This window comes from Adiantum capillus-veneris, chromosome 19 (assembly GCF_014529385.1).
Source record: "Adiantum capillus-veneris isolate H3 chromosome 19, ASM1452938v2, whole genome shotgun sequence".
NCBI lineage: Eukaryota > Viridiplantae > Streptophyta > Polypodiopsida > Polypodiales > Pteridaceae > Adiantum > Adiantum capillus-veneris.
The window spans coordinates 103,803,630-104,091,987 of record NC_140949.1 but is presented as its reverse complement, the minus strand read 5'-3'; the positions used below and the strand labels follow the sequence as shown (position 1 = coordinate 104,091,987).

At 43.2% G+C, this 288,358-nt stretch overlaps 3 protein-coding genes across 9 annotated transcripts; 2 read left to right on the top strand and 1 right to left on the bottom strand.

Moving 5' to 3' along the window:
• The first annotated feature begins 15,256 nt into the window (after window positions 1-15,256).
• LOC147434581 (pentatricopeptide repeat-containing protein At2g33680-like) lies at window positions 15,257-18,837 on the top strand. The gene has a single exon (XM_086491049.1). It carries the CDS (start codon window positions 15,386-15,388, stop codon window positions 17,993-17,995), a length of 2,610 nt encoding a protein of 869 aa, XP_086347175.1. The 5' UTR covers window positions 15,257-15,385; the 3' UTR covers window positions 17,996-18,837.
• Window positions 18,838-133,180: 114,343 nt separating this feature from the next.
• Window positions 133,181-248,951, top strand: LOC147434580 (UDP-Glycosyltransferase superfamily protein). Of its 4 annotated transcripts, none has more exons than XM_086491045.1 (15): window positions 133,181-133,339; window positions 169,838-169,909; window positions 170,047-170,191; window positions 170,276-170,406; window positions 170,494-170,564; window positions 193,915-193,996; window positions 194,093-194,191; window positions 222,970-223,025; window positions 223,146-223,180; window positions 223,267-223,423; window positions 247,652-247,906; window positions 247,991-248,050; window positions 248,128-248,167; window positions 248,261-248,476; window positions 248,568-248,951. In XM_086491045.1, exons 1-15 carry the CDS (start codon window positions 133,268-133,270, stop codon window positions 248,616-248,618), a joined length of 1,542 nt encoding a protein of 513 aa, XP_086347171.1. In that variant the 5' UTR covers window positions 133,181-133,267; the 3' UTR covers window positions 248,619-248,951. The 4 variants fall into 4 exon arrangements, with proteins under 4 accessions (XP_086347171.1, XP_086347172.1, XP_086347170.1 ...); XM_086491046.1 differs by having other exon boundaries at window positions 133,183-133,339; window positions 170,285-170,406; XM_086491044.1 differs by having other exon boundaries at window positions 133,183-133,339; window positions 170,270-170,406.
• A 4,108-nt stretch (window positions 248,952-253,059) lies between these two features.
• On the bottom strand, window positions 253,060-256,597 carry LOC147434579 (uncharacterized). 4 transcript variants are annotated; one of them, XM_086491043.1, is made up of 11 exons: window positions 256,459-256,597; window positions 255,537-255,637; window positions 255,391-255,461; window positions 255,097-255,146; window positions 254,935-255,008; window positions 254,244-254,306; window positions 253,861-253,945; window positions 253,725-253,790; window positions 253,574-253,653; window positions 253,425-253,507; window positions 253,060-253,344 (listed from the first exon to the last, which is right to left on the bottom strand). In XM_086491043.1, the coding sequence occupies exons 2-10, from the start codon at window positions 255,566-255,568 to the stop codon at window positions 253,459-253,461; spliced, it is 570 nt and encodes a 189-aa protein (XP_086347169.1). In that variant the 5' UTR covers window positions 255,569-255,637; window positions 256,459-256,597; the 3' UTR covers window positions 253,060-253,344; window positions 253,425-253,458. The 4 variants fall into 4 exon arrangements, with proteins under 4 accessions (XP_086347169.1, XP_086347166.1, XP_086347167.1 ...); XM_086491040.1 differs by having other exon boundaries at window positions 253,425-253,496; XM_086491041.1 differs by lacking the exon at window positions 256,459-256,597 and adding an exon at window positions 256,342-256,385 and having other exon boundaries at window positions 253,425-253,496.
• Window positions 256,598-288,358: the final 31,761 nt, after the last annotated feature.

Here is a 288,358-nt window from a genome sequence, read left to right as displayed (position 1 = left end):
CCAGAAAGTCCTCCACATCTTCATCACTTCTTCCATGAAACTCCGGATAAGAGAAATCCATGGCTAGAGAACCCCTTCAAACACACGTGCAAGAACCCAAAACTTTTCACTACCCAATCCCCAGAAACTTCAATGGAGCTCAGCTTTAGATGAGAACAAACACATGCACATCAAATGAGTTTTCATAGTTGATCATCGGAATTACAACAGGCAAAGGACATTCCAGGATCTCTCTCAATCTTCTTGGCCCAAACATAAAGACTATGCGCTGCTGGAAAAAGATCTTCCTGGACACATGAACATTAATCTGAATTCTTTGAGTTAAATGAAAAGGAGTGAACTGAGGGCCATTTTGATCATCCATTAAAGCCAACCATGAAGCTCCCAAGAAGGCACACCTGACTCAACCTCTGATTTTGCCAAAATTTCAGCAGCATAACAGCATAAATGGCTCAAAATACCAAAAAACCAGCCATCATAACTTGGGAAAATTTCGACAGAGTTTCCCCAGAAGTAGAGCAGTAGGAACCCAAAATATAGACTGTATCTGTATGCATAAACTGCCAACAATAGAACCCGAGCATCAAATAGGACTCACTAGTACATAGCCTATGGCGAGGTCACGAAAAGGGTGCTCCAGCTACCTGTATCACCGAAAGGATCTCCACATTTGAGAATCCCCCAGCTCAATAAAAACCTCACGCTATGGACCCTCACACGAAGGCTAATGCAAATCGCATATAGTCAAGTCTCAGAAATGACTATCTTCCAGACCAAGTCTCAGAAATGGCTGGGACTGCCAAATACAACCTAGTATGGCTCCACAAATGCGTACAATGGCAGTTTCCACAAGTAACGTACAATCCAACAGACAATGCGCTCAAATAGGCGCCAAGTGATGCATTCCCACAACAACTGCAAGTGACATCACTGCTAGTATATCACTGTACTCTAGCTACCTGTACCTGTGTGAATCACCTATACCTGTACCTGTCCCTGTAACCTGTAACCTAGAACCTGTAATCTGCAACCTGCAACCTGTAATCCTGAAGCTCAAAGCTCGAAGCTCGAAGCTGAAGGTACTCGAAGAAGATCCTCAGTGGGGGCACCAAAAGAATGTGAGCGGGATGAAAACACACACAACGCCTCTATAACGACCCGACACACACTCTTGGAATGATACACACACACACTATGGGGCACCACTCGGCTTACACAACACACCTGGCCGAGACAGGGAACACACCTCTGGAGTGAGAGGAGAGAGACTATCCACTTGCCCACTCCACACAGACACACACACACACACACACACACCCAAAAAACTCAGCTCAAAAGAGGAGAATTTCTGATGTTTAGATACAAATGAGCTTGGGCCAACACCAATGGGGCAAATAGCTCACACAATATGGGTAAAATAAGCCAGATACAATCACAAACTAGAGCAGAAACTTCGCTCATAGGAGAAACTTACACAGAAAAATAGCAGGAAAAGAGTGAGGAATTTGGCAAAATGGACAGCGCCATCGCGTCCGGAACGGCCCAAAATCCTAGTCTACAATGTCAAAGTGCTCAAATCCGACCTCGGATGAGCAGTTTACGGTCAAAACAGGCTCCAAAATGAGCAAAAACACACCTGCGACTGTTCCTCCTCTCTTCTCCATGTTTTTTCTGGTCTTCTCTCTCTTTTTTCAGTTCCCACACTTAGCTTTATTACTTGGGCACCCTTGGCCTTTTAGATGACCTCAAACGGACCCCGAACAGGCCAAAAACTGACCTCGCAGTGCATAGTTGTCACCTTTTTGCATCATTCGCACACCTGGCACTCAGCTTTTTTCCAATAATGCATCTCGCCACCACGTGAAGTGGCCCCAAAAAAAGGTCCTCATGATGACCTTTCGACATAATTCTCACAAGCAAACACCCACGTCGTGTCCGTCCTCATCCGCGTGCAAATATTGACCTCGTTCACCCTCCTGACGCCACTAGATGCCATCTGACGCACCTGCTAACCTCACGTCGTCGGCCCGTGGATAGCTTCCTCGAGAAGTTTTACACGCTACCAACTTCACTTTATTGTAGAAAAAACACACTAGTACTGATAATAGTGAAAATCGCTGCACTATGTACATGCTGTCCTACCTGTACACATGTGGGCCCCACGTAACCACCTGGCTATGGAAATTGGGTAATCCTTTATTCGATGCACCATGCATGTGTATGTACATATGCGCAATCCCTTGCTCAAAAAAACTCCTGACAGTGTAACAATAGATCCATTAGCCATTTTTACCACTACGCTTGTGGCTTCAAGGTGAGGTCACCCCATAGACTCCCAACAACTCTTTGTCACCATGCTGACTCCCGCACCACCGTCAAGGACCCCCTTTACAGTTAATCCTTTAGTAGTGATTGGTAGAGTAGCATTAGATTCATCACCTTCAAAGTATTGCCCCAACTTGTTAACGAGTACTTCAATTACAGATTCATGTCCCGCTAGGTCAGATGGTGGTGCTAAATGTTCCTCATCATTCATTACCGAGTCAGGTTTGTTCATATGTGCAAACTGTGGTAATCCGGCCTGTAATTCTCCATTGACATTAAGAGAAATATGAACCTTGCATGGGCCTTGTAAGGAATCCTAATTTTTAGGGATTAAGGCTAATGTTGTGTAGGGTTAAGGGGACAAGGGCATTCAAGAAGCTAGTTTTGAGTAGACTTTTCTAGCCTTTTTTTAGACACATGTAGGATGTGGACCTAAAAGGTCACTTTCTCTCTCTAGCTTTTGGAAAGTGAAGGGAGTAAAGGGGTGTGGCAACATCAGCAAAAACGTGGGTCACTAAGAGCCAAAATTTGACTTTTTTTCAAAAAAGTTATTTTTACTTATTTTTGACTTAAAATTCCCTCCCAACATATATACACATCAAAAAATCATTTTTTGACATTTTTTTAAACCTACAAACACTAAAAGTCCACTTTTTCAAAAAAAAAATCCCCCAAAAAAAAAAAAATCTTTGTTCTCTCCTCCTCCTTCCTCCTCTCTCCCTCCCTACCCCCTTCTCTCCTCCTCCTCCCCTCTCTCTCCCTCTCCCCCCTCTGCCCCCTTCTCTCCTCCCATGTTCCTCTCCTCTCCCTCCCTACCCCCTTTTCTCCTCCTCCTCCCCTCTCTCTCCCTCTCCCCCTCTGCCCCCTTCTCTCCTCCCATGTTCCTCCCTCTCCCTCCCCCCTCTTTCTTTTCATTCTTTGCTTCCTCACGCAACAACTGCCATGGTGCTCACGGATATCACAAATCGTATCCCTCCACCACCATGTACTCCGCACAACAAAAGTGTACATATTGCTTGTCCGCGGTGTTTGCACCGAAGGCCGCACGTGAGGGTGAGCAGAGGTCATCCCAAGATCGTCATACTGTCAGTGAGACGAATGTGTATGGTTCTTCAATATCTTGGGAGAGGAGAAGTAGGCTTGTTAGGCTATTGCAATTGGTTGTGTATGGGTGCAGGTGCTTCTTTGCATTCGTGGATGCACGAATGTCAAGCTCTTCAGCTCAAAACAGTGGCATTACAAGAAACAGTGGGTGCAGGTTAGAGAGGTCAAGTGTCACCACTTTTCCTCTAAAACAGCCTTCTTTGTTACATCTTGCAGGTAGGTGCTTCAAATCCATCCTTATTAGAGGTGGGTAATCTCATCCTAATGCAAGAATGGCTCAAGGAACTAGCATAACATGAAGCTTTTACGGTGGCACAAAGCTCTCCTCAAGCAATGTGGCTCCCACTACACCAAAAATCACTATGCTAACATGGAGAGATCCCTAGTAGGACAATACAACAACTTTTCATCAGCAGCACACCCTTTCCTAACATGAGGGCACCCCCACCAGAGATATTTTTATATGATAGGTCACCCCATGAGCATACCATGTCATGGAATGGATGTAAGAACTATGATTGCACTACCCCTTGGAAGTTGTTCACGAATGTATGTTTATCAAAGTTAATGAGAAGAAGTTTGGACTTTTCTGTTTGTTGATGTGTAAGAGCACTCTTGGTCTACCATATTTTAGATTGTTTGATAAGTTAAATAAGATTTGTAGTCATTTAAAGTATCATTTTTTTTTGTAAGATTGTACATGAGAAGACATGATAAAGTACAAGAGATCTTGACGGAATAAACCTCGATGAGATTCCCACCATGCACTTGTGACACCATACCTCTCCTTGAACCCTTTGACTTCTATCGTTGTGGGGAGTCCAATAGGGGGCTATTTTCAAATTTTTAGCATAACTTTTTTTTAAAGGAAATTTTGGTTATTCTAAAGTTTATACACAGTTTAGGAGTTCATTCTGATTGTTTTTCTTCAGTTTCAAATTTTGACCGAGTACACTCCTTGGAAGCCACTTTTGAAGGTGTTAGGGCGAGATTTTGGGAAAGTTTTATATGTAGGAAATACAGTCCTTAACACAATAAAAAACAATGGTTCTTTGAGTATTTTCAGATTCCATGGTTCTAATGCTCGTTGGAGCCCGTAGATTAAGAAAAAAGTAAAAAATGTATGTTTTACATCATTTTTAAATAAATTGTCAACTTGCACATTGATTTTTGGAGAATGCGAGCAAGATATGATTTTTTCTCATCACATGATGGTCGAAGAACGTGATGAGATGAACAAATTCATGTGAGACAAGCCCAGACAGATTCGGAGCCGATTGAAATCTAGAAGCTGTTGAAAACAACCGAAAAGTTCAACACTTGAATCATGGCCATGCATCAAAAATATGCTCACATGGTGAAGGAGGTGCTTCAAAGCTATGGAAATCAGTATAAAATGCAAGCAATAGCGTTGGAGGCTATTCAAGAAGTTGTAGAGGCTCACATCATTTCAGATGACTTTGCAATGACAAAATGATTAAGAGTTGTGTCTACTGTCTCCATAGTGATTTGGCTTTTCGGTTTATCCATGTGTTTTAAGTTAAGTGGTTTTGGCCATGAAGAGTTAAATTTAAATCAAATATTAACATTTTTGCCATCCTAAGGGGCAAACAAAGCTAGAAAATGCAAAAAAAAGGGTGGCCACAAGGGCGCGCAGATGGCCCATCCAGCAGTTTTGGATGGCTCATCTGCGCGCCCTTGTGGCCACCCTTTTTTTTTGCATTTTCTAGCTTTGTTTGCCCCTTAGGATAGCAAAAATGTTAATAGCTGATGAAACTAGATGTTTATGTAGCATGAGACTAGATTTTTATATTGTCCAATGTGATTTGGCCTTTTGGTGCAAGGAACTAGTAAGTTGAGTTGAAGGAAGGCATAATGTGCTTGAAAAGATAAATTTTACATTCATCTCACCTTTTCCAAGGTCCTGGAGTGTAACAATAGCCTAATTATGCAAAAAAAAAGGGTGGCCACAAGGGCGCGCAGATGGCCCATCCAACAGTTTTGGATGGCTCACCTGCGCGCCCTTGTGGCCACCCTTTTTTTTGCATTATATGGCCTTGTCTGCCCCTTATAATAGCAAGAATGTTAATATTTGATGAAACCAGATGTTTATGCAGCATGAGACTAGATTTTTATACTGTCCAATGTGATTTGCCCTTTTGGTGCAGGGAACTAGTAAGTTGAGTTGAAGGAAAGCATAATGTGCTTGAAAAGTTCAATTTTAGGTTCATCTCATCTTTTCCATGGTTCTGGAGTGCAGCAATAGACTAATTATGCAAAAAAAGGGTGGCCACAAGGGCCCACATATGGCCCATCCAGTAGTTTTGGATGGCTCACTACGCGCGCTTGTGGCCACCCCTTTTTTGCATTATATGGCCTTGTCTGCACCCCAGGATACCAATTTTTTTTTAGATTAAGTGAAAGCAAATCTTTATGCAACATGACAGTACAAATTCCACTTCTTTTCACTCAGATGTAATTAGAGCCCCCCCCCCCCCCCCCCCCCCCCCCCCCTTTCTTTGTGTTCAAAGGTCCAGAGCATTCACTATGTAAAATTTTCCTATATCACGTGCGTTCACTAGAATGGATTAAAAGTACCCCTTATAGTCCTTATCTACACATGTTTCTGCAACTTTACAAGAATATAAAATCCCTTCTGTTGAACACATGTGCTATGTTACATATACTTTAGTGAACTCCCCATGTCAACGGCCTCACAAATCCTGTGCACTAAACATTAAACACTAGAAATCGACCAAACAAGGAGCCAATTTTTACTTCCTTGTGTCCACCTAGTGTTCTTGTGAAACATTGCTAATGATATATATTCAACATCCCCAAATGAGGACATCTTGACAAATTTTATGATCCACTTTAATAAGAATAACCATTTATGATTAAACTGAAATCAAAATATTGCTTGAATTTCTTCAAGGTGGAGTGATTAAGACTTGCGACTTGAATCATCGTACAGGCAAATCAAAATATCCATAAAAGTAAACAATATTTCTCAGATTTGTATGAAACTTCAGTAATCTAAATTAAATACTCTCACTCAATGCGACACCATTTAACAAAAAAATGTATTTATATTGCATTTATAGAGGAATCTAGCCTCATGAAAAATAATTACAAATGGAGACAATGTTGTTGCTGTTAGGCTTATCTTACAAGTATTCGTCTTCCTCATCTAGAGATTCATATACACTTGAGTATTTGTGTGTCTATGACACTAGGGAAGATAGTACTATATGGATGGCTTCTATGAGAGCTCCTAGAGAGTCCCTATTGGTTCAAGATTCTAAAAAACACCTACTATTCTTATCAAAATCTTTTAACATGGTAGTGAAAGGTTCCTCAAGGAACAAAAATAGAGTGATTTCCATCTCTGCACATGGTTGCTTGCTCATGTCCTCTTAAAACAAGTTGAATCTGTAAGTAAACAAAAGATTATGTGAGCACAAAGTTATAAAGTACAAAATGATATCATTCCAATTATCTAATGACAATTATACGAAGAATAAATTACAAGAAAAATCTTTGACGACTCTCCATGGATAACACAACTTACTTACATTGTGAGACTCAAATCACATGCTACACAACTATAGATGGCGCACCAAAGTCATCAACAAAATAGCACCACCCAGTGTTATGAGGTGTGAAGCCTAAACACTGAAATCCATAAAGAGGTTAATTCTCTCCAGCATGATAAACTTAAAGATGGAGATGATGTTAAGCTCTGAATGTAAGCTACAAGGGTAGTTTTCTTACCATTCTATCTTTATGTCGGAGATGAACCCTTGCAATGCCCACACGATATTCACACCTCCTATTGTTGTGGTATGTAACTCATGTGAGCTCATACTTTTGCCACCTTTAGGAGTAGAGGTTTCCATGTAGTATGAGTGAATGAAAGTAGAAGGAGTAGAATCTTGTTTCATGTTGTAATGGAGATGAGAGAAGGGAGAGGAGCTAGCTTGGTGTGAAACTATGTGGTGGGTAAGGGGAAGAGATGGAGGAGGAGCTTGCTTGGTGCTACAATGGAGGTGGGAGAAAGCTAGCAGAGAGATAATGATGGACTATAGGGAGTGCATGTGGTTGTTGCAGCAATGGAGAGCTTGGAAAAAGGTTTGTAGAGAGAGAAAAACACTTTTTAGCTATAGAATAGGTTTGGAAAGACTTTGGAGGGTGAAAATGATGTTTTGATTTGTTTTTTAAAAAAATCAATTTTTTGGATTTTTTAGTGTACGTTTTTAACTTTTGAAGGTCAAAAATACTTTTTTGACCATGAAATAGGTTTGAGGACCTTTTAAGGAGGGAAAACTTGAAATTTGAATTTTTTTGAAAATTTGAAATTTTTAGTGTATTTTTAAATCCGGGCCAAAAAGTGGGGGAAAAGAGATCAAAGTGGTCCCCCCCCCCCCCCCCCTCCCCCTTCTTTCCCCTAGCCACCTCCCTTACCTTCTCACTAGGTAAGAGACAATTAAGAGGTATAAGGCTACCTTGTCCCCCTACTTTTTTAAGGGTATAGAGTGTGTCCACCACCCTCTTCCTATTGGCTGACCTCTAATTAACCTTAATCCCAAAGGGCCCCTAGAGGGTTCATATTTTTCCTAATGAGGAAGGCTCGAAGAGCTGAGACTAGCTCGGGGTCTTTATATAGTTTGGACATGATGGTGATTCTAACTTCTGAAGACATGAAATCCATCAATTTGGCAACATTTAATGGCATCTTGTGGGACGTAGGACCCTGACAAGAGAATGGTGAAGATGGAATCTCCACTTCCTCAAGGGGGTCGGGCATTCCCTTACCAAACATTCTCTCTAGTAGGAAAGGTGTGTGTCCACTTTCAGATGTCCTACCCTCACTCTCTTCCCGAATGATACTGGGTATAGCTAACGGCCTGTAGTTCTTGTGAGGTTGAACTTGTGTGGGAAACACTGTGTCCGACATCTGGATATGTTTGGGTTCAGGTTCTAATGTTCGTTGAGTTTCTTCCACCAAACCCCTCAGTTGTTGGACTCGTTCAATTTCCACTGTTGGGTTTGGATAGGTTCCAATCTTTCTCTTGCAATCCTCATTTTTTGTCTCTCGTGGCTTATCTTGGGGGTTAGCAACTGGGTGGTTTAACTTTGAATACTCTTTTGGTGTTCGTCGTAATTCTCTCTCGTGATCCTCCTCACTGGCTTTTTCCTTTGTAGTAACAGTTTTGGTCTCCGTGGTCTCTATCGAATCTGAGTTATCCTCAGGGTTATTCATATACATGGGATCCTCTCCTGTCCCTATGTTAGTCTTTGAACTAGGTTTTGAGCTAGAAGCATTAAGGTATTTCTTTCTTCGTGTTTTCTTCTTTCTCGCTCGGCCAATGGATGCAGCATCTCTCTCTTCGAGGATGTAATTTTGCTTTTGGAGCATCGACCGTGTGAGTGCATTCACTGGTGCTATGTTTATAGTTGGTGGTGTCCTATCAACAATCTCTATTATGTTCAATGGTGTGATTTTCGGTGCGTTTGGATTGTTAGGACACTGTGCGATCAAATGATCTATGCCACAACGATTACAAGTGAGTATTGGCATTGCCAATGCATTCCCTTGACTTGTTTGCATTAGTGCAACATTCTTTTGCATTCTAATGGGGCACTCAGCTACTCGATGTGGTCCACCACATTCGTAGCACTGAAGAGGTGGTCTCCTGGAAAAACTATTAATGTTTTGGCCTCTTGCTACTAGCGCAGTAGCTTGATATACCGGTTTGATTTGTCCCCAATGGTCTTCCATATAGTACATGGGACACTCCTCAAGCATGTCGACTCCATAGGTGATACTAGAGTCTATGTCCTCTTCGCAATCTACATAAGTACTAGATGACTCGCAACCTATTTGGTTCATATGTGTAACTCTTGGATGAGGGGGTTGCGGTCCTAGCACTGGAGGTGGCAACGGTGTGGTTTGGACCACATTTTGGGTTCTAGGGACCATGTGCTGTAATGGCAATTGTTGCTCCATGGGTGGGGTAGGTATCAATGCAGGAACTCGAGATGAGTCTGCCCAAGCTATAGGCGGTCTATTTTCCATGATGCGTTTAAGCATTAGGCAATCCTTCGCTTGATGGCCATACCTACCACACGCGTTACAAGTCCCGTTAAACTTTACTCTGAAAGTAGGGCATTCACTCGTAGTATGTGGGCCCAAGCAGATTGAGCACCATTGCTACTCCCTTCTTGGATACATATGAGTGTTTTGTGGAGCACGATTACCCCTAAGGCTTTCTTGGATGGCCTTGGTGAGATCTGCCAAAGTCATCTCAGATATCGTTTGCTCTTTCATGATTGGCTTTATCTTCATTGGCTCATGCCCTGATGCTTGCGAGCTACTAGACTTCGGCTCAGCATACACTCTTTCTCCTGCAATCATTAAATTATCCTCCAATTGGATTGCATTCATGGTGACTGCTTCCCAAGTAGTGATACGTCTAATGACTATGCCATTATAAATACTTTCATGTCGTAGTCCCCTAATGAATCTATCGAGCAATTGGTTGTTGTTGAATCGCTCGTTTGGATTGCATCGAGAATTCAAATTCTTTAGGCGACTAATGAAGTCTCTCACGGATTCACCTTCTTCTCGTTGGGCTTTCTGGAGCTGAGAGGCTACACCCCAAAGTACTCCCTCTCGTATGTATTCTTTTAAGAACAGTCTCCTAAGAGTAGAGTAGATCGTTTTCTCTTCTACTCTTAAGGTTCTATACCAATCTCCAGCCTTTTCGCTTAGGGTCAAACTCAAAGCCTTACACTTATGTAGCTCATTGTGCTCTTCCAAGGAATCGCACACATGTTCAAAGACTTCCATATGCTTTCTAGCATCTCCGTCTCCACTGAATTTCTGTGTGAGCTTAGCTACTTGAAATGCCTTGCTCCTAGGCTCTCTATCAGGTGCACTACGCATGTTTTCCGCAATAGAGCGACCGATAGTTTGAGCAAATGCTGCCAAATCTCCTATTTGAGCAGGTATAATGGGTGTATGTGCTCCTGGAACCACATGTGAGATGGGAGTTGGCCTTGGCCTTGGCATACGCGCGGCTCTTGGGTCCCAAATTTCGTATGGTGGTGTACCAGACGGTGGTCCAAAGTTTACAGGTGCGGCCCTAGGCATAGGGGGTGCTTGATATGGCATGTTATTATTAAATGGCATGGCTCCACTTGTATAAGAGCTTGGCTAATTCCATTGTGGATTGTAAGCTCTTGGAATAATCGGAGGTGTAGGAGCTACATGAGGCTGAGGTACGACAGGTGCACATGATTGATACATACATGTAGGTATAGTTGGGGGCACTGTGCTACTAGGCATCGGCGCAGTGTTAACAAATGAACTCCATGGTGTACTTCTTGTCATGCTCACCATTGGGATATGCATGGTAGCCGTAGTGTCATTAAGAGAAAGATGAGCTAGATCTGGGAAGGTAAAGCTGCCACTTGTGGGCTCAGATTGTACTGAGGCTCCTGGCGAAACAACATATGGAGGATCAATGGGGCTCACTGAGGGAGTCTCCATTTGTGACAGGGTTGGTTGGTTGGCCTTTCTCGTATCCAAGAATCTCATTAGGCCTGTTGAAGGCATATTGATCCCTGTGTTCTGTCTTTCTAACTCGACAATCCTATGGAGGACATCACAGACTTTCTGTTGTTGCTCATCTATGCTAGTAGCACCCGATGTGGATTGTAGAACATCTAACCAACCCACATGATAGGTGTGTCCTGTGTACCGATCATTTAAAGCTTCTACTTGTAGGTCATACTCCCACATGATAGGTGTGTCCTGTGTACCGATCAGTTAAAGCTTCTGCTTGTAGGTCATACTCCCAATTTTCGTTTAGGAATATCCCATCTAGGCCTGGCGTGCTGGAGGTTTCCCTCGAAGTGGAAGCATTATTGCTCCCCATCGCTTGCCCCTCCGTGACTGCTACCTTGGGAGAACTCGGTTGCTCGGCTGGCATGATTGTTGTCATAGGAGCCTTTGCTTTCAGGGCTCGACTTTGTTCTAGCCTTCGTAGGTTCTCAATTTCCCTCTCCCTTGTTGCTTGCATATAGCGTTCGATCTCTTGTACTTTGGCAAGACTCCTACCATCAGGTAGTAAACCCTCAGAGGGAGATAGTCCTAAAGGATCAGGAGGTGCAGTGGATGGAAAATTCACATGCACACTCTCAAGAAGCATAGGGTCTATTTTAGGCATGAATGACGAATTTACCTCCCCACTCCCTTCATTTATTTCATTAACCGCATGTTCGGAGCGAGTAGCTCTACTAAGGGTCTCTTTTAAGCGGCTAAACACGCTGGACCCGAGCCGTGGGCCCATGGCATGCATGTTTTGACTTGAACTATCAGGGTTTGGTGTAGGATACCCCTCCATGACTTCGTAGTCAGAGGAAGAATCACTAGACGTGATATGAGGATCTTGGGTCGCGCTACCTTGAGTCCCGGCCGAAGATCCAAAACCTAGGGTGGAGGAATAATGGGTGCCCGCGTAAATGGAGGCACTACCAATATGCTCGTGCTCTAACACTCGTCCAGAGCGTAGGTTCATATGACTTGGATCCCCTAGAAGTGTCAGTGAGTGCCCGTGAAGTCTGCTCACCTAGTATTTTTGGGTGTTTTGCAACCCAAGTCTTTTCTTAAATTTTTTTTTATTTTTTAATTTTTTGGTCCTTTTTTTTCTGACCCAGCTATAGAATAGAACGTATGATAGCTCAAAACGAGCGTCTTGGTCAGAGGGACGTGCCGTGCTTTACAGCCCTCCGTTTGGTCACTTTATGCTCTTGGAATCCCTAAAACCGTCAATTTCTAGTAGGGAACTAGGCCCAAATTAGAAAGTCTAAGGGTGCAAGTGGGAAGAGAAGGGAGGAGAGTGGAGGACTTGCCCCACATGCTCTCATTCCCTCTTGAGGGGGTAGGGTATATATATAAGAGTGAGTCTAGTATATATCATAAGACTGAGGACTGAGGCCTGGGCCTAGGCCTGGGCAAATGATCCCGATCCCGATCAAAATTTTAGTGTAGCCCCCCAGTCACTCACGCTCACAGCTCACAGCTCACTACCTTATCTACTTACTAACAGTGCTGCTAACCACTAACTAATCTACTAACTATCTGTTAACTGCTTACTGACAGTGAGCTAACTGTCCACCTACTTCCTCTCTCACTACCTTACTGTGCAAAGACTGTGTGCAGGCAAACCTTGACAGAAAACTGTGTACAGACTGTGTGCAAACAGAAATTGCTAACTGCCTTCCTACTTATTCATTCACTGCAAACAAGCTAACGACTACTAATTGTGCAAAGACTGTGTGCAAACAGAAAACACAACATTATGCAGAAATCACAGAATTTGCAGACAATACAGAAATTAACAACTTGCAAAAAAACAACTGATTCCTCTTCCTCTTCCTCTTCTTTCCTACTACAAACAACTCATAGGAGAAGCACAAAGTGCCTCTTGGGCTTAGTGCAGGGCGATTCCCCGGCAACGGCGCCAAAAATGTGCGCTCCTTGCCGCACTGTCGAAGCAAGGGCCTTGCCTAACACTGTGTGCGAGCCATAGACGGCTCCAAGCACACAACTAGCTTAACTAGTAAGCTCAAAAGAGGGCAATGGTGTGTCACTCACCGCTCTATGCTCCTGCCGTGGAGGATTCCTCGCCGCGAAGAAGAAGGAGATGCCGCTACGTCGCGCTCAACCGCTTCACAGCCGTCGTGCCACCGCAATGCTCGATCGCACTCTCTCTCTCTCTCTCTCTCTCACACACACACACACACACACACACACACACACACACACACACACACACACACACACACACACACACACACACACACATACACACACACACAAGGAGGTGAAGAAGAAGAAGATGGAGATGGAAATGGAGCAAGAGCACTCTTCTATTGCACAAATGAGAGAATGAGTGAATTTGAGGTTTAGTTGGCTTTTATATGAGCTCACCTCATTCACACTTGGGCGCCCATGCTTAGCCAACTAATCCCTTGAATGTCCCAGTTAGAGTGCGCCTCTCATCGGCGATCACTCTTACCCTTTTCCTATTGGACCGACAAGCCCGGTACCTGACTCTACCAAATAAATAATACAATGTCCACCGTAGGTTACAACGTCTGTCTCGTAGGTGATAGGGTGTCCGTGAGCCGTGAGGGTTAACAGGAAGCTCAAATGTTGTTCTAGAAACGTGCTGGTGGAAAATTCATTGTCGTAAGACCTGCAAGTTAAAGATGTAAGGCTTTCTAAATCGCCCTCTGATGTATTCTTTCTTGGTTATCCCTGTGCAAAGGATATGCCATGGATCTTTGTGATTTTTTGAGTTTTAAGCAATTCAAGCTCAACTGAGCACTTTTTTTAAAAAAGTGCAATAAGAGGAGGGAGGAGTAAATTTGCAAAGGCGAAGGTACAAGAAGGAGTGCGGATGTTTTAAATGTGGGGAATCATGCCACACTTACCATGTCCTAGAAAGATTTCCCACAAGCATTTCATGTTTTCACACTTGATACTTCAACCCTACATGGAGCACCATTATGCTATGCATGGAGAAAGGTTCACGATCTTGATGCTTTTATTCTATTTGATCTTGCCTCTACCCGTATAAGCTTTATTTCTCGTGATTTACCTACAACGTTGAATATCTAATAGTTAAAAATTGGTCCTTCGGGGGATGCAAGTGGGGCAAGAAGTTCCAATTACTCCTTTACTTGGAAAGCCCCGAGTTCATGTTCATGGGTATACAAAAATCTAAATTTTCATATATTCTTGACGTTAATAAAACTTGTAATTTAAACATGGTGTGTGTGTGTGTGTGTGTGTGTGAGAGAGAGAGAGAGAGAGAGAGAGAGAGAGAGAGAGAGAGAGAGAAGGCCCTTGTCAATCTTGGATGCCTACATCAATCACATGGATCTTGTCGAGAAAAGTAATCTTGGGTACTTGAGGTTATTTTTATTGACAAAGTAAGTACCCAAGATTACTTTATCTCCGCGACATGTTTTCACATTAAAAGTAAATGTGGACATCTATACTTCATGGAGGCGTACGTGGGCAATGTGGTTAAGGGATGTGCCTCTCACAACCTGGGTGGTGAGCGCAATCCTTGGAGGGGGCCGTGGTCGAAATCCCGAACACCCACGATTACATTTTGTAATCTCCAGTATCCAAGATTCTTGTGGGGGCCACCACCATGACGCACAACCCTCAATTCATCTCACCACCATGATGCACAACCCTCGATTCATCTCACTTATGCACAACCCTCATTGATCTCAGGAGTGATGGAATAGGGGACCATGGGTGGAATCTTGGGCATGGAGGCGTACATGGGCAATGTGGTTAAGGGATGTGCCTCTGACAACCTGGGTGGTGAGCGCAATCCTTGGAGGGGGCCGTGGTCGAAATCCCGAACACCCAAGATTACATTTTGTAATCTCTAGTATCCAAGATTCTTGTGGGGGCCACCACCATGACGCACAACCCTCAATTCATCTCACCACCATGATGCACAACCCTCGATTCATCTCACTCATGCACAACCCTCATTCATCTAAGGAGTAGTGGAATAGGGGACCATGGGTGGAATCTTGAGCACTTGCAATTACATTTTGTAATATCGGGTTAATTGTGCGGGCCACCACCATAATGCACAGCCCTCATTCATCTCACCAACATGATGCACAACCCTTATTGCTCTCACCCTTGATCCCATCCTCGCATGACCATGTGAGTTAGTGCTAGCTCATTTTGGCCATGAGGGATGCACAAAGAATTGTACTGGTACAAGAGAAGTGGTCATTGCTCATGCCAACTCTTTTGGGCCCTCGCCCTCTCAAGCGCATCGCAAGTTATGGCATGTGAGGGGCGCGCTGTAAGCGATGGCGAGCTCACATTCATCATGTTTCACATGCCATGCGTGAATTGCCATCGCTGGACAGTATCATCCTGCTTTTGCAGAAGTGCAGAAAAGAAAGAATTTTGTGTAATGCCAAGCATGTATATACCCTGCTATGCGAGCATGGTCTCGAATCACAGCAGGCAGTCGGTAACCATGTCATTCCAATGCTTGTGGATTGTGGTGGCCTTCTGCATGCAGAAAGGGCTTTCCAAAAATTGGTTTACCAGAATGCACATGCATGGACCTCACTCATTTCGGGACAAGTTGAATGCAGGCAATGTACTCAGGCTTTCAAGCATTATGAAAAGATGCGGGATTCTGGTGTGCATCCAAGCAGCCATACATTTGTTGCTCTGCTCAAAGCCTGTACCATGCAACGAGATGTCGAAAAAGGGAGAGAAGTTCATTCTCAAAGTGCGGAGAGAGGTTTCAAGCATGATGTGTTTGTGGGCAGCTCTTTAATTGACATGTATTTCAAATGTGGAGTGCCCTCAGAGGCGCATGATGTTTTCAACAATTTGCCTGTTCAAGATGTGATTGTATGGAATACTCTCATTTCAGGCTATGTAGAGAATGGATCTTTTGAAGAAGGGCTGATGTGCTTTGACCGAATCAGAGGGAAAAATTGTTCTCCCAATGTAGTCACCTTTGGTTGTAGCTTGAAAGCTTGTGGACTTCTAGCAAACATGGAGAAGGGTCAAGAATTGCACTGCGAAATCGTTCAAAGAGCTTATGAAACAGAGTACTTGCTGGCGAATATGTTGATTGACTTGTATGCCAAGTGCAACTCTCTGGAGGAGGTACAATCAGTTTTCTGCAATATATCCAAAAAAGATGTTGTGACTTGGAATGCTCTAATCACAGGGTATGTGGAGCATGGGTGCTATCGAGAAGCACTAAAGTCTTTTCATCAGATGCATAATGAGGGTGTTTTCCCAGATGCGGTAACTTTTGTTTGCATTTTGAGAGTATGTGCTGGCATGGGTGAAATAGGAGAAGGTATAGTGACAGGTGTACGAATCTCCCATTCAGAATCCAAAGGAGATAACTTTGTTGGAAACACTTTGGTGGACATGTATGCCAAGTGTGGTTTTCTTCCACATGCTCAGAAAGCTTTTGATGAATTATCATGCCAAGACATGGTGTCTTGGAATGCACTCATTGCAGGCTATACTGAACATGGATATTTTGAACAAGCCCTTCAGTGTTTTGCCCAAATGGGATCACAGAAAGTTGGTCAAAATGTCGCAACCTATGTGTGTGTTTTGAAAGCTTGCAGCAAAGTACAAAACTTAGAAATTGGGCTGGAGTTGCACGTGGAGATTGCAAAAAAGGGCCTTGGAATGCATCTTTTTGTGGGCAGCTCTTTGGTTGAGTTGTATTCGAGGTGTGGTGCACTTCAAGAGGCTGAGGACACTTTGAACAGATTTCCAGTTCACGATGTGACAACTTGGACTTCAATGATTACTGGTTATGTCGAGAAGCAGTATTATGGAAAGGTATGGATCTGTTTGGAACGAATGCAAGCAGCCCACATCTTTCCAGATCCTGCAACATTTTCTTCGTGCTTTAAGGCTTGTGGCAGCAGAGAAAATATCACAAAGGGCAGAGAATTACACAACAAAGCCGCACAATTTGGAGTCGAGGATGATCTTTTTGTCGGTAGTGCCTTAGTAGACATGTATGCCAAGTGTGGCCTTCTTGCTGATGCTCAAAGTTGTTTTGACAAGCTTGCTGTGCAAGATGTTGCAGCATGGAATGCCCTTGTTGCAGGTTATGTAGCATGCGAAGCCAGTCAAGAAGCACTTGAATCATACGAGCGGATGTGTGCGGCAGGTGTATCTCCAAATGAGGTTACATTTGTCTGTGCTTTGAAAGCATGTTGCAGCATAGGAGCTGTAAAGATTGGTCAGTCCGTTCACATAGAGATGTTGAAAAGAGGGTTTGCATGCAATCCACAAGTAGGCAATGCCCTGGTCGACATGTATGCCAAGTGCGGTTCACTTAAAGAAGCATATGGAGTTTTTCTTCAGCTAAATGTCAAAGATCTCATTGCATGGAACACTATAATCAAAGGATGTGGTCTAAACCATGATGGCAACATGGCTCTGTGGGTTTTCGAGGACATGTGCAAGCATGGGATGGAGCCAGATGCTATTACCTTCACCTGTCTTCTCACCGCATGCAGTCGCTCTAGTCTAATAAGCAAGGGCCAGGAATTGTTTAGAGTGATGAGTGAAGAGTTTGATATCGTACCTTCAAACTTTCATTACAACTGCATAATTGATTTGCATGCTAGGTCGGGTTGTTTACATGATGCAGATAAGTTTTGGCAAATAATCCCTTGTTCTCCTTCTGAGGTTCTATGGACAGTTCTGCTAGATGCTTGCAAAAATTTTGTGAAAGTTGAGGTGGGTGTCAAATGCTTTAATGAGCTTGTCCAAACCCATTCCAAATGTGCTGCATCATACATGTCAATGGCAAGTATTTGTGTGAGTGCTGACAGTAGAAATCATGCTCATGAAACATTGGCGGAGACCAGAGTCGAGGACAAAGAAGTGATAAACATGAATGTAATCGATGTTTGCTGTTCCTCCTTAGTGAATACACCGATATTGATCTAACTGGTGCTGCCGGTTGTTCACACCTCCTTCAAACAGGGTGCAGACAAAAGGTAAAAGGAATGCCAACACAGCTTGAGGAATGAGAAGATTTCGGGCCAGGAAAAGCCAAACAACTGAAAGACAGGAAGGAAACTATGAAGCTTGATTGAATGTGCAGACATGCAGAGAAATTAGCTCTAGATGTATGTATGTCTGGAAGCCTAGAGTTAGGGACAGAATGAGAGAGAGATAGATAGATACGTTTTATTATCGTCATCGGGAGGTCAAATATGGCCTATGGGACCAAAGTTACATGTGATGTAGTATGTGTATGGCGGATGAGTGACTCTCGGTGCTCCAAAATTGTGGTGATGAGTGTTGCAATGGAGAGCTCACACTCTGGCTGAGAGAGGAAAGTGTAGCTCTAAGTCATGGCTTAAAATGTGATAGAAGCAAGTTCGGATGTGACCAAAAGCTGAGCACTTTAGTAGTTTGTGGTACTTAGACTCTGAAACTTGTAGTGAGCATAATGTGCACAATTGATTTGACTCTTCTCCATTGTCCTAACACCCTTTCTTACATCGAAGGGAGTAAGAGCTATAAGCCGAATGGTTGCGATAGTGCGTATCGTTGACAAGGGAATAGGCTCAAGCATGTAAGTGTGAATACGGTTTTCTCTTTCAGCGAAGAACATGGTTTTGTAGGTGGGGGCAATATGGGTGGTGTAATGTATAAAGCATGACCCACCGGATTTCTCCTATGCCGCAATACATTGGCATTGTAGAAAAGCCTCATTCACTTGGGAGTCGATTGAAGCATCGTGTAGCAAATGTAATACATCCATCTCTTGAACCAGTTCTTTATGTCTTGCATCTATCTTGTGCTCAAGATCTTGCTTTTATGCGTCTTTTGAACTTTTTTGCTTTCTTCCATGCAATTATAGGAAGTCGGTGTGAGTGGTTTTGATGCATCTGTATCATGTACTCCACAACCCTTTCTATGCCCAAGAGCTCTCGACTCAAGAAGTAGAGCATATATGATGTTTGTGTCTTAACTTGAGAAAAGTTTGTAAGAAAACACTTTTAAATATCATGTTCTTAAATACATAATATGCTCTCTTTCCCGCTTCCAAACGACGCATAGCACATTCACATCACTTGTGATTGAACGGAACCTCAAGGCCAAGGTACTCAAACTCTCAACAAGTTCAAGTGTCTCATTGTTGTACACAATGCATGGCTTCTCCTTATGGTTGGTTTTCACAAGCATACTTCTGTCTTGGATTCATTCACAATCAACTCATTATGCAAGCAAAAGTTCTCAAGAAGAACCATAAGCTTTTGTGCATCTTCTAAAGTGTGTGCTAGAAGCACTATATCATTCGTATACAACAAAAGCATTATTACTGCATTGCCAAGTGACCATTTTAATGCCTTCTTGCATAAAAGTCAAGTATCATTTGTTCCAATTAATCGATGCATAGATCAAAGAGAGTAGGTGATAACGGACATCCTTGTTTAATCCCAATAGTGCTTACAATTTTTTTTTAAATTCCTTTTCCCATGCGCAATTGACACATTACCTTCTCATAAATTCAAGAAACCATAAACATAAACTCACTTTGCACTTTGAGTTCTTCCATCTTTCTCCACAAATTGTTACGTGGAATCATATCAAAGGCTTTCTCAAAGTCCACAAAGCAACAATACAATTGCTTGCCTTTCAATCGAATTACCTCCATGAGAACAAGAAGAGTGACAGGATGATCAATGGTGCTATGATATAGACGAAAACTCGCTTGTCCTTTTGTACGCTTTTCATTCTCTTCAACCCAATCACTCAATTTTATCTCCATTATGTACCCAAACAACTTTTCCATGAGAGACCCAATCATTATAGCCTGGTAGTTATTTATATTCTTTACATTTCCTCCTTTATGCAAAGGTTTGATCCAATTAGTACTCCAATCATAAAGCATACCATATTGAAGTGCAAGGTTGAACATATCATACATCCACTCGTGTAAAATCTCCCATCTATTTAATCATTTATAGCTTCATACCTTGAAGATATCCCGCTTTGCGAGTGGCCAACTTTTCGAGCCCACCACATATATCCTCACTAGTAAAAAAAAAAAGAGGACATACATAGAAGTGAACCATGAAATGGTATTTTTTCAGCATTTGATTGCTCATATAGTTGCCTGCAATGTGTGTATATATCCGTAAGGCTTAAGTTACCAAAACTCTCAACTCGCTTGCTCCTAAGTTTCTTCAAAATCTTCCACATGCATGTTTCTTGGATTTGAAACAATTGTTGCTTTACTTTCCATTTTCTTTTCTTCTTTTGAGTCAATGCCTTGTATGTATGCAAATACATTTGATATTTTTTTAAAAAAATAGTTGCATCAAGCTTTATTAAGGACTTTCAAGCATCTTTGCATTCTTTATCAAACCAACTTTTGCGTGATCTATCTTTGTTGATACCATGGATATGCTTTATGGCAAAGCATTCTTTGGCACAAAAACAAATAACGTTCTTGAAAGCTTCCCATTTAATTTTCAATGGTGCGTCATATTGAAGCTTTGTCATCTATAACTTTTGTTCAACCATTTCAATGTACATAGGTGCCTGTTTAAAATCCATACAGGTGATATATTCTCTTTCCTTTGGATGAGGTTATCATGCTTAGGTGCTTCTCTACATGCAAGGTCAATACATAAGGTCCAATGGTCTGATTTCGGGGTCTATTGACCAAGCGTAAAACTCTTTATGCGATATATGATGACTTCGGAGAGTAGCATGCAATCAATCATACTATCCCCATTAGGTTTTCTACAGGCAAATCCATTGATTCCACTCCACAAAGATACACCATTGGCAATGAGCATACCCATGCTATTATACATGTGTAAAAGTACTTTTCATACTGATCCGAGTGTTTCTCACCCATTGAAGTACGATTATACAAGTGAACTTCTTCCAACTCCTTTGAAATGTATGGCATAACAAATTGTTGAGTATCATGTTGAAGTATTCATATCCCCAAAGATAATAACATACCTTCATCTTTAAAATAAGCAATATCCTCCTCTAAATAAAAAAATGAATGATCTCTATCCATGCAAGCATAAAAGAGGGAATCATGATGAAGAATGAACAACCTATACATAACGTTTGTGATTGTCATCTTTCACAATTCATACAGAATCTTCTAATACTTTCTTAAACATACCATGCTACTCTTCATTGTCCTCTTTGTTGCTTGATATTCTTTGACCACATCATTGAATGTACATTATAATCCTCCAACTCGTTAATCCTTTGTGTATCATGCTCCTAAGTTTCAACAAGAAGTACAATGGCTTTGCTTGTTAGTTCATCAATGCAAACACCCACATTCCTTGGGTATCCATTGCAATTTCAAAGCATACGTTCAATTGTAACTCGACATCATATGTCATGCATTCATATTTGTCAGAGAGATTTGCATCCTCCTTGGTCACATTTTCTTCATGAGAGATCTCATTGTTTTTCTTATTCCTCTGATCACATGCCTTGTGACACATATTTTGTTGCTTAATAGTGAGATCTTCACATACAAAATATTTTGTATCCCTCAAATAGATCCAACTATAAGAATAATCTTTTGTTTGGTCTCATCCGACATAGTGCTTACAATTGGCCGTTCTTCCGAGCAAGGAGCCCCTTGCTTACCTACTCTATGTGCTCCATAAATCGTAACTCCCAACATGCCAAAGTAGGTTTTGAAGAAGTCTTCAATAAAAATCGCAAGAGAAGAAGTGACTCTATTTTCTCTTTAGGAATTCCACAAATAAGAATGTTCTTGGAGCGTCGCACTCATTCCCTCAACTTTTCTATATCCACATTCTCAACATTCTTTGTTTGAGCCATAGCTTACATGAGATAGGAACTAGGAACTACATTGCTATCACATACATCAGCCCAAGACTTGTATGTGCATGCATTTTTCATGTCTCATACATCTCGACTCATTGTATCAAATTTCTCCTCTTTCATTGAGAGAGAGAGAGAGAGAGAGAGAGAGATTTCTCAAAACCAACCAACTTGGCAATGGATTAGATAATTATACAATGGAGCAAAGCAGTCTTATCTCGGGGGATTCACCATGGTAAACTTACCGCACCACGTAAGTGCAAGGCTAGGGGTTTTTTTTTACAAGTTACATAAGCATATAAGTTAGGGTCAGGACCCCAATAATTTATCTCCCAAGCTTGGAAATAAGGAAGAGGGGTATCATATTTATGGAAGGGAGGGGGAACCTAACCGGGGTTGATTACTTGTAACAATTTGTCACCGTGATGTGCACTAGAACTCGAATGAATTTTGGGAAAGTTTTATTAGGTAACACATCAAATTTTGCATCAATCCGGTCATAGATAAGGGCTGATTTGGAGTAGGTCAAGGGTTGATTTACACCAGCTTTGGATGGGTCAGAATTGGGGGATGAGTAGCCGGAGTGCAAGTTGATCGAGCACATAGTTTGAAAGTCAAAATAAGACACATTGAGTGTACATTGTAGTTATCAACCAAAGTGGTTCCTTAGTACATTGCCAGCCAGTATGCTACACACTCTTTAACTAGTTTTACTTAGTTAGATCATATAAAACCTAAATTTTATATGTAAGATAGGGGTATGATAGTTTTCTTCGTTGATTGTTGTATAAGCGTAGAAAGGGGGGTCATATTTCCTAAAATGAGTCATATATAGGGGTTTTATCAAAGTTGTCCGCTCACAGGTGGCGTCTCGTTTTATATATAGAGTGAATCCCCCGGGATTCTTATATGCTACCTTGAAGGACCTTAAGTACTTCGACACAGTTGCATGTCAAATAAAGAAAATAAATACCTAAAGAACAACATAAATAAATAGGATAGCATTGGGCATCCACTTGAGATACATACATGTTAATGATACTTTCGGTATGTGCTATTTTGTATGCACTAGATTTTCATCAAGTCATGATTAGTTTTCTTCCCATGGAGTAAGGAATCTGAGGGATTGTAGTTTTGGAGAAGATTTGGGTCGCTCGAGCACTAGGGCTTATGCTAATGAACCTTATGCTAATGAACCTTTCAAAGAGATTTAGAAATGGGCGCAAGGGATTCTCGAGTAGTAATAGGGAGATGCCACCTACTTGCTCCAAAATTCTTATTTATCCCTATATACAATTCCCTCCTTTGTAAAATCTATCCTTTGTGCCTTAGAAAACCCCACATTGTACACTCATGTGCGACCATACAATAGCCTTTAGTGAATATTCTGAGGAAATGGATTACGAATTTGAGATAAGATTAGCTTTATATAAGTGTCCCTCAAGTAAATGCAAAGTTTGACCAAGGTTAATTTTAGGTGATCAGTTTTTAGTGAGCATTCTTTTTAGTCCAAACCTAGCTACTTTATTGAATTTAAATTAAATAATAATTTCTTTTAAAGCTAAAAAACACAAAAAATACAAGAGAAAGATCAATGCAAAGATAGTAATGATCATATGAAAGAATCATCTATAACCCATTTTGATTTTGAAAGAGACACAAAGCTCCCATGAGCCCCTTTTCAATATGTCCTAAAAAAATTATATTCTATCGGCTTGCACTCTCTTGCATGGAAACTCTAAGGAAAAGAAAGGCTAGAAAAGCTAGAAAGGAACTACAAGGAGAATAAATAAAGAATGATTGTAGCAAATATATACTATATATAATTGAGCTTAAAATTTTCAAGGAAGTAGAGGGCATCCATGTGTCACTCTCTCCTTCATTTCAGGAAATGTAAAAGTGAAGGGTAAGTGAGAAGTCATTTGGTTTGAAATCTAAAAGTGAAGGGTAAGTAGCTGTGTTTGGGAAAAATCATTTTCACAAATCTATACTATATATAATTGAGCTTAAAATTTTGAAAAGAAAGGCTAGAAAAGCTAGAAAGGAACTACAAGGAGAATAAATAAAGAATTGAGCTTAAAATTTTCAAGGAAGTAGAGGGCATCCATGTGTCACTCTCTCCTTCATTTCAGGAAATGTAAAAGTGAAGGGTAAGTGAGAAGTCATTTGGTTTGAAATCTAAAAGTGAAGGGTAAGTAGCAGTGTTCGGGAAAAATCATTTTCACAAATCTATACTATATATAATTGAGCTTAAAATTTTCAAGGAAGTAGAGGGCATCCATGTGTCACTCTCTCCTTCATTTCAGGAAATGTAAAAGTGAAGGGTAAGTGAGAAGTCATTTGGTTTGAAATCTAAAAGTGAAGGGTAAGTAGCAGTGTTCGGGAAAAATCATTTTCACAAACATACAAAAATTCTTGCAAGACAAATTTGAGCGGAAAATTTTGCAATAATATCCAATAATTTTGCAAAATTACACTATTTTTCATGTATTTTAAGCAGAATTTTCTCCTTCTTGCCCTCCCCTCAACCGGCTACTTTGATTTTGCAACCGGCTCAAGGCTAAGCTGAGGCACACTTTTCCCGAACACTGGTAAGTAGCAAGGACTATGATGGTAGAATGGTAGAAAATGAAAAGACTTGGTTTTGACTTCTGAGTTCTGGCAAAAAGTCACAATACTTAGTAGTATATATATATTTATATTATTTAAACTCTTTAGCAAGGACATGGAATTTCACTCCAGCCTTCAATTTTGAAGGGTGATTACTTTTGTGTTTGTAAAGGGTGGCTCTACTTCGTAGCTTGGGAAAATAACGAGCAATAAGATGTGTCACACGTTGATAAGTCGGTTCGCCTCAAATGTGCATGCATGTGTATGTGTGTGTATGTGTGTGTGTGTGTGAGAGAGAGAGAGAGAGAGAGAGTGTGAGAGAGATGCAGCACATTGCACCTCTAAGAGAGAGAGATCAAGTTTCATTTTCTATGGCACCGCCGTGTGTGTTGCAGATCAGATCACACACACACACACACACATGGCCAATCCCATTCAGTCCTGCTGAGAGTGTGTGTCTATTTTTGTTCGAAAGATAGAGAGAGTGCCATTGATTGGCCTTGAAGCTTGACAGAGAATCCCCCCCCCCCCCAAAAAAAAAAAAAAAAAAAAAAACTTGATCATGAACACAACCCACAACTTACTTCATGTACAACTTCTCAAATGTTTCTGCAACATGCCTCATGTAGTCTCCTCTATCAACACCGCTGGCTACCAACAACTGATCTGCCATGAGCCCCACACCCTTATACAATCTCAATCCTCTACTCTCCAAGATGTCCAGACTCTAAATCCAATACATGTCCCACTTACCACAAGCGCTTACTAAGCCACCTACTCCTCTACCGCTGCTTGTCCGCCACCCTTGATCCCGACGAGCTCCATTTTTTGCTAGCTACGGCCCTCCACACAAAGAGAGAGAGCCACATCTGTCTCCACACTTTTTTCATCTTTTTTCGGCCAGTCAGTGGATGCTACAATGTTGAGAGCTCCAACGTGATCATCTAAGATTTTTAGCTTTCCCAAGTTTTCACATCTCGAACTCCTGACATAGGCAAGAAAAAAGGGGTTCTGCAAGGGGACAGGTAGCATTGCCTGCTGCTAAACTGCTCATGCGGAAGGCGGGTCTCTGATTCAGTGTTTAGTAAAAATGTGTCTCAGCTTAATATCATGCCGGTTTCAATTTTAAAAATGTCGGTTGAGGGCAAGGGGAAAAGGAGAAATTCCGCCTTAAAATAGAGAAAAACAGTGTAAAAACGTGCATAATAAACCTAATTTTCTAAATTTCTTCTTGAAAAATTACAGGAAGCAATTTTGTATGTTTGAAAAAATGATATTTCCAGAACACTAATGTGATTGCATTGGAGGATGATCATTGCTAGTCGAGGGTATTGGCCTTGATCTTGGAGTTAGCAATCCTTTGCTCATTTGGATCCTCCTTGGTGTTGCATACCTAATGTGGGCCCTTTGCCTCCCCCTAGAAATGATGACTCTGGTCTCTTATAATAGGGTTGTCTCCATGCATGTGCCTCCATTGCAGGACTGCCTCCATGTCATTTCGCTTCCATTTAGATCCTATTTACTTTGGAACGGCTAAATAGCCTTCCAGCTTTGTTTGCAAGTCAAGAAAATTAGTGGCTTCAAAGATAAATGCTTGATTTGAGAGAGTGATGAGACAGATCTTGAGCACGTTCTTGCTAACCGAGAGTGCCTCAAAAGTCAACCATGTGAAATGCTATGCCCATTTCGAGGCTCTTAACTACCACGATTAGATAGGTAGAGAGAGAAGAGTCGGCTCATGATCGGGCAGAAAGCAGGCTTGCTGGTAATGCGACAGGCTCTAAGCCTCTCACATGCTTCATTTTAATACTACAAACTAGACATGCAACTAGAGAGAGAGAGAGAGAGAGAGAGAGAGAGAGAGAGAGAGAGAGATTTTTCTTCCTACTGACGTGGTTTGAAACCCATTATACCAACTAATCTCGACTCTCAGCTATTAAGTTTAGGCAAATCTTATCCAATCTAATCATTGTTGGCAACAAGTCGTCATGTTGCATAGCAAGTTAGTAGAGAGAGAGAGAGAGAGAGAGAGAGAGAGAGAGAGAGAGAGAGAGAGAGAGAGACAGAGAGAGAGATTTTTCTTCCTCCTAATGTGGTTTGAGACCCGTTAAACCGACTAATCTTGACTCTCAGCTATTAAGTTTAGACAAACCTTATCCAATCCAATCATTGTTGGCAACAAGTCGTCATGTTGCATAGCAAGTTAGTAGAGAGAGAGAGAGAGAGGAAGAAGAACAAGAAGATCACAAGAGACCTAAAAACTTTAACCCCCACTGAACGTTGATTCTTGAACTCAAGGGCTTGCATGCTCACATACTTATACAAGGAGAGGGGGACATAACTTTTAATATCATAGAAACAATCACAGTGATCTCAAAGGTTAACGGGAGCGGGAGAGAGAGAGAGAGAGAGAGAGAGAGAGAGAGAGAGAGAGAGAGAGAGAGAGAGAGAGAGAGAGAGAGAGAGAGAGAGATCATGCTTAAAGGTCAGATTGACCTATGGGACCGAGAAAAACATGTAACATGCTTGAAGACTATGGATATAAGGGTAGCCACTGACAAGTTGAATCCATGAGGTGGCTAGGAGAGAAAGGTATGTAAGCAATGGTATGGGCTAAAATGAGGGTAAAGCAAGTTCGTGAAGGAGTACGAGTGGAAGTGCGACGCGAGAGAGAGTGCGAGAAGAAGAGCACGACGATATGGTGAACTCGCTCTTCTGTAATGTGTAGAGTATAGTGATTTCTTATTAGGTTTTTACAAAAGAATATGTGTACATACCTGGCGGCCCACCCACTTACCTGGGCGACCACATTGGGCTTTATATCCCAACAACCTCCCACTTAAAGTCCAATGTGGTACTTTAAGTGTGAGAGAAGCTACTATACAAGCTAATATACAAGAGATGTAGAGAAGTGATGTACTACCCTACACCTAACTGCTTGCGAAAATGCGCAAAGCTCTCTGAGGGAAGTCCTTTTGTAAGTAGATCAGCAGGATTTTCTGTGGTGTGAACTTTGACAAGCTGAAGCTGCTTATCCTCGAGCATTTCCCTGATGAAATGATACTTCACATCCACATGCTTTGTCTTTGAGTGATAAACTGGATTGCGAGCCAATTGTATAGCACTTTGACTATCACAATATAACACATGCATCTCTTCTTTGATTCCCAAATCTGCTACTAGTCGATTAAGCCAAATTGATTCTTTGCATGCCTCTGATGCTGCAATATATTCAGCCTCTGTAGTAGACTGAGTAACACAATCTTGTAATCTAGAACGCCATGATACTGCTCCACCAGCCAATGTAAAGACATACCCTGAAGTAGACCTTCGGTTGTCTAAGTCACCTGCATAATCTGAGTCTGTAAAACCCTTTACACTTAGCTTCTGACTCCCATAGCATATACGCATACTCTTTGTAGCTTTCAGGTATCTCAATATTCCTTTCACTGCCTCCCAATGTTTCTTGCCTGGGTTTGACATGTATCGACATACTACTCCCACTGCAAATGCAATGTCTGGGCGAGTAGCAATCATTGCATACATTAAACTACCCACTGCAGACGCATATGGAATCTTATCCATTTCAGCCTGTTCTTCCTCAGACACAGGACAATCTTGTTTGCTAAGTTTCACATATGGTGGCAATGGAACACTCATTGCCTTTCCCTTCTCCATATTGAAACGTTGCAAAACCTTGTCAATATACTCTGTTTGAGATGACCAAATCAACTTCTTTGATCTGTCTCTCTCAATGCGCATACCAAGTATATGACTTGCCTCACCCATGTCTTTCATGTCAAACGATTTTGCCATCTTTGACTTCAAAGCTGAAATTTCTTCCCTCTGCAACATTGTTTGTCACATTTATTTCTTGAATCTTCACTGAGGACTTGTTCTTCTCACCATGGTCTTCAGCTTTCTCTTTGCCTTTTTCTGCTTTCCATTCTCTGCAGTCTCTTTTCATGTGACCCTTCTTGCCACAATGGTATCATTCTATGTCACTCTTGCCTTTAGCACTGCGGGACTTGCTACGAGACTGATTCCTCTTTCCACCTTTGTAATTTTCTTTGGTCCTTCCCCTGACAACTAAGGCTGTTCCTTTGCCTTTGTCCATTGTCTTTCTATTGGTTTCTTCAGTAAGCAGACTTCCTTCTACACATGCTATGTTCAAACCATCTGGAGGTGCAGAATTACTCAAAGCTGTGCGAAAAGTGTCCCAACTTTCCGGCAATGTGATCAACAGGAACATAGCTCTAACAGGTTCATCAAACTTGACACCTTGAGCTGACAACTGACTGTAGATTGTGTTGAATTCATTCAGATGATTGGACATAGGTGTCCCTTCTTTCATCTTCAAGTCAACAAGCTTCTTAAGCCAGTATACCTGTGAAGCTGCACTCTGCTTCTCATAAAGATCACTCAGCTTTAACCATGCTTGATAAGCCGACATCTCGTCTGCTACATTGAAGTAAACGCTTTCTGCCAAAGTCAGCATAATGGTAGAAAGTGCCAATTCATCCATTTCGCTCCATTCATCTTCGTCCATATCTTCTGGTTTTATCCCCTTGAGCTTTATAGGTTTTATCTGCTTCTTTTGTACCAACACGTGCCAAATCTGCTTCTTCCACAATGGGAAATTGGTTCCATCTAGCTTCTTGATATTGTAAAGAGCAGTGTCCTGTGATCCCGCCATAGCTACGCTTCACAGTAGTTTACTTTCCTGGGAAAAATTCGGCAGAGTTTCCCCTGTAAACTGACCTCTGAACCAATATCAACCTGTCAAATGAACCAAGAAAGCTTCAGATTCTGCAGAAATTTTGGCAGAGTCTCCTTTGTAAAATGGCTCTGGTGTACTAAAAAAAAAACCAAAAAACAGGTCAAAAAACACTGTCTCTTTGACACTGTAAGCTGTGGGTAAACCTGTCTTGCACCTGTACTGTCCTGTCACTGTCCTGTAAGCATAGACTGCGACAATGCCTCAACGGCAGTAAAGCAAAGATGCAATCCCAACTGTCTAACTCACAGTCAATACATCCTAGCTGCCTATTTAAGGGTGCTCGAGGGATCGCTCCAAGACCTGTATCACCGAAAGGATCTCAACATTCGAGAATCCCCCAGCTCAATAAAACCTCACTCGACCCTCAACAAAGGCTGCAGTAAATCTGACAGTACATAGACTTCCCACAAAGTCATACATCCACAAATTTCCCACTGTATGCTGTAACCGCTGCGGCGGTTGTTTGCTGCGTGACTCACAGCCAGCAAACCCTCAACAAACATACATCATCTCTGACAATACATCCCATGTGGAAGTACCTGTAATGTCAGGATGAAATCTGGAATATCAAGCAGCAAACACAAGCTACCTGATGAACTAGTGGATGTCGCCTACAGTCTGTGTAGATGCGCCCGTGTCGTATGTGACACGCCTCCAAGAACTGTGAGCCGTCCTTCGATGTGTAGACAGCCACAAATCAACACTCTGGGAGTGTCGATATCCTCAGCACCTGCAGTCGTAGGCCGAAAACCCCAAATTTGTAGAGTCGGATCTGCACCCGTCGAGACCACGTAGTCAAAAATGGCCTGCGCAGACCTTTGTCGAAGCCGAACGGTGGCCGAGATGACTTCAGAATGAGATTCTGAGCACACCGAGTCCTACGGTGCACCCACAAGATTTGGGGCCGTGTCTTTGCCTGTCGAATTTCACTCCAATCTGAGCTGGTGACTCTAGCCTCTTGCAATGCTGCCCCGAGCCTCGATCTAAGCTTTGATACCAGTTGAAGGAGTACGAGCGGAAGTGCGACGCGAGAGAGAGTGCGAGAAGAAGAGCACCACGATATGGTGAACTCGCTTTACTGTAATGTGTAGAGTATAGTGAGTTCTTATTAGGTTTTTACAAAAGAATATGTGTACATACCTGGCGGCCCGCCCACTTACCTGGGCAACCACATTGGGCTTTATATCCCAACAGTTTGATGTGATCAAAAGCTGAGCACTCATGTAGGGTATGATGATTGCACTCTCAAATTGTTAAGGGATATAATTTGCGCACAAAAAGAGACTCTCCTGCATGTAGTGCCTCAATGCTCTGTCTCACATTTAACAGAATGGCCCAAATGGCTGCTATGGTATAAAATATGGGTAAGGGCAAGCATGTGAATGGTTGAATATAGTCTTCTCTCTCAAAGAAGAACATGCATGTGTGTATGTGTGTGTGTGTGTGTGTGTTTTGCAGCACGCTCTTTCTTTTAGCATGATGCCCAAAACTCTTGCAAAGAGAAACGATTGAGTGAACTTTTTGGCTTTCATTGCCCTCAAGGTGCCAATGGTACCCAAATGTACACAAACAAACAACATGTGCCTTATATTACTAACCTGCTTATGGTCAATTGGAAGAGACCTCAACATCCATGCGACGAGTCTTGGTAGATGCACGTGTACATGCTAGCTACATTGAGTGCAATCCAACCTGTAAATTTTGAAATTTATCCACATATAGAGACAAAGCTGCTATAGCCATGCAATCACCCCCAGGTCACACACCCATCATGAATATTGCCTTTGAGAAGCAAACGACACATTGATCACCAAATCACTTGTGCATATCAATGTAAAATTTTCTTCTACTACTATGTGGCATAATGTTGGCATGTTAGGTCATGGCTGGTACATGCATCCTAAGTGCCAACAAATAGCAGCTGATGACTTACTTGACTGTGATGCCCCAAATGCAAGACCAAAACTACACGAGAGAAGCATGGGAGAGTTGCTATCATGACCAATGCCTTGATTGGTAAGGATGGTGAGAGGGGATGCTAATGCATCTAAAGAATTCGTGGTTCAATGCAAACACTATATCCAAAGAAGGATACGAGCTCTCTATTAGTATATTTAGAGGACCACTACCACTCACCAGGGTCTCATATCAATTGTGTGAGGGAGACATCTCTAGCCTAATTGCAAATTTGCTGCCTCCTTAGAGAGAAACAAAGGATGTTAAGACAAGACATCATGCGTAGGGAGCCCATTACTTAATTCATTCCCAAGAGACCTCAAATTGACCTGATAATTCTTGAACTCAACACACACACATACACTAATAGAGAGAAGGGCGGGGGATCATAGGCATTTGCCCACATTTGCCCTCCTTGTGATGGGAAGGAGAACAATGGTTGCTTCAATTGACGCACATGTAACCGCAGCAACACGCGGGTCACATACTAGTGTGTTTATATAGAGAAAATAAAGTCTTTTGACTTTCCAATACCTCAAGGCTTTTCATCTCCTACACCATTACCCTTCACTTTTGAGTTTTAAGTGCTTTGCAAGGTTTTTGGTTTTTTTAAAGAAATGGTGGGGACCTAATAGCCCCTTTTCATTTTGAATACTTTTACTACTCTTATGGCTTTGGAACCTCAAGGAAGACACTGCTTTCCCATCTTCCATCTTCCAAGGCACCTTTTAAACCCACTTGTAGTGGATGTACCGAGCTTGTTTACGTATTGGCGCTTTTGTTGGAGGTTGCATATACCTCCTCTCCCACAATCCTATTCGTGCCACCACTCACCAATAGCCTCATTTATGGTAGACGATGAGTAAGTTAAATGAAAAAAAAGGAGTAGATCCAACGTTGGTAGCACACAGAGCAAGGCGATTACTCTGTAGCACAAAAGTACAAACTTGAAGCACATTAACGTATGATTTGTGTGAAGGTGACCTACAAAATTTGTGGCGTTAGTGCTTATGTGATTTGCTCCATGTTATTCACCCCAAACCTACCAATATAATCGTGCACTAAATGAGATAACAATAACCTACAGTTGGTAAGATGCCATGGAAAACTAGGAGGAGACTAATGTAAGCTATTTCTTATGTATTCAAAACAAGTGAAAGGGTCATGACAGCTTTCAAAAACAATAAGAAAGTGAAACGATAGGTTGAATTAAACTAGTATCAGTGTTTGGGAAAGGCTTGCCTCAGCTTTAGTCTTGAGCCGATTGAAAATCGAGACTAGCTAGCTGCAAACCATGGTAAACGAAAGAAAAACCGATGAAATATGTGAGAAAGTCGTCCAAAAATCCTGCAAATCTCAAAAAATTTGCTAGTATTTCCTGTTTTTTTCTTTGTAAGGAGGAAACTCGACAAGCAGCTGCTTAATAAGAGACTTTCTTGAACGTTAACACTGACTAGAATCAAGCTATAAAATGCAAGACATGTAAAGCCATGTGAAGTTGTGAAATGAAAGGTGAAATAAAAAGAACTAATTAATATATGTGTGTGTGTGTGTGTGTGTAGAATTTATCTATACTATTCATAATGCAGCTTAATTTTTTTGAGGAAGGAGAGAGCATCCACGTGTCGACTCCTCCAAGCTTTGCATTGACAACTTCACTTGCACGCAGAGAGAGAGAGAGAGAGAGAGAGAGAGAGAGAGAGAGAGAGAGAGAGAGAGAGAGAGAGAGAGAGAGAGAGAGAGAGAGAGAGATAGTAACCTTCCACGGATAGCAACCTTCTTGCCTCTTTCAAGGCGTGTTAGAGTGTGTGCGAAGTGGGATAGAGGTCTAGAGTCTAGAGAAGAAAAGACACAAATGACTGTACCTACAGTACATACTACAGAGCCTGTGTTTGTGTGTGTGTGTGTGTGAGTGAGAGAGAGAGAGAGAGAGTGAGAGAGAAGAACGGTTAATAGCATTACACAACATGTGTGTGTTAGTGTGTGTGTGAGAGAGTGAGAGAAGAATGACAGGTAGCAGGCGCTCATGTGTGCACAGCCTATGTGTGTGTGAGTCCCTTCATCTCCCTCTTCTGTGTTTCTAGGCTTAGGGTTAGTGGCAACGTTCAAGCTAGAGATCGCATGGCCATCTCTCTCTCTCTCTCTCTCTCTCTCTCTCTCTCTCTCTACAATTGGATGGAGGATTTAGATGGTGCAGAAGCACATGGAGACACAGGGGGAGAGGCTGAAGTTGCTGCTGTCGTGGAGGGACCGAGGGCGAGTACATTCGTTGATTTCTCTCTCTCTCTCTCTCTCTCTCTCTCTCTCTCTCTCTCTCTCTCTCTCTCTCTCTCCGTCCGCTGAGCAAGTCACTCTCCACTGCTGCAAAAAAGAATGACGATGGCTGTAGTGTGCCATCCTCTCACCCCCCGTCCACTACCGCTGTGACTTGCCATCTCCCCATTCGTTCACACCTCCAGTTGATTGGTTGCCCACAACAAATATACAATATAAAACATCGATTTAAAAAGGAGGACACAATCATGGCCGAGCCTCGACACTCAATTTGCAGGTGCTATCGTTGACGGACCCCAAGGCAACATGCATGTTCATTTGTTTTATCGGCAGCTATGGTCTCTCTCTCTCTCTCTCTCTCTCTCTCTCTCTCTCTCTCTCTCTCTCTCTCTCTATCTATCTCTATGGATGCTCTTCTGGCAACTAGGAGATCCGAGAGGATTCAGACGGTGATGGCGGACATGGCGACGCAGGGGAGAGACTGCAGGCGTTGCTATCATGGAGGGACTCGAGGACGACATGCATGCTCATTTTGTTTTACTTTTACTGGCAGTCAGTATGGCCATGGCGCAAAGCAGGGATTTGCTTAGATATCGGGGTGCTTGCCTTTGTGGCAAACACCTCCTTTCCGGTTCCCAGTCACATCAAGTGGGCCACGGGCTGTCGACAAAAAAGTGCAGGCAGTGCAGAGCACACACGAAGTCGAACTCTTCACTTGCTGCCCAGGAGGTGTGTCTCAAACGCTAGTGTTTACCAAAAACGTTTTTAGGAACCAATGGAAAAAAGGAGAGATTTGAAAATCTACCGGCTTTTAGAGAAATTTAGCCAGTTTTTATGTGTTTTTACACTGAAATCCTCAAAATTCAATCGGTTTCCTTCAAGGCGGCCCTCAAAACTAACCAAGAATTTTTAGTTTTTGTCCTTTAAAAATACATTAAAGGCCACTTTTCTGTGAACGCTGTCAACCCCGCTTGTGCATGTAAGAGGCGACTGTTGTCCTATGTGTTTGTTTGCCTTTCTCCTCACCAAAAAACTGTGTGACCGGCCTCCACCTACACGGGGGCAAGCACCCCGAAACTTACCCATTGCCCGCAGAGCAGGCGGTACGAGCTACAAGTTTCAAGCACATAGAATCGCTACATGGGATGGCTCTGCTAGCAAGGGGGTTGGAGCAGTGAACGATCATGTAGGGAACATGAGTTTTATGCAGAGCAGCCAGTATGGCCATGGCGCAAAGCTACAGGTGATAAAAGCAAGTTTCAAGCACATAGAATCTCTGCTAGGCATATACCATTGATCGTGTTTGCCATGTGCACATGTGGTTGATCCTATGGAAGCCATGGAAGCACGAACGATTTAACAACAATCAATGCATACCAAATTTGTCTCTCAGATGCACCTGACTTCTCAAAACTAGTTAGCCAGAAGAGTCTTCACGAGGGTGGGCTTACAAGCTGCATAAGAGGGTTAATATGGCATCCCGAAATCACCATCAACATGGTCATAAAATGTATAGCCAGGCCCTTGCTATGCTTTCGCTCAGAGACGGGAGATGAGCGTGAGCTGAAATGAGGTCGGCCATGTACCAGCCCTAAGATGAAAAAACAAATTAGGAAAAAGCCTCCACCATTGTATCTTTTCCCTTGCTAATTTTCCTAGAGCCACATCATGTACGAGAGGAAGAATTGGGTCCGAGAGCTCATTATACTCTCATATGACAGAGACTTGCAAAGTACTCTCAGAGATGCACGAAGTAGAGTGACTATCTAGATGTTCCAAGTATTATTGTTATATGGATACATTTAATTAAGCCAGACTGTCATATCCTTTTGATCATTTTGACGAGACATGATGGACGCAATTGAGGTCACGAATGGAAAAGATTTGGATAGACAAAGCATCACTGAGAACCACGCCCAAAGCCTTAGTGGAGGGAGGTGGATATCAAGGATTCGTAGGTGGGGGTGGAGGCTATAGCAGTGGATGTTCACACTATTCTGATAGCGTGGGAAGGTGGGTATGGAGGAAGGTCAAATGGAGGAGGCTATGATGGTGGGCCATAGTGCAACAGTTATGGTGGAGGAGGTGGTGGATACTATGAAGGGGGAAGAAATGGCTATGGTGGGGTTGTGGGTAACTATTGGCTTGGTTGCCAACCTCTGCGTGGACATGATCGATGCAGCAGGTCACTTCACTTTTGGGGGTGCAGCAGGTAGTGTGGTGCTATCAACAACTCGCTCCAATTTACTCGCAAGCACACGCAGGTAGCATGATGGTAAGGCAAGCGCACCTAAATGTTGAGGTCTGGAGCTCAAAGCGTGTGAGTGGAAAACATGTTGACTTTTTCATTCCATTGTTTCCAACCAAATGTAGTTGACTGTCAACTGGCTCAGGCTGCTTTTGCATGAGTGCAAGCTAGCCGATATATAGTGAAAGCCCTATGGTGGAGGAAGCAGGTATGGCAGTGGCGAGGGTCCAGAATTTGGTAGCTGGAGGAAGAATTAACAAGCAATTTTGGTCGATTAACAATTTTTACTTTGTATTAGTCAAATGCAGGGTGTAATGTATTCCTAATTTGCTAGATAGCTTGGTCATTTGAACATGGATGATGAGAGGTCACCACTCACTTCGCTTACTCCATGCTGACAGGACTCATTCCGCAAGCTGTGACATTTTGTGTGTGTATGGGTGTGCACTGTGCGTTGAAAACCTTGCGTCGTCACTTTAGAGACTTCTCTTTTGATGTAAGCACTCAAACTAGAGAGAGAGAGAGAGAGAGAGAGAGAGAGAGAGAGAGAGAGAGAGAGAGAGAGAGAGAGAGAGAGAGAGAGAGAGAGAGAGAGAGAGAGAGAGAGAGAGAGAGAGAGAGAGAGAGAGAAAGAGAGAGAGAGACTAAGAGTCGGTGCTCGAAATTGTTTTTGCCCAAAATATGAGAATTTTTATAGGTAAGTTGACTATATTGAAAGGTTTTCACACAAAATTTCTCTAAATTTTGTAAATTTTCTCACCTTCAAGTGTAAAGAATTGGGTCCGAGAGCTCAGTATACTCTCATATGACAGAGACTTGCAAAGTACTCTCAGAGATGCACAAAGTAGAGTGACTATCTAGATGTTCCAAGTATTATTGTTATATGGATACATTTAATTAAGCCAGACTATCATATCCTTTTGATCGTTTTGACGAGACATGATGGACGCAATTGAGGTCACGAATGGAAAAGATTTGGATAGACAAAGCACCACTGAGAACCACGCCCAAAGCCTTAGTGGAGGGAGGTGGATATCAAGGATCCGGAGGTGGGGGTGGAGGCTATAGCAATGGACGTTCACACTATTTTGATAGCCTAGGAAGGTGGGTATGGAGGAAGGTCAAATGGAGGAGGCTATGATGGTGGGCCATAGTGCAACAATTATGGTGGAGGAGGTGGTGGATACTACGAAGGGGGAAGAAATGGCTACGGTGGGGTTGTGGGTAACTATTGGCTTTGTTGCCAACCTGTGCGTGGACGCGATCGATGCAGCAGGACACTTCACTTTTGGGGGCGTAGCAGGTACTGTGGTACTATCAACAACAGGCTCCAATTTACTCGCAAGCACACGCAGGTAGCATGGTGGTAAGGCAAGCGCACCTAAATGTTGAGGTCAAGAGCTCGAAGCGTGTGAGTGGAAAACATGTTGACTTTTTCATTCCATTGTTTCCAGCCAAATGCAATTGACTGTCAACTGGCTCAGGCTGCTTTTCCACGAGTACAAGCTAGCTGATATATAGTGAAAGCCCTGTGGTGGAGGAAGTAGGTATGGTAGTGGCGGGGGTCCAGACTTTGGTAGCTGGAGGAAGAATTAATAATCAATTTTGGTCGATTAACGATTTTTACTTTGTATTAGTCAAATGCAGGGTGTAATGTATTCCTAATTTTCTAGATAGCTTGGTCATTTGAACATGGATGATGAGAGGTCATCACTCACTTCACTTACTCCGTGCTGACAGGACTCATTCCACAAGCTGTGACATTTTGTGTGTGTATGGGTGTGCACTATGTCTTGAAAACCTTGCGTCATCACTTTAGAGACTTCTCTTTTGATGTAAGCACTCAAACTGGAGAGAGAGAGAGAGAGAGAGAGAGAGAGAGAGAGAGAGAGAGAGAGAGAGAGAGAGAGAGAGAGAGAGACTCAGAGTTGGTGCTTGAAATTGTTTTTCCCAAAATATGAGAATTTTTATAGGTCAGTTGGGTGTGCACTATGTGTTGAAAACCTTGTGTCATCACTTTAGAGACTTCTCTTTTGATGTAAGCACTCAATCTGGAGAGAGAGAGAGAGAGAGAGAGAGAGAGAGAGAGAGAGAGAGAGAGAGAGAGAGAGAGAGAGAGAGAGAGAGAGAGACTCAGAGTCGGTGCTTGAAATTGTTTTTCCCAAAATATGAGAATTTTTATAGGTCAGTTGACTATATTGAAAGGTTTTCACACAAAATTTCTCTAAATTTTATAAATTTTCTCACCTTCAAGTGTAAAATTTAATGGTAAACATAAAATTTTATAGGGGAGATTACACTAAACCTACAACTTTTCAAGCATTGTTGGAAGTACTCAATAGAGAAAGAGAGAGCCATAGCACTTATGTTGCCGGTGCATGGAGATAGAGATAGTGAGAGAGGCAAAGAAAAGCTAAGATGTAGTGCTCTCGCCAATCTATCTATATATATATATATATATATATATATATAGAGAGAGAGAGAGAGAGAGAGAGAGAGGAGGGCAAAAATCTCCTACCAAGGTCATGTCGCATAGACAATAGAGAGAAAGGTTCGAAGTCGCATTCGATGATAGCCGATGGTTCACAACGGTCGATCGGGAAGGAATGACTCGCATGGGACATTGAGACGATTAGCACAAGCATCAGGGAAATAGTTAAATTGCCTATATTGAACATTTTTACACTAAATTTCTTTGAATTTTGTAGGTGTTCTCACCTTCAAATTCAGAATTCGATAGTATCTAGACGGTTAGTACAAGCATCAGGGCAATAGTTAAATTGACTATATTGAAAGGTTTTTACACTAAATTTCTCTAAATTTTATAGGTTTTATCACGTTCAAATTTAAAATTTAGTGGCATTAGGGCGATTAGCACAAGCATTGAGGCAATAGTCAAATTGACTATATTGGAATGTTTTAACACCAGATTTCTCTAAACTTTTTGGGTTTCTCACTTCAAATTTGAAATTTAGCAATAAATGCCAAAATTTGTAGGTGGGATTACACTAAACCTAGGGTTTTTTTTAACACTATTGGAAGTACTAAGTGAGAAAGAGCTGTCACTATTGATAGTTAATGGAAAACCTTAAATTTACCACTTAAATGACACATATAAGATATAGGTGTCACTACCTTGAATTGGATGCATAGAGAATATTTGCACATGTTGTCACCTTTTCTAGGTAGGGATGCCAAAATTGGGCCTTAGACTGGATTCAAATTGCACGACGGCGTCGCGAGTCATCTTGGATATCCAATGAGAGCGCAATAGCTAGACTTTATAGGTATTCAGACTATGACGATAAGTGATGCAACCAGTGTTGATGCAAGGCACAAAAAGGGTTCTTCCTCTCTCTCTCTCTCTCTCTCTCTCTCTCTCTATTTTGGGCTAACAAAAACCACCCTTCAATTGCAATTTGTTGAGTTCTATGGTCCTCTACTAAGGTTTTGCAATGGTGCAGTTACACACTTCGGTTGCCTTAGTGTGAACCTTTAGGCAGTGTGGCAGAAGTGTAGTCTAAGTACTTTTCCACCCTTTAGTGTGAGCTGAGGGGCAACAAAAGAGGCTCCTTTTTAGCTCTACTTCGGTGTTCCATTGTGCCCCCAACCTTACTTTTTCTTAAACGCAACAACGCGCGGGTCACATACTAGTTATTAGTATTATGCAAGGTGAAGCTTCACTTTAGCATTCTAACAAAAAAAAAACATATGTGTGTGCGTGTGTAAAATTTACTAAAATTATGCAAGGTGAAGCTTCACTTTAGCATTCTAAAACAATAGAATGCAAGAAAAGTAAAGACATTTAGGATGTGAAATGAAAGGTAAGTATGTGAAATGAAAGGTAAGTCTCCATTCTGGAAACGATGAAAGTCTCCCCAACCCAACAAAACACTAAGGGTTTCTTTTAGAAATCCAAAAAAAGGAACCTACAAAGGTTAGAGAACAAAAAAGTAATGTTTAGAGAATCTACAAAGTGCAGAGAAGTTTAGTGCAAAAACCTTCAAATATAGTAAATTTGCCTCTAAAATGTTTGAAACAAGTGAAAGGGTCACGATGGCTTTCAAAAACAATAAGAAAGTGATAAAATTGTCTAAATTGTATCAATGTGGAAAAAAATTTCATCAGCTTAGTCTTGAGCCGATTGAAAATCGAGACTAGCTAGCTGCAAACCATGGTAAACGAAAGAAAAACGGATGAAATATGTGAGAAAGTCATCCAAACATTTTGCAAATCTCAAAATTTTTGCTAGTATTTTCGGTTTTTTTCTTTGTGAGGAGGAAACTCGATCAACAGCTGCTTAATAAAAGAGACTTTTTTGAATGTTAACACTAATTGGAATCAAGCTATAAAATGCAAGAATATAAAGCCATGTGAAGTTGTGAAATGAAAGGTGAAATAAAAAGAACTAATTAATATATGTGTGTGTGTGTATAATTTATTAGAATTATGCAAAGGTGAAACTTCACTTTAGCATTCTATTGTTTAAAGACAAGTCTCTATCATACACTGAAAACTATGAAGTCCCCCTAACCAAGCCCAACACTAAGGGTTTCTTTTAGAAAGCCAAAAAAAAAAAGCACTACCTACATAGTGCAAGGACACTTTAAAGAGAAGAAATGTAAAAAGGAACATAAAGGAAAAGAAAAACACAAATGTACCAATGTGAAGTCGACCACCTTTTTATATGGACACAAAAAGTATTTTGACTTTTTACCTTAATAGGTCTTTTCATTTCCTAAACTCACCGTTCACTTACGCACTGAAGATGTTTCTAAATGATTTTTATTTTTGCAAGATTTGGGAGATCTAATCCATATATTTATTACCACAATGTTCACGTGTCCTTGTAAATGTAGTTAAGCTCCAATGTTGATAGACTTTATAGCAATAGTTTCCGCTTACAAAATAGAATGCACAGTTTACAAATAAAGAGTAAACATGACTTTTTTTTGTCGTGTAAAAGGACAATCATCCACCTCAAGATTTGTATCCAATTCAAAAAAGGTACATCCATCCAACTCACAAAATTCTAGTTCTTTGAATGTGACATCTTCCGCTAGCTCTTTGTTGTCTTCACTGTTATCCACAGTCCATTGTAGTCTATCTTTTTTATATTCTTCTAATTGAATCATGTTGAGGAGTCTATGATTGCAATACAAGTATACCAATTTTTTGACACTACTGGCTAGAAGGCGATTACGAATAGTCGAGTGCACATAATTGTAGGTACTCAAATTTTGCTCAAAGTTAAAGTTGGTAGCACAATGTGCAAGCACTCTAACAATCAATTTTTGTAGCGTAGGTATTGAAGCACCAGTCATGAGCCACCACCACAAATAATTTTCTATCTATCCAAGTCCTCCTCCTCCTCGTCCACATGCACGTACTTTTGATCGCTTTGACTCTACAATAACCAAAACCAAATTAAACAAATTAACAACTGAAAACAATCAATATAATATGATTTGTCTAGACTTACTGTCTGTAGAGATCGGATCCCTGAGTCAAATTGCTCGCAAGAGATGTGATGGTTCTCCAACAACCATTGCCAAGTTTTGAATTATGTGTGCCTCTATCAAAACTTGACCATCTCTTTGGTTGGTCAACCCATAGTAATATTTTCCTAAGTTAGCAATATCAAAAGAAACTCATTACCTAAAACCTTTTTTGAACCGGTTTAAGTTCCAATTTAACCGCACTTACATATTTGTCCTTCCAAGCTGCTTTGCCTCCCGAACCATAGTATATGGGAGTTTGTTTGGCCCGAGCTTCATGCTATGTCAAATGGAAAAGGTATGTTCACTTATGGTATCTCTTATTGTTTTAATCTTTATTCACGTGCACGTGTGTGTGTGTGTGTGTGTGTGTGTGTGTGTGTGTGTGTGTGTGTGTGTGTGTGTGTGTGTGTGTGTGTGTGTGTAGTAGTAGTAGTAGTAGAATACAATAAGGAAAGGAATTGGAAGGAATAGGTTTTTACCTTGTGTTGTAGAGACAGTTGATGATTAAGTTGAGCGTCCAAAGTAGATAGCAAAAACCCCCCTCTCCAAAAACGCTTTGCAGACATCCCAGAATAGAGAGAGAGAGAGAGAGAGACTAGGGAAGAAGGAGGGAACTGCAGGTGTGATGGCGAGGAAGTTTTTGAGCAGAGTATGTTGCAAATACGTGGCATACTCTGCTCCTTTCTTTTTTAGGCGCCAGGTAGTAATACCATGTATATTGCCGCTACTATTATCGCATTTATTATCGCTCCATCTTTTTATGATCTCCTTTCCATAGCCTTTTATTTCTTTTATTAATACTTTTTTTTACATAATTGATAGTTTAATGTATTTTGTAATAATATATTATTAAAAAATAAGCTATCTACTCTAACCACTATTTATTGTAAAGAGCACATGTTTATTTCTACTAATGTTTTTTAAGCTTTTTTATTCATTTTGTACCATTTACTATTGGAAATTTAGCCCTCTACTCTAGGTGCTATTAGTGTAGAGAGCACATTATTTGTTTATTTTTTAGGGCACACATGATTAATAATAAATCTTTTGAATTAAAAAGTCTCTCTTTCATGTGTGTGCAGGACAAATGGAATGATTGTGGCCCTCCAAACGGTCGTGAACACGATCGTTGGCTCAAGGACACTCCCTTGCCCTTGCGTCAAGTGCAAAAGGGCAATCCCTCACTTGAGGTGCATTGCTTTGGAGCACGTGTGGAACAAAGGGCTTTGGCATCCTCAAAAAAGCGCTCGCGTAGATAAGAGTGCTATCCACCCTTGCTAGAGGAGGTCCCCCATTGGTCTGTGTTCAGTGGTGGTGTTGTAGCATGCAAGGCTAAAAGACAAAGGGCGAAGGCGTGGCGCATGGTGACCCTCCCACTACCTCTGCTTAAATAGCTCCTCCTAATGTATCTTAGGGACACTTTGAGCTTGAATATAAGCACGTGTTTGACATGGTTGATGAGTTATTGGCTCACGAAGGCAACATGTGCGAGGAGGATTGTCAGCCATGCACTCGACGAGCAGTAGCAATGGAGGACAGATTTTTGGCGAGTGTCCAAACACCTCTTTACGATGGTGCACAATACTTGGTGCTCCGAGCATCATTGGAAGTCCTCAACTTGTAAGCCAAATTTGGTTGGAGCAATGCAAGTGTGGATGCACTCCTTGGATAAGTTCTTTCCATGCCTTTTTATACATGGCACTCACTTCATGGTGTGGGCTTGCATATGTATTAATTATCTTTTTTTGTTGTAGTTTGGTGGGCAAAATGCTTCCTAAAGGTCACCACATGCCTTCGAATTTCCAAAGAGCTAGATCGTATGTGAATGCACTTGGAATGGAGTATGAGCGTATCCACGCATGCGTTAACGATTGCATACTATACCGCAATGAGCACGCACATGCTACCTCATGTCCCGTGTACGGAGAAGCATACTACAAGATTGGAGTGAGGGGGATGCACCTACCTCGTAAGGTATTGAGACATTTTCAACTAATCCCTCACATTCAACACATGTTTAAAATCAGGTCTATTGTGGAGCTCTCACATGACACACCAACCACCGTTCAAATGATGGAATGATGCATGTCCCTGGCAATTCACCTACATGGAGGCACATAGAGACAGAACGGCCAGAGTTTGGAGACACTTGAGGCTTGGACTGGCAAGTGATGGTGTCAATCCCTTTTGCACCAAGTCCACTTCATGGAGCACTTGGCATGTGGTGATCATCAACTACAACATTCCACATGGAAAACAAACAAGAAGGGAAACATACTTCTTTCCTTGCTTGTGCCTAGGAAGTACAAGGTGGAAAATATTGATGTCTACCTCGAGACTCTCATCAAGGAGTTGGAGGAGTTTTCGAAAGGGATCCCTATTGTAGATGTATCACTTCCAAAGGAGAGGAGAGAAGCCAATGTGAGGGGAGTCCTTATGTGGACTATGCAGAACTATCCTGGGCTCAGAGAGATTTTTTGGTATGTTATTTTCATTCTCCTCTCTCAAGTTCCCATTTGAAGTCTGAAGATTCTCTCTAACGATGTGATATGTGTGTAGGGTTGTCCACATCAGGCCACAATGCGTGTCCTAGTTGTGGGCCATCATTGGTGACAGAGAGACCAGATGCCTTGTGCAAGGTAATCTATCCAAACAACCATCATTTCTTACCCCAAGGTTATAGTAAATACAAGGCTCCAACAAATGGAAAGAGGCCTCTAAAGCGCACGATAGCAGATTGGGAAACTACTTGGGAAGATCACTACAACAATGATATGGCCCTGACTATTCCACCAAAAGGCATGTCAAGGTAATCCATATTTCTAAGGCTTCCATAGTGGAAGGACTTAAAAATGCAACACCTCTTGGATCCCATGCACATATTCAAGAATGTAGCTCACACCCTTTGGGGCCACATTATTGGCAAAAAGGACTCATTGGGGCCGAGGGAGGATTTGAGGGTCTTGAAACATCTCCACGCCTTCGTCATTCTATGCCAAGCACCCAATGGAAAGATTGTGATTTCTAAAGTACCATGGATGCTAGTCAAAGAAGAGCTAGATCAAGTGAAGGGTACCATTGTGTCTATTCACACACCAATAGAATACATGAGGTCACTAAAGGGAGATTTCGCAAAAGCAAAGAAAGGTGGAAGCGTTCAATTGTATGGGTTGAACTCCCATGATTGGCACAAGATGCTGTAGGTAACTCTTTTGCTCTATTCTCTCTATTTGTGTATATGACTTTATCTCACATTCTCGTTTACTATTTTGACATTGTATTTTATTTGCTGATGAGTATGTGCATATGCCAGGACAAGAAAGTGAGGGGAGCCATTTTCAAACCTGGAGATTTAGTAAGGTACACCACAAGAATCCATTCAGCTAGAACTTTTTAAGTACACAATACCCTCAACTAGCACTTAGTGTATTCTTGTGTATTTTATTGTAGATTTGTGAGCTGCAAGGAAATTGAAATAGATGCCATCCCTACTACTCAAACACTTGCAATGGAAACCATGTGTGCCATTGAGGATGCATTTCCTCGATCGGTTCTTCTTAGCCAAATCCACCTTTGGTTCACGTAGTTGAGGAGATTGCTATATGTGGAGTAGTGCATACACGATGGATGTTTTCTTTAGAGAGGTTTTTAAATACTCTCAAATATTTTATGTGTCTACGGTCTGAGCCAAAGGCATGTATGGCCAAAGGGTGGATTGTACAAGAGGCATTTGTTTACATCTCAGAGTATTTGGCACTATTTGGCACAAGTGGATCCCTCAATGCCTCGCATGTGTCAAACGAGGAGGATGCAAGGATGACGTCACACTTGCCAAGTGGAAAGGGAAAGTTATTTAACGTAAATATGAATCTTTCATGAGTGGTCAATAACTTTTGTATCCTCAATGCAAAGGTTATGAACAAGTGGGTGGACTTGTGGACAATGGCAAAGGCAAGGCGTTTATAGGAAAGGGAAGCATGGAAGCAAGCACATGGAGGAATGACGGTACCATCACCGCCTAGACACCTTGCATGTTTTCCAGATCTCATTAGTGCCAAGTGGATTCATGAGAGAATGACCAAAGCAAAAGCACGCGGAGAAGACATCATCGACAAAGAATGGGAGTATGCATGAGGTTGTGTACCAAAGGTAGAGTACTCATATACTTAAACCATATTGTATTGTTTTTTCTTGATTTCATCTTTATAATTGACAAAAAATATTTTCTTATTTTGTAGTGCTTTTCCTTTAACTCTATGTGGTCAAAGGGTCAACACTTTTGTACACGCCACATTGATGAGTGTAGGACCACCATGGACTGTGGCATCATGGGCAACTTTGACACAGATGATGACGAAGCTAGGTATTGTGGGACTATTGAAAGGATACTAAAGGCTATATTTAGAACCTTTCATACCTTCATCTTTGGGTTCAAGTGGTTTGCAAATGTGTCTAGACGGCATGAGAATGGCATTTACATGGTGGACTCTAGTGTGCATCACACCGGGAGGTATGACAATTTAGTTTTTCCATGCAATTGTTAGCAGGTGAGTGACTACCTTCTTTATCCTTATTTTATTCTCTCATTAATTATATTGATGTTACTCACTTTGAGATTCTCTTCTCTAGGTCATCTATATCCCAGCAATCCACCAATCAAAACTTTGGTTTGTAGTTCTTGTAACACCTCGGGGGAAAACCGTTTTTGCCACTAATGAAGTGGAGACCATCTTCGACCCTCTTCCATGTCCTACTTTGGATGAGGGATAGATAGAGGAGAGTGTTAGGAAATATGACGTAGCTAAATAGATATTTGAGTAGATTACTTAATGGAGAGAGATAGATTTCACACACAAGAGATTATAGAGTAGAGAGAGAGAGAGAGAGAGAGAGAGAGAGAGAGAGTGCACATGATATAGTGGTTCACCCAATGTGGGCTACGTCCACGGGAAAGCAACCACTCAATGGCTTTAGTACTTCAAAACAAGAAGTAGTTTACAAAGGGATTATACCCTTAATAGAGATCCCACCTTGCTTCACTCTCACCACTTCACACCCACCTTGCTGCATCAACTTCACACTCCCAAATGTGTGTAGAAATGGCCTCCTTTAATAGGCCAAAAGGGTTGCCCTCTCTCATGAGAGGCAGCCATGTGTAGCCGCCCTTGTGTAAATAAGTCCAAATCGGACCCTCCAATCCACCCATGTGTGGCCGCCCTTGAGAAGACAAGTCCGCTTTTGAATTCACCCACCGGCCGTTGATACCAGCCATCGGCCAACCGGCCAACCGACCGGTCGTTTTTCGACCACTTTCCGGCCACCATCTGGCCACAATATTCCGACGAAAAGGAATATTCCAAAAAAATTGGTTTCCAGTGAGTGATTTTTATTTCCGACGAGTGATTTTCCTTCACGCACGATGGCTTCTCCTCATAATGGGGGCCTTACAAATGTGCGTTTTTACCACAGAAAATTACAAGGGGTAAATCAGGCTCCATACTTAACAATCTCCCACTTGGAGACTGATCTCCAAACCAAACCTGTGAACTGCTTTCCATCCTCGCTTCTTATCCTTGAATGCCGATTGAATATGAGAAAAAGCTCAACTTCTCCTTGTTGACCACCTTTGTAAACATGTTGTAGGATTTTCACTTGTATGCACCTTTCTTAGCTTTAGATGTCCCTCTTCCAAAAGAGTGCGTATGAAGTGATATCTCACCTCAATGTGCTTTTTCCTTGAATGAAAGGCCAAGTTCTTCGCAAGATGGATAGCGCTTTGGCTATCACTGTACAAGACACAATTGTCTTGTTTGAATCCAAGCTCTTCTAAGAATCTGTGAAGCCACATAATTTCTTTGCTTGCCTCCGTCATTGCTACATACTCTACTTCCGTGGTAGAAAGTGAAACCACTTTCTGCAGCTTTGAAGCCCACCTTACTGCTGTGCCTCCAACCGTGAACACATAGCCAGTAGTGCTCCTTCGAGTATCTTTGTCACCTGCCATATCTGCATCAGCATACCCTTCTAGAAAAATATCAGTTCCTCCAAAATACAAAGCATTTGTTGTTGTCCCTTTTAGATACCTAAGTATCCACTTCACAGCTTGCGAATGCTCTTTACCTGGGTTGTCCATGAACCTACTCACAACTCCCACTGCATGTGCAATGTCTGGCCTTGTCCAGACCATAGCATACATTAGAGAACCTACCACTGCAGCATATGGAACTTTAGACATATAGGCTATCTCCGCTTGTGTCTTTGGACACATATCCTTCGTTAGTTTAAAATGACCAGCCAAAGGTATAGAAACTAGTTTTGCATTTTGCATTGCAAACCTTTCTAGTACCTTCTTGATGTAATCTTCTTGAGATAGCTTTATTGTCTTCTTCGTCCTGTCCCTTGATATTTTCATACCAAGTATCCTCTTTGCAGCACCTAAATCTTTCATTGAAAAAGATTTGGACAGCTCCTCTTTTAGGTCTTTGATGTCCTCCATGTTAGCACTTGCAATCAGCATGTCATCAACATACAACATTAGGATGATGAACTTCCCATCTCCCAAATTCTTCGTGTAGACGCATGGCGTGCAAATGAATAGGAAGGGGGGAATGTTTGGTGGATACAAGCGAGCATGCGTATGCACACAAGCCCGGTGGATACTCTATTTTTTCGGCAAAAACCCTGTAATTCTGCCTAAAATGAGTTGTAATCAGAAGAAGATTAGACCATATTCTTTTTTATGTTCTCTGAGTCTACCCCTTGTAAGAGGCCGGTTGGCCATGGGAAAGCCCCCTAACTTTTAAATTCAAAACCCTTAGTTTTGAAAGGATCAGCATCATTAGCTTGGAGAAGAAAAATGTGCACTGCTAAAGCTTCTTGTGACTACAATTTGTAATCATCATTTCTCTTGAACAGGTATCAGAATTCTATTCCGAATAGTACATTGCGTTCCTTGTCTCTTGCTCTTCGATCTAAGTGTAATCATTTCCAATTCTATTGTGGTTCGCGGTGAGTCGTTTGTGAGCTAAATGCATTGATTTGGGAGTTAAAATGGTTGTTTTTTGATGTTCTGACCTTGGACAAGTGTTTCTATGCTTGAGGTGGATCTTTCCAAGTACTTTTGTTTCGTGATTTATGTACCTTCCCAGATGGTAACAGAACTTGGTAGGATTGAGTCCATAAGTGTTGTGATACCTCTCCTTAAGTTTTGTGACATTCCGGATTTGTTTGGATACCGAAACGGCGTGATTGTGTTGAGTGTCGAGAATGGACGCATACTGATTGTCTGACTAGAAAGTGGCTGATTTGCTTTTGTTGTAAGAACGAGTAGTCTTTGAGTTCACTTTGGTGAGATTGACACTCTCATTAAGTCTCCGTGCCCCACCCCGAGTCGCTTCCTTCCATATTGACATCATTTTAGTACAAAAGAGCTATGCTGCAGACGTCCGTCCCGGCGATCCGCTAAAAGTGTGTGTGTGTGTGTGTGTGTGTGTGTGTGTGTGTGTGTGTGTGTGTGTGTGTGTGTGTGTGTGTGTGTGTGTGTGTGTGTGTGAGAGAGAGAGAGAGAGAGAGAGAGAGAGAGAGAGAGAGAATTTGACACTGCCATGTCTAGTAGATCCATATATAAGAGAACACAAATCCATCTCTATGTGTGAGCTTTCCTATTGAGAGGAGCAATCCATTCCGTGTACTATTCAACTTTTTTGAATTAGGTACTGATATCCGTTTTTTGGCTATCCGAAATTTCCATAGTGAGCTACCTCACCCTATCAAAATCACTTGAACAGAGTGGCTATCCTCACCCTTTCATTGTACATAGGCGTATGTGAGTTAGGGGACTTTCTCCATATCTCCTTAAAACCCTCAGCTAGCTAGTCATTGGGCTAGTTGAGCCAAAATAAATAAACTATGGCCCATCTGTGTGTAAATATTTCATTGTATACAGGATCTAAATATAGGGATTTTTTCTTATAATTATTTTGGTATTTATTTAAATATTTCTACCTAGGTGTGCATTATTTTCTTAAGTATGTTATACTCACATTACCATTTTTTTTCTTACCAAATGTGCATAATATTTATGCAAGGAGGGGCTCACTCTTCGAGGATTATGAAAGTTCAACAAAATGGGGGCTACTGAAGACTTTAGTAGGAAGAAAAACGGGCATTTTGGTGAGATTTTTGGCGTCCACCTTCACTACGAATTTGAGAAAGTGACCAAAAAGGAAAATTTTTCTCACAAGCTGAATAAATCACCTCATACTTTTGGAGCTGCCACCGGTTAGATATGATTTTTCAGGTAGTTTGTCCACTTTTTCTCACAAGTCACCCTAGTCTTCTCTCACCTCCACACACACACACACACACTCATTCCTCTCCATCACTCACTCAAACCTGCACCTTTCATGGTTTCTCTCACCCTCTTTACCATTAACCTCCCCTCTCACTTCATAGCTCTCATATGAATTCTACATGTACATACACCATCCCTATATCTCTCTCTATTACCTCTAAATCACAATTCCTTTTACCTCTTCTCTATATACATAAAATTCAGCATGTAAAACTTTTATTAATCTCTTAAAATTAAGGGATTATCATCAACCAACATCGTAACTTTCATCACGGTGTTTAACCTTTGCAGCGACGATGTAAGAAGAGAAGAAGAAGAAGAGGATCAGCATTCATTTTTGAGAACCTACACAAGTAAGTTCAAAACTTCTTCAAAGTTTTACCATCACAAGGATTCCCTCACTTCATTCAACCATCTTACTTCAATCATTTACCTTATTCTACCCATTGTAATTATATCATTAACTTTTTAGTGATTACTAACACTAACCACTAACATGCTAACAAAAATAACCATTGACCTAACCATAAAAGACACCTCACTTCAACACATGTGCATAGTAAGAACTCTCTCTCTCTCTCTCTCTCTCTCTCTCTCTCTCTCTCTCCTTCCTTTCTTAAAACTCTACTTTCACCTTATCTAACATCAATAATGCTCTCTTTTGAGCCCACATCCATGACTCAAGCAGACAAAGAAGACCCACAATGTATTGATATTTAAAGAAATCATAATCTTGATTTGATTAGCATGTAAATAAGATTATCAATAAGCTTAATAAGAGGTCTCCACCTATAAATATGCCCCTCTTCTTCTTGTAAATGATCTCCAAGCTCTCACATCGTAGCCCAATACTATAGGCCTGAAGAGAGACTTAGGTGTAGCAACCACTTTGTGAGATTTACACATTGTGTGAAAGAAGCTTTGATACAACACATTACAAAGTGAAAGAGTGTGAGTGTTCTATCTCAAACCACTATTGTACATGCTCTTTCTTTATCAACAATTGAGATTTGGTGCCTAAAAGATGTACTTGGCTTCAAGATCTTTGTTCTTCCACTTGTGTAAAGCTCTTTGGCAAATGCAAGGTAACTTGTGTCTTTAAGTTCTATCATTTGAGCTTGTTGAGAAATTTCTTAGTGTGTTTCACTCCCAAATTTGTGTCCATTGTAAGAGGGTATTGTGGTGAGAGGGCTCCCACACCCTAAGATAGTGTGCGTGTATGTTGGCAATGTTTACTATTCACTACGCAATGGGTTAGTTTTTTTGTACAATCAATGGTAGCATTATAATGAACCATCTCCATTTCAGAGTTATAAACGAGGTATTATGCAAGTTCCATTTCTCTCTCTCTTCCCTTGCTCTAGCTCTCTCTTGCTCCATTTGGTTTGTGTCTTGGTGTGATATTGTTTGTGTGTGTTTTGTTTGCACCTCTTTTGGTTGTGACGAAATCTCTCTTACATCCTAGTTCGCATCACATAATTAGGCGGTGCCCCTTCACTTGTTTGGTTGTGGATTTTTTGTTGCTTTTTCTTGCTTGTGGTTGCTCCAGTCCCGATTGAGTAACACGGGAGCCTTGAGGGGTGTTTAGAGATCGCCTCTCTTGTTGCCCACCCCCGACCACCTCAATTTTGGTGGCCTCACTGAGGACAGCTTGTGTATATTTTGTGTAGGTTTAACCTTTAGAATGGTCAAGTAGTTTTTATGAATCATAAGAATTTATATGATTCTTTCATTCTCATTGCAAAGCAAAAGGTACACATCATTGTTAGTACTAAGTTGCAATTTCAACGTGTAATTTGTAAAATTTTGGGCCCTCTTAGGTTGGCCGAGATAAACGCTTCAGTAAATCCTTTTATTTTGCCTCTAATTAGGTACGACATTAGTTTGGACATCTATATGTTTGTTTTGTTTTAAGAATTAGTCATGCATAGACCATGGATAATGGCACAAGAATAGAAGTTTTTCCCTTTCATTTTACTCCACACATTAGAATAAACGTTGCAATTATTAGAAAGATCCATTTTCAACGATGTATGGTGTTCATGTTTGATGCTCAAAGAGTAGGAGAAATTCTTGCGTCATAAAACCCTCTCATCCTACCTCTTGTTAACTATCATAGATCATTTGATGTGCATATTTGTATTTTGTTGTAGAATAGATTGCAATTTAGGAAACATTATTGTGTAAATCTTTTTAAGAAAGAAAAAAAGAAACATGTTGTCACTTTGAAATTGATTCAATGGAGGTCCAACGCCAAATGCTATGATATCCTCTCTTTTTTGGAGAGCCTGGTGAGGATTCTGAGCTATTTCTAGTAAATATCAAAATAGCTTGCCACATCAAAAGAGTGATAGGAGATGAGGAATGCTTAGAAATGTTTGAGGTAGTTTTGAGGAAGGATGTTAGCACTTGGTTTGACTCTCCATCTTCTTAGGAGGTTGAGAAAAACTATAAGAAAGTTGTTGATCATTTCAAGCAATACTTCTTTGACCCCCAAAACACTCAAAAGTTATGGCAAGACATCGTTTCTCACAAGCAAAAAGATTTAGACGACTACTACATGTACAAACAAGAGTTTCTATGTCTTTGGGTTGTATGGGTGAGAAATGTTGTTAACCCTCGTGATGGTGTAGAGTTCCTAAAGAAGGAGAGGTTCATAGCCGGTCTCTTTCTCACTCTCAAGATAAAAGTTGAGGCGGGTGCACCTGCTCCCTTTGATGGAGTTGAAACTAGGACTACTGAAAAGTATAGAAAACTCAAGTTCCTAAGGGGAGAGGCTCCAATAGAGAGTCCTAGACCCAAGGGAAATTTGCAAGCATCAACCTCTAGAGAGATTTCTCAGATAACAACTGAGGTGATTGAGAAGCTAAATGAGTCAGTGAGCAACTTATCAATTCACCTTGCACAAGTTGTAGGTCCCAAGGGACAAACAACGAAAGCTGAGGAGCAAGAGCCATGACCCAGAATGATATTACAATGTTGGGATTGCGGAGAGTCAGGACATGGGATGTATAATTGTCCTTGGCCCCATGGGGAGCCAGGGAGACCTAACCTGAATTACCCAATGATGAATGCAGGTGAAGGAACTAGTCAACAACCAATGCTTCTACAAAGACCAAATGGAGCAAGACCACCTCCATGAGAAGATAAAGGAGTTCCATCTTTGCTAGATCCAAATGTGCATGTGGTAGAGGTGGCAAATTCAAATAAAATTGACATGGAAGCAAATGGCATTAAGTGCGGCCGTGGAAAAGGTAAAGAGAAAGAAAGAGTCACATCACAGAGTGACCATGGACAAGGCAAGAAGGTAAAGGAGACCAAGGAAGCCAAGAGGAATCAACGGCGTATCAACCTCCTAGGACTTCCCTCTTAGACATGGTATGGCTCCATATAACCAATTAGAAGACATGAGAGGTAAGGGTCCATCTCATGGCCTCAATTTCTTGCATTGTGTCCACAAGTTAGGAGGGAGCTAACAAAGGTGGTTAGCACTAGGAGAAAGGTAAAAGAGAGTGTTCATGTTGTGAAGATTACACAAGCTGAAATGAATGAGGATATTACACATGTGCTAGATTGTTACATCAGGGGAAGATTGGTTAGGAAAGGTCTAGTGGATGTGGATGCACAAATTTGTATCATGATAGAGGGACTCATACAAAGACGAGACACCTAAAATCAAAGTGAAAATGGCAAACAATAGCAAAGCTAGGTGCGTAGGTATTTGTAAAAATGTTTTTGTGGAGGCCTTTGGCATTAAGAAGGCAGTGGATTTTTATGTTATGTCGATCAAGGAAAGTGGATATCCATTTATCCTAGGAAGACCATGGCTAATGAAAATGCGAGCTTTACAGGATTGGGAAAGTGGAAAGTTGATTTGCAGAAATGACACTCATAGGAAGGTTGTCTTTGGCATGAAGGAGCAACGTCAAGAGAAGCTCCATGAAGAATCATCTCAGAGTGAGATGAAGGAACTGGACCAATAGCACTTCAAAAGAAGAAGGAAGTGGCAGTATTACTGAAGAGGATTCTTCCATCAAAGTCATGGGGTAAGGTTTAAGCCAAGCAACCAAGAGACCTCTTGTCAAGGCTTCGAAGAGGTAGTTTCTCAAGAGAACCAAGGTGTGGAAGATGAAGGAATGTTAGAAGATATGATGTCTACAACACTTACAAAGGAAGAAAGAGAGTAGTTCAAATGTGTGCTAAGGAAGTTTCCTAGGCTCTTTGCTAAAGACTACACAGATTTGTGTGAAGTAGATGTTGTTCAACACAAGATCAGGTTAAAGCCAGAGGCCACACCTAAGGCTCAGAAGCTATGAAGGCTAGGAGTCATCAAGGAGTAGGCTTTACTCAAGGAGGTAAGAAAGCTTTCAGCATCAAGTTTCATTTATCTAGTGGAGAATGTAGAGTGGGTCTCCCCAGTTGTGGTCACTCCTAAAAATAATGGAAAGTGGAGGGTGTGTGTGGACTATAGGCCAGTCAATGAGGCAACCAAGTGAGATCACTTTCCCCTACCATTACATGATGAGATCCTAAATGAGGTAGCTGGTCATGAGAGAGAGAGGTACATTGTGTGTGATGGCTACTTGGGCTACTTTCAAATAGGTATACATTAGAGGATCAATTGAAAATAGGGTTCATCACTCCTTGGGGTTGTTATGCTTTCAAAGTCATTCCATTTGGCATGACAAATGCTCCTGCAACTTTCCAACGCTTCATGAACATGGTGTGGAAATTTCATTAGAGTATTTATAGATGATTTTTTTGCATATATAGCTCTAAATCATTGCATCTACAAAAGATAGAAGAATGTTTGAAGAAACTCTACCACATGGGAGGTCAACTCAACCCCAAAAAATGCCACTTAGGTGAGGATGAAGTGATCTTGCTTAGTCATAAGATTTCCCAGAAAGGCATTGAGGTGGATCCTTTAAAGGCAAAGGCTCTTATTGAGTTACCATCACCGAAGAGTCTTAAGCAGGTCATCTCATTCATTCAAAAGGTTAAGTATATGTCACGCTTCATTCACTTAGCCTCGGAGTTACTTCACCCCTTTCAAAAAGTGACACAACAAGTAGAGTTTGTTTGGTGTGATGAGCTTGAAGAATATTTTTGTAACATTAAAGTCATTCTGTTGAGGCGGTCTGGGGCGGGCAACAAGAAGAGTGGCCTCCAAGCACTCTTCTAGGCTCCCATGATGCTCAATTGGGTTGGGGTTGGAAAAAACAACAAACACACACACAAACCCGCAACCTAACCCTACACAAATTTGGGGCACCACCTAGTTTTGGATGCGAACTAGGACGCGTAGAGAGAGAGAGAGAGAGAGAGAGAGATAGTGCTCGGGCTGCTTTGAAACGTATCGGCAATGATCAAGCAAACACAACTATATATTTAAGAAAGAGAGAGAAAGGGGGAGGGGGTGCTTGTTGCATTAATACCTTCTTACAAATCTATCATGACAAATCAAAGTGAGATTAGTATTTGTTCAACATAGCTTGCGTAAATTTCACCACAACACATCACAAGAAAAGCCACCCCAATCACTGTCTTAAGGCCAGGGGAGTCCTCTCCACCCTGTCGCCCTCTTACAGTATGTGGGATTTATGGCTAAATTGATGACAACACTAGAGACAAGCTATCAAGAACATAACAAAAAAAACACCAAGACACTTACGCATCATTGTTGTCCATTACTTCACGTTGGAAGGGAGACAAAGTATCCAAACTTAGTCCAAATCCACCCTCCTTGATTCAGCAAATGTTGGGCTTACACTAGTAGGAGAAATGATAGATTTCCTACTCTCAATTGAATGATCACTCTCTCTCTCTTACAATGGCAAAGAGTTCCCTTGCTAATCCCCTATTACAACACATGCACATGCATAAGACAATGAGCTTCCACTCAAGAGCTCCTTCTAGAGAGTTTGAGCTTGGCTTCTCAAGCTATAGCATAGTGCTCTTGCTTATGGCTCCCCCTGTTTGTGCTAGCTACACCCTCCTTTTATAGCAATTTTGAAGGCTAGCGTTACTCCTCTAACCATGGTTGGGTTAGATTTTCAGAAATTTATCTAATTTCTTTTGCTTGGAATTATCAAGAAGTTGGTGGGGAAAGAGAGAGGAGAGAAATGGAGGTGATAGGACTTTTCATAGTGGGTTAGTGTTAGTAGAGTTAGTATTAATTTACAAATGGAATTGGATATTTACAATGGGAGTATCCATGTAGGATACAAATAAGGAAGAAAAACTCTTAAGAGGTAAGAAAAGGTGGATTTCTTACAAGGTTGATGCTCCAAGTGTCTTGAGTAGGGCCAATTTTGACGCTTGTTGACGGTCCACTAGCTTTGACGGTACATTTTTTCTCCACTCTTGACCTTCCTTGAGAGACAAGGTAATTGAAGCTGAGTAATCAACCACCATGATGCTGTCTTTTAAGAGAAGAGGCTGAATTTTGTGGTTTTTTTGATAGATATGGGTAATTTGGAGGAGGAAAAATGAGACTAGGTGGTCAATTTTGGAATGGAATTGTGTGTGGGAGGTATGAGTTCACCATGGTTTCTCTTATTCTTCAAGGTTGAGGAGAAGGTGAGTAGGGTGCAGAGAGGAGTGGTGAGAGAGGTGGGGATGATGAGTGGAGAAGTGTGTGTGAAAGAAGAAAATGATAAAGTGGAAGAGAGAGTGTGGCTGCATAACATGGGAAAACTGGGGTCCACTAATAAAATCATAGCTCACAGCTCGTAGCTCAAAAAAATATGAAAATATTTGAGGCAAAAGTTCAGCCCACGAGCTACAACTTTTGTTTGTATCACCTTTTCAAATTCGGAGAGCAAGTGAACCTTAAAAATTCAGCAAAACCGACCGTTTTTTTCCACTGCACAAGGTCCTTGTGGGGTCCTTCTTTGGATGATTCTTTTGAATACCTCCAAGAGTGAGCCCTCCATAGTGCATGTATGCATGCCACCTACCCTTGACCTTATTTGGTAGGTCTATAATTGAAGATATTGTTGAGATCATGATATAAGTGAATAGTACAACTAAGAAAATCAAATATTGAGGGGTCTAAAAAATATGTACATGTCAAATATAAATAATATAGGTGGAAAAATATAAAGGGGTCAAAATAAATCTCTCTCATTATAAGTCTACCATAAAAAGATGAATATTTTTGGTGGTCTAATTTATGAGAGTAATAGAGAATAAATGTAGGAAGGAAAAAATCACAATAGTGAAAAAAATATACACATAAATAGAACTAGTTTTTTTTTGGATTTTTGTTGGGATGGAGTTACACCAAATATAAGAGAAGCTTACATGAAAATATTTCTATATGGAATAAAGAGTATGGAAAATGGTAAGAAAAATTGTGGTAATGGTGAGGCAATGTACAGAGCATAAATAACACACACCTAGGTAGAAATATTTAAATAATTATGAAAAAATCTTTTATTTAGGCCCTATATACAAAGAAATATTTACATACGCATGGGCCATAATATACTTATATTTTTATTTTTTATTTTTTTTTGGCTCAACTAGCCCAATGACTAGCTAATTGAGGGTTTTTTATTTCAGTAAGGAGATATGGGAAAAGTCCCCTAACTCACACGCACCTATATACAGTGAAAGGGTGAGGGTAACCACAGTGTTTGAGTGATTTGATAGGGTGAGATAACTCACTATGGCAATTACAAAGAGCCGAAAAACGGCTATCACTGTCAGAACTACCAAAATGTATGCTTCCTTGTTGGGAGTACACATTCTTTGTTAGTTCTAGTGTTGGGAAGGAAACAATTGGTGTTGTTTTGTTGCAGCAAGATCCCCACAGTACCAAGATGCAACCCATCTACTTTGCTAGTAGGGTCATGAATGCTTTGGAGAGAGGCTACGCAGAAGCAGAACTCATGATGCTTGCTCTCATGTTTGCCATGAGAAAGTTTAGATCCTACTTGCTACCAAAGCCTTTTGTAATTCTCACTGCAAAAAAATTGTTTCCTTTGGTGTCATCTCAAATGAATCTTAGTACTAGGATCTCAAAGTGGGTTATGGAATTGCAAGAGTTCCAATACTCTTTCAAGGTAGAAGATAGTGTACATGCACAATTGGCAGGGATTCTCACTTACATAGTGCATAAGAAGGAAATTAAAGTACCAATTTAAAGACCCTACCATTTCCACCCCCTAAAAGTATCCCTAGTGCATTTACTTTGTTCTTTGATGGAGCTTTTTGATGAGCCACAGGTAAAGTAGGGAGAGGGCTAGTGTTGATCAACCCAAGTGGAGAGGTGGTCATGAAAGAGAAGGTCAATCTACCAGGTTCAACTAGCAACAATGAAGCAGAATATGATATACTACTCCATGTCTTGAAAATGTGTGTTGCTCAGAAGATACAACATCTCATGGTAAAAGGGGATACACTTTTTATTGTAAAGCAGATGTTAGGCATTTGGCCATGTAAAAATGAAAGATTAAGGCAAAAGGAGAATTCTATCCGCAAACTATTCAATCAGATTAAAGAAGTACAATTGTATCATGTTCCTAGAAAACAAAATGAAGATGCTAATTTGCTTGCACTTAAGGAGTTGCATGTGTTGACAAAGAAGTGCATGTGATCATGGCGGCAGCAATGGGCAACCAAGGTACCATGGGATGGAGTCCTTGGCTCCCATTGTGAGTTACATTCTAGAAGGCAAGTTTTTGCAAGGCTTTACAAAGGCTCAAAAGAGGAGGCTCATGAAGAAGGCAAGTGTCTATCTCTTCCTAGAAGGCTCCCTCTATCAAAGACGAAAGGATCAGGTGTGTAGAAGAGTATCAACAATGGAGGAAATTCCAACCATTCTAGAAGTTTTACATGAGGAAGCATGTGGTGGAAATTTGTGTAAGAATTAGTTGTGAAAAATATTTTGCTTGCGGGGTATGTTTGGTCAAGCCTGCATGCGGATGTTCAACATTGGTACAGAAGTTGTCACAATTGTCAAGTTAATGGACACAGAAGGTTGGTGCATGGTCCAAGGCAAATAGTGTTTGCAAATGGATCCTTTGAAAAGTGGGGCATTGATGCTATGGGTCCACTACCTACCTAGGACTAAAAATGGTAAGCTCTACATTCTAGTGGCCGTAGACTATATGACTAGGCGGGTGGAGGCACAAAGTGTGGCAAAAGTAAATGAGAAAATTTGTCTACACTACTCACATTTGTTGTAGATTTGGCACATCTTTGGAGATTTTTTCTGGATAATGGTCAAGGGTTTAAAAAGGGCTTGCTCACAGAAGTCTGTGAAGAACTTCACATTCTACATCATCATAGTACACCCTATTATCCCCAGTCAAATGGTTTGGTAGAAAAATTTAATGGTGTCATTGCAGGCATCATTAGAAAGATGATTCTTGTTTTTCATCAGAAAGATGATGAAAAACAAGAAAAAGTTGATGGACAACTTCTTAGATAGAGCATTGTGGGCATATCGAACCACATACAGGGAGGCCACAAAGTTCACTCTATTTCACTTGGTTTATGGTCAAGAGGCTTTGTAGCCTATCGAACTCAACATTCCAACAATGCGACTTCATGGAAAGCAACACAAGATAAGCAAGAAACATGGATGGATCGACTTCTTACCCTAGCTGAGCTTGATTGGAAGAGACAGGCGGATTATGAGTGCTACAAAAGGAAGGCTACACAAGCAAAGGAGAAGCTTGACAAGAAACTCAAGGACAAAGGCATCAGGAAAGGAGATCTTGTGCTAAGGTATGAAAATCCACTTGATAATCGGTTTGATGTCAAGTTTGAAGCTAGATGGCAAGGTCCATACATTGTGAAGAAAGCCTTCAACTCAAGCTACTATCAAATCATGGGTTTGGACAAAAGGAATACTCTAGGAAGGTGAATGGGTATCGGTTAAAACCCTACTTGAGTCACATTCTACCATAGGGTCTACAAAAGCAGGATCAAAGATCTACACCATCATGTAAGTATTGTCAATCAACGCATGTGTGCAACTCAAGCAAAGATGATGATAGGATACAAAACAAAGATCGCAATGAGCCAACAAAGATCATAGAGATATTGGAACCACTTTCATTAAAAAAGACGTCTTTTGATGGTACATGCATGTAGCATCATCTTAGAGGAGGACTAATGATAGTCGTTTTTTGGCTATCTGAAATTGCCATAGTGAGCTACTTCACCCTATCAAAATCACTCAAACATAGTGGCTATCCTCACCCTTTTACTGTACATAGGCATGTGTAAGTTAGGGGACTTTCCCATATCTCTTTAAAACCCTCAACTAGTTAGTCATTGGGCTAGTTGAGCCAAAAATTAAAAAAACAAGAAAAAAACAATTATGACCCATTTGTGTGTAAATATTTCATTCTATATAGGATCTAAATATAGGTTTCTTTATTATAATTATTTTGGTATTTATTTAACTATTTCTAACTAGGTGTGTGTTATTTGCATAAGTATCTTATACTCAAATTATCATATTTCCTCTTACCAATGTGCATACTCTTTATTATATAAGTAAATATTTCATACAAGTCTCTCCAAATCTTGGAGTGAATCCACTCCAAGAAAAAATCACAAAAATACATTTCACATAATCATTCTCTTTTACTAAATTATCATTTTCCTACATGCATTCTTCCTTACTTCTTGTAAATAGTCCTAAATTAATAAAACAAATGAGGGCCCCCTCATTTGATTCCACCTCCACTCCGAATTTAAGAAAGTGACCTAAAAGAAAAATTTAGCTCACAAGTTGAATAATCACCTCAAAAAAATTTATGATTTTTGGAGCTGCCACCGGTAGGATATGATTTTTTTGGTGGACCCGAATCTGTCCACTTTTTCTCACAAGTCACCCTAGTCTTGTCTCACCTCCATTCACATCCACATGCACACTCATTCCTCTTTATCACTCACTCAAACTAGCCCCTTCCATGGTTTCTCTCACCCTCTTCACCATTAACCTCCCCTCTCACTTCATAGTTCTCATATGAATTCTACATGTACATACACCATCCCTATGCATCTCTCTATTACCTCAAAATCATAATTCCTTTTATCTCTTTTCTACATACATAGAATTCAGCATGTAAAACCTTGATTGATTTGTGCAAACTAAGGGATTATCATCAACAAATATCGTCACTTTCATCATGGTGTTCAACCTTTGCGGTGACGACGTAAGAAGAGAAGAAGAAGAAGAGGATCAACAGTCATTTTTGAGAACCTACACAAGTAAATTAAAAACTTCTTCAAAGCTTCACCATCACAAGAATTCCCTCACTTCATTCAACCATCGTACTTCAATCATCTACCTCATTCTATTCATTGTAAATATATCATTAACTTTTTAGTGATTAGTAACACTAACCACTAACATGCTAACACAAAATAGCCATTGACCTAACCATAAAAGGCACCTCACCTCAACACATGTGCATAGTAAAAACTCTCTCTCTGTCTCTCTCTCTCTCTCTCTCTCTCTCTCTCTCTCTCTCTCTCTCTCTCTCTCTCTCTCTCTCTTAAAACTCTACTTTCACCTTATCTACCATCAATAATGCTCTCTTTTGAGTCCACATCCATAACTCAAGCAGATAAAGAAGGCCCGCAATGTTTTGATATTAAAAAGAAATCCTAATTTTGATTTGATTAGCGTATAAATAAGGTTATCAATAACCTTAATAAGGGGTCTCCAACCTATAAATAGGTCCCTCTCCTTATTATAAATGATCTCCAAACTCTCACATAGCAGCCCAATACTATAGGCGTCAAGAGAGACATAGGTGTAGCAACCACTTTGTGAGCTTCACACTTTGTGTGAGAGAAGGTTTGATGCTACACATTGCAAAGTGAGAGAGTGTGAGTGCTCTATCTCAAACCACTATTATACATGCTCTTTCTCTATCAACAATTGAGGTTTGGTGTTTCAAAGAGGTGCTTGGCTTCAAGATCTTCGTCCTTCCACTTGTGTAAAGCTCTTTGGCAAATGCAAGGTGACTTGTGCCTTTTAAGTTCTATCATTTGAGCTTGTTGAGAAATTGCTTAGTGTGTTTCATTGCCAAATTTGTGTCCATTGTAAGAGGGTATTGTGGTGAGAGGACTCCCACACCCTAAGAAGACTCTGTGTGTGTGTGTGTGTGTGTGTGTGTGTGTGTGTGTGTGTGTGTGTGTGTGTGTGTGTGTGTGTGTGTGTGCACGCGCACGCGCGTTGGCAATGTTTAGCATTTACTATGCATTGGGTTAGTTTTTTGTACAAGGTCTATGGTAGCTTGTAACGAACCATCTCCATTTGCAAGTTACGAACGAGGTATTATGCAAGTTCCATTTCTCTCTCTCTTCTCTTGCTCTAGCTCTCTCTTGCTGTGTGAGATTGATTGTCTGTGTTTTGTTTGCACCTGTTTTGGTTGTGACAAAATTTCTCTTGCGTCCTAGTTCGTATCCCATAACTAGGTGGTGCCCCTTCACTTGTTAGGTTGTGGATTTATTTTTGTTTTTTCTTGCTTGTGGTTGCCCCAACTCCAATTAAGCAGCACAGAAGCCTCAAGGGGTGTTTAGAGGTCTCATCTCTTATGCCTGTCCCAGACCACCTTAGTACGTAATTGAACTACATTTAATCTATATACTAAGTTAATGTCATAAGGAATCACCTTCCATGCGTTGACTTATCCCAATTCCGATTTCTCTATTCCCAACCTATCGATATATGCAAAGCAAGATGTCGCAAGCAAGAAATAGAGGTCGTTGGAACTATCATTTCCAAATTTGTCAAGATGGCCTTGGTGTGCACCGATGTTATCCATCCTTCTCTGATCTCCCCCTTTCCCTCTCATTTTGCCCCCTTATCCATCCTCGTGTTTCTCCCCTTGACCAATATGATCTCTACCAACTCCCTTGCATCTCTCCCTAGTCATGGCAAGGGTAAGTAGCTCAAGGTCTATCCTTCAAACAAAAATAAAACAATAATGCCTCCATAGTTGGTGTATTTGTGCATGTGTGTATGTTTGTTATTCCTATGGGTGCTCACAAGTAGTGTATATGGAGATGGTAGAACTACACTTAAAGTTGATCAAGGACTTGGCAATGAAAGGATTGTGATGAAGCAAATAAAATTGGTAACAAATGATGGCTTAATGATGTAGGAACCTAATTGTTGTTTGGAACAGTAACCCAACGATTGTGGAAAAGGATTCATTAGCTATCGAGATCTAGGCTAGGTTGCAAGCCAAATTTCTATCTTGAAGCTACTAGGTGAAATGCTTGTTGTGTTTTTTGATGGATATGCACCATACACATGAGGAGGAGAGCATACCTTTGTTGTTATTTAATGGTCTGTGCTTTTTTTTTGGACAAGAATGGAAATTCAATTAAAGCAGAAGTAAAATTAAGTACCAAGGAAGGACCCAGAAGAAGGGGGTGGGTATGCCCCATATGGTATGTGCATTTGGAGAGTAGGCTCGTGACATTTGTTAGTTTTTTTATATGACCTGAGGTTTCATGCCTTACGAGACACAAAAGGATTAAAAGTATATAAGGAAGAACATGATGTGAGAGATCTAGAACAGTCATCATGTATACATGATTTTTTATTTTGTTTTTCAAAGAAAAACTCATTTTCTTTCATTTGTTGTTAGATTTTCAAATATAACAAACTATTAAATTGACATGCTTGCAAGATTTAGATTAGCCTTTAGCAAAATGTACCGGACATGATCTACTTCACTCGTTTGTAGTGATGGCTTGCAGAGGGGCTTAGTGCAGGTTGCTCGATTACTCTGGATGCCAATGTGACTCATGTGGTGGCAATTGACAAAGGACTAGGCAAAAAAAGATGGCAAAAGAGTAGAAATTTCCGTTTAACTCATCCTAGATGGGTTGAAGCTACACTTTGTACATGAAGGCAACTCATGAAGAAGCTACTTGGTAAAGTGATGCATAGACAAAAATTGAGAGTTTTTGGTATAGTTTGTGATGCAATCACTTATGACGTATCTATCATCTGTAATTATAGCTATGGTGGCTAGGATAAGTTAATATGGTGGGGATAACAGATGGCCTTGCTATGAGGGAGTATAAGGTCACATATGCCTACTTGAGATAAGGTTTGTTCAAATGCATTGTGTTTTACAAATAGATCCACCTTGAAGTGCACTATAGTTGCAAGAGCATGTCGTTGACAAGGTTCGGGTTCAATCAATGTATAAAGTTTTGGATGAGATTCCTTTGTGATTTTCGGGTCAAGAGTTGTACAAGATGCAACCACCTATACTTACACTTTGAATGCATGTGCTATTATTCTGGAACTCGACATGGATGATGAGATTTTCACTCGAACACTGGGAAATATCACAAGAAGATTTAGAAATTTTCTCGTGTAGGAAAAGGGAGCCTTTTTCAATGTTTTTCATACAATGCATAACATCATGAACTTTTGCTCGGGAGGCACCGCATACCTAGCTAGGTACGATTGGGGGTAGGGAACCACCGGCCCCCCACCGGGCCGGCGGTCCCCTGCCCCCAATTGTACCTAGCTAGGTATGCCGTGCTTCCCTCACAGAAGCTCATGATGTTGAGGTAAGTCACAATGTAGGAATTATTGTGATAATTTGTCCAAAACTTCTTGTGCACCCAAGGGCTTTTTCCCTACACTCCTACATTCCAGATCTGCCATGGGGCTCTCACTGCCCTGTTGATGCTCCCTACACCCGCTCCTTAGCTCAATTCATTCCCCAGTCCCGACCCCCAGCTCCTTAGCTCCTCGCCTCGCCCCCTCACAGTGCACTGCAGTTGGCCTAGCCCTCCTTTGATGAAGTCAAATACATGCTTATGCGAGTAGAACTAGATATCAAACTTCCCCCTCAAAATCCATGAACCATCACCCAAAGTCCCTTGCATGCAGGGATCGTGCACGTGCGCGTGCACGTGCACACACACACACAAACACACACACACACAGATATGACCTACTGCACCACATAAATCCATCTACAGTCTCCTCTGAAGGAAGAGAAAGAGAGAAAACTGCCAAACGTGTAATAGCTACACACAAATAGAAAACTCTTGAACTTTATTCATATCAAGTCTTGAAGAAAATCTTATCATGCTCACCCTACACTTAATTAAAGTATTAATTACCTTATCTCTAAAGCTAACAATTCAAATCAGGATGCGTCATCATTTTTTATTTTATTTTTTTTGAAAATGGTAGAAATTGATGAAATAAAGGATGAAAAAAGATACAAAGTACCCATAGGAGGGGGGTGAGTAAACCTCAGTACAAAAGAGTTATAGAGACAGAGCCTCTTTCATCTTGAGTCTAGAAGGGTTGAAAAACTGAGGGACTATTTTACTCCATTGTTGCCATCTACATCCTCTTTGTAAGGAAGAGACAGTTTCATTTTGGAAAGGGACATCCATGACTTGGCCTGCAGAGTTGAATAGCTGAGTGATGAAGATCTCGCTTGAGAAGGAACAATGAAGAGGCTATAGTATGCTGAGATACAGAGGCATTTCTTCGCAGCCATGTGAACCACAAAATGTGTCCTCTCCATATATTCCATAGAGGGACATCCATCCCCTTACAGTTACCCAACAATAGGTCTTTAAAATCCAATGGTTTTAGGCTTATTTGAGAAAGGACATTGTGGATAAGCTGTATCACATCCCTGTTCTTCAAACAGTTAAACCAGATATGCATACAATTCTCTGAGGTCAAACTACATCTGCTGCATATACCACTTCCCAGACAAGCTCTGAGAGCTCTTTCTGCAGTCCAAATTCCTTGATGGATGATAAGCCACGTGAGGGTGCTTTGCTTATTAGCAGTTGGATAAGCCCATAAGCATTTGAATCTATAAGCCCATTGTTTATTGCTCCATTCCAACTTCCATCTTCTGTTGAGCTTTTGTTTAAGGGAGTTATCAGCTATTCCTTTGAATTTAAACTGTGAGTAGATCCGATTAGCTATTAATGAGATCCCACTAGTGGCTTGCATTGCTTTGGCTGGTACCTTTACCTTTTTCATACATTGCTTGGCTCTTTGGATACACCAAATGGCATCTATAGCTGAAATGAATTAAAAAGTCATTTTAGAGATTAAAAGTTTTGAGTTGCCCATTATTCACCACTTCTTGATTCCAGCCTTGTAGCATTTATGACCCTTCCTATTGATTCCTACTCTGGCCTTGCCTGCAAAATATCCAAACCAAAAAGAATCTAGCAAAACGCTTAAGTGATTAGCTAGAAAGTCTTTGGTAGGTTTCCAGTTGTGGACTTGACTGTGTGTTAGGAAATAAGACGTAGCTAAATAGATAATTGAGTAGATTACTTAATGGAGAGAGACAGATTTATATACACGAGATTATAGAGTAGAGAGAGAGAGAGAGAGAGTACACACGATATACGTGGTTCACCCAATGTGGGCTACGTCCACGGGAAAGCAGCCACTCAATGGCTTTAGTACTTCAAAACAAGAAGTAGTTTACAAAGGGATTAAACCCTTGATAGAGCTCCCGCCTTGCTTCACTCTCACCACCTCACACTCACCTTGTTGCATCAACTTCAAACTATGAAATGAGTGTAGAAATGGCCTCCATTTATAGGCCAAAAGGGTTGCCTTCTCTAATGAGAGACAGCCATGTGTAGCCGCCCTTGTGTGAATAAGTCCAAATTGGACCCTCCAATCCGCCCATGTGGCCGCCCTTGAGAAGACAAGTCCGCTTTTGAATTCGGCCACCGGCCACCGGCCAACCGACCGGTTGTTTTCCGACCACTTTCCGGCCGCCGTCCGGCCATAATATTCCGGCGAGAAAAAAAAAGTCTCGGGGGCCTCCGCCCCCGAGGCCTCTAAAGTTGCCCCTGATTCTTGTCCGTGAAAATTTTGGTTTCCGGTGAGTGATTTTCCTTCATGCACGATGGCTTCTCCTCATAATGGGGGCCTTACAAATGTGCGCTTTTACCACAGAAAATTACAAGGGTAAATCAGGCTCCATACTTAACAATCTCCCACTTGGAGACTGATCTCCAAACCAAACCTGTGGCTGCTTTCCATTCTGGCTTCTTATCCTTGAATGCCGATTGAAGATGAGCAAAAGCTCAACTTCTCCTTGTTGACCACCTTTGTAAACATGTCTGCAGGATTTTCACTTGTATGCACCTTTCCTAGCTTTAGATGTCCCTCTTCCAAAAGAGTGCGTATGAAGTGATATCTCACCTCAATGTGCTTTGTCCTTGAATGAAAGGCTAAGTTCTTCGCAAGATGGATAGCGCTTTGGCTATCACTGTACAAGACACAATTGTCTTGTTTGAATCCAAGCTCTTCTAAGAATCTGTGAAGCCACAGAATTTCTTTGCTTGCCTCCGTCATTGCTACATACTCTGCTTCCGTGGTAGAAAGTGAAACCACTTTCTGCAGCTTTGAAGCCCACCTTACTGTTGTGCCTCCAACCGTGAACACATAGCCAGTAGTGCTCCTTCGAGTATCTTTGTCACCTGCCATATCTGCATCAGCATACCCTTCTAGAAAAATATCAGTTCCTCCAAAATACAAAGCATTTGTTGTTGTCCCTTTTAGATACCTAAGTATCCACTTCACAGCTTGCGAATGCTCTTTACCTGGGTTGTCCATGAACCTACTCACAACTCCCACTGCATGTGCAATGTCTGGCCTTGTCCAGACCATAGCATACATTAGAGAACCTACCACTGCAGCATATGGAACTTTAGACATATAGGCTATCTCCGCTTGTGTCTTTGGACACATATCCTTCGTTAGTTTAAAATGACCAGCCAAAGGTGTAGAAACTAGTTTTGCATTTTGCATTGCAAACCTTTCTAGTACCTTCTTGATGTAATCTTCTTGAGATAGCTTTATTGTCTTCTTCGTCCTGTCCCTTGATATTTTCATACCAAGTATCCTCTTTGCAGCACCTAAATCTTTCATTGAAAAAGATTTGGACAGCTCCTCTTTTAGGTCTTTGATGTCCTCCATGTTAGCACTTGCAATCAGCATGTCATCAACATACAACATTAGGATGATGAACTTCCCATCTCCCAAATTCTTCGTGTAGACGCAGTGATCCGAGTTGCATCTTGCGAATCCATGATCCAACATCCATCGATCAAACTTCAAGTACCATTGTCTTGATGCTTGCTTTAGACCATACAAGCTCTTCTTTAATCTGCAAACCATTTTCTCCTTACCTTTTACTTCATACCCCTTTGGTTGAAGCATGTAGATTTCCTCCTCTAAGTCACCGTGAGGGAATGCCGTATTTACATCCATTTGCTCGAGATTTAGATCATGAGTAGCCACAAGGCTTAAGACAAGCCTAATTGAGTTCATTTTTACAACAGGAGAAAATATTTCATTGAAGTCAATACCTTTCTTTTGAGAAAAACCTTTTACCACAAGCCTAGACTTGTACCTTTTCTTCCCACCTTCTTCTTCCTTTAGCTTGTACACCCATTTGTTTTGAAGTGCCCGCTTACCTTTAGGCAACTCAACCAACTCCCATGTTTGGTTGCGATGTAGTGAGTCCATCTCCACTTGCATGCTCTTCGTCCATTCTTCTTTGGATTCATGTTGCATAGCTTCTTCGTATGATTCCGGCTCTCCAGAATCTGAGATCAAGAGATGGTTGAAGGAAGGAACAAACCTTTCTGGAGGTCTACTTGCTCTTGTAGATCTTCGGGGAATAGGTTGAGGCTCCTCATTTGGTTGACGTTGTTGCACATTGTCACCGTTTGCAGTCCTTGAGCCTTCACCGTCCTCAAGCTCCATGTACTCATCACCTGTTTCTTTTGTTTGTTTTCTTTCCAAGTAATCTTTGTACATATTTTGTTCGTTAAAAATTACATCCCTACTCCTTAATATTTTACCATCTTCAGGATTCCATAGGCGATACCCAAAGTCTCCTTCTCCATAGCCAATGAAGAAACACTTTTTGGACTTTGCATCTAACTTTGATCTTAGGCTTCTATCTATGTGCATGAAAGCCTCACACCCAAACACTTTGAGAAATGCATAATTCACCGGTTTACCTGTCCATGCCTCTTCTGGAACTCCTCCATCCAATGTCGTTGAGGGTGACCGATTGATTAAGTACACAGACGTACTTACAGCTTCCGCCCAAAGCTCAAGCGGTAGGCCTGCATGTAGCCGCATGCTTCGTGCTTGTTCCATGATTGTCCTGTTCATCCTTTCCGAAATCCCATTTTGTTGAGGTGTCCTTGAGGTTGTCCTTTGCCTCCGAATGCCATTGCTAGCACAAAAGCTTTCAAAAGCTTGGCTGCAATATTCGCCTCCATTGTCGGATCTGAGGCATTTAACCTTGGTACCTGTTTCATTCTCCACAAAGGCTTTTCGCCTTTGAAATATGGAAAATACATCGGATTTATTCTTCATGACATAAACCCATGTTTTTCTAGTCGCATCGTCTATGAATGTTACATAGTACAATGAGCCACCAAGTGATGGTGTACTTGCAATACCCCAAACATCAGAATGAACCAACTCAAGTTTTTTATTTTTTCTTTCATTTCCTGATTTTTGAAATTTTACCCTCTTTTGTTTACCATAAACACAATCTTCACAGAACTCTAAGTCCACTTCTTTCAAACCTGGTAGAAGCTTCTTTGTTTGAAGGATTTGCATTCCTTTGGCACTCATATGCCCAAGTCGGTAGTGCCACACCGCACTGTCAACTTCTGTAGTTGTTGCACAAGCTGAAGGTTGCATGCTAACAGTACACAAGTAAAGTGTACAGACTTTTTCACCCTTGGCAACCACCAAAGATCCCTTTGAGATCTTCCACCGTTTGTTTCCGAATGCAATGTTGTGACCTTCATCGTCCAATTTTCCTGTAGAGATCAAATTTTTGCGAAGAGAAGGAACATGCCTAACATCTTTAAGCTTCCATTCATTTTCGTTAGCAGTTTTGACAGAAACTGTACCTTTGCCGACAATCTCACAAGCTTCATCATCTCCCAAGTATACATACCCAAAATTACCTTTGGTGTAGTCTTGGAAATGTTGCTTGTGTGGTGTCGCATGGAATGAAGCCCCGGAATCTACTATCCAAGAATTAGACACATTGTCTAATGAGAGAATTAGAGCATCTTGCTCTACTTTACCTGCCACATTGGCCTCCGATGTTGGCTTGTTGTCTTGAGACTCTATCTCCTTCTTCTTCTTGGACCAGCAATCCTTCTTGACGTGGCCCTTCTTGCCGCAGTTCCAACATTCATTAACTGACTTTGTGCGTGACTTGCTCCGCCTTGAGCGATCACGACCCTTTTGGTTTCTGAACCTCTCCTTAAGCCTTCCTCTTGTTTCCACTGATAGTGCAGCACTTGATGATTATCCTGTGCTTCTCCTTCGCATTTCCTCGCTTAGGAGAACACCCACAACATCATCAAACTTAAGAGTATTTGTGCCAGAGATAGAATTACTTACAGCCATCACAAGGCTGTCCCAACTATCAGGTAGAGATGATAGTATAAGGAGAGCTCGCACTTCGTCATCGAAATTGATTTTCCCTGATCGAAGTTGACTTATGTTTGTGTTAAAGTCATTTAGGTGTTCTGCAACTGAACCATTCTCTGCCATCTTTAGATTGAACAAGCGCTTCATAAGAAATACCTTATTGGATGCTGATGGTTTCTCGTAGAAGTCGTCAAGTGACTTCATCAAGTCCTCCGTGTTCTTCATCTCCGAAACATTGAAGGCCACCATTGACGCCAAGCTTAACCGGATTGTTCCCAGTGCCTTTCGATCAAGGACAATCCATGCTTCATCTGCCATTGTTGCGGGCTTCTTCGCAAGACCACCTAGTGGCAAATAGAGGTCCTTCTGGTAGAGATAGTCTTCAATCTGCATCTTCCAATGTTGGTAGTTTTTGCCGTTGAACTTCTCAATCTTGAGCTTCCCTTCCTCCGCCATAACTGCCACTCAATTCAAGGAATCCTTTCCTTGAGATAATTTAGCTACGAGCAAACCTTGCTCTGATACCAGTTGTTAGGAAATAAGACGTAGCTAAATAGATAATTGAGTAGATTACTTAATGGAGAGAGACAGATTTATATACACGAGATTATAGAGTAGAGAGAGAGAGAGAGAGTACACACGATATACGTGGTTCACCCAATGTGGGCTACGTCCACGGGAAAGCAGCCACTCAATGGCTTTAGTACTTCAAAACAAGAAGTAGTTTACAAAGGGATTAAACCCTTGATAGAGCTCCCGCCTTGCTTCACTCTCACCACCTCACACTCACCTTGTTGCATCAACTTCACACTATGAAATGTGTGTAGAAATGGCCTCCTTTTATAGGCCAGAACGGTTGCCCTCTCTAATGAGAGACAGCCATGTGTAGCCGCCCTTGTGTGAATAAGTCCAAATCGGACCCTCTAATCCGCCCATGTGGATGCCCTTGAGAAGACAAGTCCGCTTTTGAATTCGGCCACCGGCCAACTGACCGGTTGTTTTCCGACCACTTTCCGGCCGCCGTCCGCCATAATATTCCAGCGAAAAAAGAATATTCCGGCGAAAAAAAAAGTCTCGGTGGCGGAGGCCCCTGAGGCCTCTAAAGTTGCCCCTGATTCTTGTCCGTGAAAATTTTGGTTTCCGGTGAGTGATTTTCCTTCACGCACGATGGCTTCTCCTCATAATGGGGGCCTTACAAATGTGCGCTTTTACCACAGAAAATTACAAGGGTAAATCAGGCTCCATACTTAACACTATGTTCCAGGAATTCCGCATTCTGCATACCAACTTGGAACCATAAGGAATGAATATGTCTAGAGATAGTAGAACATCTCTGAGATGAAGATTAGTCCAAGCTTTGTCACTTCTGCAATTTAAATTTTGCACATCCCTTTTGATGAGTAATGCCTAGTAATCGTCTGAGTCTGATGCTCTGCATATCCATTTAGCAGCCATTCTGGTTGAGATAAGAGAGATATTGAGGATGCCAAGGCCTCCTTTATCTTTGAGAAGACAATATAAATCCCATATAACCTTGGAAATCTTAGGATGATCCAAGTCTTTTCCCTACAGAAAATATGTTACTAGTGTAAAAACCTGGTTCAGCTGATATTTGGTTGGGCACCACAAAGACAAGAAAAAAATTAGGGAGGAAAGCAATTAATGATTAAGAATGAAAGCCCTTGATGAGATAGAAGACTGATGAAACTGCCATTTACTGAGTTTGAGTTTGAGCTTATCCATGACCCAGTCCCATCTCTGAGCATAGGTAATCCTGAATCCCATTGGTATTCCCAAGAGCCTTAAGACTTGTCCCTCTCTAATTTCAGGGGCAACCAGCTTCAATTATGACTTGAGGGATCTGATCCTTATGGGCCTTTTATCCAGTCTTATTGTTATTAATGACAGAACCACTGGCCAAGAAGAAGGTGTCCAAACATTTCCAGAAACTTTCTATTGTGTCAATATCATTGGACATAAGAGAGTTAGTGTCATCAGCAAATTGTTGAAGCACAAGATCTTTGGCAGCTCCTGCAACTTTTATTCCTTTTATCAATCCTTTTTCTAGAGCATCCTGTACTAGCCAGCCCAAAGAATCAGAGCATATAGCATATAAAAGAGGTGCTATAGGGAAACTTGTCTTATGGACCTCTTTAAGGGGAAGATGTCAAAAAGATCACCATTAATAGAAACTCTTGCATAAGCATTGCCAAAGAGAATCTGTATGAATTTGATAAAAGTCCTATCAAAGCCAAATTCATGCAGAGATTGAAAAATAAAATCCCATTCCATCCTGTCATATGCCTTATCAAAGTCGATTTCAAAGAAGATGAAATCCTGCTCATTGTCCTGGAGGAAATATATAGCTTCCCACAAAGCAATAATGGAATCCAAAATAAATCTTCCCTTCATGAATCCTTTCTGCTCTGGTAGAATTATCTGATTCATGAGAGGACTCAACCATTTAGTTAGAGACAAGGAGAAAACTTTATAAATAGAAGTCAGATAGGAGATTGGCCGCCAATTCCCTAGATCCTCCTTAGTCCCCCTTTTATGAATGAGCCTAATCACTCCATTATTCATAAAGGTGGACAGAACTCCTACTCAAATAGCCTCAATCCATATGCACAAGAGATGTGGGACAAGAAAATATTTATAAAGTTTAAAGAACTCATTTGGTAGACCATCAACACCAGGTGGTTTCCCATCTTTCACAGAGTCTATAACATCCTTTGACTCCCCTCTGTAAGGGGCTAATCCATCCAATGAGCTATTTGCACAAGTACTATTTTTTTCGTTATCCTGGCAATATCAGCTCTAGCTTTGGTATGGATAGCCCCTCTTTTGGGAGGGGAAGAAAAAATATCAGAGAAAAACGAGTTATCAACCTTCAAGTTCTGATCATGAGAGCTCACAGTGAGGCCTTCTTTATTTTTTAGAAAGGGAATAAAATCTTTGGCATTCTTTTTTTTAAGGAGAGTGAACATATGTTTATCAGGTTTGTCTATCTTGCCATCCCAAAAGTCTCTTGTCCATAGGATTGAGGCCTTAGCAGATAAAAGCTCTTCATCTCTAAGATTAGCTTTCAGCTCAACTAGTTGGGGACTAGGATGATTCCCAGGAGTTAGGCCTTTTTCTAATTTGTCAATTTGGCTCCTTATCATCATTCTTCTGCTACTCCTAATTTCTCTAGCCTTAGCTTTAAACTTAGTTAACATCTTTTGAGTTTTCTTGGCAGCACAATCCCAAGCTTTAAAAGTAGAGGAATTACCTAAGAAGGAGTTATCAAAGATGTCTTTTATTCTCTCTCTGACAATTGCTATGGAAAGAAGGGTTTGATCCAAGTGATTCCATCCTGCTTTATAGCTACATTCATCCTTTTACAAATCAAAGATGACAGGAGCATGATTAGCCATCATAATAGAGCTTTCCTTAGTGCAACTTACCTACCAAAATTCATTAAGCAGATCATTGCACATATATATTATGTCCAGTCTGGCTTCCCTGAAACAGGAACCATTTTGATTGTTGGTCCAAGTCATTCCAGTTTCCTCTGAGATGTCCACCAATTTCAGCTTTGAGACTGCATTCTGCCACTGAATCTATTCTCTGCCTCCTAGGGCTTGCCCAAGTTGATTCCACCTAATATCCTGGATTGTTTCTACCATATTGAAATCCCCTGCACAGATGCAAGGACTACAAAGGTTGGCCAGTTGTTCCCATATAGCAGATCTTTCTCCTATAGAGTTAGATGCATACATAGAAACCAAAGTGTATGCAAAAGGTTTTTCAAGGGTTACAGATACCCAATTACCATTACTAGAGGACTGAACTTTAATGACTAGATCGGCATACTTATCAGATATTCCCAATGCAGCACCACCCTTGGCATTACAATGAGATGTGGTATACCACTTATATCCTGCACCCAGTCTTTGTAGATTAGAGGATAATATTTGACTAGTGTCTTTAATCTCCTGATGACATATAAAATCGGGTTTGACATTAGCTTCAAACAACTAGTTCTTGATGATTTGAGCTCTGTTAGGATTTGGCATACCTTTACAGTTGAAAGAGATAGCTATGATATTAGGGCACTTCATTTTTTGCTATTCTTGGAAGGTTTGGATGGGGATACAGAGACTCTTGTAAGGTCCTTGGAGACCTCTTTTTTCCTTTTATTTGAGAAGGTGGGAGGCAATGGCAATATTTCTTCCTCAGCTTGATTCATGAAGATATCCACTAATTTTTATGAATCCATACTGAGTTGAGCTTTCACCATATTGTCTTGAGCTTGAAGTTGAGAAGCAAAACTTACCCTTGTCTTGGGTATTAGAAATAGCACAATCCTCAGAATCAGATGAGGAGTAAGATAGACTTCATGTCTCATTTATGGGGTTGTCTAGAGGGGTGGGGAGGTTCTAAACAGGATCTTGACTTGCAGCTTGAGGGGGTACATGTACCTGAGGTGTAGTCACCTTTTACTCATCTCCAATAGGGTCCTAATCCTGCATGTTATTCTCTGGTTCTTGTAAGTCACAGTTGAAGGGGTCAAAAACATCCACCAAAAGAGGGCTAAAGCTGTTATTGTTCCTAGAGGAAAAAGGTTTGTAATTTTTGTTGTTTTTGGTGTTGCTTCTCTTTGATACAAGCTAAAAGTATTTCTTTTCTTGGGAGGGGTGAGGGTCTTGTGGTGGCAAGGGTTTAATGTCAGGACAATCCTTAATGAGGTGTCCTAGTTTGAAACAATGAAAGCAAGCATTAGGCAGGTTCTTGTAGGCCACTAGTTGCATATGAAGGAGTTTATCTTATGAATCCTTAATAGGGATAAGAGATTTCAGTTCTGCATTCAAATCTACTTCTATGAGTAATTGGGGGTCCCATTTCAAATTGATGCCTCCCCTTGCTCTTTGTCCTAAAACCCTACCAATACAGGATCCTATATTCTTCAGCCATGGGTAGAATTCCACAGGAAGGTTAGGGAAGTCAACCCAAATGGGAGCCTTAGTTGGTTTAGGTCCCCTTGGGTTAAAGCCCATGTACCATTTAAAGATAGACAGAGGGGAATTCCTTATAAGCCATTGTCCCTGGCTAACAATCTGAAGGGCATCATCTGCATCTTCACAGAAAAAAAGATAATAATTATTTGGGAGGTATTGCACATGAGTTACCTTAATATTCTTGTTCTCCCAGTTCTGAGTCATCCAAGCTTTTAGAGCTTCAAGGGAAGGTCTTGCACCATGCAGTAGACCTATGATAACTTTGTCTTGTAGGTGAGAGTGCCACAATTCCAGCTCCCTGGTAGGGATAAAAATCGTGACTTCCTTCATTGAGTTCTCAGACTCATCATTCTGGTCTTCAGATGCTTTGTCCTGATCTTGAAGATCCTGGTCGATAGGAAGTGGCTCTTGACCCCCCTTATCACTTGTAATGGGTTCCATGGGACACAAACCATTACCTTTTCTCAGTTGTTTTGAAAAGACTTTAACATCAGGATGGATTAGGCTTGAGGCAAATCCAGCAATAATCTTAACGTGATCCTACTCCTGAGACAAAGGGTGTGTATTGGAGGTTCTCATATGTTCAACATCAGTAACCCCCCATTGATAGAGTTTCTAGGAGGCATACTAGCCATGGATGCATAGGAAGGTGGGGAAGCTTGAAATAACATTCCTCTGGGTCTAAACATGATTGGCCGTGCAGGTGGAAAATCTGAGGAAGAGAGTTGCATTGGTTTGCCAATGATAGAAGCTCCTTGGTACATAGGATTGAAGGTTACGATAGAAGGAGATGATGTCAGTATGACAACATTTCCTGGGTTGCTCAGCCCCGCTCGCACCAACCCATTGTGCAGTGCTTCCTAAAGCTCCATGAAGCCTCACCCCTACCCCCTAGGGGGAGGGGAGGGAAGGGGTGAAGGAACTTTTGGACAGGGGTAATGACATGAGAGAAAGGGGGAAAGATATTCGAAAGGGGCAAGGTAACATGCAAGTCATACCGAGCATTCACAGTCGGCTCTGCACCCTAGGTCCTCCCCCACTTGACAACCCTCCAAGATCTAAATTGCAGGGTATATCTTCTGTGCGTCATAATTTTCTTGACAAGTTTTTGTAACAATGAGTGCTTATTAATTTATCTACCAATCAAATTTTTTTGGTTCCGAGGAAGAGGGTTGCATTGGTTTGTCAATGATAGAACCTCCTTGGTACAGAGGATTGAAGGTTACGACAGAAGGAGATGATGTTAGGATGACAACATTTCCCGGGTTGCTTGGCCCTGCTCGCACCAGCCCATTGCGCAGTGCTTCCTGAAGCTCCATGAAGCCTCACCCCTACCTCCTAGGGGGAGGGGAGAGAAGGGGGGAAGGAACTTTTGGACAGGGGTAATGACAGGAGAGAAAGGGGGAAAGATCTTCGAAAGGGGCGAGGTAGCATGCAAGCCGTACCGATCATTCACAGTTGGCTCTGCACCCTAGGTCCTCCCCTACTCAACAACCCTCCAAGCTAAATTGTAGGGTATATCTTCTCTGCGTCATAATTTTCTTGACAAGTTTTTGTAACAATGAGTGCTTATTAATTTATCTACCAATCAAATTTTTTTTGTTCCAACAAAAAATAATCTTATTTTTAGCGAGCCAAAAAGAGAAGTCATCTCTATGACATTTCCCTTTGGGCAAGCCAAAAATACTAATGTCTTTATCCTCCCCCCCCCTTTCCTTACCCTTTTCCTCTAACCTTCCAAGAGCACCTTTCTAGATTCCCATCAATACAAACGCTAGACATACTAAGGCAATATATTATAGCCATTGGTTTTATTTCTCTTGTTTGATGAACTAAGTTCTTCTCACAGAAGCTGTTTGAATAATTTGGTTATTTTCAAATTAAACGATTCCATTTTTCACATTGTTGTATAACAATAGAAATTCACATGTACATGATTCTATCTTTTTATTGCATTGATATGTAAAAATGGATCTTTAATAGCAACAAGGTAAAATGTACCTGTCTACATTGCAACGGTCACCTCATGCTGCACTTAATAATGGTGCTCCAAGAAAGCATTTCTAGGGGGATATAATGCTATGTTTGAACTCTATGTCCTCAATCCAAGCCTCTGTAAATAATGTTTGAATCTCTACGTAAAATCATTGGGACCATTTCTTTTTTAAAGTGTAAGTTTTTTCCCTATAATCCTCTAGCTACAAGCCACCATCAAATGCGGTGAAAGATTGGGTTGATAGGCGAGTATGGAACACTAGTGAGTGTGTGTGTGTGTGTGTGTGTGTGTGTGTGTGTGTGTGTGTGTGTGTGTGTGTGTGTGTGTGTGTGTGTCGCAATACAAACTTAATAAGTATATACACAAAAGAACATAACATTCAAAAGACAACTCACTTATATAACTGCACAGAGATTTGTATAAAAACTATCAAACTTAGATTCATTTTTGTACAATATAATAAGAATGAAGCATCATTCCAATGATACAAAATCTAATGAGTTGTGGAGGTCCACCAAGTAGAGGAAGCCTAGTTCTGCTTATGAACGGTCAAACCAAAAGCCACTAACCCTAAGTAGCTAGCCCTAAGCGGATTGAAATGGCTCTAAGCCACTAACCCTAAGAGGATTGAAATGGCCCTAAGAGAACTTAAGCTAGCCCTAAGTGGCTAGACCTAATTGGATTGAAATGGCCGAACTAATGCGATCCTAAGCCGGTTTAGAGTGACCAACGCTAAGCACCTTTACATGCCAAACCAAAATCCACTAACCCTAAGCAGCTAGCCCTAAGTGGCTAGCCCTAAACAGGTTGAAATGGTCAAGCTTAACCCGATTTAGAGCAAATAAACTTAAGCGACGAAACCAAAATTTGCCAACCCTAAGCAGCTAGCCCTAAGTGCATTGAAATGGCTCTAAGTGACCCTAAGTCGCTAACCCTAAGCGGCTAGTCCGAAGCAGATTGAAAGGGCCCTAAGCTAGCCCTAAGTGCCTAGCCCTAAGCGGATTGAAATGAATGAACAAATGTGATCCTAAGCCGGTTTAGAGAGGCCAATCCCAAGCGTCTGTACATAGACAACCCTAAGCGCCTTTACAAGGCCAACTCCTAGCAGTCAAACCAAAAGTCAATAACCCTAAGCGGCTAGCCCTAAGCGGATTGAAATGGCCAAATTTAACCCAACTTTGAACTGCCAAACCAAAAACCGCTAACCCTAAGTAGCTAGTCCTAAGCTGCTCCTCATGCGGATTGAAATGGCTACCCTAACTTGATTTAGAGTGGCCAAACTTAAGCGGCTTTACACGGCCAATCCTAAGCGGCTAAATATAGACAACTCTTAAAGGCCAAACCAAAATCCACTCACCCTAAGCGGCTAGACCTTAACAGACTCAAACAGCCAAATCAATATGGCCATAAGCTGATTTGGAACGGCCAACCTTAACCGACTTTACATGGCCAACTCCTAATGATCAGACTATAAGCCACATTAGGAAAAGTTTGGACTCAAATTTGGGCCTTGTAAGAAATGCCATGTCAGCATAGAGAGAGATGATAGAAAATTCATTTTAACCCTTTTTCGTACATGTTTTCTAAAATATGGATATCTTATTCATGCAAGGTATATTTATTAAAAAACCCAAAAAGTATTCCAGTCATGATAACACTTCCTATGCGCGGTGTCTACTGAATTCAATGCCGAATATCTCAATCTTCTGCGTTTTTAAAAACTAAGCTATGTTTCCTCGCCTCCTTCTCCCCCCCATTCCCACCTGCGTTCTCTCACGTGCGCGCAATATTCAAATTTCCATTCTTCTATCGCCCCCACCTCCTTCTGCACATAGTTTTAATTAGTCATGTCTCAGTCGACACTTGTAGTTTCTCCACGAAAACCTTCTACGAGGAATAGGAGAGATGTGTGTCACATGCACATAGAGCTCTCACGAGAGTATGAACCCCTCTGCAAGAAAAACAAACAACATACGCTTTTTGAAGCTTCAAAGGAGAACTTAAGATCACAGGGCATGAAAAATGTGGACCTTTGGCTGGACGACAGAATGTATCCAAAACATCCCGTCAGAAACTCCACTCCACCTTTTAAGGATAGTACATCCTTAATGAACTATGTTGGAGATGGCCACCATGGCTTGTATCGCTACACTAAGCAGTTGACTGCAAGAAATGACGTTTCTGCAACAAGAGAGAGATATTGTATACATTGAGAATGTTCGCTTACACCAGAAAGTCATGCAATGTGCTAAATAGGTTGAAGGTAGCAAGGAGACCATCAAAGAGCTTACACAACAACTCAGAGAAAAAAAAATAGCGCTAGGTCTTTGCCAAAGAGAAAGAAAACTAAGAGACATCAAGGACTTGAGAGTTGGCTCGGGAGGAATCAATAAATGAATGCAAGCCATTAAGTGAGTGCATCTATCTTTCTTAAGTTTATATTCATAAACTCTCACATCTCTTACTGCTAACATGCTTGCACAGATCTTTGCTTTACCCTGACAAGGAAGTGGAGTGCAGCACAACCACCTCCTCAACCCATTACGGGCTCATATTGAATTGCAAAAACGTAGCTTGCCTCTTGGATGATAAGCGCTATGGTAAGATCGTTGCTAAATAGCTTGACGTCCTTTTATAGGAGAACCAACTCTCTACACAGGACGTTCAATCAATTTTGAATGAAGCTAGTATATCCAATAAGGGATATGCTGCCATTTTCAAGTATGTAGCATCATTTGCAGTGATGTTCCACTAGAAAAGGGTTTTGAGTCCTAACTCCTCTTACTCAGGTCTATGCAAAGACAAGTCAAAAAGTTTCGCATAAAGCAGACGCTACTTCCAAACCCTTTCTCTATTCAAAAAACAAGACGTGAAGTCAACAAGGCTTCAAAAGCTAGGAAGTCCTTTCCACATTGAATCGACATACAGATCGCCAAAAGGAGAAGAAATGGTCTACGACAATTATAACAATATTTTTAATGATATGATCGTGCTGCAGTCATACATTGTGCAGTTGTTCGATGTTACTTCTGAAGAGTGCAACGTCGTCCTGAAGTTTGTCATCAAGCTAGATGAGTGCGAGCTTGTAAAGGAGACAAAGGTTGAGCGAGTCACAATCACACTTATGAATAGAGCTCTAGATGCAAGCATTGGACCAGATAATCCTCAAAACTTTAGTGTGCAATCTTAGCACAACATTTTCCTTCTTGCAATGTTCAAGGTGCGTAGAAGTTATGTTTAACATAATTTATCGTTATGTTTCAGTTGAATGCTTTCAAATGTGCATTATAATAAGTTCAAAATTATCTTTTCAAGTGCCCACTGAGAACTTCAATATATTGAATTGGGTTTTTCATCAAACAAACATACCAAAAACAATAAGCAAAAAGAAAAATGAAAAGAAATTGGATGTGGAGGGCATGGTATCCTACAATGTAGAGTGGCACATGGCTGGAGACCTAAAAACCTTGAAATGCATGTACAATGTTTTCAAAGGAGCAACAAGCAAAAGCCCTTGCTTGTATTGCATGGGAGGGGTTCACATCCTTAACAAACCATTTTGGAGAAGAGCTCCGGATAGGCATCTACGCAACCCTAACTTTCGGCCCAATTTGGATATCCCACTATCTAGAGTACACATATGCACAATGCATGCACTTTGTAGAATAATAGAAAAACTAATGTTTCTCTACATCTGTTTTGCTCGGACCACTCAACCTCTCTCTGTGAAGCAAAGGGCAATCTCAGTCTTAGAGACGGCCATCTCAAAAATGGGTTTGCACGGAGGACATGTCAAGATAGAGCAGGATGAGAAGAGATCGAAAAATGGTCATGATGTTCCAAAGAAGCTGTCAATTGGTGGTGTGAAAGCCCGGCTCTTCCTTTCACTACCCACAACTGGACAACAATGCAAAAGAAAAAAATGCACAAAGAAAGACGAGCATTACGATACAATAGGTGGAAAAATCTGCACAGTGTTGTAGTTGACCATGCAGACAATGGTGTAGCAAGGACTCGCAAAGCAAAGGTATGGAAAACCTTGGATGCAATATTCAAGTTCTGCGAATTGAAATCATGGACTGATGGTGACTGTACAAATTCCAAGAAGCTGTGGAGACCTTCCACAAGACATTCATAAGTGCGTGGACAAATCAACATATTCACTCACTACATGGTACCATAATTGGTTTGATGACATGATAATCTTTTGAATTGAGAATGCTCATTCTTATAATGTCTGCATGCTTTGTGTGCATCACATTATCTATAATGATATGCCTTAGTTTGCAAGGCAATATGGCAGCTTGGGTGTTTGGTCTACACAGGGCATGGAAATAACCCACTACCAAGCTCGTACTGGTTATTTCAGTCACACTGGACATAGAGGTGGTGCGTGTTAAGTATGGAGCCTGATTTACCCTTGTAATTTTCTGTGGTAAAAGCGCACATTTGTAAGGCCCCCATTATGAGGAGAAGCCATCGTGCGTGAAGGAAAATCACTCACCGGGAATCAAAATTTTCACGAACAAGAATCAGGGGAAACTTTAGAGGCCTCGGGGGCGGAGGCCCCCGATAATTTTTTTTTCCGCCGCAATATTATGGCCGGACGGCGGCCGGAAAGTGGTCAGAAAACAACCGTTCGGTTGGCCGGTGGCCGGTAGTCAATGGCCGATGGTCGAAAGTCAATGGCCGGTGGCCGGTGGCCGAATTCAAAAGCGGACTTGTCTTCTCAAGGGTGGCCACACATGGGCGGATTGGAGGGTCCGATTTGGACTTATTCGCACAAGGGCGGCGACACATGGTTGCCTCTCATAAGAGAGGGCAGCCCTTTTGGCCTATAAAAGGAGGCCATTTCTACACACATTTTAGAGTGTGAAGTTGATGCAACAAGGTGAGTGTGAGGTGGTGAGAGTGAAGCAAGGCGGGAGCTCTATTAAGGGTTTAATCCCTTTGTAAACTACTTCTTCTTTTGAAGTGCTAAAGCCATTGAGTGGCTGCTTTCCCGTGGACGTAGCACACATTGGGTGAACCACATATATCGTGTGTACTCTCTCTCTCTCTCTCTCTCTCTCTCTCTCTCTCTCTCTCTCTCTCTCTCTCTCTCTACTCTATAATCTCGTGTATATAAATCTGTCTCTCTCCATTAAGTAATCTACTCAAAAATCTATTTAGCTACGTCTTATTTCCTAACAACTGGTATCAGAGCAAGGTTTGCTCATAGCTAAATTATCCTTGCATTGAGTGGGAGTTATGGCGGAGAAAGGGAAGCTCAAGATTGAGAAGTTCAACGGCAAAAACTACCAACATTGGAAGATGCAGATTGAAGACTATCTCTACCAGAAGGACCTCTATTTGCCACTAGGCAGTCTTGCGAAGAAGCCCGCAACAATGGCAGATGAAGCATAGATTGTCCTTGATCGAAAAGCACTGGGAACAATCCGGTTAAGCTTGGCGTCAACGGTGGCCTTCAATGTTTCGGAGATGAAAACCACGGAGGACTTGATGAAGTCACTTGACAACTTCTACGAGAAACCATCGGCATCCAATAAGGTATTTCTTATGAAGCGCTTGTTCAATCTAAAGATGGCAGAGAATGGTTCAGTTGCAGAACACCTAAATGACTTTAACACAAACATAAGTCAACTTTGATCGGTGAAAATCAATTTCGATGACGAAGTGCGAGCTCTCCTTATACTATCACCTCTACCGGATAGTTGGGACAGCCTTGTGATGGTTGTAAGTAATTCTATCTCTGGTACAAATACTCTTAAGTTTGATGATGTTGTGGGTGTTCTCCTAAGCGATGAAATACAAAGGAGAAGCACAGGAGAGTCATCAAGTGTTGCATTGTCAGTGGAAACAAGAGGAAGGCCTAAGGAGAGGTTCAAAAGCCAAAAGGGTCGTGATTGCTCAAGACGGAGCAAGTCACGCACAAAGTCATTTCTTGAATGTTGGAACTGCGGCAAGAAGGGCCACGTCAAGAAGGATTGCTGGTCCAAGAAGAAGAAGGAGACCAAGTCTCAAGACAACGAGCCAACATCGGAGGCCAATGTGGCAGGTAAAGTAGAGCAAGATGCTCTAATTCTCTCATTAGACAATGTGTCTAATTCCTGGATAGTAGATTCCGGGGCTTCATTCCATGCGACACCACACAAGCAACATTTCCAAGATTACACCAAAGGTAATTTTGGGTATGTATACTTGGGAGATGATGAAGCTTGTGAGATTGTCGGCAAAGATACAGTTTCTGTCAAAACTGCTAACGGAAATGAATGGAAGCTTAAAGATGGTAAGCATGTTCCTTCTCTTCGCAAAAATTTTATCTCTACAGGACAATTGGACGATGAAGGTCACAACATTGCATTGGGAAACAAACGGTGGAAGATCTCAAAGCGATCTTTGGTGGTTGCCAAGGGAGAAAAGGTCGGTACACTTTACTTGTGTACTGTAAGCACACAACCTTCAGCTTGTGCAGCAACTATAGAAGTTGATAGTGCGGTGTGGCACTATCGACTTGGGCATATGAGTGCCAAAGGAATGCAAATCCTTCAAACAACGAAGCTTCTACCAGGTTTGAAAGAAGTGGACTTAGAGTTCTGTGAAGATTGTGTTTATGGTAAACAAAAGAGGGTAAAATTTCAAAAATCAGGAAATAAAAGAAAAAATAAAAAACTTGAGTTGGTTCATTCTGATGTTTGGGGTCCTGCAAGTACACCATCACTTGGTGGCTCATTGTACTATGTAACATTCATAGACGATACGACTAGAAAAACATGGGTTTATGTCATGAAGAATAAATCCGATGTATTTTCCATATTTCAAAGGTGGAAAGCCTTTGTGGAGAATGAAACAGGTACCAAGGTTAAATGCCTCAGATCCGACAATGGAGGTGAATATTGCAGCCAAGCTTTTGAAATCTTTTGTGCTAGCAATGGCATTCGGAGGCAAAGGACAACCCCAAGGACACCTCAACAAAATGGGATTTCGGAAAGGATGAACAGGACAATCATGGAACAAGCACGAAGCATGCGGCTACATGCAGGCCTACCGCTTGAGCTTTGGGCGGAAGCTGTAAGTACGTCTGTGTACTTAATCAACCGGTCACCCTCAACGGCATTGAATGGGGGAGTTCCAGAAGAGGCATGGATAGGTAAACCGGTGAATTATGCATTTCTCAAAGTGTTTGGGTGTGAGGCTTTCATGCACATAGATAGAAGCCTAAGATCAAAGCTAGATGCAAAGTCCAAAAATTGTTTCTTCATTGGCTATGGAGAAGGTGACTTTGGGTATCGCCTATGGAATCCTGAAGATGGTAAAATCTTAAGGAGTAGGGATGTAAAGACACTCTCAAGATATCTAGGAGGCGTGGTCATCATATGGAACATAGACAAGGTAATGCTACTAGACAAGTAAGCAGCGGTCTCAATTTTTGGTGTAGGGCCTAGCATTTATGGCCTGCGTAGTCGCTACTTTTTGTCACATGCTGCGTATGGTCTAGCTTGTGCAATCACAGACCCATGCCAGTTGCCACAATCGGGAAAACATGATCTGCCGAAACAAAAGTAGCCAATCATTCAACTTACTAGTACGGCCGCCGCCTTCGGAGGCCTCTCTCTCTCTCCCCCTCTCTCCCTCTTTATCGCGTGCAAAGGGGCTTTTTTTAGTTTTGGACTTTAGCCTTCAGGTCGCAGATTGCGACACGTGTAAAGGGCTCCCCCTTCCACCATATTATGTTAGTAGATAGAAGAGGCCCCACAGGTTGAGGCATCTGAGGAGATCCAATTGCTCGACCTCAATGTGCTTGCAACACATGCTGATGACAAAATGCGTCATTCAAAGAGACCAAGGCACAAGGACGAGGGTCCTTTAGATAAGGACAAGAGGCCATAATATTTTGTATCATTTCCAAATATTAGAAATAAATAGAATGTATTTGTTTTATGCATTGAAGCTAGATTGATTATGTAACAGTGTCTTGCAATGTACTTTTTTTGTTGCAACCATCGTTCATTTTATGAAAAGTTGAAATGATAAGAGTATCAATGTCTTACCGCATTTTTAATTTTGTTGCAACCATCATTCACAATATGAAAAGCTGAAATTACATCGATTCTTCTAGATAGATTAAGTTTGGTGATTTGATCTTACTATGGCTAAGAGTTATGACATAACTTGCAACGGTGATGTCCAAACCCTTCCCACGCACTGTTTTTGTAGCCGCCAATCTGCATGTTATCTAGCCACATACAATAACTCCCATATCTTCTTTCTTCGCCGTTTTTTGGCTAATCTCATTGCATCGCCAATCTGACTTTGTTTGACTTGTTCCTTGCGATGTGACATGTGCATTAGTTTCCGATACATCCATTGGTGTAGCTCCTTTAAGCTATTTGATTTGTCCGCACTGTTAGGAAATAAGACGTAGCTAAATATTTTTGAGTAGATTACTTAATGGAGAGAGATAGATTTCACACACAAGAGATTATAGAATAGAGAGAGAGAGAGAGAGAGAGAGAGTACACACGATATACGTGGTTCACCCAATGTGGGCTACGTCCACGGGAAAGCAGCCACTAAATGGCTTTAGCACTTCAACAGAAGAAGTAGTTTACAAAGGGATTAAACCCTTAATAGAGCTCCCGCCTTGCTTCACTCTCACCACCTCACACTCACCTTGTTGCGTCAACTTCACACTCTAAAATGTGTGTAGAAATGGCCTCCTTTTATAGGCCAAAAGGGATGCCCTCTCTTATGAGAGGCACCCATGTGTCGCCGCCCTTGTGCGAATAAGTCCAAATCGGACCCTCCAATCCGCCCATGTGTGGCCGCCCTTGAGAAGACAAGTCCGCTTTTGAATTCGGCCACCGGCCATTGAATTCGGCCACCGGCCACCGGCCATTGACTTCCGACCACCAGCCATCGGCCATGGACTACCGACCACCGGCCAACCGACCGGTTATTTTCCGACCACTTTCCGGCCGCTGTCCGGCCATAATATTCCGGCGAAAAAAAAAAGTCTCGGGGGCCTCCGCCCCCGACGCCTCTAAAGTTACCCTTGATTCTTGTCCGTGAAAATTTTGGTTTCCAATGAGTGATTTTCCTTCACACACGATGGCTTCTCCTCATAATGGGGGCCTTACAAATGTGCGCTTTTACCACAGAAAATTACAAGGGTAAATCAAGCCTCCATACTTAACAATCTCCCACTTGGAGACTGATCTCCAAACCAAACCTGTGACTGCTTTCCATTCTGGCTTCTTATCCTTGAATGCCGATTGAAGATGAGCAAAAGCTCAACTTCTCCTTGGTGACCACCTTTGTAAACATGTCTGCAGGATTTTCACTTGTATGCACCTTTCCTAGCTTTAGTTGTCCCTCTTCCAAAAGAGTGCGTATGAAGTGATATCTCACCTCAATGTGCTTTGTCCTTGAATGAAAGGCTGAGTTCTTCGCAAAATGGATAGCGCTTTGGCTATCACTATACAAGACACAATTGTCTTGTTTGAATCCAAGCTCTTCTAAGAATCTGTGAAGCCACATAATTTCTTTGCTTGCCTCCGTCATTGCTACATACTCTGCTTCCGTGGTAGAAAGTGAAACCACTTTCTGCATCTTTGAAGCCCACCTTACTGCTGTGCCTCCAACCGTGAACACATAGCCAGTAGTGCTCCTTCGAGTATCTTTGTCACCTGCCATATCTGCATCAGCATACCCTTCTAGAAAAATATCAGTTCCTCCAAAATACAAAGCATTTGTTGTTGTCCCTTTTAGATACCTAAGTATCCACTTCACAGCTTACGAATGCTCTTTACCTGGGTTGTCCATGAACCTACTCACAACTCCCACTGCATGTGCAATGTCTGGCCTTGTCCAGACCATAGCATACATTAGAGAACCTACCACTGCAGCATATGGAACTTTAGACATATAGGCTATCTCCGCTTGTGTCTTTGGACACATATCCTTCGTTAGTTTAAAATGACCAGCCAAAGGTGTAGAAACTAGTTTTGCATTTTGCATTGCAAACCTTTCTAGTACCTTCTTGATGTAATCTTCTTGAGATAGCTTTATTGTCTTCTTCGTCCTGTCCCTTGATATTTTCATACCAAGTATCCTCTTTGCAGCACCTAAATCTTTCATTGAAAAAGATTTGGACAGCTCCTCTTTTAGGTCTTTGATGTCCTCCATGTTAGCACTTGCAATCAGCATGTCATCAACATACAACATTAGGATGATGAACTTCCCATCTCCCAAATTCTTCGTGTAGACGCAGTGATCCGAGTTGCATCTTGTGAATCCATGATCCAACATCCATCAATCAAACTTCAAGTACCATTGTCTTGATGCTTGCTTTAAACCATACAAGCTCTTCTTTAATCTGCAAACCATTTTCTCCTTACCTTTTACTTCATACCCCTTTGGTTGAAGCATGTAGATTTCCTCCTCTAAGTCACCGTGAGGGAATGCCGTATTTACATCCATTTGCTCGAGATTTAAATCATGAGCAGCCACAAGGCTTAAGACAAGCCTAATTGAGTTCATTTTTACAACAGGAGAAAATATTTCATTGAAGTCAATACCTTTCTTTTGAGAAAAACCTTTTACCACAAGCCTAGACTTGTACCTTTTCTTCCCACCTTCTTCTTCCTTTAGCTTGTACACCCATTTGTTTTGAAGTGCCCGCTTACCTTTAGGCAACTCAACCAACTCCCATGTTTGGTTGCGATGTAGTGAGTCCATCTCCACTTGCATGCTCTTCGTCCATTCTTCTTTGGATTCATGTTGCATAGCTTCTTCGTATGATTCCGGCTCTCCAGAATCTGAGATCAAGAGATGGTTGAAGGAAGGAACAAACCTTTCTGGAGATCTACTTGCTCTTGTAGATCTTCAGGGAATAGGTTGAGGCTCCTCATTTGGTTGACGTTGTTGCACATTGTCACCGTTTGCAGTCCTTGAGCCTTCACCGTCCTCAAGCTCCATGTATTCATCACCTGTTTCTTTTGTTTGTTTTCTTTCCAAGTAATCTTTGTACATATTGAGGGAATTCAACCTTGTCCTTGGAGAAGCTGGAATGGAAGTAGAGGAAGTTTGGTGCATTCAAAATCTCCAAGTACTGACCAAGGGAGGAATTCTTTCCCAAGTCTCCTTTAGCTCGTCCACGGGGACAAGGAATGAACTTATCATCATAGACTACGAGCTACGAGAAATAAAAGCCAAGTGCTGATATATACACATGAAACTCTCATACGGGGAAGCAAAAAAATATTTACACAATAGTATACCTTCTGATTTTCATCTTCTTCGAGTAATGTAGCATTCCATAAGTCAAGTGTACTCTCGTTTGTAGAGGATGAGGAAGGCGTCAATGTTGTTGATGGAGCAATTCTCCCCATCTCTATGATTCCAAGCCTTTCTTGTACCGCCCTGAACTCCGACTCCGTTGGAAGCGTCATGGCACGTGTGGCTGCATCAATGTGTATCATTGCTAGTGCCTCTATTGGTTCAATAAACTCAACCACTATTACATGAGCATCCATGACAGAATCCTTGTCATCGAGAGGGTCGATTATACTATCATCATCTTGTAGATTTTGAGCAACTATAGCAAGGCAATAGTCCTCTCTCAAGTCAAACAATTCCATGATGTCATTAAGCATTACATAATGATGATCATTGATGGGGACAATAGGGAGCACATTTGTTGGCAAAGCTCCCCTTGGTAACTAAACACCTTCAAAAACACACAAAGCATCACTGGTTGCACCAACTCGTCACCAGTGATAGAACGGTGACTGCTCTCGGCCTCCTCTGTTGTGTCTCGGTGATCGTCCAGATTAACATTCAAAAAGAGTATGAACCCAGCATAGTATTCTGCAACTTGACACTTTGGATTATGTACAGGACATAATATGTCATTCTTGCGAGACTGCAGTGGCAACTTGAGATTGCTCCTGTAGAAAATATCTTTCTTTGAATGATCAGAACTGATATCCTTCATATGAACATATCGATAACCTTCAAACTCAAATGTGCCGTTGATCATATGTTGCTCATATGTCTGATGAAACTCTGCAAGGAAATGTGACGTAGAAGCCAAAAACTCTTGCAATGAGAAGGCAGGGTTTAAAACTGGCTTGAATTCCTACTCCCACTGGTTGAAGGCCAATTCTATAGAGAAAATGGTACAGCTTGTCTTTGGGTGCCTCGTTAGAGCAAGGCAGCTCCTCCTCTATCTCGATCTAAAAGGGATCCATTTGTAGAGAGAGGTAAGAAAACTTGGGTTATTGGTTAGGGTAAAGGTAGGAAGGCACTGACTAACATTAGGGAGTCCAAAGGGGGGACTGATGGGCCTTCTATATATAGAATCCTCAGGAACTCGACCAGGTCATTACAGCCACCCTTATGATTGCATTAGAGATGGTGCAATGAATGCAGCACAAAGATCGAGACAAGCTCAACCATCCCTATGACACGTATCCCAGTTGGGTGAGTACCGTAGCTATATAAAGCACCTTGATTGTGCACTCTAGAACTCACTCACATCTACACAATGCAGGTATGGAGGACAAGAAGAGAGGAAAGGCAAAGCTTTTCCAAAAGATGATGGTGGAAATGAAGGAGGTCGAGAAAATGATAGCTGAGGCAAAAGCTCTTTGAAAGGAGTTGAAGAAGAAAAACAAAGGAAACCAGAAGGCAAAGGCTGGGGAAACCAACACTGCAAAGATCGAGGACAATAAACCAGCAATGATAAAGGAGGAAGAAGAATAATAGTAATGGATAAACAAGATAGTGCATTTATCACCTCTTAGTCTTGTGTGATGGAGTCCTTGATGATAATGCAAAAGTCCAAATATCTTATTCCTTTGTCTCTGCCTCTTTGTTACTTTTTTTGGTTATTGATTATGAAGGAAGAGTTTTTATCAAAATGTGTCGCACCACAATCCGAGTGGGAGGTTTATGTCACATAGCCATTGATATGCTCGTGCTCTGTAGCGACAAAAAATTCGCGATAGGGAGCTCTCTTCACGATATGGGTGGTCCCTATTGCGTCGTGGCGCGACAGCCAAATGTCGTGCAACAACGCGATAGGGAGGTGCATCCATGATATGGGTGGTCCCTATTGTGTTGTGATGCGACATCCAAATGTCATGCCACAACGCGATAGGAAGGCGCATCCACGATATGGATGGTCCCTATCGCGTTTTGGCATGACACTCTTTATCACGTTGTTGCGCGCCATCAAGAGTGTCGTGCCACAACACGATAAGGAGTTCTAGTTGCGGTACACTCCCCCTCCTCGCGTTGTGTCGCTACATTTTCACTTGTCGTGACACAACGCAATGAGGGGGTTTGGTTGATCAAGGCCCATCCCATATCGCGTTGTGCTGCGACAACCACACAGTCGACATGCAATATGCCATGTGTCCTCCATACGGTGACGCACCCTTCCCAATGAAGATGAGCAACTCAATTAAGTGTGGCCACCGCTACATGCATATCCCACGTTTAGTAATGATAATGATGTTCTTGGCGCTTATATAACATTTCTATTTCCGTATATCCCACTGCTGCTTGACCTCTGTCCTCACCTCTTAAGAGTCACCTCTTGCGACCTAACCTTCTCATTGCTCAATCTTCTCCTTTTTCTTCCTGGCACAACGCTTTCTAGGGCAAACACTTTTTTCCATGGCTCGCACAAAGCAGACCGCAAGGAAGGTTTACCTGCAAGACAACCAACCTTCATCCTCAAGAGTTGCAAGTAAAACCCTGCCTAATCTTTGGGCAACAATGTGTAGTAGGAGGTACGAGCAGAACCGAAGCGTTCTGCTTGAGCTGCACAAACTCCAGAGGCATATCTCTCTAGCTATTCCTAACTTACCCATCCAAAGAGTAATTCGCCAAATTTGTGAGCACAAAAATTTGGATTATCGGTGGGCCAGAAGTGCGATGAGTTGCCTCCACGAGGCAGCCGAGGACTTTCTGATCGAGTTGTTCCAAGACAGCTACGTCCTCACAGCTCATGCTCATAGAGTGACAGTGATGCCCCAAGATATCAATTCTGTTAAGCTGTTACACTTCAGGTACGACAAGACACTTGCACCAGTCCATCTATCTGATAAGAGAATGGACAACATTTTGGCAATCCCTCCACTCACTAAAGTGAAGGTATACGATGTGAGCACCACACAGCACACGTATGCCACACGTTTGAATGTGGAGTGGACCCAAGAGCTACTTGTGGAAGAGCCTTCAGCCAAGTTAAATGAACGGGAGATGTTAGCAACCATTGACCAAGCTAACACTGAGACCCTAGGTTTTTTCGGCCCAACTTTCAATGTAGCACTTTTGGTCTAGGATCAAAATTTGTATTTTCATTTCGGTCCTCACGAGATAGTTGTTTTTTGAAATAGTGAGAGGGAGCTTACAGACCAAATTATAAATTTTGGTCTCTGGTATGTTATATTATTTTTACAGAGGTATTGATTTGATTTTGGCTTATTAGAGATCCTCATCAATTAATTTTTTCAATTTGCAGCATGCTGGTTTCCAACCTTTCATGGACTCAACAATCCGAGGTAGTCATTTTGGATTCACAGCTATCAGTGCTTACCTCGCAGACCACTCCTAATAGAAGTCATTGATTGGTTTCAACCAGTCAACATGGCACGGTAAAAGTTTTACTTTTAACTTACAATAAAAAGTAACTATTTTTAATCTCGTTATTCTTAAATATTTTGTATACTATGAATAGCAAACTAATTCCTTGTTTTGTGCAATCAGTTCACATTGGAGCCTTATTGGACTAAACATTGAGTGCAAGCGTTGCTACCTTGCAAATTTTGCGCATGGTTTTCATGGAATGTTCGAAGGTACGTAGTTACTTGTTTCTTGATTCTGCAATTTCGATGCAACATGTGGTCACCATATGCTATGTCTTGCAGGTTTGTTCAGAAACTTGCGGTTGCATGGGAAGCATTGACTAAAGACAGTGTTTGGGAAGATGTGCTGATTTGAGTTGTAAGGTCCCAAAACAAGACGACGGGCATTCTTGTGGATGGAGAGTTCTTGCAAATGCGAAGCTTCTTCTGGAACGTATTTATGCTGTGAGAAGCATAGAAGTGTAAGTGCAATGTTTTTCTTTTGTAATTCTTGCACACATGATTCCTTTGAATTACATATAAAATCTAGGGAATTCATTTGCAAACAAGGGACTTGCCAGATTATTCGAACGTCCATGTGGAGGCACTCAGGACGACGATGATCCAGAATATGATCAATCTTGTGGAGACTCGTCCTCTAGGAGCCGTCGATGCATTTGTCGTGCCACCGCCACGACCACAACCTCGGCCTCCACCTCGGAGGTATGAAGCAATCATGTCTCAACCAATGATAGACCAAGCGCCTGGACCTGCCTCCCCTCGTGTTTCTCACCACTCAACCTCTAGTCTTTTTGTGATACCCGATTTTACCGAGAAATACGAGGCCGGTGCACAATCTTTTCCTCAACCCCAAACCCCTCACCCAACCCCCAGACCATCTCCAGAGCCTTTACATTTCACTCATGATAATCAAGCCCGGGAGCTCCCCTCAATTGTAAATGAGAACTACTCATCAATGGATTTAATTGGACATTATTTTGTACATTATTAAACCCAATATAAAGACAACTTGAGTCAATTTTGAAAAGATAAATGTTCTCAGACTTTATTTGCAAGAAATTCCTTAACAATTCATTTTCGCATGAATATAGATTGCAAGCTTGTTGTCAACAACTTTATTTGATATTTGCAGTTTAGAGCAATGTGATATATTGTGAGAGCCGTATTCTTAAATCAAGAGTTGCATTGTAGTAGAAACAGTCGGTCATCCTTTATCTCTGCGCACAATGCCTTCTTCTCCTTTCTCGGAGACACCTGTGCGACAATTAATCGAACAATTAGATTAGACCAATATTTGGTGATGATAACCAGCAGGGAAATAACTAACAATGTATTCATGTTTACATACAAAACATACTACCTTTCGCATGTTGCACTGGAAAAGATATTGTGGAGGCAAGCTGAGGTCAACCTCGTTCTCCAAATTCTCGCACACTTGTTGTAGTGTCACATTGCCTCGAGTTCTAAGAAGAGTTAGCAGATCAGGTCCACACCATACCTCAAGCATTCTCAAAGGATTGTTCAGGTCATCAGTTAAATTTTGGTCCAAAGCTACCAGATGACCATTCACTCGATGCCATCTTATGTAGTGGAAGGAAGCTATGAAATTTTGAGAAGCTATCATGCACTTACACACAATAGACTTCTTATTTACCTTGCATAAGATGCCATCAAAATCATGGACATCCCAAGATTCATCCAAAAAATCGAGGCATTTCTCTGTCTTACAGAGTAGCATAGTTCCAGTCTTCCTAATCTCTTCATCATGGAAAAATTCGATGAACACATGCATGGGCATGAAGATTGAAACACGTACCAGTCGACTGGAAATATTTGGTCTCAAGCACTTTTGTAATTTTTGATGGAGCTTTAGTATGAAACACTCAGTGGTTTTAGATAAAGGGACTGGCCACTTTGGACTGTCCTTTGAAGGAATCGGGAGATACTCTAGAGTGTTGAAGCCAAGCGCAGATGCGGAGCATTATAAAAGTGGTTGAAGAAGAAAACCACCCTTTCAACCAACGCTCTTTTGGCGATAGTGTTATAGAGTAGCTCTCCACAGTTGCATGAAATGCATAAAAAATACCAATGATGCAATCCACTAGCTGCCAGTCTTCTTTGTCGGAAGGATAAATATTTGCAACTGGCATGTTAAACACACAAAACACGAGTGAAGAGTAAAATCTATTGTGAATGTAAGAAAACTTACAATTTGATTGGTTTGTTGAAAATTCTGTTGGCGTTGTTCGTAGATGCAACTCTGAGTGCATATATGCATGTTCAATGAGAACCTCTTTGATTGTTTTGCCCGTTTGTGACAAGCGAAAGTTTTTCACCCCATCTTTATAATTCTTCACAAACTCGTTACCCGTGTGCTTTCTCTTCCTGGTTTGTAGGAGAACCCAGCTTTCAACTATAATGGTGGTGGTGAGGCGGTCCGGGGCGGGCAACAAGAAGAGTGGCCTCTAGACACCCTTCAAGGCTCCCGTGCTGCTCAATGGGGCTGGGGCACAACACAACACAAACCAAAACAACAAACCCACCGCCAAATCCCAACTACACAAGGGGCACCACCTAGTTTGACGCAAAAGAGGAGAATCGTTAGAGCAACCCACAAACAAGCAAGGAATTTACACTAACCCTAACACCAATGGAATACTCTCACACACTAAAACACGAGAGAGAGAGAGAGATAGAGAGAGAGAGATAGTGCTCGGGCTGCTTTGAAACGTATCGGCGATGATCAAGCAAACACGACTATATATTTAAGAAAGAGAGAGAAAGGGGGAGGGGGTGCTTGTTGCATTAATACCTTCTTACAAATCTGTCATGACAAATCAAAGTGAGATTAGTACTTGTTCAACATAGCTTGCGTAAATTTCACCACAACACATCACTAGAAAAGCCACCCCAATCACTGTCTTAAGGCCAGGGGAGTCCTCTCCACCCTGTCGCCCTCTTACAGTATGTGGGATTTATGGCTAGATTGATGACAACACCAGAGACAAGCTATCAAGAACTTTAAAAAAAAAAACACCAAGACACTTACGCATCATTGTTGTCCATTACTTCACGTTGGAAGGGAGACAAAATATCCAAGATTAGTCCAAATCCACCCTCCTTGATTCAGCGAATGTTGGGCTTACACTAGTAGGAGAAATGATAGATTTCCTACTCTCAATTGAATGATCACTCTCTCTCTTACAATGGCATAGATTTCCCTTGCTAATCCCCTATTACAACACATGCACATGCATAAGACAATGAGCTTCCACTCAAGAGCTCCTTCTAGAGAGGTTGAGCTTGGCTTCTCAAGCTATAGCATAGTGCTCTTGCTTATGGCTCCCCCCTTTTATGCTAGCTACACCCTCCTTTTATAGCAATTTTGAAGGCTAGGGTTACTCCTCTAACCATGGTTGGGTTAGATTTTCAGCAATTTATTTAATTTCTTTTGCTTGGAATTATCAAGAAGTTGGTGGGGAAAGAGAGAGGAGAGAAATGGAGGTGATAGGACTTTTCATAGTGGGTTAGTGTTAGTAGAGTTAGTATTAATTTGCAAATGGAATTGGATATTTACAATGGGAGTATCCATGTAGGATACAAATAAGGAAGAAAAACTCTTAAGAGGTAAGAAAAGGTGGATTTCTTACAAGGTTGATGCTCCAAGTGTCTTGAGTAGGGCCAATTTTGACGCTTGTTGACGGTCCACTAGTTTTGACGGTACATTTTTTCTCCACTCTTGACCTTCCTTGAGAGACAAGGTAATTGAATCTGAGTAATCAACCACCATGATGCTGTCTTTTAAGAGAAGAGGCTGAATTTTGTGGTTTTTTGATAGATATGGGTAATTTGGAGGAGGAAAAATGAGACTAGGTGGTCAATTTTGGAATGGAATTGTGTATGGGAGGTATGAGTTCACCATGGTTTCTCTTATTCTTCAAGGTTGAGGAGAAGGTCGGTAGTGTGCAGAGAGGAGTGGTGAGAGAGATGGGGATGATGAGTGGAGAAGTGTGTGTGAAAGAGGAAAATGATAAAGTGGAAGAGAGAGTGTGGCTGCATAGCATGGGAAAACTGGGGTCCACTAAAAAAATCATAGCTCACAGCTGGTAGCTCCAAAAATCATGAAAAAATTTGGGGTGATTATTCAGGGCGTGGGCTACATTTTCTCTTTTGACCACCGCTCCAAATTCAGAGTGGAGATAGGTGCCAAAATTCTCACCAAAAAGCCTGTTTTTTATGCCTGCAAAAGTCTTTTAGTGGCCCCCTCCTTTGTTGAATTTGTACAATGCATCCAAGAGTGAGCCCCTCCTTTGTCATATTATAATACAAAGCATTCAAGTTTCCCTTGACCCATGCATGGAGGAGGATTATTGGTGAAATAAGAAATATATACATGGTGGGACTAGTGTATGGACTATTCATGGACTTTAGCTCAATGAGCACATGGTGTTAGAATAATGAGTAAAAATAATAATAAAAATATGGAGGAGTTATGGATATGGAAAGATATTGGAATCATATGATATGGTCCCTCCTTGAATTATTTTGGGTGAAAGAAGAAAAGGTATGCAAGTAAATAATATAATAAAAGTAACCAATGAGTAGAAATCAATTTTTTGTTTTCACGAGGGTGAGGGTGAAAATGTGGGAGTGATTTGTATAAAGGAAAAATATGAGGTTAGAGTATGTACATATTGGCAAAAAAAATATAATTATGGTGTAAGAGGATGAAAGAAGGTGTACATAGGTTTAATAAAACACACATCTAAGTAGAAATATTTAAATAAAATACCAAAATAATTATAAAAAATCCTTATATTTAAGCCATATATACAATGAAATATTTACACACAAAGAGGCCATAATATACTTTTATTTTTTTATTTTTTTTTGGCTCACCTAGCCCAGTGACTAGCTAGCTGAGGGTTTTTAAGAAGATATGGGAAAAGTCCCGTGACTCACGCATGCCTATGTACAGTGAAATGGTAGGGATAGCCACAGTGTTTGGGTGATTTTGGTAGGGTGAGGTAACTCACTGTGGCAATTACAAAGAGCTGAAAAAACGGCTATCAGTGGAAAGCCATCGATCGTTGTCCAAATCAGAGCTGTTGAAAATTTCAACAAACTTAATACTTGTGGATGGTCGTCGAGGTCTTATGTTCTCCATTACTGATTCTTCTATGGCAAGATGCACAACACAGATGTGAGAGGGAGAGTGCTTTTTAGCGCAAACACAATACAGTCAAATGCAAGCAGAATAGTTAGTTGAGCGTAAATGAATGAGAATGAGTGAGAATACTATGAAGTCTCTCCTATCGAAAAAGTGCACACAACTGCATTGAGTGTGAGTTATGGTACATTTGTCCTATACTCGGTCCTGATAAGAAAGATTTAATCAAATCACAACGTATATTAGTGTTAAAGTTTTTTATGCAACTAAAGATTGTTTTTTGAAAATGCTGAAATTTGAGATAAAAACAAGAAAAATCCGAGCTACTGTTACGGTAGCTCGCAATCCATTGGTCGCGTTGCATTCTCTCTTTAGCGCTAAAAGGACCAAGGTCTAGAATTCCCTTGGTTTGGTGGTGCCTATGGTCCATATTAGTTCTAGACTATGAATCTCTAAGGTTCTTGTTAGTGTGTGTACTTCCAGCATCATTTTGTCTTCCAAGTTCATAATTTTTTGGATCATTAAACAGACAATCCCAAGACACATGGTCAGGCTCAAAACAATTAAAGCAAACGTGATCTCTTATTCCCTACTACATAACATGGCTTTTCGAGTCTGAGAAAGGGAAGATATAGATTTTGAAGTACGCATGCAAGAGCATGTGTGTGTGTATGCAGCAATAGAAAAGAGAAAAGAAGAGAGGAGACACAGGTTTGGGTGGACTCCAAACACAATATTGTTAGGGTTATGAGTCCTTATTGTTTTATGTAGAATGAATAACCAGTGTTAGTTCCTCGTTAGTCTTCGGCTGCCCAACACTTAGGGCAATCATTTTTAGAAAGTTTCACATATAGAGGCCATGGAGTGCTCAATGCCTTCCCCCTTTCCATATTGAAACGCTTGACCACTTTAGCAATGTACTCACATTGTGACAGATAGACCAATTTCTTGCATGTGTTTCTCCTAATGCGCATGCCAAGGATATGGCTTGCTTCACCCATGTCTTTCATTTTAAAGTTCGCTTGTAAATCTGACTTCAAGGTTGAAATCTCATCCCTTTATTTCTCGGCAATTAATATATCATCCACATAAAGGACCAAAACCAGCAAATTGTCATCTTTAGCTCACTTAGTGTAGAGAAAGTGGTCCATATCGCTACGTTTGTAGCCTTGAGAGAGTATTGAAGGAGTACGAGCGGAAGTGCGACGCGAGAGAGAGTGCGAGAAGAAGAGCACGACGATATGGTGAACTCGCTCTACTGTAATGTGTAGAGCATAGTGAGTTCTTATTAGGTTTTTACAAAAGAACATGTGTACATACCTGGCGGCCCGCCCACTTACCTGGGCGACCACATTGGGCTTTATACCCCAACAACCTCCCACTTAAAGTCCAATGTGGTACTTTAAGTGTGAGAGAAGCTACTATACAAGCTAATATACAAGAGATGTAGTGTCATAATAATCAATATCTAATTCTCCTAAATGATTTTCTCATATTAAACTGATCATTTAATGTGGGGAAGTGCCAAGGGAGAAAAAGCTAGAATATTGGTTAAGTTAGCAGACCGGCCACAGTAGGGATCCAAAGGAGGGAAAATAGGGATCCAAAGGGGGGGCCATCTGCAAAAGAGCCATGTGAAACAACGGGCTAAAAAGACCCTAAGGTTCAGCCCATTAAGACTTCCAAAATGCTAAGGTTCCAAAATTCAAAGGTTGTGTCCAAAGGTCAACCTTAGGGAAAATTGGATGCTTAGTGTGTGTGCCCAAAAAGTCTTTCTGCATCCCTACATGGGAGGGGGCGAGCCCCAAAGCTAGGGGATGAGAGAGAAAACCACACACACACACACAGGCTCCCTTTACACAAAGGGAATGAGGGACACATGTCAGCTCCCTAGGCCAGATGCCCACAAGGTGTGCCCAATTCCTATTGGAAGACCCTTGAAGTGGACCAATGAGAATTAAGCTAGAGTAAATCTAGTTTAATTAATTTAAAAACATTTAATAAAAGAAACCAATAAGAATTAAGTGTCCTAGAAGACTATTGGGCAGTCTCCCAAGGGGTCCAATGAGCATTCAGAAGCCCCATGGCTTGCCTGATTCCTATTGGCCAGGAGGCAAAGGGGTCCAATGAGAGTTTAGTTTGATTATTTAATTATCTAAAGCTCTCACAAAAGGGGAAAGGGGGACACATGTCAGAAGGCTATCACTTATGCTGCTTAATTCCTATTGGCTTGACCTGGGGAGGTCCAATGAGGAAAAAGCCAGCCTAACTTAGCAGCTAGGGCTCGCCCAAGAGAGAGGGGGGGCTGATTTTTGCTGGGCATTCACTCTCACACTCTCACACTTGACCATGTGTGAAGAAAAAACACTCTATCTCCTCCCAAGCTTTAATGGAGAGCTCATCACCTACTCCAAGCTTGTGAGATAGAAGCCTACATCAACACTCTCTTGGCATGTGGATGCAAATCCAACCAAGAGCCAAGCTTCAATGCATGCTCATCTTCTCTACCAAGCTAATTACTAAGCTAAGCTATGCTAATATGAGTGATTATGTGAGGAGATGTACTTCTTTCTCGTAAGATACTTCTTTTTCCTCTCAATCTACTCTCATACCCTGCTAGCTCTCACCATCTTCGAAGGTGTGTGAGGTCTTGGGTCTGAGAACGGGGATAATTCAAGTTGTGTTTGATTAAGTGTTTTGCTTGGTGTATGAAGCTTCCATCTTCATTGCACTAGCTAGTCTTGAAGGAACACAAAGAATTGTATTGTACAATGTCTCTCTTGATGGGAGAAACCATAATACAAAGCCTTTTGGAGGGGGGACCGGCTCCATGCAAATCCGGTCCTCAACTGTTGTCAATAGTTTAATTGCTCTCTCTCTTTTGAAAGTATTGTCGATGCTATCTAACTAGGTGTTATGCTTTTTGTTGCTCTCTCCACCCAAGCACTCTTGTAATTCTCATTAGGAATCTATTCTAATGAAATGCCCACTACGTTCATGCTAATTTCCGCTACAAATAAGATTTTAGGCCATTAAATGTTACATTGGTATCAGAGCTCAAGGTTTCTCTTTTCTTGCTCAAGAAGGGAGGTCCTCAAGCTAGCTACAAATGGTTGGTATTATTAATTGCCTGTGAGTAAGTAGAATAGGGATTTTTCAGCCTTGCAGTGCGCCTGCCTTTGTGCAGTTAACGGGGCATCACCGTTGAGAGCTATGGTCTTAATAGTGGAGTCCTACGGGGCTTGCCTACGGCTTAACCACTATTGAGCTATTAGAAGCTTGACAGGAGCCGGTGCTGTTTTGGTGTCGAAAGACCCTCTCTTCTATTCCTTGCAATTAATGGTATTCGAGCCGCGGGTACAGTAGCTTGAGTGCTTTTTCTAAAGGGGTAAAGAGGAGTAGCAACTAGGGCTTGAAGTGCCAAAGTACACCTAAAAATTGTTAGAATGGCTGACAATATTAAAGAGAGTGAAATTAATGTTGATAACTTTGATTTTGCTCATGAGCAAGCTACTAATGATGCTTCAATGCTTGTTAATTATCTTGTTTCTAGGCTTCAACAAGCCATGGGCAATCCATCTCTCCAAAGTGAAGTGCAACGGCAGCTCCGTGCTCACGGGATTCTCCAAGCTCATCACCATGACGAGAGAACACCTAGGAAGCCTCCTTGTGAGACTACCCAAAGAGGTCTCTCTCCGATTCGGGAAGAAGAAGAGAATCCATATGAAGGGCTCAAGAACTTACTTCTTGATGATGCATCTCCTTCCCAAAGGAGAACTCAAGAGCCTCCACCGAAGGAACGAGAAAGAAGCGAGTCTCCCGCCACCTCGGCGGAGATGGCTCCACGAAGACGGCGGGCTAAACGCTCTCCATCACCACCAAAGCGGAGAAGACCATCACACTCTTCTCCACGCCATAATTCAAAGAGGGATGATAAAAAGCAAGAGAAGAAAAAGGCGAGAAAGAGGACACCCTCTTCTCCATCTTCTTTATCCTCTTCCTCTTATGAAAGCTATGGTGAAGACGACAAAGATCAAGACAAGAAAAAGGCGAGAAAGAGGTCACCCTCTTCTCCACCTTCTTCAAGTTCTTCATCTTCTGAAGAAAGTGATGGCGCAACTTTTGAACCATCAAAAAGAAGAGGCCATAGGAAATCCTATGCCGCATGGAAGAGGTCGTCCAAGCTGAAGAAATTCAAAGAGGGAGGGAAGAGCATCTCTTTCCTTACCTATGATGGCACCTTCGGTGCTACAGACAAAGTTTTGGCCTTTATCCAGCAATTCGATGCGGCGTTTGGAGATGAGGGCTTCACGGAGTCCTCTAAGCTACGCCATGTAGCTATGCACTTTCAAAAGTCCGCCAGACAATGGTGGTCTAGCCTACGAGCCAACGGTGAAGCTCCACGAACATGGAAGGCTTTAAGAGCTTCCATTATGAAGCAGTTTTTGGCCACCGATGCCAAAGACAAAGTACTCACCGAATGGCGAAGCTTAAAGCTCTCTCCCAATGAATCCATCCACAAATATGTAGACAAGTTTTGGCACCTACAACTCAAAGCCACTGTCTTCAAAAAGTTGGATTTTGGAGAGCAAAAGCAACAATTTTGTGCGGGCTTAACCGAAGAAATGGTGGAGTATGTCAACTCCCAAAGGCCACGTACCATATCGGCGGTAATACACCATACTATGGTGGCCTCGCGAATCAATTTCCAAACGGGGGGTAAAAGAAATAATAAGCCCCCGGAAAACAAAGGTACCAATGAGCCTAAGGGGAAGGACAATGTCCAAAAGTCTCCTAAGGGCAATTCCAACAAAGCTAAAGAGAAGGGAGTTTACAAAGGAAAGAATAAACTCTCTCCTGAAGAGCTTGAGCGTTATCGTAAAGATAACCGGTGTTTCAAGTGCGGCGAACAAGGGCATGCGTACCGCGCTTGTCCCCAAAAGAACAACCGCCAAGATCCTCCTAGAGCTTCTTTGGTTGAAATCCAAGAGGAGGAGATTCACCAAACTCACCACAAAGGATCTCCTCTATGCCATGCTTGGGGAAAGGTAAGAGAACATGATGCTTTTATTCTCTTTGACCCTGGTTCTACTCACAATTTCATATCTATGGAGTTAGCCACCAAGCTAGGCATACAATCCTACGAGATGGGAGATATCCTACCCGCAGACAGTGCCTTCAAGGGGCAAGAAGCTTCAGTCACTCCCTTAATCGGGAAATTGAGGCTTCATGTCCAAGGCTATGTGGACAAAGAGGATTTCTTTATCTCTCCTCTCAAGCATGAGGATGTAATCCTAGGGGCACCATGGTTTGACCGTTTGGCTGCCCATGTTAAATTTCCTGAAAGGAGAATCTCCTTTAAGTTCAGGGAAAAGGACATGTATATAGATGCTAGGGAGATGGGTAACACCATCCCCATTGTACATACACCAGCTTTCAACAAGTCAATAAAGAGCTCTATTTCCGTGTACATGATTTTTGTTAAAGATTCTCAAAATGAACCTAATGCTTTAGCAAAAGAAAATAAAAGCAACCAAAAGGAATTAGAGTTATCCAATTTTCTCAAGGGGTTTCAAGATGTCTTTATTGACGACATCCCTTGTGAGCTACCTCCTAAACGAGGTAATGACGACCATGCAATTGAACTTCTTCCAGGAAGTTCACCGCCTAACAAACCTCCTTATAGAGTTTCTCAAGCTCAACAAGAGGAGATTATGCGGCAAGTGCATGAGTTAATTGAGAAGGGCATGGTTAGGCCTAGCTCATCTCCATTTTGCTCACCTGTCCTATTAGTGCAAAAGAAAGACGGCACATATCGTATGTGTGTCGACTATAGAGCACTAAATAGGATCACTATCAAGAATAGGTTTCCCGTTCCACGGGTAGAAGACCTATTTGATAAGCTACAAGGATCGACCTACTTCAGTAGGATTGACCTAAAAAGTGGCTATCATCAAATAAGGATAGTTGATCAAGACATTGTAAAGACCGCATTTCGTACTACATTTGGTCTTTACGAATACATTGTCATGCCTTTTGGCTTGACTAATGCACCAGCCACATTTAACCGCTTGATGGAGAAGCTGTTCAGACCTCATCGAACCTTCACTGGAGTGTTCTTTGATGATATTATCATCTACTCTAATTCATTAGAGGAACATAAGCAACACCTCCAGGTAATATTTCAAGTTTTAAGAGAGAATAAACTTTATGTTAATCGAAAGAAAAGTGAATTTTTCTTGCAAGAGATTCAATATTTAGGTCACATTATCTCTCAAGATGGAATCCAAATGGATCCATCCAAGTTAGAGGTAATAAAAGGATGGCCTAAACCAAGGAATCTTCATGAACTAAGAAGCTTTATAGGTATGTGTGCATACTATAGACGCTTCATAGAAAAGTTCTCACAAATTGCGGGACCATTACATGACCTAACAAAGAAAAATGTTAGGTATACGTGGTCTGCTAAGGAGAACAATGCTTTCGAAAAGCTTAAAGAAAAGCTTATCTCTCAACCTGTGCTTACACTACCGGATCTCTCAAAACCATTTGAGGTCCAATGTGATGCTTGTGGTGATTGCCTTGGGGCTGTTTTGCTCCAAGAAGGGCACGCCATAGGCTATGAGAGTCGAAGGCTCGACCCTGTTGAGCAAGCTCTAGGCATATACGAAAAAGAACTCCTTGCAGTTCTTCATGCCTTAGACTCATGGAAGCACTATTTATTGGGGACTCCTTTTATTCTGCGAACGGATCACCAAAGTCTTAAGTACTTCATGACGCAGACCAAGCTCTCCGACAAACAAATGAGGTGGGCAAATTTCCTTTCGCAATTTCATTTTCATATTGCTCACATTGCTGGCAAGCATAATCAAGTAGCTGATGCACTCTCAAGACGACCGAGAGTGAATGCGGTTTCCATAGCAACTCACAATGATCTATCTTTAATGATAGATGAGTATGCTATTGATCCCGATTTTAGAGATGTGATTTCAGCCCTTGCCTTAGGGAAGAAAGAAGAACCATTTACTTTACAAGATGGCTATCTTCTCTATGGCAATAGACTCTGCGTTACTAACTCACTACGTGAGAAAGTAATGTATGAATCTCATGCTCCCCCATATGCGGGGCATAGAGGGATTCAGTCTACCCTAAAGGGAATTGAAACATATTTCTATTGGCCTACCATGAAAGTGAACATACATGAGTATGTTTCCAAATGTGTGGTATGTCAAAAGACAAAATTTGATAGAGGGAAGCAACTTGGATTGCTTCAACCCTTGCCAATTCCTAATTCACCGTGGGAGAGCATATCCATGGATTTTATCTTTGGATTGCCTAAGTCTATCCATGGGAATACGGGAATATGGACGATAGTAGACAGGTTCAGTAAACAAGCTCATTTTATACCTGTCAAAAAGACTATCAAAGCCCATCAAATGGCAACCCTCTTCATTTCACAAATTTTCAAGTACCATGGCTTGCCAATGTCCATAGTGTCGGATAGAGATCCTAGAATGACCAGTAATTTCTGGAAGGGTCTCTTTGAGAATTTAGGAACAAGGCTAAACTTCTCTTCGGCCTATCATCCACAAACTGATGGCCAAAGTGAAATAGCCAACCTAACTATTCTCGATCTACTAAAAGCCTATGTAACGGAAGTAGATCAAAGATCCCAATGGGAGAAGTACTTACCCTTAGTAGAGTATGCTTACAATAACACTGTACATACTTCTACAGGAAAAGCACCTTTCGAGGTAATAGAGGGAAGATCAAAAAGTCCCTTGCTACTTAAGGTACATGGGAAGATCTTCGCTGCAGATGAGTATAGCCGAGACCTACAAGAATCTTTCCAAAAGATTAAGGATGCTATCTCTATCTCACAGCAAAGGCAAAAGGCTGCTGCTGACAAGCACAGAAGAGCCCAAGCCTTTAAAGAAAACGATTGGGTCTTGTTAAAGTTTCCCAAGGCTCGCTTAAGGCACACGACGGGCAAGAATCCTACGGGCCACCAAAAGTACTATGCTAAACTAGCAAAAAGGTACTATGGTCCCTTCCAGATTCTTAGGCCAATCAATGAGATGGCCTATCAACTTAAGTTGCCCAATCATTGGCTCATACACAATGCTTTTCATGTGAGCCTCTTAAAGCCTTACAAAGGAGAGCCACCTCAAGAACCAACTATTGAAGACCCACCGGAGATCGAGGACCACGAGGAGGTGCTGCAGCCCGAGTCCATTCTCCGACATGAAGACAAGGTATTAAGAGGCGGTAAGACTATCCGACGATATCTTATTAAGTTTAAGAATTATCCTTTTGAAGATGCTAGATGGATGCAAGGCATACAATTAAAGGATAACCTAAACCTTGTCAATGCTTACAATGCTTCCCAAGAGTAAGCAAATGTACAAAATGTTAAAAAAATGAACAAAAATTTTTGTCTTATAAGACTCTCTTTTTCTTTATTTGTGCACAAAAATAAAGTAGTATGCATGCTTAGATCAAGTTTGTGGAGACGACGTCTCCCAAACACCAAGTAGAGCTTGTCACTCTACTATGGAAGACTGATAGGACTAATGTGCAGACATGCTTGCGGCAGCCTCAGGCTCTCAAGCGCCAAATGGACTAGTCATCCATTATGGAATGATGTCGTAGGGTAACATAGGGATCCTCTACCCGCTAAGAAAAGGACTCATGCATATGCTTTATCTTCTCTACACCATAGTCGAGGACGACTATGATTTCAAGAGAGAGGTAATGTCATAATAATCAATATCTAATTCTCCTAAATGATTTTCTCATATTAAACTGATCATTTAATGTGGGGAAGTGCCAAGGGAGAAAAAGCTAGAATATTGGTTAAGTTAGCAGACCGGCCACAGTAGGGATCCAAAGGAGGGAAAATAGGGATCCAAAGGGGGGGCCATCTGCAAAAGAGCCATGTGAAACAACGGGCTAAAAAGACCCTAAGGTTCAGCCCATTAAGACTTCCAAAATGCTAAGGTTCCAAAATTCAAAGGTTGTGTCCAAAGGTCAACCTTAGGGAAAATTGGATGCTTAGTGTGTGTGCCCAAAAAGTCTTTCTGCATCCCTACATGGGAGGGGGCGAGCCCCAAAGCTAGGGGATGAGAGAGAAAACCACACACACACACACAGGCTCCCTTTACACAAAGGGAATGAGGGACACATGTCAGCTCCCTAGGCCAGATGCCCACAAGGTGTGCCCAATTCCTATTGGAAGACCCTTGAAGTGGACCAATGAGAATTAAGCTAGAGTAAATCTAGTTTAATTAATTTAAAAACATTTAATAAAAGAAACCAATAAGAATTAAGTGTCCTAGAAGACTATTGGGCAGTCTCCCAAGGGGTCCAATGAGCATTCAGAAGCCCCATGGCTTGCCTGATTCCTATTGGCCAGGAGGCAAAGGGGTCCAATGAGAGTTTAGTTTAATTATTTAATTATCTAAAGCTCTCACAAAAGGGGAAAGGGGGACACATGTCAGAAGGCTATCACTTATGCTGCTTAATTCCTATTGGCTTGACCTGGGGAGGTCCAATGAGGAAAAAGCCAGCCTAACTTAGCAGCTAGGGCTCGCCCAAGAGAGAGGGGGGGCTGATTTTTGCTGGGCATTCACTCTCACACTCTCACACTTGACCATGTGTGAAGAAAAAACACTCTATCTCCTCCCAAGCTTTAATGGAGAGCTCATCACCTACTCCAAGCTTGTGAGATAGAAGCCTACATCAACACTCTCTTGGCATGTGGATGCAAATCCAACCAAGAGCCAAGCTTCAATGCATGCTCATCTTCTCTACCAAGCTAATTACTAAGCTAAGCTATGCTAATATGAGTGATTATGTGAGGAGATGTACTTCTTTCTCGTAAGATACTTCTTTTTCCTCTCAATCTACTCTCATACCCTGCTAGCTCTCACCATCTTCGAAGGTGTGTGAGGTCTTGGGTCTGAGAACGGGGATAATTCAAGTTGTATTTGATTAAGTGTTTTGCTTGGTGTATGAAGCTTCCATCTTCATTGCACTAGCTAGTGTTGAAGGAACACAAAGAATTGTATTGTACAATGTCTCTCTTGATGGGAGAAACCATAATACAAAGCCTTTTGGAGGGGGGACCGGCTCCATGCAAATCCGGTCCTCAACTGTTGTCAATAGTTTAATTGCTCTCTCTCTTTTGAAAGTATTGTCGATGCTATCTAACTAGGTGTTATGCTTTTTGTTGCTCTCTCCACCCAAGCACTCTTGTAATTCTCATTAGGAATCTATTCTAATGAAATGCCCACTATGTTCATGCTAATTTCCGCTACAAATAAGATTTTAGGCCATTAAATGTTACATGTAGAGAAGTGATGTACTACCCTACACCTAACTGCTTGCGAAAATGCGCAAAGCTCTCTGAGGGAAGTCGTTTTGTAAGTAGATCAGCAGGATTTTCTGTGGTGTGAACTTTGACAAGCTGAAGTTGCTTATCCTCGAGCATTTCCCTGATGAAATGATACTTCACATCCACATGCTTTGTCTTTGAGTGATAAACTGGATTGCGAGCCAATTGTATAGCACTTTGACTATCACAATATAACACAGGCATCTCTTCTTTGATTCCCAAATCTGTTACTAGTCGATTAAGCCAAATTGATTCTTTGCATGCCTCTGATGCTGCAACATATTCAGCCTCTGTAGTAGACTGAGTAACACAATCTTGTAATCTAGAATGCCATGATACTACTCCACCAGTCAATGTAAAGACATACCCTGACGTAGACCTTCGGTTGTCTAAGTCACCTGCATAATCTGAGTCTGTAAAACCATTTACACTTAGCTCCTAACTCCCATAGCATATACACATACTCTTTGTAGCTTTCAGGTATCTCAATATTCCTTTCACTGCCTCCCAATGTTTCTTGCCTGGGTTTGACATGTATCGACTTACTACTCCCACTGCAAATGCAATGTCTGGGCGAGTAGCAATCATTGCATACATCAAACTACCCACTGCATACGCATATGGAATCTTATCCATTTCAGCCTGTTCTTCCTCAGACACAGGACAATCTTGTTTGCTAAGTTTCACATATGGTGGCAATGGAACACTCAGTGCCTTTCCCTTCTCCATATTGAAACGTTGCAAAACCTTGTCAATATACTCTGTTTGAGATAACCAAATCAACTTCCTTGATCTGTCTCTCTCAATGCGCATACCAAGTATATGACTTGCCTCACCCATGTCTTTCATGTCAAACGATTTTGCCATCTTTGACTTCAAAGCTGAAATTTCTTCCAAGTGCTTGCCAGCAATCAACATGTCATCCACATACAAAATAAAGATCAGCCAACTGCCATCCTTAGCCTTCTTTGTATATAGATAGTGATCAACTCACTACGTTTGTAGCCTTGAGAAAGCATAAACTTGTGGAATTTATGGTACCATGCCCTCGGTGATTGTTTTAAGCCATAAAGACTCTTTAACAACTGGCATACCCAATCTTCCTTGCCTTTCTCAACAAACCCTTCTGGCTGCTGCATGTAAATTTCCACATCTAAATCACCATGCAAGAACGCTGTCTTGACATCCATTTGGTGCAACACCAAATCTAATATGGCAACCAATGCAAGAAAGCATCTCAATGTAGTCATCTTGACCACCGACGAGAAGAGTTCATCAAAGTCAATGCCTTGTTCTTGCTTAAAGCCCTTGGCAACAAGCCTTGCTTTGTACTTTGGCTGACTATCATGAGCGGTGATCTTATACCTGTAAACCCATTTACAGGGTAGAGCCTTTTTGCCCCGTGGTAATTTAACTAGCTTCCATGTCTGGTTTTTTATGCAGAGCTGTCATCTCTGACTGCATGGCCAATTGCCAATTCCCGGAGTCCTTCATTTGCACTACTTCCTTGTAACATGAAGGCTCATTGCAATCAGTCAACATGACATAATTCATAGATGGAACAAACCTATCAGGAGGTCGCGTGACACGTCCAGATCTACGCACAATAGGTGGCTCAGGCTCAGCCACAACCTGTGGTTCCACTCTATCCTGTCCTTGCTCCTCTTGAGCCCTGACATTTTGTCTTGCACGTGCAGGTCCATCTTCTTGGAAGACAACTCTTCTAATCTCCTCAACGCTTTCTGGTTTAGAATGATATTTGGATTCATTAAAGTGAACATCATTGCTGCGGACAACCTTTCTGGATTCGAGATCCCAAAGTCTGTACCCCATCTCACCAGAATTACCATAGCCTAGAAAGATGCACTTTCTACTCTTTGGCTCAAGTTTGTTCCTAAATTCCTTTGGAACGTGAGTATATGCCTCACAGCCAAAGACTCTGAGATGCTTGTATGAGGGCATCTTGCCTGACCATACCATCTCTGACACTGAATCCTTCTGCAAAACCTTGCTAGGAGATCTATTTACAAGATGAACAGCTGTTGATATAGCTTCAGCCCAAAACCCATTTGGCAGTTGTGCATTAGACAACATACTTCTGACCTTCTCTTGTATGGTCCTATTCATCCTCTCAGCAACACCATTTTGAGGAGGATTGTAAGGAGCAGTAAGTTCACGTTTTATACCTTTTGACTCACAAAAGTCCTGAAAGGCCTTTGAAACATACTCTCCACCATTTTCAGTGCGTAAGCATTTAAGCTTCTTGCCACTTTGATTCTCCACAAGTGTCACAAACGTTTTGAAAACACTAAACGCTTCATCCTTGTGCTTGAGAAAGTAAACCCATACTTTCCTTGAGTAATCATCTATAAATGTCATAAAGTAAGAAGCTCCCCCTAGAGATAGGTTAGGCATAGGTCCACACAAATCACTATGAACAAGTGCCAACTGTGTATCTCTTCTACTGCTTCTATGCTTATGTGGCTGCTGTGTTTGCTTACCATACAGACAATGTTCACAGAATTCAAAATCATTAAATGAAAAGCCAGGCAAATAACCAGAACGAGACAAGATTTCCATTCCCTTCTTGGACATATGTCCTAACCGGCTATGCCACAAAGAAACGCTCGGCTGCTCGGTTACATTGATTACATTTTTAGAGACATTTGATACATAAATCATGTAAAGTCCTTCAAAATTTACTCCATGTGCTACTGTCATAGAACCCTTGGATATCTTCCACATGTTCTGTCCAAAAGTGGTGACGTAGCCAGCATCATCAAGTAAATCTGTGCTGATCAAGCTCTTTGTAATTGTGGGAACATGTCTCACATTCTTCAGCGTGAAAGAAGAGCCATTCTGAAACTTCAATTGAACATCTCCAACACCTAAGATCTGACATGTCTGCCCATTGCCTAGCCGAACATGATCTTTAGTGGTCACATAAGAGGTAAACCACTCCTTGTTTGGAGACACATGAAGTGATGCCCCTGAGTCTATAATCCAGTCACTCAGTGCATTTCCATCAGATGCTGTAAGAAGAGCTGAGTCCATTGTATTCTTCAAGAAGTAGATGTCTCCTGACACTAGACTATCATCCTCTGCAACAGTGTTTGTCACATTTATTTCTTGAATCTTCACTGAGGACTTGTTCTTCTCACCATGGTCTTCAGCTTTCTCTTTGCCTTTTTCTGCTTTCCATTCTCTGCAGTCTCTTTTCATGTGACCCTTCTTGCCACAATGGTAGCATTCTATGTCATTCTTGCCTTTAGCATTGCGGGACTTGCTATGAGACTGATTCCTCTTTCCACCTTTGTACTTTTCTTTGGTCCTTCCCCTGACAACTAAAGCTGTTCCTTTGGCTTTGTGCATTGTCTTTCTATTGGTTTCTTCAGTAAGAAGACTTCCTTCTACACCTGCTATGTTCAAACCATCTGGAGGTGAAGAATTACTCAAAGCTGTGCGAAAAGTGTCCCAACTTTTTGGCAATGTGATCAACAGGAACATAGCTCTAACAGGTTCATCAAACTTGACACCTTGAGCTGACAACTGACTGTAGATTGTGTTGAATTCATTCAGATGATTGGACATAGGTGTCCCTTCTTTCATCTTCAAGTCAACAAGCTTCTTAAGCCAGTATACCTGTGAAGCTGCACTCTGCTTCTCATAAAGATCACTCAGCTTTAACCATGCTTGATAAGCCGAAATCTCATCTGCTACATTGAAGTAAACGCTTTCTGCCAAAGTCAGCATAATGGTAGAAAGTGCCAATTCATCCATTTCGCTCCATTCATCTTCGTCCATATCTTCTGGTTTTATCCCCTTGAGCTTTATAGGTTTTATCTGCTTCTTTTGTACCAACACGTGCCAAATCTGCTTCTTCCACAATGGGAAATTGGTTCCATCCAGCTTCTTGATATTGTAAAGAGCAGTGTCCTATGATCCAGCCATAGCTACGCTTCACAATGGTTTACTTTCCTGGGAAAAATTCGGTAGAGTTTCCCCTGTAAACTGACCTCTAAACCAATATCAACCTGTCAAATGAACCAAAAAAGCTTCAGATTCTGCATAAATTTCGGCAGAGTCTCCTTTGTAAAATGGCTCTGGTGTACTCAAAAAACAGACCAAAAACAGCTCAAAAAACACTGTCTCTCTGACATTGTAAGCTGCGGGTAAACCTGTCCTGCACCTGTACTGTCTCTCACTGTCCTATAAGCATAGACTACGACAATGCCTCAATGGCAGTAAAGCAAAGATGCAATCCCAACTGTCTAACTCACAGTCAATACATCCTAGCTGCCTATCTAAGGGTGCTCGAGGGATCGCTCCAAGACCTGTATCACCGAAAGGATCTCAACATTCGAGAATCCCCCAGCTCAATAAAACCTCACTCGACCCTCAACAAAGGCTGCAGTAAATTTGACAGTACATAGACTTCCCACAAAGTCATACATCCACAAATTTCCCACTGTATGTTGTAACCGCTGCGGCGGTTGTTTGCTGCGTGACTCACAGCCAGCAAACCCTCAACAGACATACATCATCTCTGACAATACATCCCATGTGGAAGTACCTGCAATGTCAGGATGAAATCTGGAATATCAAGCAGCAAACACAAGCTACCTGATGAACTATTGGATGTTGCCTACAGTCTGTGTGTAGATGCGCCCGTGTCGTATGTGACACGCCTCCAAGAACTGTGAGCCGTCCTTCGATGTGTAGACAGCCACAAAGATGAAGTATCTGCAAGCAGCAGAAGCCATGACATAGAGGACTTTACCTCTAGTGACCCAAGTGATGAGAGCTACAAAGCAGACTCAGCAGCATCTGATGATTCCGATGTCAATTCCGAGTCAGGTGCATCCAGTGATCAAGAGGAACACTCAAAGGTGGCTCAGAAAAAAGAAAAGCAGCAAATTATCACTCATGAAATCAAGAGGCCTGTTTCTTCAAAAAATCGCACAACATTTTCATATGCAGCAACCTCGACCATCTCTCAGCGAGGTGCTGTTGACTACTCAGCTACGGACTCTGGGCCTCACAGAATTGGCTGATGCAAATTTACTTGATACTATTCTAGCAGAACTGATACATCAACTGCTGAAAAACTTTCCAAAGGTCCGGGGCCACCAGCTAACAGCTACAAGGCTTGGCCATGCCATGGGTATGACCAACTTTCCAGCTGTGAAGTCTACTACTCGCACTTTCTCTTTGTTGTCCAAGGACACGACAATTAAAGCATGTAAAGAGCTATTGAGCTCGGATCACCCAAATTATGAGCGAAACAGACGGCTTCTCGCAATCTTCAGGTATTACTTTCTGGCTCGGGATGCCAAAGAAGACAAGGTACAAACGGATATTCTCACTACATTCTCCCACTGCGGCGGGCTGTACTGTTTAATCCACACTATCCCATGTGGATTCCACCAAATTCTCTTCAGCTCTCTGCAGTCTAGGGCTAAAAGATTTCGGGCCCAAGTGCAGTCTGTGCAGTTAACTTTTAGATGTTTTGCGGCGCCTCTCTTGGCATGGATCATAAACATACCTATTAACATAAATGAAGTGGATGAGGAAAAGGGAACCTCGAAAGGGAAAAGGAAACCCGTGAGCATGCAAGTAGACCCCACAGTCACCAAGAAAAAGAAGATCAAGGCGAAAGTGATGAAGGATACAGTGAAGTCTCTACTCTCCTTGCCAGTTTCTGAGAGACAGCAAACTAGGGTACATCTTCAGCGTCATACGTCTACTGCTACACCTGGTTCTGCTGTGCTGTGCTCCTCAGGATAGGATGGTCACTTCACCCATACAGGATCCTCTTCCTTCTTCTCCCATCTTCACTCATACAACGGTCAACATATCACTCGCTGCACCTACAACAACAATCTCTGAGGCACCTTCTACACCGAGTGTCCCTACTTCTAGCTTGCCGGTTGTGCCACCATCTGCACCTACTTTTAGCTCGTCGGCAGTGCCACATGTGCGGCCTCCAGCATCACATCCATCTGAGGGATCTTTAGGTAGGACCGACTCCACTTCTCTGTTTCAGCTTTCAGAGAAGTTGCTTCAGGACTCCAGAGCTGCTATTGCCACCATCGAGCTAGGCGTGGAGCAGCTAGCTGCAACCCACCAGCATCACTCCGCCACATACGCAGCTATGGAGGAATCACTGCGAGTTGCCGAGAGTGCCATCGCAGATCGAGATGCAACGATTTTTGCACTACAGCAGGCATTGAAGATAAAGTCGAGAATTATTGATGACCTCAAAGCACAGGTGCAAGGATTTCAAGAAATGCTTATGTATGATAACATGCCTACCCAGGCTACTGTGGGATATCGATGGACTAGGCCAGGGATACAGGTCTAGAGTCCAGCTACCTTTGCAGCGCCAGCAGGTCCCTCTCAGCCCTATCAGTAGTTCATGGGACACTACCCAGCAGGTCCCTCTCAACCCTCTCAGCAGTTCATGGGACACTACCCAACAGGTCCCTCTCAGCCCTCTCAGCAGTTCATGGGACACTACCCACAGCCCCAAGTCCAGTACTTCACTCAGCAAGAGTCTCAGGTCCAGATGCCACACATGCAGAGCCAGAGTGTTCCTTGCTGTGATGGTGTTGCTGGTGCACACCGCCATGGTTGCGTTACTAGGCGTCCGGAGTTCACTTCAGGGCAGGTACTCCCATACGCTGTGCAGCAGATGGCTGCTACAACCACAGGAAATCAAGGTATGCAAAGCACAGGACAACAACCGCATGGTTACACTATTGATCTGATGGCTCCTCCCGATCCGGAAGCTTCTGGAGCAGCAGTGGGGACGACCCTTTCCCTTGGGTGACAGGACTGTGCTCTTACCTCATCTTTCATGGTACATATAGTTACTTTTGCAGTTTCATTCAGTTTTGGCTCACCGAGACGGTGACCAGTCTTGTGGCGGGCAACTTGTAGCCTGCTACAGTGTCACTTCACAGGACAGGCAGTTGGACAGTTAGCTACAGATGGTCTGGTTCACACTGGACGGACCCTTTGGCTGGGAGTGACACGTGGCAGGGTACCTACGGTGGTCTAGTGGATGTCGTGGCCAGGTCACCACCACCACTCAGTTTGGAGATAGACTTAGCTGGCTGGACATTTATGGGCCGTTGGTGGCTCTTATGGGGTACATATCAGTAGTCGTTTTGGGGGAGTTGCGGCTTATCTTGCACGTAGTCGTCTAGAGAGTCTTACACAGAGCACTGCTACACCATCCATGCACATCTGAGCCTCGACACCCCATCTTGTACCTGTGAGTCCTGAGCTGGAGCTGAGTGTGCTGCCACTCCAGAGTCTGTACAAGGTCCTTGGAGTTAGCCGAGTCCACATGTTCTGGTCTACTGCTGTGTCTCTGTTATTATCCATTGTTTCTTGTATTTCATTCTGTTGAGAGAGTTTATGTTTGTTGAGTGAGATTGTCACGCACATTGCACTGGAGAACACCCACACTGTAGAGAGCACGACACATTATCCGTGCTACAGTATTGGTTGATAAAGAGGACATGGAACTTGACCAGATGGATGTCAAGACGGTGTTCTTGCATGGTGATCTTCAAGAAGAAGTTTATAAGTAGCAGCCAGAAGGTTTTGTTGAGAAGGGCAATGAAGACTTGGTGTGTCAGTTAGAAAAGACTCTTTATGGTCTAAAAGAGTCATCAAGGGAGTGTTATCATAAATTGTACCCGTTCATACTTGTTGGGGTATAAAGCCCAATGTGGTCGCCCAGGTAAGTGGGCGGGCCGCCAGGTATGTACACATGTTCTTTTGTAAAAACCTAATAAGAACTCACTATGCTCTACACATTACAGTAGAGCGAGTTCACCATATCGTCGTGCTCTTCTTCTCGCACTCTCTCTCGCGTCGCACTTCCGCTCGTACTCCTTCAACTGGTATCAGAGCTCAGATCGAGGCTCGGGACAGCACTACAGGAGGCTAGAGTCACAAGCTCAGATTGGAGTGAAATTCGACAGGCGAAGACACGGCCCCAAATCCTGTGAGACAGCCCGAAGGGCTAGGTGTGCTCAGAATTTCATTCTGAGGTCATCTCGGTCACCGTTCGGCTTCGACAAAGGTCTGTGCAGGCCATTTTCGACTACGTGGGCTCAACGGGTGCAGATCCGACTTTGCAAATTTGGGGTTTTCGGCCTACGACTGCAGGTGCTGAGGATATCGACACTCCCAGAGTGTTGACCCTATCCTCCCCTACCCTCCCCTCTCGCCCCCTACCCTCTCCCACACCCCCTCTCGCCCCTACCCTCCCCTCTCACCCCCACCCTCTCCTGCACCCCCTCTCGCCCCTATCCTACCCTCTCGCCCCTACCCTCTCCCACACCCTCTCGCCTACCCTCTCACAGCAACCCTCGCCCCTAACCGTCCCCTCTCGCCCTAACCTCCCACTCTCGCCCCTACTCTCTCTCAGCACCCCTCTCGCCATACCCTCGCAAAGTTCACATTCGACCTGCCCTCTACTTGCCCTACTGGTTCGCCCTACTGGTTCGAATTTGCTGCCCTAAATTGTGTTTTGCAGCAAAACTAAAGCATCACATGCTTTTCCATTGCCAGCCTAAATCGTTTTGCAGAAGAAAATCCAACCTGGCCTCTGAGTAGTGAAGTTGACAAACAGAGCCGTTGAGTAGGCAAGTGATGGAAAAGCACTCAGATACAGGCCAGGTTGGAAGAAAAGAAGGGGTGAGGAAGAGGGTAGGGGGCGAGAGGGGAGGATAGGGGCGAGAGTATAGGGTAGGGGCGAGAGGGGGTGTGGGATAGGGTTGGGGCGAGAGGAGAGGATAGGGGCGAGGGTAGATAGTGGATAGGGCGAGGGTCTGGTATAGAGTAGGGGCGAGTGTGTTTGGGAGAGTTTAGGGGCGAGGGGGTGTGAATGTGTAGGTAGTGACGATGTGGTTGGGGTTGGGATAGGTAGGGTGCATGATCACGCTCGGTACTTGGTACAAAGTGATAGCAGAAGCAAAGAGAAGGTACAAAGTGCTAATTTTTTAGCAGCTACAATTTTCGAGCAGATAAAAGGGAGGGTAATTTTGACTCATTGGGAGATTAAGGTTCCTGCAGTAAAGCCTATATTCTTCCCATAGACAGTATGGCATTGGGAGTCCCATCAAGTCAAGTCCTTGATTACACCTTGCTCATTATCCCAATTGCCATCTAAGCAGAGTCCCCATGAGTCCCCAAGCAGATTCCAGTTGTCAGACTGAACAAAGTCACGCAAGAGGCTTGACTGAAAGCAGTTTGGAAGGATCTTAATACTTAACTGCAAATAACACTGAGGATAGAAACCATTAGAGGAATTAGAAGAGTGACTGATTAGAGGAGGATTCCAGTGAGGAGGAGTGACTCTTGCAGAAGTTCCCGATAATACCCAATTACCAAGATGACTTAGTGGAGAAAAGATATCTTAGAGGAAAGGTGGAAACTTACAAACATAGCAAAAACTAAGACATTAACCGAACATCTATTCTGGTGGAAAGCTCGAGGGGAGGAGAGAGATGGGCCATAGAACCTACAGATGGCGGAAAGTTGCATACCCTTTACTCAGAGGAGTAATAGCACTTGATTCTGGAGCCATTTACCAGTGGCAAAGGGACGCCTTCCAAAGTGACTAACTGGACAGCCCCCTGTGGCAAAACCTCCTGTACTCTAAAGGGCCCTTGCCAAGCTGGAACCAGCTTCTTTGCTTTTTTCCAAAACTTGGCCTGATAAAGTAGCACCAGTGCTCCTTGTGTTATTTGCGGCTTCCTGAGATGGCGATCATGCCAGGCTTTACGACGAAGCTGCTCTACTTCTAGAGCCAGTGAAGCCAAAAGGAAAAGACGAGAGACTGCTGCTGACCCCAAATTTCCATTGGCACGAAGACTTCCCACTCGCGGGGAACCTGAGTTGAATTCGAAAGGTGCTATCGCTTCCAACCCGAACGCCAATTGAAATGGAGTGTGATTGGTTGTGGCTTTGAAAGAAGTTCGATATGCCCAAAGTGTACTGTGGATAGCTTGAGCCCAAGTTGATGGATGAAGATGACATGCTTTCCGCAGGAGTGCTATCAGAACCTTATTAGTGCTCTCTGCCTGCCCATTTGCTCTAGGGTAATAAGAACAAGATTTTCTGTGAAAAATCTTGTAGTTGGCGAGCAAGGTAGAAATTGTTTCATTCACAAAGTGACTACCCCTGTCATTGGTGATTTCCAATGGACATCCAAACCTGCACAAAATATTTTCATAGAGAAACTTGGCTACTGTAGTGCCAGTGCAGTCCGTTGTGGCAAGTACCTCTGCCCACTTTGTTGCGTAGTCGGTAGCCACCAAGAGATACTTCCGATTGCCAGGTTGGGCAGAGGGAGTAATTGGGCCTACAAAATCTATGCCCCACCTCTCAAAGGGTTGCCATGCCATAGAGACCTGCAGAGGACGGTTTGACTGTTTGCTTGGTTTAGGGCCACAACGCTGACATACATCACATACCTTTACATAGGCGATTGCATCGCGGAAAATATAGGGCCACCACAAGCCACACTGGAGAATCTTTTGTGCAGTAATATGGCCAGGGTAATGGCCACCAGTGGGACCACTATGGGCATCCTCTAAAATATACTCGACTTCGTGAGGGGAAACACACCGCCTCAGAACACCATCTTGCCCTGATTTGTATAACTGGCCCCCAATGAGAGTGAAAGGTCTAGACTTTAGCAACAGGCGTCTCTTCTATAGGGGAGAAGCATTCTCAAGGTAGAGGCCCCTAGAAAGCAGATGCAAAACATCGCCGTACCATTCCGGTGTGGTATCCACCTTAAAGAGACTGCTGTCCGGAAAGTCGTCAGCAACCCCTGTTGCTTCTTCACCAGTGTAAATGCGAGAAAGATGGTCGGCGAGGACATGATGTTTGCCGGGCCTGAGTACCACTTTGAAGTCGAACTCTTGAAATAAGAGTAGCCATCGCCATACTCTACCTGCAACCTGCGGCTTGTTGAGCAGAAATCTGAGGGCATGGTGATTAGTAATAACTGTGAAGTGGACCCCTAATAAGTAGTGCCGAAATTTTTACAGAGCATACACAATGGCTAAACCTTCCCTTTCTGTGGTGCTATAATTACACTCTGCCTTGGTGAGTAGGCGACTTGCATAGTGAACAAGGCGATCCAGGTTATACTCCTTACTAGGCTGAGTCAGCACCGCACCCACAGCCAGTTGACTGGCATCTGTATGCACATGAAAGGTGAGAGACCAATCAGGAGCTACTAAGATAGGCGCCTCTGTGAGGCGTTTTTTAAGGTATGCAAAAGCTTCTAACTCTGCCTTTGACCATTGAAAGGGAACAGCAGCACTGGTTAGACGGGTCAGGGGTTGAGCCACCTGTGCATACATGCGTATAAACCTGCGATGATACCCTGTGTGGCCTACAAAGCTCTGTACTCCTTTTAGGTTGATGGGAGGTGGTAACTTTAAGATTGCCACAATCTTCTCTGGGTCAGGAGCTAAACCTTTAGCCGACACCACATGGCCTAGAAGTGTGCCTTCAGTAACCAAAAAATGACATTTGTTAGGATTTAGCTTTAGACGCGCCTCTCTGCACCTGAGGAAGACAGCAGAGAGCTGAGAGAGGTGTTCCTCTAGGTTTTCCACTAGGGTTGAACATTGAGCACCTGAGAAGGTCGAAAAATCGTCCATGAAGATACGAAGATGATCCGTAAGCAAAGGACAAAAGATGAGATATACCGCCCTATTGAAAGAAGGTGGAGCATTTTTCAACCCAAAAGACATTCGAGTGTATATAAAAATACCCCAAGGAGTCACAAAAGCCGTTTTCAGTTGATCACCTGGATGGATGCCCAACTGATTGTATCCACTAAACCCATCCATGAAACTGTACAATACATGCCCTGCTACATCTTCGAGCACACGCTAGGTGAAAGGTGTTGGGAACCCATCTGGGATAGTTACCTTATTTAGAGCACGGTAATCGACGCACACGCGGATTTTGCTGGATTGCTTCTTCGGCGCTATCACCATGGGTGATAACCACTCAGAGTGCTCCACAGGTACTATGATCCCTGCCTCTTGCATTTTTTCTAACTCTGCCTTGACCGCCTCATCATACTTCGAGTTGAGCTTGTAAGCTCGGCCTCTTACAGGCTTAGCCCCTTCGACCAGAGGTATAGTGTGGACACCCAATTCTGGTGGAATCCCCTCTAAATCCTTGTAGGACCAAGCGAAAACATTTTTAAAAGAGTGAATGAAAGAGACGACCTAATTGAGTAATGCGGGATGCTCCCATAACCAAGCTGCTATCAGTACGTGCTGAGGGTTGTCAGGATCTCCCAGGGTGACTTCTCTGACCGGGTCTGGGGTTGTAGCTGGAGAGGGTGCTTCTGAAGATGAGAGGTGAGCTGCCTCTTGGAGCTTCAAGACATCATGAGCAGGGGTTTGATCGATTGGAAACTCTGCATACTCTTCTTGTAGCCATCCCTGTGGGAGCTCCTCGAAGGGCAAATCTTCCGATAGAGACAACCTGATAGAGTGCTTTTGCATGGGGTCCAACTTGGGAGATGCTCTAGAAAGAGGAAAATCTTTGGCTAGTGCATGTTGAGGAGATTTCTTCCCCCTTCGGTGATGTGTGATAGGTTCCCCAAGACCGAGGGCTTCCATCGGCGGTTCATTCGACGCATGAGAATGTGGGGCTGACACACTTACTTCTTCGACTGTTGTACTGTCTGCTGTAGGACTTTGGACATCGATGTCCTCCTGAGGATTTTGAAGAGAGAGTGTAACTGGCGGCACAGGTAAATTTTGAGTAGAGACCATGTAACATGGCATTGAATTGGTAGCTTCCAACCACTGTAGCAGGTCCTCGTCAGACCCGTCGGGTGCGATGGGCTGCTCAGGGTCAGGGTTGGACTGTACTGTCAGTGAGCTGTGCTGGGCCACTGGATCCATCCCTCCTTCAAGCCGGATTGGTTGCATTTGGGAGCCGGGAGTGGATATCCACATGGCGTCGTTTCCCCAATCATGAAGTGCCTTAGTATGCCGTAACCAGGGTCTACCAATCAGCAACGGAAATCCTCCCTCCACCTGAGGAAGACTGACCACCACAAAATCCAAGCTAAAGGTGAAGTCTTGTACCTTCAAAGGCACCTTCTCTATTATGCCCACAGGATAGACTGTCCGCTCGTCTGCCAATGTAACAGTGAACGGAGCAGGGCGAGTAGGCTGCAGACCTAAGGCTGACATGGTAAATTCAGGCATTAGGTTGATTCCAGACCCACCATCCACTATGACGCCTGAGAATGACTTCCCTAGAATAGATACAGTAAGACGTGGACTTTTATAGTAGGTGAGGGGAGCAGCCGGATAGGAAATCAAATAGGACTCTAAGGGCTGTACAGGGAGGTGCCCGCCACTAGGCCCAGCCCCCCCGGGTACAGATACTGAATGACTGACAGGGTGTCACTTCTAAGTGTGGCGTCGAGCCTTAGCATGTCGTATAGTGACACCTGCTGAAAAGTATTTTTCAAGATGGCTTCTGCTGTGGGCTTGGCACCTTTGAACTAGGCTCCTTTTGTGACCTTAATCTGTTCCAAGTCAGCCACTACTTCTAAGAAGGCTCCATCAATGTCAGATAACAAGGAAGTTGGTTTGCTCTGAGAAATTGGGAAGGACTTGTCCTTTGGGTAAGGTAGACCAGAGTGAGGAAGTGGAGACTGGCGAGGTGGACCTGTGGGTAGACTGAGACTAAGAGCTGCTCTTTGTGCCCGAGTAAGGACACCAGTAGGCTCCTCCACTTGCAGAGGCTTAACCACATGAGTAGAAGGTGAAGGTTGAGGCACGGTGTTCACAGTAATCAAATTTATCTTTGGAAAGGTAAATTTGGGCTGGTTCTGAGTCGAGCCTGAAGACGTGGATGCCCTTTGCTTAGGAAAATCCTTACTGTAGTGATCCTTCAAACCAGGGCAATGACGACAAGGAGGGGACCCCTCGGGTAAAGGACACTTGCTCTGATAATGCCCATATTCTCCGCATCTGTAGCAGAGTATGGGCCGATTGGAAGGACGAAACAGGGGATGAGGTGGTTGCTGCATGGAATTGGAGGCTGAGGTGTAGAAACTTTGGGGAACTGAGGGAGTACTAGCATGATAAAAACTGTGGGGTGCAAAATTGTTGTGCATACCTTGCTGCATAGGGGGTGTTGTCAGCAGAGGAGGCAACTGGTTTTGATGGCCATAGGGTGAGACCATGTTGGATGCAGGTGCTAGCCCTTGTTGGAGAGAAGGACCAAGATTTTGCTGTATTTGACGCAATCCCTTGAGGTAGTAACACTCTTTATCCTCATGTCCAGATTTTTCACAGAAGTGGCAGTAAACGCGAAGAGGGCATTCCTATGGGGGGTGCCTCGGAGAGCGGCAAGAGCTACACCAAACCATAGCCTTAGTCTCTTGCTGACACTTGAGCTCTTCTAACTCGCGCTTAATCTGTTCCAATGCCTCATTATGTGTAGGTTTCTCTTGTCTAAGAGAGAAGGACCTCTCCTCTTGAAGAGCTCGTTGTAGCTTTAGGGCTTCCAGTTCCCTGCGTAAAGAAGTTAAAGGATCAGTAGGACTACCTTCCGAGAATACAGAGGGAGTATCTATTTGAAGAGAGTTGTTGAAGAGCTTCCTAGCTCCCTCTATTCTAGTAGTAGCTGCGATGAACTCGTCGAGAGTGGCGTCGGGTCGGAGACTCTCTCGGAGTTTTTGCTGAGAAGTTTTGGGAAGCGCCTTCTCCACCCACTTTTTAATCATGAATTCACCGGGTTGTTGGGGAAGCTTGGCCACCAATGACTTAGTTTTAGTCATAAGCTCCGCAAAAGTCTCCTCAGGCTTGAGCACCATGTTGGCCAACTCATCCAACACCTTCTCCTGGTAGTCACCCGGCCTGAAGGCTGCACAGAATTGTTGTCTTAAGGCTGCCCAAGTTGCAAAATGGTTCTCTGCAAATTGGCTGTACCATTTATTTGCTAGGCCATCCAGGGTGGATGGAAATAGTACCAAGTAAGCATCTTCTCTGTTCAGCCCACGTCCCCTACAGAGAGATACAAATCTTCTTGCATGGTCGTCAGCATCTTCTGAGGACAGCCCTTTGAAGGTAGGGAACTTGATGTTCACCTTGGCCAAAACACTAGCTAGTGGCTCCATGATTCCTTGCTGAGAGCAAGTCTGTTGCACAATAACTTGCTGTAGCAGAATAGGAGAGAGCTTTTCTGGAGAAGGTGATCGCGAAGATGGGGAACCTGATGACGAAGGAACGGGTGATGTGATATGTCGAGGTATAGGCGATGAGGTTGAAGGATTTCTACACGGCGTCAAAGGTCGTCTTCTGTGATAGTACTTCAGAGGGCTCAGTAGTGGGCTTTGACGCTCAACTGACCTCCTTGTATGTGTCATGCAGTGACCTCCAATCCAACCAAGCTTTGAGTAAGAGAACCTTGAACTGGCTGAAGACTGGTCTAGACTCTACTAGACCAGACGAGTGACTAGACTAGCTGGACCAGGGACGAGGAGGACGAGACCAGGGTCTAGACCAGGCAAGTGACTAGACCAGCTGGACCAGGGACGAGGGACGAGGAGGACTAGACCAGGGTCAAGGGGTCTAGACCAGAGACGAGGCAAGTTGGACGAGGGCGAGAGGGGACCAGGCCAGCAAGGTGAGAGACTAGACCAGCTAGATTAAGCTATCAAGGGTGAAACTGGACCAGACCAACAGGCTGCACAGGCGAAGCGAAGAAACCAGCTACTCAACAGAGTGAGACTTCAGTTGAGGTCCCACCGTGATCGCCAAAATGAGAGCACCTGTAGCGCGGATAATGTGTCGTGCTCTCTACAGTGTGGGTGTTCCCTAGTGCAATGTGCATGACAATCTCACTCAACAAACATAAACTCTCTCAACAGAATGAAATACAAGAAACAATGGATAATAACAGAGACACAGCAGTAGACCAGAACACGTGGACTCGGCTAACTCCAAGGACCTTGTACAGACTCTGGAGTGGCAGCACACTCAGCTCCAGCCCAGGACTCACAGGTACAAGATGGGGTGTCGAGGCTCAGATGTGCATGGATGGTGTAGCAGTGCTCTGTGTAAGACTCTCTAGATGACTACGTGCAAGATAAGCCGCAACTCCCCCAAAACGACTACTGATATGTACCCCATAAGAGCCACCAACGGCCCATAAATGTCCAGCCAGCTAAGTCTATCTCCAAACTGAGTGGTGGTGGTGACCTGGCCACGACGTCCACTAGACCACCGTAGGTACCCTGCCACGTGTCACTCCCAGCCAAAGGGTCCGTCCAGTGTGAACCAGACCATCTGTAGCTAACTGTCCAACTGCCTGTCCTGTGAAGTGACACTGTAGCAGGCTACAAATACAAGTACACACGATATAGTAGTCATCTTGACAACCAAAGAAAAGATCTCATCAAAGTCAATATCCTACTGCTGCTTAAATCCTTTAGCAACAAGTAGTGCCTTGTACTTGGGTTTATTATCATGAAGTGTAATTTTTTGCTTATACACCCATTTACATGGTAATGCCTTTTACCTTTAGGCAACCGAACCAATTTCCAAGTTTGATTCTTATGCAACTTGTTTATTGCATAGCTTTCTCCCACTTTTCCTTGTCATCCATTGACATGGCAGGAAGTCTCTCAGCAATCTGCCAACATAATGTAGTCCATTGAGGGAGTAAATTTATGAGGAGGCTTTGAAACTCTTGTATAAATTCTAATAGCTGCTTGAGCCAGTTGTCCCTCAGCAACATCTTGTACTATAGGAGGATTATGTCCTTGTTGTCTGACATTAGGAACTTCAGCCCTATTGTGGAGAACTCCATCTTCTTGGAAGATAACTCTCCTAACCTCCACCGTATGCATAGGCTTCTTATGCATCTTTTCTTCATTGAAGTATACATCATTGTTGTGAACTATCTTTTTAGCTTCAAGATCCCATAACCGAAATCCTATCTTGCTAGGATTTCCATAGTCAAGAAATATGCATTTCTTTGACTTACGAGCCAACTTGCTACGGAACTCCTTTGGAACATGGCAATATGATTCACAACCAAAGACTCTAAGATGATTGTAAGCAGGTGGCTTCTCATACCAAAGCTCTTCAGGTACCTTCTCATCTAAAGCCTTGTTAGGAGATCCATTAATAAGATGGACAGTAGTTGCTAATGCTTTTGCCCAAAATCCATTAGGCAACTATGCATTAGACAACATGCTACATAACTTTTCTTGTATGGTACGGTTCATCCTCTCAACAACACCATTTTGATTACCATAAAGACAATGCTCACAAAACTAAAAAGTCTGAGAAATTGAAGTCGGGAACATAACCAAAATGAGAAGATTTTCATTCTCTTTTGAAACATATGTCCTAACCGGCAATGCCACAAAGAAACACTTGGTTGCTTGGTTACACAAAGTACATGGTTTTTAACATTGGATACATGTAGCATGTACAAAGTCCTAGACTTTGAACCATGTGCTACCAGTAAAGAACCTTTGGTGATCTTCCATGAACTATCACCAAATGTGCACTAATATCTCGCATCATCCAATTGTCTTGTACTAATCAAGCTTTTGGTAAGCTTTGGTACATGTCTCACATTCTTGAGCATGAATGAAGAACCATTCTAAAATTTCAGCTACACATCGCCAACACCAACTATGTCGAAGCAAAATCATTGCCAAGACGAACACGAACTTTACGGGCTATATCATATGTACTGAACCACTCTCTGTGAGGAGTCACATGAACAATGCACCTGAGTCAAGAACCCAATCCTGTAAAGCATAGTCATCAGTGGCAACCAAAAATGTTGAATCCATGGCATATGTGAGATAAATGTCTACATCAAAATCTTCAACAAAAACATTGTTGATCTCTTCAATCTTTATACTGATTTCCTTAGTCTTGCCTTCTTCCTGCTTCTTGTTTTTACCTTTCTCTTGTTTCCACTTTCAACAATCTTTCTTCATGTGACACTTTTTGTGACAATGATATCACTCAATGTCTTTTTGGCCACGTGATTTGCTATGAGATTTTCCTCTTTGATTCTGCTTGCCCTTTTCCTGTATCGGCCAGGAACAATGAGAGCATTGCTAGTACCATGAGAAGTATCAATTTCTTCCTGCTAACCTCTTCATTAAGCAAAATGCCCTCAATATCAGCACATGTTAAACCATCAAGAGGTATTGAGCTACTTATGGCTGTGCGAAAAGTATCCCAACTTTTTGGCAACGTAACTAGCAAGAACATTGCTTTAACCGAATCGTCAAATTGACTCCTACTGAAAATTGTGTTGAACTCATTGAGATGGTTGCACATGGGTGTGCCCTCATCCATCTTCAAATCAACTAACTTTTTTAGCCAATAAACCTGTTATGCTGCACTTTGCTTCTCATACAAGTCACATAACTTCTTCCACATCTCATAGCTAGTCTTTTCCATGTTCACATTGAAGTACACATTCTTTGACAAAGTCAGCATGATGGTGGACCTGGCAAGCTCATCCAACTCCTACCAATCATACTCATCCATATCCTCAGGCTTTATCCCCTTCATCTTTATCGGCCGGATCTACTTCTTCTGTACTAAGACATTGTAAATTTGTTCCTTCCAAAATGGGAAGTTAGTGCCATCTAACTTCTCAATGTTTAACAAAGAGTTCTCTGATGATGAAGTGATGAAGTCATATTTGATAAGGAACAAAAGTGATAAATCCGTTGCACTAAAGAAGATGATAGAAAACCTGAAAAATTTCAACAAAGTCTCCCCTACAAAACTGACTTCTAAACCCAAAACAAATGTGTACAATGACTAAAACGCTGATCAAAGTGGCTAAACTAGCAAGATAGAATCTCAAAGAATTGTCACTATCAATGTCTCTAACTCTAGAAGAGCCTTCTCTGACCAACTAAACATTGTCAAGCGCATATGCATAAAGATGATAGCAATGCCAACAATAGCGGGTCAGCAAATGCATACCAATACTGTACTAATCGCATAAACATACATCCTATGTCGATGCCGAAACTATGGGGATGTCGAGGGCTCGCTCCAAAACCTGTATCACCAAAAGGATCTCCACATTTGAGAATACCCCAGCTCAATAAAACTTCACCATGACCCTCAACAATAGGCTTGCATATTTCCATCACAATACATAAACCACATAAGATCTTACATCAACCACAAAAACCCTTTTCTGTAATTGTTGCGACACTTTGTTTGATTTAATAGACCCTCAAGATCTTGCATCAAATATGTATGTGACAGAGATTGCAGAAAGAGTATGCAACGAAAACCTGTACGCAGAAGAACCAACGAAGGTAGATCACCCTATTGTCTGAATTGAATATCTCTCAAACCGTGCGAAATTTGCAGAAACTTCCTTCTGCAAAGTTGTAGACCATGCGAAAATGGTTGGAGAAGGTGGGAATGGATATGAAATGAGTTGTTTTTACAGGTCAAAATAGATCTGCAAAATCTTCGCTTTTACGTCACGACCTACAGGCAGTCTGAGTGATGTATCTCAAAATTTGTGAAGATTTTGAGAAAACTTTCTTCTGCAAAAGTTGAAGAGGACAAAAAATTGCCAAGGATTGTGGGATTTGGCTTGAATGAAGACGTTTTGATAGGCCAAAACATATCTGCATTAACGTGCTATAGTGTTTGTTTCTTCTCCGCCTGCTTCCTTGCCGAGCTCTAATGGTGCTCCCAATCCCTGAGCTCTGATACCATTTGAGGTGCATGTGCAAGAGTGTGTGTGTGTGTGTGTGCAACAATGGAGAAGAGAGACGAGGAGAAAAGACACAGGTTGGGGTGGACTCCAAACACAATAGTGTTATGGTTATAAATCCTTATAAGGTGATATACTCCACATCGTTGTTCTTTATGTTGATGATTTGCTAATTATTGGATCCAATGAGACACATATTACTGAATTTAAGGCTGATTTAAATGCTACTTTCAAGATGAAAGATTTGGGGCTATTGCATCATTGCTTGGGCATATAGGTTAAGCAATGTGATGGTGGTATTGCCTTGTGTCAAACAAGTTACATACAGAGTAAGTTTGGACTTGAGGACTGCAAACCTATTGCTACTCCCATGGAAACGGGTTTGAAGTTAAGTCTTCATGATACTAGTGATCGTGTCGATGTCACTTTTTACCAAACTGCTATTGGATGCCTTATTTATGTGTGCAATATAAGGCTGGATATTCAGTTTCTAGTCTCACAAGTCAACAGATTTATGCATAGCCTAGGGTATAAGCATTGGCAGGCTGTCAAGAGGATCGTTAGCTACTTGAGTGACACTTTGCATCTTGGCTTGTTTTATCCCAAGAGTGTTACCATATACATGTGGTAGTGATGTGTGTGAACACACTGGGACCGCCGGGGCATTTTTCCCTCTTTAGGAGGTTTTTTCCCTCGTGCATGATATATACGCCCATCACTCTAGGGCTATCTATCTTTCCATTGCACACTAAGTAATACACTCTCTATTGTGTGCCTTGAGCTTCCTTCATCTTCTCCAAGCTATGTGTGTTTTCCTACAACCCTAATTCCAACAATTGGTATTAGAGCAGGTTGCATCCTCCTGGGCTTAGTCGCCAGCAGCTCCAGCACACGCCTACTCACTTTCTCCGATTTTTGTGAGCTTTGGCGAGCGTTCACAGGTCGACAAAAATTTTCGGTGAGCTAGTAGAGCCTAGTCTTCTCAGATTTCTGATTCGGGCTCATTTTGACCTCCGTTTCCACTACAGACAGGTATGCACAGGCAATTTCATCATTTTGTGCAAATTTTTTGTCAGCACCAATTACTGCATAATAGGTCCCATACAGTCTGCTGCGGGTTGTGCTATATAGAGCCTAGTAGAGCCTAGTCGGGTGAGCTCGTAGAGCCTAGTCTTCTCAGATTTCTGATTCAGACTCATTTCGACCTCCATTTCCACTACAGACAGGTCTGCACAGGCAATTTCGTCATTTTATGCAAAATTTTTGTCAGCACCAATTACTGCATAATAGGTCCCATACAGTCTGATGCGGGTTGTGTTATATAGCACGTGCTGGTCTCACTCAGTTTCTCCTCATTTCGGGCAGTTTTCACATCAAGTATAGACATTTTTCATGGTTGACAACAACAAAGATGTGTTCAAGATGTTTGTTGCTAAGGACAGATTGGATCGGGACAATTACCCTATGTGGGCTTACATGATGCAACATGGTCTTGTGTCAAAGGGCGTCTGGAATATTGTGCAGGGCATTGATGTACGTCTTGGTTCTGAGGATGTAGGCAATGTTGAGGATGTTGTAGGTCTTGCTTCAAGGATTACTGCTATTAGAGTTGTTTTGCCTAAGGTAGAACAAGCTCGTTGGGATGTAAAGGATGCGTAGGCTCATGCGTTGATTGGGCGTTGTCTGTGAAGCACACCATTACTCCTCACATTTGTTCAGAAAAATTTGTAACACAGGCTTGGGATATTCTAGCAGGTCTTTATGCAAGCCGCAATGAGGCTAAAATTACTTTGCTGCGTAAAGAGCTGGAATCAAAGATTATGCATGAGGAAGATGATATGGACACTTTCCTTACTGGTGTCAAGCATATCAATGAGCAACTTATTTCTGCAGGTGAAGTCATTTCAGACAGTTCCCTTGTGCACACTGTTCCTGATGCCTTACCAGATTCTTACCAGACTTTTGCTAGTACTTGGAGACTTATGACCCAAGGAAATACTAAAGTTGTCAAGTTTGATGCAGTATGCACATTACTGTTGCAAGAGTCACTTTCCAAAAAAAACAGGACTAGGTAGCGTGCACTTGAACATGCTTTTATTGCTTCTCAAATAAAGGGTGGTAACAACAATGCAGCCACTTCTTATGGTTCTGCTGCAAGTGGCAAAACTTCTGTTCCTAATGCTTCTGCTGGTAGCAATTCGTCTGGAAATTATGGTGATAAGGGCAAAAAGAAGATGCGTTGCCATTATTGTAAAGCTAATGATACTTGTTTTTGCTAACCCTCTCCATCCGGAGGACGACAGCTTACACACTCATGCTCTAAACCGTCGTTGATCTCTCTCTCTCTCTCTCTCTCTCTCTCTCTCTCTCCCCCCCCCCCCCCCCGCCCCCCCCCAACTCATGCTCTAAACCACTCATTGCCACCGTTTCTGGCAAGTTGCATGTCGTGGATGTTGATTTTTGGAGTCCATAGCTTGCAGGATGTACCTAATAGTGGCAGTTTCACAAAGCACATGTGTGGCATTGGGTTGTTTTCAACCTATGCATAGTGATCCTTGAGGGTATCCCTCCTAGTACAATCACTTACATTTATCCAAATGCAATAAATTATGGTTGTCGGCTTCATGTTGTTGGTAGCATTCAGTCTTTTTGGCCAAATATTGGTACTTGGGTTCATTTTCTTAATCCATTAAGGTGTCCTTCATACACCCACACTTAAACCATCTTGGACATGGATGGGTTTTGAGAGAGAGAGAGAGAGAGAGAGAGAGAGAGAGAGAGAGAGAGAGAGAGAGAGAGAGAGAGAGAGATTAAAAGATGACACACGATATGCTCAATGTTGTATGTTTAGGCTAGAAAGAAAAAGGTAATGATGTATGTTATGTAATTGTTGATTTTTAGGAATTTTGTCATAGAAATATCTTTCCAATCCATGCATATTCATTACAAATAACGGTTTTGTATGTTGAGAATAATGACCACTCATATCATAAGGATGTTATTCTTTGATGTGATAAGATCATTGGATACACCATGTGTTTGCACACTCCATGACAACTTAAAGAACATTTAATGCTTAAGTTTCATGCTTTCATGTATAGTGTGGTAGTTAATGTTCTAAAATAAAACCAAGTGTAGTTTGTCTTTGTGACATCACCATTACAACCAAGTTAGTGAAACCTTTGGTGTCCTCCATGTTGTAGTGAATTTTGTAGCATAATATGCATAGCCATATACTTGAAGGCAAGGGTGAGTATTGAAATGAACAATCTTGAAGGCATGATGCACATTTATGTTGGTGCAGGAAGGAGATGGCTTTGTTGCTCTCATGCATGAAAAGAGCCACACTCAATTTCATAATTCTTCTCCTCCTTGGTTTTATGAAAGATGATGCTTTGGGAGCCATACAAAAGGAGCCAGTCTATGACACTAGACATAGCCAATTCTAATGGGGGGAGGGAAATATAAACCCGAGAACTTTGAAAATGCGGACAATGTAACCATGAGCTTCTTACCCAAAGTCCGCAAGAGCAAAAAAACACATGTAAACAACCTACAAAACATGTAAACCCCCATCATAGACCCACGTAAACCCATGTGTAAGCCTTATTTATAAGGTTTTTTTGGAATGGATTGTACATAGTTCTTTTTTGGGGTAATTTTTGGTACTGTTTGACTTTGTCAAAAGACCTATACGGGCAAAAAAACTTTGGGTATAGAAGACACAAAATGCTTTATGAGCAAAAACAAGGAATAAGACACTTGGATCGGAAGGGGTGGTGGCATTCCGATCAAAACTTTAAATATTTAAATAAGCAATTTTTAAAATGAATTAAAAAAAAGGGTATGTTATAACCTATATCAATACACTTGTCTATACTATATATGAAGCAACTTAAAATTTTCAAGGAAGGAGAGACCCTCCATGTGTCACATTCTGCTTCATTTCAAAAAGAACCTTTAAAAACATTTAATTGAAAATGTAAAAGTAAAGGGTAAGTACTAGGTTGGTAGAAAATGAAAAGACTTGAGGAAGTTTTGCCAATGGAAAGTCAAAAAGACCTTAGTACTCTATCTAAATTTATAATACTTACGCTTATAGTTTTTGGAAGACCATTTCACTCCCGCCCTCAATTTCAGGGCGACTTTTATTTTTGAAAATCATTTGAAGAGTGGCTTTCCTTTACGTTTTGAAGGCTATAAAGAATTTTTCTCCATGTGTTGCTCAATGAACCTCCTTTCAAAGGTTTGCACGGACCTTCTATGTCGTAAATGATCTTTGACTTCGATGTTCAAAGTGCAGAAGTAGGATGCATGTATTCATGTGTGTGTGTGTGTGTGTGTGAGAGAGAGAGAGAGAGAGAGAGAGAGAGAGAGAGAGAGAGAGAGAGAGAGAGAGAGAGAGACCCATTCTCTTGATGTGTGTGAATATAAGAGACAAAGTCGACGTGCCATTCCCCAAGGTGTTGGCCCATTGTACGAAGGCTTTTCACATTTTCATTGCATTAATGAACTCCATTGAGCTCAACAATTCAACGATAGGAGTCCAACAATTTGTTATGGATGTCTTGCATGCATTATGTGTGTGTGTGTGTGTGTGTGTGTGTGTGTGTGTGTGTGTGTGTGAGAGAGAGAGAGAGAGAGAGAGAGAGAGAGAGAGAGAGAGAGAGGTCTGTCACACCGGCACTAGAGAGAGAGGGGAGGGAGAATAAGCATTGGTTTTACAATCAACAATCAACAATCAACAAAAGGACAATCGACGAAATCCACAATTGAGAATCAAAAAAAAAAATCGACATTAGATGGGATTATATTAAGCCTAAGTTTTGTCCTCCAATCATTATGGGTGTCCTAACAGTCAAATTAAATCTTACGAGTGTGTGGCCTTCCCTTTGTTGTCTTATTTGAATGGATGCAGGTGAGGACTCTATCCTTTCTTGGAATTTTTGTGGGCTTAGTTGTCGTCCGTCCTTGATGTACCAGACTCGTACCACTTTATGGAACAAACAACACAGATCAACCTTTGTACTTGAGCACTAGAATGAGACTTCATTCTTATAGCTATGTACAAAAATAATTATAAGATTGAGTTGTTTTTGTGCTACCCCTGGTCACTTGTCTAAAGCCAACTGTCTTTTGAAACTTTCATGTTCATTTGTGCTTATTTATTAAAATAAAACAACTACACACTTTTTTTGTAAATCTGCTTTGATTAATTTACAAGTGGAAACCTCAAAGCGAGGAAAACCCACGAAAAGAAAGGGATACAAAACACGGAGCACTATGAGGCTCCGAAGGCTAGAAACAATCAAAGTAAATCCTGTAGGTATCAAGAGTAATGTCTCCACACACACACACACACACACACACACAGAGAGAGAGAGAGAGAGAGAGAGAGAGAGAGAGAGAGTGCACATGTGTGTATGAGAGGTACACAATAGTTCTTACCATGTTCTTGCTCAACAATATGTGTGCCCATTGCTACAGAAGTGTGCATCTCCTTGTCCTTGGCTGCCATAGTAGCAGAGAATCCTTTCCACTAGTGGATACACCTCCGATATGCAACCTCCAACTTTTTACCTTAGAAGAATGCCATCTTGAGCACCATTTTCCTCATAGAAGATTCAACTGTAGGCCACACTACGTCCAAAAATCCCCATTCGTGGATTGTGAACACAAGAGAGAGAGAGAGAGAGAGAGAGAGAGAGAGAGAGAGAGAGAGATAGATTTCCATGGAAGCTCGTGGACTCTAGGCGGGAAGTGCTCGATGCATTTCAAATTTGGGGGGATTAATAATTTAAAGCATCCTTGCTGAATCAGAGAACCCACGTGGCACCAATCTGTACTTTTGATCTCCACATGGCAAAAACTCGTTTCCAAGCGTCCCTCGATCGAATGTTTGAGTTTCCTTTTTTTGTAAACTCGGGCAATGCCATACGGACAACGGAGATTGCATCGCGTCCCACTTCCGTGCCCTTGATCTCAACACTACACTTCATTTAATGGGGGACCCATTGAATCGTGAAGTGGTTCATTTATTTGTTTGTTGCCAGCATGAAATTTTTGGTCTCAGAGGCCTTCTGTATATAAACATTAACATTTCATTGCTCTCTCTCGCGGGTGGCACCCGCACACACAACATGGCGACGCTGAGGAGACCCCGAGTGATTTTTATGGCCTTTGGCACCCAAGGAGATGTCTACCCGCTTGCGGTCAGCTCTCTCCCTTAAATGAACCACCTGCTGTGAGCTGCTTTGCTGTGCTGGTTGTAGTGTTGTAGTGGTTCGTGTGTTGAGAGAGAGAGAGAGAGAGAGAGAGAGAGAGAGAGAGAGGGAGAGGGAGGAGGAGAAGAAGAGAATTTTAACAGGAAACTATCCCAAGATACCTTAAAGATCTATCAGACGAAGAGAGTTGAACTCAAGACTTGTTATTCAAGAGGGAAATGACATAACCAATCTACCACATCTGGGTGATAGAGAGGTTATACCATTTTCCTCTTTTTATTAGCACAGACACACCCACACCAACACACACACACCCGAGAAGAAGAGAATTTTAACGTCGTAGGAAACTATCCCAAGCGACCTTAAATATCTATCCGACGAGGTGAGTTGAACTCAAGACTTGTTTATTCAAGAGGGAAATGGCATAACCAATCTACCACACTTTGGTGATAGAAAGGTTATACCATTTTCTTTTTTTAATTAGCACAGATACAGCCACACACACACACACCCAAGAAGAAGAGAATTTTAATGTCGTAGGAAACTATCCCAAGAGACCTTAAAGTTCTATCCGACGAGGAGAGTTGAACTCAAGACTTGTTATTCAAGAGAGAAATGGCATAACCAATCTACCACACTTGGGTGATAGAAAGGTTATACCATTTCCTCTTTTTATTAGCACAGACACACCCACACCCACACACCCGAGAAGAAGAGAATTTTAACGTCCCAGGAAACTATCCCAAGAGACCTTAAAGATCTATTCGACAAGGCGAGTTGAACTCAAGATTTGTTATTTAAGAGGGAAATGACATAACCAATCTACCACACTTGGGTGATAGAAAGGTTATACCATTTTCCTCTTTTTATTAGCACAGACACACCCACACCCACACACCCCCAAGAAGAAGAGAATTTTAATGTCGTAGGAAACTATTCGAGAGAGCTTAAAGATCTATCCGACGAGGAGAGTTGAACTCAAGACTTGTTATTCAAGAGGGAAATGGCATAACCAATCTACCACACTTGGGTGATAGAAAGGTTATACCATTTTTCTCTCTTTATTAGCACAGCCACACCCACACCCACACACACACACACACACCCAAGAAGAAGAGAATTTTAATCTCATCGGAAACTATCCCAAGAGACCTTAAAGATCTATCCGACGAGGAGAGACTTGTTATTCAAGAGGAAATGGCATAACCAATCTACCACACTTGGGTGATAGAAAGGTTATACCATTTTTCTCTTCTTATTAGCACACACACCCACACCCACAATACATCCACATTCCATGCAGTTCACAAAATCACACACTTAGTTTACACTGAACATCGTGTTTCAATCATTCAATCTAGCCATCTCATTCCGTCGAGAACTCTTGGTGCACCTAGATCATTGTGCAACCATCTAAGCCTTTTGGAACTCTTGATGCACTCTCAACAATATCTAGTTATCTCATCCAGATAGATGTCTTGATGTCAGGTGCAACAGAACACAAGGGACACTTTGCTTTACTTGAAAGACTGAACTGAACTGAAAGAAAGAGAGAGAAAAGAGACGACACAAGGATGTTGGGTCCCAACCCTCAAGGGCCCCCTTGCTTTGTTACCAGAGCAAGAACTTTCTTTATTCTTGCACAATGCTACTACCATGATGTTGATGCTAATGGGTACTGATGCTACTGATGCTGGGTACTATGACGATGACGACAAAGGTGTCATCGTGAAGTCCGAGATCTACGACGATGGCAACGAAGGTGTCATCGTCAAGATAGGGATTTGTGATGGCGAAGGTGTCGTCGTCAAGATAAGGATCTGCGATGAGGATGACAATGTCGACGATGACGATGGTGTCGATGACGACGGCGTCAAGGCTGAAAACTGAAAATGCTAGATGCTCTGATGGGGATCTACTGTGGCGGTACTGTAGCCTTGATCTGCAATTGCTTCCCCGGGCTAGGGATGAAATACAAAAACTCTCGCTGATCTTGGCTGAAATTGCAAAACGTTGGCTGAGGTCCGCTGAATCTGAAAACGCTAGGCTGATCTGGTACTAAATGGGGATCTGGCGAGGATCTGCAACTAGAGGATGCGGGTTCTCGCGAGGCTAAGGTTGGAAACTGAAAACGCTGGGCTGATCTTGAGAAAATGCAGGAACCTGTGGGTGCCTGCCTGCGTTGCTGCAGGTGCCTGCCTTTCTGTGTCCTGCTTCTTCTGCTTCTACTGCTTCTACTAAGTGCCCAATGGTTTTTTTTATAGCTCTTTAGTAATTTGTCTTCCCTACTTTTCCAACAAAAGTCACTTATTAATAAATAAGTGAAAAATTTGTACTTTGGCAAAAAGGGTTCAATGCTCTGAAAAACGCTCATGCTAACTGTGCAAGAGAGTGTATGCACGTCTTGCTAGAGGCTCACAAAGGTGCTAGGCTCAGTCCTAAGCTAATGACTCATGCAAGAGTGTGGCAGAAGCATGTCGACGTAGTGCAAGTGAAGTGCGCACGTGACATCTCCCTGTTAAGAGTGAGGCACAGTTACCGAACTTCTATCTGTACTTCTGATGCTGATTGATGAATGCTTCTGATGCTGAGAGGATCATATTGATTGGCTCTGTAAAAATGCTTCTTCTTTGCATAAAACATGTGATCGTCGGAGTCCGAACTGTCTGAGGATGACTCCTCTGTAGAACTATCAGAAACTAGGCGAAGTTTTGGCTTCTTTACATTTTTCTTGCCCTTTCCGAAGCTTTGCTTTTTGCTTCGCTTTTTGCCTTTTCTATCTTCTTCATTCAAGTCAGAAGAGCTAGAAGAACTGTTAGAAGAAGAAGAAGAAGAAGAACTGGGTAGTCCTTCAAATTGTACACGCTTCTTCTGCTTTCTCGCATGCAAAAGAAGATTGACGACCCAAATAACCCGGGAAGTCAGTCCCTTTCTTGTGCTTTTTATTGTGCTTTTTGTATTTGTTGTTTGCGTCCAAAAGCCGGCTGATCTGTGTCTGAACCACCTCTTGTAATTCTTGCTCTGTAAACATCCTCGAAGAAGGAGATTTCTTGATTGCCGGTTTGATGGGTGGTTCTATGGCCTTCTGCCACTAAGGGTGTACTTCTGTGATGGATTGCTGAGACAAAAATTTTGCAAATTTCGGATCCTCTGCAATTTTATCATTTGCTTTGTTGCCTTGTCAACCAATTGTCGACGTTCCATCTCTTCAATCTCGAACTGAGTAGGCCGAGATGGGCCGTACTCTTCCTTTGTTTGCTCATGAGAATGTTCTTCGTGATCTTCTCCCGCATTCGTAGATGCAGAAGAAGTCGACTGTTTCTTGTTGGAATCCATAAGTGCCGCGAGAAAAGGATCGGATTTCCCGGTAGAAGAGAAATCGGCCGCGCTCTGATACCACTGTAACAAACTTGGACACCCCAAGTCAAGATTCTACCGCAACACAACAGAGATTTACTTCAAAACAGTTCACAAAGTTGACACGGTCCGGTGTAGTTCCGTGCCCAGAGGTATTGGCCCCAAAGACTGGCGCTCCTTTCGGTATTTCTTTTTATATTAATCTGTGTTCAAAGTACAAGAGAGTTGGCGGGTGCTCACTCTCAGACTTTGTGTAAGGATTCTAGTCACTAATTCTTAATTAAGTACTTAAACTCATGATTAAGACTTAAGAAACTGAAACTGAACTCAGAACAAGACTTAGAAGACTCTGTGTTTGATTGATTGAAAGTGTGATACAAGGGTTCCTTTTATAGGAATTGAATAGTCATCAGTGAAGAGGCATGTCTCTTTGTGAAGAGACATGACTTTAGGCGAAAAGACACATCCTTTCGGCGAAGAGCTGCAACCATTGGGTGAAGAGTCGCATCCGTAAGGTGAAGGGGTGTGATCAGTCGTCGAAGGAGTGTGGCTTTTGGCGAAGAGGTATGTCTTTTGGGCGAAGGGGTGTGACCATTTGAGAACAGGAGTCCTCCTGGGTTAGTCACACTTCGCATCTGCATCTGTAATGAATCAAGAAGAGTGTAACTAGTCACAATCGTGAGATTCCCTCCCATTTACATTAAAACCCCGTGTTCAGATGAAAGTCTTCCGCTTTTCTAAGAATTCTTGAAGGAGGTTTGGGTACTGCTGCATATCTTCATCCGTCTGCCAAGTTGAGTCTGATTCATCAAAATCCATCCACTTGACAAGAAATTCTGTTGTGATCTTTCGTCTTGTTTCTTTTTGTCTTACATCAAGAATCTTTTCTGGAACAAGAATTATGTGTTCATCTTCAATTTCTGGCACATAAGAAGATAAGTCTGGAATTGGCGAATCTCCTTGTATGTATTGTTTGAGCCAAGAAATGTGGAAAGTTGGATGAAGTTTTCCCCATGAGAGTGGAAGTTCCAACTTGTAACTGACAACTGAGTATTTCTTGATTATTTTGAAAGGTCCATAGAAGCGAGGGCGCAACTTTGGAAAGACCGATTTCACCGTTTTGTAGCGATGAGGTGCTACATATAATAAAACCAAATCTCCCTCTTGGAAATCTGCATATCGTCGATGCTTATTGGCTTGTTTCTGGTACTTTTGTTGGACATGAACCAACTTGTCACGTACTTGAATAAGTACATCTTGCATTTCTTGAACCAACTGATCTGCTAGAGCTACTTTGTGTTGAAGAACAAAGTTTGTCGGTATAAGAGGAGTATGCCCATAAGCTGCTTGGAATGGAGTCATGCCAGTTACTGAATGGATAGAGTTATTGTATGCGAACTCTACAAGTGGCAAATACTCTTCCCATGATCCCAATCGAATTTGTATGTAATGTCGAAGCATTTCTTCCAAAATTTGATTCACTCTTTCTGTCTGCCCATCAGTTTGAGGATGGTATGCTGAGCTGAATAACAAATTGGTACCAAGGGATTTGAAAAGGGATGTCCAAAAATGCCCTGTGAATTTTGGATCTCTGTCTGAAACAATAGACTTTGGTAATCCATGTAATCTGAAAATGTGTTGCACAAATAATTGCGCAACGTCGGGTGCCGAGGCAGCTTTCTTGCAAGGAATAAAGTGTGCCATCTTTGAAAACCGATCCACCACTACGAGAATCTGTGCATTGCCTTTTTGAGAACGAGGCAATGTAGTGATAAAATCCATGCTGACACTTTCCCATCTTTCTTGAGGTACGGGCAAAGGATGAAGTAACCCTTGAGGAAGTTGTCGAGAGGCCTTCATTGTTTGACAGGAATGACAAGCTTTGACAAACTTGATAACATCTTGCTGCATTTGTGGCCAAAAATATTTTGCAGATAACAATCTGTATGTCTTGTTGATGCCTGGATGAGCAGCAAAAGGGACTTCATGATGTTCTTGGATCAAAATTTTCCGCAATGGTGTATTGTGTGGAACACAAATGTGATCAATGTAATACAGCAACTCATTGACAATGGTGTAAGCTGCAAACATATTCATCTCTGCAGGAGTCGGAATAGAGGATTTAAGGGCTTGAAATGCATCCCCAAAATCTCGATTTGTCAAAATACTCATGCTTGAAACAAGCAGGTATTTCCATCTGTACACCGGAAATGGCAAAGTTGATGGCTCGAGGAAGATGGCTTAAGGCATCTGCAACTGCATTTGTGAGGCTTGGCACGTATTGAATAATCATATGAAAATTTGCCAAGAAACTCAACCCATCGTCTTTGACGAGGATTCATCACCGGTTGAGTAAAAATGTATGTCAATGATTGATGATCTGTCTGCACCACGGAATCTGCGCCAAGAAGATAATGTTTCCAAGTGCGGTAAGCATGAACAATGGCTAAAAATTCCTTGTCATAAACTGGGTATCTCATTTGTATGGCTGAAAATTTGCGGCTGTCAAAAGCAATGACACGCTCATTCTGCATAAGAACACCTCCAGAAGCTGCAACTGGTATGCCGCAACACCCACGCTTTCTGCCATCTTCTGCTTAGCTTTTTTTTTTAAAATGTGTTTGAGAAAAAAATTACGTCATGCTGACATGGGTCCTGGCCATCTTTCTTCTGCTTCCATACAACTCCGGGAAGGGGGAGAGTAGCGGTGAGGGTGAGAGGCTCACAACCTGCGGGTCCCGGGAAAAATTTGCTCTGATACCACTGTAAGGATTCTAGTCACTAATCCTTAATTAAGTACTTAAACTCATGATTAAGACTTAAGAAACTGAAACTGAACTCAGAACAAGACTTAGAAGACTCTGTGTTTGAAGTGTCATACAAGGGTTCCTTTTATAGGAATTGAATAGTCATCAGTGAAGAGGCATGTCTCTTTGTGAAGAGACATGACTTTAGGCGAAAAGACACATCCTTTCGGCGAAGAGCTGCAACCATTGGGTGAAGAGTCGCATCCGTAAGGTGAAGGGGTGTGACCAGTCGTCAAAGGAGTGTGGCTTTTGGCGAAGAGGTATGTCTTTTGGGCGAAGGGGTGTGACCATTCGAGAACAGGAGTCCTCTTGGGTTAGTCACACTTCGCATCTGCATCTGTAATGAATCAAGAAGAGTGTAACTAGTCACAATCGTGACACTTTGCGTCTAGATGCTCTGAGAAGTGAGGCCCGTCGACTACCTGAGAGTTGGCGGGTGCTCACTCTCAGACTTTGCATCCAGATGCTCCGAGTTACGACCAGACAGTCGATATTGTGCTAATTCTTTCTATCTTTTGTGGTGCGTATGCCTTATCAACTACCTGATTTTTTGTGCTAATTTTTCCGATATAATGCTTCTTTTAGTGCTAGGCTTCATTATGGCTGAGTCTACCCTTGATCTTCGGAGTCATGACAGAAACTCAGTACGTTGAACATTGTGTTGATGTATGCTCGTGTGTGTGTGTGCGTGTGGTGTGTGTTGTGTTTGGGAGCATATGTTAGTACCTAGTTCTACACCCACTATTGGGCACTGACGACGTTAGTGGGGATGTCGTGGTATTTAGTCAATACTACGCATGATGAAGCTGATGGTTATATTGTCTTGTGGGTGACTACCATGGGTCTATACCTTGCACTTTCCTTTTAAGGGTGAATCTGGGATTATCTTGGATTCATCTAGGTATATGAACTTATTTATTGGTACAAGGGATGCCCCAAAAGCAGAGCCCCAAAATCATTAACTTAAACAACTTTAAACTCAAAAGCAATGGGCCCAAAAGCTGCCATAAAATTCAGCCAGCGCTTTTTACGCAGATCTGTATGGAATGCCATGTCAGCACTATCAGCATTTTCTGCGCCTAATATCCGGGCTGCCACATGTCAGACTATCAGCGCAAATTGCGGCGCATTTCCCGGGATTGTCCGTACAGTCAGCCTGTCGGTGCCATTCTAGGGTCCTTGCCACGTCATTAATTTGTGACACAAATCATTCATCGAACAAAATGCTGTAGATATTTCATCTTTCTTTACACGTCTCTAACAATACACACATAAAAGAGCACATGTCTTCAACTCAATCAAGGAAATTTTCAATTCAATGTACATATGCTCATAAAGTCATTCCGCAAAATACTGTCAGCCTGTCAGTATCCCTAAAATCTCAAGGAGAAATTAGTGACTTTATTCAATCTAAGCAATCTGTGACAAAGGAGTGGAGTGGCTTCCCTCTTGTGCAGTCCGCAACGCACCAGATTCAACCTACTGATCAGTAACTTTTGGCATAGACATTGCTAATAATCCAAAATCCCTTGATGAAGAGAATTTGCGATGTTCTCCTCCTCCATCCACTTTGCATTGAGGGCCAAAAAGTACCCTTAACCAAATTATTCAATGGACCTAGCTTACCTTCCTGTTCTTTTTTTCTATGAGTTGACTTGTTGTAGCCTTGTTCGCCTCCGTTGCCCTTGGCACCTCAATCTAGATCTTTGGAATTCTCTGATCTACCAGTTGATTCTCTCTATGTTTTTTTCTTGTGCCCTAGACTCTATTGGTAGCCTCGCTAGCCTCCCCTGTCCGTTGGCATTTCAATCTCAATCGTCGGAATTCTTTGATGAACTATCAAGTGATTCCCATGCTTCGTTGGAACCTTCAGACGAACTATCATCTCGTTCCCTTTCATTTTCTGAATTGTCTGATGACGTGCATTCGATTTCCTTAGTTCGTTGGAACCCTCCAATGCAGTATCATATGATTCCCTCAATTTTTTGGAATCCTCTAATGAATTTTCATCTGGTTCCCCTAGTTCTTTCCTTCAATGGAAGACTCTTGCCTTGTTGAGGTGGACACTAGCCTATCCGTAGGATAAGTCAATGAGCCGACATGCATTTCAAAACCTTGCTTGGCATGTCCCATAATTCTCTGAATAGAATTAGACTTCTTTTGCAGACAATATTGTCGAATCTCTTTTGGCAAACCACAACAAAACCGCTCAATCTGGTCCCTCAAAGTGATCCTCTAGAACGAGGACACTGGCAATAGGTATCCCAAAACCTCTGGCAGTAGTCATCCAATGTTTTTTTCTTAGTCATTCTCCAATGCTGCCAATCCGTGATCACTGAGTGACATCTTCTTCATATTCTTCGGTTATCCAAGTTGAAGTGAAAATTCTCTTGAATTTTATGCACTTCGTAGGTGCTTCTCTGCACAAGAACATAGTAGACCACCATGTCGGTGCATTTCCTTTCAAGTAAGATGCCGCCCTTCGTACCTTGGAGCGTTCAGAGAACCGACCTCCCTAGAAGGCCGTCGTTTCTTTTAGAGAGAGAGTGCCATGATCACAAACAAAGTGAATGCTACTGTGAATGAAAGTGCTGAGACTAAGAGGGGGAGAGAGAGAGAAGAATACGACACCAGAAGGTTCTCAAACCCTCCTCCAAGGGCCCCCCTCTCTATGGCGAGAGGTCTATGCTATAAATTGCACAAATCTGGTATAATGGTCTAGATGCGATGGACTTGCCGACGATGTCGACGACAATGATGATGATGGTGAGGACGGGCTGAAAACTGAAAACGCTAGGGCTGAAATGCTGAAATCTGGAAAACGCTGACCTTTTGCTGAATACTGACACTGTGTCGGTGAGAACGGTGATGACGACTCCTCGACGACGATGCGTTGAAAACGCAGATGCTGAAATCTGAAAACAGCGGGCTGAAACTGAAAACGTTGGCTAATCCGACGGTACGGCGAGGATCTGCTATGGGTAGGTGGGATCTGCGAAGCTAAGGATTGGATCTGCAATGGTGAAGGGCTGAATATTGAGAATGCTACTTGACCTGGCTGAATCTGGCGGTGGAAAACTGCAAACTCTGGATGGATTTGATGGAGAAAACGCTGGGGCTGATCTGCAACACAAAACGCTAGCAGGTCTTGTTGGCTGAAAATGCTAGGGCTCTCTGCCGGTCTTGCTGAGAAGATGCACTGCAAGTTGCTGGAACTCTTCTATCACAAACTGGTGACGTGGCAGAGCCACCCGGACAAATACACACATGCAGATGTAATGACGTGGATGGACAGTACGGAACGTCCGCAAATCACGTTGACAGATGATGATGTGGCAGACTGTACGACAGTAGTACGGATTTCCGCAAATCACGTTGACAGGGTGACGTGGCAGCAATACGGATTTCCGTAATTTGCGTTGGCTGCTTTTTGCCAGTTTTTGAAGATCAATTGCTTTTGGAGCTTATATGCTTTTGAGCCTAAAGATTTTGGAAGTTTTGCTTTTGAGTTTAATTGATTTTGGGGCTCTGCTTTTGGCATCCCTCGTAAGAATAAAAGAGCCCTAAGGGCCTCACTCTTTAGGGCATCTGGACGTAGAGTCTGAGAGCAAAGGACCCTGCGGGAGTTGTACTTTGCTCAAAGATTAATATAAAAAAAATACCGAAAAGGGGCGTCAGTTTTTGGGGTCAATCTCTCTTGTCACGGAACTACGTCGGGCTGTGTCGACCAAATTGAACTGCGATTTTAAAGTTGTGAAGTATTTTAAGTGATTCTCTCTCGTGTCGCGACAGAATCTAGACTTGGGGTGCCCAAGTTTGTTGCACTTCTGCTCTTTTACTGGAAACTGAGCGCCCCACCTCTCCTTATATAGGAATCTCATGCTGGGTCGAGCAAGCTTCCCTACAGCCCCACGACCCTGGAAAATGTTGCCATTAATTAAATAAAATGTCAAATTGCCTGTAAAATGTTCTGCCCCCAAACTGACCGGAATTTGGACATGCTGCTTGGACAATGCATATGCTGGGTGGTACTGGGTGTGCAATTAGAGGATATGCAACTACTCTTAAGTGCCTGGACATGCACGGCCTGCGGACATGCTTACAAAGGTGCCAGAACACTTTCTAGGCTAACATGAACCCTAGACCTGAGATAGCTTGTCCACATGCACATAGGGTTAGATGTGCACGTGACATCCCCTCCTTTTTAAAGTGAGGTACTGGTACCGAGCTGCATAGCTTCCTTGTAGTCTGCCAACAACTGTGGATATTTTTTGAAAAATTCTTCATCGACCCACAGTGCCTCGTGGATTCCTCGATCCTTGAACTTCAAAAAGTATTGTTGCACTTGCTTCTTTGAGCCATGGCGAAACCGATGCAACAAGATCTGCTCCGGTTCCATGACTTCGGCTTCATCGATGATCTCTGGTTCTTCTTCTTTGGGAATGTCGTGGGGAGGTGTACCCTGAAACACTTTCAACCAAGAAACATGGAAAACATTGTGCATTGACCATGGGTTAGGCAATTGTAATTTCATAGAAACCTTATTAATTTTTTTAATGATAGGAAATGGACCATACATTCTGAAAGACAACTTAGGACACTTTTTTTCGACTTGCTTAAGACGTTGCTTCATGATTCTCAAATAGACCCAATCCCCTTCCTTGATAATAACATCCTAACAATGCTTGTTAGCCTGCCGTGAATAAGACTCCTGAGCTTTGCTTAGCCGAAGCTTCACACTCTCAGTAATCTTAGCCAATGATTGACTTTCAGCATTGGCATCATGCACTGGATTGACCGAGCAAGTCAAGAGTGACTGGAGCGGATGTCTGAATGTTGCCTCATACGGAGTTCTACCAAAGAAAGAGGAATAAGAGTCATTCAATAATGCTTGGACCAATGGGAGATAGAGCTCCCAATGAGACTGTTAATCATGCACATATGACTTCAAAACATCAAAAGCCAACTGATTGTAAATTTCTATTTGACCATATGACTGTGGATGAAAAGCAGATGAAAAATTTAACTTTGTGCCAAAATATTCAAAGAGAGCGCGCCAAAAATTTGACGTGAACTTAACATCCCTATGTGAAATGATTGACTTTGGCAAACCACAGAGGGGGTACCAATGCTTAATGAACAACCGTGCTACATCTTGTGCAGTGATTGTGGCCTTACAAGGAATCAACATGCAAAATTTGCTGAAACGGTCTACAATTGTCAAATATTGAGTGTTCCTTGAATGCAAACTAGGAGGAAGGTTAGTCACAAAATCCATAGAAATGTCTTAAAATGGCACGTCGGGAATAGGTAGCGGTAGCAAGAGGCCTTGGTGCTTACCCCAAGGAGCTTTTACTTTTTGAAAAATGGTGCATTGTGTGATATAACAAAATACATCTTTTCGCATTTTAGGCCAATAAAAGAATCTTTCTATTTTTTCCAAAGTGGTGTTCATTCCCATGTGCCCATCCGCGTGAGAGTCATGAGCATCGTGCAATATGGTTGTCTTAAGAGAGGGCAACACAATGCACACAGACGATGACGAAAATACAACAAACCTTCACGAATGAGAGTTGCTGGACCCTTGGGAAGCAAGAGCCTGCATATTGGTTCTTCATGCTGTCGAAAGAGACACCCAAAATAGAAACTCTGGATCTTGACTCAAGAGCCAGGATCTGTCCTTTGCGACTTAACGCATTTGCAACAGGGTCAGCTTTACCAGACACATATTCAATCAAACCACCAAATTGCTCAAAAAATTGTGACCACCGTGAGAGCGCGCCAAAAATTTGACGTGAACTTAACATCCCTATCTGAAACGATTGACTTTGGCAAACCACAGAGGGGGTACCAATGCTTAATGAACAACCGTGCTACATCTTGTGCAGTGATTGTGGCCTTACAGGGAATCAACATGCAAAATTTGCTAAAACGGTCAACAATTGTCAAATATTGAGTGTTCCTTGAATGCAAACTAGAGGGAAGGTTAGTCACAAAATCCATAGAAATGTCTTGAAATGGCACGTCAGGAATAGGTAGTGGTAGCAAGAGGCCTTGTTGCTTACCCTGAGGAGCTTTTACTTTTTGAAAAATGGTGCATTGTGTGATATAACAATACACATCTTTTCGCATTTTAGGCCAATAAAAGAATCTTTCTATTTTTTCCAAAGTGGTATTCATTTCCATGTGCCCACCCGCGTGAGAGTCATGAGGAGCGTACAATATGGTTGTCTTGAGAGAGGGCAACACACAGACGATGACGAAAATACAACAAACCTTCACGAATGAGAGTTGCTGGGCCCTTGGGAAGCAAGAGCCTGTAACCATTGCTTACCAAACTCGGAATCTGCATATTGGTTCTTCATGCTGTCGAAAGAGACACCCAAAATAGAAACTCTGGATCTCGACTCAAGAGCGAGGATCTGTCCTTTGCAACTTAACGCATTTGCAACAGGGTTAGCTTTACCAGACATATTCAATCAAACCACCAAATTGCTCAAAAAATTGTGACCACCGTGCTTGGCGATCACTCCAATGTGCACTAGGCATAGATTGGAGCCACTTGAGGGCTTGATGATCTGTGCGAACTTTGAACTCTCTACCATACAGAAAATGCTACCAATGCTTGAGAGATTGAATAACAGACAGAAGTTCTTTGTCATAAACTGAATAATTCTTTTCGGCACTATTTAACTTTCGACTGAGAAATGCAACTAGATGGCCATGCGGTCGAAGCACAACACCTATGGCGACATTGCTCGCATTCGTCCATACCTCAAAGGGGTCGTCCCAAGAGGCAAGGATGAGATACGACACTTCTGTCACCGCAACCTTGAGGGCTAAAAAAGCCTCAACGGTTGCTTCGGGCAAAACCACGTGCTGTCGGCGAGTTTTCACCCCTTTCAAAACATCTGTCATGGGTGCGGCAATGCGTGCAAAATTCTCTATGTGCAAACTATATGCTTGATATAAACCAAGAACATTGGAGAGCAAAACGGTGAAGTACTAGGCTGAACAAGACCCTTTTCCAAGAGGTCTTTCACTTGGTTCATAATCTCTTCGTTCTGGGCTCGGCTCACACAGTAAGGTGGCCGGTTCGGTGGTGTGCTTCCTGGCATCAGTATAATCCTCAGGACGAGCGGGTGGCAACTCGCCTGACAGGCCCTCTGAAAAGCAATCGGCATGAGTGTGGAGAAAATCTTGGCGTTCTTTTGTTCAGGTCTAAAACATATTTGACCTTTATCCATCGTTCAGTTCTCTCCCAAAAAAATGAGTAAAGGAACTGAAGTTCATCAAGTACAATCTCTGAGCCCTTCATTTATCAGTCGCTTTCTCAGCCCGGTAGTCATCCATGACGTTGTTGTTGTGGTACCAAGGGATTTCGAGTAGAACGTCACAACCTCCGAAGGCAAATACGTAAAACTCTGCGTGCCCTAAACATCCCTGTCATTGCAAACGAAGTTTGCCAATGCGCAGTGTAATCGCAACATCCTGTCCGGGTGCCACTCGAACTACCTCCGCCTGTGGCCTCAGTCTATCGGGTGTAATTCCAAATCGAGCCGCCAATTCAAGAAGTTGGCCTTGGCTCCTTCAAAAGAGCTTCCTGATATTTCACTTTGCCACAAAAGCAGCAAATTTTGTACTTTCATTCATTTGATTTGGTTCAAGCCCCACGCGATGTGGTACCGGTTATGCTTTTTATCTGCCTTTTCTGCCACGTCTCTCAGCTGCTTTAGAACTTTCTGGCCTTTCTTCATCCTGTTCATTCGGTGCCTTGCCAGGGCACTTCGCGGAGATATGCCCAGTTTCCTTGCATTCAAAGAACTTCCCCTCCTTTATGTAGCGAGCCCGCTCCTAAGGAGTAAGCTTGGGTCGTGCATCCTTCTTTTCTGGGTTGCTCTTTCTCTTTCTAGTTTCATTTGTCGAAGTTTGTTCAGCTCTTTGTGTCATGATCTCATTGGTGGGTAAGTTAGACTGCCAAAGTGGATGGCAAAACCCCGTTTCGCATGACTCATCAACTCCTGAATAGAAGCTGACTTCTGTTCCAAGCAGTGATCTCGGATCTCTGTAGGTAGACCCAAGGTATACCGCTCAATCTGTTCCTTGAACGAGATCTTCTTAAATGAAGAGGGGGGTATAAAAGAGCTCCAGAATCTCTCGCAATAAGCGTCTACTGTATCTGTCTTGGTCATCCGAAGATGGTTCCAAGCAGTTCGTATATTACGTTCATACTCTCGAGTCAACCAAGAAGAAATAAAAAGCCTCTTGAATTTCAGCTATTTAACTGGCGCAGTCTTGCTTAATAGAAGCGTGGACCACCAAGTTCGAGCATTCCCCTTAAAGTAAGAGGCAGCTCTCTGATTCTTAGAGTGCTCTGAGTAACGCCCTTCCGCGAAAGCGATGTCAAACTGCTGTACAAAAGACAAAGCCTTCGAAGTATCTCTATAACCAAAAAACGTGTCAAATTTAATTGATTGTCCACCTTCCTTAAACTCTCGGACTGTCTTGCTTTGGTCTTCCAGAAAGTCATACTGGTTGGCTTATTTTCTTCTTTGCATAAAAGTTGTTGTCGTTAGAGTCTGAACTGTCTGTAGACGAGTCCTTTGTAGAACTGTCACTCACGGGGCGAGATTTAGACTTCTTTGCTTTTTTCTTGCCCTTTCTGAAGCGTTGCTTTTTGCTTCGCTTTTTGCCTTTTCGGTCTTCTTCACTCGAGTCAGATGAGCTAGAAGAACTATCAGAAGAAGAAGAAGAAGAAGAAGAACTGGATACCTCTTCAAATCGAACACGCTTCTTCTGTTTCTTTGCCTTTTCAAATGTTGACTGACGACCCAAATAGCCCGAGAAGTCAGTGCCTTTCTTCTGCTTTTTGCCGTGCTTTTTAGCTTTGTTTTGCGAGTCAAAAAGCTGAGCAATTCGTGCATCAACCACCTCTTCTAATTCTTGCTCTGTGTACATCCTGGGAGTAGGAGGTTTCTTGGGTGGTTCTGTGGTCTGCCGCCACTGCGCGTGCACTTCCTCCAAAGAGGTCTTTCTCATATATTTTACCATTTTCGGGTCCTTGGCAAAATTGAGCATCATCATTATTGCATCGCGATCAATTGACGACGCTCTGCCTAAGTAGGCCATACTTCTTACCGGATTCTTCGTTGTGATCCCTTCTCGCATCTCCGGATGCAGAGGGAGTCGACTGATCTTTGCCTGAAGCCATAGGTGCCGCGGAAAAAAAATTTGAGATCGGATTTCCCGTAGAAGAGAAAGCGGCCGTGCTTTGATACCACTGTAATAGACTTGGACACTCCAAGTCAAGAATCTACCACGACAGCACCAAATAACCACTTCAAAACAGTTCACAATTCACAATTTATTCGACACTAGTCGCCAGCAGAGTTCCGTGCCCAGAGATATTGGCCCCAAAGACTGGCGCCCCTTTCGGTATTTCTTTTTGTATTAATCTGAGTTCAAAGTACAAGAGTGCGGGCAGGCGCTCACACTCAGACTCTGCATCCAGATGCTCTGAGTTGTGAGAGGCTTGCTCAGATATTTAAAGTTACAAGGGATGCCAAAAGCAGAGCCCCTGTCACAAAGTGATGACGTGGCTACCGGTAGCAAAAACCCTAATTTCTGCTAGAAAACCCTAATTTCCTGCAAACCCTAAAATCTACCAAAAATCCTAATTTTCAGTAAACCCTAATCCTTGGAAGCCCTAACCCTAGGGCAGCAAGATAAAAATTCCGGAAAATGCGCTGGCCTGCTGACGTAACAATACGGCAGTCCCGAAAATTGCGTTGGTTGCTTTTTGCAGCAAAATTTTCAACAGATGCTTTTCTCTACGCTAATGGTCAAGGGGAGAGAGAAAAAGACTTTGCTTTTATTTTTTGTGGGCTCTCTTGAGATAGAGAGAGAGAGAGAATCTGATTTTGCTTTCAAGCTTTTGGGGCTTTGCTTTTGGACATCCCTTGTAACCTTTAAATTGGTGGGGAGGGCCTCACTTCTCAGAGCATCTGGACGTAGAGTCTGAGAGTGAAACCCGAACCACTCTCTTGTACTTTGAACTGATTAATACAAAAAGAAATACCAAAAGGGGCGCCAGTCTTTGGGGCCAATATCTCTAGGCACGGAACTCCGCCGGGCCAGTGCAAATCTATTATGATCTATGAATTGTTTGAAGTGGTTATTTGGTGCTGTCGCGATTGATTCTTGACTTGGAGTGTCCAAGTCTGTTACAGTGGTATCAGAGCACGGCCGATTTCTCTTCTACCCGAAATCCGATCCCCAAATTTTTTTTCCACGGCACCTATGGCTTCACGCAAGGATCAGTTGACTCCCTCTGCATCTGGAGATGCGGGCAGGGATCACAACAAAGATTCAGACAGAGAGTATGGCCCGCCTCAGCCTACTCAGGCGGAGCAAAAAGAGATGAAGCGTCGTCAATTGATCGGCGATGCAACAAAGATGATGCTCAGTTTTGCAAAAGATCCGAAATTGGAAAAATATATGAGGGAGACTTCTTTTCAGGAAGTGCATGCACAGTGGTAGAAAACCACTACACCACCATTGAAACCTGCTCTCAAAAAACCTTCTGATCACAAGCAGTATTCAAAGAAGGAATTACAAGAGGTGGTTGATGCACGGATTGCTCAGCTTTTTGACGCACAACAGAAAGGCAAAAAGCACGGCAAAAAGCAGAAGAAAAGCACTGACTCCTCGGGATATTTGGGTCGTCAGTCGACTTTTGACAAGGCAAAGAAACAGAAGAAGCGTGTTCGATTTGAAGGAGTACCCAATTCTTCTTCTTCTTCTTCTTCTTCTTCTTCTGATAGTTCTTCTAGCTCTTCAAATTCGAGTGAAGAAGACAGAAAAGGTAAAAAGCGAAGCAAGAAACAAAGCTTCGGAAAGGGCAAGAAAAAGGCAAAGAAGGCTAAATCTCGCCCAGAGCCTGACAGTTCTACTGAGGACTCGTCTACAGACAGCTTAGATTCTGATGATGGAAACTTTTATGCGAACAAGAAGAATTTTTACAAAGCCAACCAGTATGACTTTCTCGAAGATAAAAGCAAGAAAGTCCGAGAGTTTAAGGAAGGTGGCCACTCGATCAAGTTTGATACTTTTTCAGGTTACTCAGATGCTTCGAAGGCTTTGTCTTTTATATAGCAGTTTGACATTGCTTTCGCGGTAAGACGCTATTTAGAGCACTCCAAGATTCGGAGAGCTACCTCTTACCTTAAGGGGAATGCTTGTACTTGGTGGTCCACGCTTCTTTTAAACAAGACTGTGCCAGTTAAATGGCTGAAATTCGAAAAGCTTTTTATTTCTTCTTGGTTGACGCAAGAATATGAACGAGATATACGAGCTGCTTGGAACCATCTTCGGATGACCAAGAAAGATACAATCAATGCTTATTGTGAAAGATTCTGGAGCTCTTTTCTACCCGCCTCTTCATTCAAGAAGATTACGTTCAGAGAACAGATTGAGCGGTTCACCTTGGGTCTACCTACAGAGATCCGAGATCACTCCCTGGAGCAGAAATCAGCTTCTATTCAGGAGTTGATGAGTCATGCGAAGCGGGGCTTTGCCATTCACTCTGGTAGATTGACTTACCCCACAGATGAGAACATGACACAACGAGCCGAACAGACTTTTGGGAATGAAAGTAGAAAGAAAAAGAGCAACCCAGAGAAAAAGGATGCACGACCCAAGCTTACTCCTCAGGAGCGAGCTCGATTCATCAGGGAGGGGAAGTGATTTGGATGCGGGGAACAGGGACACATCTCCGCGAAGTGCCCTAAAAAGGCACAAAAAGAACAGAATGATAAGGACGACGACAGGCATGAGAGTTCGAGAGCAGCTGAGAAACGTGGACAAAAAGGCAAGATGAAAACAGGACTGGTTCTAGATTGTGTGGTACCGATCCCGACACATGGATGAGAGTACAGAACTTTGCCGAGCTTGGGGCAAAGTAAAAGATCAAGAGGACCTGATTTTCTTTGATGGAGGAGTCAAGGCCAACTTCATTTCACCGGAATTGGCGGCGCGGCTTGAGATTACTCCCGATCGGATGGGACCACTTGCAGAGGCAGTTCTAGCGGCACTTGGCAGGGACGTACCCATAACACCTGTCATTGGCAAACTGCATTATCATGGGTATTTGGGGCATGAGGACTTCTTCATAATGTCTTTGGAGAGTTGTGATGTTCTCTTAGGAATTCCCTGGTACCACAAGAACAACGCCGTGGTCGATTATCGGGCGAGAAAAGCGACATTGACTACAGTAAATGGCAGAACAATTGTACTTGATATTAAACTGAAGGGCGAGTCTATCCCTATTGTATCGGCTTCGGCCATTTTAAAATTAATGAAATCCAGTCTGTTTGTTTACTTGATCTTTATGAAAGAATTGAGCAATAAGGATAGGACAAATATGTCTAAACTTGATAAAAAACGCCAAGATTTTCTCCACTCTCACGCCGATTGCTTCTTAGAGGGCCTACCAGGAGAGTTACCACCTGCTCGTCCTGAAGATCATACCATTGATATGATACCTGGAAGCACACCACCGAACCGGCCACCTTACCGTGTGAGCCGAGCACAGAATGAAGAGATTATGAACCAAGTGAAAGACCTCTTGGAAAAGGGTCTTGTCCAGCCTAGTACTTCACCGTATTGCTCTCCAGTGTTGTTGGTTTTGAAGAAAGACGGATCTTGGAGGATGTGCATCGATTATAGAGCTCTCAACAAAATCACCATCAAGAACAGAATTTCGATTCCTAGGATCGATGATATACTCGACATGTTACAGGGATCCTCGTGCTTTAGCAGGATTGACTTGAAGAGTGGATATCATCAGATCCGAATCGCGCCGGGAGACGTCTACAAGACAGCCTTTCGGACTACTTTTGGGTTATTTGAGTTTTTGTGATGCCTTTTGGCTTAACCAATGCTCCTGCGACATTTAACCGGATGATGGACCGGATTTTTCGAGAGTATAGAATATTTGTTGGCACTTTCTTTGACGACATCATTGTCCTCTCCAAGAATGAGGCAGAACACAGAGATCATCTGCTTCAGGTCTTTTAGGCATTACGAGATCACAAGTTAGTGATTAATGCAAAGAAAAGTGAATTTTTCCTACCAGAGATACACTTTTTGGGACACATTGTCTCAGCAGCTGGAGTGCAAATGGACCCGGCCAAGATAGAGACTATCAGTGATTGGCCCGATTTGAAGAATGTCCATGAAGTTAGAAGCTTCTTGGGACTGTGTTCGTACTACAGGCGGTTCATATAAAAGTTTGCAGAGGTTGCTTCCCCTTTGCATATCTTGACACAGAAAGGAGTCCCTTTCTCGTGGGGATCCATAGAGGTGACTGCCTTTCGGACCTTGAAAGAGGAATTGACTACGGGACCAGTTTTGACTTTGCCCGACTTGCAGAAGTCTTTTGAAGTATATTGTGATGCTTGTGGTCGTAGTCTGGGTGCGGTCTTGATGCAAGAAGGCCATGTCATTGCTTACGAGAGCCGATTGTTCTCTAGGCCGGAGATGACAGCACAGATATATGAGAAAGAGCTTTTGGCGGTTATCCATGCTCTTACTCAGTGGCGGCATTACCTACTCGGAGCGGATTTTACTGTCTTTACAGACCATCAGAGTTTGCGCTACTTGTCACAGAAGCAGCTTTCAAAAAAGCAGATGCGGTGGGCGAACATCTTATCACAGTTTCACTTCCACATTGTCCATGTGCAGGGACATAAGAATGTGGTGGCAGATGCTTTGTCTCGAAAGCCGTTGGTTCTGGCTATTTCCGCGATACATCATAGGAGCTTCGAGGATATGGTCGATCAGTATGCCACAGATACAGATTTTCTAGATATTTTCACACGGATACGGGATGGGGAGACAATAGCTGGATACTCCCTTCGTGAAGGCTACTTGATGAGAAAGACTATGTTGTGCGTTACACAACCGTTGAGGGAAAAGGTTATGACTGAATGCCACTGTCCACCTTTTACGGGTCACCGCGGCATTGCTACCACCATGAAGGGGGTAGAGAGATACTTCTTTTGGCCGAGACTCAAAAAGGATGTGGAAGAGTTTGTGCGCAGTTGCTTAGTATGCTAGAAAGTCAAGTTTGACAGGCATAAGGCACAGGGATTGTTACAGCCTTTACCCATACCCACCCACCCCTGGAAAAGTATTGCGATGGATTTCATTTTTGATCTCCCGAGAACACAGAGTGGTCACGATGGTATCTGGATTGTTATTGACAGATTTAGCAAACAGGCTCGTTTCATTCCAGTGAAGAAAACAGTCAAGCCGGATCACTTAGCGAGACTGTTTGTGGCCCAAATGTTCTGATTACATGGCATGCCTGAGACAATTGTCTCCGACAGAGACCCCAGATTTACGAGTTTGTTTTGGAAGGCAATTTGGGAGAACATTGGCACGCGGCTGCAGTTCTCGTCATCGTTCCACCCGCAGATTGATGGGCAATCTGAGATTGCAAATTCAGTGGTTCTAGATTTATTGAAGTCTTATATCTTTGATCAGAAGACTCAATGGGAAAAGTACTTACCTTTGGTGGAATTTGCCTACAATAACACGATACCCTCTTCGACGGGGAAGGCGCCATTTGAGATTGTTGAAGGTGTTGCGAAGGTTCCACCCTTCCTAAGCACAAAAGATAAGATCTTTGAAGCGGATGAATATACGCGAGATTTGGATACGGCTTTTGCCAAGGTTCGCGAGACTTTGCAGAAGTCTCAAGAACGACAGAGAAAGGCAGCGGATCACCATCTTCGCGACATGAAATTGAAGGAGGATGATTGGGTGCTCTTACGTTTTGAGAAGGCATGCCTACGAAAGAAAAAGGGAAAGGAGAGGCTTTTTTCAAAGCTCAGTATGAGATACTATGGACCTTTCCAGATCACTGAAAAGATAAATGATGTCTCCTTCCGATTGAAACTGCTAGATACTTGGAGGATTCACAATGCATTCCATGTGAGTCTCTTGAAACCTTATAAGGGTGAGGTGCCTGATGATGGGGAGCCTAATGAGCAACCCGAAGTGGAAGAAAATGAGGAGATCCTTGTTCCTGAACAGATTTTGGCACATAAAGATACGAAGAATAGAGGTAAAGTCCGAAGGTGGTTCTTGGTTAAGTTCAAGAACTATCCTGCATTGGATGCGAAGTGGATGGAGGAGAAGGACCTAGTAGATACTCCTCAGATTGTGAAACTTTACCTCGATGTTTTTGGTTTAGCATAGTCTATTCCAAACGGAACCCAGAATTCAGCTTGGCCGCAGATATGGTGCCACAAGAGGGGAGTCGCTCCGCTCCTTTGTCAATAGATGCCTTGATTTAGATACAAGAGTCACTGATGTCTCTTTGAGCTTCAGGGATACTGAAAGCTGACAGTATTCTACTGTATGACTTTAATGAAATGGAATTCCTGATTATGATACTGATTTGTTCTTGACTTCTCTTAAGTGCAGGAACTGATAGACGAAATGACTGCAGCATTTTGGTCTGAGTGATCTCGAATAGACATGGTTGCAATAGGGGTTAGTCAATCGGACATTGATGAGGTCCCGATTGGATCTAGATGTGATTGCTAGCTACATTGCCGATAAATCATGCTCTAAGATTCGAATGAATGTTGAATGTCATGTGATGTCTGGTGATGTCCTGTGATGTCGTGTGATGTGACTATTGATTTGGTACATGTGCTAGATGTGTGTTCCTAGTACGTAGGTACTAATAGTGAGTGTCTGCTAAGATGGTTTATGGCTTTTGTCGGTTTTGTAGGCGTAATCGTGGTAGATTACAATGCTTTCAAGAGGGGGGTATGTCACAAAGTGATGACGTGGCTACCGGTAGCAGAAACCCTAATTTCTTGCAACCCTAAAATCTGCCAAAAACCCTAATTTTCAGCAAACCCTAATCCCTGGAAACCCTAACCCTAGGGCAGCAGGAGAAAAATGCGATGGTCTGCTGACGTGGCAGTACGGCAGTCCCTAAAATTGCGTTGGCTGCTTTTTGCGGCAGAATTTTCAGCAGATGCTTTTTCTCTACGCTAATGGTCAAGGGGAGAGAGAAAAAGACTATTTGCTTTTATTTTTTTGTGGGCTCTCTTGAGATAGAGAGAGTGAGAATCTGCTTTTGCTTTCAAGCTTTTCGGGCTCTGCTTTTGGGCATCCCTTGTAACCTTTAATCTGGTGGTGAGGGCCTCACTTCTCAGAGCATCTGGACGCAAAGTCTGAGAGTGAAACCCGAACCACTCTCTTGTACTTTGAACTGATTAGTACAAACAGAAATACCGAAAGGGACGCTAGTCTTTTGGGCCAATATCTCTAGGCACGGAACTCCGCCGGGCCAATGCAAATCTATTGTGATCTGTGAATTGTTTGAAGTGGTTATTTGGTGCTGTCGCGATTGATTTTTGACTTGGAGTGTCCCAAGTTTGTTACAGCCCCAAAAGCTGAAAATCAAAAGCCCATAAATAAAGCAAAGGCTCTCTCTCTCTCTTTCTTATAAAATAAAGCAAGTTCCGAAAAGCTGTCCAATCAAAAGATTTTAAAATAAAGCAGAAGCTTTTTCTCTCTCATTCTTCTATGCTTTTGCTTTTATAAAATAAAAGCAAAAGCTTCTCTCTCTCTCTCTCTCTCTCTCTCTCTCTCTCTCTCTCTCTCTCTCTCTCTCTCTCATCTCTTGCGTTGAGTAAAAGCAAAAGCCAAAATCTGCCCAGCTTTCCGTAAATCACGCTTGTGTCCATACAGCAAGCCACGTGTCAGTCCGCCACGTCAGCAAATCAGGGTTAGGGTTAGGGTTTTAGCAAAATTAGGGTTTTTGATTTTAGGGTTAGGGTTTCAACAGAATTAGGGTTTCGGGCAGCCACGTCATCACTTTGTGACAAGACGTACGGAGAGGCTCTTGGTATCTATGATCTCTCAGCTAAATAGAGCCAAGGCCTCCGTACCGCATGATATCATTCGAGTGGAGTTAGATGCCCCCCCTATGGAGATTGAGGCGCTGACCAGATCAGTCTCCTTTGTACATAGCCTATGGGATACTACCAAAGATAGATATGCGAGGTTGGCCCTAGAGTCGTCCAGACAGTTAGCTGTACAGGGGGATACATCATGCTGGTATGCACAGATAACATCATGGTTTCACCATGGACAGGCTGCCTCCTTTTCAGTACTCTCTACAGGCACCCTTGATGTCTTTGACATGGGTGGAGATTACTAGACTCATTCGTCAGGATCTGATCCAGCTGGACTGTAGCGCGGATAATGTGTCGTGCTCTCTACAGTGGGTGGTCCTCAGTGCAATGTGCGTGACAATCTCACGCAAACAGACTGAACAGAAAGGAAACAATAGACATCAACAGAGCTCACAAAGACACAACAGCAGACCAAAACATATGACTCGACTATCTCAAAGACTGATACAGACTCTGGCGTGGCAGCAGACTCAGCTCCAGCCCAGGACTCACAGGTACAATGGGGTGTCGAAGCTCAGATGTGCCGGGATGGTGAAGACGTGCTCTGTGTAAAGACCCACTCTAGACGACTATGTACAAGATAATGCCACTGGCCCAAAACGACTACTCATATAAGCAATCATCAAGAGCCACCAACGGCTCATAAAGAACATCATCTAAGTCTATCCCCACTGGGTGGCGGTGGTGACCTGGCCACAATGTCCACTAGACCACCCTATCCCTGCCACGTGTCTCTGCCCAACGAGTCCGTCTAGTGTGAACCGACCATACCAAAGACCAACTGACCAAAGCCCAACTGTAAACTAACTGTCCTGTGAAAGTGACACTGTAGCATGCTACAGGTTGCCCGCCACAAGACCGCTGCCCGTCTCGGAGAGCGGAACTGAAGAACTGAAATATCGGCGATGTACTGTTGGTGGTCGGATGATGGAGGAGGAGGAGGAGGCTGATAGAAAGGTGGGTAAGGAGATGGAGGCCAAGTGTATGGTGAGGGGTAGTGGCCATGAGGAGGGTACATCGGGTATGGAGTAGCCACCCCATGAGCAGCAGGCTGCGTCGGGTGAGAGTGAGTAGGTGGAGCTGGTGGAAACCCAGGAAAAGACTGGGCAGGCTGAGAGGGTGGAACAGGTTGTTGGAATCCAGGGAAGCCGTAGAAGTGCTGAGGAAAGGATGGGGACTGGGAGGGGGAGGCCATAGAGAGTCCATGAAATTGTGATGAGACCGATCCTGCTGGCTTAGACTCCATATTGGTAGGATTTGCTTTCTCTGCTATTTGAGAATCCCCTGAATGGGCTTTGGAAATGTCCGTCTGTGTCTGTATCTGTGTTGCCATAGTAGGAACTTGCGGAGAAACCGGGGTTGTAGTTGTAGTTGTAGCTGGAACTATGTGTGAAATGGCTACAGCTTGGTATTTTGCACATGAGGGACACAGTGTATGTACCACAGGAGAGAGGTCCTGAACTGCTGCGGTCATATCATTTGCCTCTTTTAACTATTTTTGCTTAGTGTGGACAATATGTTTGAGGTCCACTACCTGTGAGTTAAGATTCTTATGCAATCTTGAGCTGTAGCAATGAAATTGTCCCTATCCATCACTCGTTGACAATGAGCTTGCACTTCCCTTTGCATACCATCATATCAAGCGTGATGCAGGCCGTTGGTACCTTGCAATGAGAGGGCTACATTCATAATCGTCGAAAGGGCTCTTCTGTCCGCCTCTAAAAGTCTGCCGGCCTGAGGCGCAAAATTCTTATATATATTATGCTTTTCAGATGTAGGTGTCCCAGAGCTAGATGCCCCTGCAGTACCCCTAGGTGCCCCTGCACTAAGAGTAGTACGTGGTGCTGGCGACACAACTAGAGGTTGTGTTTTAGTGACTACAACACTACTCACAAGAGGTGGTGTGAAAGTTGAGGTGGCCACAGAAGTAGACATACACACTGTTGGTGTTGTAGTATGGACGTCAGAGATTTTGACTTGTGATTCTGAGAAGGGTAGTGTTGCTAGCTGCTCAGAAGAATCTTTTTGTACCTTTGCCCTCTTGCACAAGATGCCTTTCTCTTTGGCCATTTTGGAATGGTCTTGTTCTTTTGGATCATCTTGAAGAGTGAGAACAGCTGTTGCATCTGCCTTTTGCTTCATAATCTGCACTATCCAATACATAATAGGGGCTCCTTTCCGCTTTCCCTTTACGCTGAGTCCGAAAACGCTTTGCCCTGTCCTGTAGCGCTTTAAACAACAGATGGTGAAATGGATACGGTAGGCAGTGGTAGAGACAAAAAAAAGCATCGCATATTGCTGGAGAACCTGGAGAAGATAGAACCCCTGTTCTTTCCGTTGCGCGCAGTAAAAAATAATACTGTAAGACTGAATAGAGCTGCTGACTCCTGTGATAGTCTGGATGTGAGTCCAACAAAAGTTCCTGACAAGCATTTGCAGTTTCTTCTGGTGAGAGATTTGAGAAGGTTTTGGTTGCGGGCAGAGGTGCCAGCACAGTCAATATTCCCATAGCCTGTCCGATATCCTCCACTGTAAGTGTAGTACCATTCAGCTTTGGAAAAGTGAGCAAGAGGGAACTTAGTTTGGCAGTAGAGATATTGCAGGACAAATCGGCCTGAGCCAAACTTTGAAGACCCAAGTGTATCATTTGCTGCTGAGAGAACACATCCTTGAGTGCCGGATTCGGCACCTGTAAATGATATATCATTAGTAAAGGTACCTTGGAGAGGGCACCAGACGGGCGAGGCACCTGAAGAGTGGTGACCCTGTCGGCAGTGACTGATTGGGGTGAATCTTCCTTTGAAGATTCCTCTGAAAGCTGCTCTGAACTAAGAGTGTAATCTGATTTATTGTAAGAGCTATCCCCAGAGGCAGAGGACTCTTCCTTTGACTGGAGATGCTTTTCTCTATTCCGAGTTCTAACCATCTTGATAAACTGTGCCTAAGAATCTCTACTAATTGATGAGTCTCACTGTAGCAGGAGCAAGGGCGAGTACAAAAATTACTGGATGATTGACTGAATGGAGTACCAAAGCTATAATAAACGCTCTCTGCTTTTCGCTTTTGCTTTTCGTAGGTAAAATACCGCCCTTGCTGGGAAGTGCTTTTCGTAGGATAAGTGGCGCTTGCTTTTTATTTTGGTTTTTCGAAAGAAAGTACTGGCGAGCGCGAGGGTGCTGAAGGCGAGGGAATTGGAGTCTAGAGGCGAGGGCGCTGGGAAGGCTAGGACGAGGGGACAGGTTAGGTGAGAGGCGAGGGCTAGGTCTAGGGGCGAGGGGCTAGAGGCTAGAGGCTAGGGGCTAGGGGCGATTGGTGAGGGCTAGAGGTCTAGGGGCTAGGGCGAGGAAATAGGAATGGTGAGGGGCGAGGGCGAGTGGCGAGGGGATAGGGGGGGCGAGGGCGAGGGGCTAGGGAATAGAGGCGAAGGGCGAGGGGATAGGGGATAAGGGGCGAGGGCGAGGGCGAGGGGGAAGGGGAGGGCTAGGGCTAGGGGCGAGGGGATGGGAAAGGGCTAGGGGTGAGGGGCGAGGGCGAGGGGGAAGGGGAGGGCTAGGGCTAGGGGCGAGGGGCGAGGGGGTGGGAAAGGGCGAGGGGCGAGGGGATAGGGGATAAGGGAGGACGAGGGCGAGGGGAAGTGGAGGGCTAGGGCTAGGGGTGAAGGCAGGGGATGGTAAAAGAAGAAGAAGAGAGTTTTAACGTGTATGAAACTAGCCAGAGACCATAAAGATCAAGCCGACGACACAAGACCTGCTATTGAAGAGGGTTTTAGAAGAGGAAACAGGAAATGGCATAGCCACACTACCACACTCGGTTATAGAAAGGGCGTCACAGCAACAATGCTTCAGGGTGAGGTTAGGTTAGGTGATAATGATATTTCCAAGGCACTCATAAGCAAAGAGAAGAAGAAGGGAAGGAGTTAAAGGTATAGGGATTAGCAAGGCACGAGCCGGAAAGATTCTCGGAATCGGAGATCATCTAACCCTCTGAAGATAACCGGGGCAAATAAAACGCGAAGTAAACTTGCTGGTGAAAAAATTACCTTCATAGTTTCACTTGAGACGTTAGAGAACAAAGAATTCTTTGCTTTGCAAACGGCCTGAGTCGGGGTTGAGGAGAATAGGTTATGCTTAAGACTAGAATCTTTCCTACACACACAACACAGAAGGGATTTACACAGGATACAGACAGAGATTGAAGACAGAGAGTGAAGGGTAGAGTTTATCCAATTCCAGAATCAAACCCATTGAGCTTAACAGAGTCTGCAAGAGGAGAGCTGTCTAAGGAGAGGGTGTAAGGATAAGATGAAAAGGAACAGCAAGGATGCCGAAGATAGTGATTCCGAAGTTATTTAAGGGTTCAAGAATCGGCGAAGCTCAGCACTTGATTGTAGCTCGGTTAGACCCTTGAGCGGCAGCTTAAGCATGATAGCATTTGATCCGAGATTCATTGACTAAAGGCAGCGGAACTCCTTCGAGGGTGGCTAATTGTACAGCTCCGTAGGGTAGAATCTTCATCACCTTATGTGGTCCTTGCCATGCTTGGACCAACTTCTTTGCTTTTTTCAGAAACTTGGCTTGATAAAGTAGCACCAGTGCTCCTTGCGTTATTTGCGGCTTTCTGAGATGGCGATCATGCCAGGCTTTACGACGAAGCTGCTCTGCTTCTAGAGCCAGTGAAGCCAAACTTCGGCTTTCATCCAAAAGGAAAAGATGAGAGACAGATGCCGACCCCAAATCGCCATTGGCACGAAGACTACCCACTCGCGGAGAACCTGAGTTGAATTCAAAAGGTGCTATCGCTTCCAACCTGAAAGTCAATTGAAATGGGGTGTGATTGGTTGTGGCTTTGAAAGAAGTTCGATATGCCCAAAGTGTACCGTGGGTAGCTTGAGCCCAAGTCGAGGGATGAAGATGACATGCTTTCCGCAGGAGTGCTATCAGAACCTTATTAGTGCTCTTTGCCTGCCCGTTTGCTCTAGGGTAATAGGAACAAGATTTTTGGTGAAAAATCTTGTAGTTGGCAAGCAAGGTTGAAATTGTTTCATTCACAAAGTGACTACCTTTGTCACTGGTAATTTCCAAGGGACATCCAAACCTGCACAAAATATTTTCGTAGAGAAACTTGGCTACCGTAGTGCCAGTGCAGTCCGTTGTTGCTAGTACCTCTGTCCACTTTGTTGCGTAATCTATAGCCACCAAGAGATACTTCCGATTGCTGGGTTGGGCAGAGGGAGTAATTGGACCTACAAAATCTATGCCCCATCTCTCAAAGGGTTGCCATGCCATAGAAACTTGCAGAGGACGGTTTGACTGTTTGCTTGGTTTAGGGCCACAGCGCTGACATACATCGCATACCTTTACATAGGCAATTGCATCGCGAAAAATATAGGGCCACCATAAGCCACACTGGATAATCTTCTGTGCAGTAATATGACCAGGGTAATGGCCACCAGTGGGACCATTGTGGGCATCCTCCAAAATATACTCGATTTCATGAGGGGAGACACACCGCCTCAGAACACCATCCTGCCCTGATTTGTATAGTTGGCCCCCAATCTGAGTGGATGGCCTAGACTTCAGCAAACAACAAACATCTCTTCTACAGTGGTGAAGCGTTCTCAGGGTAGAGGCCAGTAGAAAGCAGATGCAAAACATCGCCGTACCATTCCGTAGTGGTATCCATTAAAGAGACTGCTATCAAGAAAGTCGTCAGCAACCCCTGTTGCTTCTTCACCATTGCGAAGGCGAGAAAGGTGGTCGGCAAGGACATGATGTTTGCCGGGCCTGAGTACCAATTCAAAATCGAACTCTTGAAATAAAAGTAGCCATCGCCATACTGTACCTGCAACCTGTGGCTTGTTGAGCAGATATCGTAGGGCATGGTGATCAGTAATAACTGTGAAGTGGACCCCTAATAAGTAGTGGCGAAATTTTTGCAGAGCATACACAATAGCTAAACCTTCCCTTTCTGTGGTGCTATAGTTGCACTCTCCCTTGGTGAGTAGGCGACTCGCATAGTGAACAGGGCGATCCAGGTTGTACTCCTTACTAGGTTGAGTCAGCACCGCACCCACAGCCAGTTGACTGGCATCTGTATGCACATGAAAGGTGAGAGACCAGTCGAGAGCTACTAAGATAGGCGCTTCAGTGAGGCATTTTTTAAGGTATGCAAAAGCTTCAGCCTCTGCCTTTGACCATTGAAAGGGAACAGCAGCATTGGTTAGGCAGGTTAGGGGTTGAGCCACCTGTGCATACATGCGTATAAACCTGTGATGATAACCTGTGTGGCCTACAAAGCTTTGTACCCCTTTTGGGTTGATGGGGGGTGGTAACTTTAAGATTGCCACGATCTTCTCTTGGTCAGGCGCTAAACCTTTAGCAGACACCACATGGCCTAGAAGTGTGCCTTCAATAACCAAAAAATGACATTTGTTAGGATTTAGCTTTAGGCGTGCCTCTCTGCACCTGAGGAAGACAACAGAGAGCTGAGCCAGGTGTTCCTCTAGATTTTCTACTGGGGTTGAACATTGAGCACCTGAGAAGGTCGAAAAATCGTCCATGAAGATGCGAAGATGATCCATAAGCAGAGGACAAAAGATGAGATATACCGCCCTATTGAAAGAAGGTGGGGCATTTTTCAACCCAAAAGACATTCGAGTGTAGATAAAAATACCCCAGGGAGTCACAAAGGCCGTTTTCAGCTGATCACCTAGATGGATGTTCAACTGATTGTATCCACTAAACCCATCATGAAACTGTACAATACATGCCCTGCTACATCTTCGAGCACACGCTCAGTGAAAGGTGTTGGGAAACCATCTGGGATAGTTACCTTATTCAGAGCACGGTAATCTACGCACACACGGATTTTGTTGGACTGCTTCTTAGGCGCTATCACCATGGGTGATAACCACTCAGAGTGCTCCACAGGTACAATGATCCCTGCCTCTTGCATTTTTTCTAACTCTGACTTGACCGCCTCAGCATACCTCGGGTTGAGCTTGTAAGCTCGGCCTCTTACAGGCTTGGCCCCTTCAACCAGAGGTATAGTATGGACACCCAATTGTGGTGGAATCGCCTCTAAATCCTTGTAGGACCAAGCAAAAACATCTTTAAAAGAGTGTATGAAAGAGACTACCTGATTGAGTAATGCGAGATGCTCCCATAACCAAGCTGCTAACAGTACGTGCTGAGGGTTGTCAGGATCTCCCAGGTTGACTTCTTTGACCGGGTCCGGGGGTGTAGCTGGAGAGGGTGCTTCTGAAGATGAGAGGTGAGCTGCCTCCTGGAGCTTCAAGACATCATGTGCAGGTGTTTGATCGATTGGAAACTTTGCATACTCTTCTTGTAACCATCCTGGTGGGAGCTCCTCGAAGGGTAAATCTTCGGAACCAGACATAACAGAGTGCTTTTGTAGGGGGTCCGACTTGGGAGATGCTACAGGAAGGGGGAAATCTTTGGCGAGTGCATGCAGAGGAGATTTCTTCCCCCTTCGGTGATGTGTTATAGGTTCCCCAAGATCGAAGGCTTCCATCGGCGGGTCATTCGAAGCATGAGAATTTGGGGCTGACACACTTACTTCTTCGACTGTTGTACTGTCCGCTGTAGAACTTTGGACATCTGTGTCCTCCTGAGGAGTTTGAAGAGAGAGTGTTACTGGCGGCACAGATGAGTTTTGAATAGAGACCATGTAGCATGGCATCGATGTGGTAGCTTCCAACCACTGTAGCAGGTCCTCGTCAGACCCGTCAGGTGGGATGGATTGCTCAGGGTCGGGGTTGGTGGACTGTACTGACAATGGCTGTGATGAGCCACTGGATCCATCCCTCCTTTAAGCCGGATTGGTTGCATTTGGGAGCCAAGAGTATGTATCCACATGGCGTCGTTCCCCAATCATGAAGTGCCTTAGTATGTCGCAACCATGGTCTACCAATCAGCAAAGGGAATCCTCCCTCCACCTGAGGAAGACTAACCACCACAAAATCCAAGCTAAATGTGAAGTCTTGTACCTTCAAAGGCACCTTCTCTACTATGCCCACAGGGTAGACTGTCCTCTGGTCTGCCAATGTAACAGTGAATGGAGCAGGGCGAGTAGGCTGCAGACCTAAGACTGACATGGTAAATTCGGGCATTAGATTGATTCCAGACCCACCATCCACTATGACGCCTGAGAATTGATGCCCAAGAAGATACAATAAGACGTGGACTTTTATAGTCGGTGAGGGGAGCAGCTGGATATGAAATCATGTAGGACTTCAAGGGTTGCACAGGTAGGTGCCCGCCACTAGGCCCTGTACCAGGGTACAAAGAGTGAATTATTGAGAGGGTGTCACTTCTAAGGGTTGCATCTAGCCGGAGCATCTCATAAAGAGATACTTGCTGAAAGGTGTTCTTCAAGATTGCTTCCGCTGTGGGCCTAGCTCCTACAATTTGGGCCTCCTCGGAAACTTTGACCTGTTGCAAGTCAGCCACTGCTACCAGGAAGGCTCCATCAATGTCCGAAAGCATAGAGATTGGCCTATTCTTTGCACCAATTACGGGTGCGACATTTTGAACAGGTTGCGGAAGGATTGGACAGGATGGTCCCGTTGGAAAACTTAAACCCAGGGCTGCTCTTTGTGCTCGAGTGAGCACCCCAGCAGGCTCTGCTGCTTGTTGTGGTTGAACTATATGTGTAGCAGGTGCTGGCTGAGGAGTGGTGTTCACTGTGATTAGATTGATTTTCGGGAATGTAAACTCTTGTTGATTTTGATTCGGGCCTGAAGATGAGGATGCCCTTTGTTTGGGACAATCTTTATTGTAGTGGTCCTTAGACTCCGGACAATGTCTGCAAGGAGGAGACCCTTCAAGTAAATGACACTTACTTTGGTAATGCCCATATTCACCGCATCTGTAGCATAAGATTGGCCGATTAGACGGACGAAACGGGGGACGAGGTGGTCGCTGCTCTTGTTGTTGCATGGTGCTGGAGGCTGAGGTGTAGAAGCTTTGGGGAACTGAGGGAGTACTAGCATGATAAAAGTTGTGGGGTGCAAAGTTGTGCATACCTTGCTGCATAGGGGGTGTTGTCAGCAGAGGAGGCAACGGGTTTTGATGGCCATAGGGTGAGACCATGTTGGATGCAGGTGCTAGCCCTTGTTGGAGAGAAGGACCTAGATTTTGTTGTATTTGCTACAATCCTTTGATATAGTAACAATCCTTATCATCGTGCCCAAAATTTTCGCAGAAGTGGCAATAAACCCGAAGGGGACAGTCCTGTGGAGGATGTCCAGGAGAGCGACAAGAGCTGCACCATACCATAGCTTTAGTCTCCTACTGAGACCGAAGCTCTTCTAGTTCTCTCTTGATTTGATCCAAAGCCTCAAGGTGCGATGGTTTCTCTCGTCTCAGAGAGATTGATTTCTCTTCTTGGAGAGCGCGTTGTAGTTTGAGGGCTTCAAGTTCCCTGCGCAAGGAAGTCAAAGGATCAGCAGGACTACCTTTTGAGAACACAGCGGGAGTATCTATGTGAGGAGAGTTGTTGAACAACTTCCTAGCCCCCTCTATCCTAGTAGCAGCTGCGATGAATTCCTCCAGAGTGGCGTCAGGTCGGAGGCTCTCCCGGAGTTTTTGCTGAGAGGTTTTGGGAAGCGCCTTCTCCACCCACTTCTTAACCATGAATTCACCGGGTTGTTGGGGAAGCTTGGCTACCAGAGACTTGGTTTTGGTCATAAGGTCTGTAAAAGTCTCCTCTGGCTGGAGCACCATGTTGGCCAACTCATCCAACACTTTCTCTTGGTAGTTGCCCAGCCTGAAAGCTACACAGAACTGTTGTCTTAAGTTTGCCCAAGTTGCAAAATGATTCTCTGCAAACTGGCTGTACCATTTGTCTGCTAAGCCGTCCAAGGTGGATGGAAAAAGTACCAGATAAGCATCTTCCCTATTAAGACCACGTCCTCTACAGAGAGATACGAACCTCCGTGCATGGTCGTCCGCATCTTCCGAGAGAGTCCTTTGAAGGTGGGGAACTTGATGTTTACCTTGGCCAACACACTAGCCAACGCCTCCATGGCCCCTTGTTAAGCCTGTTGCTCAATAGCCTGCTGTAGCAGAATAGGAGAGAGCTTTGCTGGAGAAGGTGATCTGGAAGATGTGGAACCGGATGAAGGAATGGGGGATGTCGTATGTGAAGGTATAGTTGATGAGGTTAATGGACTTCTATTAGATACCACAGGGCGTCTTCGGTTAGAGTGCTTCAGAGGGCTCAGTAGTGCGCTTTGACGCTCAACTCACCGCCTTGTATGTGTCATGCAGTGAACAACACAGGTCTAAAACAGGACAAGTGAGGATAGTGACTAGACCACCTGGTCCAGGACTAGTGACTAGACCACCTAGCTGGCAGGACGAGGAGGGCTTGACCAGGGTGAGGACTAGACCAGGAACGAGGACTAGGACTGGTTGGACCAGGGCGAGAGAGGACCAGACCAGCAGACTATCTACACAGCGTAAGCAAGTGTGCGGAGCCAGGTAACAACCGATTAGCTTCACGATTTGTATCTCCACAAGAGTGAGACTTCCTTTGAGGTCCCATCGTGATCGCCAAAATGAGAGCACTTGTAGCGCGGATAATGTGTCGTGCTCTCTACAGTGGGTGGTCCTTAGTGCAATGTGCGTGACAATCTCACTCAAACAGACTGAACAGAAAGGAAACAATAGACATCAACAGAGCTCACAAAGACACAACAGCAGACCAAAACATATGACTCGACTATCTCAAAGACTGATACAGACTTTGGCGTGGCAGCACACTTAGCTCCAGCCCAGGACTCACAGGTACAATGGGGGTGTCGAAGCTCAGATGTGCTGGGATGGTGAAGACGTGCTCTGTGTAAAGACCCACTCTAGACGACTACGTACAAGATAATGCCATTGGCCCAAAACGACTACTCATATGTACAATCATCAAGAGCTACCAACGGCTCATAAAGAACATCATTTAAGTCTATCCCCACTCGGTTGCGGTGGTGACCTGGCCACGATGTCCACTAGACCACCCTATCCCTGCCACGTGTCTCTGCCCAACGAGTCCGTCTAGTGTGAACCGACCAGACCAAAGACCAACTGACCAAAGCCCAACTGTAAACTAACTGTCCTGTGAAGTAGCCTGCTACATGGACACGAGGAGAACATGGATAGAGCCGGTACAGGAGTTGGGCACGAAGATGGCTTTCTATAGAGAGCATCTTCTCCACCTCACAGGGGATGGGTTTGTGATTCGACCTAGCTATATGGACACACATCTTTCTCATGGTTTGCGTTGCGCCATTGGCCAGATACGCACATCCTCACATCAGCTCGAGATTGAGACTAGCAGATTCAGAGGAATACCAACATATAGAAGGATATGCCGCTTATGTCATCTAGAGCCATAGACAGAGTTACATTACATATGTCATTGCACAATGTACTATGAGATACGAGGCCGTTTTCATTGTCTATTCAGAGAGGGTTTTGGGCCTCTATCTAGGGTCATGAGTTATGAGGATCAGAGATGTCTTGGACTGTATCTACTTGAGTTACACATGCATAAAGACACTTTACTGAGGAGAGCTGGAGAGAGACAGTCCCAGAGACAGATTACAGATTTCTTTACACTAGATATTGAACACCCAGAACAGCAACCACCATTGCAGAGCTCTGTCCGCAGTAATACTACCACTACTGGCATTCTCATAGACCGAGCATTGGAGGTAGGGAGACCTAGACGATCGCGATTGAGGAGAGGAGCTACACAATATCGACGGAGACTACAGCAGAGGATTCGAGCCATACTTTCTCGATGTCTAGGGTGCAGATGAGGATGGATCTCTACCATATCCCCCCCCCCCCTCTCTCATTGTACTACACATTGTACTGGGCACCTTTTTTATTAGCTGGCACATCCATACAGTCCCAGCTTGTAGTAGTTGTATTTTTTGTTTGAGTTCTTTTGATTCCGGACATGGTATCAGATTCACTATGTTGTAATAGCTTGGTCTCATAGGTTATTTTGGCCTTTTGAAGATGTTAATATATCATTTCATTTCATTTCATCTCTCTCTCTCTCTCTCTCTCTCTCTCTCTCTCTAGAAAACTTAGTTTATAGTAATACTTTTGGAGCCTGGAAAAATGCCATGTGGTGAGTGTTGTTTCAAAATTTTTCGCCATTTCTAAGAGCCCCAGTCACCCCGTTTCCTAGAAATGGCATTTCTTGGTAACTATGGCTGTGCCTCTTGCAATTGCACGTTTAGTTTCTTGGAATTGTTGACAAAGTTATCTTTCAAAAGAGTTTATGAAGGCTGATATAGAGTTCCAATCATACAGGCAGTTGTGGGGTTTCGGCCGGTCTTCAAAGAATGGTAGGTGGTTGATGATTCAGTTGCACTTTGTTCCAGGCTGTGGATTATGGATGATTGAGGGGGATTTCATTCCTTCTAGAAGCAGAGGATGTTCATTGATTTTTTTATTTTCCATATGAGGATGGAAGTTTTAGTTCCGGCTTCACTGGACTCTTGTTCAACCACTATGCAGCAAACCAAGTGGATGCTCTAGTTCATTTGTCCGTTTTAGGATAAAAAACAAAGTTTCTAGTCATGCAAGGATCTCTATCACTGACAAAGGACATTGATATCCCACAATGCTTGGAAAATTCTAGTCATGTGATCTACTTTTATGGGTTTTTCTTACTAGAATAAAACAGGCTTGCCAACTAAATCTGTGCACAATGATCCAAATTGCATCATTTTCAAATGGAGTCTTAGGGAGATCCGTGACGAAGTCCATGGCTATACTCTCTTAGGGAGATCCGTGACGAAGTCAATGGCTATACTCTCTCATGGTTGATTAGGCATTGGTAAAGGCTGAAGTAAAGTTGGAGTCTTGTCCCAACCGTACTTCACTTTCTGACAAACGAAAACATGCACATACATGCTTGCCAATATCAGTTTTAAGGTTTGGCTTTGTTGATTCACTGGTTTTTCCATGAAACGATAGTACAATATGTACGATATAGTGTGCCTGCAGGTTTTTGACCCTTTATACCCCTTCTCAGTCACAAGAAGTATTTTAGTTTGAAAAGTAAAATATACCTAAAAATATTTGATGATTTTGCAAACCTGGCCCTTGTTTTCGACACACGCAGTTCTTGTGTGTGAAGTGTGAATTTTGAGGCAGTGTGGACACCATTAAGCAATCAAAACATACAGTGCATTTGTAAGTTGTGTTTGGAAGCGATGAGATGTTTTGTAGTACTCTTTATTACCATTAGCCATTGCAAGCTGATTTAACCAATTTATGGTGCAGGCTGTGGCTGCTGGCTTGGCAGAGGCAAAACCCCATTGTTTGGTCTTCTTTATCACTCACCTTGCTCACGAGGTAGTTTTTCCACTTTGAAACTACAAGAAAGCTGATCAGCTTGTATGACTCACGATTATTTTACTGACTGATGTCATTTTCTGGGTGTCAACATAAAAGATTGCATGCCTGATTTTGTACTATTCTGCTCTGGGCAGAGCTTGACTAAAGTGCTGTCAGCTTCGGGTGTTTCCTTTGTTTCTATCACATCCCCCCCTGTCTTATCTGCTTCCTGCCTTCATCGGTATATAACTGCAGATGATTCTGTTAACACAAGGCCTCAATCTATCCAAGATGTCAATGGTGAGCATGAAAGTTTTAAACTGCTTGTGTTTTCGAGGAAAAGTTAGAAAGTTTATCATGATTTTCTCGTTACTGAAGATGCAGTTCATCCAGGTATTGGCTGGAAATTGAGAATTGAGGAACTACATAGACAAGAATGTCTAATAGCAGTGGGAAATATTCTTAATTGTGAGCACCAACATGGAGATCATATCATCATAAACTTTTTTGCACTGGTAATTTTCACAAACAGCTTAACCTATTTTGCCACAATTTTCTCTGCATATTGACAATGATGCTGCACTGCATATTTTGTATTTCAGGAAGGTTGGCATTTAGCAGAGGTATATCAAGTTCCTTGTGCTGTTGCAGCCCCTTATGTTATGCCTTACAGGTCAATGTTTAAAGAGCTCTTTTGTAACATAGCCCAAGAAATGAAATCCTGACTGGCTAACACTGTCTTAGTGTTTTGTCTTGGGCAAAATGCACGTTAAAACCTTCATGCTGTTGAGTTGTAATGGTGGATTAGATTCACCTACTTTATCTTTACTTTCTAGATCTACATTCACCTACCCTCTTGGTGTGTTATCTCTTCTATTTGTCTTGTCATTCAGGTTTGTCTCTATTCAATTATCTCTTTCAATTAGTGTTAAGGTTAAGTTGATAAGTTCCTCTAGCATCTCGAGCCCATTAAGCTAGCCTCTCCATTTTAAGGAATCACGGAACCTTGCAATGGCTGACATAGCTTCCTCTTCTGCTTCCGCTGTTAGGAGTTTTTTGGAGCAAGGGATTGCGCATATGTACATACACATGCATGGTGCATCGAATAAAGGATTGCCCATTTTCCAGAGTCAGGTGGTTACGTGGGGCCCACATGTGTACAGGTAGGACAGGGTGTACATAGTGCATCGATTTTCACTATCACGAGTACCAGTGTGTTTTTTCTACAATAATGAGGAGTTGGTAGGGCGTAAAACTTCTCAAGGAAGCTATCCGCGGGCCGACGACATGAGGTAAGCAGGTGCGTCAGATGGCATCTAGTGGCGTCAGGACATCGAATGGGGTCAATACTTGCACGTGGATAAGTACGGACACAACGTGGGTGTTTTCTTGTGATAATTAGGCAAAGAGGTCATCATGAGGACCATCTTTTGGGGCCACTTCACGTGGTGGCGGGATGCATTATTGAAAAAAGCTGAGTGCCAGGTGTGCGGATGATGCAAAAGGGTGACAACTATGCACTGCGAGGTTAGTTTTTGGCATGTTCGGGGTCCGTTTGAGGTCATCTAAAAGGCCAAGGATGCCCAAGTAATAAAGCTAAGTGTGGGAACTGAAAAAACAGAGAGAAGACCAGAAAAAGAGTGGAGAGAAGAGGAGGAACAGCGCAACTGTGTTTTTGCTCATTTTGGAGCCTGTTTTGGCCATAAACTGCTCATCCGAGGTCGGATTTGAGCACTTTGACATTGTAGACTGGGGTTTTGGGCCGTTCCGGACGCGATGGTGCTGTCCATTTTGCTAAATTTCTCACTGTTTTTTTGCTGTTTTGGCTGTGTAAGTTTCTCCTATGAACGAAGCTTCTGCTCCAGTTTGTGATTGTATCTGGCTTATTTTACCCATACTGTGGAGCTATTTGCTCCCTTGGTGTTGGCTCAAGCTCATTTGTATCTAAATATCAAAAGTTCTCCTCTTTTGAGCTGAGTTTTTTGGGGGGGTGTGTGTGTGTGTGAGTCTCTGTGTGGAGTGGGCAAGTGGATAGTCTCACTTCATCGGTGTGTTCTCTATGTCGGCCAGGAGGGTTGTATAAGCCGAGTGGTGCCCCATAGTGTGTGTGTATCTTCCCAAGAGTGTGTGTCGGGTTGTTATAAAGGCGTTGTGTGTGTTTCCATCCCGCTCACATTCTTTTGGTGCCCCCATTGAGGATCTTCTTCGAGTATCTTCTACTTCGAGCTTCGAGCTTCGAGATTCGGGATTACAAGTTGCAAACTACAGGTTATAGGTTACAGGGACAGGTATAGGTACAAGTGATTCACACAAGTACAGGTAGCTGAGTACAGTGATATACTAGCAGTGGTGTCACTTTCAGTTGTTGTGGGTATGCATCATTTAGCGCCTGTTTGAGCGCATTGTCTGTTGGTATCGTACGTTACTTGTGGAAACTGCCAATTGTACGCCTTTGTGGAGCCATATTTTGGTTTTATTTGGTAGTCCCAGCCATTTCTGAGACTTGGTCTGGAAGATAGACATTTCTGAGACTTCACTATACGAGATTTGTATAAGCTTTCGTGTGAGGGTCGATAGCGTGAGGCTTTATTGAGTTGTGGGATTCTCAAATGTGGAGATCCTTTCGGTGATACAGGTAGCTGGAGCACCCTTTTTGTGACCTTGCCATAGGCTATGTACTAGTGATTTCTACTTGATGCTCGGGTTCTATCGTTAGCAATTTATGCATATATATACAGTCTATATTTTGGGTTCACACTGCTCTACTTCTGGAGAAACTCTGCCAAAATTTTTCCAAGTGGTGATGGCTGGTTTTTTGGTCTTTTGAGCCATTTATGCTGTTATGTTGCTAAAATTCTGGCAAAATCAGAGGATAAGACAGGTGTGGTTTCTTGGGAGCTGCATGGTTGACTCTAATGGATGATCAAAATGGCCCTCAATTCACTCCTTTTCATTTAACTCAAAGAATCCAAATAAATGTTCATGTGTCCAGGAAGATTTTTTTCCAGCAGCGCATAGTCTTTATGTTCGGGCCAAGAAGATTAAGAGAGATCCTGGAATTTCCTTTGCCTGTTGTAATTCCGATGATCAACTATGAAAACTCATTTGATGTGCATGTGTTTGTCCTTCTCTAAAGTTGAGCTCCATTGAAGTTTCTGGGAATTGAGTCAGTCAAAAGTTTTGGGTTCTTACACGTGTGTTCGAAGGGGTTCTCAAAGCGTCGTAACTTGGGTAGCCATGGCTTGCTCTTATCCGGAGTTTCATGGAAGAAGTGATGAAGATGTCGAAGACTTTTTGGAAAAGATGGAGGTTGCCTGTATTAGCAATCAGATTCATGATCCTGCGCAGATGTTACGTCTTCTCCAAATCTGTTTGAAAAGTGATGCACGAGTTTGGTCCAAAGTATTTGAAGAGGAGTTGCGTGTGGCAGATCCGCTTGTAAGATTGAGTTGGGACAATCTAAGGCATGGATTGGAAGCGGAGTTTGTGAAGATAGAAGATCCTGACAAAGTGTGGCAAGAAGTACAAGGTATGGTGCAAAAGGAAGGTGAGCCAGTAGATGCATACATACCTAAGTTTTCATTGGCATGGGAGCGGATATGCAAGGCCTTTGCACCACAAGTACCCCCGCTTGATATGATGAAGAAGGATAGGTTCTTGGCTGGTCTTTGGAAAAATATATGTTGGAGAGTGGAGCTAAAGAAGCCTAGGACGTATGAAGATGCACTAGAGGTGGCAAGGAATAAGGAGTGGAAGCTAAGAAAAATGAGCCAGCTAGGAGTAGAGTCTTTGCCCATGAGGTCTGAATTTCAGCCTATGGACTCTTTACAAGGTCGCATGCCAGGGTTTCATCATGAACCAATGGTTTCTGTTACTCCTCAGGTTATGCCAGCAGTGGTCACTACAACAGTGCAAGATGATGGGCTAAGGCAAGACATGAGGCAAGTGGTAGATTTAATGAAGAATCTCAGCCTAAACATGCTAGGTCAAGTGGGAAATAATCGAGGTCGAGGTAGGTTTGCAAATCAGCCAGGAGGTGAAGAAAGACCCAAGAATGGTGCTGGACAAAGTAATGGTAGGTTCTGGAGGCAGACGCCCACATGTTGTAATTGTGGAGAGTCGGGCCACATCAGCCCGCAATGTGATAAGCCACCAAGGATAGGGGGAGACATGCATCCATTGCCAAGACAAGTGCTAACTAGGTCAAATGATTATGGCATTGAAAGTAAGGGAGAAGAAGGAACCAGTGGATTAACCCAAGAAGAAAAGGGAAAGACGAGTGTTAAGTGTAGTCACGTTGGAGAAGGCATCAAAGCTAGAGGATACATTAGTGATGCCTATTGGGAAGAGGACCACAGAGGACAAGGAAGGAAGAAGTGCCCCAGGTCCTAGTAAGAAGAAAGGAAAGAGCCATGAAGGTGAGGATGTCAAGGCCAAGAGGAAAAGAAGGGCTCGTCACAAGTTTCATGTGTCAGATTTTCCACTAGGGGATGGGCAATTGAGCTATGACTTGAAGGAGGATCTGACAAGCAGGAAAGCCGATGTTACTTTTGGGCAGCTTATAGAGATGGTGCCTAAACTAAAGCGATAGTGGAAGAGGATAGTTGACCCAATGAAGAAAGAGCTAGAGAGAGGTTCAGTGAAGGTGTTGGCGATGGATGAGCTACCAGACATTTGTCCAATAGTAGATGTGTGGCACAAAAGAAAAAATATGGGACAAGGTTATGTGGATGGTGGAGCCCAAATATGTGTCATAACACACTCATGCGTTGAGAAGATGGGTCTTACAGTGACTGGGGTGTCAGGCTTCCGGATCAGATTGACAAACCATCAAAAAGTAAAATGTTTGGGTGTTGTAAAGAGCTTAGAGGTGGAGGCATATGATGCAAAGGTAGTGGTTGATTTTCATGTGATGCCAGCGAGGTTGGGAGCATACCCTATTATATTGGGCAGACCATGGTTACGTGCAGTGGGAGCTGTTCAGGATTGGAGACGTGGTACGATTAGCCTCTATGGAAAGACAGGTGTCAAGAAGCTATATAATATGGACACAAGGAAACGATCGGAGGAGCTTTATGAAGATGAGGATGAGTCTAGTGATGAAGACTATTCCACAGTGTCTGACGAGGACAATGATAGTACTACCAGCAGTGATGAGGATGCTGATGTTGCATTTCTTTTGATGGACAAAGAAATCCAGGACTCTGGTTTAGTTGCATTTGCGAATGAAGTTGAAGATGAAAGTGAAGGGCCTTATGAAGTGATTGAAGGGCTGATGCAAACCAAGATCGAATTGTCGAAGAAGCAAGAATTGATGACACAAATGATCAGTGGAGACCTCTCAGCCACGGAGAAGGAGATATATTTGCACATGTTGGCTAGTTTTCCTGACTTGTTCATTACTTCATATGAAGAGATCAAAGGATTCAAGGGAGAAGAGATGCATATAGAGCTGAAAGAAGGTGCTAAGCCTGTGCGACAAAGGCTAAGAAGGATGGGTCAAGAGCAAATGGAAGCCTTGAGGGAAGAGGTGGACAAGTTATTGAAGACAGGGTTCATAGTTGCTGTGGAGATCACAGAATGGGTGAGTCCAGTAGTTGTCAGTCCAAAGAAGGATGGAAAGTGGAGGATTTGTGTAGATTTTAAACCCTTAAATGTAGCCACTAAGAAGAACCCATATACTCTTCCATTCATCGATCAGATCTTGGATTCAGTGGCATGTTATGAGAGGTACAGTGTGTGTGATGGTTTTTCGGGCTATTTTCAATTGAAGATTGCTCTTAAAGACTGAACAAAGATAGTTTTCATTACGCCATGGGGCTGCTATTGTTATACGGTATTGCCATTTGGGTTGACAAATGGACCATCTTTCTATCAAGAGAGAGCAAATTGGGCATTGGAACCATTCATTGGTAGTTGTGTTAAAGCTTTTATGGATGACTTCTGTGTCTACAGCAGTAGGGCTGAACACCATGAGAAGTTGCAGATGGTATTGGCTCGATATGATAAATGTGGAGGACAACTAAATTCCAAGAAATGTCATCTAGCACAGCCAAGGGTGAAGTTATTGGGCCATATGGTGTCAGAAAATGGCATTGAGGCTGATCCAGACAAGGTTAAGTCTATTATTCTTTTTCCATCACCTACGAGTACGAAGCAATTGGCAACCTTTATACACAAAGTGAAGTACATGGCGTGGTTTATTCCATTGTCTTCACAGCTCCTTTATCCATTACAACAAGTGGCAAAGCATGATCCATTGCAATGGGATGACAAGTGTGAAGAAGTGTTTCAAGAGGTGAAAGAGGTGTTAGGGGGGTTGTCAGCCATGCAGGCTCCTGATTGGGAGCAAGTGTTTTATGTAAATCCATCAGTAGGGGATGATGCCATTGGAGCCATGCTATTTGCAAAAGGGGAAGGGCAGCCATTATATGAGGCCAGTGTATTGTGCAAGCCGAGTGAAGGTGTTAGCAGAGAGAAAATTCTCGGAAGTAGAGCTAGTGATGGCCAGTGTAATATTTGCTTGTCGACGATTTCGTCATTACTTGCTACAACGACCTTTTGTTTTCTTGACAAGTTATGCCTTTTTGCCATAGTTAATTAATGGCGCTAACATGTCAAATGTGGTCAAGAAATGGGTAATTGACCTGCAAGAGTTTGAGTTCTCTTTTCTAGTGGAAGACAGTACAAGAGCTACCCTAGCTGATTTGCTAAGTTACAAGGAGAATCCCCTTCTTGTTAAGGAAGAGGTGGTGAGAAAGGTAGTTGAAGAAGTCCCACAGATCAGCAATGCACATGTGTTGTTCTTTGATGGCTCATACAGAAAGAGCCATGATGCAGCTTCAGGGGGTATAGCACTTTACGATCCAGAGGGAAAGTTAGTATGCAAGAGAGGGTTCAAATTGGATGCACATAGTAACAATGAGGCTGAATATGCAATGTTGGAAGCCGGATTACACATCTGTTTGAAGCATGGGATTCGAAGGTTGAGCATAAAAGGTGATGCCTTGTTAGTTGTGAAGCAAGTGCTGGGTGTGTGGAAGAGCAAGAACACCTCATTGAAGGAAATGTGTTTCAGAATTAAAGGCCTGTTAAAAAAGTTTGAAGCATGGAGCATTAGACACATAGAACGTGCTCTAAATGGAGAGGCACATGAAGCAGCTCAAAGCATGATTGGGGAGCTATTTGTGTTGAGGACCACTTTACCTCTTTATCACGGCGGGGAAAGTTTGGCTTAAGAAGAGAAGTTTTTGCTAACAGAAATCATTCCAAAGGACATTCAGAAGTCTAAGAAGTATGGTTATGTGCGTAAAGCATACAGGTACAAATTGATTGGTGATGTCTTATACATGAAAGGGGTTGATCTCGTGTTGAGACGTGTACCTTGGCGGGAGGAGCTTTATAGAGTGTTGGAAGAGAATCATGAAAGCGCATGTGGCGGCCATTTTGCTCTAAAGATCACCTTGCATAAGATCTTGCAAGAGGGGTATGTATGGCCTAGTTTGCACAAGGATGTTCACCATTGGTGTAGGTCTTGCAATAGGTGTCAAGCATTTGGGAAGAGAGTGTTGAAGCCAAAGCTACGAAAAACCATTATGACGTTTGATGTGTTTGAAAAGTGAGGGATTGATGCAATAGGCCCGTTACCTATCACAAGCAGGGGCAAAAGCTATATTTTGACTGCAGTGGACTATCTCTCTAGATGGGCAGAGGCTATAGCAGTAAAACAAATCGCTGCAAAGGATGTGGCAAAATTTGTATATGATGAAATATGTTGCAAGTTTGGGGTGCCATTAGAGCTACTTTCAGATAAGGAGCCAGGATTTAGAGCTAAACTACTAGACTTTTTATGCGCAAAGATGAAGATTAGGCACCAGCATACCACTCCTTATTATCCACAGTGTAATGGCTTAAATGAAAGATTCAATGGTGAGTTAGTACAAATCCTTTCGAAAGTGAGAGAGCACCAAGAAAAGAATTGGGATTTGGAATTGCCTAGTGCATTATGGGCTTACCGTACTTCAGTGAAGACAGGTACAGGGTTCACTCCATTTCATTTGGTGTATGGAAAGGAAGCACTATTGCCTGTGGAATTAGAGTTGCCTGCAGTAAAGATGTTAGAGAAGTTGCTTGGGCAGCCTAGTGATGCATTCAAAGAGAGGCTCTTACAATTACAAGAGGTTCAATTGAATAGGATGAGTGCTTTGGAACATTATGGGCAGATGCAGGATAGGGTTTTGGCAAAGATAAATGAAAAGGTCAAAAGTAAGGGTATCAAGAAGCATGACTTGGTTTTGCGCTACAACAGTAAGCTGGACAACACCTTCCAAAAGAAGTTTCAGATTAAGTGGGAAGGCCCTTTCAAGGTAGTGGAGTGTTTTCCAAATGGTACATATGAGCTGGCTAACCTGGATGGTGTTCTACATAAGTCAAGGGTAAATGGATTGCGTCTTAAATTGTATCATGTCAGGTTAATGATGGTGGAGTAAGATGAGCTGTCTGTGGATCAAGCAGTGTTGGTGAAGGATGAGGAGACTTGTGACACTGCGCGTCTCATATCGCTTTTTGCTGCTGCTGATCAGGAATGATCTAGCAGGCTAGGGGATGGGCAAATTATGTCAGGAGTTTTTTGGAGCAAGGGATTGCGCATATGTACATACACATGCATGGTGCATCGAATAAAGGATTGCCCATTTTCCAGAGCCAGGTGGTTACGTGGGGCCCACATGTGTACAGGTAGGACAGGGTGTACATAGTGCATCGATTTTCACTATCACGAGTACCAGTGTGTATTTTCTACAATAATGAGGAGTTGGTAGCGCGTAAAACTTCTCAAGGAAGCTATCCGCGGGCCGACGACATGAGGTAAGCAGGTGCGTTAGATGGCATCTAGTAGCGTCAGGACGTCGAATGGGGTCAATACTTGCACATGGATAAGTACGGACACAACGTGGGTGTTTTCTTGTGATAATTAGGCAGAGAGGTCATCATGAGGACCATCTTTTGGGGCCACTTCACGTGGTGGCGGGATGCATTATTGAAAAAAGCTGAGTGCCAGGTGTGCGGATGATGCAAAAGGGTGACAACTATGCACTGCGAGGTTAGTTTTTGGCATGTTCGGGGTCCGTTTGAGGTCATCTAAAAGGCCAAGGGTGCCCAAGTAATAAAGCTAAGTGTGGGAACTAAAAAAACAGAGAGAAGACCAGAAAAAGAGTGGAGAGAAGAGGAGGAACAGCCGCAACTGTGTTTTTGGTCATTTTGGAGCCTGTTTTGGCCATAAACTGCTCATATGAGGTCGGATTTGAGCACTTTGACATTGTAGACTGGGGTTTTGGGCCGTTCCGGACGTGATGGCGCTGTCCATTTTGCCAAATTTCTCACTGTTTTTTTGCTGTTTTGGCTGTGTAAGTTTCTCCTATGAACGAAGCTTCTGCTCCAGTTTGTGATTGTATCTGGCTTATTTTACCCATACTGTGGAGCTATTTGCTCCCTTGGTGTTGGCCCAAGCTCATTTGTATCTAAATATCAGAAGTTCTCTTCTTTTGAGCTGAGTTTTTTGGGTGTGTGTGTGTATGTGTGAGTCTCTGTGTGGAGTGGGCAAGTGGATAGTCTCTCTCCTCTCACTCCATCGGTGTGTTCCCTGTCTCGGCCAGGAGGGTTGTATAAGCCGAGTGGTGCCCCATAGTGTGTGTGTGTATCTTCCCAAGAGTGTGTGTCGGGTTGTTATAAAGGCGTTGTGTGTGTTTCCATCCCGCTCACACCGCTAACTCTTACAAGCCCCACCACACCATAGATAAGCTCAATGCTACAAACTAGCAAGTATGGAAGTTGCGAATGGAACTCTATCCCAAGCAACTCTGTCTTTGGGATATTATCTCAAGCACGACCCCTGTGATAAGAGTCACCCAAAGAACCAGCACCTCGTAGCAAGATCGAGGCATATGAAGCCTGGCAAGCCCGATATATAAGTGCTCAAGTGGAGCTCATACAACATTGCCATGACAAGCAAGTGCAAATGGTAAGAAATCTCAAGCCATTTGGCAATTCTTTGAGTGTAGGTACAAGCATACTGACCTCATCTATCAAGTCTCCCTGATCAAGAGACTCGTCAACACCAACATGTAGGAACATGAAGTCACTGCCAAGTTCCTAGATAATTGGCAGGCCCTTCTTGATGAGGTCCTTTTCCCTGGATTAGAGATCCCCTAGCAGTTGTAGTCTATGCTTCTACTCACTGCTTTACCCACTTCTTGGAGAGCATTTATTACCACCCAAGCCACTGTGGAGAACCCGCAACTCCAAGGTTTGGTGGAAAAGATTCAGCAAGAGGAGACTCTATGCAAGCAAATCTCGGGTTATTAGAAGTCTGTAGCACTTGCCACTACAGCTAGGACCACAAAACACTAAAAGGATACCAAGAAGCCTCAGTTTCTGTCCAAGCAGCATCAACACCACGGCCCAAAGAAGCAACAAAAACATTGCAACAAGTGTCTTCGCTATGGCCACCTAGAAAAAGATTGCAGATCCAAGCATCAAAGTCATTAACATTCTCAGCCTCTCCTCTCTACTTCGCAACGGTATCATCCTCAAGAGGGGAACCAACCACCTTACTATGGTAACTCATATCCTCATGGTGGTACTCATCGAGCTCAAGCTCACTCCACGGAGATTACAAATTACTCAGGTGATACCTATCATGGACCTCTTCAATTATATGTTGCTACTATAAGTTGTTCTTCACCAGATACCTGGCTTCTTGACACTAGTTCCACTCATCACATGACTCATCACTATGAGTGGCTCACTAATTTCAAGTACTTAGGCCACCCACTTGAGGTCTCTCTTGGAGATGACAGCATACAGCTTGCAAAAGCATATGGAGATGTGGAGATCACAATCTTCAATGGTCGCAAGACAACCATTTCTAATGTCTATTATGTTCCAGGACTTACAAAGAATCTCATTTCTGTTAGTGAACTTACAGATGCAGGTGTCAACCTCCATTTCACTAAAAATGGTTGCAAACTTCTTGCTCAAGACGCCGTTGGGCAAATCATGACACTTCATATTGCAAAGAAAGGTCGTCTCTATCCCCTTGGCACTTCTAGCTCTTCCGCACATGCACTAGCATTATCTGTACATACCCCTGCACAAGCTACTACCACTAAATGGCATTATCACTTAGGACATGCATCAAGTCATATCTTACAAATCGTAAGCTTGTCATAGGTCTTCCATCTGAGCTCTCTCCTCTCACTTTCTGTGAAGCTTGTGCATTAGCTAAAAGCTCATCAGCAGCCATTTTGTCGCAGTCACGCACGAGCCACATCAGCTTTAGAACTCATTCACTCTGATATTTGTGGCCCCATGCCCACCAACTCTCTTAGTGGAAACAAGTACTTTCTCACCTTTGTAGATTACTATTTTCGCTACACATGCATCTATTTTCTGCGCACAAATCATTTGTCATCGCCATGTCCAGACAATACAAGCAAGAAGTGGAAAATCAACACAATCGCCGGATTCAGAAGCTACACAGTGACAACGGGGGAGAGTACACTTATGGTGAATTCCAACTTTGTGTCAAGAAGCTGGGATTTGCCACAAGTTTACTATCCCCGATCATTCACAACAGAATGGTGTTGCAGAACGCAAGGATTGCACACTTATGGATGCTGCGCTCGCCATGCTCCAAGCTGCACACCTCTCACCGGCATATTGGGAGGAAGCTGTTGCCACTGCTTGCTACCTCCAGAATCAACTCATCACCACCACCAATCCAGTTATCACATCCTACACACTATGGTTCAGCCACCCAACTGATATTTCACATCGTCGCATTTTTTATTTTCCGGCTTATGCCTTGGATACCTGGCCATCATCAAAGCTCATGTAACAAACCGTTGACGTGTCAACCTACTGAAGAACGGAGCTACCGGCCGAGGGGCCTAAACCCTAAGATGAACAAGTAACTGAAGAAGAAGTCCTACCAACTTATGGGGACCCCGTTCGATGGGGCCCCAAGTGACATAAAGGATTAAAATAAAGCAGGATCCGGACACATGCCAAAACTGATGACGTGGCAGATTTCCGAAAATTGTGCTGGCATGATGACATGGCAGGCTGTACGGATTCCGCGTTTTGCTTTGGTTGATGACGTGGCAGGCTGTATGGATTTCCGTAAATTACGCTGGCAGCTTTTGGCATTGCTTTTTGGACCAGAAGCTTTTGAGTTTTAAAGGCTTTTTACTGTAAACTGCTTTTGGGGCCTAGGACCTTTAAATATGAGGCTAGGGCTCATTCTTTGGCATGCTTCCTGGAGAAGGTGCAGAGTCTGGAGTACCGGCTTGTACTGTGTTGATGCAATATAAAGAAATACCGAAAGGGGCGCCAAGGTTTGGGGCCAATACTCTTTGGGGTGGAATTCCGCCACTCTGTGTCGCGTGTCGTCTCTCTCTCTCTCTCTCTCTCTCTCTCAGTTCAGTTGTTATTGAAGTGCTAAAAGTCTGTTCAGTCTGTTCTTTTCTATTGGCACATGGTGCCCGTCTTGTGACAGTGGTATTAGAGCATCAAGCGTGTGCTATTCTGAAAGCACACCTATCCTACAAAAGAGCAGACAGAGCTGTTGGAATTTTGTTGGAAGTATCTTCGCCCTCCAACCCGGACTTAGTAGCCACTCCCACCCTTCATTGCGCATCGGGCGCGCTCCCGTCTTCACCGCTCTTTGGGGTGGAATTCCGCCACTCCGTGTCGCGTGTCGTCTCTCTCTCTCTCTCTCAGTTCAGTTGTTATTGAAGTGCTAAAAGTCTGTTCAGTTTGTTCTTTTCTATTGGCACATGGTGCCCGTCTTGTGACAGTGGTATTAGAGCATCAAGCGTGTGCTTTTCTGAAAGCATACCGGTCCTACAAAAGAGCAGACAGAGCTGTTGGAATTTTATTGGAAGTATCTTCGCCCTCCAACCCGGACTCAGTAGCCACTCCCACCCTTACTTCATTGCGCATCGGGCGCGCTCCTGTCTTCACCGCTCTTGTCTTACAGGGCATAAGCCATTAAGATCACTTGCAAAGAAGGATCCGATATTTGTTTTGAGTCACCGTTTTTCTCAAAAGCAGTGCCATGCAGATGTTGATGTCTATAGCTACCAAGCCGCACGCTCCAAGTACTTGGCAAGCTTTCAAGAAAAAAAAAAAAAATTGCCCGAAGTTATATGGTTTCTGACATCTTCCTTTGGAGTGCAACTTCTGGCTGAGTGGGGTATCCTGAAATGCTTGCCATGGAAACCCTAGTAGATTATAACTTGAAATTTCTCGACATCTCTTAGTAGATGTCTCTTCACGAGCAAATGACCTTGGAGGCCCAATGCGATTGCTATCTTGGGACTACCTTCGCTGTCAAAGAAACATTGTTTGTTCAAGAGCTGATGGACCATGCTGTGCTTGGCTACGACCTTATGGAATGAACCTAACCCTAATTTTTGGTGTAGGTTCCAGGATGGAAAGTCAGTCAACTTTTCGAGCTCGGCTAATGTCGAGATTGCTTTTTAAGTTTAAATTTTGTTTGAGAACTTGTTTGGTGATCTTGTTTGATATGGATGGTATCTGTTTTGGTGCCGATTTGAATTGCTTGCTCTCGGTTTTACTGGTTTCATTGATTGGTGATTTTACTCCCGGGTGGAGTAGTGAGAAATTATGTTTGAGAATGCTTGTTCATACTCATGGCCGGACCCTTGTGGTTATTTGCAGAGGGAGTATTGAATGATTGAAAAGTGCTGTTTTTTTTACTCATGGCCCGGACCCTTGTGGTTATTTATGGGGGGAGTATTGTTGTTGTGACTCCCGGCCCGGACCTGGATGGTTATGCGGGAGGAGTATTAAGAAGTCTAAGTAGTAGTTACTCTCAGCACCTCCAAATGACGCCGGCTGCGGTCTGGGGGGCGTTTGGTTGTAAAAGGCCTCTATATCTCCCGGCCCGGACCTTTTTAGGTTATGGGGGAGGAGTGATGAGGGAGTCGTTGAATATCTCCCGGCCCAGACCTTGTTAGGTTATGCGGGAGGAGTGTTCATCAGTGACTTTATGTTTCTATGTCTTGTAACATGCATATGTGAGCATTTGTGTTGCATTGTGATGTGCCAACTACTGAATATTCCTAATTGGATGAGATTGCTTGGGTATGTAATTTTAGTGCATCAAGACACCCGTGGAAGATCAGTACGGTCTGGGTGTGATGGCTAATTTTACTACGCCGGAATATCAAGAGTTCCGATCTGGACGAAAGGAGAAGCTACCTCCCCTTCTAGCCACCAATGAGCACATGATTTTTCTTACCACTTGATGCTTGGCCAAGAATTTTCTATTTCTGACAAAGTTCCTATGACCTACTTTCTTGGCATTGAAGTCATTAGAGATCCACATGGGTCCTCTATTAGGCTTTACCAACAAAAGTACATTTTTGAGATTCTTGCTGAGCATAGTTCTATTGCTAATATTTATTAAGTAGAAACCACTCCCTTACCCAGCCAATGCTTTTCTCTAGCTCCTGAATAGCATGCTTACACCGCTAAAGATGAGATATATTTGCCGCACTTCTCATATGCACGTTTTTGTGGTCAAATCTGCTATCTTTTCTCTTGCACCCGCTTTGATTTATGTCATGCTGGTCTCATCTTATCTCGTGCATCACCATGCCCTGTTGCGCTCACAAGAAAGTTGCTTGCCACACTCTTCACTATTTGCATGGCACACAACACTATTGCCTGACATATCACTATGATCCATTGTAATAGACTTAGACATTCCAAGTGTCATAAAGTACTGATGTGGCATGTCCGACTAGAAGAGAAATGGCGGAGTGGACAAGACGAACTAAACCCAGAAGATGGGCCGTGGGCCTACTGACTTAAAGAACTGATGAGCACCGGCCGTGGGGCCTAAAACCCTAAAAACCCAAAGCTTGATATTTGAGGAGTTTTTTCGTAAAATCCACTGACATGCTAACGTGGCGTTCTTGTACGGAATTTCCGTGTTTTGCGCTGCTAGTGCCACTGGCAGGTTGTACGGATTTTTGCAAATTACGCTGGGGTTTAGTGCTTTTGAACTGAAGCTTTTCGGAGCTCTACTTTTGGGCATCCCTTGTAAGTTTACAAGAGCCCCTGGGGCCTCACTCTGGAGAGCATCTAGACGCAAAGTCTGAGAGCAGAGGACCCTCGCGATTTGTACTTTGTTGTGGCAATAATAAAGAAATACCGAAAGGGGCACCAGTCTTTGGGGCCAGTGCTTTTGGGCACGGAACTCCGTCGTGCCGTGTCGACTCTCTCTCTCTCTCTCTCTCTCTCTCTCTCTCTCTCTCTCTCTCTCTCTCTCTCTCTCTCTCTCTCTCTCTCTCTCTCTCTCTCTCTCTCTCTCTCTCTCTCTCTCGTAAAGTTCAGTGATTTTGCAGTTTTTATTCGTGGTATCAGAGCTAAGAAAGATTCTTCTTCTACGGAGGATCGGATCCCTTCTGCAGCGCACACAGATTCTGGCAGAGAATCTGACAGAGCATTCAAGAGAATTTTGTTTGTGAAAGAATATTCGTGTCCCTGCCTCGAACCTATTAGCCACTTCCACCCTTAGTCCATCGCGCACCGGGCGCGCTCCCGTTTTCATCGCTTTGTCTTAAGGGGCATAAGCCATAAAGAACCCAAAAGCACACATGGGTTCTCGCGAAGAATCTCTGAGAGGGGAGGCAAAGAAAAGTTGAAATCCGGCAAAGGAACTAAAGAAAAGAATGATGAATTGAGCAAATTTTCCGCGGGGAAGTTTGCTAGAGGGGAGTATAAACATCAACTGCAGGTTGACACGTGTATGAAAAGATTGATGAAGTCCTTCCAGGACCTGAAATATGTGAAGCATTTGAAGACTTGCGCAATGGATGAGATTCACGCAAGATGGTGGGAGGCCATTGATTCTCCTCTCAAGTCGGGAAGAAAGCTGAAAGGGCATATGAGTGCAGATAAGCGGAAATTGTACTCGCAGAAACAGCTGGACAGAGCTTTTGACAAGAAGATTAATCAAATAATAAAAGGCTTGAAGCACTCTCGAAAGAAGAGGAAATCGGTGGATTTCCCTGGTTATTTGGGCTGGAAGTAGATATTCGAGGTGGCCAGCAGATCCAAGAAACGTGCTCATTTCGAGGATGACTCAAATTTTTCTTCGTCTTCAGAGAGTTCCGACAGTTTGTCGTTCTCTCGTTCTAGTGAGGACAAGAAAAGGCAGAAGAAGCGGAGAAAAAGAAAGAAAAGCAGATTTCTGAAAAAGTCTAGAAGGTATGGGAGGGCATCTAGCAGGTTCAAAGGAGGAGAGCTCATGCTCTTCTGACAGTGAACAGATGAGCAAGAAGACCGAGGAGTTCACGGAAGGGGGTTAGGCCGTCAGATTTGAGACGTTTTTAGGCTACCGGCACACCCGTCAAACCCTTGAGTTTTTACAACAGTTTGATGTCGCCTTCTTAGGAGGTCAATTCATGGAACACTCCAAAGTGCGAAGGGCGGCATCTTACTTGAATGGAAATGCATAGACATGGTGGTCATCTTTGTTGTTACCAGAGAAGCACCTACGATGTGGGAAAAAATTCAAGAAAATTTCTAGGTCAACTTGGATATCAGACGAATATGACAAAGATGTCATCACGGCTTGGCATGATTGAGAATGACTAAGAAAGTTAGATTGGGTGACTATTGCCAGAGGTTTTGAAATACTTATTTGCCAGTGTCTTTGTTTCGGAAGATTACTTTACTGCCCGTGTCTTCAATTCGGAAGATTACTTTGAGGGACCAGATTGAGCTGTTTTGGTATGGTTTGCCCAAAGAGATTTGAGAGTATTGTCTAGACCAAAAGTCTGATTTTATCCAAAGACTTATGGGACATGCTAAGCAAAGATTTGGAATGCATGCCAGCTCATTGACTTATCCTACGGACATGATAGTATCCAAAGACTTATGGGACATGCTAAGCAAAGATTTGAAATGCATGCCGGCTCATTGACTTATCCTACGGACATGATAGTATCCACCTCAACAAGGCGAGAGTCTTTCAATGAAGAGAATGAATGAGGGGAACCCGATGATAGCTCATCACAGGATTCCGGAGTAGTAAGAGAATTAGATGGTAGCGCATCCCAGGGTTCCGATGAACTAAGGAACGAGATGCAAGTTCATCAGAGGATTCTGGAGAAGAAATGGGATCAGATGATTGTGCATCTCAGGGTTCCGACGATTGAGACCGACATGCCAGAGGACAGGGGAGGCTAGGGAGGTTGCCCACAGGTCCCACGACACAAGGAAAGAAAGGAAATGGAATCAGCTGGTACATCAAAAAATCCCACAGAACCAGATTGAGGTGCCAAGGATAGAGCTTTCCATAGGTCAAAGGGCACAAGAAAATAACAAATTGGTAAGCTAGGTCCACCAGATAATTTGGTGAAGGGTACTTTTTGGCCCTTGATGCAAAGTGGATGGAGGAGGAGAACCTCGCAAATTCTCTTCAAAGAGAGCTTTACCTTGAAGCTTTTGGGCTATTAGCAGTGTCTATGCCAAAAGTTACCGATGAATCATCAGGTTGAATCTGATGCAATGCGGATTGCACAAGAGGGGAGCCACTCCACTCCTTTGTCACAGATTGCCTAGATTGAATAAAGTCACTAATTTCTCTTTGAGATTTTAAGGTAGTGACAGGCTGATAGTATTTTGCGGAATGACTTTATGAATAGATGTGCATTGAATTGGAAATTTGCTTGACTGAACTGAAAATAGTGCTCTTTCATTTGTGTATTGTTAGAGACATGTAGAGAAAGATGAAATGTTTGTAGCATTTTGTCTGATGAATGATTTGAACTTAGTGCATCTAGACATCTACTAGAGATCGGTGAGATCTAGATGTGATGGCTAAGTGAATGAGAACTGAATGTGAACTGAATGAGATTCTAGTGCATCAAGATGTCTATCTAGATGAGATGACTGGATACTGTTGTGAGTGCATCAAAAGTTCCGGAAGGAGATAGTTGCACAGTGATCCAAGTGCATCAAGAGTTTTAGACGGAATGAGATGGCTACAAATTGAATGATTCAAAACACGGTGTTCAGTGTGAACTAAGTGTGTGTTTTATGAACTGCATGCTATGTGGATGTACTATCTTGTGGGAATGGTCATAGGCATGGTTTGTTTGATTGGAATCTGAAATGAAAAGATATTAATCTAATAGTAACAAGATTTAGTAGATCAGACATCCACGAAAAGATCAGTGTGGTCTGAATGTGATTGCTAAATGGTTACAATGATCAAGATTACTATATGAGACTCTAGATAGAAATGTGATTGATCAGTAACTGATGTTTTTGTAGAAGTGCTGGATTGGTGGAGTCTGGTGTATGAGTACATAAAGTCAGTGTCTACTAAAAAACGTTTTTGTCTTTTGGCTGTTTTTGCAAGCATAATCGAGGATGATTACAATTATTTCAAGAGGGGGGAATGTCACAAAGTGATGACATGGCATGCCAGACTGGAGAGAAATGGCCTAGTGGACAAGAGGAACTGAACCTAGAAGATGGGTCGTGGGCCTACCGACTTAACGAACTGATGAGCATCGGCCGTGGAGCCTAAAACCCTAAAAACCAAAGCTTGATATCTGAGAAGGTTTTTCGTAAAATGCATTGACATGCTGACGTGGCGTTATTGTATGGAATTTCCACATTTTACGTTGTCGGTGGCACGTGGTAGGCTGTATGGATCTCTGCAAATATGCTGGCTGCTTTTGGAGTCTCCAACACTAGCTTTTGGGAGCAGATTCTTTTGGGGTATAGTGCTTTTGAACTGAAGCTTTTCAGGGCTCTACTTTTGGGCATCCCTTGTAAGTTTATAAGAGCCCTTGGGGCCTCACTCTGCAGAGCATCTGGACGTAGAGTCTAAGAGCAGAGGACCCTCGGGAGTTGTACTTTGCTGTGAGCAATAATAAAGAAATACCGAAAGGGGTGCGAGTCTTTGAGGCCAGTGCTTCTGGGCGCGAAACTCTGTCATGCCATGTCGACTCTCTCTCTCTCTCCATCCCTCAACCACTACATCACACCAGCAGCTCGGTACTAAGTCTACCTCTTTTCATATTGTTATTATCATTCTGTCCTCTTTTGATATCCAGAGGACACTGACAGTTGTACACTGATTTGTCTGATGCACCGAGTTTGGCCTCTAGCAGATGTTAACAAGGCTCTCTCTCTCTCTCTCTAGCGGTTTCCTGGAGCAGCAGGCTTCACATGCTTTCCACACAGACATGGGGCCAGTACAGTGGACTATGTTATGACACAGCCGAGCTTTATTCCTTGTATTCAGGATTTCACAGTGGGAGCCAGACCAGTGGGCGTAGCAGTGGATCATGCTCTCTTGACACTGTCCGTATCTTTTCAGTTTAGTACAGCCCAAAAATCAGGAGGCAGGTCACACACCCGTTATACATTTACACCAGAGACTGACTCAGTTTATACAGAGGCGATCTGGGATCGTCTATGCACAGTTGCTCCAGGCCTCTCAGTAGAGGAGTGCACTACTTTACTGACTGAGACACTACATGATGCAGCATCAGAGGCATACCCACACACTCAACCGGATCGGAGGCGACATTCTGGGAGCATGCCCCAGAATAGTTGGTATGATGAGGAGTGCAGAGAGATGAGAGCCCAGCTTCAGAGGGATCTTCATTTAGGAGTCATCACCTACAGAAAGTCGCGGATTGCTTTCCGGCGCCTTGTGCGAAAGAAGAAACGAGCTTACCTGGCCCAGATGGAGCGAGACTTGTATCAGTTGTTCTTGAGTAGAGACTCAGGCGAGGCATGGCGACTCTTCCATGAGCACTCCCCTCCCCCAGTGATTACTTCTCCTGATGTGTGGGGCCAGTATGCGACATCGTTATATACGGTTCCTGGGCAGGATCCCCTTCCAGATCCTACAGAGCCATGTCCACCTACGAGCACCTTCTTTACCACTGAGATGGTAAAGAGAGCCATTGACAGGATGAGGACCAGGAGGGCTTACGATCATGACGGTCTAGTAGCGGAGCACTTTATACATGCTAGGGATATGCTGATGGAGGTTCTTGCAGTGTTGTTCAATCGTGCCATGTGTGAGGGATTACCTGAGACTTGGAGGTTGTCTACTATTGTGCCTATATTCAAGGCAGGTGATCCTACAGAGCCTGGAAATTACCGCACTATTATGGTTGGACACACACTGGCACGATTGTATGCATCCATTATTGAGCAGCAGTTGAGTAACTGGGCAGAGGGTGAGGGTGTAAGGGCAAAGGGACAGGCAGGTTTCAGGAGGGGTTTCTCCACTCTTGACCATATTCTGACACTCAGAGCTATCATTGAGGAGGGCAGGTCACATGGGAGACGGATTTATTGTAGCTTTGTGGATTTCCGCAAAGCATTTGACATGGTACCGAGAGCTCGACTGATGCGCAGACTGCAGGAGATGGGGGTGCCCACAGTGTTGATTTGGGGGATTATGGCTTTATACAGATCAGTGATGGGACATGTACGCACCCCAGAGGGGATATCTGACTTAGTTCACTCCACTATCGGGGTGAAACAGGGTTGCCCATTGTCTCCTACTCTATTTGGTATGTATGTTGATGAGGTGTCTGATTACATTGACAGAGAGGGTGATAGAGAAGCCCAGCTGGCAGGGACGTGGATCCCATTGTTGTTATATGCTGATGATATTGTCTTGATCTCTGACTCACCAGAGGGTATGCAGCGACAGTTGGATGCATTACACAGTTTTGCAGAGGATAGTGGATTGTCTGTAAACCTTGGTAAAACCAAGGTCATGGTGTTTAACACCACACCGCAGTGGATCAGGAGATCGGCACCGACCTTCACGTATGGTCAAGAGATTGTGGAGTATACAGATGCATACACTTACCTTGGGATAGTCTTCACTGGGCCGAGGTTTTCTTTGGGGAGAGCAGCAGAGACTAGACTGACCAGAGCTTATGCGGCCTTGGGAGGCTTGGAGAGGATGTGTTCGCAGGTTCAGTTCCAGGAACCTCGGACAAAGTTATGGCTCTTTGATACTTTAGTAGCCTCAGCTATGATGTATGGGGTACAGGTATGGGGACCTTCTGTAGGCCAGGATGGTTGGAGACGTATGGAGAGGCCCTTGGTATCTATGATCTCCCGATTGATTAGAGCCAAGGCCTCCGTACCTCACGCGATCATTCGAGCAGAGCTAGCTGCCCCCCCAATGGAGATTGAGGCGCTTACCAGATCAGTGTCCTTTGTGCACAGCCTATGGGATACTACTAGAGACAGATATGCTAGACTGGCCCTTGAGTCTTCCAGACAGTTAGCTCTACAGGGGGACACTTCATGCTGGTATGCACAGATGACTTCATGGTTTCAGACGCATGGCTTCACCATGGACAGGTTGCCCCCTTTCCAGTATTCTCTTCAGGCACCCTCGCTGTCTCTTACACGGGTGGAGATCACTAGACTCATTCGTCAGGACCTGACCCAGCTCGACACCAGGAGGACATGGATAGAGCCGCCTCAGGAGTTGAGCACGAAGATGGCTTTCTATAGAGAGCATCTTCTCCACCTCACAGGAGATGGGTTTGTGATTCGACCCAGCTACATGGACACACATATGTCTCATGGTTTGCGTTGTGCCATTGGTCAGATACGCACATCCTCACATCAGCTCGAGATTGAGACTGGTAGATTCAGAGGGATACCAGCAGACAGCAGGATATGCCGATTATGCCAGAGAGAGCCAGAGACAGAGTTGCACTACATATGTCATTGCACAGTGTTCTATGAGATACGGGGGCGTTTCCACTGCTTATTCAGAGAGGGTTTTGGTCCTCTATCTAGGGTCATGAGTTATGAGGATCAGAGATGTCTTGGACTATATCTACTTGAGTTACACAGGTATAGAGACACTTTACTGGGGAGAGCTAGAGAGAGGCAGTCCCAGAGACACATTACAGATTTCTTTTCACTAGATATGGGACAGCCAGAGGAGCAGCCACCACTGCAGAGCTCGTCCCACACTCATTCGACCACTACTGGCACTCTCATCGACCGAGCATTGGAGCTACAGAGATACAGACGACCGCGACTGAGGAGAGGAGCTACACAGCATCGACGGAGACTACAACAGAAGATTCGAGCCATACTCTCTCGACATCCAGAGTGCAGATGAGGATGGATCCTCACCATTTCTTCCATCTTTGTTTCACACACTGTTACATCCAGTTTACCGGGTACCTATTGTATCAGCTGCTACACCCACGTAGTTTTAGATTGTAGTAGTAGTAGTAGTATTTTGTTCCACTTCTAGTTCTTTTCTAGTTCTTTTGTACCCAGACATGGTATTAGATTCACTATTTTGTAACTGATTGGTCTCATAGGTCATTTTGGCCTTTTGAAGACGTTAATATAACATTTCATTTCATTTCATTTTCTCTCTCTCTCTCTCTCTCTCTCTCTCTCTCTCTCTCTCTCTCTCTCTCTCTCTCTCTCTCTCTCTCTCTCAAAGTCTAGTGATTTTGCAGTTTCTATTCATGTGTTGCTATTGATTTCTGGCTTGGAGTGTCCAAGCCTGTTACACCAAGCCATAGATCTAGTGCAACACACACAAGAAAAACTGAAAGAACTAACAAAACTGAGAGAGAGAGAGAGATGACACGGCACGGCAAAGTTCCGCGCCCAAAGATACTGGCCCCAAAGACTGGCGCCCCTTCTCGGTATTTCTTTGTTATTATGCTTCCAAAAAGTACAATGTCCGAGGGTTCGCTCTCTCCATAATGCTCCCAAGCTAATCTACAGAAGAGTGTCCCTGGCAATTCTTTTTAGGCCCCTGGCCAAAAGCAGTACATGAAAAGCGTCATCTCTAAAAGCATCTTGCTCCAAAAGCTAGCGCCCCGCTAGGCTGTCTGTATGCAGTGCCACGTCAGCATGTCAGTAAGAATCGCGACGGAATTCGCGGAAGTCCGTACGGTACAATAAGTTGGAACAACTTTTAGGTGAGTTTAGGCTGCTCGTCAAGACTCTGTAATTTGTTGAAACTTCTTTTGCCTCTTTCACTAGGATTTTGACCCTTTAGGTCATGCCACATTATCACTTTGTGACATCCATAAACACCACTTCAAACCTCTGGGTATATTGATGCTATGTGGGCAAGCGACGACCCCTATAGCTTGTTGTCTCCTGCTGGATATGTATTTATGCTATCAGGTGAGCCAGTCTTATGGCAAACAAAGAGACAGAAGTCTGTGGCTCTCTCCTCTACCGAAGCAGAATATGTTGCAACTGCATTGGCTTCACGGGAAGCTCTTTGGCTCTCCGAGCTTCTCCACTAGTTCCAGCTTCCATACACCATTGATATGGCACCCATTCGCCTCTACTACGACAACAAATCCGCCAGCGCACTCTTGGAAAGCTTGAGCTTCTCCCCAAAGATCAAGCATGTTCAGATCAGCTACCATTTTTTGAAGGAATGTCGCTCATGGCTTGACATCGTGGGAGTATGTACCTACACGCAGTAATTGGGCTTTTCTCACCAAATCTGTGCCAGGACCTAGATCAATGGGATTTACTTTCCCTTGATTGTTGTCACTTTACAAGTAATCCCAATCACACCTAACACCTCTTGTAGGATTGTATATAAACACATTGTATCTTGTCATTTTATTATCAATAGTGAAATCAGTCTTGGTGTGTTCTCTCGTCTATTTGTCTTGTCATTCAGGCTTGTCTCTATTCAGTCATCTCTTTCAGTTAGTGTTAAGGTTAAATTGATTAGTTTCCACACATGCAACTATACAAATTGAGGACACAATTTTGAGAGGACTACACCCTGCAATTTTCTGCCATACTCTGTCTGAAACACAGTTAGAGAAGTGAGGGAGCTCCTCGTTAAAGGTACTCCATTTTTATAGTGGGAAGATTCATTGAAGGTTATTCTAATCAGTTTTCTCATGATTGTAAAACAGTGCACCTGTATCATTTGAGAGAAGCTTTATGAAAAGGCATCCTCTTTTGTACGACAAGCTGAAGAGGCGGGTGCCTGGGACGGTAAAGAGATTATTTTCATGTGATTGTTTTCTTTGAGTAGACGGGTTTGTGTTGGACAAGCTGAGAAACTTGCTGTATTTGGGTGGTGATCAACAGGTAGGGTGGGAAGATGTTATGCATTGGATGTGGCCTCTTTTCACTGACCGTTGGACAGAGTGGCGTGCAAAGCTGCACCTTAGCTCGTGCCCACTTACAGTTAAGTTTCACAATCTAGCAGCTGCAAGTTAGATTTTTATTAAAAAAGTTTTCATGTTTGGACAGTGTAATGAGTTCTTGACAGCTTGGAAAGGTAGCCGGATGAGATGTTCTTTATAACGACATACAGATGTATATAATGAGAGATACATATGATACAACAAGATTTAAGAAGGAATGGACTGATAGGCTCTATGCACAAAGAGTGCAATTTATGAAATGCTGAGGGGGGAAGTAATGTATGCCAAGTTGAAAGGGGAGATGCAAGCCCAAGTACAGGCTGAAATGGAGGTTGCCAATACCCTAATGCTTGCTGAGATGACTAAGAAAATGCAATCAGAAATGAGATCGACAAGGACAAGGTGATTCAGACTCACAAAAGGAATTGGCAGCATGCAAAGAGAAAACGGACACACACAGTGAAGGGCATAGAAATTCTGTGACGCCCAAACTGCAAAATGAAATAAACAATTGAAGTCTCATGTAGAGAAGGAGATTGAGATTTTTGCCGAGGTACCCGATTTCAAGGAGAGAGCAAAATTGATTGAAGCAGTGAAGGACGTAAGGGTGTGTCAGACAGTAGATGGAGTTAATGAATGCCACTTTTGAAGAGGAAGTCAAGAGAGGTGCTCGTTTATACATGTACCAGTTACAGGATAGGTGGAGAAGAACACTTCCAAAGAAGATGGGAAGGAACTTGGTACCAAAATGGGAACATCAAAACTTGGGAATAGGGATGCATCGAGGGTGGGCAAGGATGCCATAAAAGCACTTGCCTTGATTTTTGAGCTCCCAGATATGGAGAAAAAGAGGAGTTTATCCATGAGGAGCAGTCTCAAGGGAGAAAATATCTCATTTTGACAAGGATCTTACTACTACCCAAGTAGAATATAGGAAGAAACGAGCCTATACCTCAACGACGCGACTTGAGGGCTCGCTGCTGCTGTGTATCGCCCGCCACATAGTCCCCCTCACGTTGCTCGCTCTCCAGCCCCCTCGCCGCGTGCAGCCTTTGCTGGCTGTTTTCCCCCACGGAGTCCCCTCTGACCGCTTTGTACATTGCCTCGCCCCCCCCCCCCCCCCCCAGAAGACTTCACTTTGCCTCTGCCTCGACAGTGATGGATTTTGACATTGCTCGCCGGAGCTTTTGCAAAGGGATGTCTTCATTCGGTCCGCTTTCCTCCACAACAGCAGACACAGAATGGAGGCCCCTGCTCCACAACAGAGGGACTCCTCAGAAGTCCCCCTCGCCCGACCCCGCAGAGCCGACCCTTCGTCTTGCTCTTTCGCCAGAAGAGCAAGCGAGCTTGATGGCCGAGGTGGAACGCTTGCAAGCCTCCTCGGTTATCTGCAAGATTATTGGCACTCGACACAGACGAGGTTCGGTTCGGGATTTATTTCAGGCCCAACTCCTCTCCGATGTGGGCAAGATCACCGATGTCAGATCCTCAGAAGAGGGTATTATCAAATAGAGTTCGAGTCTCTAGAGATGACAGCCAAGGTGATATCGATGAGCCCATTCAGTATCGGAGCAGCTCGAGCTTACTTCGGACGATGGCATCATGGTTTCGACCCTACTACAGATGTGCTTGAGGAGGAGGCCGTCTTGCCTATCTCGGTCTGCTTCCCAGGCCTAAGGAGAGAGCACCTCCCTCTTCTTTCCAGGATTGGTTCCATGTTCGGGACAGTTCTGGAGTCACTGTGCACTGCAGCTTCAGTTGTGGCCAAGGCCACAGGTTTACCTACTGTGCGGGTTCTTGTTCGAGACACGCGCTCCCTCCCGAAGGTGATACTGTTGCCTCATGTGAGCGGGGGTTGGATCAGACAGAGTGTGGAGTATTCGGGTCTCCCAAATCAGTGCTTCATTTGCATGCATATGGGCCACTTAGCAAAGGCCTGTCCTCGCGGGAGATCTTGACCCACAGCGCATGCACAGCCTCCCAAGACTAAGCATGCCCAACAGACAGATACCCGGGACACACAGGCTGGTACCTCGATAGAGGCCAGCATCAGACAAACGCTTGGCAGCAGGTGCCTAGCCGCCGCCGACAGGGACGGGCTCGCCACATTGCTCCGCCTGGTGGCCGACCTCCTGCAACTCAGTAGCATTGGGTTTCGACAGGGAACCGTTTTGACCCCCTTCAGCAAGACCCCCCTGAGGAGGCTCCCTCCACCTCAGCTCCGCCGCCTCCACCGCCTGCCCCCCCTCCTTTCTCAGACGCCTCCGTTCCGCCTCCCTCTCCTCCACCTTCACCCCCACCTCTCGCTCCTCCTCTCTCCCGGGTGGGGCCCTCAGCCTCTTCTCTCGACCCATCCCACACTCCTTCTCAGACGCAGAGGATTGGACACACATCTGCAGCAAGACGATCTCTTGGTGGTGCTTTTGCTACAAGTCACATGGCTAGGGAGGGACAGCCCCATCTGAGGCCGCCTCTTCCGGTTCAGACCTCTTCTTTTGTAGCAGTCCCTCAGGGGTTGACTAGCTTTGACATTCACAGACGATAGGACTTCTTCAATTACAGCTTCACACGCTTCCTAGGTGATTCTTCTCCCGACCTGGAGGAGGCTTGCTTTCGAGTCCACGTCTTCTTTCTACTAGCCCAAGGCATTGAATACAACAGTAGGTTTCTCCTTTCCGTCGTGCGGTAGGGATCCTACAGAGTGGACCCTGCACACAGTTCTTGATTGGCTCCAAGTCCAGGCCACTGAGTTCTCACACCACACAGGGGACCTAGGGTTGACAGACCTGGTACAGACACTTTGGCCTTTAGCCAAGTTCAATGTGCCGCCGCCGGATGAAGCAGGTTGCAGGCACATTGTGGTGCATTTGTTTGCTGATACTTAGAGCCCCCCTTGCTATGTATTTGTGCATGAGGATTCTTGGACAGAGAATGTAGCCCTACGGGCTGCATGCTCGGCTTGGGCTTGGGTGGGACAGTCACTTTAGACGCGCTTTTCCAGAGGTCGCTCGGATGCGGACTACTCCCCATTCAAACCAGCCTCAAAGATAGCGAGGTTGGCTACTGCTGCGGCATCTGTTTTTTCTCACTGACTCTCCTGCATACTCCAGGTAGGCATCACAAAGTGAGACCATATGTGCGATTATATGAGGACATCATGTACCTTTTCAACATGGGAGATATTTACTTGTTCATGATTTTAATCCACTCAAGGGTAATATGCAGTCAGCAATTTACTTATAGAGGAGCCTATGTGTAGAGAGAGAGCTGCCGACGAGCTAGATATACAAGGAACATCGCAAGGATATGGATAAAGTAAAAGTGTATGGGAACCTTTTGTTGGCATTGGGAAGCGTAAATGGAGTGCTTTCATAAAATGGGTTGTCACAGTTGTGTCTAGGATTTGGTGCATTTACTTGTTACACAGCAAGAGGTGCTAGTACCATGGACTACGTGATGGGCTCCACTACATGAATACTCGATAGTGAGGTTATCATCCGATTGTAGGTAACTTCACTATTTGTGATCGGCTGATTGGAACAGCAGCAAATCACACACATATGCTTTAATTTAGTAATGTAATGATCTGATATAAGCCCTATTTTTGCTTTGCTCTTGCTACCCCAAGTACCATTTTACTCATCAGACATCTGGGTTCTTTGGCAATGCGATCTTTGGCGGATTGATCACAATAGACCTGGATAATCTGCTAGATTAGCTTGAAAACAGCCTACCAGAGTTACTTCATAATTTGGCAGTGTATGCTTTGGCGTGCACTATAGTTACTTCCACGCTCCTGAGGAGTTGCATCCCACAAAACTGTTCGTATGATGACGAGTGTCAGAGGTGCAAAAGGATGTCACTCTTGGAACCAATACATAAACCAGCAAGGTGGCTCTTGCGACCTCTTGTGCAAAAGAGGAAGCACAATCACCTAGCTAAGCTTAAGGCAAAGATCGATGAGGTATTCTTGAGTGAGGATAGTAAGTTGGTTTGGAAATGGTTCTAAGAGAGAAAATTATGTACCCCAATCACTCCCCTGAATGGGTAACTGTAGGCCACGCAAACCAACCACTTGTGAGGCCAAAAATCTGCTCATGGCCTCTGCGTAAAAAAGAAACGGAAAGGGGCAAAGAGGGAAGCCCTGCCGTACTTAGCATGTAAGCGTGAAGCGTTCCCCTTGACCTCCTGCTAGCAACACCCGACTGTGAGCACACCTATAGAGAGCAGACACCCCTCTGATCCATGCATTTGAAAAACCCATTTTGTGCATAGTATCCTCAAGGAAGTCCCAATCAACTCTGTCGTAGGCCTTCTCAAAGTCGAGAAGGAGCACAAGATCCTTTCCTCGCAGGCGGGCAAGGGCAGTTGCCTCCCAAGAGGTGAAGATGTTGTCAAGGATACACAAAACCCTTCTAAGTCTCATGTATGATGCTCTCAAAGAGTGGCTGAATCCTCAAACACACAGCCTTTGCAAGATTTTTCTAGGCTGAGTTGAGAATGGTGGTGGGTCCCCACTGCCGAATCTCATATGGAGATCCCTTCCTCCTTGGGGATGAGGTAGATGAAACCCTTGCTCATGCTATCAGGCATCTCCCTAGTGCTGAAAATGTGATGGTATGCACTACATAGGTCTTGTGCAAGCACCTTTGAGTACTCCAAGAAAAAACTGGGAGTCAAACCATCCTCTCTTGGGAAACTACCCCGAGGGAGTGACCTGAGAACCGCCTAAAGCTCTTCTCGTAGGAGAGGGCTCTCAAGCATCTGTCGCATCTCCTCAATGACAAGGCAAGGCATCTGTCGTCACAAACTGTTGATGTGTCAAGCCACTGAAGACCTGAGCCGACTTGCAGATCCCGGCCGAAAGGGGCCTAAACCCTAGAAGCTGTAGAAGAAGAAGAAGTCCCACCAACTTACCGATGGGGCCCTAGTCCCTAGGATTAAAAATAAAGCAGGACCAAAACACACACACACACACACACACACACACACACACACAAAAGCGTGGCGTTAAGAATTGATGATGTGAAAGAGGCGGTACAGACGTCTGCAAATCGCGCCGTAGGCTACTGACGTGGCAAGTGTACAGAATTTTGCGTTTTACGTTGAGGATGTGATAGTCGTACAGATTTCCGTGAAACGTGCCGGCAGCTTTGGGCATTAGCTTTTTTGGAACCATATGCTTTTAGAACTTGAAGCTTTTGATGTAACTGCTTTTCATGGCCAAGGTCCTTTAAATATGAGCCATGGGCTCATTCTCTGGCATGCTCCACGTGGAGGTGCAAAGGATGGAGTATCGGCGATGTACAGAGTTCAAGCAACATAAAGGAATACTGAAAGGGGTGCCAAGGTTTGGGGACGGTGCACTCTGAGGGTGGAACTTTGCCACTCCCCATCTCGTGTGTCATACATCTCTTTCCGTTCATTGTTATTTGAAGTGGTTAAAGGTGTTCAGTCTGTTCTTATCCGTTGGCACGAGGTGCGCGTCCCGTTACAGTGGTATCAGAGCTCTAGGCGTGTGCTTTTTTGAAAATCATACTGGTCCTATCAAAGAGCAGATAAAGCAAGATGGCACTTTCAAATTTTCCAGAAGTGTTTATCGAAGAACCTTCATGTCCTTACCCCGGACTTAGTAGTCATTCCCACCCTTAGTCCATCACGCATTAGGCGTGCTCCAATCTTCATCGCTCTGTCTTAAGGGGCATAAGCCATAAAGAACCCAAGACCATTATCAAGAGAAGGATCAAAATGTTTTTTTTGAGCCACTATTTTTCTCAGAGGAAGTGCCATTAAGTGGTGGATGTCTATAGCTACCAAACCACACACTCCAAGGACTTGGCAAGCTTTCAAGAAAATTTTTGCCCAAAGTTACATGCCTTCTGATATTATTCTTCGGAGTGCAGCTTCTGGCAGAGTAGGGTATCGTGAAATGCTTGCAACGGAAACCCTAGCAAATTAGAGTGTGGAATTTTTTAACATCTCTCAATAGGTGTCTCTTCTCGAACCAATAACCTTGGGTGGAGGCCGGGTGGAGGCCCAATGTGATTGCTACATCATTGGACTATCATCACCGCTACAGGAACACTATTTGACCAAGCTAGTTTCGATGATTTACGAGCTTATGGACCATGCTGCGGTCAGCTACAAATTTATGGAAGAAACCTAACCCTAATTTTTAACGTAGGTCTCAGAAGTGAAAACCAATTGTCTTGTCAAGCTCAACTGACGTCGCGAATGCTTTTCAGTTTGATTTAGCAATTTTTTGAATTTTGTTTGAGAACTAGTTTGGTGATCCTGTTTGGAATTTGTTTGAAATGGATGGTATCTGTTCTAAACCTATCTCGGTGCTGATTTGAATTTTATACTTCGGTTTTAATACTGGTTTCAATGCTTGGTGATTTACTCTTAGGTGGAGTAGTGAGAAATGTTGTTTTGGTATCGTGTGAACCTCAAAACGACACAGAGGGGATGTCTAGGGAGCGTTTTTGTTGTATGCTTGAAAACCTTGGAACAACGTAGACGAGATGTTTGGGGAGCGTTTCATTGTATGTTGGAAAACCTTTGAGCGACACAGATGGGATGTGTGGAGAGCGTTTGGTTGTATGCTCGAATCCTCCAAGCAACACAAGCTAAGTAGTGTTTGGCTGTCAACACATTTTGGGTGTGATACTGAATGACCCTCGGAAATTTTTTAGCTAACTTGAGTTGTTTTGCAGATATACTGTAATCATAGACGATTACTCTTCTCTCAAGAACGGGGGATGTCACAAATTGTTGACGTGTCAAGCCACTGAAGACCTAAACCGACTTGCAAATCGCGGCCGAAAGGGTCCTAAACCCTAGGAGCTGCAGGAGAAGAAGTTTCACCAACTATTGGGACCCCGTCTGATGGGCCCCTAGTCCCTAGGACTAAAAATAGAGCAAGACCAGAACACACACACACACGTACAGTCCAACTCCGACCCTGAGCAACCCATCCCACCTAACGGGTCTGACGAAGACCTGCTGCAGTGGTTGGAAGCTACCACTTCGATGCCATGCTATGTGTTCTCTATTCAAACCCCACCTGTACACTCTCTCTCCCAGCTCCTCAGGCGGATACCAGTGTCCCAAGCCCTACAGCAGAAAGTGTGCCAGTTGAAGAAGTAAGTGTGTTAGTCCCTGATTCCCATGATTCAAGTGTTCCTCTAATGGAAGCCGTCGGCCTTGGTGAACCTATAACACATCATCGAAGGGGGAAGAAATCTCCTCTGCATGAACTCGCCAATGAGTCCCCTCTTCCTCTAACATCTCCCAGGTCGGACGTTCCGCCCCCTCAAAAGCACTCGGCTATGTCTGTGTCTGAAGATTTACCCTTCGATGAGCTTCCACCAAGATGGTTACAAGAAGAGTATGCAGAGTTTCCAATCGATCAAACACCAGCCCATGATGTCTCGAAGCTCCAAGAGGTAGCTCACTTCTCAATTCCCGAAGTACCCTCCCCAGTTACACCTCCTGACCCGCTCAAAGAAGTCAACCTGGGCGACCCTGACAACCCTCAGCACATCCTATTAGCAGCCTGGTTATGGGAGCATCCTACACTCTTTTAAAGATATTTTTGCTTGGTCCTACAAGGGTTTGAAAGGGATCCCACAAGAATTGGGTGTCCACACTATCCCTCTGGTTGAAGGGGCTAAGCCTGTCAGAGGCCGAGCTTACAAGCTCAACCCAAAGTATGCAAAGGCTGTCAAGTCAGAGCTCGAAAAAATGAAAGAGGCAAGGATCATTGTACCTGTGGAGCACTTTGAGTAGTTATCACCCATGGTGATAGCGCCTAAGAAGCAGTCCAATAAAATCCGTGTGTGCATAGATTACCGCGCTTTGAACAAGGTAACTATCCCAGATGGTTTCCCCACACCTTTCACTGAGCGTGTGCTAGAAGATGTAGCAAGGCATGTATTGTACAGTTTCATGGATGGGTTCAGTGGATACAATCAGTTGGGCATCCATCCAGGTGATCAGCTTAAAACGGCCTTCGTGACTCCCTGGGGTATTTTCATCCACACTAGAATGTCGTTTGGATTGAAAAACGCTCCACCTTCCTTCAATCGAGCAGTATATCTCATATTATGTCCTTTACTTATGGATCATCTTCGCATCTTCATGGACGATTTTTCGACCTTCTCAAGTGCTCAATGTTCAACCCCAGTGGAAAATTTAGAGGAGCACCTCGCTCAGCTCGCTGCTGTTTTCCTAAGGTGCAGAGAGGCACGTCTAAAGCTCAATCCTAACAAATGTCATTTTTTGGTCACTGAGGGCACACTTCTAGGCCATGTGGTGTCTGCCAAAGGTTTAGCACCTGACCCAGAGAAGATCGTGGCCATCTTGAAGTTACCACCTCCCATCAACCCGAAAGGTGTTCAGAGCTTTGTAGGCCACACAGGCTATCATCGCAGGTTTATACAAATGTATGCACAAGTGGCTCAACCATTGACCCGACTCACTAGTGCTACTGTACCCTTTAAATGGTAAAACCCTGAGGCTGAAGCATTTGAATACCTCAAAAAGCGCCTAACTGAAGCACCTATTTTAGTGGCTCCAGGTTGGTCTCTCCCTTTTCATGTGCATATTGATGACGGTCAACTGCTATGGGGGCTGTGGTGGCTCAGTCTAGTAAGGAGTACAACGTGGATCGCCCTGTTCACTATGCAAGTCACCTACTCACCAAAGCAGAGCGCAACTACAGTACCACAGAAAGGGAAGGTTTGGCTATGGTGTATTCTTTACAGACGTTTCGTCATTACTTGCTAGGGGTTCACTTCACTATAATCACGGATCATCATGCTCTACGCTATCTTTTGAATAAACCCCAAGTTGCAAGAAGAGTCTGGAGGTGGCTACTGATATTCCAGGAATTCGATTTCAAAGTAGTTCTTAGACCAGGCAAGCGGCATATCATGGCCGACCATCTCTCTTGCATACATACAAGTGAGCCCGATACTGGAGTTGATGATGACTTTTCGGATAGTCAACTCTTTAAGGTCGACACAACCCCAGAATGGTATGGAGATGTGTTACATCTTCTCTCTACTGGCCTATATCCTGAGAATGCTTCTCCCTTGCAAAAAAGAAGACTCTTGCTGAAGTCTAGACCCTTCTCTCTGATTGGCGGACGGCTCTACAAATCTGGGCCAGATGGTGTGCTGCACAGGTGCGTCTCCCCTCATGAAGTAGAACACCTTTTGGAGGATGCACACAGTGGTCCTACAGGTGGCCACTACCCTGGTCACATCACGGCGCAAAAAATCTTACAAACCGGCTTATGGTGGCCCTATATATTTAGAGATGCTATTGCTTATGTCAAGATTTGTGATGTCTGTCAGTGATGTGCGCCCAAGCCTAGCAAGAAATCCAATCGCCCTCTACAGGTCTCTATAGCGTGGTTGCCCTTTGAGCGATGGGGCTTGGACTTTTTTGGTCCAGTTACTCCACTTGCTCAATCCGGCAATCGTAAGTATCTCCTAGTAGCAAGCTGAGAGCACTAACAAAGTGCTATTCGCGCTTCTCAAGAAAGCTTGTCACCTGCATCCAACGTCTTGGGCTGAGGCTATCCTCGGCACAGTTTGGGCTTATCGCACCTCATTCAAGGCAACCACTAACTACTCCCCATTCCAGCTAGCTTTCGGTCTTGAAGCAATTGCACCATATGAGTTCAACTCAGGATTAGCAAGAGTGGGAAGTGTTCGCATCACATCGGGGATTGCGTCCGCAAACCTCTCTCGTCTCTCACAGTTAGAAGAAAGTAGGATGTTAGCTTCACATGCTCTCCAAGCCGAGCAACTTCGTCGCAAAGCGTGGCATGATCGCCATCTCAGAAAGTTGAAAATAACGCAGGGGACATTGGTCCTATTCTATCAAGCAAAGTATCTGAAGAAAGCTAAGAAGCTCGTCCCAGCCTGGCAAGGGCCATTCATGGTACAAGAGATTTTGCCACAGGGGGCTGTCCTATTAGTCACTCTGGAAGGTGTTCCCTTGCCACTGGTAAATGGATCAAGAATCAAGTGCTATCACTCGCCCTGATTATATAGAGATTTGATGATGTTATCCATCCGTCACAGCATGATTGTCCCCCTCAGCTTTCTCCGGCTTTACTTTTCCCTCTTCTCAAGTCTTCCTCTGTCAGTTCGAATCTCAGTTGTAATCGGTGATCTTTAAAATTCTCCTCGTTTGACTACGTGCATCAATTTGCTCTCTTATCATTTATAGAATTGGGCTTTTAGAGTCCTACTAGGATCCAGCATTACTGCTCTGTTTGTTTCTACTGCCTCTCTCTCCTCATGGATTCGTTGAATGTCTGAGGTTCAGCTCTCAACGGATAGACCTTTGATTTTTGGTAGTGTTCCTAACACATTCAAATTGCTTTGCTATATCTCCCTTCCCCTCTCTCTCTTATGGTGAGCTCTCACACACACACATCTAGTTCCTTGCCTTTCTAGTGAGATCTCTTTCGTAACACTCGTTCAATATTCACTCCTCAACCATACTCTTTTCATTGCTCTTTCCCTCTCTCTCAATCTTACATGCAAGTTTCCTCGAAGGTGGGAATGCTTGCTCTAACCTTTCTGAGTGATCAGATCCTAGTTAAAAGAAGCAGGCAATTTTTTATGGCAGCACATCACAACTTCCTTTCTCCTTTCTCACTGGTGCACTATGCCTTTTGCTCCTCACCACCCCTCTCTGCTGCATCACAACTTCCTTTCTCCTTTCTCTATGGTGCACTATGCCTTTTGCTCCTCACCACCCCTCTCTAGCCAAATCCCCTCAACTCCCTCACTTTATCCCCCTTCCACCGTTCCCTCTACTCTAGCCCTTCAACAACCCTACCTCGCCCACCCTCTAATTCCCCCCTCGCCCATACCCAACTAATCCCCTCGCCCTACCCTCTAAAATCCCCCTCGCCCCTACCCTCTAAACCCCCCCCCCCCCCTTGCCCCTACCCTCTAGACCCCTCCTCGCTTCTACCCTAAACTCCCTCGCCCCTACCCTCTAGACCCCCCCTCGCCCCTACCCTAAACTCCCTCACCCCTACCCACTAAAAACCCCTCGCCCCTACCCTCTACTACTCTCGCCCCTATCCACTAAAAACTCCCCTCGTCCCTATCCACTAAAAACCCCCTCGCCCCTACTCTCTAAGAAACCCCCCTCGCCCCTACCCTCTAGAATCCACCCTCGCCCCTACCCTCTACACCCCCCCTCACCCCTACCCTCTAAACCCCTCTCGCCCCTGCCCACGAAAACCCTCTCGTCCTTGCCCACTAAAAACCTGTGCCCCTACCCAACTATTTCCCCTCTCCTTGCCCCTACCCAACTACCTCCCCCTCGCCCCTCAACACCCACCCTTGCCCCTACCCAACTATTCCCCCTCGCACCTACCCAACCTATTCCCCTCACCCCTACTCAACTATTTCCCCCTAACCCTTCCCAATTTTTCCCTCTCGGCCCTCTCTAAGAACCCTTGCCCCTATCCTAAGCCCATCGCTCCTTCCCTCATCCCCTCTCTGCTATCGCCCTACCCTAACCAAACCCCCTTCGCCCCTCCCTCAGTCTATCGCACCTCTCTTCAACTACAGGTGATTCTATTCACGAACAGATCTCAACCTTTGCAGACAGGGTGTTTCAGCTTTTCATCTCACGCTCTTCGGTCAGTCAGATCCTATTTCAGCACAAAAAGAAAAGCAAAGAAAACAGACCAATTCAATTCAAGATGGCTGGTACAAGCAAGAGGGTTCGGAAGAAAGCTTTGTCTCGACAAAAACCTACTGAAACACCTCGAAGTTCTACAGAAAAAGAAGATATAGAAACTTCCATCCATGGCCTCACTGATCTATCTTCCACTGATCATAGTGATGAGAGTTACAGAGCTGCTGACTCCGGCTCTACCTCTGACTCGAACTCAGAGTCTTCTAGCCAACAGGAAGATGATGAACAGGAAGATGATGGGAAAAAGAAAAAGAAGAAGGCAATCACGCAGGAGCCATCAAATTCCTCGGCCTCCTTCCAAAACTCAAACCAAATTCACTTTGAACTTCCATCTGCAGCAGCCTCATCCATCTCTTCGAGAAGTTTTATCAAAAGATCAGCTACATACGCTAGGTCTGTCAGCATTAGCAGAGGCCGATCTGCCTTCTGATATTCCTATGGAATTTGTGCATGAGGTTCTCAAGTTTTTTCCCAATGTAAGAGGGCACCCATTGACTGCTACACGCATTGGTCATGCTTTGGGGATGACAATTTTCTTGCAGTAAAACCGGCTACGAGAACCTATTCACAACTTTCCAAAGATGCGACCATCGAGGCATGCAAAGAGCTACTTAGTACTAGTCATGCTGACTATGCAAGAAATAAAAAGCTTTGGGCCATTTTCAAGTACTACTTTTTGTCCAGAGCTGCTAAAGTAAGCAAGGGCAGATGTGACGTGCCTACTATATTCTCGCACTGCGAAGGCCTATACTGCCTCATCCACACCATCCCGTGTGGCTTTCATCAAATTCTATTTACCTCTTTACAGTCGCGGGCAAAAAGATTCAGAGCTCAGGTGCAATCTGTGCAATCTAGCTTTCAATGCTTTGCAGCTCCCATGTTGGCCTGGGTCATTAACATACCTGTTAGTCCTATGGATGTGGATGCAGATATGCGGCGAAAAGCTCTAAGGCAAAAGGGAAAGATATTGAACAGACAATGGATCTACCTGGGAAGCCTAAGAAAAAGAGGGCGAAGGTAGTGAAGGACACAGTAGAATATTTAATATCACTGTCAGTTTCGGAAAGCCAACAGCTTCGAGTGAAGCAACCTGTTCGACGTTCCTCGCATACTTCCGCTACTGGTTCGATGGTAAGTTCAGGAGCTGCAGATCACACTATGCATGTCACAGCTGTGGCTTCTACAGTGTGTTCCTCTCTCTACTGCTGCTATTTTTACTCCTACCACTGCGACTAGCTCCCAAGCCCCAGTGGGAGTTGCTTCTTCTCCTATGCCTAGTCCTGCTGCAACCACTCCCACCGTCTCTACTCCGCCAGAGAGGCATGCTCCCAGTCCACCACCACGAGCAGTGCCACCAACTGTACCACTTGCCAGCTCTCTTCACCCTGACATTGTTACAGGACCTTCCACAGTGTCGGACTCTACATCATTTTTTCGGCTATCTGAGGATATACTGCAGGAGTCTAGGCAAGCCATTGCCACCATTGAGCTTGGAGCAGAGCGGTTAGTAGCTACACACCAGCGTCACGCAGCTACTTACGCAGCTATGGAGGAATCTCTGCGAGTTGCTAAGAGCGCCATCGCCGATCGGGATGCTACTATTTTCGCACTCCAACGAGCCTTGAAGTTAAAGTCTCAAGTGATTAGTGACCTTCAAAATCAGGTACGAGGATTTAGAGAACTGGTCTTACATGAAAATAGGGCAACCCAGCCTACGATGATGGGTATGGGGTATGGGTGGACTGGAGCAGGTACACCAGTGCAGAATGCAGCAACGGGTCCTTCTCAGCAATTTATGGGACTTTACCCACAGACTCCAGTTCAGTACTACAATCAACAATAGTATCCTCAGGGGTTTCAGTCGTCACCATTGCCTCAGATGCAGAATGTTACTTGCTGCGATGGAATTGCTGGAGCACACTACCATGGCTGTGTTACTCGACGTCCTCAGTACACTACAGAACAGGTGCTACCATCAGCCCAGCAGGTGGTTGGTCCCTTCCTAGGGGGCCCAGTTACGGACAGGAGAGCTCACATACAGCAGGGCCCCACCATTGATTTGATGGCTCCACCTTCAGAGACTGATGCTTCGGGTGGTGTGGCGACTAATCTTTCTCTTGGGTGACTGGGCAGTTTTTTAGAATGACAGTGATGTGCAGTAGTGGTTTCTTTGCAGTCGATTAGCAGTTTCAGTTGTTTTTCTCACCGAGACGGTGAGCGGTCTTGTGGCGGGCAACTTGTAGCAGGCTACAGTGTCACTTTCACAGGACACACAGTTAGTACAGTTGGTCTAGGCTGGTTCACACGAGACGGACTCTCTTGGCTGGGCAGTGACGTGGTAGTAGGGATACGGACGGTGGTCTAGTGGACACCGTGGCTAGGTCACCACCACTCAGTTTGGGGATAGATTTAGATGGGTGACATTTATGAGCCGTTGGTGGCTCTTTATGGTTGTACATATAGGTAGTAGCTATTGGGTCATTGGATCATCTTCAGCTCTATGGTCCAGCGTCGTCGTTAGGAGTAGCGAGTCTATACACACAGCACTGCTTCACCATCCCTGCACATCTGAGCCTCGACACCCCATTGTACCTGAGAGTCCTGGGCTGGAGCTGAGTGTAGAGTCTGTATCAGTCCTTTGAGATAGTCGAGTCATTTGTTGTGGTCTGCTGTTGTTGTGTCTTTGTGAGCTCAGTTGTTGTCTATTGTTTCTTGTTTTCAGTTTGTTTTGAGTGAGATTGTCACGCACATTGCATTGAGGAGCACCCACTGTAGAGAGCATGTCACCCATATTGCATTGAGGAGCACCCACTGTAGAGAGCACGACACACTATCTACTCTACATGTACCCAGTTCTTATTCTTCTTCTTCTTCTGATAGTTCTTCTAGCTCATCTGATTCGAGCGAAGAAGACCGAAAAGGCAAAAGCGAAGCAAGAAGAAACGCTTCGGAAAGGGCAAGAGAAAGGCAAAGAAGTCTGAATCTCGCCCCGTGAGTGACAGTTCTACTAAGGACTCTTCTACAGACAGTTCGGACTCTGATGACAGCAACTTTTATGCAAATAAGAAGAATTTTTATAAAGCCAACCAGTATGACTTTCTGGAACACAAAAGCAAGAAAGTTCGGGAGTTTAAAGAAGGTGGACAGTCAATTAAATTTGACACGTTTTTAGGATATAGAGATGCTTCGAAGGCTTTGTCTTTTGTACAGTAGTTTGACATCGCTTTCGCGGGAGGACGTTACTCAGAGCACTCTAAGATTCGGAGAGCTGTCTCTTACTTTAAGGGGAATGCTCGAACTTGGTGGTCCACGCTTCTATTAAGCAAGACTGCGCCAGTTAAATGATTGAAATTCAAGAGGCTTTTTATTTCTTCTTGGTTGACTCGAGAGTATGAACGTGATGTACGAACTGCTTGGAATCATCTTCGAATGACCAAGAAAGATACAGTGGACGCTTATTGCCGAGAAATTCTGCAACTCTTTTCTACCCGCCTCTTCATTTAAGAAGATCTCGTTCAAGGAACAGATTGAGCGGTTTACCTTGGGTCTACCTACAGAGATCCGAGACCACTGCTTGGAACAAAAGTCACCTTCCATTCAGGAGTTGATGAGTCATGCGAAACGGGGTTTTGCCATTCACTCTGGCAGTCTGACTCACCCGACCGATGAGATCATGACACAAAGAGCTGAACAGACTTCGACAAATGAAAGTAGAAAGAGAAAGAGCAACTCAGAAAAGAAGGATGCACGACCCAAGCTTACTCCTCAGGAGCGGGCTCGCTACATAAAGGAGGGGAAGTGCTTTGAATGTGGGGAAACTGGGCATATCTCCGCGAAATGCCCTAGCAAGGCACCTAATGAACAGGATGAAGAAAGGCCAGAAAGTTCTAAAGCAGCTGAGAGACGTGGCAGAAAAGGCAGATAAAAAGCAGAACTGGTACCACATCGCATGGGGCCTGAACCGAATCAAATGAATGAAAGTACAAACTTTGCCGTTTTTAGGGCAAAAAGAAAGATCAGGAAGCTCTTTTGAAGGAGCCAAGGCCAACTTCTTGACGCCCGACAGGCTGAGGCCACAGGCATAGGTAGTTCGAGTGGCACCCAGACGGGATGTTGCCATTACACCAAGCATTGGCAAACTCCGTTTGCAATGACAGGGGTGTTTAGGGCACGCGAAGTTTTACGTGATTGCCTTGGAAGGTTGTGACGTTCTACTTGAAATCCCTTGGTACAACAACAACACGCCATGGTTGACTACCGGACCGAGAATGCGACTTTGACAAATGAAGAGCTCAGAGATTGTACTTGATGAATTTCAGTTTCTTTACTCACTTTTTCGGGAGAGAACTGAATGACGGATAAAGGTCGAATATGTTTTTGACCTGAACAAAAAAACGCCAAGAATTTCTCCACACTCATGCCGATTGCTTTTCAGAGGGCCTACCAGACGAGTTACCACATGCTCGTCCTGAAGATCATCCCATTGATCTGATGCCAGAAAGCACACCACCGAACCGGCCACCTTACCGTGTGAGCCGAGCCTAGAACAAAGAGATTATGAACCAAGTGAAAGACCTCTTGGCAAGGGGTCTGGTCCAGCCTAGTACTTCACCATTTTGCTCTCCAATGTTGTTGGTTTTGAAGAAAGACGGATCTTGGAGAATGTGCATCGATTATAAAGCTCTCAACAAAATCACCATCAAGAACAGATTTTTTATTCCTAGGATCGATGATATACTCGACAAATTATAGGGATCCTCGTGTTTTAGCAAGATTAATTTGAAGAGTGGATATCATCAGATCCGAATCGCACCGGAAGACGTCTACAAGACAACCTTTCGGACGACTTTTGGGTTATTTGAGTTTTTGGTGATGCCTTTTGGCCTAACCAATGCTCCTGGGACATTTAACCGGATGATGGACAGGATTTTTCGAGAGTGCAGGCTATTTGTTGGCACTTTCTTTGACGATATCATTGTTTTCTCCAAGAATGAGGCAAAACATAGAGATCATCTGCTTCAGATCTTTCAGGCATCACGAGATCACAAGTTAGTGATTTAATGCGAAGAAAAGTGAAATTTTCCTACCAGAGATACACTTTTTGGGACACATTGTGTCAGCAGCAGGAGTGCTAATGGATCCGGCCAAGATAGAGACTATCCGTGATTGGCCCGATTTGAAGAATGTCCAATGTCCAGGAAGTTAGAAGCTTCTTCGGACTATGTTCGTACTACAGGCGGTTCATTCGAAAGTTTGCAGAGGTTGCTTCCCCTTTGCATATCTTGACACAGAAAGGAGTCCCTTTCTCGTGGGGACCCACAGAGGTGACTGCCTTTCAGACATTGAAAGAGAAATTGATTACGGGACCAGTTTTGACTTTGCCGGACTTGCAGAAGTCGTTTGTAGTATATTGTGATACTTGTGGTCGTAGTCTGGATACGGTCTTAATGCAAGAAGGCCAATGTCATTGCCTACGAGAGCTGATTGTTCTCAAGGCCAGAATTGACAACACAGATTTGTGAGAAAGAGATTTTGGCGGCTATCCATGCTCTTATTCAGTGGCGACATTACCTACTCGGAACCGATTTTACGGTTTTCACAGATGATGCGAGTTACGCTGCTTCTTGTCACAGAAGCGGATTGTCCATATGCAGGGATAGAAGAAATTGGTGGCAAATACTTTGTCTCGAAAGCCGTTGGTTCTGGCTATTTCCGCGATACATCATAGGAACTTAGAGGATATGGTCGGTCAGTACGCCACAGAACAAATTTTGCAGATGTATTCAGTTGAATACAGAAAGGGGAGATAGTAGCGGATTATTCCATTTGGGATGGCTACTTGATGAACAAAACCATGTTGTGTGTTACACAGCCCCGTTGAAGGGAAAAGGTTCTAACCGAATGCCACTGTCCGTCGTTTACGGGTCGCTGATGCATTGCTACCACCTTGAAAGAGGTAGAGAGATACTTTTTTTTTGGCCGAGGCCCAAGAAGGATGTGGATGAGTTTGTGCACAGTTGCTTGGTATGCCCGAAGGTCAAGTTTGACAGGCATAAAGCACAGGAATTGTTACAGCCTTTTACCCATACCCATCCGCCCTGGGAAAGTATTGCAATGGATTTCATCTCCCGAGAACACAACGTGGGCACGATTGTTTATTGCCGAGGTCTTCAGATTACATGGCATGCCTGAGACGATTGTCTCCGACAGAACCCCAGGTTCACGAATTTATTTTGGAAGGCTATTTGAGAGAACATAGGCACGCGGTCCATTTGAGATTTTTGAATTTGCTACGAAGGTTCTACCCTTCCTTAGCGCGAAAGATAAGATTTTTCTTTGAAGCCAACCAGTTCACGAGGGACTTGGTTCGGAAGGCTTTGCAAAAATTTCAGGAAAGACAGAAAAAGGCAGCAGATTGCCATTGTCGCGATTTGAAATTGAAGGAGAAGGATTGGGTGCTCTTACATTATGGGAAGGCACGCCCGAGAAAGAAAAAAAAAGAAAAGGAGCGACTTCTTTGAAAGCTTAGCATGAGATAGTGTGGACCTTTCCAGATTTTCCGAAAAGATAAATGATATCTCCTTTGGACTGAAGCTGCCAGAATACTTGAAGGATTCACAATGTTTTTCATGTGAGTCTCTTAAAGCCTTTTGAAGGCGATGTGCCCGATGATGGGAAGCCAGAGGTGCAACCCGAATTGGATGAAAACGAGCAGATACTCGTTCCAGAACAGAAATTGGCATAGAAAGAAAGAAAGAAGGCAAAGCGAACTGACGTTTCTTGGTTAAATTCAAGACCTACTTCGCAATGGATGCGAAGCGAATGGAGGAGGAAGAACTAGCAGATATTCCTTGGAATGTGAATTTTTACCTTGAAGCTTTTGGTTTAGCATAGTCTACTCCAAATGGAACCCAGAATTTAGCTTGGCCGGAGATCTGGTGCAGTGGGTTTGCACAAGAGGGGAGTTACTCCGCTCCTTTGTCAACAGATGCCTCGATTTTCGAATACTAGAGTCACTAATGTCTCTTTGAGCTTCAGGGATACTGAGAGCTCACAGTATTCTGCTTGATGACTTTATGAAAATGGAATTCCGGAATATGAAACTGATTTGTTCTTGACTTGTTTTTAAGTGCAGGAACTGATAGACGAAATGACTACAGCATTTTGGTCTAATTGATCTCGAATAGACATGGTTGCAATAGGGGTTAATCAATCGGGCATCTATGAGGTCCCGACTGGATCTAGATGCGATTGCTAACTACATTGCCAATAATCATGGTCTAAAATCTGAATAAATGTTGAATGTCATGTGATGTTCTGTGATGTCGTGTGATGTGACTGTCGATTGGTACATGTGCTAGATGTGTGTTCCTAGTACGTAGGTACTAACAGTTTATGGCCTCTATCTGTTAAGATGGTTTATGGCCTCTGTCTGTTTTGCAGGCGTAATCGAGGGCGATTACAATGCTTTCAAGAGGGGGGTATGTCAAAAAGTGATGACGTGGCTGCCCGAAACCCTAATTCTGCTAAAAACCTAACCCTAAAATCAAAAACCCTAATTCTGTCCTAATCCTAATCCTAACCCTAACCCTAACCCTGCTTTGCTAACGTGGCGGGCTGACACGTGGCCTACTATATGGACGCCAGAGCGATTTACGGAAAGCTGGGCAGATTTTTGGCATTGCTTTTGCTTTTGCGTGGGTTGTTTTTTATTTCAGCTTTTGGATTGCTTTTCCACGCAATGGGAAAAGAGAGAAAGCCTCTTTGCTTTATTTCATTTAAGCAAGAGAGAGAGAGAGAGAGAGAGAGAGAGAGAGAGAAGAAAAGTCTCTTTGCTTTATTAAAAGAAAGAGAGAGAAACAACTTTTGCTTTATTTTTCAAAGGTTTTACTTAAGCTTTTGATTTTCAGCTTTTGGGGCTCTGCTTTTGGCAACCCTTGTACTCTTTAAATAAGTGGGTAGGCCACTCACAACTCAGAGCATCTGGACACAGAGTCTGATTGTGAGCGCCTGCCCGCACTCTTGTACTTTAAACTCAGATTAATATAAAAGAAAATACCGAAAGGGGTGCCAGCCTTTGGGGCCAATATCTCTAGGCACGGAACCCGTCAGGCCAGTGTCGAATAAATTGTGAATTGTGAATTGTTTTGAAGTGGTTATTTGGTGTTGTCGTGGTAGATTCTTGACTTGGTGTCCAAGTCTATTACACCCTTCCAACCTATAAATTAGTGCCTTGGGGGTGGCTCTGACAAATTAGCTTGGGAGTCAATGCAGAGCACACCCTCCAGCTGTTGTACTTTGCAAATCATCAACAAAGAAAGAAATACCGGAAGGGGCACCAGTTTTTGGGGCCAATGCATCAAGAAGCGGAACTCTCCCTATTTGTGTCAAAACTCTCTCTCTCTCTCTCTCTCTCTCTCTCTCTCTCTCTCTCTCTCTCTCTCTCTCTCTCTCTCTCTCTCTCTCTCTCTCTCTCTCTCTCGACATTATTAGAGCCGAGCTTGCCACACCACCTATGGCTGTAGAGGCACTATTCCAGACAGTCTGCTTCATCCAGAGGATGAGAGAGCTACCTCCTAACAGACTTACTCGTAGAGCATTTGAGGCAGCTATACAGCTATCAGAGAGTGGGCATGAGAGAGCATGGTACTCACAGGTCAGAGCATGGTTGGAGGGACACGGTCTTGACATGGAGAGACTACCACCATTCCAGTACGACCCCCACTCACCATCTGTTCACCTCTCTCGCAGTGAGAGGAACTTGGTATTGAGACAGGATCTGTGGCAGCTATACACCAGGAGAGTCTGGGAGTCACCTGGCTTGGGTCAGAGACCAGTTTCTCACCATACTGTCTGGGGGGTTCATACAGAGACCGCGCTATATGGACACATATATGCCACATAGCTCACGGGTGGCGATTGGTCAGCTGAGAGTGGCTTCACACAGGTTAGAGATTGAGATCGGGAGACATACCGGTGTTCCCAGGGAGGAGCGAGTCTGCAGAGCCTGCACAGAGGAGGTGGAGAGTGAGGAGCACTTTGTATGTAGATGCAGAGCATACACTGAGATCAGAGGCAGGTATGAGGCCTTATTCAGAGGACAGCCCACTCTCCGAGAGATCATGGACTCTCGAGATCAGAGACAGCTCGGACGCTTCTTACTAGAGATACAGAGCCATCGGGACACACTACTACAGCCACGCACAGCTACACAGACAGAGGGGAGACAGTCGCAGCTCACAGACTTCTTTCAGAGGATTGCCGCCCCTCCCTCACCAGACACTCAGAGGGGAGTGACACTCCCACAGGCGGAGGTGAGCCGAGCTAACATTGATACTTACACCTTTGGTACAATCTATGGCAAGAAGCAGAATCACCTATTAGGAGCCACTCAGTATGACAACCTAGAAAAGAAGAAGAAGAAGACCAAGGAGTTGAAGGATTGGGGTCAATCTATGAGATTTGACACTTCTTCAGGTTTATAGGACTCCCATCGAGCCGTTTCTTTCATACAACAGTTTGACACCGCCTTTTCTGGAGGCAACTTCTTGGAAGCCTCTCATGTACGGAAGGCGACATCTTTTCTAAAGGAAAATGCTCAGACAAAGTAGTCAACTATGCTTCTTTAAAGCAAAGCTCCAACAAAGTGAATGAAATTCAAGAAATTGTTTTCTTTGGAATGGTTGACACAATAGTATGACGAGGATGCAATTACTACGTCGAACCATCTAAAGATGACACTTTGGCTACTTATAATCAACGTTTTTGGGATATCTTTTTGGCAATTGCTTCTTTTCAAAAGATCTCTTTCCTAGAGCAGATGAAACTGTTTTGTTGCGGACTACCCAAAGAGATCCGGCACTATTGTTTGACGCAGAAGTCAAGAACGTTTAGCAACTCATCGAACATGTAATGGACAGCTTCTCCATGCACCCAAGCACAAAGCTGTACCTTGAGGCTTTTGTTTTAGCATCGTCTATTCCTTACATGCATGTCGAATCAGCAGATTGAATCTGGTGCGGTGTGTGTTGCACAAGAGGGGGAGCCACTCCACTCCTTTGTCACGGCCAGTAGAAGTAACGCTCAACACCCTTCAAGGTGGTATTTATGCCGCGGTGGCCCGAAAAAGGTGGACAGTGGCACTCTGTCAAACCCTTTTCCCTCAAAGGCTGTGTAACACACAACATCGTTTTCCGATCAAATAACCGTTCAGTATAGAATAGCCCGCAACTGTCTCCCCATCTGTAACCGATTAAAGATGTCTACAAAATCAGGATCGGTGGCGTACTGATCTACCATATCCTCCAAGCTTCTATGATGGATCGCGGCAATAGCCAGATCCAAGGGCTTGCGAGACAACGCATCTACCACTAAATTTTTCTGTCCTTGAACATGGACAATCCAAAAATGAAACTATGACAAGATGTTAGCCCACCCCATCTGCCTTTCCGAAAGTTGCTTCTGAGTCAGGAAGTAACATAAGCTCTGATGATTGGTGAACACAATAAAATCGGCTCCGAGTAGAAAATGTCACCATTGCGTAAGAGCATGGGTAAATGCAAAAAGCTCTTTCTCATAAATCTTTGCAACCCGTTCAAGACGTGAAAACATCCTGCTCTCGTAAGCTATGACATGGCCTTCCTGCATCAAGACTGCGATCACATGCATCACAGTAAACTTCAAAGGGCTTTTGTAAGTCTGGCAAAGTCAATACTTGTCTCGTTGTCAATTTTTCCTTGAGAGTCTGAAAGGCTGCAATCTTTGACGGTCCTCAGGTAAAAGGAACCTTTTCTGAGTCAATTCATGCAAAGGAGAAGCTATCTCTGCAAATTTTCGAATGAACCGCCGATAATATGAGCACAAACCCGAAAAGCTTCGAACTTCATGAACGTTCTTCAAATCGGGCCAATCACGAATGGTCTCAACTTTGGCCGTGTCCATCTTTACACCTTCTGTTGAGACGATGTGTCCCAAAAAGTGCATCTCTGGCAAGAGAAACTCACTCTCTTTCGCATTTACTACCAAATATATGGTGCTGTAGTGCTTGAAAAACTTGTAACAGAGGTGTTTGTGCTCTGCCTCACTCTTGGAGAAGACGATGATGTAGTCAAAGAAAGTGCCTACAAATGATCGGTACTCTGTGAAAATCCTATCCATCATGCGGTTGAATGTAGCCGAAGCATTCGTGCGACCAAAAGGCATCACCAAATACTCGTACAAACCAAACGTCGTCCTGAAAGCTGTCTTGTAGATGTCCCCAGGAGCAATTGGATCTAATGATAACCACTCTTCAGATCAATTCTACTAAAGCAAGTAGAACGCTAAAGTCTATCTAGTATATCATTGATCCTTGGGATAGGGAATATGTTCTTGATGGTGATTTTATTGAGAGCTCTATAATCAATGCACATTCTCCAAGATCCATCTTTCTTCAAAACCAACAACACAAGCGAACAGGATGGTGAAGTGCTAGGCTGGATGAGACCCTTCTCAAGAAGTTCGTTTACCTGGTTCATTATTTCTTCATTTTGGAATGGTCTAACTCGATAAGGTGGCGAGTTTGGTGGTGTACTACCGGGAATCAAGTCAACCGTGTGATCTTCGGGACGTGACGGAAGTAACTCGCTTGGTAGGCCTTCAAAGAAACGGTCAGCCTGAGCTTGCAGAAAATCTTTTCATTCTTTTTCGAGGTTTGACATATTAGACCTTTGATTATCATTCGGTTCTTTCAAGAAGATCGAGTAAACAAAAAGACCGGATTTCATTAATTTGGAAATTGCTGAAGCCGATACAAGTGGGACGGACTCGCCCTTCATTTTTACATCAAGTACAATCTCTTTGCCCTTCTCATTCTTCAAGATGGCCTTCCTTGCCCTATAATCGACCATAGTGTTGTTCTTGTGGAACCAAGGGATTCCTAGGAAGATGTCACACCCTTCCAAAGGCATGATGTAAAAGTCTTCGTGCCCTAAATACCCTTGACAATGCAACCGAAGTTTGCCAATGAGTGACAGGTGTAATGGCAACGTCCCGTTCGGGTGCCACTAGAACTGCCTCGACTGGTGGTCCCATTTCCTCGGGTATAATTCCAAGTTGAGCTCAATTTGGTTGAAAGGAAGTTGGCCTTGGCTCCTCCATCAAGGAAAATAAGGGCTTCCTGGTCTCGCACTTTGTCCCATGCTCTGCAAAGTTTAGTGCTTTCATCCGTCAGATTAGGATCGATCTCCACACAATCTGGTACTAGTCCTGCTTTTGTCTTTCCTTTTTTCCCGCGCTCTTCGGTTGCTCTGGAGCTCTTTGGCTTGTCTTCTCGTTGTGCTACGGGTGCCTTGTGTCACGTATGGGCATCGGGCCAACACATGCCCATGTTCTCCACATCCGAAACACTTCCCCTCTTTGAGATACTTGACTCGCTCTTTTGCTGTCAACTAAGGGCGTGAGTCTCTCTTTTCGTGAAGCTTTCCTCTTCTTTTGTTACCGTTGTTCGAATTTTGTCCGGTCCTTGTTGTCAAGAGTTGATCAGTGGGATACATGAGTACCCACATGCATTGCAAACCCTTGCTTAGCATGTCCCATCAGTTGTTGTATGGACTCGGACTTTTGCAATAAACAGTAATCATGTATCTCTATAGGTAGACCGCAGCAAAATCGCTCGATCTATTGCTTAGAGGTGATCTTTTTAAAAGAAGAGGCCGGTAGAAAAGTATCCCAAAATCTGTGGCATTAGATGTCTAAAGTATCTTCCTTAGTCATCTAGAGATAATTCCAAGCAGTGATCACATCATGTTTCCTAAGTGAGGCAGGAAGTGGTAAAAAGACGTTGGTGCTTCCTTTCATGACAATAGGGTAGACCACCATGTTTGAGCTTTTCCCTTCAGATAAGATTTTGCCCGCTTGACCTTGGAGTGCTTTGAATAGCGTCCTCCAGAGTAAGCTATGTCGAATTGTTGGATGAAAGTGAGGGCCTTATGAGTATCTCGAAAGCCCGAAAAAGTGTCAAACTATAGAGCTTGTTCACCCTCCTTGAAATCTTTGGTCTTCTTGCCCTTATCCTCATGAAAGTCATATTGGTTGGCTCTGTAAAAATGCTTTTTCTTGGAGTAAAGCATCCGCTGATTAGAATCTGAACTCTGAGAAGAGGATGAATCCTCCTCCGAACTGTCTGAATACTTCCAAGATCTTTGGTGGGATCTACTCTTCTGAGCCTTCTTCTTGTTCTTGCCATGTCTTTGAGTCTTTCTTCGTTTCCTGCTCCTTTTGTCCTCATCACTAGAGTCAGAGGAAGAACTGTCGAAACTATCAAAAGAGCATGTGGATGAACTGGAAACACCCTCAAAGCGTACATGCTTCTTTGTCTTTCGTGCATTTGCAAAGGTAGACTTGTGACCCAAGTAGCGAGGGTAGTCTGCTGCTCGACTGTGTCTCCTCGGTTGCTTCTTGGTCTTCAAGAATCAACTGACTCGTACAATCCCTTCGGGATGCTTACTGTCACCCATCATATGACACATCAAGGTTGTCTGTCTTGATGGCTTTTAATAATTCCAGTAGATCTACAGTTTCTAACCTTACGGTTCAAGTGCACACATTTAAATATTCTAATTTCAAAAAAAAGAAATTACTCAAAAAAATAAGAAAATAGTCCATTTAGCAACAGATGCCGTAGAGCTTGCCACGTCAACAGGATTCTTGCTTTATTTTAATACCTTTGTGTCCAATGGGCCCCATCGGATGGGATCCCATAAGTTGGAACAAAGTTGGAACAACTTATAACATTTTATGAGTCAGTTTCCATTGGGGTTCGTCCAAGTTGACATGCCACGTCATCACTTTGTGACAAGGAGTATGAAGATTTTTGGTTAAATAACAGATTTCCAAATGCAATTGAGGTGTCTATAGCTAGCTTATTTTCTATGGATTTACCCACCACGTTTGAACACTTGAGATTTTATTACATCTTTGCATTGCAGAGTGTGATGCATAGCATGGAGCATAAGTGTTGATTGCTTGTGGCATACTACCGATTTTTACTTGATATTGGAGCTATGGTAGTGTACGCAAGTGTAATCAAGGACAACTACTCTTCTTTAAGAGAGGGGTATGTGACAAGCCGATGATGTGGCTGTTGGGGTATAAAGCCCAATGTGGTCGCCCAGGTAAGTGGGCGGGCCGCCAGGTATGTACACATATTCTTTTGTAAAAATCTAATAAGAACTCACTATGCTCTACACATTACAGCAGAGCGAGTTCACCATATCGTCGTGCTCTTCTTCTCGCACTCTCTCTCGCGTCGCACTTCCGCTCGTACTCCTTCAACTGGTATCAGAGCTCAGATCGAGGCTCGGGGCAACACTGCAAGAGGCTAGAGTCATCAACTCAGATTGGAGTGAAATTCGACAGGCGAAGACACGGCCCCAAATCTCGTGGGAAAGCCCAAAGGGCCTGGTGTTGTCAAAATTTCATTCTGAGGTCATCTCGGCCACCGTTTGGCTTCGACTAATAAAATACCTGAACGGGGGTGTTGACAATGGCAGTTCAGGGCCACCAATTGTGTAAAGGGGCATCTCGCTTCGACATCTCTCTCTCTAAGTGGGTCAAGAGATCGGCACCTGCACTCGTATATGGTCAAGACATTGTGGAGTACACAGATGAATATACATATCTGGGGGTGGTATTCACGGGACCGAGGTTTACTCTGAGGAGAGCAGCAGAGACTAGACTGTCCAGAGCCTATGCGGCATTGGGAGGGCTAGAGAGGATGTGTTCGCAGGTTCAGTTTCAAGAACCACGAACAAAGTTATGGCTCTTTGATACTTTGGTTGCTTCAGCTATGCTTTATGGGGTCCAAGTGTGGGGACCATCTGTGAATCATGACAGTTGGAGGAACATGGAGAGACCCTTGGTATTTATGATATCCCGGATGATTAGAGCCAAGGCCTCCGTACCACATGCGATTATTCGAGCGGAGGTAGCCGCCCCTCCTATAGAGATTGAGGCTCTTACCAGATCAGTGTCCTTTATGCACAGTCTTTGGGATACACATAGAGGCAGATATACTAGATTGTCTCTTGAGTCCTCTAGACAGTTAGCGATGCAAGGAGATGCATCATGTTGGTATGCGCAGATGACCTCATGGTTTCGAAGGCATGGTCTCAGCATGGATAGATTGCCTCCCTTTCAGTATTCCCTGGATGCACCCTCCCTACCAGTCACACGGACAGAGATCACTAGACTCATTCGGCAGGATCTTATACAGTTGGACACCAGAAGGACATGGGTAGAGCCGATGCAACAGCTGGGCACCAAGATGGCTTTCTACAAAGAGCACCTTCTCCAACTTTGGGGAGATGGGTTTGTGACTCGTCCAAGCTACATGGACACTCATTTGTCTCATGGTCTGCGATGTGCTATTGGTCATTCGCACATCCTCACACCAGCTGGAGACTGAGACGGGTAGATTCAGAGGGATACCGCCGGAGTCTAGGATATGTCAACTATGCGGTAGAGAGCCAGAGACAGAGCTACACCACATATGCCACTGCACTGTGTATTATGAGATACGAGGGCGCTTCCATTGCTTATTCAGGGAGGGTTTTGGACCCCTAGATAGAGTCATGAGGTATCAGGATCAGAGATGCCTTGGCCTATATCTACTTGATCTACACCGACATAGAGATAGTCTGTTGAGGAGACATGGAGTACGACAGTCGCAGAGACAGATCACAGACTTCTTTGAATCGAGGGAGCCAAGAGACCAGCCACCAGCACAGGGTTGTACCCGCATTCATACGAGAGGCACCCTCATTGACAGGGCGACTGAGCTCGGGAGATCTAGACGACCACGACCGAGACACAGGAGCACACTACATCGACGGAGACTCCAGCAGAGGATCAGAGGCATTCTAGCACGACACCCAGATTGTCATTGAGGGCCTATTCTACATTTTCAGATTTCACATATAACACTTCATTTTCAGTTTTCATTTTTACTTTCAGTACTTTTTGTACTTGTACTTCAAACATTGTATTAGATTCACCACTTTGTATCTGATGGTCTCATAGGTCATTTTGGCCTTTTGAAGACGTTAATATATCATTTCATTTCTCTCTCTCTCTCTCTCTCTCTCTCTCTCTCTCTCTCTCTCTCTCTCTCTCTCTGGCGCGACATAGGAGCCGTCCCGGATACTGATGTATATGTATATTATATGATGCCTCGACTGTCAGAGAGCTCCATTGTATCAGCTCACCCTTTGTATTCCCCTTTGTATCAACTTTCACCCCACCCCTACCCACTATTTTCTTTTTAGTTATTTGTACTTTTTGTACCCAGACCTGGTATTAGATTCACCACATGTAACCTTTTGGTCTCATAGGTCATTTTGGCCTTTTGAAGACGTTAATATTACATTTCATTTCATTTTCTCTCTATTTCAGTTCAATCATTCAAGTTGTTTGAAGTAATAAAGTGCTCCCAAGCTTTGTAGATTGTAGTTGTCTTTGTGTTTCCGTCTGATCCCACACCTGAAGTGAATACAATTTTGGAGGAAGGGTTCTATCATCACAGTTAGGGATGATGACTTGGAATTAGATTGTGGGTCATTCCTACTTGACATGTATCAGCATAAAGAGGAGCAGATACTTCAGGCAGAAGGTATTAGGGGTCAGGTCAAACAAACACAGTTGGTTTCTCGTTTTTTCTAGCTCGTAGACACTGCACGCCTATAGGGGTTAGTATCACAAGAGGTGACTACCCTGCACACTCATCCCACGGAGTAGACTATTGTTGTTGTGGTTTCATGATATCAAAGGACGTACGCACTTGTACATGGCTTTGTCTCATAGGCCAGTTTTCTGTAGCTTTTCGCAAACTTTAACATCTCTTTTTTCGCTTTCTATCCGTAGACTTTTTGAGTGTATTAATATTAGCCTTAAAAGAAGATCATGATTGAATAATGTTTATTTCTTTGAAGCTCTCATACATCCTTGTGTGTTGTTATTGTGTCCGCCAATAGAGAAGGCTTTGGTTAAGTTTTAGATAAATTGTTTGATCTTTAACAACTTACCAAGTGATTTTTTTTGTAGGATCCAGTAACAGACCTTCCAAGAGTACATAATTGGCCTTCTGAACCTTTGCTTTTGTATGTACTTCGGCGTCTAAGGAAAACGTTGATCGAGCGTGTAGTTCTGACCTTCTAATTCTCTCACAATTCATTATGTATCATGACTGTTTATTTACGTGTTTATCATTGCTTTTTCAGGTATGGTTTCAGCAAACACGTTGTGGAGTGTCCTCGTAAGTGTGTCATGAAAGTTACTGGCAGTTGACACAGCAGGGTTTTCTTTGGATATATTTGATTGGTTTTTATTTTGGGCTGACAGCATACTGGCCAAGCACTGCCCATGCTTGCGGGTTTTGGTTCTTGCGAGAGAGAATATCAGATTCTGAGTTTCAACAATCAGCTTATTCTGAGCTTATAGCATTTCTCAAAGAATCTACAATTTCTCCCATATTCTTTGGCCTTAGCTCCATTGGAAGGTATGCATTTAAAAACCTCAATGTGTTGTAATGGCGTATCTACAAGGCTTAGTTCTTGTAAAAGTATCTCTTCTTCATCTTGTGCATCTTTAGTTAGACTACTTTTCTAGCAGATGACTTCATGACCTTAAAAGATAAGGAAAAGAGTGAATGCGTGATCTTTAGGTTTTGTGGCTTCTTAGCATAGGAATAGGGCAAAGGCAGTGAAAACCTCTACTATTCTCAGTGATGCTTTTCATAGGACTGGATAAGAAGCGCATGCAAGATAGCTTGGAGGGCAAACAGAGATTCCTCTAAGACACACTCTCTTTATCTTCAATTTAGTGAAGATGGCTGGAATTACATTTCCAATTGAATTAGTTGTCCAAGGGCTTCTTGGGGCATATTGTGGTAATCTCCCCAAGAAAATTGTGGCTATTAATAATGAGGAAATGGTGAAGGCAAAAGGGGTCCACCCGCAGTGATCAGTTGGGCCTTCTGGCTTGAATCGATCCAGTATGATTGCATCTAGGGCAGCTCAGATCGGCGGGCTGAGAGAGGGTGCAACAGCTTCCGCTGGTAGTACAAGCCACATGTTTGATTCCCTTCCATTTTTTATCGTAGATGTTCCATATTTTGTTTCTATCTTGGCTTTAGGGAAAGCCTTATCTTTGCGTCAGCACACTTAGTAGTACTACTTCGTGTGTTATGTGCTCTTGAGCTTCTCCTTCATCTTCTATATATTTGCATGCATTCCTGCAACCATATTTCCTACAAGTGGTTACAGAGCAGGCTTCGACATTCTGAGCAGCATCGCCAACACCCCCTTGGCTCACTTTTTCAGATTGATGTAATTTTTGGTGAGCGTTGGCAAAGCGACTTAACCTTCTTCACAGTGCAGGCAATGCTAAGGATGCGCAGGCTCATGTGTTGATTGTGCTTTTTGTTAAGCGTTTCGTTACTCCACACATTTGCTCAACACGAACAACAAAACATGCATGGGATAGAGTAGCTTCTTTGTATGGAGATCCTAATTTGGCAAAAATTGCTTACTTGCGCAAGGAGCTAGAATGCAAGGTACTCCACGGGGATGATCTGTATGTATTTCTTGCAGAGATTAAAGATTTCAATGAGGAGTTAATTAATTGCCATTGTTTTTGTTAGTTTTCTTGTGCAAACAATTCTTGATGCTTTACCAAATTCTAATCGGACTTTGCCTCCATCTTTAGGCTTGTGTGTGAGAATAGACCTAATGATGTGAATCTTGATGGTCTTTTCTCTGTATTGTTGCAAGAGGTCTAGTCTAGGAAAAATAGGGTTAAGCAACGTGCTGTTGAAGGAGCATTTGTGGCTGCACAACAAAATAATATAACAATTTTTGCCACCTCCAATGCTATTGCTTCAAATACGGTGATAAGGGCAAGAAGAAGATGAAATGTCATTTATTGTAAGGCAAATGATCATCTCATCAAGCAATTTCCTAAGCTTAAGGCTAAAGAGACTCATAAGAAAGAGGCAAATGCAACTATTACAAATGCTTCTTTAAATGCAGACTCATCAAAAGTTGTGCACAGTGGGATGTTAGTGTACAATGTTAATATGAACATAGACAAGGTGTGGTACTTTGATAGTGGTGCAACCAAGGGCATTACGTCTCATCGTAATTTGTTCACTTCTCTTGAGAGTATCCCTACAGGAATACTATCACGTGTCAACAATGCCTCTTATCTAGTTAACGGAGTTGGAAAGATTGTGCTTATTGTTGCAGATGGTAGTTTTTTAACACTTGTTGATGCTTTGTATGTACCTGGGATCCAAAAGAACCTTTTGTTTGTATCTGCATCTTCAAACCTTGGTCTTGTAGTCAACTTTGTGGATGACAAATGTATTGAGCATGATTACATTTGGTGATACTATTGTGGCATTTTGCACTTTGTTTCGTGGGCTGTATAAGCTAAATGCTTACAAGAAATGTGTGGAAGATTCAATATGCCTTTTAAAGACATTAATAAAATCTTTCTTGCTTTCTTTAGGGGAACCAAGCCTATATCTTGGTCAAAAGAAACTCTTTTCAAGGCTCGGCATCCATGAGGAGACCGCGGACAATGAGCTTCCCTCAAAGGGTCCGACTCTAAGTAGGATCTATGAACACGAGACCACTTTGCGAGGTGGATAACCGACCAAGCAACCTTTGCCTGCGGATGTTGACCCTGTACCTGACCATAAAAAGCTCCTAATAAGCAGTTACATCTAGCCAATACAGAATCTTGAGAATATCCAATAGAAGGCAAACAACAATGACAATCCTTCCCATCAAACAGAGTCGAGCGGACCTCCGATGTAAAAACTTCATCTGAGTACTCGGGAGGGGGGCGGCAATTTGTTGCTTTGGTGTCAAGTGAAGACCGAGCTTGCAGCCCAAATAACCCACTAGCGTCCCAAGAGGAATTCATCTAAAGCCCTCTCTAAACACCAATCAAGAGCGGGTGATCAACCAATTCAAAGTGCAACCATCTTGCTCCAATCGATCAACACACCTGAAGTTACACAGAAAGTCTCAAGTTCATGTTGGCCCCTCTACAAATTGGTGTCTTGGCCATCAAAATACATTGCAATTTCATCAAAAAACTCTAGGCATATGCACTCCCTTGAGCTCAACCTCTAAGCCATGAGATAGCTACTCAAGGCCTTTGCGAAGAACAAAAACAAGGAAGGCGCAAGAGGGCAGCCATGTCTGGCAGATATGGTCAATGCAAACCTCGTCCCTCTCCCTTCGGCAACAATCAGAATAGTGATACAACCTCCTAATTTAGCCCACCAAGCTGCCCATCCACAACATAGTCCCCTCAACAAAGCTCCAATTACCCCCCTCCAGAGGGCAGCCATGTCTGGTAGATATGGTCAATGCAAACCTTGTCCCTGTCCCTTCGGCAACAATCAGGATAGTGATACAATCTCCTAATTTAGCCCTCCAAGCTGCCCATCCACAACATAGTCCCCTCTTTGTTATGTCCCGCTCATAGGAGAGGGGATCTAGCTTAGACGCCGTCGGGATGGGTGTCCAGTGTCCGGGAAAACGTAGTGTGAACCCGGGCCAGTGTGGCCGGCCATTATTATAAAAGGGAGGCCAAGGCCTCATTTGCAGTTATCGAACCCCATTGGCAGTGCGCCATTGGTTAGCCCGTGAGGCTAGGAGTGCGCGAGGTCACCTCGAGGAGGTGAGGCCGGCTGGTATGGGACGCTCGGTCTTATAGGTGCACGCCTACGTCCTTAGACGCTGGCCAGCACGGGGGAGCTGCCAGATGGTGGCTATGGTCGGGTGGTTCCAACGTGTGTCTGTAGGCGGTCCGTGTAGCTGGGAGATCCACTCCCTGTGTTCGTTTCATGGATCAGAGCCAGCTTGGCTACGAGATGGACCGTGTGCACACCTACAGGCTGGTTAGAGTCGGATAATCACTATTTCATGCAAGTTTTGATGAAATAACCGTTTAATTGATTATTTTCTTCTCATGAGCATGTTTGCAGGTGAAATTTAATGTTCTTCTTGTTGATTTTTGATAAAATTCAGTAATTTAGTAGGTGGAAGTGCTGAAAATGGATGGATTTTTATTGCTTTTACTTATTTTTGATGAAAATCGGTGACTTATTCATTGATTTGCTAATTTTAGACTAAATTCAGCGAACAGAATCTTTAATCTTTCTCTGTGCTCCTCTTTATGCAAAGTACACACACACACACACAGAGTCAGAGAGTCGCCTCCTCTCCTCTTGTGGTAGCGATGAGGCTGCAAAGAAGTAGCGTGACAAACTGGCTGTCCAACGTGGCTCGAAACTGGCGCTCGTGAGCGTGGTGGACACACGCACCCACCTTGGGTGCACCAGGGCTGGATTTTTCTCCACATGTCCACAGCAACGCGGAGAGTCGTTGATTTTTTTTAATGCTAAAGAATTTTTGGACTTGCATTGAGGTTTTTTTTAAACAAAACCTTGTGCTTTGACAAAGGATTTTGTTCGAATGCCACGATGTTCCTAGCGTTGGGCACCCAGGCATCCAGAGTTTTGGCTTTGGTCAAGCGATATTTCTAGTGGCCAAGGATGCGCTCTTACATAGAGGTATGTGAAGATTGCGCTCAGTGTTAGGTCAATAAGGTAGAGCGCCTTAACAATAAGGCAGAGCGCCTTAAGAAAGCTGGCCTGCTACATCCATTGGAAATCCCTGATGCCAAGTGGTAAAGTATTTCCATGGACTTCATTGTTGGTTTGCCAAAAACTATTCGGGGCAATGACGCCATTTGGGTTGTGGTTGATAAACTTACAAAAATGGCGAAATTTGTACCAACGAAGTCGACAATAAAAAGCCATGAGTCGGCAGTTTTATTTGTTGATCAGCTTTATAAGCTGTATGGTCTGCCAGAGGATATCGTCAATGATCGAGATACTAAGTTCACTGGCCAATTTTGGCGAGATGTGTTCGCTCATCCTTAGACAAAGTTGAGTAAGTCGTCTTCTGACCATCCTGAGTCCGACGAACAAACTGAGAGGATGAATCAGACGTTAGAGAACATGTTGAGAGCCTATGTCTCTCATAGGCAGTCTAATTGGGAAAGGTATCTTCCACAATTAGAGTTTGCCTATAATAGTAGCAAGCATTCTGCTACTAGATTTAGCCCGTTCATGCTGATGTATGGATTCAAGCCTAAATCCCCAATTGCTATTGGCTTAGAGAAAGTCAAGGAACGCCAAGCTCGTGATTTCTTGTATGACATGCAAGAAATGCTCCAATTGGCTAAGGATAGTATAAGAATGGCTCGAGATCGAGTCACAACTTATGCTAATCAAAAGAGATCTCCCAGGACTCTAGAGGTGGGACAATGGGTCTATCTGAAGATACCCAAGGATTCCAAGACCATGCGAACAGGAAAGCATTATAAGCTTTCAGCTAGATATTGTGGTAAGTGTACATCCAGTGTTTCATGTCAGCGGCCTTATAGTAAAATTGGGTGAAGCCGACGTTGTTGTGCCTATCGAGAAAAATGTATGGCAAGATATGCAAACTGAGTATATTCCTCGAGAACCAGAGGTAGTTTTAGATCATCGTACGTGTCTTTCACGCTCAAAGGCTTATGACGAGTACATAATTAAATGGAAGGGTCAATCTGAAAGGTTCGCCACTTGGGAATTAGTTAGAGCTTTGAAAGCTAAGTATCCCCACTTCATTGATGAGGACATCAATGGTTCTTAAGAGGGGAAGTATGTTATGTCCCGCTCATAGGAGAGGGGATCTAGCCTAGACGCCGTCGGGATGGGCGTCCAATGTTCGGGCGGACGTAGTGTGAACCTGGCCAATGTTGTCGGCCATTACTATAAAAGGGAGGCCAAGGCCTCATTTGCAGTCATCGACCCCCATTGGCGGAGTGCTAGTGGTTAGCCCGTGAGGCTAGGAGTCCGCGAGGTCACCTGGAGGAGGTGAGTCCGGGTGGTATGGGACGCTCTGTCTTACAGGTGCACGCCTGCGTCCTCGGACGTTGGCCCCAACACGGGGGAGCTGCCGGATGGTGGCTATGGTCGAGTGGTTCGTCCGACGTGTGTCTCTAGGCGGTCCGTGTAGCTGGGAGATCCACTCCGTGTGATCGTTTCACTCTCCATCAGACAGAGTCGGGGGCACTCGGGGGGGGGGGGGGGCAATTTGTTGCTTTGGTGTCAAGTGAAGACCGAGCTTGCAGCCCAAATAACCCACTAGTGTCCCAAGAAGAATTCAATTAAAGTCGTCTTCAAAACATCAATCAAGAGCGGGCGATCGACCAATTCAAAGTGCAACCATCTTGCTCCAATCGATCAACACACCTGAAGTTACACAAAAAGTCTCAAGATCATGTTGGCCCCTCTACAAATTGGCGTCTTGGCCATCAAAATACATTGCAATTTCAGCAACAAACTCTACACCCAAAGCTCGTCCTAACTTATATGCATATGCACTCCCTTGAGCTCAACCTCTAAGCCATGAGATAGCTACTCAAGGCCTTTGCGAAGAACAAAAACAAGGAAGGCGCAAGAGGGCAGCCATGTCTAGCAGATATGGTTAATGCAAACCTCGTCCCTCTCCCTTCGGCAACAATCAGAATATTGATACAACCTCCTAATTTATCCCTCCAAGCTGCCCATCCACAACATAGTCCCCTCAACAAAGCTCCAATTACCCCCCTCCAGAGGGCAGCCATGTCTGGTAGATATGGTCAATGCAAACCTTGTCCCTGTCCCTTCGGCAACAATCAGAATAGTGATACAACCTCCTAATTTAGCCCTCCAAGCTGCCCATCCACAACATAGTCCCCTCTTTGTTATGTCCCGCTCATAGGAGAGGGAATCTAGCTTAGACGCGGTTGGGATGGGTGTCCAGTGTCCGGGCAGACGTAGTGTGAACCCGGGCCAGTGTGGCCAGCCATTATTATAAAAGGGAGGCCAAGGCCCATTTGCAGTTATCGAACCCCATTGGCAGTGCGCCATTGGTTAGCCCGTGAGGCTAGGAGTGCGCGAGGTCACCTCAAGGAGGTGAGGCCGGCTGGTATGGGACGCTCGGTCTTACAGGTGCACGCCTACGTCCTCAGACGCTGGGCCCAGCACGGGGGAGCTGCCGGATGGTGGCTATGGTCGGGTGGTTCCGACATGTGTCTGTAGGCGGTCTGTGTAGCCGGGAGATCCACTCCCTGTGTTCGTTTCATGGATCAGAGCCAGCTTGGCTACGGGATGGACCGTGTGCACACCTACAGGCTGGTTAGAGTCGGATAATCACTATTTCATGCAAGTTTTGATGAAATAACCGTTTAATTGATTATTTTCTTCTCATGAGCATCTTTGCAAGTGAAATTTAATGTTCTTCTTGTTGATTTTTGATAAAATTCAGTAATTTAGTAGGTGGAAGTGCTGAAAATGGATGGATTTTTATTGCTTTTACTGATTTTTGATGAAAATCAGTGACTTATTCATTGATTTGCTGATTTTAGACTAAATTCAGCGAACAGAAGCTTTAATCTTTCTCTGTGCTCCTCTTTATGCAAAGTACACACACACACACACACACACACACACACAGTGAGAGTCGCCTCCTCTCCTCTTGTGGTAGCGATGAAGCTGCAAAGAAGTAGCATGACAAACTTGCTGTCCAACGTGGCTCGAAACTGGCGCTCGTGAGCGTGGTGGACACACGCACCCATGTTGGGTGCACGAGGGCTGGATTTTTCTCCACATGTCCACAGCAACGCAGACAATCGTTGATTTTTTTTAACGCTAAAGAATTTTTGGACTTGCATTGAGGTTTTTTTTAAACAAAACACCATTAAACAAAACCTTGTGGTTCGACAAAGGATTTTGTTCGAATGCCACGATGTTCCTAGCGTTGGGCACCCAGGCATCTAGAGTTTTGGCTTTGGTCAAGCGATATTTCTAGTGGCCAAGAATGCGCTCAGTGTTAGGTCAATAAGGTAGAGCGCCTTAACAATAAGGCAGAGCGCCTTAAGAAAGCTGGCCTGCTACATCCATTGGAAATCCCAGATGCCAAGTGGTAAAGTATTTCCATGGACTTCATTGTTGGTTTGCCAAAAACTATTCGGGGCAATGACGCCATTTGGGTTGTGGTCAATAAACTTACAAAAAAGGCGAAATTTATACCAACGAAGTCGACAACAAAAAGTCATGAGTTTGCGGTTTTATTTGTTGATCAGCTTTATAAGCTGTATGGTCTACCAGAGGATATCGTGAATGATCTAGATACTAAGTTCACTGGCCAATTTTGGCGAGATGTGTTTGCTCATCTTCAGACAAAGTTGAGTAAGTCGTCTTCTGACCATCCTGAGTCCGACGAATAAACTGAGAGAATGAATCAGACGTTAGAGAACATGTTGATAGCCTATGTCTCTCACAAGCAGTCTGATTGGGAAAGGTATCTTCCACAATTAGAGTTTGCCTATAATAGTAGCAAGCATTCTGCTACTGGATTTAGCCCGTTCATGCTGATGTATGGATTCAAGCCTAAATCCCCAATTGCTATTGGCTTAGAGAAAGTCAAGGAACGCCAAGCTCGTGATTTCTTGTATGACATGCAAGAAATGCTCCAATTGGCTAAGGATAGTATAAGAATGGCTCGAGATCGAGTCACAACTTATGCTAATCAAAAGAGATCTCCCAGGACTCTAGAGGTGGGACAATGGGTCTATCTGAAGATACCCAAGGGTTCCAAGACCATGCGAACAGGAAAGCATTATAAGCTTTCAGCTAGATATTGTGGTAAGTGTACATCCAGTGTTTCATGTCAGCGGCCTTTTAGTAAAATTGAGTGAAGCCGACGTTGTTGTGCCTATCGAGAAAAATGTATGGCAAGATATGCAAACTGAGTATATTCCTCGAGAACCAGAGGTAGTTTTAGATCATCGTACGTGTCTTTCACGCTCAAAGGCTTATGACGAGTACTTAATTAAATGGAAGGGTCAATCTGAAAGGTTCGCCACTTGGGAATTAGTTAGAGCTTTGAAAGCTAAGTATCCCCACTTCATTGATGAGGACATCAATGGTTCTTAAGAGGGGAAGTATGTTATGTCCCGCTCATAGGAGAGGGGATCTAGCCTAGACGCCGTCGGGATGGGCGTCCAATGTTCGGGCGGACGTAGTGTGAACCCGGCCAGTGTTGCCGGCCATTACTATAAAAGGGAGGCCAAGGCCTTATTTGCAGTCATTGACCCCCATTGGCAAAGTGCCAGTGGTTAGCCCGTGAGGCTAGGAGTCCGCGAGGTCACCTCGAGGAGGTGAGTCCGGGTGGTATGGGACGCTCTGTCTTACAGGTGCACGCCTGCGTCCTCGGACGCTGGCCCCTGCACGGGGCAGCTACCGGATGGTGGCTATGGTCGAGTGGTTCGTCCGACGTGTGTCTCTAGGCGGTCCGTGTAGCTGGGAGATCCACTCCGTGTGATCGTTTCACTCTCCATCAGACAGAGTCGAGCGGACCTCCGATGTAAAAACTTCATCTGAGCACTCGGGGGGGAGGGGGCAATTTGTTGCTTTGGTGTCAAGTGAAGACCGAGCTTGCATCCCAAATAACCCACTAGTGTCCCAAGAAGAATTCAATTTGTTGGGGTATAAAGCCCAATGTGGTCGCCCAGGTAAGTGGGCGGGCCGCCAAGTATGTACACATATTCTTTTGTAAAAACCTAATAAGAACTTACTATGCTCTACACATTACAGCAGAGCGAGTTCACCATATCGTCGTGCTCTTCTTCTCGCACTCTCTCTCGCGTCGCACTTCCGCTCGTACTCCTTCAACTGGTATCAGAGCTCAGATCGAGGCTCAGGGCAGCACTGCAAGAGGCTAGAGTCACCAACTCAGATTGGAGTGAAATTCGACAAGCGAAGACACGGCCCCAAATCTCGTGGGATAGCCCAAAGGGCTTGGTGTTGTCAAAATTTCATTCTGAGGTCATCTTGGCCACCGTTTGGCTTCGACAAAGGTCTGCGCAGCCCATTTTCGACTACGTGGTCTCGACGGGTGCAGATCCGACTCTACAAATTCGGGGTTTTCGGCCTACGACTGCAGGTGCTGAGGATATCGACACTCCCAGAGTGTTGATTTGTGGCTGTCTACACATCGAAGGACGGCTCACAGTTCTTGGAGGCGTGTCACATACGACACGGGCGCACCTACACACAGACTGTAGGCGACATCCACTAGTTCATCAGGTAGCTTGTGTTTGCTGCTTGATATTCCAGATTTCATCCTGACATTGCAGGTACTTCCATATGGGATGTATTGTCAGAGATGATGTACGTTTGTTGAGGGTTTGCTGGCTGTGAGTCACGCAGCAAACAACCGCCGCAGCGGTTACAGCATACAGTGGGAAATTTGTGGATGTATGACTTTGTGGGAAGTCTATGTACTGTCAGATTTACTGCAGCCTTTGTTGAGGGTCGAGTGAGGTTTTATTGAGTTGGGGGATTCTCGAATGTTGAGATCCTTTCGGTGATACAGGTCTTGGAGCGATCCCTCGAGCACCCTTAGATAGGCAGCTAGGATGTATTGACTGTGAGTTAGACAGTTGGGATTGCATCTTTGCTTTACTGCCGTTGAGGCATTGTCGCAATCTATGCTTACAGGACAGTGACAGCACAGTCAGAGACAGTACAGGTGCAGGACAGGTTTACCCACAGCTTACAGTGTCAGAGAGACAGTGTTTTTGAGTTGTTTTTTGGTCTGTTTTTGAGTACACCAGAGCCATTTTACAAAGGAGTCTCTGCCAAAATTTCTACAGAATCTGAAGCTTTCTTGGTTCATTTGACAGGTTGATATTGGGTCAGAGGTCAGTTTACATGGGAAACTCTGCCGAATTTTTCCCAGGAAAGTAAACTACTGTGAAGCGTAGCTATGGCTGGATCACAGGACACTGCTCTTTACAATATCAAGAAGCTGGATGGAACCAATTTCCCATTGTGGAAGAAGCAGATTTGGCATGTGTTGGTACAAAAGAAGCAGATAAATTCTATAAAGCTCAAGGGGATAAAACCAGAAGATATGGACGAAGATGAATGGAACGAAATGGATGAATTGGCACTTTCAACCATTATGCTGACTTTGGCAGAAAGCGTTTACTTCAATGTAGCAGACGAGATGTCAGCTTATCAAGCATGGTTAAAGCTAAATTTTCTTAATGAGAAGCAGAGTGCAGCTTCACAGGTATACTGGCTTAAGAAGCTTGTTGACTTGAAGATGAAAGAAGGGACACCTATGTCCAATCATCTGAATGAATTCAACACAATCTACAGTCAGTTGTCAACTCAAGGTGTCAAGTTTGATGAACCTGTTAGAGCTATGTTCCTGTTGATCACATTGCCGGAAAGTTGGGACACTTTTCGCACAGCTTTGAGTAATTCTGCACCTCCAGATGGTTTGAACATAGCAGGTGTAGAAGGAAGTCTGCTTACTGAAGAAACCAATAGAAAGACAATGGACAAAGGCAAAGGAACAGCCTTAGTTTTCAGGGGAAGGACCAAAGAAAAGTACAAAGGTGGAAAGAGGAATCAGTCTCGTAGCAAGTCCCGCAGTGCTAAAGGCAAGAGTGACATAGAATGCTATCATTGTGGCAAGAAGGGTCACATGAAAAGAGACTGCAGAGAATGAAAAGCAGAAAAAGGCAAAGAGAAAGCTGAAGACCATGGTGAGAAGAACAAGTCCTCAGTGAAGATTCAAGAAATAAATGTGATAAACACTGTTGCAGAGGATGACAGTCTAGTGTCAGGAGACATCTACTTCTTGAAGAATACAATGGACTCAGCTCTTCTTATAGCATCTGATGGAAATGCACTGAGTGACTGGATTATAGACTCAGGGATATCACTTCATGTGTCTCCAAACAAGGAGTGGTTTACCTCTTATGTGACCACTAAAGATCATGTTCGGCTAGGCAATGGGCAGACATGTGAGATCTTAGGTGTTGGAGATGTTCAATTGAAGTTTCAGAATGGCTCTTCTTTCACGCTGAAGAATGTGAGACATGTTCCCGCAATTACAAAGAGCTTGATCAGCACAGGTTTACTTGATGATGTTGGCTACGTCACCACTTTTGGACAGAACATGTGGAAGATATCCAAGGGTTCTATGACAGTAGCACATGGAGTAAAGTCTGGAGGACTTTACATGATTTATGTATCAAATGTCTTTAAAATGTAATCAATGTAGCCGAGTAGCCGAACGTTTCTTTGTGGCATAGCCGGTTAGGACATATGTCCAAGAAGGGAATGGAAATCTTGTCTCGTTCTGGTTATTTGCCTGGCTTTTCATTTAATGATTTTGAATTCTGTGAACATTGTCTGTATGGTAAGCAAACACAACAACCACATAAGCATAGAAGCAGTAGAAGAGATACACAGTTGGCACTTGTTCATAGTGATTTGTGTGGACCTATGCCTAACCTATCTCTAGGGGGAGCTTCTTACTTTATGACATTTATAGATGATTACTCGAGGAAAGTATGGCTTTACTTTCTCAAGCACAAGGATGAAGCGTTTAGTGTTTTCAAAACGTTTGTGACACTTGTGGAGAACCAGAGTGGCAAGAAGCTTAAATGCTTACGCACTGACAATGGTGGAGAGTATGTTTCAAAGGCCTTTCAGGACTTTTGTGAGTCAAAAGGTATAAAACGTGAACTTACTGCTCCTTACAATCCTCCTCAAAATGGTGTTGCTGAGAGGATGAATAGGACCATACAAGAGAAGGTCAGAAGTATGTTGTCTAATGCACAGCTGCCAAATGGGTTTTGGGCTGAAGCTGTATCAGGAGCTGTTCATCTTATAAATAGATCTCCTAGCAAGGTTTTGCAGAAGGATTCAGTGGGCAAAGATGGTATGGTCAGGCAAGGTGCCCTCATACAAGCATCTCAGAGTCTTTGGCTGTGAGGCATATACTCACGTTCCAAACGAATTTAGGAACAAACTTAAGCCAAAGAGTAGAAAGTGCATCTTTCTAGGCTATGGTAATTCTGGTGAGATGGGGTACAGACTTTGGGATCCCGAATCCAGAAAGGTTATCCGCAGCAATGATGTTCACTCTAATGAAGCCAAATATCATTCTAAACCAGAGAGGGTTGAGGAGATTAGAAGAGTTGTCTTCCAAGAAGATAGACCTGCACGTGCAAGACAAAATGTCAGGGCTCAAGAGGAGCAAGGACTGGATAGAGTGGAACTACAGGTTGTCGCTGAGCCTCAGCCACCTATTTTGCGTAAATCGGGACGTATCTCACAACCTACTGATCGGTTTGTTCCATCTATGAACTATGTCATGTTGACTGATTGCAATGAGCCTTCATGTTACAAGGAAGCAGTGCAAATGAAGGACTCCGGGAATTGGCAATTGGCCATGCAGTCAGAGATGACAGCTCTGCATAAAAACCAGACATGGAAGCTAGTTAAATTACCACAGGGCAAAAAGGCTCTACCCTGTAAATGGGTTTACAGGTATAAGATCACCACTCATGATAGTTAGCCAAAGTACAAAGCAAGGCTTGTTGCCAAGGGCTTTAAGCAAGAACAAGGCATTGACTTTGATGAATTCTTCTCTCCGGTGGTCAAGATGACTACATTGAGATGCTTTCTTGCTTTGGTTGCCATATTAGATTTGGTGTTGCACCAAATGGATGTCAGACAGCGTTCTTGCATGGTGATTTAGATGTGGAAATTTACATGCAGCAGCCAGAAGGGTTTGTTGAGAAAGGCAAGGAAGATTTGGTATGCCTGTTGTTAAAGAGTCTTTATGGCTTAAAACAATCACCGAGGGCATGGTACCATAAATTCCACAAGTTTATGCTTTCTCAAGGCTACAAACGTAGTGAGTTCGATCACTGTCTATATACAAAGAAGGCTAAGGATGGTAGTTGGTTGATCCTTATTTTGTATGTGGATGACATGTTGATTGCTGGCAAGCACTTGGAAGAAATTTCAGCTTTGAAGTCAAAGATGGCAAAATCGTTTGACATGAAAGACATGGGTGAGGCAAGTCATATACTTGGTATGCGCATTGAGAGAGACAGATCAAAGAAGTTGATTTGGTTATCTCAAACAAAGTATATTGACAAGGTTTTGCAACGTTTCAATATGGAGAAGGGAAAGGCACTGAGTGTTCCATTGCCACCATATGTGAAACTTAGCAAACAAGATTGTCCTATGTCTGAGGAAGAACAGGCTGAAATGGATAAGATTCCATATGCGTCTGCAGTGGGTAGTTTGATGTATGCAATGATTGCTACTCGCCCAGACATTGCATTTGCAGTGGGAGTAGTAAGTCGATACATGTCAAACCCAGGCAAGAAACATTGGGAGGCAGTGAATGGAATATTGAGATACCTGAAAGCTACAAAGAGTATGCGTATATGCTATGGGAGTCAGGAGCTAAGTGTAAAGGGTTTTACAGACTCAGATTATGCAGGTGACTTAGACAACCGAAGGTCTACGTTAAGGTATGTCTTTACATTGGCTGGTGGAGCAGTATCATGGCATTCTAGATTACAAGATTGTGTTACTCAGTCTACTACAGAGGCTGAATATGTTGCAGCATCAGAGGCATGCAAAGAATCAATTTGGCTTAATCGACTAGTAACAGATTTGGGAATCAACGAAGAGATGCCTGTGTTATATTGTGATAGTCAAAGTGCTATACAATTGGCTCGCAATCCAGTTTATCACTCAAAGACAAAGCATGTGGATGTGAAGTATCATTTCATCAGGGAAATGCTCGAGGATAAGCAACTTCAGCTTGTCAAAGTTCACACCACAGAAAATCCTGCTGATCTACTTACAAAAGGACTTCCCTCAGAGAGCTTTGCGCATTTTCGCAAGCAGTTAGGTGTAGGGTAGTACATCACTTCTCTACATCTCTTGTATATTAGCTTGTATAGTAGCTTCTCTCACACTTAAAGTATCACATTGGACTTTAAGTGGGAGGTTGTTGGGGTATAAAGCCCAATGTGGTCGCCCAGGTAAGTGGGCGGGCCGCCAGGTATGTACACATATTCTTTTGTAAAAACCTAATAAGAACTCACTATGCTCTACACATTACAGCAGAGCGAGTTCACCATATCGTCGTGCTCTTCTTCTCGCACTCTCCCTCGCGTCGCACTTCCGCTCGTACTCCTTCACAATTAAAGTCCTCTTCAAAACATCAATCAAGAGCGGGTGATCGACCAATTCAAAGTGAAACCATCTTGCTCCAATCGATCAACACACCTGAAGTTACACAAAAAGTCTCAAGATCATGTTGGCCCCTCTACAAATTGGCATCTTGGCCATCAAAATACATTGCAATTTCAGCAACAAACTCTACACCCAAAGCTCGTTCTAACTTATATGCATATGCACTCCCTTGAGCTCAACCTCTAAGCCATGAGATAGCTACTCAAGGCCTTTGCGAAGAACAAAAACAAGGAAGGCGCAAGAGGGCAGCCATGTCTGGCAGATATGGTCAATGCAAACCTCGTCCCTCTCCCTTCAGCAACAATCAGAATAGTGATACAACCTCCTAATTTAGCCCTCCAAGCTGCCCATCCACAACATAGTCCCCTCAACAAAGCTCCAATTACCCCCCCCCCACAACCCCCCCCGAGGTTCCCACGAGGCCTCCAAGAAGCCCATCCATAGTATAGTTCCCTCAAGAAATCTCCAATCCACCACCCAATCGTAAGCTTTCTTAAGGTCAAGCAAAAAAATCATAAGTTCATCTCCCATATCGGCCCTAGCTGCAGCCTATTGACATGTAACTATGTTGTCAAGGATGCTACTCTCTTTGACAAGCCTAGTCTCTCATATCGGCCCTAGCTGCAGCCTATGACATGTAACTATGTTGTCAAGGATGCTACTCTCCTTGACAAGCCTAGTCTATGTGGCATGATTCAAGTCCCTAAGGAGTGGGTGGATCCCCCAACTCAAAGTCTTTGCTAAAAATTTGTAGACTGAGTGTAGGATCCTGATAGGCCTCCATTCAAAATTCCATTGTCTAATATCATCCTAAAACTGCTAAAAGAACACAATCATAACTCGATCCACTACATAGCTCCACCGAACCGCTTTTCTATGGTAGGAAAATTCATGCCTCCGCTTCTCGAGCTCAGAGATCTTCCGTGTGGCGTGGCCTAGCTTAGCTAAGTCTTTGTTATAGGCTCAGACACTCCAAGCAAGAAATCAATAGCAACCCACGAACAAAATCTACACTGAGCTTGAATAGAGAGAGAGAGAGAGAGAGAGAGAGAGAGAGAGAGAGAGAGAGAGAGAGAGAGAGAGAGAGAGAGAAATGAAATGAAATGAAATGAAATGTTATATTAACGTCTTCAAAAGGCCAAAGTGACCTATGAGACCAGAAAGTTACAATGTGGTGGATCTGATACAAAGTCACAGAGAGAGAGAGAGAGAGAGAGAGAGAGAGAGAGAGAGAGAGAGAGAGAGAGAGAGAGAGAGAGAGTGTCGACTGGTGGAGTTCCGTCCCAAATGCATTGGCCCCAAAGAGTGGTGCCCCTTCTGGAATTTCTTTATTATTGCTTCACAAAGGTACAACTCCTCGAGGATATAGTTCTCTTTGAGACTCTGCATTGAGATGCTATACAAAGACTTGCCCTCTGGGCAGTTATAAACAATGTAAGGGATGCCCAAAAGCAGAGCTTCAAAAGCTATGGTCCAAAAGCTTTTGGTACCAAAAGCAATTGCACTCAAAAGCTAGCGCTCAAAATTGCCCAAAACAGCGAGCGCAGAATGCGGAAGTTCGTACAGCCTGCCATGTCATTAGTCAATGCAATTTACGAAAATCCTAATGAGTCTTCACACTTTTGTAGTTTAGGGTTTAGGCCCCTCGGCCGGTGCTCTTCAAGTTGGTCAAGTTGGGTTAGGTTTTCTAAAATCCTTGAGCCCTTTTTAGGCCCCTCGGCACCTCTTGGGTTAGGCACGACATGTCACCAACTTGTGACATACCCCCCTTGAAAGAATTATAATCACCCTCGATTACGTGTGCAAAATAGTCAAAGGAGAGAATCTTTCTTCAGTAGGCACTGACTCCATGGACCCATGCGCTAGACGCCACACATCCAACACTTCTACAAAGACATCGGGCAATGATCAGTTCACATTTCCGTAACATAGGTTGCAATCACATCCAGACCTTCCTTTTACGGATGTCTTAATCTACTAAATCTTGTTACTTTCAGATTCATATCTTTTCTTTTCACAATTCAAGCTAACCATGCCTCAGGCTCCTAGGATGCCCATTGAGCTCTTGCTTACATACAACAGTTTTACACTGCTTTCTTTGGGGGTAACTTCTCAGAAGCCTGCAAGGTACTAAAGGCGGCGTCTTTTCTTAAAGGTAATGCTCATACATGGTGGTCGACCTTGCTTTGTACAAGAAAGCTCTAAAAACGTAGTAAAGTCAAAGAAAATGTTCAATTTGTCATGGTTGACTGAGCGGTATGGTCAGGACGTGGTTACAGCTTGGAAGCATTGGAGGATGCGAAAACACGATACCTTGGCTACATATTGTCAGCGATTTTGGGAACCTTTTTTGCCAATTGCTTCTTTTTGGGAGGCCCTATTTTGAAAAAGATGGAGCACTTTTGTGGTTTACCTAAAGCAAAAAAAGAAAAGCATCTAAAAGCTCATGGAATACACAAATGACAGCGTCGCTATGCATTCAAACTCCTTGACTTATCCATTGAACGAGCCAATGTCCAAGTCAACAGGGAAAGAGTCTTCCAAGGAGAAAAAGAAGAACTAAAGGCATTAAAGTAAAGCACCCAAAAGACTAGCGTGGAGAGATGATGACATGGCAGTTGCTGTACGGAATCCAGGATTTCGCGCTAACATGCTGATGTGGCAGTTGTACAGAATCCCGCAATTCGTACTAACATGCTGATGTGGCAGCTGTACGGATTTCCGCAATACACGCTGGTAGCTTTTGGCGCTAATGCTTTTGGGACCAATTGCTTTTGAATTGACCCTTTTCTAAAAATTCTTTGACTTGGGTTCATTATTTCTTCATTTTGGGCTTTGGCCACTCTGTAAGGGGGTTGGTTCGGAGACGTAATGCAAGGTATAAAATCAATGGTATGATCTTAGGTCTCTCGGGAGGTAGCTCTCCAAGGCTCAAGCAAACCTTCAGAGGAATAGCCGGCTTGAGTTTGCAAAGATTATTGGCATTCATTTTCCAACTCTGACAAATTCAAATTTTTATGTTCTTATAAATCTCTCAAAAGATCGAGCAAACAAAAAGACTGGATTTCATTCCTTTTGAAATAGCCAAATTGTACAAGTGGGACAAACTTGCTCTTTAATTTTACATCTAAGATGATTTCTTTACCCTTCTCTTTTGTCAATGTCGCTTTTCTAGCCTAGTAGTCGACTACAACACGTGGAACTAGGGTTTGCACCCTCAAGTGGCATGATATAGAAGTCCTCGTCCTCATGCCCTAGATATCCCCAACACTGCAACCGTAATTTACCAATGACAGGTGTAATGGCGACATCATACCGTGGTGCCGCTTAAACTGCATCCATCCATGGTCCCATTTCTTCACGCGTTATTCCAAGCCAAGCCGCCAATTGTGGTGAAATGACGTTGACCTTGGCTCCTTTATCGAAGAATATCAGGACCTCCTGATCTCGTACTTTGCCCCAAGCTCTGCAGAGCTCGATACTCTCATTCTTTTGATCCAAGGCTCTTTGTAGTAGTTTTGTCACAAGACGGGAACCACGTGCCAATAGAAAAGAATAGACTGAACAACTTTAAGCACTTCAAATAACTATTGAACTGAAAGAGATGCACGACACAGGAGACGGGGAGTGGCGGAGTTCCACCCCGAGAGAGCACTGGCTGCCACAAGGACATGGCAACTGCTAACCTTAGTTGTTAGTTTCTTTTCGATGATTTTCGTTTAATTTTTGAGACCCTCTTTTTAAAGTTGCAAATGGCCGGACATTGTATGGCCAGTGTGAAACAATAGTTTCACCCGCAAACGAGCAGTTGGTCGGCACTGGAATTCCAGTAGTAAATGGGTGTGTAGGCTCAGTTCAAAGTCATCTAGGTCCCCTCGCCGCACTTAATAAGTTGGTGGATACTAGGAAACTAACTCAAATGAGGCATAGTACCAAGGTGCGGTCACCCAGAGAAAATCACCCGAGAACTGGGCTACGTTGCATTTTTGGACATGGTCCTAGTGGTGAAAGATGGTCAGATGACCAGTGCGAGTCCAATGGAAGCATCTCCTAAAATTTAGGGAACTGCTATTTTGGGCCATGAAATCTGTTCGTGTCATTAGCTCCACAATGATAAGAGGAACATTTTATTACTCTGCCACTAAGTCAACTAAGCAACCGGTTGAAATATTTCTAAACTAGAGGTCCAAAGCGGGGAATTAATGCATGAGTGCCACTTGGCACATTTTTGGGCATAAGAGAAGCATTAAAATAAAACGTGGGCTACATTTTTCAGCCGTATAGTGGATTGTTGCAGGTACCAAAGCTACTGTGTGCTTGCCTACCCTCTATGTACAATGAAGTGCAAGAACTGAAGCCTTGCACAACATTCACTGCTCTCTCTCTCCCCTCCGTGCAGTTATGTGATGCCCCACAAGAGGGCTCTTCATTTGACCTATGTACAATTGTGTGGTTCATGCACGATTGCCGAGGCAAGAGCCTCTTGCACAGGTACTGGATTAGCTAGTTGCTAATCCTCCACAGGTACAGGTGAATTCGGAGAGATTTCACTCGAGAAACCTCATCCGATTCAAAGGGCAAGTAGCCCTACAGGTGCAAGAGCTCGAGGACTTGCTACGGATGCAACCGGCTCGCGAAACGGAGCCCAAAACAGGGAAATACAGCCTGCTGTGTATCTTTGCAGGTTTAGGGTTTTGGCCCTAAACGGTCCCTAATACCCCCAGGAGGTCCGGGGACGCGAGGGGACCGCTGTGCGTGTGATCTGGCGCATTTTCAGGGTAAAAAACAGAGAATTCAGCGTGCTGCAGATTCTCGGCAGGTTTTTGCAAAATGTCCGTATGCGTCGGGAAAGTCACCTTTTGCGTGGGGATATTGTCTGTGAAGCATCCTAGTACAGTTATGCTACCAGAAAAGGTCATTTTCAGCCCGGATTATGCGGGGCACTCGTAGGAAATCACAGGTTTTATTCCCTCTTTGAATACAATAAAGAAATACCGAAAGAGGCGCCAGTCTTTGGGGCCAACATGTGTCAACGTTTGCTTGGTAGCGCTCTAGCTTCCAAGCCGTCTGTGTTTGAAGTATCAATTCCCGTTACAAGTTTCTATTTGCAAAGTTTCTCTGTGTCCTAAAGTCTAAAGTAAAGAGCCTATGTCTACCACCCTACGGTCCGGTTTCACTGGCCCCAAACCTTGGCGCCCCTTTCGATATTTCTTTATATTGCTTGAACTCAGTGCAATGCTAGTACTCCTTTCTTTGTACCTCACGCGGAGCGGCTCATATTTGAAGGCCCTTGGCCATGAAAAGCTTTTAAACTCAAAAGCATATGGCCCAAAAGCACATACTGAAAATCAGCCAACACAATTTTAGGAAATCCATACACCTGCCACGTCAGCATGCAACGCAAAATGCGGAAATCCGTACAATATGCCACGACAACAGAGTCAACGCAAATTGCGGAATTCTGTATTGTCTGCCACGTCAGCAGTCCAACGCGAATTTCATGTTGTTCGTACAATTGCCAAGTCATCAGCTTTTACGCTATCTATGAGTGTGTGTAGGTCCAACTTTCTTTATTCAATGTGTCATTTGGGCCCCATCGGACGGGGTCGCATAAGTTGGCGGGAACTTCTCTTTAAAAATAGGCCTCTCGGCAAGACTTTATAAGTTGGTAAAATTTCTTCTAGGGTTTAAACTTTAGGCTCCTTGGCCGGGATCTACAGGTTGGCTCCGTTCTTCAGTGGCTTGACACGCCAGCAGTTTGTGACATCCCCCCTTCTTGAAAGAAAGTAATCGTCTGCGATTACAACATATCTGCAAAACAACTCAAGTTAGCTCAACAAAAGAAAATCCGAGGGTCATTCTGAGGGACAATCAGTTCTCATTCCAAATCAAAGCTCTTAATTTCCTTAGTCGTTGGCTTCCGAGAAGAATCTCATCCAATAAAGAGTCTCATTCTAGATTGGAGCTCTTGATTTCCTAGGTCGTTGGCTTTCCAGAAGAATCTCATCCAATAAGGAATATTAGTGGTTGGCACATCACAATGGAACACAAATGCTCACATATGCATGTAACCAAACACGGAAACATAAAGTCGTCGATGAACACTCCCCACGTAAATAACCATCTTGGTCCGGGCCATGAGCTGTTCAACAACTCCCTCATCACTCCTCCCGCAAATAACTTAAAAAGTGTGGGCCATGAGATATAGAGACCTTTTACAACCAAACGCCTCCCCAGACCACAGCTGCGTCGTTCGGAGGTGCTGAGAATAACCACTGCTCATACTTCTTAATACATCCCCCATAGATAACCATCTAGTCCGGGCCACGAGTAACAACAATAATACTCCCCCGTAAATAACCACTAGGGTCCGGGCCATGAGTAAAAACAACACTTTTCAAACATTCAATACTCCCCCCGCAAATAACCACAAGAGTCCGGGCCATGAGTAACAACAACAATACTCCCCCCGTAAATAACCACAAGGGTCCGGGCCATGAGTAAAACAACACTTTTCAAATATTCAATACTCCCCCCGCAAATAACCACAAGGGTCCGGGCCATGAGTATGAGCAAGCATTCTTAAACATCATTTCTCACTACTCCACCCAGGAGTAAAATCGCCAATCATTGAAACCAGTATTAAAACGAGAGTCAAACGATTCAAATTGGCACCAAGACAGGTTCAGAATAGATATCATCCATTTCAAAGAAATTCCAAACAAGATCACCAAACAAGTTCTCAAACAGAAGTTAATATATCATTTCATCTCTCTCTCTCTCTCTCTCTCTCTCTCTCTCTCAAGTTCAGTTCCAGGAACCTCAGACAAAGCTTTGGCTCTTTGACACTTTGACACTTTGGTCACTTCGGCCATGCTATACAGTGGAGATATGGGGCCCCTTAGTTGATCATCATAGAAGAGCTGGTAGTACTGATGGATGATTATGTATGGAGAAGCCCTTGGTGTCTATGATTTCTCGGATGATTAGGGCCAAGGCCTCAGTACCACATGACATTGTTAGGGTGGAGCTCGCTGCTCCTCCATTGGTAGTGGAGGCACTCACTCCATCAGTTTCATTTATGCATAGCACTTGGGCTCTCCCTAGAGACAGATATGCTCGATTAGCACTAGAGTCTTTGCGACAACTGGCATTGCAAGGAGATAGATCATGTTGATATGCAGAGATGGCATCTTGGTTTCAGTTACATGAATTTAGTATGGACCGGCTACCCCCATTTCAATACTCTCTGGATGCACCCTCCATCTCCCTCACTAGGGCAGAGATTACCAGGCTCATCAGATAGGACTTGATTCAGTTGGATACAAAGAGGACATGGATACAACCTACACATGAGCTAGGTACGAAGGAAGACGACTTTCTATAGAGAGCATCTTCTCCAACTCACGGAAGATGGTTTTGTGATTAGACCAGGATACATGGATACTCATCTATCCCACTAGATACGATGTGCTATTGGTCAGATACGCACATCCTCACATCAGCTAGAGATCGAGACAGGCAGATTTAAAGTACCACCCGCTGAGTCCAGGATTTGTCAGGTGTGCCAAATAGAGCCAGAGACAGAGCTACATTACATATGTCACTGCCCAGTTTACTATGAGATACGAGGCCGCTTTACTGTATTCAGAGAGGGTTTTGGGCCACTTTCTAGAGTCATGAGATACCAGGATCAGAGATGCCTCGGATTATACTTACTGGAGATTCGCAAACACAGAGAGGACCTCTTGAAGAGGGGCACAATGAGAGAGATCTAGCGACAGCAAAAGATTACAGATTTCTTTTAGTCACAAACAGAGGAGTTCGAGCAGCCCCCACAGCATAACAACACCAGAGGCACCAAAGGCATACTGCTTGATCGGGCGATAGATTTGGGGCGGTCCCGTCGCCTGGATGAGGGGGCCCTCTCGATATCGACGCAGATTGCGACAGAGGATCTTTACCATACTGGCGCGACATAGTAGCCGTCCCGGATACTGATGTATATGTATATGATGCCTTGACTGTCAAAGAGCTCCATTTTATCAGCTCACCCCTTTGTATTTCCTATTCCCTTTGTATCAGCTTTCACCCCACCCTACCAACTATTTTATTTTCTTTTCAGTTCTTTGTACTTTTGTACCCAGACCTGGTTTTAGATTCACCACATGTAACCTTTTGGTCTCATAGGTCATTTTGGCCTTTTGAAGACGTTAATATTACATTTCATTTCATGTCATTGCACAGTGTACTATGAGATACGAGGCCGTTTTCATTGTCTATTCAGAGAAGGTTTTGGGCCTCTATCTAGGGTCATGAGTTATGAGGATCAGAGATGTCTTGGGCTATATCTACTTGAGTTACACAGACATAGAGAAACTTTACTGAGGAGAGCTGAAGAGAGATAACCCCAGAGACAGATCACAGATTTCTTTACACTAGATATTGTACACCCAGAAGAACAGACAAAGGAGCAGCCAACAGTGGAGAGGTCTGCCCGCACTACTGGCATTCTCATAGGCCGAGCATTGGAGCTAGGGAGATCTAGACGACCCCGATGAAGAAGAGGAGCTACACAGTTTCGAAGGAGGCTACAACAAAGGATTCGAGCCATACTCTTTCGTCGTCCAGAGTGCAGATGAAGATGGATCTCTATGAAGATGGATCTCTGCTTCCCTCCCATATTGTCTACACATTGTACTGCTTAGTTCACACATTTCACGCCTTTCACCTTTCACACCTATCAGCTTAGTTTAGGATTTTGCAGTATTTATATTTTGTTATCCTAGTTTAATTTAATTTGTTAACCTGACTTTGTATCAGATACACCGCATTGTAACTTTCTGGTCTCATAGGTCACTTTGGCCTTTTGAAGACGTTAATATAACATTTCTCTCTCTCTCTCTCTCTCTCTCTCTCTCTCTCTCTCTCTCTCTCTCTCTCTCTCTCTCTCTCTCTCTCTCTCCAAACACACACATGCGTAGCATGTGGTGCTTGCAGACTATGCACATGGTGTGTGTGTCTACCAGCAAGTAGGCCGATGTGCTAGTTGCCTGCAAAAGGGGGTGGCTTATTTTTAATCACTATCTGATTACTTTTGGTTTCAACTCTTTTCAACATACTTAGCTCATATTAGTCTTAATCCCATTGGTTCACTTGCAGCATTTTGAGTGCTTGCTGTTAAATTCAGATTGGGCTAAGATAGGGCCAGTAGGGCTCCCCAATCTTGGAAAAATAAAAATTCTTTCAAAACATCTCAAATGCATAAGTGAAGGGTGAGTCTAGGAAATAAAAAGCCTCATGGAATTGGAAAGCCAAAGGACTTTTCATCTCTACATAAAGAAGTTTGCGACCTTAAAGTGTGAATTGATACATTTATTTTTTTCTTCTTGTTTACCTTGCCTTTAGCGTTTTCTTTCCTTTAGAGCTTGTTTGCACTATAGATAGTGAATTTATTTCTTTTGAAGCCATTAGGTATACCTTTTAAATTCCGATTGGGCTAAGAGAGGGCCATTTGCCTACTTTCAGTATGGGCCTTATTGACAATCCAAAAGGGATGCTAGATGTCCTTGGAGGTGTTTTAAGAGCAGCTGATCGATATGCAATTCTATTCACAGCAGCTCATGCACCTTTGGAAGCTGCTGTTCTTGATGCTGCAAATCAGGATGATCGGCAAACAGCAAATGATGCTGATGAAGAATTGCAGAAGGAGGTACTAGCTGTTGAGAAGGTTTTGCAGCAAGGAATTCGCTTGTTCGGTAACAGGCTATTCTGTATGTCAGGGTGCGCTTTATACAAATATTTGTTTTTTGCAAGCCTGTAATCTTCCTTGGGCTCATGACTTTTTGGCCATTCTCTGTCAAGCAGCTCGCTGCCCTATCTTTGGTTGTTTCCAAAGTGCTCTTTGATAGTACATCATGGAGGCAGGTACAGCTAGATCTATACACACACAAGGAGCTTCACCTCCAACAATGGTCCTAACTTTCTTTTTCTTGTTCTTATAGTGGGACTACAGCAGCAGCCCTTCAATCTGGAATTCCTCAGGTTTTATCTCATATTTGGGATTCCCTTGTGTTCCCTCAAGCCTTTGAAAAGATTCAAAATTATTGATAATGTGTGGGCATGTCGTCTTCATAGGTGATTTGCCCGTTTGTGCTCGACCAATTTTACTGGGCAGAGCGCATGGCATGGATTGCGGTTGCTCCAGAGCCATTGAAGAAAGAATATTTAGTACCGCCTGCACACTCTGAAACACACATCGCAGTGGATAAGCTTTTGCGTGCAATTAATGAAGCATCAAGTCCAAGAATACGGGCATGTGCAGCAGAGCTAGGAGAGAAAATAAGAAACGAGGTTAGAGATGTCACACTTCATTTTTTGCTCCTAGTTTCCACTGCATGTGTGCTTGTTTACACTTCATTGATGGTAACAATGTGTTCTATAGGATGGTGTAAACGTTGCAGTAGAAGCTCTTTGCCGGACCATGCTTATCTAGTTTTGGAAGCAGGCATACAAATTCCAAGCCTGGTATTGAGATGTTATGGTCAGTAGTGATGGAGAGCAGAGCACTCACACAACGAATTTTACAGAGTGCAGGGTAGAATCTTCAAGGGAGCGTCGTGCTCAGGAATTGCCACTATCATCCCTGCTCTTCTGATGGGAAGGACCCTGATAATTGTTGACAAGAAATGCAAAATTAGAATGAGCAACAAAAATCTGAAAATGTTGGAAATACCCATTCTGTGTTAGCAAAAGTAGCACATGATATGGGCATGTTATGCAAAAAGAAGCGGCCAATTATTTTTCCAATCGTAGCTATCTTTGAGCTTTTGCTTCTTTGGTTCTTACTGTGAATTATTAATCCTTTCAGTTCATAAGATCTCCAAGGGAATGAGCCACATGGACGCTTGCCCCACTTTCAACTATCACCTGGACAAGGTTTGATATTGTTGCCCTCGACTGCCTTGGAGAGATTTCCCCATACCACCTATAAATCAGACTCCACTTGTGTTGTATGATGAGTGTAGACAACTATACAAAGATGCCCTGGCAGTAGATTGCCACATCAACTCTCCGGGATATCGTTTGTTCACAAAAGTGTGATCATCCTTGGTTACACTTGCAATGTCAATCTTATTAAAATATGTAATTTAAACATCACGCCATCTATAGATGCATATCACTACCTATCCTTTACAACAAACCTTAGCTCCATCACAAGTATCTTCATCCCTTGCACTAAACATTGGCTCTTTCACAAACATCTGCGTGATTTTCACGTTGTAGAAAAACCACATGCAATCATGCACACAACTACTGAATCATATCTTGGTTCGACTTTTCACATCAAAATTCATCTAGATGCCTCATTTGGAAAAACTCGCATAGAACACACAACTAGCTAGAACACCCCGATCCTTCAATTGAAATAGTTACACAAAGGATGTGCCTCAATAGTCATCACACTATGGTTGGACATCTCAATTATGATTTCTCTAGGTTCTACAATGGACTAGCCCATCAAAATACAAGCATTCACCTCTCAAACACATATAAACATCCTTATGGGGGATTGGAATTGAGCGAGCTTTGGAGTTAGCTTTTTTTTAGATATTGCTCAACTGATCAAATGTTTTTTTTAAAGCTCAGTCCAAAAAGAGTTTTCAAAGCTCTCTCTCCATCTTTCTCTCTATCTCTACCTTTATCCCATCTCCCTTTTGTATATCTCCCTCTCTCTCTCTCCTTCTAGAGTGAGCGAATAAGCGAAGTATCTCTCTCTAGGTCACTATGCGAATCTCACAAGGGAAAATGCCATTGCATTGACTTTACCTTGTTTTGCAGCTGACTTTTCAAAATTCTTCTCCCCCATCAATATAACCATGCCCTCGCTTTGAAGGCCATTATCACATGAGCAAGCATGGTGGTGATAGCCACGAATCATTGTCATGGCATACTAGAGGGGATCAATCTTATGTGAAAATGGCAAATGAGAGCTTAATTTACTCTGACATTCATGGTCACCGTAGTACAGTTTAACATGAAATAACATACAAAAGCTTTTGCACAATTTACTTCATAGAATCTACAACCACTTACGCACATCAAACAGTATGGTCATGTAATGGTGCTTGGTAATGCAAGCCATAAGGTGTCTGTGAGACAAGAGGAATGAAAGTAAGTTTTAGCTAAATAAGTGCAAGCTCTTATATTCCACAAGTGTCCAATACATAGAGAATCAATTCTATTATAGCTAGCCGAAACAATGGGGACTAATCATTCCGCATATCTACCCCTAAGTGATGTAGGTAACTTAGTGCTAAGTATCCCACCTAGGGAATATCGTTCCCTTTAGATCTATAGGTGCTAGGCTAATTGAAACCCTCATCAGTTTTCAGTGGCAAAACAACCAATAAAGACTCAACTGCCCATTCTATTATGTTATGGACGGCAATAATGTAATTGATCGTATAGGTACTATTGCAGAAGCATGAGACTAAGTCAAATTATTTCTTCCTAGCTTTTATTGTTTTTTCTTTGCTTTTCCCTTCAACAAGCTAATTATAATGTGAGACAGTCTTTGAATAACAAATTTTCTTATGGAGAAAATAATTTTATAGTGCAGGATTGGCATCAAACACAATCTCAAAGCATGCATTTCTACCTATTCTGTCATACTTTGGTGAGTAACATTAGGTTTTTTTTTTTATCCAAGTCGAATTTAATATTCATATACTCTATGTTAGCAATGTGGGAGCATTTCATTGTAATATAATTTAAAAATAATTTAGTTTATATGTTGATTATGTATGGATAATCCATTCAGTACAAACATATATTCTTTTTTAAATCACTGGACTTGGCAAAAGAGTTTGATCTTATTTTGAATATTGTACATCCTGATTGCCAAAGAGATTGAGCATATAAAAATATTTTACCTTCACTTTCCTTTATGGCCATTCTCAAATAGTGGATGGTAAAATGAAATCGTACCTCTCTCTCTCTCTCTCTCTCTCTCTCTCTCTCTCTCTCAATGTTGAACTTCATTACTAAAAAATTCATGGAATGGAGGTGCTCAAAATTGAATCTGCCCAAAGACGAGGCAAAATCGGTTAAGACTAGGTCGAGGCCATGAATAATTAGGAATGTAAGACTCCTACAACAAAAAGAAAAATAAAAAGCTAGGGGGAAACCCTCTATAAGGTTAAATAGTGTCATGGAAACCTTTTTAATAGGAAGAGAAAGATAGCTTCTAAAATATTTACATTGTGAACTAGATGAATAGATAAATCCACTGAGCATAATAAACAGCAAAAGAAGCGACATGCCCAATGTCAATATGGCACCAACCAAGGAGAGCTATGACAAGCAGTGGAAGATGAGTATAGGTGAGAAAAGCCTACCAAGAGTTCACCTACAAAAACCTACTATAACAAGCTAAACCAAATAAACAAGCAGTTTTTCGCAGTTGGCTCTGCAAATAACTACCATAACAAGGTAAATCGAATAAACAAGCTTGTGAGGGATTTTTCATTGTAAAGAGTGGGAGAGAGAAGTCACTCCATCCAAAAGGGGACAAGCCAAAACAAAACAAGGTGAAGGTCCATGTTGGCATTCTAAATCAATATGAGAAGGAACTTTTCAAGGAAGTCACATGAATCCCTTAAATGAAGGGGCCCATTCATTAACTAAAAAATGGGTCACACAATTTGTATGCTTTTCTCGCTTCTCCAAGGCACATTTTTAGCGCACCAAAAAGAACCACCAAACCATGATCTGAAGAGTTACTGGATATATACAAACGAAGCGTGGATGGATGAAAACGAAACACATGTAGGAAATTATAAAGCACAAACTAACGCATTTTTGAGTCCCCTTGATGAGTATAACACAGTGGTGCGCAACTTTTGTAGAAAAGTCGGTTTAGGCTATATCGACGGGGTTAAATTTCGAGCGCTAGTGCCTAAAATGCTTGACCTAATGTGGCAGAAACACTCAAAATTTATCGTCGCCCATCTACACAAACCATCTGCACTCTTTTAACACCATATTTCACTGTACTAAAAAGTTTTGATTTACATTCTTTAAAGTTTCTTTGCTCTGTTCTCTGGACCCTACTCTCCTATAAAGTCCGGTTAACCTACATGGGGGTCAAATATTTAAAACAAGCGCATCTAAAAACAGGCAATGGCACTACCTTTCAAGACAAGGACCTCCTGCCATTACAGAGAGAGAGAGAGAGAGAGAGAGAGAGAGAGAGAGAGAGAGAGGTTATTTTCATGGCCATGGCAGAAAAGATGACCCACAGTTCTCTGGCTCAAAAAACCTCCACATGAACACTAGACTCTTGGAAGGCAGTGCAAACAAAACACATGTATGCTTACATTTTCCAGAGATGATGTCTGCCGACTTTTACTCTTGGGAAAAGACAACCACATCAAGGAGTATATCGATATTCCACCAATCTAAACAGTATCTCATGTAGAGTTTGAAATAGCTGTGTACACTTTCTCTACGACTTCAGAAGGACAGGCATGCATATCTTTTTCTCTTTCTGGAAGTCCATTGAAGAGATTGTGATACCCAATATAAGTAAGTGTGTAGACAGACATACAAGCCTATGTAAGCACAAAGATGTCACGATCATTTGACTACTTACATCCATTGACCGCCATTCCAGAAAATACATCAAAAACCTTAAATTTCAGGTCATTGCTCTCCATTACTGCAGCAATGGTGGGCAGTACGCCTTACGTGAACACCAAAATAATTGAACAAAGTGGTCCTTATGGTGATTTGTTAACATTAAGCATCCATAAGCAGGGAGTCACAGTGGTTTTACAACATTTCTTGAGGCAATTCTGATCAACAACTGCAGTCACTACCTCTTTCAAGGACCATAGTGACATCCTTCATAAGCCCCAAAAGACTAACAGAGAAATACAAGATTTTCCATCTGTATTTGCAAAAGAAGTCACATTGAGTTGAATCCTTCATAAACCCCCAGAAGGCTATAAAAGTGTGAAGAGTTCCTTGTCCACAACTGGATAATAAGTCTAGCTTACAACAAGATGAACATAATATTAATACAACATTTGCAGGTCATCTGACCTTAACTGTACAATAAGCTGGACAGGGCTCAATCCATATCCATGCCCTCCAAGTAGTCTGCTTCATCCTCACTCAGCATTTCATCAAGGGAATCATCATCCATGGCCAGCTTACTGCATGAAGAGCTAGAATGTAAGTCTTGTAGCTCCACAACCTTAACTAAAAGGCAGACAAGACACCTAGAGGTCTGTACCTCAAACATTGGCAACAGAAACAAAGAATCCGCTTTAGCCTTCGATTGTAAAAGAAGTAGCTGAACGCCCAGCTGCAGAAATACTAAATCCTTTATTAGAGTACTAGACTCACAACCAAAATAGAGGGCTTCTCTTGTATGTCACCTACATGGTCCCCCTTTCAGTCAGCGGATCACTGTCAGGATCTGGCTTGTAGGCATATACATCGCTATCTTCAATTCCAATCACCTGGTCAAATAACACAATTGTATCAGTTACATGCTTAGCTCAAAAAGGCAAATCTTGACAACCACAATCACCTCATTTATAGCCTCCCATATAGAACCACATAGCGAACTGTCTTCTCCAAACTTGGAAGCCCAAACCTGCAACATTATTATGCGGTCACATGAGCGAACACATAGAGATCGAAGAAATCACGTCAAGACAACACACCTTCGCAGTTTCCCGTAAATGATCATCAATTTTGGACTTAGCTGTCTCCCACTCCTCCTTTTCAAAGCTCGTTGGATGGAGCAAGCTGTAATTATTTGAAGTAAACAAAACAGATAATCCGAACATAACAATCTACCCCATAGAAAGACAATGAGCATAATATTAATTGATATAAAGACCATTTGGGAATGGAGAGAATTGAACTCTCAGCTCATTAAGGAGCAGCAGTTTTATCTGCTTGTCAGCCTTTGACAACAATCCCCATCTACTACAATCTCCACACCACAGGTTGTCAAGTAGTCACTGTTGTGACAACTTTGACATTACCCATGAAATTTAACGGTGACATCTTGAAGTAAATCCACAGTGCAACCCAGCATCACCTGAAGTCATAGTCTGGATACATGTGGCTCACTGCAAGGACCAAGTAGATGAAAGTTCTGCGACTGTTCTTGCACAAGACACAAACAAAAATACCTTTAACCATCCAGGCCAAGCTGTCATGTATTTAAACTCGAAAACAAACATATTGCCTGATTGTACACAAGCGACATAGCGAAAGACAATCTAAGCATGGGTTAATTATACATCATGGTATCAGAAACGTGTAATCCAAAAACATACACAAAAGCAATCCAAGAACAGAACGCATATCATAGAAAGAATTACTGTCCATATTTCAAATCATGTGTAATACACATCAGAGACAATTCCATGTCTCATGGCTTTCCAGCTCTAGTGCTTTAACCCAAGATAAGTTAAGGTGTTGTCATGCTTTTGTTTTCAAAAACAAAATCCCCCTCCCCCTCCAAAAAAACACACCCACACGTACACAAAAACCAACAAAACCAGAACTCAAGTGCCCATAGGTAGGCCAAAAGCATGACAACACCCACACGTACACAAAAAAAACACACCCACACGTACACAAAAACCAACAAAACCAGAACTCAAGTGCCCATAGGTAGGCTGTCAATCCAGGACAAACTGAGGGTCCAAATTACAAGCTGCGATGTTTACATTTAACCACAATGATATGACTGCAAGAATAAGACAGAAAGAGTTAAAAGTCACCTTGCAGAGCTTGAGAGTGGACCAATCGGAGACACTGAGAGACTCGGGGGTGATGAAACGAGAGAATCAATCACCTGAAATTATCATGCCACACTGTTTTTACATTTCAAATAGCGGTCACAATTTTTCAACCTATTTTGCAATAGGTCTAATGGAAAAAACCTCTTGCTCCAAACTTCGAAAATGTTTTTTATCCAGTCCAGCAGCCTTGCCTGCACAAGCCAAGACCTTTCTTACTTCCTTGTCATGTGATCATACAAGCATTGGGCCCAACAATAAAACATAGAAAAAAAACAGGATCAATGCTACAATCTATGAACTCGTCAAAGATCAATCAGAGTTGTCAAGCATCCCAGCTCAAAGCTGATAAGTAGTTGCAAACTTGCATGTTCACCTCTTGATTATACTAACTCAATACCAGTCACCAAACAGAACGATAATTTGCATATGAGTTACATGAGTAGGCTTCCAAGTTTCCTTTGAGGAAGCTGTCTCCAAGATTTACGGTGGTTAGGAATGCATTGATCCTATCAAATAAACAAAATAAATGAGCTGCAATAACCACTAATTAAGCTACAAGTAAAAGAAAGATGGAGAAAAACCTGACAAGGGGAGTGTATTCGAGGAACTTCATTGTTGTGATTTCTTAAATACATAGAAATCTCCGTTTTGCTTTTAAGAAAGGCCCTACTGGAACCTAGTCCTGCATCCTCAACAACTTTTCTTCCTTAATATCAAAACAATCTTGGGATGGAGGTTGAGAACATCAATACAAATAAAGACAGGATATGAACTTCCAAAATAGCAGCAAAATACGATAACAAACATGCTGTTACATGAATGGAATTTGAATAGCATATATTGCAAAGGGTTATTTTATTACAAACCTTTACAAGAGTATCTTCACCGTATTTTGTCTTTACAATCTATCCTAAAAGCTATGATCCCAATAAGTAGCTAAAGATACAACTTGCCACATACAAACATACAAGCCCTACAAACGTATGCTAGAGAAAAGAATGTAGTTTTTTTTGGCATAAAGATGTCTGTGCACATGCATGGACAAACACGCACAACAGTAATACATGCTTAAGGACTAGACATTTGGTTTACTATGAGACTTGATTCAATGCCTTTCTGGCTTTGAGAGGTTTCTGAGCGTTTCAACTTCTGTACATCTTAAAATCTCATGTCTATCTGTCAGATCTCTCTCTATAATTAATTTTGAGACATGCAAGATGCAGGAAATGCCTAGCAGCATGTACTCTGCTTTCAACAGAGTGTGTGTGTGTGTGTGTGTGTGTGTGTGTGTGTGTAGACATTACAACAAAAAAAGCGTGTGTGTGTGTGTGTGTGTAGTATGCGAATGCACATGAAAATACAGATCTAGACGAGGGAAACCCATACGATAATTGAGCGAAAAGGCCCTGTTGGACTCTGACGGAACAATGAAACATGCAAAGCGCCACACAAAAGGGAAAATTTTGTTAGTCTACAGCACCCAAGAAATAGAGACATGCTTACTCGGCTAAACGAGTCCTGCTGAGGGTGTTTCTTTCCCGCGCATACAATCTTCGTCGGACCCAACCACGAAACGGGTACGCGGGAGGACGGAGACGAATACGCGTCAGAGAGGAGAAATAGTGGCGAAGACGACGATGATGATGCAGGAGAGAGTAGAGAGGGAAGGTAAGCCTGTTGAATGGGAAAGTGGTGGGTTGTGCGACGTCGACAACCTGCGAAACCCAGTGGTTTGCTGCCAAGTCACACCTTATGTCCATGTCCATGGCCTCCCGCCGTCCTTTCCTTCGTCAAAGTTCGAAGGGTCACGGTGGTTTTCTAAAACAATAAGAAAGTGATAAAGTCGTTAGGTTGAAAATTTAAAATCAGTGTTCAGTAAAGGATTGCCTCAGCTTAGTCTTGAGTTGGTTGAAAATAGAGACTAACTGGTTGCGAACCATAGTAAAGGCACAAAAAAATAGTGAAATATGTGAGAAAATAGTTCAAAAATCTTGTAAATTTTAAATTTATGTTGGTATTTTTGGTTCGCTTCTTTGTGAGCAATAAACGTGGCCAATGACCACTTAATAAAAGAGACTTTTTTTAAATTGATTAAAATTAATTTATAGAATGCAAGAAAAGTCAAACCATGTGAAGCTATGAAATAAAAAGAATTCGTCAATATATATGTGTGTGTGTGTGTGTGTGTTTTAACATTCACTAGAATTATGCAAGGTGAAGCGTCACTTTAACATTCTAAAACAATAGAATGCAAGAAAAGCCAACACATATAGGATGTGAAATGAAAGGTGAAATAAAAAGATCCATTTACTATTTTAAAACTAAAATAACATTTAAGATAAGTTTCAATCATCACTTGAAAACATTAAAAGTATGCCTAACCCAACACTCGTCTAATTCTTTTAGAAAACCAAAAAGTAAGTTATTCAAAGAGGTGTTTAATCTATCTGTATATTCTATATCTTTTCTATTTATATATTTATTTATTTATTACTATTATATTATTTATATATATATATATATATATATATAATTTTAGAAAGACAAGGGTGGACTCCATGTGTCAGCAAATGCATGCAGTTACGAGAGCCACCTCTCAACATTGGGACTTGGCTTCGGCAGAGTCTTACCCTCTCATCGTCAAGGCCTCCCGTCAGCATTACATTGTGGACGTGATTGCCAACTTGCGTTGCCTTGAAATGGGGGTGCACATCCTTGAACGACGGGTTGCATAGAAGACAACGACAGTGGACTCTCACCTCAAGCTACAGATGGCCACTCTACCATCTCGAGCTCCACAGTTGTCGCTCGGCAACTCTCTCTATAAAAGCCTAGGTTTCCAACTACATCCTGGTTTCCAACTACACCAGCAAGTCAAGAGGGAGCTCTTATGACGCCCCCCTTTTTTCCATTCTCTCTCTCTCTCTCTCTCTCTCTCTCTCTCTCTCTCTCTCTCTCTCTCTCTCTCTCTCTCTCTCTCTCTCTCTCTCTCCTGCCTGCCACCTTCGATTCCGCCCCTCCCTTTTATAACGATCAATGCCCTTGAACGCTGCAAGTTGGGGGCCCTTGCTTAGCATAACAATTGATACCCGAACCAGCAACTAGCCAGTGTGTTATCATCCTTAGTTTCTCTTGGAAAATGCAAGCAAACACCTCATGCCCCTTTTTCAATGCCCTTCAGTGCTGCAAGTCAAGCGCCTTTGCTTAGCATAACAATGGAGGAGGCTTTTAATTGACCCGAACCAATGCAAAATCGTAGCAGCGCCTAGCCAGTGTACTATAAGCCTTAATTTATCTTGGACATTAGGGAAAATTTGGACCCTCAAAGGAGCTCTATAAAGAGGTTTGACTTTGCCTCTCTTGTCCAAAGTAGGCAACCCGGTGAAGTACATAAACGCTTTGTCAAAACCCTATTAACCGACATATCATTGGAAAGATCTTAGAAAGTAGGTTCTAAATCCCCAAACTCCAACAAATTTAAAGTTGACTTGTCGAAGTTATGCGCTCCCCACTGAAGTTGAAATGTGGAGAGATTCCATTTATAAGACGAAGTTGTCACATCAAAAAATGGAATCTTCTAGAATATGAAGAATTTGATGGCATGCTATATATATCAATGGATAGATCTCGATGAGTATATTATAATCCAAAAGGTCCGACAAGTTCTGATTTCATTTGTAAAATTTTTACCGTGCGCCTGTTTTAGACAAGAGGGAGAAAGTCAAAGTCCATATAAGGCCCATTTGAGGGTCCAAAATTTCCCTAACGAACTTCAAACATCTTTCGCAATTTATATGCCCGACAGGAAAATGCTTACATGTGGTGATGGACCATTCATGGTTCTCACTATGTTCCATTTGATCCATATTTGCATCTCGAATTTGTATTAACTATTTCATGTGTAGATTGCACTCATCAAAGTGGGTGATCGATAAGATGTTGAACGGCGCAAAGGTTAGGCCAGCTGGTTTCATGCATACCTGCCATCAACAACAATGAGCAAGGGCCCTCCTGTCTCCTTTCCTCTCTAGAGCTTGCCTGTAGAGGCCACTTTTGATGGCCCATTGTTGGGGGGGGGGGGGGGGGGGGGGGTCTCCCTCTTCTCTCTTGAGGTCTTTGGGGTGGTCCTGTAGACGATTAAACTTCTTCTTCTTCTCTCTCTTTCTTAGTAGCATATTGATGACCATCTCTCTCTCTCTCTCTCTCTCTCTCTCTCTCTCTCTCTCTCTCTCTCTCTCTCTCTCTCTCTCTCTCTCTCTCTCTCTCTCAGGTTCAAAGGTTTCACACTATGAAGTTTTTTTATGCCTAATAATGAGCCCAATGACCTCAGACAATAAATTGTTTGGGAGATCATCGGTCACCTTTGCATTATGCTTGGTCAGTTTCTCAACAAGTTGAGGACCCGCTTCCCTCTTAACTCCCGCTTGACCCTCTTCAGCACTTCCAAATTGTTTACAATGGGAAAGAACAAATGAGGAGCATGCTTTAGGCATATTAATGGTATAGTAGCCCAGCACTCAAAATCATCTTCAGCATCACACCATTGGCTTTTGCTATTGTGGGTGGACTGTGATTGATAGTTGTGTCACCATCTCCAACAAGGTCAAAAAGCCCTTCTCTATGGGCTGATTCAATGAGGCCAATGGTTATCTTGCGACCTTTGAAGCATTAATGATAGCTTTTCTATGATTTTTAACCAGCTTGGTGCGCATTCAGTGTTGGGGTTGCCAAGCTTGATGGTTAGAGCTTTTTAGATTGAGTAGAAGCTGTCAAATATGGATCGAAGCTGCACTCACGATGTATAAAAAATGATTGCAAGGAATAACAAGCCATCATTGATAAATCAAACCTTGACAGCGTCTAGAGTGTGAGGTAGGACCAACATGGAAGGTCACAAGCAGTTGATCAAATGCTAGGTTTTAGCTCCACTCTACACCCGACTTCTTCCAACCCTCTCCATTATGTTCTGTGTGTGTGTGTGTGTGTGTGTGTGTGTGTGTGTGTGTGTGTGTGTGTGTGTGTGTGTGTGTGTGTGTGAGTGACTAGCTTATTCCTTGGACTTGCAACCATCACTTACTTTTGATCGGTCACACCAAATAACATGAATAAAAGCTCTCAAAGAGAAGGTTTTCTCCCGTGCCTCTAATGCATACTTCATATTCATGGTCAGATATGTCACTTGACCATGTAGATGGAGAAAATGCAAGTGAATTGGAGTGCCTTCCACATGGCTTCACATGCTTGCAGCCATGGTGTATAGACTTTCCATCTCCTCTCCTAATGTCTCTCGCAGTAAATGTGGCAGCTCCTAGCTGGCAATGCAAACCACTCATTGCATACACAAGGTAGCACCGCGTTGGCAATGCAATGAGTGAACAATGGGCACTCCTCAGCTCTGCCTTGAGCAACAGGAGGCTCACCTCGAGGTGTGGGTGGACTGTTCATTATGCGGGGCATTCAAATGATTTGACGCCTTTCAAGTTTCCTGTCTCTCTCTTTTTCTCACTAGGATCTTAAGAGTCTTGAGCTGGAACTCGAGAACCTAGCTCTTTATAGTCAAAAGAAACAAGTCATACCTATCTTACATGTCTTTCTCTGTAGGTTGATAATGGTGAACATGACGCATAGGTGTTTTATCCATTTCCATCAATGTAGTTGAACTCTCTTCTTTCCCAAGTGAAGCATTTGTTATTGCTAATTATTAAGAGCTCTTTGCAGATATTAGATACATGTTTCTCTTGAAGTGTTTGTTTTGTTCAAAGTTCAAGTTAAGTTGTGTGGTGTCCTCTTTGTGGATTTATGTAAGAATGGTGATCATGTTGCTTTTTCATTTAATATTTGTGACTTGCTCCCTCTTTTTGTGAACGATAGTTACTCCTTTCTTTGGTATGTGTCTTGTAATGGAAATGGCCTATGAACTTTGAGAATAGCGGAATTAAGAGAATTTGAGTGAGCATTTTTTGTGAGATTACTTTGAGAACATAGAGGGTGAACTTAATTGATGGTAGCAACATAAACATAGTACTTAATTAACTTGGCATGAACAATAATTTTGCAAGAGAGAGTATTAGTAATAGTTGAGGACCGGATTTACTTGGAGCCGGTCCCCCCTCCAAAAGGCGTTTGTATTATAGATTCTCCCATCAAGAGAGACTTGATACAATACAATCTTTGTGTTCTTTGCGACCTAGGTGATGCAATGAAGATGGAAAGCTTCATGCATCACAAGCATACCATAAACTTTGCAAAAAAGCATTAACTATCCCAAGCCTCAGTCCCAAGGCCTCAAACACCTTCGAAGGTGGAGAGAGCTAGGGAAGAGGAAGAAGAATCCACCCATAGGAGAAAGAAAAAGTTCCTCACTTATCATCACTCTTCTTGCTTAGCACATAGTAATGAAGATAAGAAGATGGAAAGCTTAAGCATTGAAGCATGGCTCTTGGCTGGATTTGCATTTCATAGCCAAGAGTGTTGGTGTAGGCTCTCCACTTCTCAACAAGCTTGGAGAAGGAGATGAAGCTCTTGCACTTTGCACTCCACACAATGAGAGAAGGTGTGTGTGTGTGTGGGGGGGGGGGGGGGGGGGGGGGGGGGGGGAGAGTATACCCCCCTCTCATGCTTGGTCCACACCTCTCTCTCTCTCTCTCTCTCTCTCTCTCTCATTATTTAATTATTTTATTTGGACATGTGTCATATTTTTTCTCTTTGAGAGAAAGAACTTAATTATTTATTTTTATGCATCTAAATTCTCATTGGACCCCTTTAAAACCTATCCAATAGGATTCAAGCACATCATGAGGGCCACATGTGGAAGATCATTTGAACATGTATCTTTTATGCTTCTTAAGTCATTTGGTTTGAATTGAATACTTCAAGCACTTAGTCAATCAAGCATGGAAACCGTTGAGGCATGCCTCTTGAGAGTTTATCTTTGAATTGAACACTTCAAGAACCTTAGTCACTTTAAGCATAAAAATCACCTCAAGCTTTGGGCAAGGTTCCCACAAACATTTTAAGCACTTTAGTTAGCAAGCCGACAAGCACTTCATACTTGGGTAGGGTTTCCACCTCAAGATCAGCTCTAGCTTACCTAAGGTCAAAAGACTTTTTAACACTAATTTTTGGAGGTCTTTAATGAAGCTAACCCTAAGGTATTTAAGCTCCATTAGGTAGCATTACTCTTTAACATACCATCTCTCATTTGGACCCCTTTAACCTTGGCCCCGTATTGAAATAGATCCATAAGCACATGTCTATATTCTAACCCTTGTTCCCGTTTATTCTCTCACATTAAGTGATCAATTTAATATGAGAAAATCATTTGGGTTGGTTATATATTAGATCTTATGACATTACCTCTCTCTTGAAATCATAGTCCTCCTCGACTATGAGGTAGAAGAGATAAAGTTTTAGTCATTAGTCTACGTTTCTTAGCAGGTAGGGATCCCTTTTCACCCTGCGATATCATTTTAGAATGGATGACTAGTCCATTTGGTGCTTGGGAGACGTAGCTGCTGCAAGCATGTCTGCTCTTTATTCCATATCATACTCTCAAAGTAGAGTGACAAATTCTACTTGGTGTTTGAGTGACGTCATCATCATAAACATGATTCTAAGCATGCATACTATTTAAATTTTTGCACAAAAAAGGATTAGTCTTATAAGACAAAAACATTGTTTATTTAGAAAGTATTTACATTTGCTTACTCTAGTGCAACATTGTAAGCATTGATAAGGTTCATACTATCCTTAAGCTGTATTCCTTGCATCCATCTAGCATCTTCAAACATATATTTTTTGAACTTAATAAGATATCGTCATATAATTTTATCATGCCGTAGTACCTTGTCTTCATGCCGAAGGATAGCTTCGGGTTGTAGCACCTCTTCTTGGTCTTCGATTTCTGGAGGGTCTTCAATAATTGGTTCTCTTGGTGGCTCTCCTTTGTAGGGTTAAGTAGGCTCACATGAAAAGCATTGTGTATGAGCCAATGGTTGGGCAACTTGAGTTGATAAGCCATGTCATTGATTTGCTTCAAGACTTGAAAAGGACCATAGTATCTTTTTGCTAATTTAGCATAATACTTTTGATGGCCCATAGGATTTTTACACGTCGTTTTCCTCAATCGAGTCTTGGGAAACTTAAGTAAGATCCAATCATTTTCTTTGAACGTTAAAGCCCTTTTGTGCTTATCAGCAGCAGCAGCTTTTTGCCTTTGTTGAGAGATGGATATAGCCTCCTTAACCTTTTGAAAAGATTCTTGTAGGTCACGGCTATACTCATCAGCAGCGAAGATCTTCCCATGTACTTTAAGTAGCAAGGGACTTTTAGGTCTTCTCTCTATGATCTCAAAAGGTGCTTTTCCCGTAGTAGTATGGACAGTATTATTGTACGCATACTCTACAAGGGGTAAATACTTCTTCCATTGTGAGCATTGATCTACTTCTTCAACATAAGTTTTTAGTAGATTGAGTATTGTAATATTGGCTATCTCACTTTGGCCATCCGTTTGTGGGTGATAGGCCGAAGAGAGATTCAATCTTGTACCTAGATTTTCAAAAAGACCTTTCTAGAAATTACTGGTCATTCTAGGATCTCTGAGATATGAAGATGGTTGCCATTTGGTGTGCCTTAATAGTCTTTCTGACAGGATTAAAGTGTGCTTGCTTGCTAAACCTGTCGACTATTGTCCATATTCCTGTATTCTCATGGATAGACTTGGGTAATCCAAAGATAAAATCCATGGATATGCTCTCCAATGGTGAATTAGGGATTGGCAATGGCTGGAGTAATCCAAGTTTCTTCCCTCTATCATACTTAGTCTTTTGGCATATCACACATTTTGAAACATACTTTTATATGTCCACTTTCATGGTAGGCCAATAGAAGTATGTCTCTACTCTTCGAAAAGTAGGTTGAATGCCTCTATGCCCCGCATAGGAAGGATCATGGGATTCATACACGACTTTCTCACGAAGGGAGTGGATAACACATAGCCTATTGCCATGGAGAATATAACCATCCTGCAAGGTGAATGGTTCCTCTTTCTTCCCCAAAGTAAGGGCTGAGATTACATCTTAAAAGTCAGGGTCAGTAGCATACTCATCTATCGTAGAAGATAGATCATTGTTTGCGAGTTGCTATAGACATCGCATTGACTTTTGGTCGTCGTGAAAGTGTATCGGCCACTTGATTGTGCTTACCAGCAATGTGAGCAATATGAAAATAAAATTGCGAAAGAAAATTTGCCCACCTCATTTGTTTGTCGAAAAGCTTGGTTTGCGTCATGAAGTACTTGAGACTTTGGTGGTCTGCTCGTAAAATTAATGGAGTCCCCAATAGATAGTGCTTCCATGCGTCTAGGGCATGTAGAACAGCTAAAAGCTCTTTCTCACAAATGCCCAAGATCCGTTCATCCCTATTGAGCCTTCGGCTCTCATATGCTATGGCATGCCCTTCTTGAAGCAAAACTGCTCCAAGGCAATCACCACAAGCATCACATTGGACCTCAAATGGCTTTGAGAGATCCGAAAGTATGAGGACTGGTTGAGAGGTAAGTTTCTCTTTGAGCTTGTCAAAATCATTTTTCTCCTTAGCAGTCCATGAATACTTAACATTCTTCTTTGTTAAGTCATGTAATGGTCCTGCTATTTGAGAAAATTTTGCTATGAAGCGTCTATAGTATGCACACATACCAATAAAGCTTCTAAGTTCATGTAGATTCCTTGGATTAGGCCATGCTTTTATTACCTCTAACTTTGATTGATCTATACGGATACCATCTTGAGAAATAATATGATCTAAGTATTGAATCTCTTGAAGGGAAAAATCGCTTTTCTTTTAGTTGAGAAAAAGCTTGTTCTCCCTCAATGCTTGAAAAATCACTTGGAGATGTTGCTCGTGTTCCTCCAATGACTTGGAGTAGATGATGATATCATCAAAGAACACTCCGGTGAACTTACGGTAGGGTCTAAATATTTTCTCCATCCAACGATTGAATGTGGCAGGTGCATTGGTGAAGCCAAAAGTCATAACTAGATATTCATAAAGACCAAACGTTGTACAAAACGCGGTCTTTAGGATATCTTCATCCACTATCCTTATTTGATGATAGCCACTTTTAAGGTCAATCCTACTGAAGTAGGTAGAGCCTTGTAGCTTATCAAACAGGTCTTCTATCCAAGGCACGAGAAATCTGTTGCTGATAGCATATGGTTTAGTCTCGATAATCCACACATAAAAGGATTGGAGAACAAAAGGAAGAGGAGCTAGGCCTCACCATCCCTTTGTCTACCAATTCTTGTACTTGCCTCATGATCTCCTCTTGGTGAGCTTGGGAAACTCGATAAGGAGGCTTGTTAGGTGGTGAGCTTCCTGGTAGGAGCTCAATTCGATGGTCATCATCCCCTCGTTTTGGAGGTAAGTCCATAGGGATATCATCGATGAAAATATATTGGAATCCATTTAGAAAAGTAGACAAGAATAACTCTTCTTGATTCCTACCATTTTCATTTGATAAATCATTAGCGTCATTAGTGGATCCTTTGACAAAAATCATGTACACAAAAATTGAGCTTTCCATTGACTTATCAATGAATTTACAAGTGGTATAGTACGACCAGACTCATTAGCATCTATATACATGTTTTTTCCCCTATAGGTGAGGTAGATTCTCCTTTCAGGGAACTTCATGTTGGTAGGCAAGTGATCAAACCATGGCGCCCATCGGATAGCATCCTCATGTTGAAGAGGAGAGATGAAAAAGTCTTCTTTGTCGACATAGCTTTGGACATGAAGCCTCAACTTCCCAATCAAGGGAGTAACGGAGGCTTGTTTTCCCTTGAAAGGTGTGTCAGCCATTATAATATCTCCCATCTCGAAAGCTTGAATGCCCAACTTGGTGGCCAACTCCGCTGATATGAAGTTGTGAGTAGAGCTAGGGTCAAAGAGCCAGGGTCAAACAAGATGAAGGCATCATGCTCCCTTATCTTTTCCCAAGTATAAGAGAGAGATGATCTTTTGCAATGAGCATCCTCTTTTGGAGCTTTAACGGTGGAAGCCCTAGGAGTCTCATTGCGAGCATTTTTCTTGGGGCAAGAACGATAGCCACGTCCTTGCTCCCCACACTTAAAACACTTTATGGTCCTTGCAAAAAGCTTCAAGCTCTTCATGAGATAGTTTTTTTTTACCTTTGTAAACTCCCTTCTCCTTGGACCTATTGTTGTTGTTGTAGGAAGTGCCTTGGGAAGAATTTTGGGCATTGGTTTTCCCTTTTGCATCATTGGTTGTCTTTGTTTTCCACAGGTTTGACATTCCGTCTAGACCCTTGTTGGAAATTGATGCGGGAAGCAACCATGGTGTGGTGGATTACTTCGATGATAGAACCAGGCTGTTGGGGGTTGACATACTTGGCCATTCCTTCAGGTAATCTAGCACAATTTTTTTGCTTTTTCTTGGTGAAGTCTATCTTTTGGAAGATAGTATCCTTGAGATGTAAATCCCAAAACTTATCCACATATTTATGAATAGACTCATGTGAGAGAAGTTTCAAATTGCGCCATTTGGTAAGTACTTTGTCCTTTGCATCCTTGCAAGGAATTGCTTCATGATGGAATCTCGTAGAGTTTTCCATGTCTTTGGGGCTTCACCATTGCCACGAAGGCTAGCCCACCATTGACGAGCCGATTTCTGGAAGTGCATAGCTACATGTCGTAGCTTGGAGGACTCCGTGAAGCCCTCGTCTCCAAAGGCCGCATTAAATTGTTGGATGAAGGCTAATACTTTGTTGGTGGCACCAAAGGTGCCATCATAGATGAGAAAAGAGATACTCTTTTCTCCCTCTTTGAACTTCTTGAGCTTTTGTGATCCTCGCCATGCAGGGTATGATTTGCAATGTCATCCCCTCTTGTATTCTCTAAGAGAATAGCCATAGCTTTCGTCAGGAGAGGAGGAAGGTGAAGAAGAAGGAGAAGAGGGTGACCTCTTTCTTGACCTTTTCTTCCTTTGTTTCCTCTCTTCCCTTTCGGAGTGACGAGGAGAAGAACCGTGTGTTGACCATTTCCTCATGGAAGGAGTTGGTGATTGTCTAGACCGCCATCTTCATGGAGACACATCTTTAGAGGAATTTAGGGATTCATTGCTTTCTTGCTCTTTGGATTCCTCCTCTCATATGGGAGAGAGTCTTCTTTTGGGGGTCTCATCAAGAGGCCTCCTAAGTTCTCTCTACTCTTGGAGAGGAAGGGAAATCTCATAAGCACGAAGTTGTTGATTGAGTAACTTCAGCTTGCAAAGTAGGGTTGCCCATAGCTTGATGCAACCTAGTAACAAGATAATTGATAAACATGGGGGCATCATTATTAGCACCTTCATGTGCAAAATCAAAGTTATCAATGTTCATTCTACTCTCTTGGTTATTGTCAGCCATGCTAATTATACTTATGTGTATACGTAGTGTATTCTTTGGCAATTCAAAACCTTAGTTGCTACTCCTCTTAGCCTTTGAAAATAAGCACTTAAGTATCTACACCCATGGCTCAAATTGGTTAATTATAGAGAGTAGTAGGGTGGGTCTAACATAGCAGAGTTGTCAAGGGATAGCTCCTTTTGGACTTCTTATGGCTCAATAATGGTAAAGCCGTAGGCAAGTCTAAAAAGACCCCATTATTAAGACCAAAGCTCTCGAGGTGTGCACCATATCCCACATAGTAGGCTCAACAAAACCGATAATAGATCCCAGTCCCACTTACCCTAATATAATTAATTAAATCAACCATTAATAGGCTACTTAAGGACCTCTGTTCTTAAGCAAGAAAAGAGAAACCAAATGCTCTGATACCAATGTAATGGAAATGGCCTATGAACTTTCAGAATAGCGAATTAAGAGAATTCGAGTGAGAATTTTTGTGAGATTACTTTGAGAACATAGAGGGTGAACTTAATTGATGGTAGCAACATAAACATAGTACTTAATTAACTTGGCATGAACAATACTTTTGCAAGAGAGAGAGTATTAGAGAACATGACAATAGTTGAGGACCGGATTTACTTAGAGCCGGTCCCCCCTCCAAAAGGCGTTTGTATTATAGATTCTCCCATCAAGAGAGACTTGATACAATACAATCTTTGTGTTCTTTGCGACCTAGGTTGTCATAAAAACTAATATCTAACCAACCCAAATGATTTTCTCATATTAAACTGATCACTTAATGTGGGAGAATAAACGAGAACAAGGGTTAACATATTGAGATGTGCTTATAGATCTATCTCAACACGGGGCCAATAGAAAAGGGGACCAAATGAGAGATGGTCTATCAAAGAGCAAGGCTAACCAATGGAGCATAAGACCTTAGGGTTAGCTTCATTGAAGACCTCCAATAATGTGTGTAAAAGTCCTTTGACCTTAGGTAAGCTAGGGCTGAGCTTGAGGCGGGAACCTGACCCAGCTCGAGGTGCTTGTCCTGCTTGTCATGCTTGATGACTAAGGTGCTTGAGGTGCTTGATGATTGAGGCGCTTGAGGTGCTTGACATGCTTGAGATGCTAGGGTTGTACTTGAGGTGAGAATTCAGCCCAAGCTTAAAGTGCTTAAGGGCCAAGCTTGTGGTGGGAATTGGGCCTATGCATGAGGGGCTTGAGGTGTCAAAAAGTCAAATATTCAATCCCTAAAAGGAGGGGGCAAGCCCTACATGAGGGGGGATGCGAGAGAACACCCACACACTCACACTAGGCATGCATGGTACAAAAAAAGTAGAAGGGACACTTGTCAAGTTCCTCCTCATGTTGCCCTCATAGTGTGCCTGAAGCCTATTGGTTGGCCACCCAAGGGGTCCAATGATAATTTAGGAGATTTAATTAATTTATTTTGCATTTATCAAGTCCGCTCTCTCAAAGGGGAAATGGGGACACTTGTCCCAAGGCGACCCTTGCTGCTTCTAATGCCTCCTGCTTGTGATTGGCTAGGCCTGGAGGGATCCAATGAGCTTCAAGCATGAGCTACAAGGGGGGGTCGACCCAAGAAATCTAGGGGGTTGCTTAGGGGGTATACTCACCCACAAACACTCACAAACACTCTCATGGTGTGCTATGCAAAGTGCAAGAGCTCCCTCTCTTTCTCCAAGCAAGTAGAGGTTGAGAGCCTACACCAACACTCTTGGCTATGGAGTGCAAATCCAACCAAGAGCCATGCTTCAATGCTTAAGCTTGCCATCTCATTCTTCTTCATCACTATGCTATTATGTATGCTAGCAAGAAGAGTTATGATAAGTGAGGAACTAATTCTTTCTTGTATGAAATGTTTTTCTTCCTCTTCCCTACCCTCATTCCCTGCTAGCTCTCTCCACCTTCGAAGGTGTTTGAGGTCTTGGGACTGAGGCTTGGGATAGTTAAAGCTTTCTTCAAGTTTATGTTATTCTTGTGATGCATGAAGCTTTCCATCTTCATTGCATCACCTAGGTCACAAGGAACACAAAGATTGTATTGTAACAAGTCTCTCTAAATGGGAGAAATCATAATACAAATGCCTATTGGAGGGGTGACCGGCTCCACATAAATCCGGTCCTCAACTGTTGTCATGTTCTCTAAATTCTCTCTCTTGCAAAAGTATTGTTCATGCCAAGTTAACTAATTTCTATGATTATGTTGCTATCTTCAATTATGTTCACTCGCTATGCTCACAAAGTCATTTCTCAAAAGTACTGTCAGTAATTTCCGCTACTCTCAAGTTAAATAGGCCAATTCCATTACATTGGTATCAGAGCATTTGGTTTCTCTTTTCTTGCTTAAAAAGAGAGGTCCTTAAGTAGCCTATAAATGGTTGATGTTGCTAATTATATTAGGGTAAGTGGAAATGGGATCTATTATCGGTTTTGTTGAGCCCACTATGTGGGATATGGTGCACACCTCGGGAGCTTTGGACTTAATAAATGGAGTCTTTTTAGACTTGCCTACGGCTTTACCATTATTGAGCCATAAGAAGTCTGAAAGGAGCTAGCCCTCGGCAACTGATCTGCTATGTTAGGCCTACTCCTCTGCTCTCTATAATTAACCACTTCGAGCCGTGGGTGTAGATACATAAGAGCCGATTTTCAAAGGCTAAGAGGAGTGGCAACTAAGGTTTTGAATTGCCAAAGCATACACCAAGTACATACATAAATTTTGTTAACATGACTGACAATAATCAAGAGAGTAGAATGAACATTGATAGCTTTGATTTTGCGCATGAAAGTGCTAATGATGATGCTCCCATGTTTGTGAATTATCTTGTCACTAGGTTGCAGCAAGCTATGGGCAACCCTGCTTTGCAAGCCGAAGTTACTCAACAACTTCATGCTTATGGAATTTCCCTTCCTTTCCAAGAGGAGAGAGAGCTTAGGAGGCCTCTTGAAGAGACCCCCAAAAGAAGACTCTCTCCATTCGAGAGGAGGAATTCAAAGAGCAAGAAAGCAAGGAAAGTTTAAGTTTCTCTGAAGATGTGGCTCCACGAAGATGGCGGTCTAGACGATCACCCACTCCTCCCAAGAGGAAAAGATCAACACATAGTCCTTCTCCTCGTCACTCCGAAAGGGAAGAGAGGAAACAAAGGAAGAAAAGGGATAGGAAGAGGTCACCCTCTTCTCATTCTTCTTCACCTTCCTCCTCTTCCAACGAAAGCTATGGCTATTCTTCTACAGAATACAAGAGGGGAGGACATCACAAATCATTTCCGGCATGGCGAAGGTCACAAAAGCTAAAGAAGTTCAAGAAGGGCGGAAAGAGCATCTGTTTTCTCACCTATGATGGCACCTTTGGTGCTACCTACAAAGTGTTGGCCTTCATCCAGCAATTTGATGCGGACTTTGGAGATGAGGGCTTTACAGAGTCCTCCAAGTTACGCCATGTAGCTATGCACTTCCAAAAATCCGCTTGTCAATGGTGGGCTAGCCTTCGTGGCAATGGTGAAGCCCCAAAGACATGGAAAACTCTACGAGTTTTCATCATGAAGCAATTCCTTGCAAGTGATGCAAAGGACAAAGTGCTTACCGAATGACGCATCTTGAAGCTTCTCTCTCATGAGTCTATCCACAAGTATGTAGACAAGTTTTGGGATTTACATCTCAAGGCTACTGTCTTTCAAAAGATAGACTTTGCCGAGCAAAGGCAACAATTTTGTGCGGGATTACCTGGAGAGATGGCCGAATACATCAACTCTCAAGGGTCTGGTACTTTTAGCGAAGTAATCCATCACACCATGGTTGCTTCACGCATCAATTTCCATCAAGGGGCTAGATGTAATGTCAAGCACATGGAAAACAAAGACAAAAATGATGCAAAGAGGAAAACCAATGTTCAAAATTCTTCCCAAGGCACTTCCAACAACAACAACAACAATCGGTCCAAGGAGAAGGGAGTTTACAAAGGTAAAAACAAACTCTCTCCTGAAGAGCTTGAAGCTTTTCGCAAGGACCATAAGTGTTTCAAGTGTGGGGAGCAAGGACATGGCTATCGTTCTTTTCCCAAGAAGAATACTCGCAATGAGACTCCTAGGGCTTCCACTATCGAAGCCCCAAAAGAGGATGCTCATTGCAAAGGATCATCACTTTCCTATGCTTGGGGAAAGGTAAGAGAGCATGATGCCTTCATCTTGTTTGACCATGGCTCTACTCACAACTTCATATCAATGGAGTTGGCCACCAAGTTGGGCATTTAAGGCTTTTGAGATGGGAGATATGGTAATGGCTGACACAGCTTTCAAGGGACAGCAAGCCTCCGTTACTCCCTTGATTGGGAAGTTGAGGCTTCATGTCCAAAGCTATGTTGACAAAGAAGACTTCTTCATCTCTCCTCTCCAACATGAGGATGCTATCTTAGGGGCCCCATGGTTTGATCGCATGGCTGCCAATATGAAGTTCCTTGAAAGGAGAATCTACTTCACCTACAGGGGAAAGAACATGTATATAGATGCTAGTGAGCGTGGTCGCACTATTCCACTTGTAAATCCTCTTGCTTTTGATAAGTCAATGAAGAGCTCAGTTCCTGCGTACATGATTTTTGTCAAAGAGAGTCTAAAAGATCCTAATGTTTCATCAAATGTAAATGGTAGGAATCAAGAAGAGTTATACTTGTCTAATTTCCAAAAGGATTCCAAGATGTGTTCATCCATGATATCCCTATGGACTTACCTCCAACACGAGGGGATGATGACCATCGCATTGAGCTCCATCCAGGAAGCTCATCGCCTAACAAGCCTTCTTATAGAGTCTCACAAGCTCAACAAGAGGAGATCATGAGGCAAGTACAGGAATTGGTAGACAAAGGGATGGTGAGGCATAGTTCCTCTCCCTTTTGTTCTCAAGTCCTTTTAGTGCAAAAGAAAGATGGTACATACCGTATGTGTGTGGACTATCGAGCACTAAACCATATCACTATCAAAAACATATTTCCTGTGTCTTGGGTAGAAGATATGTTTGATAAGCTACAAGGCTCTACCTACTTTAGTAGGATTGACCTTAAGAGTGGCTATCATCAAATAAGGATAGTGGATGAAGATATCCTAAAGACCGCATTTCGCACAACGTTTGGTCTTTATGAATATCTAATCATGCCTTTTGGCTTTACCAATGCACCTGCCACATTCAATCGTTTGATGGAGAAAATATTTAGACCCTACCGTCAGTTCACCGGAGTGTTCTTTGATGATATCATCATCTACTCCAATTCTTTGGAGGAACATAAGCAACATCTCCAAGTGATTTTTCAAGCACTGAGGGAGAATAAGCTTTTTCTCAACCAAAAGAAAAGCAAATTTTTCCTTCAAGAGATTCAATACCTAGGTCATATTATCTCTCAAGATGGTATGCGTATGGATCCATCAAAGTTAGAGGTAATAAAACCATGGCCTGACCCAAGGAATCTACATGAGCTAAGAAGCTTTATTGGTATGTGTGTATACTATAGACGTTTCATAGCAAAATTCTCTCAAGTAGCAGGACCACTACACGACTTAACTAAGAAGAACGTTAAGTATGTATGGATTGCTAAGGAGAAAAATGCTTTTGATAAGCTCAAAGAGAATCTTACTTCCCAATCAATCCTCGTACTTCTAGATCTCTCAAAGCCATTTGAGGTCCAATGTGATGCTTGTGGTGATTGCCTTGGAGCAGTTTTGCTTCAAGAAGGCCATGCCATAGCATATGAGAGGCGAAGACTCAATACTGATGAACAAGTCTTGGGCATTTATGAGAAAGAGCTTTTAGCTGTTCTACATGCCCTAGACACATGGAAGCACTACTTATTGGGGACACCATTCATTCTACGAACTGATCACCAAAGTCTCAAGTATTTCATGACGCAAACCAAGCTTTTCGACAAACAAATGAGGTAGGCAACTTTTCTTTCGCAATTTAATTTTCATATTGCTCACATTTCTGGTAAGCACAATCAAGTGGTTGATGCACTTTCACGATGACCAAAAGTTAATGCAGTGTCCATAGCTACTCACAATGATCTATCTTCTATGATAGATGAGTATGCTACTAACCCTGACTATAGAGACCTAATGTCAGCCCTTGCTTTGGGGAAGAAAGAGGAACCATTCACCTTGTAGGATGGTTATCTTCTCCATGGCAATAGGCTATGTGTTACACATTCCCTTCGTGAGAAAGTTATGTATGAATCCCATGCTCCTCCATATGCGGGACATAGAGGTATTCAACCTACTCTCCGAGGAGTAGAGACGTATTTCTATTGCCCTACCATGAAAGTCGACATATAAGAGTATGTTTCAAAATGTGTAGTATGCCAAAAGACCAAATATGATAGAGGGAAGCAACTTGGATTACTCTAGCCATTGCCTATGCCAAATTCACCATGGGAGAGTATATCCATGGATTTCATCTTTGGATTACCCAAGTCTATCCATGGGAATACGGGAATATGGACAATCGTCGACAGGTTTAGCAAGCAAGCACATTTTATTCCTGTCAAAAAGACTATTAAGGCACATCAAATGGCAACTCTCTTCATATCACAGATTTTCAAACACCATGGATTACCCACATCCTTTGTGTCAGACAGAGATCCTAGAATGACTAGTAATTTTAAAAGGTCTCCTTGAAAATCTAGGAACAAGATTGAATTTCTCTTCAGCCTATCACCCACAAACGGATGGCCAAAGTCAGATAGCCAATCTTACGATACTCGATCTACTAAAGACTTATGTGAAGTAGATCAACGCTCACAATGGGAAAAGTACTTACCTCTTGTAGAGTATGCCTACAATAATATCGTACATACTTCTACGAGAAAATCACCTTTTGAGATCATTGAGGGAAGACCTAAAAGTCCCTTGCTGCTCAAAGTACACGGGAAGATCTTCGCCCGATGAGTATAGCCATGACCTACAAGAATCTTTTCAAAAGATTAAGGAGGCTATATGTATCTCTCAACAAAGGCAAAAAGTTGTTGTTGACAAGCACGGAAGGGCCTTAATGTTCAAAGAAAATGATTGGGTCTTACTCAAGTTTGCTAAGGCTCGATTAAGGCAAACGACGGGCAAAAATCCTACGGGCCATCAAAAGTATTATGCTAAACTAGCAAAAAGATACTATGGTCCTTTCCAAATCTTGAAGCCCATCAATGAGACGGCTTATCAACTCAAGTTGCCCAACCATTGGCTCATACACAATACCTTTCATGTAAGCCTACTTAAGCTCTACACAGGAGAGCCACCAAGTGAACCAATTATTGAAGACCTTCACGAAGTTGAAGACCAAGAAGAGGTGCTACAACCCGAAGCTATCCTTCGGCATGAAGACAAGGTACTAAGACATAGTAAGATTATCCGATGGTATCTTATTAAGTTAAAAAATTATCCTTTTGAAGATGCTAGATGGATGCAAGGAATATAGCTTAAGGATAGTATGAACCTTGTCAATGCTTACAATGCTACATTAGAGTAAGCAAATGTACAAATTTCTTTTAAATGACTCATGTTTTTGTCTTATAAGACTAGTATACATGCTTAGAATCATGTTTATGATGACGACGTCTCTCAAACACCAAGTAGAATTTGTCACTCTGCTTTGGGAGAATGAAAGGGACCAAAGAGCAGACATGCTTGTGGCAGCTATGTCTCCCAAGTACCAAATGGATTAGTCATCCCTCTTGGAAAGATGTCGTAGGGTAAAAAGGGATTCTCTACCCGCTAAGTAAAATTGACTAATGACTAAGGCTTTATCTCTTCTACCTCATAGTCGAGGATGACTATGATTTCAAGAGAGAGGTAATGTCATAAAAACTAATATCTAACCAACCAAAATGATTTTCTCATATTAAACTGATCACTTAATGTGGGAGAATAAACAGTAACAAGGGTTAAGATATTGAGGCGTGCTTATAGATCTATCTCAACACGGGACCAATAGAAAAGGGGCCCAAATGAGAGATGGTCTATCAAAGAGCAAGTCTAACCAATGGAGCATAAGACCTTAGGGTTAGCTTCATTAAAGACCTCCACAATGTGTGTAAAAGTCCTTTGACCTTAGGTAAGCTAGGGCTAAGCTTGAGGCGGGAACCCGATCCAGCTTGAGGTGCTTGTCCTGCTTGATGACTAAAGTGCTTGAGGTGCTTGATGATTGAGATGCTTGAGGTGCTTGACATGCTTGAGATGCTAGGGTTGTACTTGAGGTGAGCACCCAGCCCAAGCTTAAAGTGCTTAAGGGCCAAGCTTGTGGTGGGAATTGGGCCTATGCATGAGGGGCTTGAGGTGTCAAAAAGTCAAATATTCAATCCCTACAAGGAGGGGGCGAGCCCTACATTAGGGGATGTGAGAGAGTACACCCACACACTCACACTAGGCATGCATGGTACAAAGAAAGAAGAAGGGACACTTGTCAAGTTCCTCCTCATGTTGCTCTCATGGTGTGCCTGAAGCCTATTGGTTGGCCACCCAAGGGGTCCAATGATAATTTAGGAGATTTAATTAATTGATTTTGCATTTATCAAGTCCTCTCTCTCAAAGGGAAAATGGGGACACTTGTCCCAAGGCTACACTTGCTGCTCGTAATGCCTCCTGCTTGTGATTGGCTAGGCCTGGAGGGGTCCAATGAGCTTCAAGCATGAGCTACAAGGGGGGGTTGACACAAGCAAGCTAGGGGGTTGCTTAGGGGGTATACTCACCCACAAACACTCACAAACACTCTTATTGTGCTATGAAAAGTGCAAGATCTCCCTCTCCTTCTCCAAGAAAGTAGAGGTTGAGAGCCTACACCAACACTCTGGGCTATGGAGTGCAAATTCAACCAAGAGCCATGCTTCAATGCTTAAGCTTGCCATCTCCTTCTTCTTCATTACTATGCTATTATGTATGTTAGGAAGAAGAGTTATGATAAGTGAGATACTAATTCTTTCTCCTATGAAATGTTTCTTCTTCCTCTTCCCTACCCTCATTCCCTGCTAGCACTCTCCACCTTCGAAGGTGTTTGAGGTCTTGGGATAGTTAAAGCTTTCTTCAAGTTTATGTTATGCTTGTGATGCATGAAGCTTTCCATCTTCATTGCATCACCTAGGTCACAAGGAACACAAAGACTGTATTGTAACAAGTCTCTCTTAATGGGAGAAATCATAATACAAATGCCTACTGGAGGGGGGACTGGCTCTACATAAATCCGGTCAACTGTTGTAATGTTCTCTAAATTCTCTCTCTTGCAAAAGTATTGTTCATGCCAAGTTAACTAATTGCTATGATTATGCTGCTATCTTCAATTATGTTCACCCGCTATGCTCACAAAGTCATTTCTCAAAAGTACTCTCATTGATTTCCGCTACTCTCAAGTTAAATAGGCCAATTCCAGTACATAGGTGATGCAATGAAGATGGAAAGCTTTATGCATCACAAGCATACCACAAACTTTGCAAAAAAGCATTAACTATCCCAAGCCTCAGTCCCAAGGCCTCAAACACCTTCAAAGGTGGAGAGAGCTAGGGAAGAGGAAGAAGAATCACCCATAGGAGAAAGAAATAGTTCCTCACTTATCATCACTCTTCTAGTTTAGCATAGCATAATAACATAGTAATGAAGATGAAGAAGATGGAAAGCTTAAGCATTGAAGCATGGCTCTTGGTTGGATTTGCATTCCATAGCCAAGAGCGTTGGTGTAGGCTTTCCACTTCTCAACAAGCTTGAAGAAGGAGATGGAGCTCTTGCACTTTGCACTCCACACAATGAGAGAATGTGTGTGTGTGTGTGTGGGGGGGGGGAGAGTATACCCCCCTCTCATGCTTAGTCTCTCTCTCTCTCTCTCTCTCTCTCTCTCTCTCTCTCTCTCTTTATTTAAATATTTCATTTGGACATGTGTCATCTTTTTTCTCTTTGAGAGAAAGAACTTAATTATTTATTTTTATGCATCTAAATTCTCATTGGACCCCATTAAGTCCTATCCATTAGGATTCAAGCACATCATGAGGGCCACATGTGGAGGATCATTTGAACATGTGTCTTTTATGCTTCTTAAGTCATTTGGTTTGAATTGAATACTTCAAGCACTTAGTCAATCAAGCATGAAACAGTTGATGCCTCTTGAGAGTTTAAATTTGAATTGAACACTTCAAGAACCTTAGTCATTTTAAGCATAAAAATCACCTCAAGCTTTGGGCAAGGTTACCACAAACATTTTAAGCACTTTAGTTAGCAAGCCGACAAGCACCTCATGCTTGGGTAGGGTTCACACCTCAAGGTCAGCCCTAGCTTGCCTAAGGTCTTGCCTAAGGTCGAAAGACTTTTTAACACTAACTTTTGGAGGTCTTTAATGAAGCTAACCCTAAGGTCTTTAAGCTCCACTAGATAGCATTGCTCTTTAACATACCATCTATCATTTGGACCTCTTTAACCTTGGCCCCGTATTGAGATAGATCCATAAGAACATGTCTATATTCTAACCCTTGTTCCCGTTTCTTCTCCCACATTAAATGATCATTTTAATATGAGAAAATCATTTGGGCTGGTTAGATATTAGATTTTATGACATGTCTCATTTTTTATGTGGGGAAAAGTGAGAGATTTGGTGGTTGCTCACTTTGAAGGGCTGCCAATTGCAAGTCTAGCAGAGATAGGCTACCAAGTTCTCTCTCTATGAGGTCACTCTCTATGTGCTTTCTATAATGGAATTGATAATTACCTATTTATTGCAGCTGACAGGTGGCAAAAAAAAGCACCAACAAGTATTGGACTATGCGAAAGGATATACAGTTTATGATTTAAGTGCTCTTTATGAGCTTTGGCCATTTATGACCGACCGGCCAGTTTGTACTCACTTTGACCATTCAAGGAATTTATAAATCAAATACCTGCAAGAAGAAAATGGTCACTTTTGCAATGAGGGAGATTGCACCCAGTGTCTGTGTTGTTCTTCTCTCCTCTCTTCTCTCTTGTCAAGCTGGCGTAGCACTCCACTCCAGGAGGTGTGCCTGCACGTGCTCTTCTATTCTCTCTCGCTCCCTGTCTCTCTCCTATTGCGTATAGCTCGGATTATGTGCAAGTATGATTAGCAGGTATACAATTTTGTCAATTATGGCTTGCAATATATTGTTTTTAGTGTTTTGCAGGGCTCTCGCGCTCCCATTTGTAGCAGTGGTATCAGAGCCGAGGCTATGCTCCAAATATTGAAGATTTATATAATTAGAAGCTAAGTGCAATTACACAATTTTCTTTTGCTTCATCTAATTTCTTTGTTTTATTACTTCTTGATGAATTTTACGAACTTCAAGCGAGCTAAGCTTATCAGAAAAAGAAAAAATGGCGATAAAAGATAAGAAAGGGGACGGAAGGAACGACAACAAATTAACACTAAACGTGTTTCGCTATTCATAGCTCATCAGTAGTGTTCATTTTTGTACAAGGATTGGGGGTTTATAAATAGGGGTTGGGGGTTTCAAACCCAAGGTGGGTACAAAGGTGAGGATTAAGAGGAGGATAGAAGTTTTATTGGTACAAAAAAGTAAATGCAAGTATCTTTTAATACGGAGAAGTAAATACTGACAACTTTTGGTACGATGTGCACCATTAGGGGGGTAACATCAAGATAAGAGAGGCTTGGAAGGATCAAGGCAAAAAAGTTTATTGGGGGGAAGAAAATCAAATTATAGAGATGCACCAAAAGAGAGAAAAAGACAGGATATAAAAAGCCGATATTAACACAAAGATTTGGGGTGGGGGTGGGGGGGTAAGAAAGGAGACGTTTTATCTAGGAGGGGTGTGAGAATTGGAGGTAAGAATATTACTGATATTGGGCGCATTGAGCCAACAAATACAGGGTTTGGGGAGGTGGGATAGTTCTGGCGTGGTGCTAAGTTGAAGAGTGAGAGGTTTGATCAAGGTAGGAGAGAGATTAAGGTTGCACGTAAAGGGTGAAAAGGGAATTTTTACTACCAAGGGGGGGTCTTTTGATTTGGGTTTCTTCATAAGGAGAGAGTCTCTGTCATTGTAGGAAATAAGGAAGAAACAATCATGGAGAAGATCTTGTGGGTAGCCTCTTGCTCTAATTAGGTCTATGGAAAAAATGGGCACGAATGGTAAGGAACCCATCCAAGGAGCTCTCTCTAATGACATATCTTTCCAGTTTTGAAATGATAAAAGCGACTTTTTGGTGGGTGGGGTGCCAAGATTGCCAGGGAATGTTGTTGTAAGAGTTCAGCCTTTTTTGAAAGCAGTGAAAATCAAGAGTCCTTGAATGAGAAAAGGAGGGCCCTTTGAAGAAATGAATGTCAAGGATGGAAGCTTCTATGGAAAGAATGACTGGAGAAATTTTGATATGGTTCTGGAGTGGTGACCCATAAAGCTTGAGGATTTGTTCAAGATCAAGAAAGGAGCCTTGCCAAATGCCAAAGGCATCGTCGATGTATCTTTTGAAATAGAGGAGAGAGGGATGGGAGGGAAGATTGATACTATCCTCTAAGTGACAAAGAAATAGGCAAGCATAGACAACAACAAAATTAGACCCCATGGTAGTGCCTTTGATTTGTTGCCAACAGTTACCCTGGAAGGAGATGTAATGGTGGTTAAGGACAAGAGAGGCCAAAGAGAGGATGAGGCTCCTTTTGGGTAAGGAAAAGTGGTGTTGGATAGAGTCAGAGAGGGCAAGCAAACCTTGTTGAATGGGGTACTAGGATATAATGATTCAACATCAAATGTGAACAAAAGGACATTAGAAGGAAGGACAAGAGAAGAGATATCTTTGATGAGTGAAAAAGAGTCCTTAAGGTGTTGCTTCTTTGTGAGAAGAATAGGGAGAAGTTGGTAGTGGAGCCATATAGAGGCATGCTCTAGAATATATCCTCTCTAAGAGCCAATGGGCGTCCTACTAAGGAGGGTTTGCATATTTTAGGAAGCAAAAGAAAGGGACAAGGTTGGGGTTCAGAAGAAAGAGGCTTAAGGATGAAGGCCCGTTCTTTAGAAGAAATGTAACATCTAATGGTCTAGTAACTTGTGTGTAGCGGAAAATAGCATGAACATAGTGAGCATTTCATTAGAATAGATTCTTAATGAGAATAACAAGAGTGCTTGGGTGGAGAGAGCAACAAAAAGTATAACACCTAGTTAGATAGCATGAACAATACTTCAAAAGAGAGAGAAATTAAGCAATTGAGAACATTTGAGGACCGGATTTGCATGGAGCCGGTCCCCCCTCCAAAAGGGTTTGTATTATGGTTTCTCCCATCAAGAGAAACATTTTAAATACAATTCTTTGTGTTCCTTCAATACTAACTAGTGCTATGAAGATGGAAACTTCAAGCACTAAGCACAAAACTTATTAAACACAACATCAATTGCCTCACGGTCTCAGACCCAAGGCCTCACACACCTTCAAAGATGGTGAGAGCTAGCGGGGTATAAGAGTAGATTTAGAGGAAGAAGGAGTATTCTTACGAGAAAGATGTACATCTCCTCGCATAATCACTCATATTATCATAGCTTAGCTTAGTAATTAGCATGGTAGAGGAGATGATCATGCATTGAAGCTTGGCTCTTGGTTGGATTTGCATCACAAAACCAAGAGTTGTTGGTGTAGGCCTCCCTTCTCACAAACTTGGAGTAGGTGGTAAGCTTTCCATTAAAGCTTGAGAAGGAGAGAGAGAGAGAGAGAGTCTTCTTGCTCCACACATAGATTGTGTGAGTGTGTAAGCAAATAATGCCTTTGAAAAATCAGCCCCCTCTCTCTCTCTTGGTCGACCTCTCTTGCTATTTGCTCATGCTCACTCCCTATTGGACCTCCCCAGGCTCAGCCAATGAAAATTAAGCAGCATAAGTGATAGCCTTCTAACATGTGTCCCCCTTTCCCCTTTTGTGAGAGATTTTGGTAATTAATTAATGCAACGAAACCCTCATTGGACCCCTTTGTCTCCTTGCGAATAGGAATTAGGCAAGCCATTGGGCTGCTGAATGCTCATTGGACCCCTAGGGAGACTGTCCAATAGTCTTCTAGAGAGCTTAATTCTTATTGGTTCTTTTATTAAGTGTTTTTAAATTAATTAAACTAGACTTACTCTAACCTAATTCTCATTGGTCCACCTCCAAGGCCATCCAATAGGATTTGAGTACACCTTGTGGGCTAGGGAGCTGACATGTGTCCCTCTTTCCCCTTGTGTAAAGGAAGCTTGTGTGTGTGTGTGTGTGTGTGTGAGTTTCTCTCTCATACCCTACTTCTTGGGCTCGCCCCCTTCTTTGTAGGGCTTGACAAAGATATTTGGGACACACACAAAGCATCCAATTTCCCTAGGCTTTTTGACCTTTGGACACAACCTTTGAATTTTGGAACCTTAGCATTTTGAAAGTCTTAATGGGCTGAACCTTAGGGTCTTTTAAGCCCATTGTTGCACATTGATCTTTTGCAGATGCCCCCCCCCCCCTTTGGATCCCTATTTTCCCTCCTTTGGATCCCTACTGTGGCCGGTCTGCTAGCTTAACCAATATTCTAGCTTTTTCTCCCCTGGCACTTTCCCATATTAAATGATCAGTTTAACATGAGAAAATCATTTAGGAGAATTAGATATTGATTATTATGACATCACCTCTTTCTTGAAATCATAGTCGTCCTCGACTATGGGGCAGAGAAGATAAAGCATATTCATTAGTCCTTTTTCCTAGCAGGTAGAGGATCCCTATGTTACCCTATGACATCATTCCAGAATGGATGACTAGTCCATTTGGTGCTTGAGAGCCTAAGTGCCCCAAGCATGTCTTCACATTAGTCCTATCAATCTTCCATAGTAGAGTGACAAGCTCTACTTGGTGTTCGGAAGACGTCATCTTCGCAAACTTGATCTAAGCATGCATACTACTTCATTTTGTGCACAATAAAGAAAAAGAGAGTCTTATAAGACAAAAACTTTGTTCATTTTTAACATTTGTACATTTGCTTACTCTTGGGAAGCATTGTAAGCATTGACAAGGTTTAGGTTATCCTTTAATTGTATGCCTTGCATACATCTAGCATCTTCAAAAGGATAATTCTTAAACTTAATAAGATATCGTTGGATAGTCTTACCACCTCTTAGTACCTTGTCTTCATGTTGGAGAATGGACTTGGGCTGTAGCACCTCTTCTTGGTCCTCGATCTCCGATGGGTCTTCAATAGTTGGTTCTTGAGGTGGCTCTCCTTTGTAAGGCTTTAGTAGGCTCACATGGAAAGCATTGTGTAGGAGCCAATGGCAGGGCAACTTGAGTTAATAGGCCATTTCATTGATTGGCCTAAGAATCTGAAAGGGACCATAGTACCTTTTTGCTAACTTAGCATAGTACTTTTGGTGTCCTGTAGGATTCTGCCCGTTGTGTGCCTTAATCGAGCCTTGGGAAATTTGAGTAAGACCCAATCATTTTCTTTAAAGTCTTGGGCTCTTCTGTGCTTGTCAGCAGCCTTTTGCCTTTGCTCTGAGATAGAGATAGCATCCTTAATCTTTTGGAAAGATTCTTGTAGGTCTCTGCTATACTCATCTGCAGCGAAGATCTTCCCGTGTAACTTAAGTAGCAAGGGACTTTTTGATCTTCCTTCAATTACCTCAAAAGGTGCTTTTCCCGTGGAAGTATGTACAGTGTTATTTGTAGGCATACTCCACTAAGGGTAAGTACTTCTCCCATTGGGATCTTTGATCTACTTTCGTGACATAGGCTTTTAGTAGATTGAGAATTGTTTGGTTAGCTATTTCACTTTGGCAATCCGTCTGTGGGTGATAGGCCGAAGAGAAATTTAGCCTTGTTCCTAAATTCTCAAAGAGACCCTTCTAGAAATTACTGGTCATTCTAGGATCTCTATCCAACACTATGGACATTGGCAAGCCATGGTACTTGAAGATTTGTGATATGAAGAGGGTTGCCATTTGATGGGATTTGATAGTCATTTTTGACATGTATAAAATGAGCTTGCTTATTGAACCTGTCTATTATCGTCCATATTCCCGTATTCCCATGGATAGGCAATCCAAAGATAAAATCCATGGATATGCTCTCCCATGGTGAATTAGGGATTGGAAAAGGTTGAAGCAATCCAAGCAAGCTTCGTCTTTTGGCATACCACACATTTAGAAACATACTCTTGTATGTTTGCTTTCATGGTAGGCCAATAGAAATATGTTTCAATCCTCTTTAGGGTAGACTGAATCCCTCTATGCCCCGCATAAGAAGGAGCATGAGATTCATACATTACTTTCTCACGTAGTGAGTTAGTAACGCATAGTCTATTGCCATAGAGAAGATAACCATCTTGTAAAGTAAATGGTTCCTCTTTCTTCCCTAATGCAAGGGCTGAAATCACATCTCTAAAATTGGGATTAACAGCATACTCATCTATCATTGAAGATAGATCATTGTGAGTTGCTATGGAAACCGCATTCACTCTCGGCCATCTTGAGAGTGCATCGGCTACTTGATCATGCTTGCCAGCAATGTGAGCAATATGAAAAAGAATTCAAAAGAAAATTTGCCCACCTCATTTGTTTGTCGGAGAGCTTGGTCTACGTCATGAAGTACTTAAGACTTTGGTGATCCGTTTGCAGAATGAAAGGAGTCCCCAATAAATAGTGCTTCCATGAGTCTAAGGCATGTAGAACTGCGAGGAGTTCCTTTTCATATATGCCTAGAACTTGCTCAACAAAGTCGAGCCTTCGACTTTCATAGCCTATGGTGTGCCCTTCTTGGAGAAAAACAGCTCCAAGGCAATCACCACAAGCATTACATTGGACCTTAATTGTCTTTGAGAGATCCGGTAATGTAAGTACAGGTTGAGAGATAAGCTTTTTGAAAGCATTGTTCTCGTTGGCGGCAGACCATGTGTACTTAACGTTTTTCTTTGTTAGGTCATGTAATGGTCTTGCTATTAGTGAGAACTTTTCTTTGAAGCGTCTATAGTATGCACACATACCTATAAAGCTTCTTAGTTCATGAAGATTCCTTGGTTTAGGGCATTCTTTTATTACCTCTAACTTTGATGGATCCATTTGGATGCCATCTTGAGAGATAATGTGACCTAAATACTGGATCTCTTGTAAGAAAAATTCACTTTTCTTTTGATTAACATAAAGTTTATTCTCTCGTAAAACTTGAAATATTACCTGGAGGTGTTTCTTGTATTCATCTAATGAATTAGAGTAGATGATGATATCATCAAAGAACACTCCAGTAAAGGTTCGGTGAGGCCTGAATAGCTTCTCCATCAAGCGGTTGAATGTGGCTGGTGCATTGGTCAAGCCAAAAGGCATGACAATGTATTTGTAAAGACCAAAGGTAGTGCAAAATGCAGTCTTTACAATGTCTTGATCAACGATCCTTATTTGATGATAGCCACTTTTTAGGTCAATCCTACTGAAGTAGGTGGACCCTTGTAGCTTATCAAATAGGTCTTCTACCCGTGGAACGGGAAACCTATTCTTGATAGTGATCCTATTTAGTGCTCTATAGTTGACACACATACGATATGTGCCGTCTTTCTTTTGCACTAATAACACAATACAACAAAATGGAGATGAGCTTTGCCTAATCATGACCTTCTCAACTAATTCATGCACTTGCCACATAATCTCCTCTTGTTGAGATTGAGAAACTCTATAAGGAGGTTTGTTAGGCGGTGAACTTCCTGGAAGAAGTTCAATTGCATGGTCATCATTGCCTCGTTTAGGAGGTATCTCACAAGGGATGTTGTCAATAAAGACATCTTGAAACCCCTTGAGAAAATTGGATAACTCTAATTCCTTTTGATTGTGTATATTTTCTTTTGCTAAAACATTAGGTTCATTTTGAGAGTCTTTAACAAAAACTATGTACACCGAAATAGAGCTCTTTATTGACTTGTTGAAAGCTTGTGTATGTACAATGGGTATGGTGTTACCCATTTCCTTAGCATCTATGTACATATCTTTTTCCCTGAACTTAAAGGAGATTCTCCTTTCAGGGAATTTAACATTGGCCATGCGATCAAACCATGGTGCCCCTAGGATTACATCCTCATGCTTAAGAGGAGAGATAAAGAAGTCCTCTTTGTCCACATAGCTTTGGACATGGAGCCTCAATTTCCCGATTAAGGGAGTGACTGAAGCTTCTTGCCCCTTGAAAGCACCGTCTACGGATAGGACATCTCCCATCTCATAAGCTTGTATGCCTAGCTTGGTGGCCAACTCTATGGATATGAAATTGTGAGTAGAACCAAGGTCAAAGAGAATAGAAGCATCATGTTCTCTTACCTTTCCCCAAGCATGGCATAGAGGAGAACCTTTGTGGTGAGTTTCCTCCTCTTGGATTTCGACCAAGGTAGCTCTAGGAGGCTCATGGCGGGTGTTCTTTTGGGGACAAGCGCGGTACGCATGCCCTTGCTCGTTGCACTTGAAACATCGGTTATCCTTGCGATAACGCTCAAGCTCTTCAAGAGAGAGTTTGTTTTTGCCTTTGTAAACTCCCTTCTCTTTAGCTTTGTTGGAGTTGCCCTTAGGATAATTTTGGAGTTGCACTTGAAACATCGGTTATCCTTGTGATAACGCTCAAGCTCTTCAGGAGAGAGTTTGTTTTTGCCTTTGTAAACTCCCTTCTCTTTAGCTTTGTTGGAGTTGCCCTTAGGAGAATTTTGGACATTGTCCTTCCCCTTAGGCTCATTGGAACCCTTGTTTTTCGTGGGCTTAGAATTTCTTTTAGCCCCTGTTTGAAATTGATTCGAGAAGCCACCATAGTATGGTGTATAACGCCGATATGGTGCGTGGCCTTTGGGAGTTGACATACTCCGCCATTTTTTTGAGTTAAGCCCGCACAAAATTGTTGCTTTTGCTCTCCAAAATCCAACTTCTTAAAGATAGTGTCTTTGAGTTGTAAGCCCCAAAACTTGTCTACATATTTGTGAATGGATTCTAAGGGAGAGAGCTTCAAGCTTCACCATTCGGTGAGTACTTTGTCTTTGGCATCAGTGGCCAAAAACTGCTTCATAATGGAAGCTCTTAAAGCTTTTCATGTTTGTGGAGCTTGACCGTTGGCCCGTAGGCTAGACCACCATTGCCTGGCGTACTTTTGAAAGTGCATAGCTACATGGCGTAGCTTAGAGGACTCCGTGAAGCCCTCATCTCCAAACGCCACATCAAACTGTTGGATAAAGGCCAAGACTTTGTCTATAGCACCAAAGGTGCCATCATAGGTAAGGAAAGAGATGCTCTTCCCTCCCTCTTTGAACTTCTTGAGCTTGGATGACCTCTTCCATGCGGCATAGGATTTCGTATGGCCTCTTCTTTTTGATGGTTCAAAGGTTGCACCATCACTTTATTCAGAAGGGGAAGAATTTGAGGAAGATGGAGAAGAGGGTGACCTCTTTCTCGCCTTTTTCTTGCCTTCATCTTCTTTTTCTTCACCATCACTTTCATAAGAGGAAGAGGATGAAGAAGATGGAGAAGAGGGTGTCCTCTTTCTCGCCTTTTTCTTCTCTTGGTTTTTGTCATCCCTCTTTGAAGTATGGTGTGGAGAAGTATGCGATGGTCTTCTCCGTTTTGGAGGTGATGGAGAGCGTTTAGCCCGCCGTCTTTGTGGAGCCATCTCCACCAAGGTGGCAGGAGACTCACTTCTTTCTCGTTCCTTCGGTGGGGGCTCTTGAATTCGCCTTTGAGAAGGAGATGCGTCATCAAGGAGCAAATTTTTCTGAGCCCTTCATATGGATCCTCTTCTTCTTCCCAAATCGGGAAAGAGGCCTCTTTTGGAAGTCTCGCAAGGAGGCTTCCTAGGTGCTCTCTCGTCATGGTGGGGAGCTTGGAGAATCCCATGAGCACGAAGTTGCCGTTGCACTTCACTTTGGAGGGATGGATTGCCCATGGCTTGTTGAAGCATAGAAACTAGATAGTTATCAAGCATCGGGGCATCATTAGTAGCCTGCTCATTAGCAGAATCAAAGTTATCAACATTAATTTCACTCTCTTTACTTTCAGCCATTCTAACAACTTTTAGGTGTAAACTTTTTAGGTGTACTTTGGCACTTCAAGCCCTAGTTGCTACTCCTCCCTTTACAAAAAGCACTCAAGCTACTGTACCCGTGGCTCGAATACCATTAATTGCAAGGAATAGAAGAGAGGGTCGTTCAACACCAAAACATCACCGGCTCCTTTCAAGCATCTAATAGCTTAATAGTGGTTAAGCCATAGGCAAGCCCCGTATGACTCCACTATTAAGACCATAGCTCTCAACGGTGATGCCCCATTAACTGCACGAAGGCAGGCACACTGCAAGGCTGAAAAATCCCTATTCTACTTACTGACATGCAATTAATAATATCAACCATTTATAGCTAACTTAAGGACCCCCCTTCTTCAGCAAGAAAAGAGAAACATTGTGCTCTGATACCAATGTAACATTGAATGGTATAGTAACTTGTCTGTAGTGGAAAATAGCATGAACATAGTGAGCATTTCATTAGAATAGATTCCTAATGAGAATAACAAGAGTGCTTGGGTGGAGAGAGCAACAAAAAGTATAACACCTAGTTAGATAGCATGAACAATACTTCAAAAGAGAGAGAAATTAAGCAATTGACAACAATTGAGGACCGGATTTGCATGGAGCCGGTCCCCCCTCCAAAAGGCTTTGTATTATGGTTTCTCCCATCAAGAGAGACATTTTAAATACAATTCTTTGTGTTCCTTCAATACTGGCTAGTGCTATGAAGATGGAAACTTCAAGCACTAAGCACAACACTTATTAAACACAACATCAATTGCCTCACGGTCTCAGACCCAAGACCTCACACACCTTCAAAGATGGTGAGAGCTAGCGGGGTATGAGAGTAGATTGAGAGGAAGGAGTATTCTTACGAGAAAGATGTACATCTCCTCATATAATCACTCATACTAGCATAGCTTAGCTTAGTAATTAGCATGGTAGAGGAGATGATCACGCATTGAAGCTTGGCTCTTGGTTGGATTTGC

What these genes read in the sequence shown, in the direction of transcription:
- LOC147434579 (XM_086491040.1), bottom strand. Translation starts at nt 255,568, where the DNA reads ATGAAGTTCCTCGAATACACTCCCCTTGTCAG. An exon ending in AAACTTGGAAGCCTACTCAT is followed by an intron (nt 255,147 to 255,390) that starts GTAACTCATATG and finishes TGGCTTGTGCAG; the next exon opens with GCAAGGCTGCTGGACTGGAT. An exon ending in TATGGGAGGCTATAAATGAG is followed by an intron (nt 253,654 to 253,724) that starts GTGATTGTGGTT and finishes TTATTTGACCAG; the next exon opens with GTGATTGGAATTGAAGATAG.
- LOC147434581 (XM_086491049.1), top strand. Translation starts at nt 15,386, where the DNA reads ATGCGTGAATTGCCATCGCTGGACAGTATCATCCTGCTTTTGCAGAAG.
- LOC147434580 (XM_086491044.1), top strand. Translation starts at nt 133,268, where the DNA reads ATGGCGACGCTGAGGAGACCCCGAGTGATTTTTATGGCCTTTGGCACC. An exon ending in CCTTCTGAACCTTTGCTTTT is followed by an intron (nt 223,026 to 223,145) that starts GTATGTACTTCG and finishes TTGCTTTTTCAG; the next exon opens with GTATGGTTTCAGCAAACACG. An exon ending in TTCAATCTGGAATTCCTCAG is followed by an intron (nt 248,168 to 248,260) that starts GTTTTATCTCAT and finishes TCGTCTTCATAG; the next exon opens with GTGATTTGCCCGTTTGTGCT.